This window comes from Hemitrygon akajei, chromosome 4 (genome assembly GCF_048418815.1).
Source record: "Hemitrygon akajei chromosome 4, sHemAka1.3, whole genome shotgun sequence".
Lineage (NCBI taxonomy): Eukaryota > Metazoa > Chordata > Chondrichthyes > Myliobatiformes > Dasyatidae > Hemitrygon > Hemitrygon akajei.
The window spans coordinates 180,998,641-181,286,998 of record NC_133127.1 but is presented as its reverse complement, the minus strand read 5'-3'; the positions used below and the strand labels follow the sequence as shown (position 1 = coordinate 181,286,998).

The following is a 288,358-nucleotide window of genomic DNA, read 5'->3' as shown; positions in this document are numbered from 1 at the left end:
ACAGTGTGGACGGCAAGAGAACCAAGAGCATCTCGGAAGATGCACTGGAACATGATCTCGGAACAGAAGACCACGAGCTCATTACCAGAGGCACCAGATTAGTTTTCCCTTTGGAAGATCACGCTTGACAGCAATAACGTCAGTGAGGCGCGCAGCAGCCTGAGAAGGATCAAAGCCTACCTGTGTGTTTTCTTTATTTCTCCCCCCCCCCCCACCTCATCTTTCTCCTCAAAACCTCTTGGCTCAGCTTCTCACAGTGCAAGAATGTGAAGACATCTGTGTGTGGCATTTCATTAAGCTTTAACTTTGGTATGAAAATGCCATGACTACTGTATTGTTGGTGCCATCGCTGTGCAATTAGTTCATTGACTGACTGACTTAGCCTCAACACTGTGATGCTTCTCTTAAAACCCCAGTTAAGAGTGCATGTACGCTGGTGTGGCATGACAGCACTGAAAACAGTCGTGTCACATGATGCTGTCGACCTGTGGCATTGTCGACACCAGCTGCAGTGAGTGCTCTTCCAGCCCGTAGCCTTTAGGTTCAAAGTAATAAAAGAGAGGGCGAGGAGGTGTACTAACTATACACACTTCTAATCCCAGAGAAGCGTCAGCCGTCTCTCTTCTGCCACTGGAAGCGACACTCGACTCAGTTCCTGATGTGCAGAGTTCTGGTCGCATGTTACAGTTTGCACTTTTTTTTTAAACCTCCTCCCCAGTGATGTGAGCAGTTGCTACGAACACGAGTTTGCCCCCACCCCCACGTTGGTCCAATTTCAGGTGACGGGCATTACAGGAGGAATGTCTGCTGAGAGATATTGAAACCTCAGTGAAATGGAATTCTATCCTTCAAAGGATCTGTGATAGAGAAAGGACTATAAGCTTACTGCTTAAACTGAAGGCACATTGCTTTCTTGCTGTTGGTTTTGCTGTTGCGAAATGCACCTGTGTGCTTGCACCAGAGCAGTTTGTGGCTGCTGTGTTCTTTTGTCAATATATTTAAAATGTCATTACATGATGTTCACTGTTTTAATACTGATACTTGTTAGCTAATGATCACTTTAAACAAAGAAAGATGTAATGGGAGAAGTAGACTTAGAGATTGTATGAGTTTTCCTAAATTCACTGGACTTTGTCACCTTGTGCTGCCGCCACACCAAGACATTTTTTCATTGTTGTTCTCACCTCAGTGTGGATAACTGAGGAACCATTTCTCCAGGATCTCTTTCACCTGCTAGGGACTGGGAAAGGTTGAGAATTTATATCTCCTTCTGGTCATTTCTGGACAGTGGCTATTTAAAATGCTGATGAATTGGAACGGTGTCTAGCCAAAGAAAATCAGTGAGCACATCTTGCAATTTTTTTTTAATGGCTGTAAGATTATTTGACTTTTGCTTCCTTTTCGTATCACTTTAAGGGGCCATGTTCCTTGGTTTCGTTGGAATAGTGGAAATAAGCAGGAGGATGGTGGTGAAAGTTTCTATGGAGAATGAATGGAATCGGCGTGACTGGCTTCTCTTACTGCTCCCAGCATCAACTGTCCATCAGGGTCAGATGCTACAAGTGCAACTAATATTGACTCATTCTCCCAGTAGGCATGAAGGTACATTTCCCCTGCTTTTCACTTGGCTCAAAAAGTCAAACTAGCTGATCTCAGTCTTTGTGGAAATAAAGCAGCACAATGAGTTCTTCAGGAGGGAGGTTTCCAATATTGCTCATGTATAAAAACCAGGTAATTTGAGGGATATACTTCCTCCTGTTCAAAGAATCATGTTGATCTGAAAACGTACCTTGAGGTGAAAGGGGCAGGTTTTTTCCTCTGCTTTGGTTAGAGGAAGCGAATGCATTGAAATGGACACGATGAGCGGACAAAAGATGGCAGATGTTCAGCAAAGTATGCTGCTGTCCTTTGCTGTTCATTTAGTGAACTGCTTGATGGAGTTGGTCAGCAGCAGTGTCTCTTAGCAATTTTGTTCAGCAGCTCCTGAAGTGAAAGACAATGCAGAGCCTAATCAGGCCTCGTAATCTATTTATTTTCATCCGTCCTTTTTGATGATGTGTGAAAGTTGGAGGGCAAGTTTCATTAAAACTAATCTTTTTTCCATGAGGCAACTGCAAGAGTTTTTAAAGTCCGTGATAGTTCCCAGAAAATGTTTGTTTGAAATAATCAAATATTAAGATTCACTTGAACTGATTTTTTTCTCTTGATTTTGTGTTTTATTTGCCGAAAGCTTTGTTGGCATGGCATACATCATTTTGTACTTAATTTCAATTTGAGCAAGGTTTTGTAGTGTAGAGGGAATAGTGAGCTGGTCTGAATTAGTTGTTTTTAATTAAGATGGTCCCAAAATCTAATGCTTTGATTATGTATTTCCTCAAGGTGCTTTAGCTTAATGAAAGGATTTATTATGGAAAATTCAGTTAATTGTTCTTTGTAATGGCTTCAATTTCACAAAGATGAAAATTTGAAAATGGAGAATAAGCTCGAGGGAGCAAAATAGTTGAAGATGTAAGTGAGTGTCACAAAGCCAAAATTTTTGTAGTTATGGCTGAGATACTGTGCATTGCATTTAACTTGTTTTCTTGGGATTGTTAGCCACAATAGTGTTTTAATCTTGAAAGGTGGTATCACCAAAACCATGGTTCTCGTCTTCTGTGCTTGTTCTTCTCCACTGTCATGCCACGAACTGAAAATGGAGCTGAACCAAGTTGAAAGCAGGGTTGAGCATTTACCTTTCTGAGACTCGCATCTGACCTGAGTGCTGGCATGTGACCATATCAGATAGCACTGGAAGTTTTTCCTGGTTCCTTCCCTAGCTACGTAGATGATGGAATTGAAACTGATCAGGAATTTTTTTTATACATCACGCTTCAGGCTGTATATATAGTCACGATAGTGAAGGAAATGGGCATTTCTATACATTGAGCTCTATTACACTTGTTTCTGAATATCCCCCACGCTTGCAGAAGCATTCTGACAGCTTTGGTCAGGAATACTGAACGATCCCCTTGTAAGTTACCAACATACCCCAGGCACATTTTAGTGGCTCATCTCTGATCCGACAGCCTTCCTTAAAATTTTCTGTTGGTGGGTTTATTGGATGTTAATTTGTTAGTCAGATTGTGATTCTAGAACCTATTTCATTTGAAGTTTAGTGTTCAAATTTGATCGGTGATTACACAGTGATTAAACTACAATTTTATCTGCACTGAAAAAGAAAATTGAAGTACCCATGTTACCTCTAGAAGCATAAAGATGTGCAAAGTTGTATTGCTAAAATTATGTTGTATTTGTTTACTTTGCTTTATATAATATTTCTAAGTGTAATTTGAGTCAAAGTCTGTTTTTAAGTCCTGCTAAACCAGGGGTTCCCATCCTTTTTATTTATGCATTAACTGAGGGGTCTGTGGACCACAGGTTGGGAACCTTGATGGTAAACAAAGCAGGAGCTATGGGAAACGGGCTTTGGGCATAGTGGAGAGTTCGGATGAGGATAGAGAAAGAAGTGGAGAGGTTAGAGCCAAGGGGATGGAAGACACAGGGTTGACCTGAGGGGAAGGCCTCAGGTTGGGTGAGGTGAGAAAAATAAGGGCCATTTGTTTAAATGTGCTGTTCTTTCAGATAACTGAGAGATTAACCTGACAGCATAAGTGAGAGCGGTCTCTCGTTGGAATAGATTGATATAAAATGATATAAAATATATAAAGTGACAGACCAAGAGTCAAGGTTGTTCCGTGAGCTTGGTGGGGGGGAAGGTAATAGGGGAATAGATCACTGCATGTTAGTTAAAGAGTTAGCAACAGAGTTTTGGGTGATAAATATAAGCATGTAAAAGACTGGCAAGGGAACAATTAGAATTGCCAAATCCATTGTTGATAAGGGCACAGACAAAGGAGCCAATGGACTAATAAAGGTAGAGTGGTGTCAGGTGATATTACTAAAGCGGAGGAACACTGTCTCAGTGATGAATGTGATTTGGCTGCAAAATCATGAGTTAACGCTAAGACGGTCATTGTTGACGTGGATGCATTCAAGCACAGCTAAAAATGATGTGCGTTTACCAATTTTGATGGAAGCTGTGGTATTTCAGTGTCCGTTCTGGAAATGGGTTTCTCCGATTGACCGACCTTGCTCAGGGTGGCTCTTTATCCCCAGAGCCTTTGTCAAATAACTGCTACCAACTCGCCCAAACTCTACCTTTTTAAAGCTTTGGAATTGGTTTTGAACTTTATTGTGTTCCTTGTAGTGGTGCAGATCACCCCATTTGTCCAGATAAAAATTTATTTGCACCTATAAGTGTATATGCACAAAGCATGGACACAAATGATCAAAGATTGACCCTACTTAAGCAGGGCTAATTTTGCCCCCTTTGACATGGCATTTTTATTTCAAAGTATATGGCCCTCATAGAATGACTTGAAGATGTTTTCATGTTATCAGACAGCAAACTCCTCAGTGATCTCTGGTGTAAATCACATGATTAGTATTTGGTCATTATGGCATTTTCACCAACAATCTGATGGGATGGAGGGAGCTGCAGCTTTTCAAGTGATTTCTGTTGAATTTAATTTCTCATCCCTTTTGTAAACTCAGATGACTTGCAAATTCTGAGGCTTCGGTTTAGCATATTCATTCTCTGGGGAAGAAGATGGTCTTTGATCACCACTATTCACTGAGCACAGCAGTGTTGGCTATTTGATCTCATACCTTCCCAATATTCCGTCCCATTTATTCCACAGAACTGAACAATATAAGGGTTTGTAGCAGGCAGCCTACCAGAGTATTAGAGTGGTGATCAAGGACATTCTGTACCAAATGTTTTATGTACATGCTCTGTTAATGTGTTTTCTCCAGCTACTAAGTACAAAATATTGCTTTTTTTAAAAAAAAGATCTGCTCCAATATATTCTGTCTTAGAATCTCCAAATGTAAAAAAAATCTCTCTTGAAAGTATATGCTACACTCATGTGGCACACAATCGGTGCAGGGCCAGTATTGGAACAATACTTGGAGGGGAAATTAAGAAGTGACTGCACTACATACACAAGTTTTAGATATTAGAATTCTGTTTCAATATAGTTGGCACTTTATGAACAAAACTGCATGTGGTTTCCCAGTATCTTTTAACTGACAGTAACAGGGCCAGAATGGAAAGTTTACCATTTGTAAAGTCTCTGTTGGAATTGCAAGTTAGTAAATGCTTTCAATTTGGTCTTTTTGTGAATTATACATGATTAGATGTCTCTATTTTGAGCCAACTGCCAACAAGAAAGACCGTGTATGAGACCCAGTGCAGGAAACACTTGCCAAGTTCCCAGTAAGTCTTGTGCTTAACTCTGAGAAAGTTTTGTGGAAGAGATTGAGGAAAAGGAAAGTGAATAAATCTTCTTGGAATTTCTAGCAGTCGCCCAATTTTCTTTGTAAATTCCTCTCCACAACCATCATCAGTTAGGCTGAGAAAATAAGGTATTTTCCCTGGGATTCCCAATTTTTTTTACGCCATGGACCCCTGCAGTAATCGAGAGGTCTGTGATTGTCTTTGAGAATCTCTTTCCAGTGTTGAAAAGCTCACTAAGAGCGTAGGCAGGTTCATGTGATCACCATTTCTATTCTGGTCATCTTCATTGCTGTGGGAAATCACACAGAGCACTGAACACACTCAGGACTGATGATGTTAAACACTCCTGAACAGCTCAACCCTGGTACCAAGGAAGGGTGATGTGAAAAAGGAAGGAGATCGGATACTTTTTTTTATGCTTAAGATGTGCTCTCTGTCTAATTTGATGCAACCTAGAATTTTTGTTTCTTAGCTCCTATGATGATCTATCCCAGCCAATGGCATCCCCAGCATGAGAGGGTTTGAGGCGGGGTAGTACACGATTTTGAGCGCTCCTTGACCAATCCCATTGCACCTTAGCACTTGGATTTTTTTTTTGAAAATAGATATTTGTATTTTTCTGCTATGCAGGAGATTTGTAGACGTAAAAGTCACCCACACCAGGTGATGCTGTTGTTAACTCCTTGCTGTGCAGCCCTTTTCAATGGGTTTGATTGCTTTTCCCTTGTAAACTCTGGTTACAACATTGATTTGCTTTCTTTAACCAAAAAGAAGGAAGAAAATATCATTTCTTTTTAACTCTGATGGAATGTAATCTGGAAATAATACTGTGGGGTGGGGGGGAATGTACTATGTCCATTGTGAAAATGGCAATTTGCCTCTATCTCAACAGTTGTCAGTACAGCAAAGGTCAGTCATGTTGACAAGTTCTCATCCTCTGTTTAATGATTGCTGTGTGTTGACTTTGAGCTTAATCACGTGCTTATGCCACTAAAGACAATGATTCCGTATCTCGTATGATGCCTTCAAATGATTTCATTACCTAGACCACACGGACCCAAAATAATACTGAAATAACCAGCATCCATTTGTTGAATGGTCACTAACTTGACCCTGTGTTTCCGATACAAATGTGAGTTAAGTAGTTTTCCTAATTCTCATATGTACAGCAGTGCAGGTTAATGTACTAATGTAATCATGACTCATGCATGGTACAAAACTTTGTGTATATGTTGTCATAAAAATAAAAATAATTATAAACCAAGGTTTTTTTTAATTGAATTGACTTTATTTATTGCATCCTTCACATACGTGAGGAGTAAAAATCTTTACCTTATGTCTCCGACTGAATGTGCAATGTACAAATTATAGTAATTTGTAATAAATAGTATGTACAACAGAACAGTCAATACAGCTTAGAAATACAATTGTGTCAGTGTGAATTAATCAGTCTGATGGCCTGGTGGAAGAAGCTGTCCTGGAGCCTGTTGGTCCTGGCTTTTATGCTGTAGTACCATTTCCCTGATGGTAGCAGATGGAACAGTTTGTGGTTGGGTAACCCTGGTACCCTATGATCCTTCGGGCCCTTTTTACGTACGTGTCTCTGAATAGTGGGTAGTTCACATCCACAGATGTGCTGGGCTGTCCGCAGGACTCTTTGCAGAGTCCTGCGATTGAGGGAAGTACAGTTCCCATACCAGGCAGTGATGCAGCCAGTCAGGATGCTCTCAACGGTGCTCCTTAGGATTTGGGGACTTGTGCCAAACTTCAACTGTCTGAGGTGAGAGAGGTGCTGTTGTGCTGTTTTCCCCTCTCAGGCGGTATGTACAGATCAAGTGAGGTCCTCACTGTTAGTTTGTTTATTTATTTAGAGATACAGCACAGAACAGGTCCTTCTAGCCTAATGAGCCACACTGCCTGGCAACACACCTCTTTAACTCTAGCCTAATCACAGGGCAATTTAACCCATCAGTCAGTACGGTTTTGGAATGTGGGAGTAAACCGAAGCGCCCGGAGGAAGCCCATGAGCTCACAGGAAGGATGTACAAACTTCTTACCGAAGATGTTGGAACTGAACTCTGAACTACGATGCCCTGAGCTGTCATAGCATCGAGCTAACTGCTCTACCAAGCACCCTCTTCTGTTGTGCATGTTTCAAAAGACATAGGAGCAGAATTAGGCCATTCAGCCCATCGAGTCTGCTCTGCCATTCCATCATAATTGATTTATTATCCCTCTCAACCCATTCTCCTGCCTAACCTTTGATGCCCTTACTAATCAAGAACCTATTAACCTCAAACAATACCCCATGACGGCCTCCACAGCCATCTGAGACCATGAATTCCATAGACTCACCAATGGATTCAAAGCAGATTGTCTACTTCTGAGTTTTTAAAAATGATTTTATCTAACAACTCGTCCTAGGACCAGACGGCACTGTCTCAATAGAAGGACGTCCCTTTAGAACAGAGATCAGGAGAAGTTTCAATCACAAGAGATGTGGAGGACAAGTGACTAGGTATCTTGAAAGAGGAGGTTGATTAGCAAGGCTCTCATAGGTTATGGGGAGAATGCTGGAGAGGGTTGAGAAGGAAAATAAAATGGCCATGATCAGATGGTGGAGACGACATGATGGGCTGAATGGCCTAATTCTGCTCCAAGGTCTTATGGTTTAACAATGCAAGTAAAGACGTATATCTACTCTCTTGAATACTGTATGTGTGCATGCTTTTGCGTCCTTGATTCTTCAGATCTGATATTGAAGAAAATGTTATCTCGCAATTGATTTTTGGAAAAATCTTGCAAGGAACTTGGTTCAAGGGCATTCAGGGGTCTCTGCATGTATTACCTACAGAACACAGGACGTGAAGAAAGAGTGAATAGAAGCACTCCTGAAGTGTATTGCCTGTTCTTAAAATATATATGCATATATATATTTAAAATTTTTGTTTATTTAATTTTTATATATAATTTTATTTATTGAGGTACAGCAGAGAGTAGGCCCTTCCAGGCCCCCTTGCCAGCCAAATTAATCATTGTAAGCTTGAAAAGCATTGTGATAATGACCACGGTATATAATCATTTCAAGGTGTTGATGGTGAAATGATGACAATTACACGAAAGGGAAATATTGTTTAAGATACTGTCATGAGTCTTTCACCCATTTCACTGGAGAAGGTGAACATGTTATTTTTTTTAAAGCTCTGTCTGAAAGAAGGCCTGTCTGAGTGGCAGTCCCCTAGTTATGCACAAGTGACACATGAAATTCTGCAGATGCTGGAAATCCAGAGGAAAACACACAGAAAGCTGGAGGCAAGTCTGGTAGCATCTACGGGGTGGGGGTGGGGGGGGGGAAATAAACACAGTTGACCTTTCAGGCTGAGACCCTTCCTCAGGACTGGAAAAGAAGAGGGAAGAAGCCAGAACAAAAAGTTGGTGGGGGGGGGGGGGGGGGAGATGTACAAGCTGGAAGGTGATAAGTGAAGCCAGGTGAGGGGGCCTGGGGAAAGAGGGTTGATAAAGTGAGAAGCTGAGAGGTGATGGGTGGGGAGAAAGCGTGAAGATCTGGAAAAGGTGAAATCTAATGGGAGAGAAAGGGGAAGGAGGAGGGGCAGCAGAGGGAAGTGACGGGCAGGTGAAGAGAAGGGTTAAGATACTCTGCCTGAGTAGCCTCCAATCTGATATGAAGGGCCTCGACCCAAAATGACAACCGGCAAGACAGCGGCTATACTTTATTAGGAGTTTGAAGGGATTTGGCATGTCAGCAAATACACTCAAAAACTACTATAGTTGTAGCATGGAGAGCATTCTGACAGGCTGCATCACTGTCTGGTATGGAGGGACTACTGCACAGGACCAAAGGAAGCTGCAGAAGGTTGTGAATCTAGTCAGCTTCATCTTGGGCACTAGCCTACAATGTACCCAGGACATCTTTAGGGAGCAGTGTCTTAGAAATGCAACGTCCATTATTAAGAACCTCTAGTACCCAGGGCATGTCCTTTTCTCACTGTTACCATCAGGTAGGAGGTACAGAAGCCTGAAGGTACTCACTCAGCGACTCAGGAACAGCCTTTTCCCCTCTGACGTCCGATTCCTAAATGGACATTGAAGCTTTGGACACTACCTCACTTTTTTAATATACAGTATTTATGTTTTTGCACATTTTAAAAATCTATTCAATATATGTAATTGATTTACTTATTATTATGTTTTATTTATTATTATTACTTTTTTCTCTCTCTGCTAGATTATGTATTGCAATGAACAACTGCTACAAAGTAAACAAATTTCACATCACATGCCAGTGATAATAAACCTGATTCTGATTCTAATTCTGATTATTCATTTCCATAGATGCTTGACATGCTGAGTTCCTCCAGCATTTTGTGTGTGGCTTGAACATTGGTACACACTTCTGGTAATTTCTCCCCCATTCCTCCCCCACTTCCTTCACATCCTCTTTCCTCACCCACACCCCCATCTTCCCCTCCACCCCTCCCTCCCTCCTGCATTCCCTAATCTGCATCCCCTCTTATTCCATCGCGTAGCCTGTCTATCACCTCCCTCTGGTAGTACACATGAACTTAATACAGTATCTATGTTGGGTGTCTTTGCTAAAGCAAATCATGATCCAGAGGTACCTTCAGTCAACAGTTTGAATCTAATGCTTAGTATTTTGAGTATTTCACATAAAATGAGTTGTCTTGTTAAAGCAATACTGTGTAAAGAAGCCAGGTGCTATTCACTACCTTCTGATAGGGCACAGAACAGTGCAACACAGGAACAGACCCTTCCTGTTGGTGGGGTGGGGGGGGGGGGGAGTGGGTACTATTTAAACTGGTAATTAAATGTCTAACTAAACAAATGTCCAAGTCCCACTATTCTCGGCAAATCCATGATCGGATACTCGTGACACGAGGGAAAAGGTGTACTTGGATATGTTTCAAAGAGCCAGGATGTCCATTACTTCAAAAAGCTAATGGATTGAATCCAAACTTCAGAATACATGAAATACTGTAACCTGAGATTTGTGTTCCACAAGCCTATTTTGTGCCTGAAACTGAAATCCTCCAATAAATTAGCATTAATTGTTTGTGCCCTCATTTTGAAACAAGAAAAGCTCACATACTCACATTTCATGCTTGTTGTCTACAGCCTTGTTAAAGATCAGTAGCTTTCAGCAAACAGCTCAGATACATCAGTGAGGACCTCCATTATCTGGGCCACATCCCTGCCTTGTTACTACCATCTGGGAGGAGGTACAGAAACCTGAAAATCAATATTTAATGATTCAGGAACAGCTTCTTCCCATCTGTCATCAGATCCCTGAATGGTCCATAAACACTGCTTCATTATTCCTTCCTTTGCACTATTTATTTATTTTGCAATTTATAGTAAACTTGTGTCTTTGCACTGTACTGCGGCAAAGCAACAAATTTCATGTCATTTGGTGATAATAAATCTGCTTCAGTGGTACAGTTACAGAGATAAAATCAATGGTGTGGAGGAAACACGCCAAGATGTTCGCAATCAGTTGGTCAGAGAATACTTGTTTATGTCCTGACAGGGGAAAAAAAGGGGCCCAGTCATGGCTTAAGCTTCTGAATTTTCTTTGCAAAGAATGTGCAATCACCTGCTGAAAGTGTGAGGGGTGTTTGGTGACTCTGGGCCTGGTTTACAAGAGTGAGGGGGGAATCTCATTGAAAACTATTGAATACTGGAAGATCTTGATAGAGTGGTTGTGGAGATAATGGTTCCTATAATGGGGGAGCAACCAGAAGACAACAAAGATGAGGAGGAATTTCTTTAGAGGATGGTGAATCTGTGGAATTCATTGTCAAAGACAGCTCTGGAGGCCAAGTACCTGGATAAATTTAAAGCGGAGGTTGATAGGTTCCTGATTAGTAAGGGTGTCAAAGGTTGCGGGGAGAAGGCAGGAGAATGGGGTTGAAGAGGAGAAAATCTGCAGATGCTGGAAATCCAAAGCAACGCACACAAAATGCTGGAGGAACTCAGCAGGTCAGGCAGCATCTATGGAAAAGCGTAGAGTTGACGTTTTGGGCCGAGACCCTTCTTCAGGACTGAAAAGGATAATAAACCACCCTTGATGGAATGGTGGAGCAGATTTGATGGGCCAAATAGCCTAATTCTGCTCCTATGTCTTAGGAAAGCCACCTTCAATGGTTTTCTAAGTTGCATAATTGAATCTGCCCTTAAAAACACAAACTCAGTTTGGTAGTTTCAGTACATTAATCAAGAACGAATAAGGTAGATGTAAAGGATATATAGTTTACTTTGTACAAGATTTCAAGCACAAAGGTATTTTACAGTAAATATATATGAATTGGACGTGTGTGATGTCCAACTTGATTTACACCAAATATCATAGAAATTCATCGAGGGGCAATTTGGTCCATTGTATTCATTCCAGTCAAAAGTGGGGTTAGCTGACCACCCGATTCACAACATACACCAGTGATATTAAACCTGAATCTGATTCTTAACTCTCCATCTGTGGATTTGTAGGTTATGACTCTTCATAGTTTAATAAAAGATGGAGATCTCTGCCTCCACCAACCTTTTTAGGCAAAGTGTTCCAAACTGCTGTTACTCTCAGCAACAAATCTTTTCACAGCAATCCTTTCACCAATCAACTTAAATCCATACCTCATAGTCATCAACTACTTTCCCATTGTTTCCTCTTCATGCTCTCCGCATCTGCCATGAGTTTGTAGCCCTCAATTTAATGTCTCTTTGCTCTCTTGTTTTCCAATATGTTTCTATACCTTCCTCTCCTAGAAGATTATCTTTAAAATGAAACTTAAGTGGAAAATTGAAATATAAAGTTGTCTTCTAATACCGGTGCAGTTTTAAGTTGAAAATGTATAATCCTTCATAAGCCCACAAACTGCCCAACAGAGGTTGTAGCCAGCATGTCTAATCATTATTGCAAACACCAATAATCAAGTGATTGTCAAAGCAAATGTACGTCCAAAAAACAGTTCCTGTTGGTCAGTCATTGCTGTGAAAGTCACATTACCCTCAGAAGTACAGGAAACCCAGTGACATGATAAAATACTATCTGATATCAGGTTGATTTTAGATGAACTGCAAGAGAGCTCTTGCATCTTGGCCAGTGCTTCCTCCCACAACTAACTTTGCTAAAAAAAAATATAATCCGTTTGAAATCATGTTGCTCTTAAATGGATGTGAATACACTAATTGCAGTTTCATGCATTATTATTGAGCACAATACAAATTTATAGACTGACTAACGTGATAATGCCAAATACAACATACGTGTTAGTTTTTTTTATTCTTTAGCTTTGGTAAGGCTGCAAAATGCTGTGTCCCTCCTTACAATTCCTAAAAAGAAAGTCTTTTTTTAAAAAAGAGATACAGCATGGTAACAGGCCGATCCAGCCCAATGAGTCTCTACCACTTAATTACACCCATGTGACCAATTATTCTGTCCTTGCTTCTCATGGTCTTTGATACTAACCTAAACGTCTTTGGAAGGTGGGAGGAAACTGGAGCACCCAAAGTAGACACATGCAGTCACAGGCAGAACATACAAGCTCCTTAGAAACAACAGTGGAAATGAATCTGTGTTACTAGCACTGTTGAAGCAATGTGCTGAGAACTAAGCTATTGTGCTGCCCATCCATGATCTGATCTATGACTTGCATCAGCACAGTATGCAAAATCCTAGTCAGGGTCTTTAAAAATAAATTTGACAGTAGATTATATTTTACAATATCAACACAGTGGATTCTGGTTAATTGGGACAACTGTTAAAGAACAAAAACTATTTGAGAAAATAGCTAGGCTTATCTTCCTGTATTTAGGACATTTTGCCACTTAATTGAACAGGAGACTGTTGCCATGCGTATTCTAACTGGAGTCAGTCATGTGCCGTTAGACGCTACACTGTTTAGAGTGAACAGCATCATTCGTGTGTTTCAAAAAGCAGTGATTTTTGACACTGATAGTTGGCAAGAAATAGACAGTAAGACAATTCAAAACTGTTTTGCTCACTGTAGGTTCAAGTATTCAGGCAATGGAGATGTCAGAAATGGCTGGGAGTGAAAATGAAACTATTTCACAACTTCAAGTTAAGAACTACAAAGAATTTGAAGATATCAACAATTATCTTGTATGTTACATTTAAAATGAAGATATGGAGGATGCAGTTGTCAAAAGCACTGTTTGAAGCCAGTCCATTATCTGTACTAGGTGTCTGCGCTGATTTTGTTCATTTACAGTCAATCAAAAGAACACAACAGTATACCCTGAATGAATTCCTCCGTCAATAATTATTGGGGACTAAGACAAAGTTTTATAATACTGTAGTAGTTTTGGTAGTGTTCTAATTTATTCTGTATTTTATTTAAATATTTTGTTACTGAGTTAAATGGTAATTTGTTTTTCTTAAACCTTTTTATCTATTTTCATGAAACTTTGGCTCATCAGGACAGTCACTCATTTGGGCCAAAATGTACTGGTCCTGATGTGTCCCAATTAAGTGGAATCCATTGTCCTCGGTTTCCAGTGTAAAGTTTATATGTGAAGCAGTTGGTGGGCAATCAGAAATGCTCAGCAGATCAGGCAGTGTTCATGGAGAAAGAATTGGCTTCAAATCTTTCATCAGAAGATTTATAGTGTTTTCTGATTAAATATCTTGATGTGCTTACTATTAGAGGACATGAACACATCAGTGTCAATCTCTATGAATATTTGATACAAGTTTTCCTCTGTAAGATCTCATCTCATTCTCTACTGTTCCGATGAATAAAATCCCAGTCTGCTCGACTGTCTCTGATAACTCTAACTCTAGTCCCAGCAACATCCTCATAAATCTCCTCTGCACCCTTTCTAGCTTAGTGTCATCTTTCCTATACCATGGTGACCAAAGCTTAACATAATATTCCAAATGTGGCCTCACGACATCATGTACAACAGCAGCATAACACCCCGACGATTCAGTGCCCTGACTGATGAAGGCCAGATTACTAAAAGATATCTTCACCAGCCTGTCTTCCAGTCACACCACTTTCAGGGCATCTTGTACTTGTACCCCTCAGTCTCTCCATTCTACAATCTCTACAGGGCCCTAGCAGTCACTGAAAGCTCTACCCTCATTTGCCTTCTCAAGTGGCAATGCCTCGCACTTATCTGAATTAAACTCCAATTGCCATTTCTCACTTCGCTGATTAATATCTTTCTGTAGATTCACTATCTACATCACCACCTATCTTAGTGCTGTCTGCAAACTTATTAAACACGTCTTGTGCATTCTCATCCAAAACATTGATAGAGATGACTATAAACCTCAGGAGATGGAAACCAAAGGTCCATGGGCCAGTCCTCATTAGAGGGTCAGCAACTTTAAATTCCTGGGTGTTACTACTTCAGAGGGCCTGTCCTGGACCCAGCATGCAAGTGCAAATGCAAAGAAAGCACAGCAACACTTTACTTCCTTAGGAGTCTATAGAGCTTCAGCATGACATCTCAAACTTTGACACATTTCAGAAGATGTGTAGTGGAGTGTATATTGACTGGCTGCATCGTGGCCTGGAATGGAAACACCAATGCCTTTGAACGGAAAATCCTACAGAAGTTCATGGACGCGGCCCAATACATCACAGGCAAAGCTCTCCCAGCCATTGAGCATATCTACATGAAATTCTGTTGTAGGAAATCAGCATCTATCATCAGAGATCCTTAACACCCAGGCCATGCTCTTTTCTCGCTGCTGCCATCAGATAGAAGGTACAAGATCATCAAGACTCGCGCCACCAGGTTCAGAAACAGCTACTACCCCTCAACCATCAGGCCCTTCAATAAAAGGGGATAACTACACTCACTTACCCTATCATTGAAATGTTCCTACAACCCATGATGTAAAACCAGTAGATGATGCTTTGTAACGCACTTCAGTGCTATGGGGTTAGGTGGGGAGAAATTTGATCCCGAAAACCTCTGGATATCTTTGTGATCCATTTGGGGTTTTATGCTAATCCTACGATTTTAAAATTACCAATCCTGATGCAAATCTTTCATCTTAAATTATTTATTTAAGGGAATTTAAATTCCCCAGCTGCCATGGTGACGTTTGAACGCGAGAAGCTGAAAGTCTTGCGCCTCACACACAAAATTCTGAAGGCACTCAGGAAGTTGGACGGCATCTATGGAGGGGGGAATCTCTCGGGGAGAGATTTGAACCTATGTCTCTGCATTTTAATTGTGGATTCTTGATTATTGTTCCTCTGACAAACATTACACTCCAGTAACCTCGTAATTGAATGACTTTCATTATTTTCTGATGTTCCAATTTAAATATGGCATTGCAGCAGCTGAAAAATAATTTCTCACTTATCTCAGTGAAGCAGCCTGCATAATCAAAGACCCCACTCATCCTAGACATTCCCTCTCCCAACAGACAGGAGATACAAAACCTTGAAATCATGTACCACCAAACTCAAAGGCTGCTTCTACCCTGCTGTTGTAAGACTTCTAAATGGCTCTCTAGTATGATAAAATGGACTCTTGATCTCATAATATTTGCACCTTATTGCTTACCTGCACTGCACTTTCTCTGTAGCTGTTACACTTTATTGTGCATTCTGTTATTGTTTTACTGTGTTCTACCTCAGTGCACTGTGTAATGATTTGACCTGTGTGAACAGTCTATAGGACATGACTTTCACTATATCTCAGTACATGTAACAAGAATAAGACCAATTCCTGTTTACAGGTCAAGCTCTCATAGGGAAGTTGCAGCAAACAGGATTTTTATTTTATTTCATGCACATCCTATACTGTCAAGAAAGCTCACCAATGCCCCTACTTTCCGAGAGGCCGAAGAGAGCTAGCCTTTGCACATCCATACTCGTGTCATTCTACAGATGCGCAGTAGAGAGCGTCCCAACGGGCTGCGTCCCTGCTTGGCGGCAGACCCAAAGGCTCCACAATGGGTCGTCAAAACTGCCCAATCCATCACTGGCACCAGCTTACCTACCATAAGGGTATATATAAAGAAAGGCACCGGAAAAGGGCCAGTAACTTCATAAAGGATCCAACTGACCCTGCTCACGAACTTGTTTGTCTCACTCCCAGCAGGAATTAGGCTACATAACATCCATGCCAGGACCACCAGACTCAAAAACAGTTACTTACCCTAAGCAGGAAGGCTGATCAACACCTCCACCCACTAACTCCACCATGACTTTATTTCCTGTCAGTTACCTTATGCACAGCTGTTAGTGACTTTATGGGCATACAATCAAATCTACAATATGTATATAAGCTATTTTATGTATTTATATTTATTGTGTTTTTATTATGTGTTGGTGCGTGGCCAAGTGGTTAAGGTGTTGGTCTAGTGAGCTGAAAGTCACTAGTTCGAGCCTCAGCTAAGGCAGCGTGTTGTGTCCTTGAGCAAGGCACTTAACCACACATTGCTCTGCGACGACACTGGTGCCAAGCTGTATCGGCCCTTGCCCTTCCCTTGGACAACATCGATGACGTGGAGAGGGGAGACTTGCAGCATGGACAACTGCTGATCTCCCATACAACCCTGCCCAGGCCTGCGCCCTGGAAACTTCCCAAGGCACAAATCCATGGTTTCTCGAGACTAATGGATGCCTATATATTATTATTATATCTTTTATCTTTTGTATTTTTAGTGCTGTATCAGATCTGGAGTAACAATTATTTTGTTCTCATTTCCACTTCTGTACAGGAAATGACATTGAACAATTTTGATTCTTGAAGGCACAACACATTAACATGCCCTCCTAGCACAATGAGCCTGTGCTGCCCAATTATACCCATATGACCAATTAACCTTCTAAACTGTATGTCTCTGGAATGTGGAAGGAAACTGGAGTGCTAGGAGGAAACTCACGCAGTCACAGGGAGAACTTACAAGCTTCTTACAGACAGTGACAGGACTTGAACCAGAGTTGCTGCTGCAGTCATATTATGCTAATGTGCTGCCTCCTTGAAGTGCATTAAATGGAAAGCTAGCTAAGCATGTGAGAAAGAAGGGAAGGGGACATCATTAGGGTGGGGGTGAGGTGAGGTACATAGAATGGGACAAGGTTCAGCGATAGCTTCTTCCCCACTGCCATCAGGTTGTTGGCCCAAACTGGAAAAACCCTAACACTTGATCTTTGCCAAGGGGCAGCATAGTAGTGTAGTGGTCAACACAACACTTTACAGTACAGGCAAATGGGGTTCAATTCCTGACGCTGCCTGTAAGGAGTTTGTACGTCCCACCCCCGACTTCATGGGTTTCCTCTGGCTGCTCCAGTTTCCTCCCACAGTCCAAAGGCCTACTGGTCGGTAGGTTAATTGGTCATTGTAAATCGTCCCGTGATTAGTCTGGGGTTAAGTTGGGGGAATACAACTTACCCTGAAGGGCTGGAAAGGCCTATCCCATGTTGTATCTCAATAATTAATTAAATAAATAAATAGCTGAGAGGCGACTCTGTTTCTTTCTCTCTCTCTCTCAATCTTGCCCCAGAGCCACTGTTTATTTTACTTTTTACCTTAGTGCATGTGTAAGTTACGTATAACTTACGTTAATTTATAACCATATAACAATTACAGCACGGAAACAGGCCATCTCAGCCCTTCTAGTCTGTGCTGAACGCTTACTCTCACCTAGTCCCACTGACCTGCACTCAGCCCATAAACCTCCATTCCCTTCCTGTCCATATACCTATCCAATTTTACTTTAAATGACAATATCGAACCTGCCTCTACCACTTCTACTGGAAGCTCGTTCCACACAGCTACCACTCTCTGAGTAAAGAAGTTCCCCCTCGTGTTACCCCTAAACTTTTGCCCCTTAACTCTCAACACATGTCCTCTTGTTTGAATCTCCCCTATTCTCAATGGAAAAAGCCTATCCACGTCAACTCTATCTATCCCCCTCATAATTTTAAATACCTCTATCAAGTCCCCCCTCAACCTTCTATGCTCCAAAGAGTAAAGACCTAACTTGTTGAACCTAAACCTAAATTATATTTGTCATGTTTGTAATGTACTGTGCTGCTGCAACTTCAAACAGCTAATTGCTATGGGTATGTAAGGCTACAACAACAATAACCTTGAAACTGAAGGAGGGTGCATTACAGAGCTATTTTGCTGTAAATCTTGTGCAAGTAATTGTTTCTTCCACACTTCCTATTGGTTTACTGTTTATCCAATCAGACGTGACGGGTGTTTCACCATTACCTATTTGTTTCTATGGGTCAGTGTTTATCTAGTAACAGCCAGTTAGGAATAAATTCCAGGAGACTTTAAGATTAATAATGTACTGTAGTTCATGTATACCAACTTGACTGAACCATTAGATTGGCGACAAGGTAGCCTGGCGGTTAGCGTAATGCTTCACGGCGCTAGTTTGTACATTCTCCCTCTGACCGCGAGAGTTTCCTCTGGGCGTTCCGGTCTCCTCCTACACTCCAAAGGTATACAACTGGGATCAGCGAGTTGTGGGTATGCTACATTGGCACCAGAAGTGTGGCAACACTGTGGACTGCTCAGCAGAATCCTCACCAGTTTGACACAAGCGATGCATTTCACTGCATGTTTGAATGCTTTCATGTAACGTGTAACAAATAAAGCTCATCTTAAAACAAAAAGTCTACATTGGCTGTCTATACAGAGCCCAACAACAATTTTTGAATAAAAGGATTGTCTCTTTCATTGTTTTGTTTTCTCTACGGGTCCTGAGGTAACCCAGGAACCTTATCCTGGAGCCACACAAGTGTTGGTGGATGTGCATGGTTTTAAAATACAGCTCTGGGCTATTGCCTTCCCTTCATGGTGTTGATTAATGAAAAATAATTTTCCTTAAAGATGGCTGGTCTTTGCCAGATGACCTTGTTGTGGGCTACTGTTTCCCCATTGTTGCTGGTGATGCCACATCTCTTGATGTTGGTCTTGAGGGTGTTCTGAAACTGTTTCTTTTAGCCTCCCCGTGTGTTTTCTCAACCGTTGCTTAGGTAAGGGTGTGCGTGCAATCCTGTCCCAACACCCAACACATGTCACGCTGGATGATCAGGGCCTCAACTGCGGAGATGTTTTCCTCTCTGAGAATGCTACGATTCTCCCAGTTTCTAGTGAGGATTGTCTTAAGGAAATGCAACTGCTGCCTGAAAATGTTTCTAACACATTTCTAAGATTCCTCATAAACTGATGAGTGCCTTCTTTCTGTCTTAGCATACAGCCTGAGGGGTGTTTGATGTCTCTGGGGCTGTTCTCTCTGGAGTTCAGAAGGATGGTGGGGGGGTGGGGGGCAGTTTTATTGCAGCCTACTAGATACTGAAAGGCCTGGATAGAGTGGAGGTAGAGAGGATGTTTCCATTAGTAGAAGAATACAAGAAACTGAGGTGAGGAGGAACTTCAGCCAGAAGGTGGAGATTTGAGGTTTTGACTCGAGAGGCTTCGACGAGAAGAGGCTGAGGACAAGCTTCACTCCAAGTGAGGTAAGGCCGGGTAAGTTCCTTTCAAAGGAGAAAGTTTCAAATGATACTTAAAGGGTTGACGGTGGATATGCAATGGTAAGCATTTAAAGATCGCATGGATGAACTGCAACAATTGTTCATCCCAGTTTGGCAAAAGAATAAACCAGGGAAGGTAGTGCACCCGTGGCTGACAAGGGAAATTAGGGATAGTATCAAGTCCAAAGTAGAAACATATAAATTAGCAAAAAAAAGCAGCACACCTGAAGACTGGGAGAAATTCAGAGACCAGCTGAGGAGGACAAAGGGCTTAATTAAGTAAGGGAAAAAAGATTATGAGAGAAAGCTGGCAGGGAACATAAAAACTGACTGTAAACGCTTTTATAGATAGGTGAAAAGAAAAAGATTGGTCAAGACAAATGTAGGTCCTTTACAGTTAGAAACAGATGAATTGATCATAGGGAACAAAGACATGGCAGACCAATTGAATAGCTACTTTGGTTGTCTTCACTAAGGAGGACATAAATAATCTTCTGGAAATAGTAAGGGACCGAGGGTCTAGTGAGATGGAGAAACTGAGAGAAATACATGTTAGTAGGGAAGTGGTGTTAGGTAAATTGAAGCGATTAAAGGCAGATAAATCCCCAGGGCCAGATGGTCTGCATCCCAGAGTGCTTAAGAAAGTAGCCAAAGAAATAGTGGATGCATTAGTGATAATTTTTCAAAACTCCTTAGATTCTGGATTAATTCCTGAGGATTGGAGGGTGGCTAATGTAACCCCAATTTTTAAAAAAGGAGGGAGAGAGAAACCGGGGAATTATAGACCAGTTAGTCTGACATCGGTGGTGGGGAAAATGCTAGAGTCGGTTATCAAAGATGTGATAACAGCACATTTGGAAAGAGGTGAAATCATCGGACAAAGTCAGCATGGATTTGTGAAAGGAAAATCATGTCTGACGAATCTTATAGAATTTTTTGAAGATGTAACTAGTAGAGTGGATAGGGGAGAGCCAGTGGATGTAGTATATTTAGATTTTCAAAAGGCTTTTGACAAGGTCCCACACAGGAGATTAGTGTGCAAACTTAAAGCACACGGTATTGGGGGTATGGTATTGATGTGGATAGAGAATTGGTTGGCAGACAGGAAGCAAAGAGTGGGAGTAAACGGGACCTTTTCAGAATGGCAGGCAGTGACTAGTGGGGTACTGCAAGGCTCAGTGCTGGGACCCCAGTTGTTTACAATATATATTAATGATTTAGACGAGGGAATTAAATGCAGCATCTCCAAGTTTGCGGATGACAGGAAGCTGGGCGGCGATGTTAGCTGTGAGGAGGATGCTAAGAGGATGCAGGGTGACTTGGATAGGTTAGGTGAGTGGGCAAATTCATGGCAGATGCAATTTAATGTGGATAAATGTGAGGTTATCCACTTTGGTTGCAAGAACAGGAAAACAGATTATTATCTGAATGGTATCCGATTAGGAAAAGGGGAGATGCAATGAGACCTGGGTGTCATTGTACACCAGTCATTGAAGGTGGGCATGCAGGTACAGCAGGTGGTGAAAAAGGCAAATGGTATGTTGGCATTCATAGCAAAAGGATTTGAGTATAGGAGCAGGGAGGTTCTACTGCAGTTGTACAAGGCCTTGGTGAGACCGCACCTAGAATATTGTGTGCAGTTTTGGTCCCCTAATCTGAGGAAAGACATTCTTGCCATAGAGGGAGTACAGAGAAGGTTCACCAGATTGATTCCTGGGATGGCAGGACTTACATATGAAGAAAGACTGGATCGACTAGGCTTATACTCACTGGAATTTAGAAGATTGAGGGGGGATCTCATTGAAACGTATAAAATTCTAAAGGGATTGGACAGGCTAGATGCAGGAAGATTGGTTCTGATGTTGGGGAAGTCCAGAACGAGGGGTCACAGTTTAAGGATAAAAGGGAAGCCTTTTAGGATTGAGTTAAGGAAACACTTCTTCACACAGAGAGTGGTGAATCTGCAGAATTCTCTGCCACAGCAAACAGTTGAGGCCGGTTCATTGGCCATATTTAAGAGGAAGTTAGATATGGCCCTTGTGGCTAAAGGGATCAGGGGGTATGGAGAGAAAGCAGATACAGGGTTCTGAGTTGGATGATCAGCCATGATCATACTGAATGGCAGTGCAGGCTCGAAGGGCTGAATGGCCTACTCCTGCACCTATTTTCTATGTTTCTATGTTTCTAAGGTGGTGAATGTGTGGAACTTATTACCACATAGGGCTGTGGAGGCCAAGTCGCTGGGTGTTTTTAAGGCAGAGATTGATAGGATCTTGACTGGGGGTGGGGGAGGTTAAGGATTATGAGGAGAAGGTGGGAGAATGGAGTTAAAAATAATGATTAAATGCTCGTGCAGATTCGATGTCCTAATTCTTCTCCCATATCTTTTTTTTCCTGATACATCCACCTTTAATCCCTTTGCCAGCTGAGCTTGTGTAAAACTGGGTTGTGCACTGGTACTTGTCTTCTTCTCTGCTGAAGCCTGTTTCTGTTCCTTTTCGCACCTTGTGGCAAATTTGCTGTTTCCGCAGCATTTGACTGCTGTTTGTGAGGCCGCGTTCCGGCTTGACTCTCAACCCAACATGAATGGGAAGTGTGCAAGGAGCCGGCCGGATTTGAACTTGGGATTATTCACCTCGAAGTGCAGTGCTGATGCCACTACACCACCATCCGATTTTAGGTTACAAGTGTAACCTTATGCTCATTTCATGAGACTTTGAATTTTCTTCATATACCAAAGATGGTCTAAATATTCTTCAAAACCTTCAGTCACATTTTCCTATCTGTACTTAACCTGGATTCAAGCCTACAGGTGACATTGTTGTCAGATTTTACCTTTGACCTTAGGGCCTTTCCCTGTGCTGTAGTGTTCAAAGCTATGTTAAGGAATGTTAAAGAAGAACTTTAAGATGAGAAGGGGAAAGTTCAAGGGAGAAATGCAAGGCAAGTTTTTTTTATACAAAGAGTGGAACATGCTGGTAAAGGCAGATTTGATCATTTTAGAGGCACTTAAGACAGCATGAGAACAGGTAGGGAATAGAGAGATATGGACCATGGCAAGCATAGAATTCCTTAGATTGGCATCATGGATGTGATGGGCTTGTAGGACCTGTTCCTGTACTGTCTGGTTCTATGTTCTATGAATTACAGGCACAAGACTGGTACTTACTCTTTCTGTGAAGAACAGTGCAACAGGTTTGGAAACCTGAGGATTGCAATGCAGCAAGCCTGTAATCAACTATGAACACCAGAGTAATTATAGATATCTACTGTAACTTGGGAGGTTGTAAAGTCTCCTGATAAATGCAAGAAGTAAGGGGCCCAACTTATTATGACAGCCAGGCCGAAGACAAATCTTATATTTGACTCACTTTCGAACTGAGGATTGTCATCTCGTTCTTCCTATGTGTCTTCCAGTGGAGCTAGGGATTATACAGAAGTGTATTACCCTCCATAAAACATGTGTTTTAAGATATAGGAGCAGAATTAAGCCATTTGGTCCCTCAAATCTGCTCTGCCATTCAATGATGGCTGATTATTACTGTAGCAGACGTTAGATCAGTCTTCCGAAGAGTGAACCCACAGAAAGCATTGTTTCCGGATCGTATCCCTAGCCTGATCTTTACATCCACTGCAGAACAGCTGGTGGGGTTATCAGTGGACCTTTTTAACCTCTCCCTACTTCGACCTGAGGTTCCCAGCTGCTTTAAGAAGACCTCCATCATACCAGTTTAAAACTCTAGTGAGTCTACACTTGGAGATCTTCTACCAGTTCTTATCACTGCCAGGGTGGGTGGATATAATCCAGTCCCTTTCCATACAATACTGCAAGCATCGTGGACTGTTTGGAAATCTGATGGCGGAGGGGAAACGTTGAGTGTGCATCTTCAGGCTCCTGTACCTCCTCCCTGATGGTAGCAATGAGAAGAGAGCATGTCCTGTGTGCTGAGGAGCCTTGTTGATGGATGCAATTAGCCATTCTCTATGTGTTGCACAAAGCTACACATCACATCTTCCATTTACCATGCTTAAATTTTTGGACAGGGATTTCTGTAAAGTTATGTTTTAAAAATCATTTGTATGGTGCAAAGGCCAGCATTTATTTCTCAGTCCTTATTATTCTTGAGTCATTTTCTTCAACCACTGAAATCCTTCCGGTTCAGCGCTGTTCGATACCATTTTATTCGCTGTTTCTCACTGCTTGGTGGGCTTCAGTCATCGTCAGTACTCGTTTGTTGGAGGCAGCATGAAGTTTAAAAAGAGCTTGGGGGCCTTTCAGGACTTTTCAGTGGGCTCCAATCATAGCACACTTGGCCAATCAGAAGAATTTAGGTTAAGTTGAGCAGTCAGGGTGTGAGTGGACAGTGTTAAAAGTGGGCAGGCTCAAGAGGCTGGTGTGAGAAGAAACCAAGTCTCTAAATAAGCTTTGTGGAAGATTTTAACTTTGTCTGTTAGGACGTAGATATCCCGGAGAGAATGGTTCTAGGGTCTGTGGTATGTTCTACATGTGAGGTGTGGGAACTCTGGGAGACCCCAGTCTCCCTGATAACTACATCCGCATGAGGTGCACTGAGCAGCAGCTCCTTACTAACCACATTAGAGGACTGGAGCTGGATGACCTTCGGCTCATGTGGGAGAATGACGGGATGATAGACAGGAGCTACAGGGAAATAGTCACCCTTACGTTGCAGGAGACAGGTGGCTGGGTGACTGTCAGGTGTGAGAAGAGGAATAGGAAGCCAGTGCAGAGTAACTCTTTGATATGTTTACCACTTTGATTACTGTTGGAGAGAAGAACTACCAGGGAAAAGCTGTACCGACCAGGTCTCCGGCTCTGTGGCTCAGAAGGGAAGGGGAGAAGAGGAATGCAATAGTAACAGGGAACTCCATTGCTGGAGGAGCAGATAGGAGATTCTATGGACATGAAAGAGACAGCTGGATTGAATCTTGCCTCTCAGGTGCTAGTCAGGGATGTCTTGGATCGGGCCCACAGCGTTCTAAAGGAGGAGGATGGTACCAATGACATAGGTAGGAAAAAGGAAGAGATCTTGAAGAGAGAATACAGGCAATTAGGTAAGAAGCTGAAAAACAGGATTTCCAGGGTAATAATCTCTGGTAAGAATGGGATGATTTGGCAGATGAAAGTGTGGCTGAAGAATTGGTTCAGGTGGCAGAGTTTCATATTTCTGTATCACTGGGATCTCTTCTGCCTGTCCTGCACAAAAAGAATGGGTTACACCTGAACTCGAGGGGGACCAATATCCTTGCCGGCAGGTTTGCAAGGGTTGTTGGGGAGGGTTTAAAATACTTTGTCAGTGGGATGGGAACCGGAGGGCTAAGGATGGGGCAGATGGCATACAAGTACATATAGTGTATAGTGAAACTGTCAGGAAGGACAGGCAGATGATCGGGCAAAATTACAGTCGGTGGGATGAGTTGAAGTGTAACATCGGGGCAAAATTAATAAGGGTGATGAATACAGGACTGAAGGTGTTATATTTGAATGCACACAGTATATGGAATAAGGTATTTGAACTTGTAGCAGCTACAGATTGACATGTAGGACATTGTGGGCATCACTGAATCATGGCAAAAAGATCACAGCTGGAAGCTTAACATCCAAGGATACACATTATATTGAAAGGACAGACAGGTAGGCAGAGAGGGTTGGGGTGGCTCTGTTGGTAAAAAATGAAATCAAATTATTAAAAAAGAGGTGATGTAGATCAGAAGATGCAGATGTAGGTAGAGTTAAGAAACTGCAAGGGTAAAAAGACCCTGATGGGAGTTATATACAGGCCTCTGAACAGTAGTAATTGTACAAGTGAGGTATAAATTACCTTTAATCTGGGAGATAGAAAAGGCATGTAAAAAAGGCAATGTTTTGATATTCATAAGTATTTCAATGTGCAGGTAGATTGGAAAAATCAAGTTGGTGCTGGATCCCAAGAGAGGGAATCTGTAGAATGCCTGCGAGATGCCTTTTTAGAGCAGCTTGTGGTTCAAGCCACCAGTGCAAAGGCAATTGTGGACTGGGTGTTGTGTAATGAACCAGTCTTGATTAGGGAGCTTAAGGTAAAGGAACCCTCAAAAGACAATGACTTCTGATAGAGATCATCCTGCGGTTTGAGAGGGAGAATCTGAAATCAGATGTATTAGTAATTAAACTGGAGTAAAGGGGATTAGGCAGATATAAGACAGGATCTGGCCAAAGTTGTTTGGAAGGGGACAGGGATGAAAGCAGAATAGCAATGGCTGGAGTTTCTGGCAGCAACTCAGAAGGCGCAGGGTAGATCCATCCCAAAGAATAAGTATTCTAAAGGGAGGGATGAGGCAACTGTGGCTGACAGGAAGCCAAAGACAGCATAAAAGGAAAAGAGAGGGTATATAACATAGAAAAAAAATAGTGGGATGCTCAAGGATTGAGAGGATTTTAAAAATCAACAGAAGGCAACTGAAAAAGCAGTAAGGAGAGAAAAGATGAAATATGAAATCAGCCAATAATATAAAAGAGATACCAAAAGCTATTTCAAGTATATAAAGAATAAAAGACAGGCGAAAGTGTGTATCAGAATGCTGGAGAGTTAGTAATGGGGGACAAAGGAATGGCCGATGAACTTAGTAAATATTTTGCATCAGTCTTCACAATGGAAGACACGAGCAGAATGCCAGAAATGCAAGAGTGTCGGGGGGCAGAACTGAGTGTTGTTCCTACTACTAGGGAGAAGGTGCTTGGGAAGCTGAATGGTCAGGAGGTAGATAGGTCACATGATCCCAATGGACGGCACCCCAGGGTTCTAAAAGAAGTAGTTGAAGAGATTGTGGAAGCATTAGTAGTGATCTTTCAAAAATCACTTGCTTCTGGAATGGTTTTGGAGGACTGGAAGAATGCAAATGTCACTGCACTCTTTAAGAAAGGAGGAAGGCAAAAGACAGGAAATGACAGGCCAGCTAACCTGACTTCAGTGGTTGGGAAGATGTTAGAGTCCTTTAATAAGGGAGAGGGGTACTTGGAGGCACATGATAAAATAGGCCAAAGCCAGCACGGTTTCCTTAAGTGGAAATACTGCCTGACAAACCTGCAGGAATTCTTTAAGGAAGTAAAAGGCAGGATAGACAAAGAAGAATCAGTAGATGTTGTTAATTTGGACAAAGAAGTGGCAGATGGAATTTAGTATACGAAAGTGCATGGTCATGCACTCTGGCAGAAGGAATAAAGACATGGATTATTTTCTAAACAGGAAGAAAATTCAAAAATCAGAAGTGCAAAGGATCTTGGGAGTCCCCATGCAGGATTCCCTGAAGATTAACTTGCAGTTACAGTCAGTGGAACGAAAGGCAAATGCAATGTTAGCATTCATTTCAAGAGAACTAGAATAAGCTAGGATGTAATGCTGAGGCTTTATAAGGCATTTGTCCAATAAATGGAGTATTATGAATAGTTTTGGGCCCCTTAAAAAAGGATGTGCTGGCATTGGAAAGGTTCCAGACAAGTTCACCAGAATGATAGCATTAACCAATGATGGCCCTGGCCTGTACTCGCTGGAGTTTAGAAGAATGGGGGGGGTGGGGGGGAGGTGCTTTTCAAATATTGAAAGCCTAGAGTGGACGTGGAGAGAATGGTCCCTATAGCGGGAGTGTGCATGACTTGAGGGCACAGCCTCAGAATTGAAGAATTTAAATCAGAAATGAGGAGGGATTTTGTTAGCCACAGGATGGTGAATCTGTGGAGTTCATCGCCACACATGGCTGAGGAGGCCGTGTCACCAGGCATATTTAAAGCAGAAGTTGTTAGGTAAGGATGTCGAGGGTCATGGGCAGGGACGGGAGAGTGGGGTTGAGAAGGGTGGTGGATTGACCATGGTGGAGTGGTGTGGTGGACTCGGTGGGCTGGTTCTGTTCCCATGTGTTGTGGTTTTATGGACTAATTCCCTAAAATGAGGCAGTGGTTGAGTCAGGTATATAGATTGCTATGGAGTTACATATATAGGAGCAATGGGCAAAAACAAATGAACTTTACCACAATCTTATTGCTTTCTATATTTTCTACTATGAACTTCTTTCAATTCCAGGGATATCTAATTAATTTAAATTCCTGTCACTATGATGGAATGTGAGCTCATTCTCGAATCAGCTGTTCAACCCATTAAATGCAAGTGCAGTAACTTAGTCAGTCTGGTTGGTGAGATTCCTTCAAAGAGTAAAGAAGGCATAACACAGAAGTAGGCCTTTTGGCCCAGCCTGTCATACCTCTGTACACTAATCGTATTTTGCAGCCTTCTACACAGTTTGGTCCTGATGTTGTTAATTCTCAAATGTTGTGAATCTCTTGCCTCCACTGGCCACTCAGCAAACATGTTGCAGATTCCAACCACCCTTTTCAGTCTCTTAAAACAACGCCCTCTGCCACGAGCAAGTTTCCTATAACCTACATTGTATCAAAATCAAGATTATCATCACTGATATTACGGGGTATACTTAAAGCGGAGATTGATAGGTTCGTGTTTAGTAAGGGCATCAAAGGTTATGGGGAGAAGGAGGGAGAATGAGGTTGAGAGGAATAATGAATGGCGGAGCAAACTAGATGGGCTGAATGATCGATAGTACTGTGCAAAAGTGGTAGGCACCCTAGCTATGTGTATGTGCCTAAGACTTTTTCACAGTACAGTAGTAATTTTAAGTATTGTACTGCAATGCTGCGGCAAAAAAATCAAATTTCACGACATATGTGAATGATGGTAACTCCAGAATAAAAAGGTGGGGGGAGGGGAAGGAGGATAGCCAGAAGGTGAAAGGTGAAGCCAGGTGGGTAAGAAAGGTAATGGGCTCGAGAAGAAGGAACCTGATAGGAGATGAGAATGGACCACAGGAGAAAGGGGAGGAGGGGCACGAGGGGGAAGTGATAAGCAGGTGAGAACCCATCTATCTCGGCTTTAAATACACCCAACACGAGGAAATCTGCAGATGCTGGAAATTCAAACAACACACACAAAATGCTGGTGGAACACAGCAGGCCAGGCAGCATCTATAGGAGAAGCACTGTCGACGTTTCGGCCCAAAACGTCGAGAGCGCTTCTCCATATAGATGCTGCCTGGCCTGCTGTGTTCCACCAGCATTTTGTGTGTGTTGTTTAAATACACCCAATAACTTTGTGGCAACAAACTCCACAGATTTTTTTATACTTTTCCATTGAGAATCAGGGGCCATATGGAGTGAAGTGCTCAAAGAATGTGGACACCTGTAGAACTGTACGTCAGATTCAATCCCCAGTTCACTCTGACTCAGCTGATCCCAACCACTGCTTGGGTAGATGGAAAAATATCCCAGCAGAGAAATTCAGCTCATTGTATCTTCATTGTGATTGTCTGCATAGTACATAAAACATTACAGCACAGTACAGGCCATTCAGCCCACAATGTTGTGCTGACTTTTGAACCTACTCTAAGATCAATCAACCCTTCCGTCCTACATAGCCTTCCACTTTTCTAACATCCATCTAAATGTTCCTTAAATGTTCTAATGCACCTGCTTGTTCCACACACCCACACTCTTCTGTGGAAGCTTACCTCTGACACCTCCCTCATACTTTCCTCCAATCATCTTAAAATCATGTCCCTTTGTTTTAGCCATTTCCACCTTGTAATCCCTTCTCAATCCCATCTAACTTCACCTGTCCAATCTCTTTCTTTTATTTCCTTTTTAAAATGTATGTTCTCATTCAAAAACCCTTTTTTAAGAAAAATGTTAAAGATTGCGTTCAGCCTTTACTGTTGGAGGACTCTTCCCCAAACAATAGACAATAGGTGCAGGAGTAGGCCATTCAGCCCTTCTAGCCAGCACCGCCATTCACTGTGATCATGGCTGATCATCCACAATCAGTACCCCGTTCCTGCCCTCTCCCCATATCCCTTGACCCCGCTATCTATAAGAGCTCTATCTAACTCTCTCTTGAATGCATCCAGAGACTTGACCTCCACTGCCTTCTGGGGCAGAGCATTCCACATATCCACCACTCTCTGGGTGAAAAAGTTTTTCCGCATCTCTGTTCTAAATGGCCTACCCCTTATTCTTAAACTGTGGCCTCTAGTTCTGGACTCACCCATCAGCGGGAACATGCTTCCTGCCTCCAGCGTGTCCAATCCCTTAATAATCTTATATGTCTCAATCAGATCCCCTCTCATCCTTCTAAATTCCAGTGTATACAAGCCCAGTCGCTCCAATCTTTCAACATATGACAGTCCTGCCATTCCGGGAATTAACCTTGTGAACCTATGCTGCACTCCCTCAATAGCAAGAATATCCTTCCTCAAATTTGGAGACCAAAACTGCACACAATACTCCAGATGGGGTCTCACCAGGGCCCTGTACAGCTGCAGAAGGACCTCTTTACTCCTATACTCAATTCCTCTTGTTATAAAGGCCAGCATGCCATTAGCTTTCTTCACTGCCTGCTGTACCTGCATGCTTGCTTTCATTGACTGATGTACAAGAGCACCTAGATCTCGTTGTACTTCCCCTTTTACTAACTTGACTCCATTTCGATAGTAACATCCTTTCTATTCAACTTTTGTTACTTCCTTAAACACATTTCTGGCTGTCATTAGTTACTTTGGAAACATAATAATAGTGCTTCTTAATTACTTCAAACCGAATCCTCAGCTCTGGTTAAAAGCCTAATTTTCCAAATCCGTTCACAACTCTCATCAACTATGTGTTTGTGGTCTAGTAATCTGAGAATTGCAATGCACCATTTAACCCTAAATTTCTCTTCAAAGATCTAGTAAAATTTAACCTCATAATCCGTTTTCTCTTTATACACAGCCCAGATATGTTGATTATAATTGAATACACAAAACTGCGAACAGTCTTCCAGCCTCAGCTCAATTATGGTGGCTGTGGACTCATTTTCAGGGGACTTTGCAGCTCATGTTCTATGCATTACTTCTTTACTTTTTTTAATGTTTGCACGATTTGTTTTTTCTCACATTGGATGTTTGTCAGTTCTTGGTTTTCTGGGGTTTTTGTGGATTCTATTGTGTTTCTTTGTTTTGTGGCTGCTTGCAAGAAGATGAATCCCAAGGCCGTATATGATGTACATACTTTGATAATAAATTTACTTTGAACTTTTGGTTGTATGTAGATTCAACCTTACACCTTGTATTCATATTCTATGCTTCCAGATTGGAAGCCAATTATAATTTATCTCTTAATAATATTATATCTGTTTGTAGTGCTACTTTTATCAACCAAGATGGCAACTTCTATTCCACATAAAATCTTACAATTTAAAATGAATTTCTCTTCCCTAGTTTTTCAGTCAAAAAACATTTTTGCAAATTGCAAAACTTCACCTGTAATTAATCATACAAAAGCATGTCTATTGAATATTTCATAAACTTGTAACAATCTCTCCTAGTTAAACCTTCCAATTTGCAAATCCAAATAACTTGGTGAACATGAAAATTAAAATGAGATGAACCCCAATGCAGTCTTGTGGAACAACATGCATCTCATCCTTCTTTTCAGGAAACCGATTTACTTTCTACTCACCAACTAACTCTGAGTGTAACCATACTCCCTTTAACTGTGTGCCCTGTTACATTTAACAAAATAAAAAACCTCTTCTCTGGTGTCCAATCAATTACTATTTCAGAATTCAAATGTTCTGCTGCAACATTTTCATTAGTTCTTGCAACACCGTGCATAATTCCAGGAAGGTGGAAAAGAAGAGAGAGCAAGTGGATGGTGCCAGTTACGAGAGTCAGTTTATCTGTTTCTGTGAGCTTGGAACTGAGTGCTGTCCCAAATTTGCTTGGGCGAATCTGAAAGACAGAAAACAGGTGAAATTTAGGCTTTACAAGCGGCCATCACAAAAAAAAACAGTGAATCTACTGACATAAGCGATAGCAAACAAACCTCAACTGTAATTATGGGATATTTTAATCTTCTAGAACTTTAGTGTGAAATTAATAGAGATCAATTTACTCAAATAGCTCAAGAATGGGAAAACCTGAATTTTCATTTGTTTCCAAATTCAAAGAAAAGTGAATATTTGACAAAATGGTTGTCATGATTTTGTTAATGTTGAGGACAGAACTGATAATAAATTCTGCTAATGAGAATTTACAGCAAACTCAAGAGGGAGATGAGGGGCTGTTTGGAAAACAAAAGAAAGCACATTAAATCTGCTCCATTTGGCATCTGTTTCCCCTCCAAGTTCTTGCTGCCAAAATACTCCACATTTTTCTGTATTCAAATTCATCTATCATTTATCTCTCCACTCTGCCAGCCTATCAATGCCTCAGGCAGCTTCTTATTGTCCTTTTCCCTGCTTGCAGTACCCCAAGCTTGGTCTCTTCTGCAAGATGTAAATTTTTTACCCCATACCTACATTAAAGTACACAATATAAGAATACTTGGCCTGAAGAGTTGTACAAAAACCTATTTTGGATTGTATAAAAACCTATTAAGGCTGCAACAAATCATGATAGGTAAGGTCACCACAGGAAAGATGCATTGGGGTGTCCGAGTTGACTATTAAGGATGAGGTCTCAGGGCATTTGGAGGCACATGATCTACAGTAATAAGCCAAAGTAGGCATGGTTTTCCTTAAAGGAAAAGCTTGCCTGACTAATCTATTGGAATTCTTTGAGGAAGTAACAAGCAGGATAAACAAAGGAGAATTGGTGAATGTTGAGTAGTTGGACTTTCAGAAGGCCTTTGATAACATGCTGCATATGAGCCTGTTAAACAAATTAGAACCCATGGTATTACAGGAAAGATACTAACATGGATAGAGCATTGGCTGATTGGAAGGAGACAAACAGTGGGAATAAAGGGAGCCTATTCTGATTGGCTGTTGGTGACTAGTGGTGTTCCACAGAAGTTTGTTCTTGGACCAATTCTCTTTACATTATATGTCAATGATTCGGATGATGGGATTGATGGCTTTGAGGCCAAGTCTGCAGATGATATGAAGATAGGTGGAGGGGCAGGTAGTGTTGAGGAAGCAAGGAGTCTGCAGAACAACTTGACAGATTAGAAGAATGGCAAAGAAGTGGCAGATTGAATATTGGGAAGTGTATGGCCACGCACTTTGGTTGAAGGAATAAAAGCATGGACTATTATCTAAACGGGGTGAAAATTCAAAAAGTGCAAAGGGACTTTGGACTCCTCATGTAGGATTCCCTAAAGGTTAGCTTGCAAGTTGAATTGGCAGTGAGGAAAGCAAATGCAACATTAGGAGTCATTTCAAGAGGACTAGAATGTGAAAGTAAGGATGTAATGTTGAAAGGCCTAGATAGGGTGGATGTGGTGAGAATGTTTCCTATAGTGGGAGAGTCTAGGACCAGAAGGGACAGCCTCAGAATAGAGGGACACACATTTAAAACCGAGAGGAGGAATTTCTTTAGCCAGAGTTTGGTGAGTCTGTGGAACTCAATGCCACAGCAGCTGTGGAGGCCAGGTGATTGGGTGTATTTATGGGGAAGGCTGATAGGTTCTTGATTAGTCAGGGCATGGAGGTTATGAGGAGAAGGCAGGCGAATGGGGTTGAGAGTGAAAATGGATCAGTCATGTTGAAATGGCAGAGCTGACTCAAAGGGCTGAATGGCCTAATTCTGCTCCTATCTCTTAAGGGGAGGATTCCAAGATTTGTAAAAATATTGTCTGGAATGAAGAACTTTAGTTACAAGGGAAGATTGACTTAGACGTGTCATTTTCTTAGTAACAGCAAGAAAATGTAACAGAGGTGCATAAACAAAGAGAGGCTTAGCAGGATGAACAGAAAAGACCTACGGTATTTCCTCTTAACAAATAGGTTTCAGGAAGTCATTTAGAGATTACTGCAAACTGGGTGGTTGAGGCTAAACCGGTACCTGGGTTACAGGATAAACGCAAGCAGGCTTTTTGTCACTGAAGTTGGGCAAGACTAGAACTAGATGTCATGGGTTAAGGGTGAATAGTAAAATGTTTAGGGGAACAAGAGGGGGATCTTTGCTTACAGGGAGAGTTCCTGCAACGAGCTGCCAGGGGAAGTGGTGGTTGTGGGTTTGATTTCAGTATAAGAGAAATTTGGACATGTACATGGATGGGAGGCATATAAAGGGCAGGTTGATGGAGCTAGGCAGATTAATAGTTTGGTGTGGACTAGATAGGCCAAAGGGCCTTCTTCTGTGCTATAGTATTCTGACTCTATGAGCCCTTAATGTGCTACTACTCATGCGGTTTACATACTATGAGCCGGAAAGTGAGGTTAGTCTCAGTGGTTCTTTTCTGGCAAGCATTCACATGATTAAATCAAATGGCCTATATTTTGCAAATTCCCATTACTCAGCAATTCTATAGCACAGCAGTGAATGTGGATAAACATGAATGTCAATTTTTGAAAGTCACAGAAATGTCAACCAGGCAAATATACAGGTAACACGAGTGAATCTGCAGATGCTGGAAATAAATAAAAAAACACGAAATGCTGGCAGAACTCAGCAGGCCAGACAGCATCTATGGGAGGAGGTAATAACGACGTTTCGGGCCGAAACCCTTCATCAGGAGCGAAGTAACATGGGATGGTCGAGGGGGGGATAAGAAGTGGGGGGAGGGATAAAGTAGAGAGCTGGAAAGTGATAGGCTGGAGGTAGACCCATTGTCTCTGCTTGCTCCTGTCCCACTGAACTCATTTCTGCCTATCTCGACTCTGTTTTATCTCCCTTTGTTCAATCCCTTCTCACCTATGTCCCTGATACTCCCCATGCTTTACATCTCTTCAAAGATTTCAAGTTCCCTGGCCCCCACCGCCTCATTTTCGCCATGGACGTCCAGTCCCTGTATACCTCTATCCCCCACCAGGAAGGTCTCCAAGCTCTCCGTTTCTTCCTGGATTCCAGACCCAGCCAGTCACCTTCTACCACCACTCTTCTCCGCCTCGCGGAATTAGTCCTCACCCTTAACAATTTCTCCTTTGGCTCCTCCCACTTCCTCCAAACGAAAGGTGTAACCATGGGCACCCGCATGGGTCCTAGCTACGCCTGCCTTTTTGTCGGCCATGTGGAGCAATCTATGTTCCAAGCCTACACCGGTATCTGTCCTCCTCTTTTCTTGCGTTATATCGACGACTGCATCGGTGCTGCTTCCTGCACGCATGCTGAGCTCGTCGACTTTGTTAACTTCGCCTCCAACTTTCACCCTGCCCTCAAATTCACCTGGTCTATTTCCGACACCTCCCTCCCCTTTCTAGATCTTTCTGTTTCTATCTCTGGAGACAGCCTATCCACCGACGTCTACTACAAACCTACAGACTCCCACAGCTACTTAGACTATTCCTCCTCCCACCCTATCTCCTGCAAAAATGCTATCCCTTTCTCTCAATTCCTCCGCCTCCGCCGCATCTGCTCTCAGGATGAGGCCTTTCATTCTAGGACAAAGGAGATGTCTTCCTTTTTTAAAGAAAGGGGCTTCCCTTCCTCCACTATCAACTCTGCCCTCCATCGCGTCTCCCGTATTTCACGCACCTCTGCCCTCACCCCATCCCCCCGCCAGCCCACCAGGGGTAGAGTCCCCCGGTCCTCACCTATCACCCTACCAGCCTACAGATCCAACGCATAATCCTCCATAACTTCTGCCACCCTCCTACGTGATCCCACCACCAGCCACATCTTCCCCTCCCCCCCACTCTCGGCTTTCCGCCGGGATTGCTCCCTACATGAATCCCTTGTCCATTCATCCCCCCCATCCCCTCCCCACGGACCTCCCTCCGGGCACTCATCCCTGCAAATGGAAGAAGTGCTACACCTGTCCCCACACTTCTTCCCTCACCACCATCCCAGGCCCCAGACAGTCCTTTCAGGTGAGGCACCACTTCACCTGCGAGTCAACTGGGGTGATATACTGTATCCGGTGCTCCCGATGTGGCCATTTATACATTGGGGAGACCCGCCGCAGACTGGGAGACCGTTTCGCCGAACACCGGCGCTCAGTCCTCCAGCAGTGGTGGGATCTCCCTGTGGCCACACACTTCAATTCCACAGACCACTCCCAATCCGACATGTCTGTCCATGGCCTCCTCTACCGTCAAGATGAGGCCACATGCAGGTCGATGGAGCAATACCTTATCTCCCGCCTAGGTAGCCTCCTTCCTGCCGGCATGAACATCCAACTCACTGACCTCCGTTGATACCCCTGCCCCCCACCCTTACCCCCCATCCCTATCTATTATTTTAGTCTGGTTCTCTTTCTCTCTCTTTCCCCCCTCACTATAATCTCTCCCCCCAGCCCTACCTTTCTTTCTCTTTTATTTCCCATAATTCTCCACCTTCCCCCGAGCCCATTTCCCTCCAGCCTATCACTTCCCAGCTCTCTACTTTATCCCTCCCCCCCACTTCTTATCCCCCCTCGACCATCCCATGTTACTTCGCTCCTGATGAAGGGTTTCGGCCTGAAACGTCGTTATTACCTCCTCCCATAGATGCTGTCTGGCCTGCTGAGTTCTGCCAGCATTTCGTGTTTTTTTAAATATCCAGGTAACCTTTTTTAGGATGTTGATTGGGATCATGGATCTCCCTGTTTTCCTTGATTGAGATATTTATACTTCCACCTCTCCGCTTTCCGCAGGGATCAATCCCTCCACGATTCATTTCCTTGTCCATTTTGTCCCTCTCCACTAATCTCCCTCCTGACACTTATCCCTGTAAGTGGCTGAAGTGCTACACCTGCCCACAAATCTCCATTCAGGGCCCCAGGCAGTCCTTCCAAGTGAGGCAACACTTCAGCAGAGAATCTGCTGGAGTCATCTATTGTGCCTAGTGCTCCTGATGTGGCCTCCTCTACACTGGCGAGACCCATCGTAAATTGGGGGGGGGGGGGGGGGGGGGGGGGGGGACCACTTCGTCGAGCACCTCTGCTCCATCTGCCGCAAGGGGGACTTCCCAGTGGCCAAATATTTTAATTCCTATTCCCGTTCTGCCATGTTGGCCCATGGCCTCCTGCCGTGACAAGATGAGGCCACCCTCAGAGTGGAGGAGCAACACCATACATTCTGTCTGCAGAGCCTCCAATCTAATGGCACGAATATCGATTCCTCCTTCCAGTAAACAAATTTCATGCCCACCCCCTTCCTCTATTCCCCACTCTGACCTTTTACCTCTTCTCCCTGCACATTACTTCCCCCTGGGTTCCCTCCTCCTTCCCTTTCTCCTACCCGATTTCTTCCTTTCCAGCCCCTTACCTTTCCTACCCACCTGGTTTCACCTATCACCTTCCTGCTAACCTCTTTCCTCTCCAGCCACTTATTTATTCTGGCGTCTTCCCCCTTCATTTCCAATCCTGAAGAAGGGTCTTAGCCCAAAACCTCTACTACTATTCATTTCCACAGATGGTGCCTAATGTGCTGAGTTCCTTCAACGTTCTATGTATATTGCCTCCTAAAATATGATTTGTCTTTGACACTCAATTCAACAGCTCATAATATGTGTACAGGTTCCCAAAAGTAGCAATGACTTGTTCAGATGGTTTGGTAAATGGGAAACAAAGAAGCTTTAGATACTGAAAATTTCAAATAAAACCAAAAAGTGTTAGAAATACCCCGCTGGCCAGGCAGGCTTTGTAGAGGATAAAATAGGACATCAGGTAGATAGATGACTTTTCAAGAGAATCTGTTTAAGTATTAGTTGAGAACTGAATGATTTACTGGATTAGAACCATAGAACAATACAGCACAGAAACAGGCCTTTTGGCCCTTCTTGGCTGTGCCAAACCATTTTTCTGCCTAGTCCCACTGATCTGCACCTGGGCCATATCCCTCCAAACCCCTCTCATCCATATACCTGTCCAAGTTTTTCTTAAATGTCAAAAAGTGCAAAGATTGCAAAGTGAATGCCCAGCTCTTTTACGGCCTGAGGAATTTCATCTATAAAAACAGGTAAATAGGAAGGCAAAAGCAAGTCTATGCCCACACCCTTCTGACCCAGAGGCAAAAGGAGCTGAGAGGTAATGTTGCAGCTATATAGGACCCTGGTCAGATCCCACTTGGGAGTACTGTGCTCAGTTCTTGTCGCCTCACTACAGGAAGGATGTGGAAGCCATAGAAAGGGTGCAGAGGAGATTTACAAGGATGTTTCCTGGATTGGGGAGCATGCCTTATGAGAACTCGGCCTTTTCTCCTTGGAGTGACAGAGGATGAGAGGTGACCTGATAGAGGTGTATAAGATGATGAGAAGCATTGATCGTATGGATAGTCAGAGGCTTTTTCCCAGGGCTGAAATGGTTGCCACAAGAGGACACAGGTTTAAGGTACTGGGGAGTAGGTACAGAGGAGATGTCAGGGGTAAGTTTTTTTACTCAGAAGAGTGGTGAGTGCATGGAATAGGCTGCTGGCAATGGTGGTGAGGAGGATATGATAGGGTCTTTTAAGAGACTTTTGGATAGGCACATGGAGCTTAGAAAAATAAAGGGCTATGGGTAAGCCTAGTAATTTCTAAGGTAGGGACATGTTCAGCACAACTTTGTGGGCCGAAGGGCCTGTATTGTGCTGTAGGTTTTCTATGTTTCTAAAACAGAGCATGTGTGCATTTGTTAAAGAATATTGATGGTCTCAGTCAACCTTCTGGAGTCATCAGACAAAATATTTTAAAAAATGGGTCCGACTGGTCAGTAGAAAGGTCAGACCAAGATTTGATGGAGAACACAGGTATGAATCAGTTTTATTTGTGTTCATTTATGAGATGTCAACATCACTGATATATTATCAATCCTTACTTAGGTAGCTGTGAATTGTTTTCCTGAACCACTCTACCTTTCTGGATGAAGGTACTCCCACAGTTTTGTTAAAGGGTGAATTTAGCATATAGAATTAGAGGTTGGGTCTTTCAGTTGTTCAGGGTCTCCTTTCGCAGTTGTCGTTTGTTCTTTACAGCACAGTGCAGGTCATTCTCATGTAGTGCAGCTGCCTTACCCACAACCACCACTTATGCTTGCCCACACTGTCCCAGAATATGTGGATCCTGCAGCCTCTGCAGCCACTTCAAGATCCATCGACAGAACATCATACTCGACTCGAGTGAGCACACTACCACTACTAGATTTCAAAGTTCTACATAAATTTATTATCACAGTTCATATATGACATCATATACAACCCTGAAATTCATTTTCTTGTTTGCATACTTAACAAATCTACAGAATAATAAGTATAACGGAATCAATGAATGACCACCCAACCAGGGCATTCAAACAGAGTGCAGAAGACAACAAACTGTGCAAATGAAAAAGAAGAAATAATGATAAATAAATAATCAACACATATCGAGAGTGTGAGATGAAGACTCCTTGACGAGAAAGTCAGCTGGTTGTGGGAACATTTCAATGATGGGGCAAGTGAAGCTGAATGAAGTTATTCCCATTTTGATGATTAGTGGCATTGTAGGATCAGTGCAGAAATCCAAATCAGGTTTGTAATTTGAAGGGGAACCAGCAGGCAGCTGTTTTCCAATGCACCTGATACCCTTCTCTGCTTTGGTTTTAGGGGATTCAGGTTTGGAAGCATGAGTGGATTGGTGATACTAATTGTGAATAATCATCGAGGCAGGATGCAGTCAGCAGTCAGAAAGGTGAGGTGACACATCAGAAAACCACGACTGACAGTGCTGGGATTGATGGTACTCTCTGGAGGGTGTCAGGCTGGATTGAGGAGCAGGTCAGTTGGTGAGAGAATGTCCAAGGATCTTACTGGATGTGATGAGGCAGGGAGAGCGGAGCCTGGAAAATATTATTCTAGGTGGTGCCTTTTAAGTGATGTAGTAAGAAGCTTCATCGGATTTAACATCGATCTTGGGGGTGGGGGTGTACTCTATCAAACATACAAGCTATGCACTTTGAAAAGCACAGAATGATTTCCAGACATGCTAGATTACATTGGTTACCACTGTGAACATCTGAGAGCCTCTATTTATTGGCATATGGCATTCAGGGAAGGAGCAGAATGAAAACTATTAAACACAAGAGATTCTGCAGATGCTGGAAATCCAGCATTACACGCAAAAGTGCTGGAGGAACTCAGCAGGTCAGGCAGCATCAGTGGAGAAGAAGAAAGAGCTTTGGCCCAAAACCATTCATAAGACCATAAAATACAGCAGCAGAATTATGCCATTTGGCCCATCTAGTCTATCCACCATTCCATCATGGCTCATTTATTACCCCTCTCAACCCCATTCTCCCACCTTCTATCCATAACCTTTGACACCCATACCAACCTAGAACCTATCAACCTCGCTCATTGGAACTGTCCCTTTTCAGAATGAAAACTACAGACCACGTATTAAGCTAACCCCCAATTTTGAGTACTATTTATTCACAGAAAATGTTTCAAGGGATGCACAAAAACATGGTGCGGATCAATTTAACACAGTCCACCAATCTATACTTGCATTATGACTGTATGTTGTGTACTTTGATTTTTTACCTTAATCTGACTTCCGAACCCTAAACGGGAGGTAGGTCTACGTGTAGTGCTCGTTCGTTAACTGGTAGCCCAGCAATTTCATAGCCTTTTGGCACTTCTGCTCCACCTGCTCGATCTGCACCAAGCTCAGCCTTTTCTTCCAAGCACTGATGGCTTCCTTGGCGTCCCTGGAAGAGATGAGGAAGGGCTTGTCGGAAGAGTAGCCGATCCCCCGCGTCATGTTCAACACGTATTTCTCGGTAGACGGAGTGGCCGTGAGACTGGCGAAGGTGTAGAGTGTCCTCAACCCATCCACTGGTTCCAGCACCAGGTCCTCGTAGCGAATGGTGAGATACCTCTGAGTGATCCAGGCTGGGGAGCTTCTGACCAGCACCTGGTCTCGGCTCCAGGCCTCACAAATCACCTCCAGGGCGTTAGACACGTAGCTGTCCGCCCTCTGCGACCTACTGGGAATCGCACGTTGATCTTTTCCCTGTCTCTTCTTGCTCCGTAGTACTTGGATGCTTTCCTTGACGAGGGAGAGCTTCGATTTCATCCGGGAGTTGTGCACTGCCCTGGGATCCCTGACCAGCTGAACTACCTTTAAGTTCAGGGAAGGGTCCTGCATCAGGGGGAGGAGAATCCCCGCATCCAAGACTCTTACGTCCTTAATCACTATCACATCATACTTTCTGCACTCGGTCTCCAACTCCTTGATGTCCCGGGGCGCGCACTGTTTCTCGCACACACTGGCGTCCACTAGCTCTACGCGCTCCTTCTTGTAGGCGCTGCACAAAGGCGCCGAGCAGATGACTTTGTTGTTCCTCCAACCGAAGATGGTGCGGGTGGTCAACGAGCCCGAGGGGCCGGGCGACGAGTACAGTTTCAGCACGGAGAAGTCGCATTGGAAGAGGGAGCGTAGCATGTCCCTGACCGCCCCCTGCAAGCTCTCAGCGTCGCCCGGGTACAGAGCCTGCCACATCAACCACATGGGCTCGTACAGATAGAACACCCTAGGGTGCTGGTTGAAGAGCTCTCCCGCGAACGAGGACCCCGTTCTCCAAGTGGCGTGCAAGTACACGTGCTGCTTCTTGTTGACCGCTGTCCCCGGAGTCGAACTGTTCGCGTCGCCGCCTTGCGTCGAACGAGGGTCTTCCACCTCCTTGGGGAAATTCCGGAGCAAGTATTGTTCCCTGGGAGCCCTGTTGGAGTTGTTGCAGTCCAGCAAGTAAGGGACGGTTAGCAGCAACACCGAGTAAGCGACAATGATGATCAGATACCTGCTCTGGAACCTCTTCATCTCATCAGCTCCAGTGTCGGTGTTTCACTCGCCTCCTTTCCGAGTGGCCTTTTGTTTACGTTGCCCCTCGCGGCTCACGGTCTAATCATTTCGCCGTCGGCGTGAGAACGGACGCCCCCTCTGCGATGCCTTCAGGTCAGCTCACATATATGCGAGCTGACCGTAAATCCCGAGACGGAGAGGGGACAATTGGCACCCAATGTGTGCCCGTCATCTGAATAAAGAGGGCGGGAAGGACAGCTGGAAACCCGCCCAGTCGCTAGCCTGTGAGATAAAGACGTGTATAGGCTGCAGGGGGGGAAACCAGGGGAGAGCGCGGAGAACAGAACAGGGAGGGTGGAGGGGAAGGGAAGGGATAGAAGAGGAACGATACGGAGGGGGAGAGAAAGAAGCAAGTGAAAGTAAAGGGAGCGAGAAGAAACTGACGTAGGGGAAGGGTGACAGAGGGCGGAAGGATGTGAAGGGAAGGGGAGGGGTAGGATCAAAGAGAGGGGTAGAGCAGAGGAATGAAAAAAGAACGGTGTGTGTGTGTGTGTGAGACAAGTGAGTGAATGTGTGTTTAAGAAAGCCAGGGAGAATCTTGCGCCAATTCCGAGCAGGGCCGAAGTTCCAGGCGCCGTCACCAGGGGGATTGCGATGAAGCAAGTGGGTGTAGCGTAAACAACATTTGTGTTAATGAAAATGTTGAGCAGATAAATCAACGTATATATCGCACGTTTTTGATGATAGTTTAATTTGCAAGTTTTGGAAAATGGTTTTAAATTTAATTAGCTCAAACTGCTAAACCGCGCCTAGCAATGATGTAACCTGTAGCGGCGTTTTGCTCTGTTAGTATTTTATTTCTTGCGGATTAGAGAAAAGCTGTTTGCGTCATAAGGATCTGACAGTTCATATCGGCTTGCACGTTATTATCCTGTTTCCAGTGGCTCTAGTGATCGGATGTAGTCATTAGAGTAATTAGGAGTAGGGTAATTAATACAAGCTGATATAAAGTGACTCCTTGTCATTGAGAAATATCGGAAGAGAAAATTACAAATGCCAATTGCAGGTTTTACATGTGGCTTCTAAATAACTGGAGAAGCCTGGACATTCAGAATAATGGCTAAACGAAAACAACTGATACCAGAGGCAATCACCATGAAACCACTGGATTTTTTTTTAGTGAAAATTTAATTCACTTATGTGCAGAAGAACAGTAGAACCCATTGTTGGAACCTCCGTGCCTTTGATGCTGCTGTAAGCAAATTTTCATTACACCTGCACCTCACCATACTTGTGCACATGACAATAAACTCGACGTGGAATCTGCTATCCTCACCCAATCCAGTTTATGGATGACTCCAGACATACTAATGTGGTCTGAATGCTTTGCTTGTTCACGTTGAAGGCAACAAGTACAAATTGATGGTCAAGCTGCTTCTGCAGTGGCAAATGCTAAGAACATTTCGAGTCGAGAATCTGCATCGGGACCAAGAGGGGAGAAGTAAGAGAAAAGATAGGGGCAGACAATATGTGCTGATCTTGATGTTCATTCTCCAAACAAAATTTACTAAAGCAAATTTATTATCGAATTATGTGTGTTACCAAATACTGCCTTGAAATTCATTTTCTTGCAGGCATTTTCAGGAAAATAAATAAAATAGAATTTATGAAAAACTATACATTATCAAAAGACTGACAAAGAAACAATATACAAAAGAAGGCAAAATGTGTAAATAAAAAATACTGAGAAAATTAGTTGTAAAGTGTCCTTGAAAGTGAGTCTGTAGGTCTGACACGGTGGTCAGCAGCACAGAGGCGCCGCAGGCAACCGTACTCTCTCCGGTCCTGTTCACCCTGTACACATCAGACTTCCAATATAACTCAGAGACCTGCCATGTGCAGAAGTTCGCTGATGACACGGCCATAGTGGGGTGTGTCAGGAATGGACAGGAGGAGGAGTATAGGAAACTGATACAGGACTTTGTGATATGGTGCAACTCAAACTACCTGCGTCTCAATATCACCAAGACCAAGGAGATGGTGGTGGACTTTAGGAGATCTAGGCCTCATATGGAGCCAGTGATCATTAATGGAGAATGTGTGGAGCAGGTTAAGACCTACAAGTATCTGGGAGGACAGTTAGACGAGAAGCTAGACTGGACTGCCAACACAGATGCCTTGTGCAGGAAGGCACAGAGTCGACTGTACTTCCTAAGAAGGTTGGCGTCATTCAATGTCTGTAGTGAGATGCTGAAGATGTTCTATAGGTCAGTTGTGGAGAGCGCCCTCTTCTTTGTGGTGGCGTGTTGGGGAGGAAGCATTAAGAAGAGGGACGCCTCACGTCTTAATAAGCTGGTAAGGAAGGCGGGCTCTGTCGTGGGCAAAGTACTGGAGAGTTTAACATCGGTAGCTGAGCGAAGGGCGCTGAGTAGGCTACGGTCAATTATGGATAACTCTGAACATCCTCTACATAGCACCATCCAGAGACAGAGAAGCAGTTTCAGCGACAGGTTACTATCGATGCAATGCTCCTCAGACAGGATGAAGAGGTCAATACTCCCCAATGCCATTAGGCTTTACAATTCTACCGCCAGGACTTAAGAACTTTTTAAAAGCTATTATTAATGCTTTTTGAGATAGTGATTTAGATGCATATTTTTTTTTACTGAGTTAAGTATTGTATGTAAGTAGTTTTGCTACAACAAGTGTATGGGACATTGGAAAAAAAAGTTGAATTTCCCCATGGGGATGAATAAAGTATCTATCTATCTATCTATCTATCTATCTATCTATCTATCTAAAATCAGTTCAGAGTTGGGGTGAGTGAAGTTATCCACACTGGTTCAGGAGCCTGATGAGTAATAACTGTTCCTGAACCTGGTAATGTGGAACCGAAGGCCTCTTGCCCAATGGTTGTAGCCAGAACATAGCATGGTTGCTGGGGGGTCTTATGGATGATCATTTCTTGTAGCAACATTCCATGCAAATGTGCTCATTTACAGAGGGTTTTGCCTGTGGTGGACTGGGCCATATCTGCCCTCTTCTGTAGTTTTTAACGTTGCTGGGCATTGGTGTTTCTATACCAGATTGTGATGCACCCATTTAGAATAATTAAAATTTTTGGTGATGTCAGATTTATGTAAACTTCGAAGAAAGTAGAGGTGCTGTTGTGTGCTGATTCCAGGACAAATTCTCTGATATGATAATGCCAAAGTATTTAAAGCTACTGACCTATCCTCCTGTAGATGATAACCATTTCTTTGGTTTTGTTGATGTTGAATGAGAGGTTGTTGTTGTGGCAACAAATAAAGAGGTTACAGAAATGTGCTTTTAAATATGCATGGGCTGGACAATTAGGATTCTGTTGTTAAGTACTCACACTTCACCAGCACACAGCAGCCTTTCAAATTTCAAGATTCAAGATTGTTTAATGTAATTTCCAGTACACAAGTGCAACGGAGAACAAAAGAACTGTTACTTCGGATGTGCTGCAGCGCAAAAAAAAACACAATAAGATAAAAAGTCACAGCTCAAAATAAATTTATTATCAAAGTATATATATGTCACCAACTATAACCCTGAGATTCATTTCCTTCAGGGCATACTCGATAAATCTGTAGAATACAGGTGTCCCCTGCTTTACGGATGTTCGCTTTACGCCACTTCACTTTTACAAAAGACCTACATTAGTAACCTGTTTTCGCATTACAAAGAGGAATTCTGCTTTTACGAAAATTTTTCCCATATAAGTTAATGGTTCTTCGCTTTACACCATTTCGGCTTAAGAAAGGTTTCATAGGAACACTCTGCCTTTGCAAAGGAGGGGACGACACCTGTAATAACCAAAACAGAATCAATGAAAGACCGCCCAAGTAGGGTGTTCAACCAGAGTGCAGAAAACAACAAACTGTGCAAATGCAAAAGAAGAAATAATAATAAACACAGTAACAGAATAATAAAAAACAGAAATACTTAAGTAATTATATACATAGCTGATGGTACATGAAGGGCCACTAGGTACAGGAGTGTCCCTACATAAGGCAGCTCTGACAGGAAATAGTAAAGAGGTGATGGCCAAGTGGGATAATGGGGGGAGGTGTTGATCAATCTTACTGCTTAGGGAAAGTAACTCTTTGAGTCTGTTGGTCCTGATGGTACATAACCTCCTCCCTGACAAATGGGACAAACAGACCATGAGAAGCTACATAAACAAAATGCTGGAGGGACTCAGCAGGCCAGACAGCAATATGGAAAAGAGTAAACAGTCGATGTCCCAGGCTGAGACCTTTCATTGGCCTGAAACGTCGACTGTTTATTCTTTCCCATAGATGCTGCCTGGCCTGCAGAGATCCTCCAGAATTTTGTGTGTGTTGTTTTTGATTTCCAGCATCTGCAGATTTTCTCTTGTTTCTGAGCCACAAGAAGGGTGGGTGGCATCCTTCATGATATTACTGATCATTTCCCAGCACCTTTTTGTATATTCGTCCCTGACGGAGGCTGGTGTTGGTGATGTGTTGGGCAGTTTTGACTACCTGTTGTAGAGCTTTCCTGTCTGCCACAGTGCAGTTTCCATATCATAAAGAGATGCAACACGTTAGCTCTAATCCAAAGCAACCAAATAAAACTGTTGGATGACCTCAAAGTCTGAAGGAACATCTTGACTCTAAACATTGACTATTTCTTTGCCTCCACAGATGCTGCTTGGCTCATTTAGTTCCTTCAGGTCATCTGCTTCTCTATATTTTCACCATCTGCAGTCTCCAGCCTTAATCCAAAATCAGTATCTCTTAGAAATATGGCAATTTCTGTGGGGCGAGATTTTCAACTGTTGTGGTGGATCTACCTGTTTCAGAAACTCATCCATTTTTCACATCCTTTTAGAGCAGGGGTTCCCAACCTGAGATCCACGGACCTCTTGCTTAATGGTATTGGTCCATGGGATTAAAAAAATTTGGGAACCCCTGTATTAGAGCACGAGAACATTAGGCAGAAGAGCATACCAACTGTGAAGGGACATGCTTAGGAAATCAAACTTGAAGGTGGAGTACACAGTTAATGGCAGGATTCTTGGAAGTGTGGAGGAACAGAGGGATCCTGGTGTCCACATCCATAGTTCCCATTGTTACGTACCCCGTAACTGGGTGTCTTACCAGCAAAGATAGAAGTGTCTGTTGGAGTCTGGTGGTACAATTTTCAACAGTGTTTATTAGTAAAAATATACAAAACAATATTAATGCAAATTTACAGATAATATACGTTAGCAATACTAAACCTAAAAGTGTGGGTATAATAGTAATTAATAATAAACAAGCTCTATCGTTGTCTAGGAGATAATGAATTGTCACATGGAAATATAAAGTTCAGTTCATGCAGGCTGAGGTAGTGGTTGGTCGATGTGTTGTAATTGTTGGAGAGAGGGAGAGAGAGAGAGAGAGAGAGCGAACAGTAACAGCTATTGTCTTGCAAACCTTCCTTTACGATCTTGATCCATCGATGTGTTGTTGCTGTGGCCATCCAAGTATGACCCCTCTGTCCTTTAGCTAGACCGTTCTTCCGTGGTGGATTCGTCACCCAGGCAGGGGTGGACACACACACAAGCCCCCACTGGCCTCGCTATTAACACTGTGAGTTAAAATTTACCGATCCCTCGTTCGGTCTCCGATGCCCCACACTTTCTCGTGGGTGTCTGATGCTCACAAGTGTGTCTCCTGGTGCGTCTGAGGGGTGTCACCCCAGACCTCACTTTTATCCCCACTCATGGGGTCTCAAGTGTCAATTAGTTTTGAATGGCTTAGCCCATCAAACCAGCCCACTCCAGCTGTCCACCAAGGAATTTCAATGAATAGAATAGTACCAAGTAAACAATCCTTCTCCAAAAGACAATAACAGTAAATCAGTGACTCCTCTCCTCTCTTATCAGTAGCAGACGTTCCAACTTGTTTACCTCTTATCTGTGTCTCTCTCTCATTCTCTCTCATGAGCTGTTATCAGTAACAGCTGTCCTGGCATGTTTTCTTTTGTGTCTCTTACTTCCTTGTTAGCAGCATCGAAATAGTAATGGTTTGCAATTCTCCAAAAGGGGGGCATGGGCAACTCTGCACCCTTCTTCCCATCAGAGTTGTTCATCCTTCATAACACCCCCATCCTTCTAGGAATTTTCACCAAAGGGGAAAATTAATTAATACAGAGTCTTACAGAATTACAAAATCTAACAAAATACAGAAGGTTTTTTTAACTACAGAGCAATACAGATATACATTCAACTTAGCATCTCGATAAGCAGTCAGCGATTACATTATCACTTCCTTTAATATGCTGTATCTTAATATCAAATTCTTGCAGCATCAGACTCCAACTTAATAACCTCTTGTTTTTATTTTTCATGTTAGCCAGGAATACCAACGGGTTGTGATCTGTATAAACAATTAAGAGTCTTTGCGCTGAACAAATGTACACTTCAAAATGTTGTATTGCCAAAACAAGTGCCAACAATTCCTTTTCCATGGTAGAGTAATTCCTCTGGTGCACATTGAACTTCTGAGAGAAATACGCTACCGGGTGTTCCACTCCATCTCCTGCTTTCTGCAATAGGACTGCCCCTGCAGCCTCATTACTTGCATCAGTCGCCAGGGAGAAGGGTTCTAACAAGTCAGGTGCCTTTAACACAGGGTGATGGCACAATATGGTTTTTAACTTTTCAAAAGCATTCTGACAAGAATTGCTCCATTCAAATTTTTCCTCCTTCCGTAGGAGTTTTGTAAGTGGGAGAGCAATATCCGCAAAACTTTTACAGAATTTTCGATAGTATCCCACCATGCCCAAAAATCTTCTCAGTGCCCTTTTATTGGTGGGTACAGGAACCTCGGAAATAGCCTGTACTTTTGCTTGCACAGGAGCCAACTGCTCCTATCCTACCACATACCCCAAGTACGTGATTGTGGCATGAGCAAATTCACTCTTTGCAAGGTTCACTGTAAGTTGGTCTGCAGACATTCTTTTAAACAAGTTTTCTACAGCCTCAATGTGCTCCTCCCAGGTGTCACTCCAAACTACCACATCGTCAATATAAGCCTTGGTGTTGGTTAACCCTTTTATCACTGTGTCAATCATCCTCTGGAATGTCCCTGGTGCATTTTTCATTCCGAACGGCAAGACATTGTACTCGTAAAACCCGGATGGGGTGACAAAGGCTGAAATTTCTCGAGCCCTGTCTGTTAAAGGAACGCACCAGTACCCCTTTAACAAGTCAATTTTAGTGATGTAACTCACCTTCCCCATTTTATCAATGCAATCGTCCACCCTAGGGATAGGGTAAGCATCTGTCTGTGTGACAGCATTCACCTTTCTGTAATCGGTACAGAATCTTATGGTACCGTCCGGTTTTGGGATGACCACGCAGGGAGAGGCCCACGCAGAAGAGGATTCGCAGATTATACCAGCAGCTAGCATATGCTCAATCTCTTTTCCTACTAGCTTGCTCTTTTCTGAATTCATCCGATAAGGGGATTCTTTAATAGGCTGGGTCAAGGTAACAATCACATCATGCTTTGTTCCTCTACACCTCCTTGGAACATCTGGACATAAATCTGTATGCTGTTTAATGAGCTGTGTTAACTGCTCCCTCTGTTCAGGCTCTAAGTGATTGACTTTATCAGCAAGGTTTGCTAAAATAACAGAGTTCTCTAATCTGGTGGGTACTATACTTATCTTTTCAAACCGCTCTGGTTCCTCCTCAACACTCCTTTCTGCCTCATCAGTTTTCGTGACTGCACTGACCACCGCGGGGGTCGTTTCATGATAACCTTTCATCATGTTCACGTGAACCAACTGGTTCGGCTTTCGTCTATCAGGTGTTTCAATCACATAATTCAGTGAGTCTATTTTCTTAATCACTTTATACAGTCCTTGAAACCTTGCTTGTAGGGGGTTGGTAACTACAGGAAATAGAACCAAAACCTTATCGCCCACGTGAAACTCTTGCTCTCTCGTTCGTTTGTCATACTATTGTTTCATTCTTGTCTGGGAGTCTTTAAGATTTTCTTTTGCCAAGGCGCATACCTTATGAAGTCTTTCCTGGAATTTTAAAACATAGTCAATCACACTGACTTGAACATTCAGACTAGACCACTTCTCTTTAAGTAGGGTTACAGGTCCTCTGGGCCTGTGACCAAAAACAAGCTCAAACGGACTGAATCCCAGAGATTCCTGAACTGTATCCCTTACTGCAAATAACAGAAATGGTAATGCATCATCCCAGTCTCAAACGTTTTCCTGACAATAAGTTTTAATCATGGTCTTTAGTGTAGCGTGGAATCTTTCCAATGCTCCTTGGGATTCCGGATGGTATGCAGAAGCTAAAATTTGTTTGACTCCCATCTGGGTCATCATTTGCTGAAATGCTTTGGATGTAAATGTACTCCCTTGATCCAACTGTATTTCCTTAGGTAGCCCCACTGTGGTAAAGAATTTAATAAGTGTCTTCACCACTGCAGGGGTCCTAATATTCCCCAGAGGCACAGCCTCTGGAAATCGTGTAGCAGCACACATCATGGTCATGACGTACTGTCGCCCACTCGCAGTTTTAGGTAAAGGACCCACAAAATCCACAATGACTCGGGAGAAAGGCTCCTCAAAAGCGGGTATTGGTCTGAGAGGTGCCTTAGGGATAACCAGCTTTGACTTTCCTACCACCTGACATATATGGCACCTTTTACAATAATCAGCAATATCTTTTCTCATGTTTGGCCAATAGAAATCTTTCATAACCCTATCCACTGTCTTCCTTACTCCCAAATGTCCACCTAAAGGTCCCTTATGAGCTAAGTTCAAAATTTCATCCCGATACACCTTCGGAACTACCACCTGATGTACCACCAACCAATCCTCATCGACCGGCACCATGGTGGGCCTCCACTTCCTCATCAACACACCCTCCTTCAGGTAGTAACCCTCTGGCTCTTTCTCCATCTCTGTCTCAGAAAGAACTGACTCTCTCAATGCCACCAGTTCCTCGTCACGTCCCTGCTCTTTTATAAATTCTCTTCTTGCTAAGGGTAGGTCTACCTCTTCTCTTTTACTCTTTTCCACCTCCCTATTCTCTGTTGCACCATCCCCTAACCCCTCTTGGTACAGGGTCGGTAAAAACGTCTTAGTCAAATCAACACTGGACTCATTTAAACTGTCCTCTTTCTCAGCCGCCTTTCTCGACATGCTGTGAGTGATCGCGCATGCGGGATAGATCTTAGAATCCAGGGGCGGGTCCTCAGCACTCACAGGCTTGCTTGTCAGTTTCACTGCTGACTCCACCTCACCACCTGCTAAATCATTACCAAGAAGGACGTCCACGCCGTCTCTCGGTAATTCTGACCGCACCCCTATTTCAACTGGTCCAGATACCAGGTCACATTTTAAAATGATCCCATGCAAAGGCACAGCTTCTGTCCCTTTTCCTATGCCTCTCAAAACTACCTCTCCAGTCTCAGGACCAAAATCTAATACCTTACTTAGGATTAATGACTGATCAGCCCCAGTATCTCTCCAGATCCGCACTGGAATTGGGGTTTCTCCCTCTTTCACAGACACTGTCCCTTCTGAAATAAATTTCTCACGCCCCTCTCGTATTTTATCTACCTTGGCCTTTCTCGTCGATTTGCTAATTGACTCAATACACCCTGTAGGGACTGCTATTTTCCCTTTTCCTGTCTCCTTCTTCGGAGCAAAGCACTTAGATGCAATATGACCAACCTTTCCACAATTATAACAGGTCAAGCCAGGAACTTTCCTGCCAGCCTGCTTATCTTCCTCCTTACCTTTACCACTAGCTCCCGGCTTATTCTCTACCTTAGCCGGCGGGCTTTCTCTACCGTCCCTACTGCCTTTCTGATAACTTTTATTTGAGGAAAACCTTGTCTTGTGGGTTAGGGCATATTCATCTGCGAACCTGGCAAATTCCGATATAGACTTATTCGGCTTCTCGTTCAGATACATCCGGATATTATCCGAAACACAACCTTTAAATTTCTCAATCAGAATTAACTCTCTGAAACGATGGAACTCCTCCTCCACCCTTTCTGCCGCACACCAGCGATCCAAGAGCACACCCTTCTCATAGGCAAACTCTGCATACGTCTGATTCCACACTTTCTTTAAATCTCTGAACTTTTGTCTATATGCCTCAGGCACCAACTCGTAGGCCCGAAGGATAGCCTGTTTTACTTCCTCATAATTCTCAGACTCCTCCTCGGACAACGCTGCATATGCCCGTTGAGCCTTCCCTTTTAATACACTTTGTAACAACGCCACCCACTGATCTCTGGGCCACTTCTGATTCACTGCCACCTTTTCAAAATGCAAGAAGTAACTGTCAACATCTGTCTCCTCGAACGGAGGTACTAACTTAAACTCCCTACTAACATTAAACTTCTCCATGTCCAGCTCATGCTGCCTCTGGTTCTCCTTTTCCCTTTCCTCTATCTCCCTTAGCTGGAGCTCATACTCCCTTTTCTTCTGTTCCGCGTCCAACCTTAATTTTTCCAACTCTAACTGAACCATCCCAACAACTGGTTTCCTTTCCGGGAACAGATCCAATGCATCAGGTGTGAACACATCCTTGGATATATAATACTGGGCTATAGCCCTCTGTATCTCCCACTTTTTCATTGACGACTTCACCTCTGTGATATTTAAACCTTTCGCAATATTCACCAAGTCCGTCTTTTTGGCATCCTCTAGCGCCTTCAAAGTCGGATTTTCTAAAAATTTGTCTATATCCACCTTTGCTGGTTTCCCGTCTGGTTACCCACGCAACCAGATCAAATTCTGGACTTATAGCCCGATTCACTGGCCCCCCAATTTGGTATCAAATCTTGAGATGAGGCCCCAATTTGTTATGTACCCTGTAACTGGGTGTCTTACCAGCAAAGATAGAAGTGTCCGTTGGAGTCTGGTGGTACTATTTTCAACAGTGTTTATTAGTAGAAATATACAAAACAATATTAATGCAAATTTACATATAATATACGTTAGCAATACTAAACCTAAAAGTGTGGGTATAATAGTAATTAATAATAAACAAGCTCTATCGTTGTCTAGGGGATAATGAATTGTCACATGGAAATATAAAGTTCAGTTCATGCAGGCTGAGGTAGTGGTTGGTCGATGTGTTGTAATTGTTGGAGAGAGGGAGAGAGAGAGAGAGAGAGAGAGAGAGCGAACAGTAACAGCTATTGTCTTGCAAACCTTCCTTTACGATCTTGATCCATCGATGTGTTGTTGCTGTGGCCATCCAAGTATGACCCCTCTGTCCTTTAGCTAGACCATTCTTCCGTGGTGGACTCGTCACCCAGGCAGGGGTGGACACACACACAAGCCCCCACTGGCCTCGCTATTAACACTGTGAGTTAAAATTTACCGATCCTTCGTTCGGTCTCCAATGCCCCACACTTTCTCGTGGGTGTCTGATGTTCACTAGTGTTTCTCCTGGTGCGTCTGAGGGGTGTCACCCCAGACCTCACTTTTATCCCCACTCACGGGGTCTCAAGTGTCAATCAGGTTTGAATGGCTTAGCCCATCAAACCAGCCCACTCCAGCTGTCCACCGATCAATTTCAATGAATAGAATAGTACCAAGTAAACAATCCTTCTCCAAAAGACAATAACAGTAAATCAGTGACTCCTCTCCTCTCTTATCAGTAGCAGATGTTCCAACTTGTTTACCTCTCATCTGTGTCTCTCTCTCATGAGCTGTTATCAGTAACAGCTGTCCTGGCATGTTTTCTTTTGTCTCTCTTACTTCCTTGTTAGCAGCATCGAAATAGTAATGGTTTGCAATTCTCCAAAAGTGGGCAACTCTGCACCCTTCTTCCCATCAGAGCTGTTCATCCTTCGTAACACCATACAGATGCCTTGCAAGTTGAAACTGTGGTTAAAAAGGCATATAGTGTGTTGGCCTACATTGGTCAGAGGATTGAGTTCAAAAGTCGTGAGGTAATGTTACAGCTCTACAAAACTCTGGTTAGACCATACTTGGAATACGTATTGTGTTCCGTTCTGGTCGTTTCATTATAGGAAAGATGTGGAAGCTTTACAGAGAGTGCAGAGTAGATTTGCCAAGATGCTGCTATTTGTTATGAGGAAAAGTTGAGTAAGCTGCGGCTTTTCTCTTTGGAGTGAAGGAGGATGAGAGGTGACTTGATAGAGGTGTATGATAAGAGGCATTGATAGAGTAGAGAGCCAGTGCCTTATTCACAGGTCTAATAGCTAATGCATGAGGGCATAATTTAAAGATGATTGGAGAAAAGTCGAGGGGGTATGTCAGAGGTAGGCTTTTTATACAGAGTGGTGGGTGCATAGATACAGATATATTAGTGCCATTTAAGTAGCTTTTAGATAGGCACAGGAATGAAAGAAAAAGCAGGGCTTTGTGGGAGAGAAGTGTTAGATTAATCTTAGAGTAGGTTAAAGGGTCAGCACCACATTGTGGGCTGTACTGTGCTGCACTATTCCAGGTTCCATGTAACACAGTACCCTACAGTTACCCAGAGGAATACAGCTACAGCAACACCTAGCAAGGTTGGCAACATACAAAACAATGCAGCCACTTGATTGGTATCTTACTGCCCAACCATGCATTCATAATTTGAGAGCACTCTTTATGACCTGCAGAATGCAATACAGGAATTTGCTGCATCTATTGCAATAGCACCCACATCCCTGCAATCTCAGTATCCAAGGGCAAAAATACAGCTGGGCACCATCACCTGGAGTTTTTCCACTGAGTCACATGCCATACTTAAATACCCTGGAAATATATTAGTCCTGGATTAGTACCATCCACAAACCCATAAGGAAGCTCAAATCGTAGCTTGTGCGGGTCAAAGATGACCTGGTACTCAAGTCGGCTGGCATTTACAGGATTCCCAGTGAATGTGGAGCAGCATGTATCAGCCAGACAGGACACACGGTGGAAACCTGCATCAAGGAGCACAGGAGGTGTTTCCGTTTGGGTTACTCGGAGAAATCAGCGTTGCAGAATACTGCATTTGCAATGGCCATAGGATTGGCTTAAACAGCACAAAACTACTGTGCCATGCCATTGGCTTTTGGAATTGCCTGGTAAAGGAAGCCATTGAAATAAAACTAGAGGAAAATAATTTTAATGAAGGCTAAGGTCTTTCTCTAAGTAAGAACTGGAATTTGATTGTAATCAAGGTGGGAGAGTGGAAACTTGATTGGATGAAGTTTAACCAATCAGAAGAGACAGACTACAGGGGTATAAATACCACTGTACTAGACATGCACAGGCATCATCCCTGATGAAGATGGCAGTTTGTCATCAAAACATTGGTTGTAATTGATATCTGCACCCGGCTGGAAGCCCGAGAATTTCCTCTTCATTTACAGTACGCCAGAAAAGTACTAGATCCTTTTTTATATTAGACTCTTCATCGTTGCTGAGGCTACATCCTGGATCAGTATTGTAGTCATAAGGATGGCTAGGCAAAGCTTAAACACCATTTATAAATTCACCAATGACACAACTTTTGTCAAAAGTATCTTAGATGGTGACAAGGAGGCATACATGAGTTAGACAGATCCGCTGATTGATTAGTGTTGCAACAACATCCCTGCACTCAGTGTCGGTAAGACCAAGGAATTGAATGTGGACTCAGTAAGGAAAAATTGGGAGAACACACAGCAGTCCTCGTCAAGGAGTCAGCAGTGAAAAGGGTGAGAAGCTTCAAGTTCCTGGGTGTCAACATCTCCGAAGACTTGTCCTGGGCCCTACATTTTGATGCAATTACGAATAAGGCACACCAGTGGTTATATTTCATAATGTGTTTGAGGAGATTTGACTCTTTTTACTAGGGCCTCTTACAAATTTCTACAGATGTACGGCGGACACTATCGCCGGTTGCATCGCAATCTGTTATGGAGGCGCGTCGGAAAAGACTGTAAGGGTTGTAAACTCAGCCAGATCCATCATAGGCAATAATCTCCCTAGCATCAAAGACATCTTCAAATGGCGATGCTTCAAGAAAGTGGCATCTATAATAGAATATGGTTTCCTTGGCGACGGCTCCAGCCTTGGCGCGGACCCGTGGGTAGTACTTCCGGCTGCATATAGTAGTGCTTCCGCTTGCTCGGGACGCCTCTGGGAGGGCTTTTGATAATCGCGGTCTTAGAGCCGGGTGGTTGTGTTTGCAAGCATGGCGCATTGGAATAAATTCGAAAAGGATTTGAAGAGTTTGATCCGGCAGGTTACTGGACTCGCAGAAGAGAATCCCGAGTTCCAAATTGCATTGCAGTACACCTGGTCTAATGTCAGGTAACTGAAGGGAAAGGGGAGGTAGGGTGAAGGGGTAATAGTGTGGGCGAGGAGGGGCAGATGATAGATAGATGAAGAAGAGCAGAGGGGCGAGAGTGCTGAAGAGGAGTGAGGAAGAGGAAGAAGGGTGAGGAGGAGCAACACATTTCACATTATATAGATAGTGATAATAAACCTGATTCTGATGAGATGGTGGTGCAGGATTGCTGATTTGTCAATTTTAAATGAGCTCTGATTAATGTAGGGTCTCTGCTTAATGTATGTGTTTTTCAGTTGAGATGAAACATGGGTAGACAACCAGAATTAGTGATATTTCATCCAGCATAAAAGTACTATAGATTCAAAGTTCAAAGTAAATTTATTATCAAAGTGTATATATATGTTTCACCATATACAACTCTGAGATAAATTTTCTTGAGGGCATACTCAATAAATCAAATGTCAATAATAGAATCAATGAAAGACTGCACCAACCTGGTGTACAATCAGTGTACAAAAGACAACAAATGTGCAAATTCAAGAAGAAGAAACAATAATAAATAAATAAGCAACAAATATCAAGAATAATAGATGAAGAGGCCTTGACAGTGAATCTAAAGGTTGTGGAAACATTTCAATGATGGGGCAAATGAAGTTGAGGGAAGTTATTCACTTTGGTTCAAGAGGCTGATGGTTGAGGGGTAATAACTGTTCCTGAACTTGGTGGTGTAGGTCCTGAGGCTCCTGTACTACCTTCCCGATGGCAGCAGTGAGAAAAGATCATTACCTGTGTGGTTTGAGTCCTGATGATGGATAATTCTTTCCTGCAACGATGCTCTGTGAAGATGTGCTCAATGGTGGGAGGGCTTTACCAATGATGGTCTGGGCTGTATCCACTACTTTATGTAGGATTTTCTGTTCAAGGGCATTTGTGTTTCTTTTCCAGACTGTGATGTAAACAGTCAGTATTCTCTCCACCACGCATCTACCGGAGTTTGTCAAGGTTGCAGATGTCATGCCAAATCTTCACAAACTCCTAAGGAAGTAGAGGCACTGTTGTGCTTTCTTGTAATTGCACTTGTGTGCCAGGTCCTCTAAAACGATAACTCCAAATCTAAAGTTGCTGACCCTCTCCACCTCTGAACCCCTGGCAGTGGTATCATCAGCAAACTTGAATATGGCATTGGAGCTGTATTTAGCCACACAGTCATAAGTGTAAAGTGAGTAGAGCAGGGACTAAGCGCATAGCCTTGTGGTGAACCCATTCCAAATGGAGATTGTGGAGGAGATGCTGTTGCCAATCCGAACTGATAGGGGTTTGCAAGTGAGGAAATTGTGGAACCAATTGTACAACGGGGTAATGAGGCGAACGTCTTGATGTTTAATACGGTAGTTAGTTTTGAGTGGATGATGGTATTGAATGGCGTTGTTGATAAAGAACATCCTGATTTATGCATCTTTGCTGTCCAGGGTAGAGTGAAGGGTCAGTGAGATAGTAGCTGTCTGTCAAAGCCCTTCATCACTGTGGGTGTAAGTGCTACTGGATGATAGTCATTGAGGCAGGTTACCACATTCTTAGGCACCGGTTGTGGTGAACTACATATACCTGTCTGGACTGCTCCTGTGGCTCCTCCCACAGACCCCTGCTGACTGCTCCTGTGGCTCCTCCCACAGACCCCTGTATAAAGGTGATTGAGGCCTGTGCCCGGCCTCATTCTCCAGGATGTAGTGTTGTTCATTCTTCCAGTCAATAAAAGCCGATATCTCGCTTCTTACGTCTCAGGGTGAGTTATTGATGGTGCATCACCGGTGTAATTGAAGCCTGCTTGAAGATGTGGGTATCTCAGACTGCTGAAGTGAGAGGCTAAAGATCTCAGTGAACACCCCAGCTAGTTAATCAGCAGAAGTGTTTAGTACTTGGCCAGGTACCCCCTCTGAGGGAGGCCTCAGAGACTGAAATCACAGGATCATCAGGGGCTGCGGGGGTTTGTGATAGTTCCTCCATGTTTTGATGGTCAATGCGAGTGGAGAAGGCATTGGGCTCAACTGGAAGCAAAGCTCTGTAGTCAGTTGATTTTGCTTTATAAGAGGTGACAGCATTCAAGCCCTGCCACAACTATCGAGCATCCTTTCATTGATTAAAGTTGAGTTTGGAATTGCCACTTCTGGACACCATACCTGGACCTCTTATAACTTTCTTTGTCACCATACCTGAATGCCTCTCATCTTGCCCTCAGCAGATTGCAGATCACATGGTTCATCCAAGATTTCTGGTTGGGGAAGACTGAATGATTTTATGGGGACACTCATCTACAACTGCTTTTATAAAGTCTGTGACAACTGTGGTGTATTCATTCAGATCCACTGATGAATCCTTGAACACAGCGCAGTCCACCGACTTGAAGCAATCCTGCTGCTGCTCTTCCGCCTACCGTGACCACCTCTTTGTTATCCCACTAGCCTCTGCCTGTGTGCTGGTAGGAAAAGGGCAGTGAAGTGATCAGATTTCCTGAAACGTTGTCTGGGCATGGAATGGTGGAGCATTTCTTATCTTAGTATAACTAGATGCTGAAAATGTGAAAGAAGTAAGAAAATAATAAATAAACAAGTAAAAGCTGGAAATACTCAGGTGATCAATTAACACCTGTGAGAGGTGAAACCATGTTAGGGTTGGTTTAGGACTCTCAAAAGAGAAGTTTATTGTTGATTTACCCTTATCTGCTCTTTTCACATAATTTTGAATGAGTTTCAAAGCAGTCTACATTGTCTACTTGGATACAAAGCAACAGTTATCACATTTATGTAAATGGGATAAAACTTCTTTTATTGATAATATTTATAGAAAAATAATTTGGTGATCTCTGGTAATAAGTTATAAGAAGCAGTTTTTTCTCTGTAGAGTAAATCTGTTGTTATTCTGGTATTTTTCACGTTTGTGCAATTTTAGACTTGACTCTTAATTTATATTTTCAGATTCCATCAGTTTCTTGATGTTGACAGCAACAAAATAACGCGTGTGATTGACGGGTAAGCTGCTCCACTCACTCACGAACACGTGACCTTATTTTATAAAATTTGTGAAATGTGTTTATTGTTGCTTATTGTCTTTGCTTTTTAGTATTCATGAAAAGCTGACAATTCATTCAGAGCTCCCTAAAGCTGAAAGTTGGCGGAGGCTAACAGAGGAATTTCTAGAGTTGCCTCTGGAAACCATTGAAGGAACAAAGGTAATCTGTTGTCTTTTGATCTGGTTTAGATTGGTGGGGCTAGACACCAGTCATGAGTCACTTTCTTTGGTAACAAAACTTCACCTTCACTGACAACCTGTTATCCTGTCTCCCATACTTTCCTTCCATTTGGATTCTCCCTCATGGCCCTTCCTTTTACCCTCTCTTGATCTATTCATTTCTAATTGCTGATGTGACATTGACCACCATCACTGCCACTTCCCTTGCCCATTCCAATCTTGCCCCATCTGAATAAGCAGCACTCCACTCTCTTCAGACCACTTCCAACCTTGTCATCAAGCTCCCTGACAAAGGGGGTGCTACTGAGGTTCAATACACTGCATGGAAGCTATGCCATCTTGTAGACATCTCCTCACACCCCTCTCTGGACCATGAGTATGAGGCCACCAGTTCTTAGAGTGTTAGAGATCTTATCATAACAGAAGATCTCACCTGCACAGCCTCTAACTTCATAGTACCCCAACCCTGCACTGGTCACTTCTATCTCTTAGTTCAGATCCATAAATAGAAACATAGAAAATAGGTGCAGCCACTTTTAACACTGTCCACTCACACCCTGACTGCTCAACTTAACCTAAATTCTTCTGATTGGCCAAGTGTGCTATGATTGGAGCCCACTGAAAAGTCCTGAAAGGCCCCCAAGCTCTTTTTAAACTTCATGCTGCCTCCAACAAACGAGTACTGACGATGACTGAAGCCCACCAAGCAGTGAGAAACAGCAAATAAAATGGTATCGAACAGCGTTGAACCGGAAGGATTTCAGTGGTTGAAGAAAATGACTCAAGAATAATAAGGACTGAGAAATAAATGCTGGCCTTTGCACCATACAAATGATTTTTAAAACATAACTTTACAGAAATCCCTGTCCAAAAATTTAAGCATGGTAAATGGAAGATGTGATGTGTAGCTTTGTGCAACACATAGAGAATGGCTAATTGCATCCATCAACAAGGCTCCTCAGCACACAGGACATGCTCTCTTCTCATTGCTACCATCAGGGAGGAGGTACAGGAGCCTGAAGATGCACACTCAACGTTTCCCCTCCGCCATCAGATTTCCAAACAGTCCACGATGCTTGCAGTATTGTATGGAAAGGGACTGGAATATATCCACCCACCCTGGCAGTGATAAGAACTGGTAGCAGATCTCCAAGTGTAGACTCACTAGAGTTTTAAACTGGTATGATGGAGGTCTTCTTAAAGCAGCTGGGAACCTCAGGTCGAAGTAGGGAGAGGTTAAAAAGGTCCACTGATAACCCCACCAGCTGTTCTGCAGTGGATGTAAAGATCAGGCTAGGGATACGATCCGGAAACAATGCTTTCTGTGGGTTCACTCTTTGGAAGACTGATCTAACGTCTGCTACAGTAATAATCAGCTATCATTGAATGGCAGAGCAGATTTGAGGGGCCAAATGGCTTAATTCTGCTCCTATATCTTAAAACACATGTTTTATGGAGGGTAATACACTTCTGTATAATCCCTAGCTCCACTGGAAGACACATAGGAAGAACGAGATGACAATCCCCAGTTCGAAAGTGAGTCAAATATAAGATTTGTCTTCGGCCTGGCTGTCATAATAAGTTGGGCCCCTTCTTGCATTTATCAGGAGACTTTACAACCTCCCAAGTTACAGTAGATATCTATAATTACTCTGGTGTTCATAGTTGGTTACAGGCTTGCTGCATTGCAATCCTCAGGTTTCCAAACCTGTTGCACAGTTTTTCACAGAAAGAGTAAGTACCAGTCTTGTGCCTGTAATTCATAGAATGTAGAACCAGACAGTACAGGAACAGGTCCTGCAAGCCCATCACATCCATGATGCCAATCTAAGGAATTCTATGCTTGCCATGGTCCATATCTCTCTATTCCCTACCTGTTCTCATGCTGTCTTAAGTGCCTCTAAAATGATCATATCTGCCTTTACCAGCATGTTCCACTCTTTGTATAAAAAAAACTTGCCTTGCATTTCTCCCTTGAACTTTCCCCTTCTCATCTTAAAGTTCTTCTTTAACATTCCAGCTTTGAACACTACAGCACAGAAAAAGGCCCTAAGGTCAAAGGTAAAATCTGACAACAATGTCACCTGTAGGCTTGAATCCAGGTTAAGTACAGATAGGAAAATGTGACTGAAGGTTTTGAAGAATATTTAGACCATCTTTGGTATATGAAGAAAATTCAAAGTCTCATGAAATGAGCGTAAGGTTACACTTGTAACCTAAAATCGGATGGTGGTGTAGTGACATCAGCACTGCACTTCGAGGTGAATAATCCCAAGTTCAAATCCGGCCGGCTCCTTGCACACTTCCCATTCATGTTGGGTTGAGAGTCAAGCCGGAACGCGGCCTCACAAACAACAGTCAAATGCTGCGGAAACAGCAAAATTGCCACAAGGTGCGAAAAGGAACAGAAACAGGCTTCAGCAGAGAAGAAGACAAGTACCAGTGCACAACCCAGTTTTACACGAGCTCAGCTGGCAAAGGGATTAAAGGTCGATGTATCAGGAAAAAAAAAGATATAGGAGAAGAATTAGGACATCGAATCTGCATGAGCATTTAATCATTATTTTTAACTCCATTCTCCCACCTTCTCCTCATAATCCTTAACCTCCCCCACCCCCAGTCAAGATCCTATCAATCTCTGCCTTAAAAACACCCAGCGACTTGGCCTCCACAGCCCTATGTGGTAATAAGTTCCACACATTCACCACCTTAGAAACATAGAAACATAGAAAATAGGTGCAGGAGTAGGCCATTCGGCTCTTCGAGCCTGCATTGCCATTCAGTATGATCATGGCTGATCATCCAACTCAGAACCCTGTACCTGCTTTCTCTCCATACCCCCGATACCTTTAGCCACAAGGGCCATATCTAACTTACTCTTAAATATAGCCAATGAACCGGCCTCAACTGTTTTCTGTGGCAGAGAATTCCACAGATTCACCGCTCTCTGTGTGAAGAAGTTTTTCCTCATCTCAGTCCTAAAAGGCTTCTCCTTTATCCCTAAACTGTGACCCCTCGTTCTGCACTTCCCCAACATTGGAAACAATCTTCCTGCATCTAGCCTGTCCAATCCCTTTAGAATTTTATACGTTTCAATAAATCCCCCCTCAATCTTCTAAATTCCAGTGAGTATAAGCCTAGTTGATCCAGCCTTTCTTCATATGTAAGTCCTGCCATCCCAGGAATCAATCTGGTGAACCTTCTCTGTACTCCCTCTATGGCAAGAATGTCTTTCCTCAGATTAGGGGACCAAAACTGCACACAATATTCTAGGTGCGGTCTCACCAAGGCCTTGTACAGCTACAGTAGAACCTCCCTGCTCCTCAACTCAAATCCTTTTGCTATGAATGCCAACATACCATTTGCCTTTTTCACCGTCTGCTGTACCTGCATGCCCACCTTCAATGACTGGTGTACAATGACACCCAGGTCTCGTTGCATCTCCCCTTTTCCTAATCAGCCACCGTTCAGATAATAATCTGTTTTCCTGTTCTTGCAACCAAAGTGGATAACCTCACATTTATCCACATTAAATTGCATCTGCCATGAATTTGCCCACTCACCTAACCTATCCAAGTCACCCTGCATCCTCTTAGCATCCTCCTCACAGCTAACACTGCCGCCCAGCTTCGTGTCATCCGCAAACTTGGAGATGCTGCATTTAATTCTCTCGTCTAAATCATTAATATATATTGTAAACAACTGGGGTCCCAGCACTGAGCCTTGCGGTACCCCACTAGTCACTGCCTGACATTCTGAAAAGATCCCGTTTACTCCCACTCTTTGCTTCCTGTCTGCCAACCAATTCTCTATCCACATCAATACCATACCCCCAATACTGTGTGCTTTAAGTTTGCACACTAATCTCCTGTGTGGGACCTTGTCAAAAGCCTTTTGAAAATCTAAATATACCACAGCCGCTGGCTCTTCCCTATCCACTCTACTAGTTACATCTTCAAAAAATTCTATTAGATTCGTCAGACATAATTTTCCTTTCACAAATCCATGCTGACTTTGTCCAATGATTTCACCTCTTTCCAAATGTGCTGTTATCACATCTTTGATAACCGACTCTAGCATTTTCCCCACCACCGATGTCAGACTAACCGGTCTATAGTTCCCCGGTTTCTCTCTCCCTCCTTTTTAAAAAAGTGGGGTTACATTAGCCACCCTCCAATCCTGAGGAACTAATCCAGAATCTAAGGAGTTTTGAAAAATTATCACTAATGCATCCACTATTTCTTGGGCTACTTCCTTAAGCACTCTGGGATGCAGACCATCTGGCCCTGGGGATTTATCTGCCTTTAATCCCTTCAATTTACCTAACACCACTTCCCTACTAACATGTATTTCTCTCAGTTCCTCCATCTCACTAGACCCTCGGTCCCTTACTATTTCCAGAAGATTATTTATGTCCTCCTTAGTGAAGACAGAACCAAAGTAGCTATTCAATTGGTCTGCCATTTCTTTGTTCCCTATGAGCAATTCACCTGTTTCTGACTGTAAAGGACCTACATTTGTCTTGACCAATCTTTTTCTTTTCACGTATCTATAAAAGCTTTTACGTAAGCCCTTTGTCCTCCTCTGCTGGTCTCTGAATTTCTCCCAGTCCTCAGGTGTGCCAAGTCAAATAGGATTGACTTGGTAAGATAATAATTTTTGCCTGTTCTTGACCCACAGAAGTTAATTCTTCTTATCTGGATTTAAACTTGTCTCCCCTTGTCCAATCCCTTCTATTGATGTCCTGGATACCTCTCATGATCCACCATTTTGATAACTTGCAATTCTCTGAACCCAGCCATTTTATCCTTATCATGGATATCCAGTCTCTGTACACTTTCATTCCCCATCAGGAAGATCTTAGCACTCTCAATTTGTTTCTTGAACAAAGATCTGGTTAATGCCCACCACTCTTGCATTTGCTTCGCAGAAGTTTTCTTTACCTTTGATGGCTTATCTTTAGATTCCTCTCACATTTTACAGATGAAACAGTAACCACGAGTACTTGCATGGGCCCTAGCCATGCCTCCTTTTTCCTTAGCTACATAGAATGGTCCTTTTCCAAGCCTGTTCTGAAACTCTACACCCAAGTCATTCTCTCCCGCATTGTCCGGTGCATTTGGAAAGATGGGTTGACTTACTGTAGTCAGCATGGTTTTGTGCATGTGGTATCTTTTCCCTCTCCGTTTGAAGATGGAAAGTGGCCCTCTGGGTAAAGGATCTTTGATTTCAAAAGTTACTTGTTTCTCTTTGCTCTGATACCTGATCCATCTGAGTGTTTCCAACATTTCCTGTTTTTATTTTCAGGCTTTCTACATGGTTTTTTTTTTAAAGTTTCCAGATTGGGTTTTGTTTGTATTGTCAATTAGGTTAGCAATTAGTCAGAACTAATATCATGACCTTGGAAGAGATAATGTGTAATAATTTCTTATAATATATTAAACTCTTGTGGATGTGAAGGTTTCAAAGCTGAATGAGGACACGCTTTCAATTTTGAGACTCACAGCTGTGCAATTACAACTGAGTGAACTAACTATATCCAATGACATGTCAGTATCTTAAAGGAAAAGGACTTTGGAAAGGCAAGATCATGTAGAACTGGATAATTACTTGTCTTATGTTCTTATTCCAAATCCTACTATTATCATCAACCTTCCACAAATTGTATAAAGAAGTGGGTATGTTTTTTTGGAAAGTAAAGCAAGTTCTGTAAAATGTTTTGTTAATACTTTTACTAGTTGGTTGACTTGAAAGTAACTTAACCACTGGAATTTTTGAATCTTTGCCTCAAGTAGTTCTTTTGTGATGAATTTTTGGAACTGCTATTTGTAACAGCTTTATTTTACCAATGTTATTTGCAGACCAAGGAACACTATGCAATATTGTCCCTCTTGCTTGCCCTTTCTGATTCACCTTCCAATTCTCAATATACTGAGAAACCAAGAAAGAAGGAAGAGGGTGAGTCATTTTATTTGTCCTATCAACAGTGAAGCTCTGCTAATCCACTGTTCTTGGGGGTTTTGGTGATGTCAGATTATTCAATTTTTCAGACTATTGCATATTCTTTTTACTAATACCTCAAAAGTCTTAATTTACTTCTTTAAAAATGTTTCACGGAACAATAAATTGTCCAATTTGGAAGGACGTCTGGGAACTGATGCCCCGGTGAGTGGTAATGAAGCACGAAAACAGTGATCTCTGAATGGAAAGATAAAAGGGTAAAGGTCCATCTGGTGAGGCAGATGCTGAATCATCAAGATTTCTGAATAGTTGGATAGTGGATCATCATAAGTTTTAACTGTATTTGTTTCATAGTCTGCTACATGAGCCCTTGGCTATCTCTGAAACAGTTACAGTCCTTATGCTCTTAATTATTGTGCTAGAATTCAGATGTTTAGTTTACGTGCAACTTGTCAGTCAGATAATATTTTAACTATAAAATCATCATTTCATCATTCTTGTTTCAGAAATGAGATCTGAAGCATTCCATCCTCCCTCCATGGCTAATCACTTGGCCTGCATTTTTTTTAGAATGTTCTGATGTTAGTTTCAGTCGTATTTTGCTGCCTTTTATATCTGGAGGAAGTAATTCAGATAAAAACTCTTGCATCAGAAATTCAGAAGCAAACTGGAAATAGTGTTTGACTGTTTTGGGCTGTTACTCCATTATGTTTAGGTCTCGGTAGTGCTTGCTGTGCCCAGGCCAAGATAAAGCTCTGCTTCTGTCTGCTACTGCAGACTCAGGAAATCACCAGATGATTTTAATGATTTTTAAAGTGTGGCTATTGTATAACTTTGCAGTGATAATGCAAACCCAAAAAATGTGATTCCATCTCATTTTACATTTCTGCTGTTACCATGTTATACTACCTTTCGAAATACTGCTCTTTGCAAACCTCTTGAAATTTAACTTATTACAGGGACTTTTTGATAATGAATAATAAGTAGCACTCAATTTGTAAAAGGCATCAGAAGTGCTTGCTTCATTGTATATATGTTCTGTTGAATTGGGACTAGATGATCTATTGTTCTTAAAAGTACTAAATAGTACCTTGTTCTTTTGAAATCAAAATAACTTTCCCCTGTGTGCAACTTTTTTTTTATTCTTGCTTTCCTGATTTTGAGAGAAGCATGCAGACCATTTTTGGGAGTCTTAATTTTTACAGAAATGTTTGCTGATTGATATTTCCTGTCTGTTAATGTTATTTAATCCTTGTGTTTATTATTTTAATTTTACAGACTTCTTATTTTATCTTTTCCAAGTATTTTTCTTCATTTCTATTGTAATTTTATTAATAAATGAACTTCTGTATGTTTCCAGACTTTAAAACAAAAAGTTGCAGTTAGAGTATTAAAGTAACACTATTACAACACCAGCGACCTGAATCAATCCCATTGCTGCCGTTAAGGTGTTTGTACATTCTCCTTGTGACTGCTTGGGTTTCTCTCCATGGATTTCCCCCATATTCCAACGTCAGTGGAAGGGTTGGTAGATTAATTTGTCATGTGGGTGTAATGGGTGGTGTGGATAATTGTGCCAGAAAGGCCTGTTACTGTGCTGTATCTCTTTTTTAAAAAAAATTGTATTACATTTGTTGCTGCAATTCCTATTGCAGACAATTAGTCTTACAGTGATATAAATTTAAATACATGTTTCCCCCGCTATTCGAAGGTAGAGTGTTCCTGTGAAACCATTTGTAAGCTGAAATGTCATAAAGCGAAGAAGCAATTTCCATTAATTTATATGGGAAAAATTTTTGAGTGTTCCCAGACCCACAAAATAACCTACCAAATCATACCAAATAACACATAAAACCTAAAATAACACTAACATACAGTAAAAGCAGGAATGATATGATAAATATACAACCTATATAAAGTAGAAATATTGTATGTACGGTGTAGTTTCACTTAGCAGATCAGGAAGATAGCGAGCCAAAGTCGATTTGGAGAAAAAAAAATCAGCATGTGCACGTTCATGCATACATATGCACATGCGTACGCACGTACACGCATGCGCACACAACTGCCCGCACAAGGTTTCACGGTCAAGGTAGTCTTTTTTGGGGTAAACACACGTATAAAGCGGGCATCTTTTTTTTGTAAAAGCGAAAATCCTCTTTGGTTAGCAAAAACAGGCACTAATGTAGGTCTTTCATAACAGCGAGCTGTCATAAAGCGAATGTTCAAAAAACGGGGGCCAGCTGTAATGTTTTAAGTGAATGATTTGACTGTAGTTCTCTATAAAGAGTATAGATTCATTATTAGTACTTTTTCATAATTTTTCAGCTGCAGCAACTTGCACTTTCTCTGAATACAATCCATATGGGAGGATGTATGAACTGAACATGAAATGATGACTTTAAGCAGAGGACACAAAAAGCATGTTTATGTGGATGGCTTTTAGGGAATCCTCTGGAGTTTGAGGGAAAGGCAGCAAAGAGCAAAAGTTTTGGAAGAAAATTCCAAATTGAAGGTTGGAAGAGCCACACAGTTGATGGACTGAAGGTTAACATGGACTGTCATAAATCTTTCGTGTAAAGGATAAACACAAAAGATTATGTAGGTGCTGGAAATCCAAAGTAACATATACAAAATGCTGGGGGAATTCAGCAGTTCAGACTGGAAAGAAATAAGCATTTGATGTTTGTGTAAAGGAATTTTGATTGAAGTGTTTTACTCTCAAGAAACTCAGTGGGGACTTAAGAGAGCGTGTGTAAAGAATGGAGCCTATGTATCTTAAGTAGGCAAAGTGATGAGGCAGTGTATTGGAGGCCACAGTTAAGGGGTGGATATTTTATGATATGGAATGAGGCAGAAGTGCAATTTCTAACTGAGCAATTATAAAATTAAAAGGTACTGTCTTTATGCAGTAAAACAAGATGATTTTGACTGGGGAAAGTACCTGATGGAAGGTGAAGAAATTGATATTGGTCCTTATCCAGATACTCCCGTGAGTAACTTACTTTCTTTCTTCCTTATTGTGGGTTGTCTTGTGCTGTTTTACTGTGGAATTAATGTGTTCTTCAGATCTGCTGAAGCCATTGTAGATGTGGCTGTTAAAAATTCTGTGGGAGCAGCCTGGCAAGGTTAAGCTTCACTACCATCCATTTTGAACCAACATTTTAAGTTCAAATTTTTTTCCATCGCCTTCAAATCTTTTCATGCTTTTACTTTACCTGATCTCTGAAACTTCACTTTGTTAAAGTTCTCATATTTACTCTTTGTTTGCTGACTTTTCATCTACCCCCTTTTTTCTCCGTCCCATTACAACAAAATAAGCTTTTTGAATAAAAACACAAAATGCTGGCAGAACTCAGCAGGCCAGACAGTATCTATGGGAGGAGGTAGTGACGACGTTTCGGGCCGAAATCCTTCATCAGGTCGAGGGGGGTTAAGAAGATATGAAGTAGAGAGCTGGGAAGTGATAGGCTGGAGGGAAATGGGCTAGGGGGAAGGTGGAGAATTATGGGAAATAAAAGAGAAAGAAAGGTAGGGCTGGGGGGGGGGGGGGGAGATTGTAGTGAGGGGGAAAAAAGAGAGAGAAAGAGAACCAGTAAAATTATAGATAGGGATGGGGTAAGAGTGGGGGGCAGGGGTATCAATGGAGGTCTGTATTCACTCGTGAAGCTTTTTGAATTGTGTTTTTTGGAATTCTGTTTATAAACTCCACCATCAAGATATTTTTTCCTTTACCCTTAGAATACTTTATAAAAAGTGCTTTACATCTGAGCTTTGGTCACATCATACACATTGTATATTTTTCCTTGTCTGTTTTCACCTCCATATTCCCACTTCTTCCTTAACAGTTGAGCTCAATGCCTTCCATGTAAGTTTTGAGCAGGAAAATTATACGAAGGAGGTCTCCCATTTCCCTTTCTGAATCTGTTTCTTATATCTCAGTTGCAGAAGACCATAAGAGCAGAATTAGGCCATTCAGCTTATTGAGTCTGTTCTGACATTGCATTATGGCTGATTTTTATTATCCCTGTCAACCCCATTCTCCTATCTTCTCCTTGTAACCTTTGACACCCTTCCTAATCAAGAACCCATCAACCTTCACTTTGAATATGCCCGAAGTTTAATTAGCTTCTTCCCCATTGCTATCAGACTTCTGAGCCAATCACCTCTTTCACATCTCCTTTATGGTGGTGTGGCCATGTTCTCAGACTCTAAATTCTACCTCTGTTAGTCATTCTGTTATTGTCATTTAACATTTCATTTTACATTATTTCAGACTGCACTGTTCTACTTTGCAACATTTCAGTGTTTTGTGCTGGATGCTGTATTTATTGTTGTATGTATTATTACCGTGTAGATGGTTTGCTCTATGAGCTTAATGTGAGCAAGGAATTTCACTACACCCTGGTGTATATGATGATAAGTTAATCTGAATCTGAACAAGGTGGATTATTTCTATGATTGTTTATGGATTCTGGTTATTTGGGACACATTGACTCAATTAGGCGGCTGCCCCAATGAGCTAGTTTCATGGAAATAGTTAAAAAGTTATTTAAAAAAAAAGACAAACTACCATTTAACTGAGTAACAAATTATGTATTTAAATGAAATACAAATTAGAACACTACCAAAATTACTACAGTGCTATAAAGCTGTATATTAGCTCCCAGTAGTTATCGACAGCAGAATTAATCTATGCTGCTACGTTCATTTGATTGTAAATGAACAGAATCAGGGCAGACACCTAATGCAGATAATTGACTGCCTTCAAAAATGCTTTTGGCGATTACGCACTCCAGATCTTCTCTGTAACATTCAAGATGATTATCGATACCTTCAAAGTCTTAATAGTTTCTAATTTGTTGCGAGTAGTGAAATTGTTTCATTTTCACTCCCATCTGTTTCTGGCACCCCCAGACCAGAATGCTTGAAACTGCAGTGCGCAAAACAGTTCTGAATTGTCTTAACTGCTTATCACTCGCCAACTGCCAGTGACAAAATTTACTGTTTTTTGAATACGAACACACTCAAGTAATGCTATTTAAAAACTATTCACTCAAAGCACGGTGTATTGTCTAATGGCTACACAACTGACACTATTACAGCTTAGGACATCAGAGTTCAATCCCAGTGACCTCTTTAAGGAGTTTCTGTATGTCCTTCCCATGGAATGTGGGAGTTTTCTCTGGTCCTCCGGTTTCCTCCCACAGTCCAAAGACTTACCAGGTAGGTTCATTGGTCATTGTAAATTGTCTTGTGATTAGGTTAGGATTAAGTCAGGGATCGCTAGGTGGTGCAGTTGGTAGGGCCAGATATGCCTATTCTGTGTTTAATCTGTAAATATGATAATAATAAATTTAAAAAATGCGTACCATGCAAATGTCGCTAGTTAGAAAGTGTTCGGTGACAGTTGCTTGTCCCAATTAAGTGGCAGTATCCCAAGTAAATTAAGGGAATCCCAACATTTTTCTCTATTTGTTTTTGTTCTTTAAGAACAATAGCCCAATTAACTAGAATCCACTGGATTTATTTATTTTGTTTAATTCTTAGGAGTGGTCTGAAGAAGAAAGTGAAGAAGAGCTCCAAGAGTCCTTGAGTAGGGAGGATTCGGGTATTCAGGTTGACAAAACACCACCAGAAGAGCAAGCACACATTAAGAACACAGGGCCCCATATCTCTTTAAAAGGTACATGTAGTGGAAGTCTGAAGTTCAGGCCAGTATTTAATTCACTTGGGTTAACTGCTTTGAAAATATGCTGTCCTCATTGGTTATTTAGCACATAGAACATTACAGAACAGTACAGGTCCTTCAGCCCACAATATTGTACCAACCTTTTAACCTACTTTAAGATAAATCTAATCCTACTCGTTCACATAGCTCTCCATTTCCCTATTATCCATATAGTTTTTTAAGAGTCTCTTAATGTCCCTGATGTATTTGTTTCTACTGTGACTCTTGGTAGCATGTTCCAAGCACTAACCACACTTTATCTGTTTAAAAAAAAACCCCTGATATCTACCCTCCCACCCATATTTTCCTCCAATCACCTTAAAATTATGTCCCCTCATGGTAGCCTGTTCCACCCTGGGCAAAAGTCTTTATCTGTCCACTACTCTATGCCTCTCGTCATCTTGTACACCTTTATCATGTTACCTTTTATCCTCCTTTGCTGCAAAGAGAAAAGCTCTGGCTTGCTCAATCTATCCTCATCAGACATTCTCTCCATCTCAGGCAGCCTCCTAGTAAATCTCCACTGCACTCTCTCTAAAGCTTTCCACATTCTTCCTATAATGAGGCGAGCAGAAGTGAACACAATATTCCAAGTGTGGTCTAACTAGAGTTTTATTTATTGGTAATATAACCTTGTCCAGGGTGGGTGTGTTGAGGACAAGCCGTGCATCCTAGAAAAATACTGTGGATTTTCTCTGTGATTTTTTTCACTCTTTGAATCCTGATGGGTGTTGAGTATAGGGTAGACAAGAAAGGACTCAATTGAGCTTGGCTGGCATTCTGTCTTGGCTTCATTGCCAAATGGAGAAAAAACATTCATGGAAACTGCCAGACATCCTAATTTGTGTTTTTAATATATTTTTGGGGGCCCAAAATAACAGACTTGGACAAACTAATTGAAGCAAGTAGTCTTGTGCATTGGTTTAACAAATGTTAGAACGCAATTTCTTAGAATTATTATTGATAGAATATTTGTCTTCAAAATGTATTGTCTTGTTTAATGCAATTGCTTCTTGACTTAGCCAAAGAATCAGAAGTACAGTTGTGGCTGGATCAGCATGTGGTCACCCAGTATTGGACAAGCAAACCATCGAAATTCAGTCACAGTTTTCATCTACATTCCAATTTAGCAGCTGTCTGGTAAGAAAGTATCTGCCACTGCTTTTTAGTAACTTGCTTTCTGGACGATGTTTAATGTGAAATTTTGACATAACTGAGTGTATTTGTACTAATTACTTTAAACAGTTTGAATTTTTTTATGTGTGACTATGTTAATATTTTTCACCTCTAGGGAGCAACACTTATACAATTCTGATCCGCTATATTATTCAGATGATCGAAAATTTGTTACAGAAGCCCAAGTTATACGAGAAACATTGTGGTGAGTACCAGTTATTACTTCTGGGTATCTTGTACATTTCTGCAGCTGTTGACTTATTGATCTTGAATGTGTAACTAATTTTGAGATTCACTTTCTAGAAATCTCACTGTCTAGTGATAATCACACAACAAGTCTATATGTTTATGCAGCTTTTTCCACAGTTCCATTGGTTGCTGGTTAGCATACAATTCAGTTGTTCCAGTCTTGATCAAAAGGACCATTGGCAGCAGACAAAAAGAAGATTGTTAAGAAATTCAGTGGATTTAATTCCTATGTTCATTGTGTACAACTGTTTTCCAGCACAGCTCTGCTATGACTATTGTATTTTCCTGTACTGCATTAACTTTCAACTGTTAGGACTTTTTACTTACCAATTCACTGGCATCCAGGAAACTTCAGTGCAATTTTTTCCATTGTGTCCAAGTTGATGTTGGCATCTGGCTGCGCTTGTAAATTACTTATAATTGTCACATTTACCTCAGTATAGTGAAAACCTATTTTGTGTTGATCAGAGATGGCGAAGCCTTTATGAAAAGTATTTATGCATTACCTCTCGCTGTCATTCAAATGTTTTACTTCTACTTGTGAGCTTTCCCCAGCACAATCCTCAGCCTGGAATGTGTGGGCTAACCATGTTTTAACCCTAATCTAATCATGGGACAATTTACAGTTGTGTGCAAAAGTCTTAGGCACCCTTTTTAAAAAAAATAAATTTGGTTTTAGATGTCTATCTTTTGCCTTCTGCATTAGTATGTCAGTAGAAAAGAGCAAATTTTCCAAAAAAAAATAGATGTTGCATAGAAATATTTGTATTTTATTAACAAAAGTAACATGTTAAATAGTAGACTACTGACCATTCAAGTAAAAACTTGATTACCTTGTTGGTATGTAACCCAGTGCATGGTTAAACAAAGATAACAAATAGATGGTAATGAGTTGAATGAAACAAATAAGCTGAAACAGAAATGAGTGTAGAAAGAATCAAACTGGGCGAAGGACAACCAAACTAGAAGGTGAAGGTGTGGCAGATGTGACAGAACCTTCAAATCATCGATTCTTGCACCATGGCAGGAGTGAGCATTGGAACAAGACTCAAGGTTGCCATCCTGCATCAGCAAGGTCTCTCCGAAGCAGAAATTTCGTGACAGACAGGAGCTTCAAGTTGTGCTGCCCAAGCTCTTCTGAAGAAGCACAAAGAAACACAGTCAGCCACCAAAACTGAGTGCAGCATGAGAGAGATAAATCTAACTGATGTCTCTTCTAAATTGGAAGAAGTCCAGCACTGCTATCAGCTCTGAACTCACAGAAACCACTGGAACCCTAGTACACCCCTCTACAGTTCATAGAAGTCTTGTCAGAAGTGGTCTTCATGAAAAAATGGTTGCCAAAAAGTAATTCCTCTGAAGTGGAAACACAGCCAAGAGGCTGATACACAAAAACATCAGGACAGGGGTGCTGAACAAAGGCATCAAGTGCTCTAGACTGATAAATCAAAATTTGAAATTTTTTAGCTCAAGCAGGAGGCAGTTTGTCCATAGAAAAGCTGGAGAATGCGACATGGATGAGTGTCTGCAGCCAACAGTGAAGCACAGCGGAGGTTCCCTGCAGGTTTAGGAGTGTATTTCTGCAAATGGAGTTGATGATCTGGTCAGAATTAATGAAATCCTCAATGCTGAGAAGTACAAGCAGATCCTCATCCATCAAAGCAGTACCATCAGGGAGGTGTCTGGTCAGTCCCAACTTCATTATGCAGCAGGACAATGACCCCAAACAAATGGCCAAGATCATAAGGAACTATCATCAGCAAAAAGATGTTCTGCAACAGATGTTATGTCCTCCACAGTGCCCTGATCTCAGTATGATCGAGGCTGTCTGGGATTAACTGGAGAGACATAAGCAAGTGAGACAGCAAAAGTCTGTAGAAGAACTGTGCCAAGTTCTCTAAGATGCTTGGAACAACCTACCAGTCGATTTTCTTATAAAACTGCATGGCAGTCTATCTAAGAGAATTGATGCAGTTTTCAAAGCAAAAGGTGGCCACACTGAATATTGATTTGATTTACTTTTATTTTTACTATTTACTGCTCTTTATAGTAATTTTTTTGATACATAGAAACTTTTCATTCCATTATTTTTGAAAGCATCTTTCCTTTGTAGAATTTTTTCACATGTGCCTAAGACTTTTGCACAGTACTGTATAATGACCAATTACAAAGATCTACTCAGTATGTCTTTGGAGTCTAGGAGGAAATTAGAGCACCCATGCATTCCACAGGAAAGATGTACAGACTTCTCACAGATGACTCCAGAATTGAAATCCAACTCCTCAAGCTATAATAGTGTTAAGCTAACTGCTATACTAGGTAATGTCCAGTCATCTGTTTTAGTGATGTTAGTTAAGGAGTAAATATACTTAAGAGACATTTGTTCTCCTGTAATTTGCTGTGGGATGTTCACCTGAGAGAGCAGAATTGGCTTTATCGTAGCATTTCATTTATAAGCCATTCATTCATTTAACTCTGGATCACTAGAGGTATTTTATCGAAGTGAGGTCTATGCCAAAAGTAGATCTCTCCCAACAAAATGACAAAGAGAAGATCCTGCTGAATCAATTTGTTTTTTTTTGGTTTTAAGAAAATACATGCTGCAGTTGATGTAACGTACATGGATGTGAGTAAAGTCTTTGACATGTACCACAAGGAAGGGCCCACAGATTTCAGTACTAATTCTCTTCTCAATTTCACCATATACATTATCAAAATATGTCTAACAAAAGATTATTTACATTTTAACCTTTTTTTTTGTGTATAGGTTGCTGTCAGGAGTTAATAAACTTTTCCTGTACACAGTGCATGATGGGAAAATATCAGTGAGAAATGATGTCATGGTAGCTCACCTGACCCAGGTAAATAACTTCTTCATCATTGAAAAAATTATAGGGCCTTTCACTGCAAGTGACCAAAGTTTGGCTTTGTATGCAAATTTTTTGAAAAATCATCTTTGAGTAAGAGTCCCTCTATTCCCAGTGCAAGATGTACTGTGGAAGACATAACATGCATTCATTTGCTTTGTTGATTTGACTTCCTTTTTTTGCCTGTATATATGAATTTAAGTACCTTTCTAAAATATGTAAATATAAAATTAGAATTAATTTAAGAATTCGAAGGCAAGTTCAAACAATTTTAAGTTAATCATTTGTTGTAATTTAAAGGTGACTTTGCCTATACAGTTATCCTTACTGGTTGTAACCCAGTATAGTCATATGACTAGCTGCTTTAAGCATCCCTTTGCTTCTGAACAGAAGGCTACCCATTTCAGAACTTGAAAACTTTAGGCTGATGCTCTTGTCTGATAGGTGTAATGTTGCACTGTTGGAGATATCATTTGTGGATTATTTCATTGAATTTGTTTGTTTGATAGTGAATTAGCAGATGAAAAAACAAGACTGGAACAGGACATTTAGTTATTGAAATGTGTGAATCCTCTAACTTATTTCCCTTTTCTTTTCCATAGAATTGTCTAAGAGCAGTATTGGAACAGATAGCAGCTTATGGACAAGTTGTTTTCAGGCTACAGAAATTCATGGATGAAGTTATTGGGAACAGCACTGAAAGCTGTTCACTTGGAGCTATTCCTACATCAAGAAAGTTTACTGAGCCACCCTTCCGAACATATCAATCTTTTGTCTGGGCCCTGTATAAATATTTTATCAACTTTAAAGAAGAGCTTGTCAGTATTGAAAAGTGCATGATTACTAAAGGTATCTTATTCTTTTGAAATGTTAAAAGCACTTTGCTTAGCTTGGAATGTTTCAGAAAATATTACTTTCTTCATTGTATCTCATAACTATTTCATTCAGTCCACGACCATTTTCTATTAAAACATGCTTTTCATTGGATATGACCAGTAGCAAAATACTGTCACTTTCTCAAATCTGATGCAGAATAACAAAAGAGTGGTGGAGCTAGAAGGGTTGGCTCCAGTCATCCTGTTTTGATTCCATCCTCCAGTTCCACCTGTAAACACAAAGCCTGCAGATGCTGGAAATCCGAAGTAACACACACAAAATGCTGAGGAACTCAGCAGGTTAGGCAGCATCTATGGAAGTGAATAAACAGTTAACGTTACAGGCCAAGAACCTATGACTAGGTGTTCCCTGAGTGTCCATTTTCTTCTCACATCATTAACGTTCTTCGGATTTGTAGGTTAATTGCCCCTGTAGTGTATTTGAGCAGTAGAATCTGTAGGGAGTTGATGGGATCATGGGGAGATTACAAATAGATTAGCGTAAATTGGATTAGTGTTCCTGTGGTCTTAGTAGGTCTCAGTGGGATAAAGAATTCACCTCCATGCTAAACATGGAAACATAGAAAATAGGTGCAGGAGTAGGCCCTTCGGCCCTTCGAGCCTGCACCGCCATTCAGTATGATCATGGCTGATCATCCAACTCAGAACCCTGTACCTGCTTTCTCTCCATACCCCCTGATCTCTTTAGCCACAAGGGCCATATCTAACTTCCTATATAGCCAATGAACCAGCCTCAACTGTTTCCTGTGGCAGAGAATTCCACAGATTCACCACTCTGTGTGAAAGAATTTTTCCTCATCTCGGTCCTAAAAGGCTTCCCCTTTATCCTTAAACTGTGACCCCTCATTCTGGACTTCCCCAACATCGGAAACAATCTTCCTGCATCTAGCCTGTCCAATCCCTTTAGAATTTTATACGTTTCAATAAGATCCCCCCTCAATCTTCTAAATTCCAATGAGTATAAGCCTAGTCGATCCAGTCTTTCTTCATATGAAAGTCCTGCCATCCCAGGAATCAATCTGGTGAACCTTCTCTGTACTCCCTCTATGGCAAGAATGTCTTTCCTCAGATTAGGGGACCAAAACTGCACACAATATTCTAGGTGCGGTCTCACCAAGGCCTTGTACAACTGCAGTAGAACCTCCCTGCTCCTGTACTCAAATCCTTTTGCTATGAATGCCAACATACCATTTGCCTTTTTCACCGCTTGCTGTACCTGCATGCCCACCTTCAATGACTGGTGTACAATGACACCCAGGTCTCGTTGCATATATGCTATATGACTCTTCAAAATGATTAAAATGAAAGTGACAATTTTCCACAGTCAAACATAGCTATCAGTCTTACTTCAGCATGTGGTGGTTTGTTTTGTATTTGTGCTTTATTATTAAGGTGAAAGTGATAATTTTCCGTAGTCAAACAGGTGTCAACTTTGCTTCAATATGTGGTGGTTTGTTTTGTATTTGCATTGTAATCTACAAGTTCCAGTTGATGATTTTCTCAGTTTCAAGTTCTTTAAGTAAGAAAATTATCCTTGTATTTAGGTCCTGACACTCTGACTGCGCGGTGCTGCCAGTGCTGCAGTTTTCACGGGATCATCCAGTTGTTTTCAGTAGCCAGATGCCTGTTATAAATTGGGAGAATGATGTGCAAAGTAATGCAGTAAACTATATGTCTTATTTCCAGACAGCAGTGCAGTATGAGTACTCCTTATCCAAAATTCTAAAATCCAAAATTGTCGGAAATCCAAAATTTTTTTGAGTACTAACATGATGTCACAAATGGAAAATTCCACGATTCCACAAGGTTCCCAAGTGATGGGCAGGTCTCTGTGCGCCATAAAAGTTACCTCACATATGTAACAAACAGAAGTTAATGAAAAAATAGAAAAACACAGCATAAAGCGAAAAATTAGGATCTTGGTTGTGTATTGAAAGAATGGATTCGTCAGCATCAGAATGAACATATGCTACTTAATGGTATTCTGAGGCCTCCTTCAGTCAGAGTTGACCATAGATGTTGTATCCTAGCTGTCTAGATATGCAAGCCTGGGCAGTACGATATGGAGGGTAAGCTGTTGCCCATGTAGAAAGCTACCCCTCTCCACACATCTGATGAATCCAAAGGAACAGTAGAGACTGGTCAATGTGCTTACCAGCAGTGTCGTGGGAGTTGCCAGTCAATATTGAACTCTACGTAGGACTGCTTTAGGGACTCCAGCTCCAGATTTTTTCCTCGGGGTTTACTCCCGATGCCTTCCCCATGAGTGGATGTAGCCGCAAGGCAGCGGAGGTTTGATCAGAATTTTCCTTTTCCTAGATGAGCTGCCAACCACAGCTAACAAGCCTCATTTGCCCGAAACGACTGGTTTTAAGGTGCCAGTAATCCGTCTTTGCCTGTTCTGTCAGTAGAAACAGTTCCGCTGGGATCTTCGGTAATGAAAATTTTACACTCTGAATGGCTGCATCAGTACATATGTGTGATAAATAAGCATAAGACAAAGACTGCTTACCGTCAGCATGTAAATTCAGAGTTGGAAATTATGGCGATCCCAAGCTAGCTCATTATATTTTCCAAAATTCAAAATCCAAAACACTTCCCAGCCCCAAGCATCTTGGATAAGAGGTACCCAACCTGTCCATTGTATCAAGGGCAAATATTAAATACCAGATTAGATTGATTTTATTTGTAATGTGTACATTTTTGCTGTGCTTTTGGTGGCAACATAGCACGAACACAACTTACTAACCCATACATTTTGGAAATGTGTCGGAAACTCACGCAGTCACAGGAAGTTGTACAGACTCCTTACAGACAGCAGTGGAATTGAACCTGGGCCATTGGCATTGTAAAGCTTTACACTAGCCGCTATGCTACCATGCTACCGCTGTCTGGTCTTCAGCTTTACGTATTTAACCTCAAAATCTTAATTGATCTTATTGTTGAGCATTAATTTTTCCTGGTTTCTACATTGCATTCATAGGATTGAATACATATTTATTGAAGGCAATGTACATAACATTTTATCCCTTCTTTTGCAGACAATTGGCTAACACCCGCTCCTGTGTTATGTTACTTATTGTCTGAATGTATTTTTCTTTTAAGATGAGACTGTTACCCTGGCAGCAGTGCTTGAGAAACTGGCTCCTCGATTGTCACAACTTAAGATGCTTCAAAGGGTATTCAGCACAGGAGTAGCAGAGGTTCCACCCGATACTCCAAATGTAATAAGAGCTTCCCATTTACTGAACACACTGTATAAAGCTATTATTGAATATGACAGTGTAGGAGAAGCTGCTGAACGGACGGTGAGTGCATCTTTCATTATCACATAGCTGGGTTGCGAGGTGGTAAGACTATTTTTAAAAAAAAAAGTGAAATAAAATATTTATGTAACTTTAATTTTGTTCCCATGTGTAATATTCTCTTCCTTTTTTGGGAAGTTGGTGATCTATGGCAGGTGATGACCAATGGACAGTTATTGACAGGAGGTGCTATTGAGGTGGATAACTTCACTTGCCTCAACTCTGAACTGATTCCATAAGCTATGGACTCACTTTCAAGGACTGTACAACTCATGTTCTGGTTTTATTTATGTATTTATCTGCAGTAGTGTGCAAAAGTCATAAGGTACCTATACTGTATGTACAGTGCCTGGAAAAAGTATTTTGCCCGCAGTCCTTTGTTCACATAAATAAATGTTACAACCACGGATTTGATCAATTTAACTGAGAATTTTTATTTGTGAACACATGCTCCTTTTTCACAGCAGAGCCCAAAAAACAGAATTGTGAATCATGGAAAAGCTAAAAATTCAAAAACTGAAATGTCAGCAGTTCAAAAGTATTCATCCCACTTTGCTCAGTACTTAGTTGAACCACCCACCTCTCACAGCTATTACAGCCAGTAGTGTTTGTGGATAAGCCTCTATTAGCTTTGCACAATGTGATGGAGCCAGGTTTGCCCATCCTCCTTGCAGAATTGCTCAGGCTGTGCAAGGTTAGTTGGGAAGTGGCAATGGACAGCAATTTCAAGGGTTTCGGCGCGAAACGTCATCACTACCTCCTCCCATAGAGGTAGTCTGGCCTGCTGAGTTCTGCCAGCATTTTGTGTTTTTTATTCATTTCTAGGTCATGCTAGAGGTTTTTGATTGGGTTAAGGTCAGGACTCTGACTGAGCCACTGAAGGACATCAATTTTCTTCATTTGAAACGAGTCCATGTTTATTCTGGCAAAGTGCTTTGGGTTGCTGTCGTTCCTCCCCAGTTTAAGCTTTCTGGCAGAGTCCAGTAGGTTTTTATCCAGCATTCCTCTTTCCAATAATCCTGACCAGATTTCTAGTCCCTGCTGCTGAAAAGCATCCTTATAGCATGATGCTACCTCCACCATATTTTACAGTAGCGATGGTGTTACCTGGCTGATGTGCAGTACAGGTTGACCACCAATTTTCCAGGACCCTCAGTTCCAGAGCCTTGCCAGATTAACGTTTTTGCTGGATTAAAAGAGGTCATGCAATAATAATGGCAAAAATGGACAGTAGAAGCTTAAAAAGGACGATTACATAAAAATTAAATGTAAATTTTATTAATTACTGTGCTTACAAAAACTGTTGCTTCTGGGTTATCTTTTTAAACATTTCATCCAGACGTTGTTTCATGTGTTTTAATCGCTCCCTGTGTATTTTTTTTCTTGCATCAAATAAAAATTCATTAGCTCTTGTTCCTGTCACAAAGGTACATGTCTCTAACCCTTTGATTAGATCGCCCAACAACTCAATTAACTTGCCAATAGTAAATCTTTCAGTTTCATTTATCTCGTCATCATCGCTGCCATCTTCATTCCTTGCAGTGTTTTTATCAGCATTCAGAACACTGTCTATAATTCCCGAGTCCATAAGTTGGTGCACAACAGGTGCTTCGTCATCAACAGTTATCCACTTCCCATAGATTTTCTTCATTAAGACTACTTGCCGCAATTTTGAAGTGGGTCCTCTAACGCTTTTTGCATATGCAAGCAAATCATGAACAACTACTTTCTCCTTTGGTACACAAAATCCTGTAAAATCATCTTCAAGTTTTTCTTCAGGCGCATTATCAAACATCAGGGCAGGTCATAACTTATTTCAGCCATTCTTTAGTGTTAAAGGTTCTACCTTCTTTCTCACAAGCTCGAGTAATGAACCGAAGAACATCTTTAATAAATGTCTGTACAGAATTGCCAGCATTCACCTCATCAGACGTTTCATGAAAATTGAGCGATACTTGGCCTTTAGAGAGCGCAGTGCTCCTTGGTCATGGGGTTGGATAAGCGATGTACAATTTGGTGGCTATTACACTGTAAAACATTATTTTTACACAGGAGTTCAACTTTGGGGTGAGCTGAACAGTTATCCAAAATAAGAATTTTGCAATCTTCGGGTTACCCTACAGATGTGCAATGTGCTCTGGCTCTGGCACAAAATATGTTTCAAACCACTCTAACATAATATCAATGGTAATTATTTGTGATTTATTTGGGACATTTTAACACCTTTCAAGGCCCTTAGGGCATTTACTCTTTCTGTGAGTACCTGCAATTCGAGCACCCTAAAATGGTAACTCTGTCCTTAGGTTGTTTGAATCCTGTGGGATCTTTTTTTGTCTTCTGTTGCTAATGTTTTCCCAGGTGTGTATTGCCAGTATAATGCAGTAGTTTACTGGGTGGCCACCGGATGGCACTGTGTGAGGTTCACACAGCACCATCTGTGGTGAGACTTATTTTGACAAAAGCACACTACCGGTACTTTTATTCTGACGAAGGGTCTCAGCCCGAAACGTCGATAGTACTTCTCCTATAGATGCTGCCTGGCCTGTTGTGTTCCACCAGCATTTTGTGTGTGTTGCTTGTATATCTGCGTTATACACCTGCTCAGGACTGAGATTTTTGTTAGCTATGAGCTGTGCAAATTCATCCATGTACTTGTTAGCTCCTTCATGGTTTGCAGAACATTTTTCTCCACACATCTTGTACATGGAAATTCCATGGTTCTTCTTCAACCTTTGAAGCTATTCTTTACTATAGTCACATGCATGTTCTTTAACAACTTAGCTTGGTTCATTTTCATACTGCCAGATAAGTCAACTCCATCATTCTGGCGCTGGTGAAACCATTCAGTCATCACTCAATCGTACTTAGTGCTCCTGCCAACTTTTATAGTTTTTCTAGATAGATAGATAGATACTTTATTCATCCCCATGGGGAAATTCAACATTTTTTCCAGTGTCCCATACACTTATTGTAGCAAAACTAATTACATACAATACTTAACTCAGTAAAAAAATATGATATGCATCTAAAATCACCCTCTCAAAAAAACATTAATAAATAGCTTTTAAAAAGTTCTTAAATAGTTTACTAAAATACATTGAATGGTAACTTAAGCTCAGTCCTAACCCCGGCACTTTAACATATCTTGCCCCTGGCGGTTGAATTGTAAAGCCGAATGGCATTGGGGAGTAATGATCTCTTCATCCTGTCTGAGGAGCATTGCATCGATAGCAACCTGCCGCTGAAGCTGCTTCTCTGTCTCATTAGCTTTAGCAAATCACCATTTGCATAGAATTGCAATTTTTTTCTTTTTGGTGCTTTATATCATACACAGTTGATATGCCATATGTCACACACAGAAACACCTTGGTCCAGTTTTTACATTTCAACCTTCCCTTAGATCGATATGGACTGATGTTTATGTTTGACATCATCACTGGTACTTATATTTATTTTAGAAGCCATAGCTAGGGTTAAACTTGCATAAAATAAGCATAAAATATTGGAACTACCACCAACGAGTGCAATGTAAATAATAAAAGTAGAAAACACAAGGAAATCTGCAGATGCTGGAAATTCAAGCAACACACACAAAATGCTGGTGGAACACAACAGGCCAGGCAGCATCTATAGGAGAAGTACTGTCGACGTTTTGGGCTGAGACCCTTTGTCAGAATAAAAGTAGTGTGCTTTTGTCAAAATGAGTCTCACCACAGATGGTGCTGTGTGAACCTCACACAGTGCCATCCGGTGGCCACCCAGTAAACTACATTACATAATTTCATCAGAATTAAAAGAGGTATCGAGCCACCAGTTTCCGAAATCGATAGTCAGCCTGTATTGAGTTACGCCACTTGTATCACTTAGTGTTGAAGCCAAGAAGTTCCACTTTAATCTCATCTGACTACAAGACCTTCTTCCACATTTTTACAGTATTTGCTAAGAGATGCTTTGCAAGGTCTTTATGGACAAGGATAATTTTCTTAAAGCTAGGTCTTCTTCCTTGCTATTCTTTCATAAGTACCCTTTTTGTGTAAGGTCTTCGGGATTGTAGAGCCACGAACTTCATTTCCAGTTGCAGCCACTGACTTTTGCAGCTCACTCATGACTGTTGGCATCACAGTTTCCTCTCTTACAAGTGCCATTCTTCTCCAGGGATGAAGTTTAAAGGGGCGGCCTGACCTAGACAATGTGGCTGTGGTTTCATATTTTTCCCACTTCTTCATAATAGACTGTACTGAACTCCAAAAGTTGTTCAGTGCCTATGAGATGGTCTTGTACCTTCCCCAGATTTTACTTCTCTATTATCATTTCCCTGACTTGAATGAGTTGGTCAGGTAATATACAGTATTGCACCTGAGGAAAGTTAGCTTGGTAATTACAAAGTGGATGAATACTTCTTCAATCTCACAATTATGGTTATTAATTTTTAGTACATTATTGACAGGTTTTGAAATCTTTCTTTTGATAGATTAGCTTAAAAATCATACTTCTATATATTTTACATTTAGAAAATGAGACAGTAAAATGTGAAAATAGTTGTGGGGGCTGAATACTTTTTCAAGGCACTGTAGCTAGGGTGTTTTGCATAGGACAGTATATTGGTTAAAAGTGCCAGAGGCCCAGTCAATGGGAACAGAACACTGCGACAAGGTTTTTTGCAGGTTGGCGATGCTTGTTTAAAAGGAGAGTTTTGCTGGTGTTCCGACTTTCCAGAGGCCTAATCAGTGGTGGGAGCAGAGCATTGCGAATTAAATAAAAGTACGGAAGGGACAAGCGAGCGGCTGTTGTCGGGGTGGCCATTGTTGGGAGTAGGCTGATGGTGAGAATAGGCTTTGGCTCAAAAGAGGCTTCGGCTCAGAAGAGGCATTGGCTCTGGGTAGGTTTCTGTTAAGGTTCCTTTTTTTCTCTCCCTGTCTTGCTGTACTCCGTGTAGTAAATGACCATTGTGTGTTCAGCATGCTGGATGTTGGGGTCCTGGGAGATCCAGAGTCTCCCAGAGAACGACAGCTGTGTGAAGTGCATCCAGCTGCAGCTCCTTGAAGATCGTATTAGGGATCTGAAGCAGCAGCTGGATGACCTTCGGCTTGTATAGGAGAGTGAGGAGGTAATCGATCAGAGTTGCAGGGAGGTGGTCACCCCAAAGTTGCAGGAGGCGCGGAGCCGGGTGACTGTCAGGAGAAATGGAAATGTGAATAAGCAGTTAATGCAGAGCACTCCTGTGGCCATTTCCCACAAAAATAAGAATACAGTTTTGGATACTGTTGTGGGTGATGACCTCACAGGGGAACGCCACGGAGACTGGGTCACTGGCACTGAGCAGAAGGTAAAAAGGGGACCAGTAGTGATAGGGGACTCAATAGTCAGAGGAACAGCCGGGAGATTTTGTGGGCGTGAATGGGACACCCAGATGGTATGTTGCCTCCCAGGTGCCAGGGTCAGGGACAACTCTGATCACGTCCACAACATTTTAGAGTGGGAGGGAGAGGATCAGATGTGTTGGTACACATTGGTACCAATGACAGAGAAAGGAAAAGCAATGAGGTCCTGAAGAGAGAATTAAGGGAGCTAGGCAGAAGCTGAGACGTAGGACCTCAAGGATAGTAATTTCTGCATTGCTACCTGTGCCCCATACCAATGAGGGTAGAAACAGGATGATTTGGCAGATAAATGCGTGGCTGAGAAGCTGGTGTAGGGAGCAGGGCTTCAGGTTGTTGGATCATTGTGATCTCTTTTGGGGGAGGTATGACCGGTACAAAAAGGGACGGGTTGCACCTGAACCAGAGGGGAACCAATATTCTCGCAGGCAGGTTTGTTAGAGCTGTTGGGAAGGGTTTAAACTAATTTGGCAGGGGGCTGGGAACTGGAATGAAGGGACTCAGGATAGGACGGATGGTAAAAAAGCAAGAATAGCATGCAGTCAAACTGCGTGGAAGGGCAGGCGGATGATAGGACAAAATTGCAGTCAGCAAGGTGAGTATCAGTGCATTAGGGATGCAAAATCAAAATGGGTAGCAAGTACAGCACTCAAGGAGTTATATTTCAATGCACAGAGTGTAGGAAATAAAGTGGATGATCTTGTTGCGCTATTACAGATTGTCAGGTATGATGTTGTGGCCATCACTGAATCACGGCTGAAGGATAGTTGTAGTTGGGAGCTGAAAGTCCAATGTTACACATTGTATTGGAAGGATGGGAAGGTAGGCAGAGGGGGTGGTGTGGCTTTGCTGGTAAAGAATGGCATCAAATAGAAAGATGTGACATAGGATTGGAAGATGTTGAATTGTTGTGGGTTGAATTAAGAAACTGCAAGGGTAAAAGGACTCTGATGGCAGTTATATACAGGTCTCTCAACAGTAGCTGGGATGTGGACCACAAGTTACAACAGGAAATGGAAAAGCTGTGTCAAAAGGACAATATTATGATAGACATAAGAGATTTTAACATGTAGGTTGATTGGAAAATTTAGGTTGGTAATGAATCTCAAGAGAATGAATTTGTTGAATGCTTACGAGATGGCTTTTTAGAGCAGTTTGTCATAGAACAGTTTATTGTTGAGCCTACTAGAGGATCAACTATACTGGATTGGGTGTTATGCAATGAACTGGAGGCTATTAGGGGCCAGTGATCACAAGTTCAACTTGATATTTGATGGGGAGGAAGTGGTCTGACGTAGCAGTATTTCAGCAGAATAAAGGAAATTACAGTGGTATGAGAAAGGAGTTGGCTAAAGTAAATTGGAAGGAGCTTCTGGTAGGGATGACAGCAGAGCAGCAATGGTGTGAGTTTCTGGGAAAAATGAGTAATGTGCAAGACAGATGTATTCCAAAAAGGAAGAAATACTCATACAACTGTGGCTGACAAGGAAAGTCAAAGCTAAAGTAAAAACAAAAGAGAGGGCATACAACAAAGCAAAAATTAGTGGGAAGAAAGAGGATTGGGAAACTTTTTAAAAGCCCACAGAGAGCAACAAAAAGAGTTAGAAGGAAAAAGATGAAATATAAAAGCAAGCTAGCAAACAATATTAAAGTGGATAGATAGTGAAAGCTTTTTCAAGTATGTAAAAAAAGAGAGAGATGAGGGTGGATATAGGACGGCTAAAAAGTGAGGCCAAAGAAATAATAACAGGGGACAAGGAGATAGCAGATGAACTAAATGAGTATTTTGTATCAGTCTTCACTGTGGAAGACACCAATAGTGTGCCAGATGTTCTTGTGTGTGAAGGAGGAGAAGTGGGTGCAGTTACTATTACAAGGGAGAAGGTGCTCAAAAAGCTGAAAGACCTAAGGGCACATAGCTCACCTCCACCAGATGATCTGCACCTAGGGTTCTGAAAAGAGGGAGGGCTAGAGATCATCGAAGCATTAGCAATGATCTTTCAAAAATCACTGAACTCTGGCATTGTACCAGAGAAGTGGAAAATTGCAAATGTCACTCCACTTTAAGAAAGGAGGAAGGCGGCAGAAAGGAAATTTTAGTCCATTTAACCTGACCATAACGGTTGGAAAGATGTTGGAGTGAATTGTTACGGATGAGGTTATGGAGTACTTGATGACACAGGACAATATGGGACAAAGTCAGCATAGTTTCCTTAAGGGAAAATCTTGCCAGATGAAGCTGTTGAAATTATTTGGGGAGGATTACAAGTAGAATACTTAAAGGGGGTGCAGTGGATGTTGTATATTTGGACTTCCAGAGGCCTTTGACAAGGTGCCACACATGGGGCAGCTTACGAAGTTAAGAGCTCATGGCATTGCAGGAAAGTTGCTGGCATGGTTAGAGCATTGGCTCATTGTTAGGAGGCAGTGAATAGGAATAAAAGGATCCTTTTCTGGTTGGCTGCCAGTGATTAGTGGTGTTCTGCAGGAGCTGGTGTTGGGACTGCTTTTTATGCTGTATATCAATGATTTAGATGATGGAACAGATGGCTTTGTTGCTAAGTTTGCAGATGATACAAAGATTGGTAGAGGGGCAGGTAGTGTTGAGGAAATGGGTAGGCTGCAGAAGGACTTAGATAGATTAGGAGAATGGGCAAGAAAGTGGTAAATGAAATAAAATGTTGGAAAATGCAAGGTCATGCACTTTGGTAGTAAAAACAAATGTGCAGACTATTTCCTAAATGGGGAGAAAATCCAAAAATCTGAGATGAAAATGTACTTGGGAGTCCTTGTTCAGAACAACCTAAAGGTTAAATTGCAGGTTGAGTCAGTGGTGAGGAAGGCAAATGCAATGTTAGCATTCATTTCAAGAGGTCTAGACTATAAGCGCAACAGTGTGATGCTTAGGCTTTATAAGGTACTGATGAGGCCTTGCCTTGAGTATTGTGAACAGTTTTGGGTTCCTCAACCAAAAAAAGATGTGCTAGCATTGGAGAGGATCCAGAGGCTGTACACAAGGATGATTCCGGGAATGAAAGGGTTATCATACAAGGAACGTTTGATGGCTCTGAGTCTGTACTTGCTGGAATTTAGATGGATGAGGGGGGGTATCTCATTGAAACCTTTCAAATGTTGAAAGGCCTAGTCAGAGTAGAAGTGGAAAGGATGTTTCCCATGGTGGCAGAGTCTAGGACAAGAGGGCACAGCCTCAGGATAGAGGGAAGTCCATTTAAAACAGAGATACAGAGAGAGGGTGGTGAATTTGTGGAATTTGTTGCTACAGGCAGCTGTGGAGGCCAGGTCATTAGGTGCATTTAAGGCAGAGATTGATAGGTTCTTGATTGGAAATGGCATCAAAGGTTATGGGAATGGGGTTAAGGAGGGGATAAAACGATCAGCCATGATTGAATGGTGGAGTAGACTCGATGGGCCAAATGGCCTAATTCTGCTCCTGTGCCTTATGGTCTAATGGTCTAAAATAGGAAGGTGGTTGGGAACCAGAAACTAGAGGCTTTGTATTAGCTCAATAGTATTATTTGGTAACTGGAAAGATGTGAAAGTCTTGGGCACCCTAGCTATCTATATATCTGGAGGCAATCTGTACTTCATCTGAATTTCATGTTGTTGTCATCCACTTTGATAATTTCAGTAATGCTTCTGATATGATCACTTTACTATTTTTGTGCTATTCTTTCCCACCACCCACCAACAAGTTTATGAAATGCATAATTTAGACTGCACTAGCTACAGGGCATAGTATCTTACTAACCTGTTTGGCATTTTTCCTATTTTGGAAAAATGTCCGAGTAGCAAAGGAGATGGTCATTTGTAACTGTGCGGTGGAGTAAGATAACCTTTAAGTTGCTTGTTGTTCTACTAATACTGAATTAAAGTGTGATAACCATATTACAGAATATGCTGTGAATTGGAACATGGAACATACAGCATTCGAGCGTAGTACAGACCCTTTGGCAATGTTATGCTGACCTTTTTAAGATCAATTTAATCCTTCCCTCCCATAGAGCCCTCCATTTTTCTGTATCATCCATGCGCCTATCTAAGATTCTCCTAAATGTGCCTAATATATCTGCCTCTAGCACCACTCCTGGTGGTATGTTCTATGTACCTATCACTACTCTGTGGGGTGGGGGGGTGGACTTAACTCTGACATCTGTCCTGTTCTTTCATACAATCTCCTTAAACTTATGCCCCCTTGTGTTAACTATTTCTGCCCTGGAAAAGAAGTCTTTGCTTATATCCACTCGATCTATTGCTCTTATCATCTTGTATGCCTGTAGTTTCACCTCTCTTCCTCCTTCACTCCAAAGAGAAAAGTCCTAGCTTGCTCCACCTATCCTCATAAATCATGCTTTCTAATCCAGGCAGCCTGGTAAATGTCCTCTACACACTCTCTTAAGCTTCCACATCCTTCCTATAATGAGGTGACCAGAACTGAGCACAATATTTCCAAGTGTAATGTAACCAGGGTTTTCTGGAGCTGCAACATGACCTCATGACTCTTGAACTCCATTCCCCAACTAATGAAGGCCAAGATACTATATGTCTTCTTAACAACCCTATCACCTTGCACAGTGATGATGAGAACTCTATGGACAGGCAACTCAAAATATTTTAAGTTGTGTTCTACTTGGAACATAAAACTGCATTTGCTGCTTCACACAGCTTGTCGAATCACAGAGTAAATTTATATAGGTTGGTTTATCACTGCTCTTATTGATTCTTGGGTTAAGTGGAAGGATATTTATTTCAACCATTCAATAGTGTGAGTGGCTGATTTGGGTTGCTGAATCACAGTGGTGCTTTTTCCATCCTTTTCACAGCTTCCACTCCCACCCCACCATGATATTACATTTAGTATCCTCATCTAAATCGTTGGAATGTGAGGGGAAGGAGAGTGGAATGATGCTGCCTTACAAATCCAGCCGTGCAGGTTCAATCCTAACCTTTGGTGCTGTCTTTGAGGAGTTTGCACATTCTGTATCTTTGTAACCCTGTTGGTTTTTTCAGATGCTTGGCTTTCCTTCCATTTTCCAAAGGCACATGGGTTGGTCAGTTAATTATTCATTATGAATTCCTTCCTGTGTGAGTCAGTGGTAGATTTTAGGAGGAACTAGTTGAGAAACACACACAAAATGCTGGAGGAATTCAGCAGGTCAGACAGCATTGATGTTTTAGGCTGACACTGTTTATTTCCCTCCATAGATGCTGCCTGACCTGCTGAGTTCCTCCAGTATTTTGTGCATGTTGCTAAAGGTCAGACACTTTTAACAGAATGATTACTCTGCCCTATTAATTGATTAGCTTTTAAAAGCAATCCCACTGTTGTGGAGTAAATAATTAATTCTCTCATTGATTCTTGGGTTAAGTGGAAGGATATTTATTTCAACCATTCAATCGTGTGAGTGGCTCATTTGTGTTGCTGGATGCAATCCTTGCCCTGCAACATAGAACACAGTGAAGTATAACACAGTACAGGGTCTTCTACCCACAAATGATAAACCAACCTATATAAATTTACTCTGTGATCAATCTACTCCTTCCTCCTACACAGCCCATGAACCTCCATTTTCTTATAGCAATTTGTCTGTCTGAGAGTATCTTACAGTCTGCAAAATTAAAAAAAACATTTGCCTCTGACGTCTCCCCTAAACTTTTCTCCACTCACCTTAAGTGGATGTCCTCTTGTATTGGCTATTGACGCCATGGGAGAAAGGCTGTCCACTCTATACCTCTCATAATCTTATACATCTCGTTGCTTCTCATCATCCTCTGCTCCAAAGAGAAAAACACTAGCCTGCTCAATCTTTCCTCATAAGACCTCTCAAATTCAGGCATTATCAAGGCAGCTCTACACTGCATCCTCTCTTTAAGCCTCCATATTCTTCCTTTAATGGGGCAACCAGAACCGAACACAATAAGTGTGATCTAACCAAAGTTTTATAGAGCTGTAACTTTGAGGCATCTATGAACATTGCCCCTAAGATCCTTCTGTTCCTCCACACTGTTAAGAACCCTGCTATTATCCTTGTACTCCACCTTCATGTACGATCTTCCAAAGTGAATCACTTCACACTTTTCTGGATTGAACTCAATTTGCCACTTTTCTGCTCGGCTCTGCATCCTATCAATTCCAGATGTAACCTCTGTCAGCCTTTTACATTATCAACAATGTGTCATCTGCGAACTTTCTAACTCACCCTTCCATTTCCTCATTCAAGTCATTTATAAAAAGCACAAAGAGTAGGGGAATACCATTTGTCACCAACCTCCAGGCAGAATATGTTCCATCTTCTACCACCCTTTGACTTCTGTGGGTAAGCAAATTCCAAATCTACACAGCTAAGTTACCATGAATCTCATGCCTCATGATAACTTAACTGCATGGATTTGGAAAGGGAAACCTTGTCAAATGCCTTACTAAAATCCATATGCTCAACATCTACTGCTCTCCCTGCATCAATTTGTCTTGTCACCTCTTCGTAAAATTCATTAGGCTCATCAGACAGGACCTTTGTGAAGACACAAAGCTGTGCTGATTATCCCCACTAAGACAATGCTTCTCCAAATGCTTATATACCCGGTTCCTAAGAATTCTCTCCAATAGTTCGCCCACCACTAACATATGACTCACTGATCCTGGTCTGTAATACCCTGGATTGTCTTTATTACTTTTCTTGAATAATGAAACAGTATATTCCATTCTCCAGTCCTCTTGAACTACCCTTATGGCCAAGGATGATGCAAATATCATTGTTGACACCTTTACTTCCTAGAGTAACTTGGGGATATCTTGTCCAGTCCAGATCTGTCCCCTCTGACTTTACAAAGCACACCATTCTCAAAAAAAAAACCATCAGACCAACCTCTCCCATGTGTAAAAGAAAAATAAATCAGGCAAATGGCAGAAAAAAAGAGCGAAAAATGCAGACTATAAAACATAAAATTGAAAAAGTCCAGACACATCCAGTTCAGCTCATTTCTAGTTCAGTCCAGTGCGTCATTCATTATCTGCAGGCTGTCCCAATCAAAATCATGCAGAATAGCAATGTAAAATAAAGGAGCGGCCAGAAACACATCTTAACATTGTAGTGATAAAATTACAGCATCTTCATTCAAAGTACAGGTACGTACAGTAGTTAGCAGTGCAGCCAAAAGGGTATAGGGGAGCAAGTGACTGATTGTGTTTGAAGATCCCATACTCTGGCCATGTCATGCCCATTGGCTTAATTGCCTTCTCAGTTTCCTTGAAGAACCTTTTTGGACCCATTTCTGTAACTGTGAAACCATATACAAATTATAGGCATAGGCATTCGTTAGTCTTGTGAGACCATGGATTTGCTCCTTGGAAGGTTTCCAGGGCGCAGGCCTGGACAGGGTTGTATGGGAGACGGGCAGTTGCCCAAGCTGCAGGCCTTCCCCTCTCCACGCCACCGATGTTGTCCAAGGGAAGGGCACTAGGACCCATGCAGCTTGGCACCGGTGTCGTTGCAGAGCAATGTGTTGTTAAGTGCCTTGCTCAAGGACACAAACACGCTGCCTCAGCTGAGGCTCGAACCAGTGACCTTCAGATCACTAGACCGATGCCTTATCCACACGCCAGCAACATATACAAATTAACCCATGTTCTATCTCATCTCTGTTAATGCAGAGGTTCTTTAGTCAAGTTATTCCCCTGCAGAGGTAAGAACATCATTAACAAAGACAAGATCAACTGCTTCCCTCCTAGTTCCCTTTACATTGTTATTGTAGTTACCCGTTCAAGCTGAACTTGGTAAGGCAGATGCATATTTACATTTAGCTAAGTGTTTTTAGTACTCTCTTATTGTCAGCCTTGTGTTTTGCAGCATGGGTGTTCCGATTGAAAACCATAGTTCCCTTGTAGATGGCCCTGTTGAAGCACTTTTACCTTCAACAGCATTCTTCTGTGAAAGATTTCAGGTTGTTTAATGTCATTTCCAGTACACAAGGGTAAAGGAGAACAAGATAATTGTTACTTTGGATCCAATGTAGCACAAAAGAAACACAGTAAAGTAAAGAACACAATAATTACAAATACATAAGATAGCTTATATGCATAGATTGATTTATGTCTGTAAAGTTACGCTTGGCACAGGAGTGTCTGTATATAAGGTGACTGTGTAATGTGGAAGCAGGTTCATGGAGTGAGACAGAAAACACTGACTACGAACAAGCATATTAATCGTTTATTTACAAATTGTAAAAGGTTTGACCAAACATTTAAGTCCACAAAACTAAAAATTAAACGAAGAGATACTTACTGAAAGATCCTTTGGAGTAGACAGGCCTCTCCTTCACATGTTCTGCCAGTCTGTTGTCATCAGTACAATCTTCTATGCGGTGGTGTGTTGGGGTAATTGCATCAACACAGGTGATGCCAACAAGCTCAATAAACTGATCAGAAAGCCACTCTGTTGTAGGACTGGAAATGGACACACTGGAGGCTGTGGTAGAACAAAGGACCCTACAGAATATCCTGGCAATTCTGGACAATGTTTCTCACCCTCTGCATGCCACCTTGGCTGAACAGAGGAGCATTTTTAGTAACAGACTAAGACAATTGCACTGCTCCGAAGAGCGCTATATAAGGTCACACTTACCCTCGGCTATTAGTCTCTAATGAGTCAACCCATAGTTGGTGAAGTGATGACCCTCTCTGTTTGAAGTGACTTAACTTATTTTTTATTCTTTCTTACTTCTAGTATCTGTATACCTGTGTATTTGTAATGCTACTGTGACACTAATTTCCTTTAGGATCAATAAATCATCTATATCTATTGAAAAGTGCATGCGAAGCATAACTCCCCAATGTTTCTATGAAGTGTGCCCTGGAGACAAAGGGAAAGAGAAAGAGAAACCCACATGTGCTACCCTCTGAGGCACTCAGAACCGGAAATTAGTGCCGTGGTGCACAGTCCAAATGATGAGAATGAGCGGCAATTTTTAAACGGACCAATCAATGGTCAACACAGCAGAAGCGGCTTTCAACTGGCAAATAAGCCACACAGCTACATGATAGACTGACAGTAAATGATGAAGTAGTGGTAGTGAAGGGGTGTGTGATCTGCTCTGTCTCATATTTAGCAGAATTGCCATCACAAAAAAACCCCTAAAGAACATAGTATGTATTGATCTGCCATCTGTTAACCAAATAATTTGAAATTGTTTTATTATTATCACATGTACTGAGTTTCCCTGTTTATTTCCTGGGTGTTTAAGCTTATGATACTGCTTTCAACTACACAATATACATGGTGATATTTATTGGCAAAGTTCCTACTTTTATGTGCATTTTCCTTGTCCTGGTATCTGGTTGGAAAAGAAGGACTGGTTGTAGAGGCAGTTGGTTATCACAATCTTGGAAATTGAATATGGTCAGAACGATTCAAAGTAAATTTTATTCTCCAAAGTATATGTATGTCACCATATACAACCCTGAGATTCATTTTCTTATGGACATGCTCAATAAATCTATAGCTAGTAACTATAACAGGACCAATGAAAGATCAATCAGAACGCAGAAGACAGCGAACTATATAAATGTAATTATAAATAAAGAAGAATAGCCAAGGAGAACATGAGATAAAGTGTCTTTGAAAGTGGGATCATTGGTTGTAACATTTCAATGATGGGAGTAACTGAAGATGAGTGTAGCTATCCCCTTTTGTTCAAGAGCTTGATGGTTGAGGGGTAGCAACTAGTCTTGAAGCTGGTGGTGTGAGCCCTGAGGCTCTTGTACCTTCTGGATGTGAGGGTATCCTGAGTTGAACTGTCTCTAACATTCTCTTTGCAGGTGTCCCTTCTCTTCTCTTTGTGGGTGGAAACTGTAAGGCCCTATCTTGAAATTGTGGATGAGTGGATAGTCCATGGAAATCTGTCTGACCCTGCAAAAGAATTCATTATCCAGAGGTACAAAATTGTTAATCACCTTCATTACATTATATGATGTTATATTTGTTACTGATTGTAATTTACTGGGCAAAGTCTTTTTGGGACTTATTTACGATTCTGTTCTGCATTTAACCAATCTGATAAACTTAGCATTTAGTATTACGTATTTACATAAAGAGATACCATTTCATAGAAGGGTATGAGTGAACTGTCTGTATGGGCAGTGAGGGAAAAATAAGACTTTTTTTTAGTTTGAGTATATGCTAAGCTTTTCTGTATAGATACATTTCCTCCTTGTCTTCCTTGCCCTTTTGTGCATGGTTAGAAAGAGAAACTTATACTTTATGATCATTGATGAGTCAGCTGGCTAATTCAGTGTGTAGTACAGTTAATTTGTCTCAATTAAGTAATGGTAAAGTTGTTACATTGTCTTATGTACACTGGTTAGAATAGAAAAGTAATCCAAAATTGATACTCGGAATCTCTGGCTAACTTGGTTGGAGTTTTGTCTGTGTATTTTGTGCACTGAAGAAAGAATTAGGCTTCATTGTAATGCTTTCACAGATGGATAGCTTGCACAACTCACATACGGTAGACCTTCACTTTGTGTGTAAGCTTTGAAGACCCTGAGCTGCCTGTGAAACTGTATCCCAATAAGTGGTTCACTCACAAGAGGCTGAGAAGATTGTGGGGGGGGGGGGGGGGGGGGGGAGAAAAAGGAACATTTTTTCTGTTACTTGGGTGGTTTTTGTGGTTACTTGTTGATCTGACAGACCAGAGAGGCTTCTAACTCAATTCCTGGCTTTTGTCAACCTCAATGATCTTGGTGACTTCAGAGATAGATGATTTTAATCTTGAGTCGGCTAGAACTAAAATGATAATTTTTTTAAATTTTTAATTTTTAATTCTGAAGCATTAATAGTTCAATGTAAATTAATTATGAAAGTACATATATCTCACATATTCATTTTCTTGTGGACATACTCAATAAATCCAATTAACATTATAGAGTCAATGAAAGACAATACCGACTGGGCATGCAACTAGTGTGCAAAAGACAACAAACTATGCAAATACAAAAACAAAGAATAAATAATAATAATAATAAATAAGCCATAAAAATAATTATTATTATTATACTTTCTGAGCAAGATGCATTACACATTGCATTCAACTACTGTTCAATATTTTCTGAAGAGGAAGAAAAAGACTCGAGAAAATAGAAAAATGACAAATTAAGAGGTAAAAATTTGACAAGTATTTGAGACATCGCTGGACAATATTATGGTGAAAGAAAAGGGAATAAGTAGATCTTTTCTTATTCTCTCCTCACCCTCTTCCCTTTTAGAAAAGAGGTACTTGTGGTTTTGACAGCTTCAGCTTAAGTTCTCTTGATTTTTTTTCACTAATATAAAACTACATTGTCTGTAGCTGCTGTTCCAAATCCAATATTATTTAAACTGAAAAATTGGGTCTGCATTGACATTTAAGACCCATTTTTGGTTACATGTAGAGATGATTTTAAGCATACACTTTGGAAATTTGCTTGGGGCATCCAGGTTGGTCTTTCGGCAAACACTGGAGAGAACTGTACATCAATGGGACATTTGCCATTTCAAAGATTCAAAGTACATTTATGATAAAAGTACATATGCAGTATGCAACCCTGAGTTTCATCTTCCCACAGACAGCCATGAAACAAAAAAAACATGGAACCTGCTCAAAGAAAAACACCAACTCCACCCCCCCACATTAAAAAAAATACCAAATCATGCAAGCAACAAAGAAAACAAGTGAAGAACACCAAACCACAAATGTCACCAAGAGTCCAGGCTCAGTTCAGCCCAATCCAGCGCTATGTCATTCGCCATCTAGTATGAAAAATTGTTAACTCTGTGTGGCACTGCAAAATACAAAATGCTGAAGGGTGCAAGTAAATTGTGGTACTTAAGGGCTCATGTTCCTAAGCTCGGGTATTTCAAGATGGTGATGTGTTTTGTTTTTAAAAAAAGGCATCTGGTATTTTGAGTTTTAAGGAAATGAGGCTAACCGTAATAAATCTATAGTACCTATATGATTAGGACTTAGATAAATTACTATGCTAATATATACTCAGTTTATTGGTACTCCTGTGCACCTGTTCGTTAATGCAAATATCTAATCAGCCAATCACATGGCAGCAACTCAACACATAAAAGCATGCAGACATGATCAAGAGGTTCAGTTATTGTTCAGACTGAACATCAGACTGGGGAAGAAATGTGATCCAAATGACTTTGGCTGTGGAGTGATTGTTCATGACAGACGTTTGAGTATCTCTGCTACTGTTGATCTGGGATTTTCAGATACAACAGTCTCTATTATGGAGAATAGTGCAAAAACAAAATAAAACATCCAGTGAGCGTCAGTTTTATGAGCGAAAATGCCTTGTTAATGAGAGAGGTTAGAGGAGAATGGCCAGACTGTTTCAAGCTGACAGGAAGGTGACACTAACTCAAATAACCACTTAAGTGGTGTGCAGAAGAGCATCTCTGAATGCATGACACATTGGACCTTGAAGCGGATGAGCTGCAGCAGCACTGGGACCCACTCCAGTACCTAATAAAGTGGCCATTGAGTGTAAATTCATGGATCTTGCATGGAATAATTTCCAAGAATGGCAAACTATACAAAATTGATATTGGAATCATTTCCACTGGCAAGGTAGGCCAGCTTCTTAAATGAGGAAAAGCTCTGATTGAATTTATTTAAATCTTACACCTATCACACAATGTGAGGGATTGAAAATCTTTGTGTTATGATTCTGTTGCAATGTACAGACGTGAATTTAAAAGCGTATTGGCTTGTAGAAAGAAATAATCGGTGTCAAAGCTGTCATGAAGACAGGAGATATTGAGCATTGAGTGATTTGCACTAGCATTTACATCAAGTAGACACCATTGTAGTTTTTCAGGAAAAAAAACTCATTCATTGGCAGAAAATGCATAACTTATATTTGGATTGTTCTTGAAATAGGTGAGTATATACATACCGTACTATATAGTTTCATGTTGAGCTGTTAATGTAGTTGTAATTAAAGTTCAAAATTACCTCATTCTTCACTAACATTTCAATCCTCTGCATTGCTTTATGCATAAATTTACCCATTGAGAATGTTTTAAAACTTCTGCAACTGACTCAACATAGTAAATACTTATTAAGGGGTAATTATGTTATCAAGGGTAAAATAAATAATTTGCCTGCCATTTACTGGTGTTGTGTAGAAGGCATGAGTAACTGTACAATAGTATTAATAATATTTCAGGAAATGTATTAAAACAATGGCAACAAGAAACTGAAGCTATTCCTTAAATGATGTTTTTTTCACCAATTTATTTTATATATTAGAAACAAAGATGTCCCAGTGAATCATAGAGATTTCTGGCATTCTACTTGTACGTTGTTCAGTGTGTCTGAAAAGACTGGAATGAATGAAAATACAAATGATGGCGCAGGCAGCAGTGGCACCATTGATCAAGAAAATTCCAGTAAGCAACACACAATGGTCTCTTTCCTGAAACCAGTGATCAAACAGATTATTATGGCTGGCAAATCAATGCAGCTGCTCAAGAACCTGGAAAGTAAGGACAACCAAGGCCTCCCAATGGAAAACACTCACCGAGGTAAGGAAAATAATTGTAATGGGACAAGGAAATGACCAGATGAACTCTTAAGTATTTTACATCAGTCTTCACTGTGGAAGACACCAGCAGTGTGCCTGTAAAGGAGAACCAGAATACCAGTCTGACCTGGCGTGCGTTGTAACAGAAAGCATTTCAAAATTGCAAGTTCTGATACTATCATGGGATCATTGATTTGTTTTAATAACTCAGGTTCTTACTCATTCAACTTGAGTGAGAAGAAGTTGATGTATGAAGAATCTACTTATGTAATGTTTTGAGTGTCTAAATGACTACCGTAGATTCCGGATTTTAAGCCGCTACTTTTTTCCCACATTTTGAACAGCTTTGAACTTTGCGGCCAATAATCCGAAGCGGCTAATGCAAGGTTTTTTTCATGCCGCCTCGTAAACATTTTGCCTCGTAACAGTAGACCAATAAAATTGATGAGTAGTTCACAGAGGTCCAATGAAATTGTACGATAAATCAAGCGCACTTTCACAATTAAATTATTGTAAATCAGTCATTTGTACTCACCCTCATCAACATGGAAAACACTCGAAGCATTGTGCTACCTACCCTACTTAGTTTAAACTATATTTGTTTTCTGTACTACATCGCGGGATGCTATGACGTCACACCCGGTTTCGCGGCGTCTTGTGGGAAAATGCCGTTTGCGATGAAACGGAAAGGAGGGGGGAGCGGATTACGCGAAGGGCTTTGGATCCGAGCGAAATCTGCTTTTAAATGCCGTTTGCGATGAAACGGAAAGGAGGGGGGAGCGGATTACGCGAGCGGCTTTGGATCCGAGCGAACTCTGCTTTTAAATGCCGTTTGCGATGAAACGGAAAGGAGGGGGGGAGCGGATTACGCGAGCGGCTTTGGATCTGAGCGAACTCTGCTTTTAAGTTAAAGGTATCAATAACTTTTCCTGGTAGGCTGCAGTATATATATTTTTTACCAGTCGTTAGGAGATATTGGAATGTTGTTCAGTAAAGAAGTATACGCAACGTATATTTAAAAGTAGCCGCGTACGGGCACGGTTCGAAAAAAAGCATTTGCAATATGTATTTGTTTTTGTTACCATATGGATTTAATTAAAAGTTAAAAAAATCCTCACGTGTAATATCTTTCTGTGTAAATATCTCATATTACAACGTGGGACACCTGCGGCCGAAAATCCGGTGCGGCCTAAAATCCGGTGCGGCCTTTACATTTAAAAAAATGATTTTATTTCTAAAATTAGTGCCAGCGGCTTAAAATCAGGTGCGCTCTGTAGTCCGGAATCTACGGTAATTTATTCTCTCGACCCCAACAGAAGGAGTTGGAACTTGGACACACCATTGCTCCATCGCCGTGCTTATTTATTCACATTCAATTAATGGCTCATGTCAGATGAGCCTTGTGGGACAAATTATCATTTATGTGCGTTGTACAAAAGTACCCTTTTGTAAGGGTAAAACTTTACCCTGTGCATTTTTCTTATAGTTAGGACCTCATATTTGGTTCTAGCTTCATGAGCCTGAAAAATCATTTGCTATTGCACAATATGTTATTAAGATTCCACTTTGCCCTTGTTGTGTGAAGTAACATTTTAAAAAGTTAAATGAATAGGGAATGAGAACAGCTACTTCAACTTGGTGGTTAAATTCATCAGCCCATATAAATAGCTACTTTAATACAGGAAACAATTTTTGCCTTAAATCTGCTGATTGAGTTGGAACTGACTCCAGCTAGTCCAGCCAAGTGGAGATAAGGATTTGGGTAACAGTTTATTAGCTTAATGTCTGGCAATATACTTGTTTAAGTGAGAATTGAGTAATTACCATAGTTTCCCTGTGAGCAGGAGATTCAAGCTGCAGCATTCTAAATGAAAGCAAGGCAAGTATAGATATAGGTTGTCTGCAAGGCTTTAATGTCTGGGGGCTTTTGCTATTGCTTGCATGGTGGGAGGGTGGGGGTCGGTGCTTCAGCTGGTGCAGTGTATGGGGGGAGGGGTGATGGTTCAGTTGCTGCTTGTGTATGGGAGGGGGAGGGAGGACTTTGGGGTTCTGATGTTACTATCAGTCATTCTTTGGGGATTCTTGTTTTGTGGATATCTCTGTGGAGTAAGAATTTCAGGTTGCATACTGTATACATTCTATGATATTAGATTGAACAATTTGAATGTGATTGTTATATTTAATAACTAATTTTCGAGCAGTGACCTTGTGTTATTTAGTACAAAGGCCTTAGTTTTTTTAAAAATATGTAACTTGTATCACAATAAAATTAATTACATGTAAGTAAAACACTGTGTGAAAGTATGTTCAGATCAATGATATAAAAAAATGACTTCCTCTACTTACAGTTTTAATTAAGACAGGAAGGCAGACATCTTGCTCTTTGGATTTGGTCAGTAATTAAACTATTTGAGGCTTCATTTTTAACTAGTTTAATTTCAGCATAACAGATTTGCCTTTGAAACACTGTTGAGGAATATAAGCAGTGTGCCAATAGCCTCAATATCTTGCTCATAGTTTCCTTAAAAATTTTTCCTGTAATGATCAAGTGCCTGCATCTCTCCCTGATGTGCCTGGTTTTCCTCCTTTCCCCATGCCCCTCCCATTTTCATTCCCTATGACTTTGTATACCTGCTGCAAATTGTGCTTAACTGATGCATCCACTCCCTTTGGCAACTGTCCAATCAGTTAATCAAGCTACCTGTCAGTCTGGTTGGCAGTGGGGACAGAAATATACTGAAGGAAAAAAGACAAGAGATACTATTTTAAATTTTCAGAGCCTTCAAGAAATTCATGCCTCCACACTTCCCATTTGTGTTTTTTCTTTCATTCTTCATACAAATCATAGGTCCATATTATTAAGGGAATAGATGTACTAGTTTTATGAAATTCACTTCATAAAGGTTGGCACATTTCCTTTGTAGATGCTGAAAGAAAAAGTTTGTATGCGCTGTTCCTGGAGTCACTTCAGTCCTGCCTTCGTTATGGGGAGGGTGCTGAATCCTGTGAACGCATGGTTCCAGAGCAACAAGCCACGAAAGAAAGCTTGATCAAGGTGCAGTCTATAGTTGCTCGGCACCTTGAACTTGATGATGTTCATGATCCTTTATTAGCAATAACGTTTGCAAGGTAATGCTTCAATGATTAACATGTTGTAAGCCCAAGTGTTACTGTGTACTGTATATATTTGGTGAGCCACTGGCATTCAGATACTTTATTTTTGGTAACTTCCTTTCACCCACATTTTGTACTTATCAAGATTGACATTGTGAATATACATACTGCACTTCACGTGCTCCCAGATTAGACATTAACATCTACCGCATAATTGTACATTTTGCTATTGTACGCTTTTCCCACTGGTAACTACACAGCTACTCCATTAGTCTCATTTTCCTGAAGCACATTAGTAATGACTCATTAGCTTAGGCCTAATTTCAAAAAGACTGTGTTGTAAATTGAAAACAAGATGTGCTTCCTACAGACAGAGGAGGAAGAATCAGTAAGCAGATGATCCTAGTCCGTAGTAATGAGCTACTGACAGACATCAAAAGTACATAACTTATAATTGTGGTAGGCATTGTCATCATTTGGAATTCTCCTAGCATTTTCATTTAGTCATGACTGTTTCTTGGATTCACCGCTGAGTTAACTCATAGTATTGAAACCAAAATGAAATTCCAGCAAGTACATTTCACAATAGTACATTGATTGGGCAGACTTTACCATCTCTTAAACCCTTATCACAGGAAGTTGCACTTGCCAAAGAAGTCTGTGTATTTAAAGCTGCAACTTCAGTTTCCCTGTTATCTGACACATGATACTAGATGTGGCTGCTCTTGATAATATTAGAACATAATATTTTTTCTCTACATTGACAGCTGTAATTTTGCAAAATATAAATAGAAAATGCTTTCTTTAATATGGAAATCGATAAGTGTGTGGGACTTTACAAAGTGCAAATGAGCTAAATATATATTAGTAATAACCTTTTTCTGGATCCTGTCAAGTTTATTGGGAATGAAATATTCGCCATTCTCCGGATTTTCTCAACAAGTAGCAAATTTTAACGTCCTTGTCCAAAGATGATAAGTGTCATTTAACGTGAAAGTTTTATGATATAGTGGAAGTTCAGAGTTCAAATACACTACTAGATCTGGGTCACCACGGTTGTATAGTATAGTGCAATGCTATTACAGCTTGGAGTTCAGAGTTTAGTTCCAGCTCGACTGTAAGAAAGTTTTTATGTTCTTCTTGTGTGCATGTGGGTTTCCTCCAGGTTCTCCAGTTCCTCCTGCAATCCAAACATGTATTGGTTAGCGGGTTAATTGGTCATTGTACGTTGTCCTGTGATTAGGCTGGGGTTAAATCAATGGATTGCTGGCTGGTGCGACTCGAAGGGCCAAAAGAGTTTTTCCGCGCCGTATCTCTAAATAATAAAAATAATAAAAGCTAAGTATCTATGGAGTTTTTGCCATTACACGATACATGATCTAGTTGTGGCTATTCTTGATAATATCAGAACACTTTTTTGCATTGATAGCTGTAATTTTGCAAGAGCATAAATAGAAAATGTTTTCTATAGTGTAGAAATCTATAAGTAAATTTGTGCTAATGCTATTGATTTTATTAGAGATTTAAGGTACTACTACTGTTCAGCATCTAAAATATATTAACTGATTTCTCAAATTTGAATATTTAAAATATTGGTCAATGAAAAAAGTATGCCACAATAACATTACAAACATTACACAGAAATCTTGAATATCCTATAGAATCTTTGTATAGTATTTAAAATGTAATGCATTTGGTGTGTGAATACGAATTCAGCTGTAGTAAAAATCCTGATGTGACCATTTATTGTCATTGATTCAACGTTTGCAGGTTATACATGGAACAAAATGATTTTCATGAAAGATTCAGCAGTGGCGATGTCAATGTGGATAGGTCCTCAGAATCAGTGACCTGCCAGGCATTTGAGCTCACGCTTCGCTCATGTTTGTATCCTCACATAGAGAAACGGTACCTGGAATGTTGCGGAAAATTAATGCAAACTCTGAAGACAGATTACAAGTAAGAGAAAAATTAGTATTATTCTTGCACTTGAGATGCAGTTAAGATTAAGCTAATATAATTAGTTAAGGCAAATTAAAGTAACATGTTTGTGCTCTAAAGCTATTGCTTTGCAGTTATCTAGCACAATTTATTCAACTGTTCATATCCTAACTTGGGTATAATTTATAATAAAAATTCAGCTGTTCGAAGCTTTAATAAATGGTACTTTAGAGGGACCAGCAAGGCCAATGTTGAGTTAATTGTCACAATTTGTTTGACTGACAAACAAATCAGGAACAACATGTACGATAAACATGCCTCAAAATTGGACTGTATATCCAGTTTGGTCTTTCATTCCTACAAGAATAGACAAGTATTTAAAAATCTAGCTTAAAATTTTTTGAGCTTTGCATTTTCATTAGTTTTATGTTATTTTATATTTTTGTTAAAAAAGACAACCCTGTAGTCGTGATTTTATTGATCGCATAATTAATTTACATTTCAAGTACTTTACCTGCGAGTTCAGATATCTGACATTGAGACTAATTATTGTTTGGTGCACTGAGAAATATTTTATACCCCAGCCCATTTTTTCTAGGGGTTCACATGCATCAATTAACAGCAAGAAAGTAAAATGAGTGGAATGAATTGTTGAATTTTTTTCAATGCTTTATTGAACTTTGCCACCTAAAACTCATCCTCATTTTTATTTCTTGCCTGACTCTAGCTAATTACTCATTTGAAATTAATGGAATTAAACCATTTCCCCACATTGGCAATTTTTGAGGGCAAGGTGTTTAAAGATAATGTAATAAATATCTGTATTTCCCTTCAGGCTTGTGGAATGTCTTCAAGCCATGAGAAATTTCTTCCTCTTGGAAGCTGGAGAGACCATGTATGACTTCTATGTAGCTATTTTTGATAAAGTAAAGGAGAAAGAATCCTGGCAACACTTGTCATTTTTAAACGGCCAGTTACAAGAGGCAGTTGGACAACACTATCCTGAAGATAGCTCTCGGTAGGTTCACATGTCTTTTGATTTCATGAAGGTATTTAATCAAAGACATTATAAATATTAGTGACCTTGGAGAGGATTTGATGTTCTTCAAATTGTACCATGGTATCCATCTATTAGGTTGAAATTATAGTCATGTTACACCAACAACACTTGGTTCCAAGATTGATGAATTGTAGTGAATTGCATTTAAATTAGTTAATTGAAATTTATTCCCTGTTCTCCAAAATCTTGTTTCAGGTCAGGACATTGAAAAGTTTCTTTGCAGTAGGTAGAAATGTGACAAGCAAGTGAGAATATAGGACGTACAGACCAGGAACAGCTCCTTTGGCCTCCAATGTTGTGCGAAACCAAATAAATTAGTAATCAATTGGCCAACTAAACTAATCCCTTGTGTCTACACAATGTCCATTTTCCTTCATTTTCCTCGTATTCATGTGCCTATCTAAACATTCCTTAAAAGTCCCTGCTGTATCTGCCTCTACCAGACAACGCATTCCAGGCACCAGTCACTCTGTTTAATACCTTTGTCTCACAACTCCTTTAAAATTAGCCCCCTGAGTTTAAATGCATGCCCTCTGGGACAAAGGTATTATCTGTCTACTCAATCTATGCTTCTCATAATCTTGTAACCCTTTGTCGGATCTCCCCTCGGTCTCCACCAGAAAAATAACCCAAGTTTGTCCAACCTCTCGTTATTACACTGTTGCAAAGAACGAGGCGAACCCAAATGCAGGACACTGGCATGGAGATTGAGTTAGGATGCAGACGGGTGTGAGAGTGGCTGGAGCTGAACAGCGAGCAGGAGGGTGAACAGGAAAGCAGAGGCAGGCAGAACTTATCTTGACACAGGGCGTTGCTGGCGCTGAACAGGAGGCAGGCGGCAAAAGCTTATCCTGACGTGGAGTGCAGAAAGGCAAGCGGTAGACAATACTCTTCTTGATACGGAGAGGCAGAGTTACACAGGTAAACCTCGGTACTGAAGTAAAACTTAGAATCCTTATCTTGACATGGAGAGAGACAGGTAAACCTTGGTACTGGAGTAAAACTTAGAATGCACAATCCAAAGCAGCCGGGAACATTAATTACCACACAGGCAAAAACAATGATCTGGCAACGAGTAGAAGCAAAGCTGCAGGTCTTGATGAGAACCAGGTGTGTCGCCATCAAAGGGAATTAGGAGAAAATGGGGAATTAATGGTCGGGACCATGACAAACACATGCCTTCCAATCCAGGCAACAACCTGGTAAACCTGTTCTGCACCCCTCTCTAAAGCCTCAATATTCCTCCTATAATGGGGTGACAAGAACTGTATGCAGTACTTCAGATGCCACCTAACGAGAGTCTTATAAAGCTGCAACACAAGTTACTGATCTTTGAACTCAGTGCCTCGACTAATAAAGACAAGCACACCATATGCCTCCTTAACTATCCTATCAACATGTGTAGCCACTTTCAGGGAGCTATGAACTTGAACTCAAGATCCCGCTGCTCATCAACACTGTTAACGGTATTGCCTTTAACAGTGTACTGACTCTTAACATTTGACCTACCAAGGTGCAGCTCTTCACATTTGGCCGGGTTAAACTCCCATCTGCTATTTCTCCACCCATATCTGCAACTGCTCTATATCCTGCTGTATTCTTTGGCAGTCATCTAATTATTCACAACATTACCAAACTTCATATCATTTGCAAATTTACCATCTATGTTTTAATCTGGGCATTTATATATATTACAATGAGCAGAGGTCCCAGTGCAGATTCCTGCAGAACACCACTAATCACAGACCTTGAGCTAGAATAAATCCTTTCGACCATCACCCTCTGTCTTCTATGAGCAAACCAGTTCACCATTGATCCCGTGCATCTTAATCTTCTGGATGAGACTCCCATGATGGACGTTGTCAAAGGCCTTACTAAAATCCATGTAAACAACATCCACAGCGGTACCTTCATCAAACACCCTTGTCGCCTGGTTTAAAAAAAACTCAAATCGAATTAGTAAAAGATGACTTGCCCCATACAAAGTCACGCTGGCTCTCCTTAATTAGGCCATGGTTTTTCAAATGCTCATAAATCCAGGCCCTATGAATTCTCTCCAGTAACCTCCCTTACACTAATGTGAGACTCACCAGTCTATAGTTTCTAGGATTATCCCTAGTTCCCTTCCTGAACAATGGAACAACATCAGCTACTTGCTAGTCTTCTGGGACCTTGCCTGTGATAGAGAGGACACAATGTTATTGGACAAAGCTCCAGCACTCATTACTTGCCTCTCTCAGTAACCTGGAGTATATCTCATCAGGCCCTGGGGACTTTATCCACCTTAATGTTGTTTAAGAGACCCAACACTATCTCCTCCTTTACTATGAAATGCCCCAGCATATGAATATTCTCAACGCTGATCTCCCTATATTCCACATTCTTCTCCTTGGTAAATACTGATGTAAAGTACTCATTAAGGACCTCACCCAAATCTTTTGCATCCAAACAAGTGTTCTCCCCTTTACCCTTTAGTGGTCCCACCTTCTCCCTAGTTATCCTCTTGTTCCTGATGCCTTGAACTATAGAATGCCTTGGGATTCTCTTTAAAATTGCTTACCAAGGACTTTTCATGGCTCCTCCAAGATTTCCTAATTCCCTTCTTGAGTTTTTTTTTTCCTGACTTCTTTGTAATCCTTCAGGGCTCTGTTTAATTCTAGCTTCCTAAGCTCTACATACTTCTCCTTTTCTTCTTGAGCAAATTCATCACATCCCTTGACATCCAAGATTCTCTTATCTTACTGTCCCTGTCCTTCCTTCTGACTGGAACATGTCTGTCCTGTATTCTGTACAGTTGGTCTTTAAACAACACCCTCCACATATCAGATGTGGACTTGCCCAAATACAGCTGTTCCAATTAACTCTTCCTAGTTCCTGCCTAATTCCATTGTAATTTACCCTATTCCAGTTTAATATTCTCCCACAAGGTCCATACTTAACCTTATTAATACGTAGTTATCTTCAAACTGAAAGGGTTGTGATCACTGTTCATGACCTGCTTACCCACTTACAGGTCAGTCACCTGGCCAGTCCAGGTTCATTTACCAACACCAGATCCAATATATTCCCTTCTCTGTTGGATTATCTACAAAATAATTTAAGTAACCCTCCTGAATGTACCTTTTAAAAAAAACCCTGCCCCATCTAAATCACTTGCACTACTAAGATCCTAGTTTATGTTAAGGAAGTTGAAGACCCCATGACAACCCTTTTTACATCTTTCCTTATTCTGACTGCATCTCTGTTCCTCGATGTCCTGGTTATTATTGGCTCTGTCGTGCAATCCCATCAGTGATTGCATCCTTCCTATTTTTGAGTTCTACCTATATAGACTCAGTACCATTATGTCCCTTCTGAGTGCAGCTGTGATACTGTCCCTGATTAGTGGTGAAACACCCCCTCCCCATCTTTTTACCTTCCCTTCTATCTTTTCTAAAGTATCAAAACCCTGGGACATTAAGCACCCATTCCTTTCCCTCTCTCAAACAGGTCTTCATAATGGGCACAACGTCATGGTTCCATGCACTGATCAATGCTCTAAGTTCATCGCCTCTACCTGTAATATTCCTAGCAGTACAATATACACACTTCAGACTATCTGCCCTATTCTTTCTGATGTGGTGCTCTGGTTCCCATCCCAATGCCAAACTGGTTTAAACCCTCCTGAGTAGCACTAGCAATCCCAGCCAGGACATTGGATCTCCTTCAGTTTAGCTGCAGCCTGTCCCTATTGTACAGGTTGCCCCTGCTTGAATATCCCTAGTTTGTTTTAGTTTTAAATTTAAACTTTTGTCCTGAAGATCCTGACAAGCCACTTGATAAAATGAGAGTCTGACACACATTTTGTAAAGCATGACCATCCATTGTTATGTAATTGGACTTCAGTGACTAATTCTTTTCCAATAATTATATTTTGTTTATAGTTTATATTTTGCTTGGTATTTTCATCTGTCTTTGAACTTTCATTTCTAGGTTGTCCATTTATTTAGAAAATGTTGACATCGGCAAAAAGAGACTCCCTGTGCATTCTATTGATGGTCTCACATTGAGTTACAAGGTGTGTTTAAGACACTTCCTCTTAAACATTCATGTATCAGTTTGAATTGGTTTGCAGTATTGCTCAAAAGGTTGCAAATTGTTTTCTTTCTTTTTGAAAACAGGTACCTTGGCCTGTTGATATTGTTATCAGCTCAGAATACCAGAAGATTTATAATCAAGTGTTTATACTTCTGTTGCAAATTAAATGGGCCAAATACAGTCTTGATGTTCTGAGGTTTGATGGTAAGATATACTAATTTTTCATTTGAAAAATTTATTGGTAGTGATATGCTAGTAGTATCCAATAAAGCTGAGATAAGCATATGAATAGGAAAGTTTTTACAGGATATGGGCCAAACACAGTCAAATGGGACCAGTTTAGATCGGCATCTTGGTTGGCGTGGAGAAGTTGGGCTAAAGGGCCTGTTTCCATTCTGTACTGCTCTACATACATTTACCCTTACCCCCAGATAAAAATAAATATGCTCAATAATGTCCTAGAAGTATTAATGAATGCAGTAAAATGTTTAAATACTATTCTACTGCAGCTGCTTTACTAGATGGAGCATTACTAGTTAAGGAATGAAAGTTATTTTTGTCCTCTTGATCTATGTGAAAATGTAAATTGTTGTTACCATTATCAAAGTGTTGTCATTACCAGAGAAAACTGTTGTCTTGCTTACCAGATAAGCCGTTGCCAGCATTTATATGATAAATGTCTCTTTATTCTATCCATTTCCATTCCTTGGGATACCGTTTTGTAATATTGCTTATCTGAGTATTGAATTGCATGAATCTACTTACCAAAAAAAAGCATTTGCAACTATTTTCCAAATTATCAAGGTCATTTTATTCAATGCAATTGAAGAGTTTTAGGCATTTGCTGTAATTTTGAATAATTCTTGGTATTAAATCTTCTCCCAGAAATTGATTTGGTTATTTTTAAATGATTAATTTGAGTTGTAGAAATTGTACCAGATGAAAGACCAGTTTAATTTACTTACAGCTAAATGGAACATAAGAAACAGGAACAGCGTTGCCCAATTAGGTCTTTGAGCCTGTTACATCATTTAATAAAATCAGAGAGCTTTGAATTGGCATGAATAATGTTGGTAAAAGTCTGAGTCTTTTCCCTTTTAAATGGATTGGGCAAAAATTTTATAAAATATCAGTTCAAAATTTGAGGCATTTTCAATAGCTTGTGGGTATTATTGAGCTGTAGGCACCAAGAGAAAATAAGCTTTTCATACTTATTCAACTAACTCACTAAAAACCTCAGCTGCAGCAGTTGCCATGCTTTATGTCCCTAGATAAGTGAAGAGGAAATCAATTCAATAAAAACATTCGTGATTAACATTTAATAATTTTAATTTTTATCCACTTTTTAAACTCTCATATAATCTAACTTTGTTTTCTTTATTTTCTCTCACAATTTTAACTTTAGTTCATCTAATTTGATGAGGAAGTAATATAATGATTGTCCTTAGCTAGATGGGTAGCTGTCTAAATTTTCTGATTGCCCTGCATATAATTTGCAGAGAGGGGAAAAAAAATCGAAGTCTATAAGACTTAGGAACAGAATTAGGTCCATTGTGCCTGCTCCGTTTTACTTGAATTTAATGTGAAGGAAAAAAACCCAAGAAGGAACAAAGTATTTGACAAGCTCAAACTCTGTTCCATGGGAATTTAAAATGCATCGTAATGTGTATGTACATTGAGAACTATAAAATTATTTATTGTTCAAACAATTGTAATTACAGAATGTGATGAAGCTTATGATAAAGCACAAGCGACTCTTATTAAGGATTCCAGTTGGTCATTTCAAGCACAGAAGACATCTGTCAGACAGCAAATTCACAGGATGTTTCTGCTTAGAGTTAAACTTATGCATTTTGTCAACAGCTTACATAATTATATAATGACAAGGGTGAGGCTTTCTTTGTAAATGAGAAAAGTTAAATTATTGTAGTGATTGTTCTAATGAAGTATAAACCATTCTACTCTTGCCAACATAATTTTGTATTTTTTCCTGGTAAGTGTCTGATGTGTTAACTTTATGAAAGCATTCTTTGCAGCTGAGTTTTATTTTCACTTAACCGAGAATTTACCTGTTAGCTTGTTTCTGCCTTTTTATTTATATGTATTATCTTTCCCTATGTAAATTTCTCAAAGCACTATCTGTTCTTTTTGTCAAATCTGCTAGGGTAGTTTGCTTTCATTTAGTATATAAATCAGTCAGATTGTGACAGAAGAATTTAGTTCATTTATGATATCTGTTCAAGTCCTCATATTGATCCTCCTTCTGAGCTCCATGTGCCTAGAATTAGTATATGGCCACAATAGACACTGCAAGCCTAGAACACAGGGCTTGCATAGCTTGGAAAAAATTGACAAACCAACCTCCGAAGTGCAGTAAACGAAGCCCTAATTTAATTTTTCCCTTCTTCTCTGTTTATTAAATTTTCTGCCACTTGAGACATGGAAATGGTTGTAATTGGGCTGTTGTAACTTATAGTAATTTTTATATATTGCACTGTACTGCTGACTCAAATTTCATGACATATATCACTAATAATAAACCTGCTTCAGATTCAGTTTTTTGGTGGATAAATCCTAAACTTAAAATATTTAATTCTGTTGAAATTAATAGTTGCAGGCAAATTATTGAGAAAATAATTGGAATTTTCTGTCATCCTGAATTCCCATATAACAACAATACAGCTTTGCGTTTAACTACCTGTCAAAGCAGATTTTTTTTCTGTTGACATAATTTAATTTTATTAAAAGTGAGTAGTATGAACTATACCTGTGCAAGTTGTTGTAAACATTCATGTGCTTTAGCAGCATGTTACCCTGAAATACTTCTATGTGGTTTATTATGCTGTAACCTAACGTTGTCATATTAAAAATGCAAATTTAGTGGGTTTGAGGTTAACTCATTTAACTAGAAAAAATTTTACATTGATAAATGGCATCAAAATCTACAAAAGACTGATAGGTTTCTTTAGCAAACATTCGCACTGTTACAATCTAAAGTATAATTATATTAATTGTCACATTGTGAAAGCAATGATACATGTAGTAAAACATAACAATTTTATTTTTAATTTTAAGTATTTTGAAATCCATAGATTTCTGTTTCAAGACTGTAATATTTACTATAACATTCATAAGTATGTTTTTAAACATGACTACTCAATAACTAATTGATACTAACTGTTCTTTACTATGTTTTTAGATATTACATAGTACAGGTCTGGAATTTCAGCACCAAATTGAGGAAGCTAAAGATTTGGACCAACTGATAAAAATTCATTACAGATATTTATCTACAATTTATGATCGTTGTTTACTGCGGGAAAAAGTAAGCTAATTTGATTGTTCAGGGGTTAAGGGTCCCTGAAATTTGAATCTTGACACTCTGAGATGGCTTGTGAAGCAGATTTTAACCATGTAACAATTATTTAGAAGGAATTTTCTAACAAGTAATATAGCATTTTTTTCGTGAAACATTGTTGCTGTAATCAGAAATATAGCCAGTAAGTAATTTTATCAAAACAAATCCTTTCAAATCTGCCTAATATATTTCAATTATAGTCATTTGAACAGATTATGCTGTTAAATGTGGTATTTAATAAATGTGTTTTGAAATTTCTTTCAGATAAGCTTTGTGAAGGAGGCAATCATGAAGGTTCTGAATTTGGTTCTAATGTTTGCAGATCGCTGGCAAACTAGCTTAGGAGCTTCAAAGTATGTAGCATGTATCTTATGTCTATGATCTTTAAATATTGGCAATTATGCATTAAAATTCTTTCAATCCTCCACCTATAGATTGCAAATTCAGCATTACTGAAGCAGCCCAGAAGTTACTAAAATGGAGTAAAATGTGTTTGTATTTTGTTCTGTTGATATGGAGTAATTTCTTAAAATGAGAAATAATGACTTGTCATATTATGCAGGTTCAGAATCAGATTTATTATCATTGACATATGTTGTGATATGTGGTGTTTTTCAGCAACAGAAGGTGGAATACATAAGATATGCTATAATTTATTATAAAAATAAATAAGTAGTGCAAAGAAGGAAAGCAAAAGTAGTGAAATAGTTTTTATGAGTTCATTGTCTGTTCATAAATCTGATGGTGGAGGGGAAGAAGCTGTTCCTAAAACGCTGAGTGTGTGTCTTCAGACTCCCATACCACGTTTCTGATGGTAGTCATGAGAAGAGGGCATGTCCTGTGTGGTGGTGGTCCTTAGTGATAGGTGCTTCCTTTCTGAGGCATCAACTTTTGAAGATGTCCTCAATGGTTGAAAGACTAGTGCCCATGATGGAGCTGGCGGAGTTTACAGCCCTTTGCAGCTTTTTTCATTTCTATGCAGTGGCCTCTCCATACCAGAAAGTGATTCATCTGTAGAAATATGCTAGAGCCTTTGGTGACATACCAAATTTCTTCAAACTTCAAATGAAATATAGCTGCTGGCTTGCCCTCTTTGTAATTGCATCAATATGTTAGGCCCAGAATAGATTTTCAGAGATGTTGACACCCAGGAACTTAAAACTTCACCCTTTCCACAGCTGGCCACTCATTAAGGACTGGTGTGTGTTTCCTCGGTTTCCCCTTCCGAAGACCACAATCAATTCCTTGGTCTTACTGATGTTGAGTGCAAGGTTGTTTTTGTGACACCACTCAACCAGCTGAACTCTTTCGCTCCCGTACGCCTCTTCATCATCTTCTAAGATTCTGCCAGCCACAGTTGTATCCTCAACGTAGATGGTGTTTGCGCTGTGTCTAACCACTCAGACATGGTTGTAGAGAGAGTAGAGCAGCAGGCTAAACACAAATCCTTGATGTACGCCATTGTTGATTGTCAGTGAGGAAGAGATATTGTTTCAGATCTGCACTGATTGTGGTCTCCCATCGAGGAAGTCAAGGATTCAGTTGCAGAAGAAGATATAGAGGCCCAGATTTTGAAGCCTGTTGATTAGTACTGAGGATATGATAGTGTTGAATGCTGAGCTGTAATCAATAAACTGCATTCTGACATACAATAGGTATTGCTGTTTTCAAGATGGTTCAGTGTTAAGTGGAAAGTCAATGAGATTGCATCCACTTTAGACCTATTGTGGTGGTAGGCAAATTGAGATGGGTTCAGGTTCTTGCTTCACCAGGAGTTACTTCTAGTCAGGATCAGCCTCTCAAAGCTCTTCATCACAGTAGATGTGAGGACAATTGGGCAATGATCATGAGGGAGCTCACCCTGCTCTTCTTGGGCACTGGTAGGTTTGATGTCCTTTAGAAGCAGTTAGGAACCTCCAACTGCAGCAGTGAAAGATTGAAGATGTTCTTAAACACTCCAGTCAGTTGATTTGCATGTTTTCAGTGTCCTACCAGATACACCATTGGGGCTTGAGGCCTTGCGAATGTTCACCCTCTTGAAAGATGAGTGTTGAGCTCATCTGGGAATGAAGACTCACAGCCATTTATAATGTTAGGTTTCACTTTGTAGGAAGTGATGGCTTGAAAACCCTGCAGGAGCTGACATGCATCCAATTTTGTCTCTCCTTTACTCGGTTTTGCTTTATCACTCTTTAGATAGTCTTCGGTAGGTTGCACCTGGTCATCTTCTGGAGTTCTCGATTACCAGTCTTGAACATTTAATTGCTGTGCGCATTCCTTAACTTTGACTTATTTTCCTGAACTCAGTGTTACAGTGATGCATTCCAACTGTTTGGCTATTTTTGCATCATCTTTTGAATTAGTGTTGGCTATAGAAAAAATGTATTTTATATCTTTTTATTCATATTATTTTTAAAGTTCTGTTGCACTTGGTATAGCAAATCACAAACTATGTAATTTTTATTTTGGTGATGGGTTCAGTGTTTTTCAAGGATAGGTCTTATGAAATGTTTTCATTTCTACATAACTTTGTCAGATATTATCTTTTTGAGGTAAACCTTTAAAAAATTTATGTATTACTACCTGCAGCAATGCACAAAGGCCAGAGGAATTGAGGAGTAGGCAGCATCTAGGGAGAAAAATAAACCTTCTAGGACAAGACCCTTCAGCTGGATTGACTTGAAATGTCCATTGTCCATTTCTCTCCATAGATGCTGCCTACTGAATTCCTCAATTTTTTTGTTCGTTTCTCCATCTTCCAGCATCTACAGTTACTTGTATTTGTATTATGCCTTATTGCCTGTATGTTCTGCTTTGTAGTTGAGCAATGGAAGGGATCTTGCAACTATATTATTTCAGGGTTCTTGGCAACCAAAATAGTGAACTGAATGATTACACTTTTTGCAGTAAGGTGTGAAAAGCTGGAATAAATTGAAAAATATATGATATACTAATCTAAAAAAGTACGTAGATATGACTGCAGTTTATATATATCTCACTCAGAAATATATAGAAAACATCACATTTGTGGAACTGCTTCTAGAGCTGAAGTTTCATGTCGCCACCTTTATTTTTTTCTAGGATTGAATCTATTGAAAAAATGGAATCTGACTTCAAAAACTGCCATATGTTTCTGGTGACAGTACTCAACAAGGCTGTTTGTAGAGGATCATTTCCTCACCGTAAGTCTGCTTGTTTTTTTAAAAATTGTTCAGAGAAGCCATCAAGTCTACTCTGGTTAAGGGGCTGATGCCTTCATGAGAGAATGAATTGTTGAATGCCAAAGTAATAAGAAAAATATCTATGGTTTCATTTTCCTTAAACACATTGCTGTTTACAGAACAGCTGTCCTTGTGCTTGCTGCAAAGAAATTATTTAAGGTCATTTTGATTTTACAGATGCCCTTTTAAATCAAAGAAAATAACCGTCAACAAGGTTTTTTTCACTTCAGTGCCCATCGATTGCTGTAATAGCTTAACTGAAATCTGTCACAGAATATCAGTACTATAAACCAGCTATATAAATATCAACAATTTAGCAGTGGTGACTTTTGTGCACAATTGATTCTAGAAACTAAAATGAGAAATCAATCATTGTTTTGAAACAGAAACAATTTTTCTTGAAGTATTCAGCAGATGAAGGCATCATGTGCAGTGAGAATGCGAACATGTGCCCACCCAGTTGAGCCTTTCTAATATTTTCCATTTTCATTACAAATTTCTGGCTCATGCCTTTCCTGTGTTGAATACTGTTCAGAATTTGTTGTTAAGAGTACCTGTTTTGTAAATAGTGCTGTAGAATCAGTGATTTGTGTACAAGCAGTTAGTTTGATTGTGTGGAACTGTTTAAAAATGTGGTCAAATCAACTTTTAAATTTAGTGCATGTTGTAAGTTTCAGTTTATAAGGTTCCCACTTATCGACAACTTTTGGTTTTCTGCCTGAACTGCAATGCATGACAGGATACAATCAGGGACTGTGGTTAGATGCCATCTAGGTAATGTATTTAGAGCAGCAATCAGTATATGGATTGTGTCTTTAATTATTTTAGTTTCATCTCTGCAGAATGCATTGATTATGGCATGGATGTGGGTTATTGATTCTGATTTTTGGCTTGGTGGGTGTTAGATGAAATAAACCAAATAAACAGAGGCCATTCGCCTGATTCTGTGTTGGCACTCAACTCAATCCAAGCATTAGTTCTAATCCTGCAAGGTATACTTCTCTATCCCTTGATTTCTTCCTTTAATTCTGTCTTCACTGTTGATCTGTTCGCTGGTTCAGTCAAACTTCAAAAGTGAGTTCAATCACTGTTCCTATTTGAGATCAAAATTTCCCTCTTATCTCCAGTAAGCTCTTTCACTGAATCTTGTGACTGGATCGCTTGCTGAAGAGTGGCACTGAACGTACTTTTTTACATTTGTGCTGTTATGACCCTTGTTTAATTCTTAATAGCTTCATAACATTGTATCAGAAACAGAAGAATGAGTAGGCTACTAGCAACACACAAAAAATGCTGGTGGAACGCAGCAGGTCAGACAGCATCTATAGGAAGAAGCATGTCGACGTTTTGAGCTGAGACCCTTCGTCAGGACTAACTGAAAGGAAAGGTAGTAAGAGATTTCAAAGTAGGAGGGGGAGGGGGAAATGCAAAATGATATGAGAAGACCGGAGGGGGTGGGATGAAGCTGAGAGCCGGAAAGGTGATTGGCAAAAGGAATACAGAGCTGGAGAAGGGAAAGGATCATGGGACAGGAGGCCTAGGCAGAAAGAAAGGGGGAGGAAAGCACCAGAGGGAGATGGAGAACAGGCAGAGTGATGGGCAGAGAGAGAAAAAAAAGAGGAGGGGGGGAAAAAACTAAATATATCAGGGATGGGGTAAGAAGGGGAGGAGGGGCATTAACGGAAGTTAGAGAAGTCAATGTTCATGCCATCAGGTTGGAGGCTACCCAGCCGGTATATAAGGTGTTGTTCCTCCAACCTGAGTGTGGCTTCATCTTGACAGTAGAGGAGACAATGGATAGACATATCAGAATGGGAATGGGACATGGAATTAAAATGTGTGGCCACTGGGAGATCCTGCTTTCTCTGGTGGACAGAGTGTAGGTGTTCAGTGAAACGGTCTCCCAGTCTGCGTTGGGTCTCACCAATATATAAAAGGCCACACCGGGAGCACCGGATGCACTATACCACACCGGCCGACTCACAGGTGAAGTGTTGCCTCACCTGGAAGGACTGTTTGGGGCCCTGAATGGTGGTGAGGGAGGAAGTGTAAGGGCAGGTGTAGCACTTGTTCCGCTTACAAGGATAAGTGCCAGGAGGGAGATTGGTGGGAAGGGATGGGGGAACTGTTTCGCTGAACACCTACGCTCTGTCCGCAAGAGAAAGCAGGATTTCCCAGTGGCCACACATTTTAATTCCATGTCCCATTCCCATTCTGATGTGTCTATCCATGGCCTCCTCTACTGTCAAGATGAAGCCACACTCAGGTTGGAGGAACAACACCTCATATACCGTCTGGGTAGCCTCCAACCTGATGGCATGAACATTGACTTCTCTAACTTCCGTTAATGCCCCTCCTCCCCTTCTTACCCCATCCCTGATATATTTAGTTTTTCCCCCCTCCTCTTTTTTTTTCTCTCTCTGCTCATCACTCTGCCTGTTCTCCATCTCCCTCTGGTGCTCCCCTCCTCCTTTCTTTCTTCCTAGGCCTCCCGTCCCATGATCCTTTCCTTTCTCCAGCTCTGTATCCCTTTTGCCAATCACCTTTCCAGCTCTTAGCTTCACCCCACCCCCTCCAGTCTTCTCCTATCATTTTGCATTTCCCCCTCCCCCTCCTACTTTCAAATCTCTTAGTATCTTTCCTTTCAGTTAGACCTGACGAAGGGTCTCGGCACGGAACATTGACAGTGCTTCTTCCTATAGATGCTGCCTGACCTGCTGCGTTCCACCAGCATTTTGTGTGTGTTGCTTGAATTTCCAACATCTGCAGATTTCCTCGAGTAGGCTACTAAGTTCTTTTTGCTCTGCCGTTCAGTAAGCTCATTGCTGATCTTTTACCACTGCTGCTATTCTGCACTTACACAGTTTCCCATGCTTCATTGAAATCCTAAAAGTCAAGTCAGGTGAAATCAAGTTTATTGTCATTTAACTATATACATGTATATTATGTATATAACCATATAGTGTATATTGAAACAAGACAACATTTCTTCAAACCAGGGTGTGAGGCACAGAAAACACACTGGCATCTTCTTAATTCTAAGTAATGAAGTTCCAGTTTAAAAAATTTTCCTTTATTTCTGGTTTCTTGTATCAAATTAGTGCTGCTTTTCTCAATATTAATTCAACAGCTTCACAAAGCGTCAAGAGCACAAAGTTAGTAGTACTGTATGTGATGTATGAATTTTTGTGGTGAAACATTGAAATTACAAGGAGCTGAACAGATTAATTTGCATGTTTAAGCTCATTAAAGTGTACATGCATTGTCTTTATTATAAAGACCAGTTATGACTTTAACAGATAATCTGATTTCTTTTTAATTCAACAGTGGAATCCTTGGCATCATCTTTAATGGCAGGAATGGAACAAAGTTAATGGTGGCTATCATGAAGATGCTTCGACAAAGCAGTGCATTGGAATATCCTCATTCCCATTGCATGATACCTAAAGTCATCAGACTGCTGTGTTGGAACCCTTTTAAATGAGCTCATAAAGTTGTACTTGCTACAATCCTCAGTGGCAGGTGATTACACAAAAATACCTTCTAACTGTGATGCCATCTAAGAACGGTGGCTGTAGTTAATAAATCTTGATAAGTTTTTTCAAAAGCCAATCCAAAATGTAAAAGCATGTGCTCACAATTACTAGATGGCTGCTGGTTGGTATTACGTTATATAGTATCATCATAAATTGATGCTAACTTTTCAGTCATTTTCAGTAATATTCATGTAGTCTCAGTGAGACAGGAACCTGTTTAATATTCATTGCATTGTCTATGTTTATTTTGAAATAAAAATAATTGTCTTTATACTACTGAATAAAGCTAATGTAAAGTTAATGAAACGGGTATCTGGCAAGGGAAGAATCCTTATTAATTAAATTGTGCAATGGTTATTGCAACAATTTGGGCAAATTTCAGCAGATGAAATTTAAGACTTTAAATCTGAAGCATTTTGGATTCAAAATGAAAGTTGGGTTAAACATAATGACTTGTAAGGGTGACTTATGATTTTATTGGTAGCCTTTGAAAGTGCAAAATCTAGCAAACATAGCCAACTGGTCAGGTAACCGTGTCGTTGTGTCACAGCTGTTCCTCCCTCTTATCTATCCATACTCCTTTTCCCAGCAACTTAAAACAAACTTGGTATTTCTCTCTTTTATCCAATTCTGACAGAGGCTGTTTGACTCAAAACAATGACTCTTTCTCTTTCCACAGGTGCATGTTTCCTGCACCTTTTGGCTTTGTTTCAATATTTCCAGCATCATCAGTTTTATTGATTTTCATTTGGAAAAATCAAGAATCCTTCGGTGTTTTGTTAACCGAAAATGTTAAGTGACAGCATACACATGCTTTGATCGAAATTCAGCTGTATGTAACTGCAAATGCCATTTGGCCTGTTTACACTTTCATAAGTGTTGATGTGTTAGTCACAGGGGAACAGAAACCGCTCTGCCTTTCACTGTATATTTTAAAAACTCTATACTATATTGTAAATCTCTCGAATCTCTCCCTCATTAGGTCAAAGCTATTAAAATAATGCATAAACATTTTGTAGCTAATTGAAGAATTTTTGATGGAGTTGTTTCTATTTTGGAGGTCATGTATTCAAATTATTTCCATTCTCTGCTCTGTTGCTCGTTCTGAATTCAATGCTGTCTTTTGTGGTTTTAAGTCAAGTGGAAAGAAACAGCAAAACTGATACTGTACTCTTCAATATGTGAAATGTTATTTATACTTCCCTCTTTGCGGTACATGCTGGTCAGAATGTACAACATTTTCAAAGCTCAAAGTAAGTTTATTATCAAAGTACGTGTATATAAGACAATAGGATATAGGAGCAGAATTAGACCATTTGGCCCATCCAGTCTGTTTCACCATTTCATCATGGCTGATCCATTTTCCCTCTCAGCCCCAATCTTCTGCCTTCTCCCCAAATCTCTTCATGTCCTGACTAGTCATGCCTTAAATATACCCAATGACTTGGCCTCCACAGCTGTCTGTAGCAACAAATTCCACAGATTCACCACTCTCTGGCTGAAGAAATTCCTCCTGATCTCCATTCTGTAGTTGTGTTCTATGGTCTTTTATTTCTTCTACCAAAGTGCATGACTATACATTTCCCAGCACTGTATTCCACCTGCCACTTCTTTGTCCAATCTCCTAATCTGTCTTAGGTCCTTGGGTAGCCTCACTACTTCTCAAATTGACCTGCCTTTTCGTCCGTCTTTGTATCATGTCCAAACTTCCATCATCCAAATCATTGACGTATAATGTAAAAAAGAAATGGTCCCAACACAGACCCCTGTGAAGCACCACTAATCACTGGCAGCCAATCAGAAAAGACTCCCTTTATTCCCACTCTGCCTGCTGCCCATCACCCAAAGCTCTAACCATACTAGTATCTTTACTGTAGTACCATGGACTCTTAACTTGGTGAAGCAGCATCATGTGTGGCACCTTGTCAAAGGCCTCCTGAAAATCCAAGTATGTAACATCTACCAATTCTCCTTTGTCTATCTTGCATGTTATTTCTTCAAATGTATATATCACCATATGCTACCTTGCGATCAATTTTCTTGCAGACGTTCATAGTAGAACAAGAAGTTCAGTACAGTCAATGAAAAACTGCACACAAAGAATGACAAGCAACCGATGTGCAAAGGTCAAACCATGCAAATAAGTAAATAATACCAAAATGAGTTGTAGAGTCCTTCCTTGAAAGTTAGTCCGTAGATTGTGGAATCAGTTCTGTGTTAAAGTGAACGAAGTTGTCTGTTCTGGTTCAGGAGTCTGATGATTGAAGGATTTTGTGTTAATTCCTGATGAAGGGTCTCGACCCGAAACGTTGGCTACTCTTTTCTCACGGATGCTGCCTGACCTGCTGAGTTCTTCCAGCGTTGTGTTTGTATTCTTTGATCCACAACATCTGCAGTTGTATTTTTGTGTTTTGATTCGTCACTCCGCTGCGAAATCTCTTCGAGGTATGCCTACCATGAAGAAGTTCAAATCTTCTCTTCGAGGCGAGTTCAATGAGACCCTCACTCATTGCCCACCCTCCGTTATCTCCGCCTCTCTCTGTCTCTTCGACCACATCCTGACCCAGACATGGTACCATAGCCATGTCTTGTTTTTGGGAACATGTCTCTGCCGTCATCTCATACCAAAGGGATTCCAACTTCGGTTCCAGGCTTCCCAGTTCGGGCCCAGCGAGGATCCCAGGTACCGTCATTTTGTTAACCGATGCTCCCTCGGATTCTCCAAGCCACGCTTACCGCCATGCGGAGATACCTGCGGTTCCTATCACTGTCTCTGCCACCACTCCGAGCCACGCTTTCCACCATCTGCCAGGGTCCACTACTCCACTTCATTCTGCGCCGGATTCACGCCTCCAACCGCCGTTTCTTCTCCTTCCTCATGTCCAAGAAGGATTACAAGCTTGCTCGCTTGCATCCCACGAGGACGACTGCCTCCAGCCCGGACTCCTACTTCTCAGACCTTCAGCACGTCGAAGAATCATCCGCCTCGGACTCCGACCCCAACCCCAACTGGCACCACGGCCCCCTGGACATGGGCACCAGCCCCCGGCGGACCATGAACTCTCCCGCTCCGGACTCGGACCATAGATACGGGCTCCAGCCCCCGGCGGACCATGAACTCTCCCGCTCCGGACTCGGACCATAGATACAGGCTCCAGCCCCCGGCGGGCCATGAACTCCCTCTTTCTGGACTCTGACCACAGATATGGGCTCCAGCCCCTGGCGGGCCATGAACTCCCTCTCTCTGGACTCTGACCACAGATATGGGCTCCAGCCCCTGGCGGGCCATGAACTCCCTCTCTCTGGACTCTGACCACAGATACGGGCTCCAGCCCCTGGTGGGCCATGAACTCTCTCTCTCCGGACTCTGACCACAGATTTGACGCCCTGCGGGCTATAAGCTCCGGAGGCCCCAGCTCCGGGTCCGGCTCAGACCGGGATCCTATGGCCGGGACCGTCGGTGCTGCTGCGGGGTCCTGCCGCCCATCCTATTCTGCTGCTACCTCCTATCCTTGTTGTGACTCCCAGCCTTCCCTTCATCCCTCAACCCCTCTCCATCCCTCCGATCCCTCATCCTCCCCTCTGCCTGCTCTCCCCGAACATCCCAACACCCCTCCTCCTGAGGCTTCCCACTCCTTACCCTCCCTTAACCCCAGTCCCAACCCTTGCCGTGTCTTCACCATCCCCCCTGACCTTCCCCTATCTGAGACAGAACGCTCTGTCCTCAGTAAGGGCCTCACTTTTGTCCCCCTCCGCCCCCACCTCAGCGAGTTCCGTGCCCGCCATGATGCTGAATTCTTCTTCCGCCGCCTACGTCTCCGAGCCTACTACTTCAACAAGGATTCCCCCCTCCCCCCAGTGATGATCCATTCTCCCGGCTTCTACGCTCTTCCTCCTCCTGGACACCCCCATCGGGCCTTCTACCTGCTCTCGACCTTTTCATCTCTAACTGTCGCCGAGACATCAACCGTCTCAACTTCACCACCCCTCTCTCCTATTCTAACCTCACTCCCTCTGAACGCACTGCCCTCCACTCTCTCTACACTAACCCCAACCTCACCATCAAACCTGCAGACAAAGGTGGTGCTGTAGTAGTCTGGCGGACGGACCTCTACCTCACTGAGGCCAAACGGTAGCTCTCCGACACCTCCTCGTACTTACCCATGCCACAGGACCCCACCAAAAAACATCAATCCACTGTCTCCTGCACCATCTCCACCCTCATCAACTCCGGACACCTTCCTCCCTCAGCCAAAAAACTCATTATTCCCACACCCCGCACAGCTTGGTTTTACCTCCTCCCCAAGATCCACAAGCCTGACTGTCCCGGCAGACCCATAGTTTCAGCCTCCTCCTGCCCCACCAAACTTGTGTCTGCCTCCCTGGACTCCATTTTATCCCCCATAGTTCAGTCTCTCCCCACCTACATCCAGGATACATCCCATGCCCTTCACCTCTTCAATAACTTCCAATTCCCTAGCCCCAACCGCTTCATTTTTACCATGGATGTTCAATCCTTATACACCTCCATCCCCCATCAAGAAAGCCTCAAAGCCCTCCGCTACTTTTTGGATAACAGACTCCACCAGTTCCCCAGCACCACCACACTCCTCTGGTTGGTGGAGCTTGTTCTAACTCTCAATAACTTCTCCTTTGGTTCTTCTCACTTTTTACCCCATTCCTGATGAAGAGTCTCAGCCCGAAACGTTGGCTACTCTTTTCTCACGGATCCTGCCTGACCTGCTGAGTTCTTCCAGCGTTGTGTTCGTATTCTGTGTTAATTTTTGATACTTGGTAAGAAATTATGTATATTTACATGTTTGTGATTTTGTTTTTTATGGAAACAGCTTTGACTGTAATTAGGTGTAATTTATAATGGGTCAGTTCATCTACCAGCATGTTTTTGGGATGTGGGATGAAGTTGGAACACTGAAAGGAAATCCACGTAATCATGGAGGAAACATGCAAACTCTGCACAGATAGCACCTGGGGCTATGAGGTAGTAGCACTAATATTTCCTGTAGGATTTATTTGTAATTTATAACTTATTTTAGAGTCTCTCGTGAAAATGTTCTCTCCACAATGATTTCAAAACAAGAGAAAATCTGCAGATGTTGGAAATCCGAGCAACACACACAAAATGCTGGTGGAGCTCAGCAGGCCAGGCAGCATCTGGGAAAAGAGTATAGTTGACGTTTGGCAAGACTTCAACCAAAGTCTTGATTGATTGGTTGTGCATTGTAGCCGACAAAGACAGTTAAGATTTGTTCAGTTCTTCTGACGATGTGAATTCCACGAGGAGACCTTGGTATGGGAGAGATTTTAAAATGGAAAAGACATTGCACCAGAGCAATTTCACTCTCTCGACCTCAGAAGTCCAGGTCCAGTGGTACGAATAGTCATCACAACTAGGCTTTTCCTTGGTTACAGTGTATGACCGTGACTTCTGTGGCTTGTCATTCCCATTACTGTCCACAAAGCGTTGCAGAACTGCCTTTCTGACCTTTGGATCTCATTCACCCAGTCCACCAGAGCTGATTTTGCATGCTATGACAGGCATGTCCCTAACTCTCCACAATACTAATAATTTCAAAGATCTCCATCATGTGTCCCACAAGTCTTCTAAAGTAAAATGTTACAATCTGATCTCAATGGATGTAATTTCTTTGTCCTGGTACCATTCGATAAATCTTGACCACTTTCTAAGTTATTTTTTAATAGGGAAACCTGAGCGATGCACAGAATTCTTAAATTCAGGTTTACATGAGTTCAATATATCTTTGCTGCTGATTAAAGGATGTGTACCAAAGTAAAATTGCTGGAAAAACTCAGCCAGTGTTATATCAATGATATAACTAATGTATTGAAATGAATGTAATCCTTCTGTGTGATAGGCTTTAAATTTTGCAGAATCAAATTATGAGTAAAAATGGCTTATTACTTTCTGCTAGGAAACTTCTGGGCAAAGGACATGGCAATCCCTTCACCAGGAAGTTATACCCTACCTATAATTTTCTATTCAATGAGATTTACAGGAAGATGTTGTTTCCTGCTGGGCATTGCTGCCTGTTGCACCTCTAACAGTGCCCTTAGGTCAGCTGCAGGGTCATCTGCCAGGGACCACTGCTCATTGATGTTTTGCTCCCTTAGCCCTGGTATATCTGCTGGCAGAGTAGTGGCAGGGATGTCTCCCTGCCACCCCCTGCAGCTTCCTCCTCAGCCACAACCAAAAGCTGCCCTTTTCTGTCTCTTCAGCCAAATCTGGTGGCCCTCCTGAGCCTCACTCCAGTCACTGCCATATCACGGAGAAACCTTGTCGGTGTGCTGATGAATCCCCAGCATCTTACCTCCAGGGTAGATGATGGTCCTCCAGCCAGCTTCTTTGCCCTCAGCTGCCAGGTCTGGGTACTTCAGGCTCTTCCACTCGTAGGCAGCCTTCACCCTTTCCTTTCATGGGATGGTTAACTCAATGAGGAGGACTGACTTGGCAGCCATGGACCACAGTACTATCTGAGTGGAGAGATGTGGTTGTAATTTCTGTGGGGAACTGTAGCTGTGTGCCGAGATCTGCCCTCATGTTCCACTCTTTGCCTGTGGAGAGGAGTCCTGAAGGAGCTCTTGGGCATGAGTTGACGTCCGGCTGGGGAAAGGCTGCTTCTCGCATCCTTCCTCTAGGATCTCCACCAGCTTCTTTAGGACCTGGTCATACTGTGATCTGCAGTGCCCATGGGGCAGTGCAGTCTTGCATCCTGCTAGAAAATGTTGGAGGTTGGCATTGGTATCACACAGGGGGCATCTATCCTCACTGCCGAACCACTGGTGAAGATTTCGGGAACAGGGCAGGGTGTCAATATGTTGCCCTGATGAGGAAGCTGAGTCTGGCTTGTGGGAGCTTCCACAGGTCAGACCAGCTGAATGACCTGTTGATTGTATCTTCCCATGTTGTCCAGCTTCCCTGGCAGCCCTCTGCCACTGCCTTCACCCTGTAGTGCTCCTGCTCTGTCCTTGTTACCTCCTCCACTACCACAGTTTCCTCTCTTTATTCGAGGTCTTGGACCAGAAACATGTTGCCTTCCCCCAGCTAAGTCCTGTATGTCCAGCCTGGACTCTGCCAGCAACCTGTTGGGATCAAGGACAACTTGCTTCAATTCTGATTCTGTGGGTTTTGAGGTAGCTGATAAGGCCAATGTGCAAACCATAGTTTACACAGATAGGGCAGGAAGGTGCCTAATGGGTCAGGTGGATGTGGTTTGTGAGGTTGTGTGCTTCTTTTGTCACTTACGCTGAGCTTCACTATACAGGTAGTTCTGGTATAATGCGTGTTTCCATAATGTGAATTCAATGCAATGTGGCTGATGAATCAGGAAACATTATGAATAGTATTTCATGTAAAGTCCATCTCTCATATATTTCAGTGAACAGGTGTGCAATACCTGTGCATATACATTATTTGCATACAGCATCTTGGCCAGTGAAGTTAGAGTGAACTTGTTTTGGATATGGAGCATGGTTGTTGAAGAGTTTCATAGAGTCATAAAGTTGTACTCTACAGAAATGTGTCCTATGCCTGTGCTGATCTTTTGCCCATCTACGTTAATTCCATTTGCACGCAGTAGATCCGTACCACTCTCCCATGTAAATGTTTCTTAAATGTAGCAATTGTAGCTGATTCCACATCCTCCTCCGCATGGCGGAGAGTACATAGAAGAAAAACTTTTCTCTCAAATCCCCTGTAAGACTCCTTACTCTCACCTTAAACCTGTACCCTCTTATTCTTCATATACTTACTATGGGGAGAAGGTTTCTAATGGTTTATCTATGGCTCATAGTTTTACATACCTCTAGAAGGTCTAGCTTGGCCTGTCATATCTTACCCCAGAACTCCAATTGAAGGAACAACCCAGTGTTTGTAAAGTTACAAGATAATTTCTCAACTTTTATATTCTTGGCAACACACACAAAATGCTGGAGGAATTTGGCAGGTCAGGCAACATCCATGGAAATGAACAAACAGTCAATATTTCGGACCGGGACTATTCAGGACTGGAATGTAATGGGGAAGACATCAGAATAAAAGAGTGACGGGAAGGAAAGAAAGAGCTAGAAGATAGGTGAAGTCAGATGGGTGGGAAAGCTAAAGGGTTAGAAAGAAAGGAATCTGATAGGAGAGAATATATTTATATTCTTGTTTTTTTTGTATGTAACAGTTACTTGTGCATTGTGTTTATAGGATTACTTTTATTGTTCTTTGTACTACGTAATTGTTTTTTTGCTCCATCTGATCCAGAATAACAATAATTCTGTTCTCTTTTACACTTCTATACTTAAGAATGCTGACAGATAAGTGCGTTATAGTTGTAAGGCAATGTGACACTTCAGTATTTGGCATATCATGAGAAATTTGGACTGAAGAAATTGTGTTATTTTTGGGGCCTGCCTGCTCATTATTGCCATTCACTACTGTAGTACAGTGTTAACTAATATGATTCTCATACAGGAATCTTGTGATTAGAGTATGACATTTAAAGGGGTAAATGGGATGAGGGAGGATTTGGCTAGTGTAGACTGGGAACACAGGTTATATGGTGGGATGGTTGAGGAACAGTGGAAGACTTTCAAAGAAATTTTTCACGGTGCTCAACAAAAGTATATTCCAGTTAAAAGCGAGGACAGTAAGGGTGGTCGAGCAAGCTTTGGATAACTAAGGAAATAAAGGAAGGCATCAAGCTAAAGGCTCGTGCGTACAACGTCACTAAGAGTAGTGGGAAACTAGAAGATTGGGAAAACTTTAAAAAGTAACAACGAACCACTAAGCAAGCAATAAAGAAATGGAAGCTAGATTATGAAAATAAACTAGCACAAAATATAAAAATGGATAGTAAAAGTTTTTTTTATAATTATATAAAATGGAAAAGGGTGGCTGACGTGAACGTAGGTCCCTTGGAGGACAAGAAGGGGGATTTGATATTGGGTAATGAGGAAATTGCAGAGGCTTTGAGTGATTATTTTGTTTCACTCTTCATGGTGGAAAACATGTCTAACATGCCAAAGAGAGATGCTACGGTGGCGATGGGAGGTGAAGACCTCAATACAATAACAATCACTAAATAGGTAGTTCTGAGCAAACTTGTGGTCTGAAGATGGACAGGTCCCCTCATCCTGATGCAATGCATCCCAGGGTACTGAAAGAAATAGAGGTTATAGTAGAGACTTTGGTGATAATTTACCAAAATTCTCTGGACTCTGGGCAGGTCTCAGTGGACTGGAAAGCGGTGAATGTCACGCCACTGTTCAAAAAGGGATGTAGGCAAAACACAGGTAACTATTGGCCAGTTGGTTTAACATCTGTAGTTGGGGAAGATGCTTGAAGCTATCATTAGAGAAGAAATAGCCAGGCACCTTGAAAGAAATGATCCATCAGGCAGACAGCATGGATTCAGCAAAGGCAGGTCTTGTTTGACAAATTTACTAGAGTTCTTTGAGGATATAATGAGCGCAGTGGATAGAGGGGAACACATGGATGTTATTGGATTTCCAGGTGTTTGATAAGGTGCTGCTTGTAAGATAAGGATGCATAGAGTTGGGGGTGATGTATTAGCATGGATGGAGGATTGGTTAACTAATAGAAAGCGGAGAGTTGGGATACATGGGTGTTACTCTGGTTGGCAATCTGGTGAGCGGTGTGCCGCAGGGGTTGTTGCTGGGCCCACAACTGTTCACAATATACATTAATGATCTGGAAGAGGGGACGAGTGTAGTGTATCTAAGCTTGCTGATAATACTAAATTAAGTGGAAAAGCAAAGTGTGCAGAAGATATGGAGAGGCCGTAAAGAGATATAGATAGGTTAAGTGAGTGGGCAAGGGTCTGGCAGATGGAGTACAATGTTGGTAAATGCAAGGTCATCCACTTTGGAAGGAAAAATGAAAGAGCAGATTATTATTTAAATGGTAAAAAGATGCAGCATGCTGCTGTGCAAAGGGACTTGGGAGTGCTTGTGCATGAATCACAAAAGGTTGGTTTGCAAGTGTAGCAGGCTATCAAGAAAGCAAATGGAATGTTGGCCTTCATTGCTAGAAGGATTGAATTTAAGAGCAGGGAGGTTATGCTGTAACTGTACAGGGTACTGGTGAGGCCACACCTGGAGTACTGCGTGCAGTTCTGGTCTCTTTCTTGAGAAAGAATATACTGGTTTTGGAGGCGGTGAAGAGAAGGTTCACCAGGTTGATTCCAGAGATGAGGCAGTTAGATAATGAAGGGAGATGGAATTACTAAGGACTGTTCTTGCTGGAATACAGAAGAATGAGAGGAGATCTTATAGAAACATATAAAATTATGAAAGGGATAGATAATATAGAGACAAGAAAGTTATTTCCACTAGTAGGTGAGACTAGAACTAGGGGATATAGCCTCAAGATTCAGGAGAGATTTTGGACAGAGGTGTGGAGCAACTTTTTCCAAGAGTGGTGAATCTGTGGAATTCTCTGCCCAACGAAGCAGTGGAGGGTACCTCAGTAAATATATTTACGACAAGGTTGGGTAGATTTTTGCATAGTAGTGGAATTAAAGGTTATGGGGAAAAAGCAGGTAGGTGGAGATGAGTCCATGGCCAGATCAGCCATGAACTTATTAAATGGCAGAGCAGGCTCAACGGGCCAGATAGCCTACTCCTGCTCCGATTTCTTATGTTCTCTCAATACTTAACTGTTCAAAAGCTTTGTATTGAGAATGATCTACAGTTTAATGCTGTTGCACATTTTAGTCAGATGGTTCTCAAAAGGAAATTGAGTGAGACACTTGTATGTGCTTTTTGAAACTGTTAAAATTCTTTGAAAACTTGAAAGTCCAGCAGTGTCTACTTTCTGCGAAGGCTGAGCAAAGTCCATCTCCCACCCTCCATCCTCATCACATTCTACAGGGGTTGTATTGAGAGCATCCTGAGCAGCTGCATCAATGCCTGGTACAGAAATTGCATCATCTTGGATCACAAAACCCTGCAGTGGATAGTGATGTCAGCTGAGATGATCATCGGGTTCTCTCTTCCTGCCATTACGGACATTTACACTACATGCTGCATCCACAAGGCAAACAGCATTATGAAGGACCCCATGCACCCCTCATACAATCTCTTCTCCCTCCTGCCATCTGGGAAAAGGCACCGGAGCATTCAGGCTCTCACGACCAGACTATTTAAGTTTCTTCTCCCAAGCTATCAGACTGCTCAATACTCAAGAGACTGGACTGACGCCAACTTACTGCCTTCTACTGTGCCTATTATCTTGTTTATTATTTATTGTAATGCCTGCACTGTTTTGTGCACTTTATGCAGTCCTGGGTAGGTCTGTAGTCTCGTGTAGTTTCTTTTTCTGTGTTGTTTTTCACATAGTTCAGTGCAGTTTTTGTACTGTTTCATGTAGCACCATGGTCCTGAAAAATGTTGTCATTTTTACTGTGCACTCTACCAGCAGTTATGGTCGAAATGACAATAAAAAGTGACGACTTGAATGCTTCTTTCTGTGTAATCAACTCAAGAATATTAGGCATGACTTTATTTGTCAGAATTATTTACAAAGCTTAATGCAATCAATCTTCAATTGCAAGAAAGTGACATGAACCTTATCAAAGTCAAATCAATCGTCTCCACAGTTCTTTCCAAGTTAACCTTATTTCAGTGCAACATCAGCTGTCGCAACTTTTTCCAGTTTCTTAACCTCTCTGAGTTGCAAGACGAAAGAATAACAGAGGTTGATCGTCAAGTATACTGTGTCCACCTGGGTGAGCTGCACGAAGACATGTCCACGAAATTTCAGGATCCAAATTCCAGATTGGTTAATAAATCTATTCCTGATCACTTGTTGTGAGGAATTAACAGGAAGGATGGAGGAAAAACTGATCTCGCTGTAAAAGTCAAGATGTTCGTTACTGCCTTTCCAACATCATATTTAGAGGAGCGCAGTTTCCATGTGCTTCTTTCAAAGCAATGAAAGATTGCAAATTACTACTGTAAATGTGGGGATCTGAGACTTCTGAGTGACATTCAGCCTGATGTTGAGAAGCTGATTATTACTGGACCAAGCCTATCCATCTCACTGAAAGGTGAAAAAGTAATGAAGTTGTGCATAGTTCTACTATCAAAATATGCTCTAAAATTTTTTGACGAAAACTTTTCACTATTTCATTTATAGATTTTGAATAATTTTTGCAATTGTCACTGCTTTGAATTTGCCTTTCCTATTTTCTTTCACTGTGCATTGTAAATCAGAATTCTTTATAGTTTCTTTTAATGTAATGTCTTTAAAGGGAGAGCGGAGTGAGTATACTGGGGCTAGGGGCAGTAATCCCAAAGAAGTTTGGGAACGACTGATATAAACTAATCCCATCTGTCTGCCCATTGTTTGTATCCTTACCCTGCCTGTATGTGTGCCCATTCCATGAGATGTGCGGGGGATTTTTGGAGAAGGCAGGAGGATGGGGTTGAGAGGGAAAATATTTCAACCATTATCAAATGGTGAATACACGATGAGCCAAATGGATTCATTCTGTTTCTACGTCTTAAGATGTCTTGCCAAAGGAGAATACGCCAGAGCAAGAAACAATCTGCTGGTTAAACTCCGTAGGTCAAGCAGTGGGGGGGGGGGGGGGGGGGGGAAGATGTCAATATTTAGGGTTCGGACTGAGATCAGAAAAGGAAGTGTAGCAAATTACGGGCCAGAAGTGACTGCTGGGCAGAGGGGAAGAAGAAGCAGGAGAAAATTTGCGGATGCTGGAAATCCGAGCAACACTCACAAAACGCTGGAGAGACTCATCAGGCCGGACAGCAGAAGCGTGGGGTCTGGAGAGCGTTCAGTGGTGGTCGAGTAGGGTGTGGTTTGGAAAGCATTCAGTGGTGGTGGACTCGGCTAGGGACTGTAGTGTGGAACCAGCGTCGCCAGAAGTCTCTGCTCCTGTTTTACCAAGCCCTGCTGTTTCTAAACTACTTTGCCCCGGTGAATATATTCCCTCATCGCCTTCCATCTTTTTTTTTGAACCGTGCCCTCCGATTCACGCAGCTGATTTTCCGCCCTGGCGAACGCCATTGTTAATCAGAGCGTCCAGCTGAGTGAGCGGCTCTGACTGGAGGCCACGCCCTCGAGCGCACATGCGCGGACCGCTTCGCCCCGGCCGGCTCGCTCCCGCTGCGTCGCTCGCTGCGAGGGGGATCGATCGTCCCGTCGAAGGAGGAGCGGCGATCGGTTAGAATAAAATCCCCTTCGGAGAAAGGTGGGCTGGTGTCCGGCACGGCCCACCCAAACCCTCACCGTAGTCATTACCAGGCGACGTTAGTTACAGTGTGTGGTGGACGAAAGAAGCCATGGAGTGGCTGGGCTGCTGAAGGGAATCGGTGCTGGGAGCAGGAGGGAAGGGAAAGGGAGCGGGACTGGGACTCCTCCCGTGGAAAAGGCCCCAAACTCACCGCCATCACAGGTGAGCGCTCTCCTCGGCAACCCTGCACCTACCCTTCGGTTCCATTAAAGTCCTACTCATCAACAACTCCTCTGAGACTTCCCCCACCCCCCAAGTCACCCGGTTGTTCTCGGGATGTTTGGCATGTTAGTTGTTGCGAATGTGTCCGGACTGTGAAACTGCCGTCGCTCTTTCTGTCTCTACAGGAGTTTGAAGTTTATATCGATTTGAGGGGTTGGAACTGGGAGGGTTGTTGTTTGCGAGTGAGCTTTTTGGTTGAACTCTGGGTTTCCAGCCACACCTACAGAAACTGGATCAGTATGTCAGCCACTGGAGCTTTCAGCCTCTGACTTCCCTATTAAATCAATTTCTTATTATTCTCTTTTAATAATGTTGCAATGTTTCTTTTTAATCTCGCTACCGATCGTCTTTAAAACGCTTTTGATAGTTCTATAAAAACTTTGTTGCGCTATTTTTAAAAGAAAACTTTTCCTGTCAAACAAAGTGACAATCTATTTGTGTTCGAATCATCCAAGCCGGACATTTATGAGTTACGCGGTGTCAGATACCATTCACTGCAGCATTTCCTTTTTGAGTACTGTATGGTATAAAAAGTGACATGCTTGAGCAAGACTTATAGATCAGTACCCAAATGTAAATGTTGTCGTGAGATCTTTGATTTATGATAAATTTGATGAAATATTCCACCTGAGACGTTTACATTTTCAGATACTTATTGAGCAATTTTGTTTTTACTTTTAAACTTAACGTAGCGTTAGTAATGAATTTCCCCAGTTTGAATGGAGGTGGTAGGATTTTGAAAACCGTCTGTCAGTTTAAGATTAGCTCCTCTTTATATCCTCTGCTTAAATCTTTCTGCTCTCCAGCTCACCTGCAGTGGGAAATCTTTGAAATCTAGGACCCTAGAGAAAATTTTAAAATTAATGTGCTGTGGAAACCTAAGCCATTGGAGTGACTGAGTTGATTTTTTTGTAGAGTTCCTCAAACAAGTCCTTTGAGTGCTTGTGACTTAAATGATCGTTTTCCTTATTGTATTTTAATTAATTTTATATTTAATTGGGTGTTGGTATAGTTCAATTTCCTGGTTGCAAGTAGTGAATGTAGATGGGATATTTAACATACCCATATCTTCCACTTTGCATTGTGATGCCAGTCAAAAGATGTTTGTTATTTCCTTGCTTTCTAAATAGACAGAATGGCACTCTTGGAGGGATGGCAATTGTTGCTGCTGTAATTGTATACTATGACAATTTCCACATTGCAACACTGTTTTGGGCTAATTTGTAATTATCTTGCTATTTGAAAATGCAGAAATCAGAATCAGGTTTATTATCACCGGCATGTGTGGTGAAATTTGTTAACTTCGAAGCAACAGTTAAATTCAGTACCAAATATAGAAGAAAGAAAAAAATATAATAGTGTAAATAAATTACAGTATATGTATATTGAAAAGATTAAAAATCGTGCAAAAAACAAATAATATATATTTTTAAAAGTGAGGTAGTGTTCAAGGGTTCAATGTCCATTTGGGAATTGGATGGCAGAGGGGAAGAAGCTGTTCCTGAATCGCTGAGTATGTGCACTGCTGCTTTCGGACTTGTGCAGTAGCCCCCCACCCCATACCAGACAGTGATGCAGCCTGTCACACACCAAATCTCTTCAAACTCCTAATGAAGTATAGTTGCAGTCTTGCCTTCTTTAAAACTGCATCAATGTGTTGGGACCAGGTTAGATCTTCAGAGATTTTGACACTCAGAAATTTGAAACTGCTCACTCACTCCACTTCTGATCCCTCTATAAGGATTGGTATGTGTTCCTTTGTCTTACCCTTCCTGAAGTCCACAATCAGCTCTTTTGTCTTACTGATGTTGAGTGCCAGGTTGTTGCTGTGACACCAGTCCACTAGTTGGCATATCTCGCTCCTGTATGCCCTCTCATCACCATCTGAGATTCTACCAACAATGGTTGTATCATCAGCAAATTTATAGCAATGTTGTTGATGTGCTTAATCGTTTCTTAACTGTTGTGAAATGTATAATTTTGAAGAATAAGCATGTAATTTTTGTTTAGATTTCCAGCATCTGCAGTCTTTCTGCTACGATTGCTGTATAATTTGAGAAATGATGCATTAAAATAGCAAACTCCCACTTTTCTCCGAGGGCTGATTTAGAATATCATTGTGATCTTTGCAAAAGTTTGTATTATGAACAAAACTGCCAGTTGTGAGGGAATATTTAATGCTCTTAAATTTATACTGGAAAACACTTGGAAATCCATCTAGCATCTTTTTTTAACATTCAGACTATGAGTGTCATTAATTATTGAGGTCTTTTGGGATATCAGCTTTATTAGGATCAAGAAAATATTTCCCTCTCACTTTACTATTCTGTGCAGAATGTGCTTTTTAAGGAGTTATTTTTGGGCTGAAGGATTATATATGAAAATATCAATTCATTTCTCTAAAAACATTTGAAGCAAAAATAAATTGCACAGCACAAATTGAATCCCAAGAGAGACTTTAATTTTAAATTACTCGTCAAGCAAATTAGTGGTTGGGTAAATGGTGCATATTTGTGTGCAAATATTGCAAATTGATTTTTCCAAACAAAGCATTGTAGAAAGCCTAATGTATAGGCTGAAGATATCTTGGATAGATATTTCTTCAAATCTATTCATGATTGACTGCACATGATACATGAGAGGGACAACGGATGTATTGTTTACTTAAAAACAGTAAAAACATTTAAGGATAACTGAATTTGTTATGGATATTCACTGAAAATAACTCTTGGAAATCATCAGGTTGTAGTCGTCTAAATAATTAAGGTAGAATTTTTATGTGATCGTAACATCAGGATGAGGTATTATAAACCAATGGACTCTCACAGCTACCTGGACTATACCTTGTCCCACACTGCTATTTGTAAAAAGGCCATCCCTTTCCCTCAATTGCTGCATCTCTGTTTCATCTGGTCTCAGGATGAGGCTTTTCATTCTAGGACAAAGGAGATTGTCCTCCTTTTTCAAAGAAAGAGGCCTCTCTTCCTCCACTATCAACACTGCCCTCAACCGCATCTCTTCCATTTTATGCACGTCTGCTCTTACCCCCATCCTCCCACCACGCTACCAGGGATAGGGTTACTCTTGTCCTCACCTACCACTCCACCAGCCTCCACGTCCTGCACATAATTTGCGAGACTTCCACCACCTCCAACTGGATCCCACCACCAAACACATCATTCCCAACCTGCCACTTCCTGCTTTCCACAGTGACTCCCTTGACCATTCGTCCCTCCCCACTGATCTCCCTCCTGGCACTTATCCTTGCAAATAGAACAAGTGCTTCACTTGCCCCTACACCTCCTCCCTCACTACCATTCATTGTCCCAAACACCTTTAAGGTGAGGTGACACTTCACCTGTGAGTTTGTTGAGGTCATATACTGTGTTCGGTGTTCCCGGTGTGGCCTCTTATATGTCGGTGAGACTGGACGTAGATTGGGAGACCACTTCGCTGAGCATATATGCTCCGTCCGCCAGGAGAAGCGGGATCTCCCAGTGGCCACCCATTTTAATTCCACTTCCCATTCCCATTCCGATATGTCCATCCATGGCCTCCTCAATTGCTGGATAAGGCCACACTTAGGTTGGAGGAACAACACCTTATATTCCGTTTGGGTAGCCTCCAACCTGATGGCATAAACATCAATTTCTCAAACTTCCAGTAATGCTTCCACACCCCCCCCCCCCCCGCCCAGCTTTACCATTTCCCATCCTGACACTCTCTCATGTTATCTCCTTGCCCTCCCATCACCTCCCTCTGGTGCTCCTCCCCCCATCCACTTTTCTTCTTTCTTCCATGGTCTTCTGTCTCTTTCACCAATCAAGTTCCTAGCTCTTTGCTTTATCCCTCCCCCTCCAAGTTTCACCTGTTGCCTGGTGTTTCTCTCTCCCCTCTCCCCATTTTTTAAATCTAATCCTCAGCTTTTTTTTTTCTCCAGTCCTGCCGAATTGTTTTGGCCTGAAATGTCAACTGTACTTTTTTTCCATAGGTGCTGCCTGGCCTGCTGAGTTTCTCCAGCATTTTGTGTGTGTTGCTCTGGATTACCAGCATCTGTAGACTTCCTGTTTTGTTTGCGAGGTATTATAAAGTATATTTTCACAATAACTTATTTGAATGATATCTTCACTTGTAATCCTGGTTAGGATTATTAAATTTAAGTTGTTCTTTCATCTGCCCTTTTTCTGCCAAAAAGTTCAACTTTTGCAAAATTCAGACCTGGTCTTTCAGATGTGCAGCAATATTTTGTTTGGAGAGCAATGAGGAGTCCTTCCACAAACACCATTCTTGTTCAAGCAACATAAAATGCTGGTGGAACACAGCAGGACAGGCAGCATCTATAGGGAGAAGCGCTGTTGATGTTTCGGGCCGAGACCCTTCATCAGAACTAACTGAAAGGAAAGATAGTAAGAGATTTGAAAGTAGGAGGGGGAGGGGGAAATGTGAAATGATAGGAGAAGACTGGAGTGGGTGGGGTGAAGCTGAGAGCCGGAAAGGTGATTGGCAAAATTGGCAAAAGGGATACAGAGCTAGAGAAGGGAGAGGATACTGGGATGGGAGGCCTAGGGAGAAAGAAGGGGAGGGGAGCACCAGAGGGAGATGGAGAACAGGCAGAGAGATGGGCAGAAAGAGAGAGAAAAAAAGGGGGGAAAAAAGCTAAATATATCAGGGATGGAGTGAGAAGGGGCATTAACAGAAGTTAGAGAAGTCAATGTTCATGCTATCAGGTTGGAGACTACCCAGCCGGTATATAAGGTGTTCCTCCAACCTGCGTGTGGCTTCATCTTGACAGTAGAGGATGCCTTGGATAGACATATCAGAATGGGAATGGGACGTGGAATTAAAATGTGAGGCCACTGGGAGATCCTGCTTTCTCTGGTGGACAGAGTGTAGGTGTTCAGTGAAACGGTCTCCCAGTCTGCGTCGGGTCTCACCAATATATAAAATGCCACACCGTGAGCACCAGATGCAGTATACCACACTAGCCGACTCACAGGTGAAGTGTCACCTCACCTGGAAGGACTGTCTGGGGCCCTGAATGGTGGTGAGGGAAGAAGTGTAAGGGCAGGTGTAGCACTTGTTCTGCTTGCAAGGATAAGTGCCAGGAGGGAGATTGGTGGGAAGGGATGGGGGGGGGTACGAATGGACAAGGGAGTCGTGTAGGGAGCGATCCCTGCGGAAAGCGGGGGTGGGGGGAGGAGGGAAAGATGTGCTTGGTAGTGGGATCCCGTTGGAGGTGGCGGAAGTTACAGAGAATTATACGTTGGACCCGGAGGCTGGTGGGGTGGTAGGTGAGGACAAGGGGAACCCTATCCCGAGTGGAGTGGTGGGCGGATGGGGTGAGGGCAGATGTGCAGGAAATGGGAGAGATGCGTTTGAGAGCAGAGTTGATGGTGGAAGAAGGGAAGCCCCTTTGTTTAAAAATGGAAGACATCTCCTTCGTCCTGGAATGGAAAGACTCAAAACAAAGGGGCTTCCCTTCTTCCACCATCAACTCTGCTCTCAAACGCATCTCTCCCATTTCCTGCACATCTGCCCTCACCCCATCCGCCCACCACTCCACTCGGGATAGGGTTCCCCTTGTCCTCACCTACCACCCCACCAGCCTCCGGGTCCAACGTATAATTCTCTGTAACTTCCGCCACCTCCAACGGGATCCCACTACCAAGCACATCTTTCCCTCCTCCCCCCCCACCCCCGCTTTCCACAGGGAGCGCTCCCTACATGACTCCCTTGATTCATCCCCCCATCCCTTCCCACTGATCTCCCTCCTGGCACTTATCCTTGCAAGCAGAACAAGTGCTACACCTGCCCTTACACTTCCTCCCTCACCACCATTCAGGGCCCCAGACAGTCCTTTCAGGTGAGGCGACACTTCACCTGTGAGTCGGCTGGTGTGGTATACTGCGTCTGATGTTCCCGGTGTGGCCTTTTATATATTGGTGAGACCTGACGCAGACTGGGAGACCGTTTCGCTGAACACCTACACTCTGTCCGCCAGAGAAAGCAGGATCTCCCAGTGGCCTCACATTTTAATTCCACGTCCCATTCCCATTCTGATATGTCTATCCATGGCCACCTCTGCTGTCAAGATGAAGCCACGCTCGGGTTGGAGGAACAACACCTTGTATACCGTCTGGGTAGCCTCCAACCTGATAGCATGAACATTGACTTCGCTAACTAATGTTAATGCCCATCCTCCCCTTCTTACCCCATCCCTGATATATTTAGCTTTTTCTCCCTCTTTTTTTCTTTCATTCTGCCCATCACTCTGCCTGTTCTCCATCTCTCTCTGGTGCTCCCCTACCCCTTTCTTTCTGCCTAGGCCTCCCGTCCCATGATCCTTTCTCTTCTCTAGCTCTGTATCCCTTTTGTCAATCACCTTTTTGGCTCTCAGCTTCACCCTGCCCCCTCTGGTATTCTCCTATCATTTTGCATTTTCCCCTCCCCCTCCTACTTTCAAATCTCTTACTATCTTTCCTTTCAGTTAGTCCTGATGAAGGGTCTCAGCCCAAAACGTCGACAGTGCTTCTCCCTATAGATGCTGCCTGACCTGCTGAGTTCCACCAGCATTTCGTGTGTGTTGCTTGAATTTCCAGCATCTGCAGATTTCCTCGTGTTTGACCATTCTTGTTCAGTTTTTTCCCCTTATAGTGGACACATGAACAGAGATTTTAGCAAGTTTTAGAGATTTCTGCAAATCTTTTGCTGTTACCTTTGGGTTCTTTTTCACCTCCTTCAGCATTGCATGTTGTGCCCTTGATGTGATCTTTGCAGGATGCTCACTCCTAGGGACAGTAGCAATAGTACTGAATTTCCTCCATTTGTAGACAATTTCTCTTGCTGTAGACTGATGAGCACTCGGGTCTTTAGAAATGCTTTTGTAGCCTGTTCCAGCTTCATGCATAATGAAGAAAGATCTACAATTCTTCTAAGATCCTCTGAAAATTGGTTGATTGAGACATGGTGCACATCAGTAGATCTTTCTTAAGAAGAGCAGGCTCTGTCAGTAACCTGACTTTGTGTGTCTTTTTTATAGGGCAGGCCTCCTCTCCAATCTCATCTCATTGATTGGAACACCTGACTCCAAATAGCTTTTGTATAAGGCATTACCCCAGAGGTTCACATACTTTTTCCAACAAATATATGTAGTATTAGATCATTTTTCTCAATAAATAAATGAGGAAATATAATGTTTTTTGCATTATTAATTTAATTGGGTTCTCTTTAGTTTTAGGACTTGTGTGAAGATCTGTTCACTTTTTAGGTCATATTTGTACAGAAATGGAGAAAATTCTGCAAGGTTCACACTCTTCCTAACACCACTGTACTTTGGATGTTGGAAATCTGAAATAGAACTAAATTGCTGCCTAATTTGCTGTTTCCATAAAGTAGCAATCAACTTTTTCTCACCGTATTCACGGACCATGGGAATCATTTTCTCTGACAAATATTAATTATTTGTATTTCTCTCATCCCACCTTTTAATGATGAAAATATTGTTGACTCTTAACCTACTCCTAAGTCAGAATTCATAAGAGATGACGGCCAACATTGTCATCTAATTTAAAATTAGACACTATTAAGCACCCTTGCTCTCTTCCTGATCACCATCTTATTGCTTTAACTTTACCCAAAGTTAGTTGAGTTTATTGTCACATATACACTTACCCCATCCTCCCTCCATGCTACCAGGAATAAGGTTCCTCTTGTCCTCACCTACCACTCCACCAGCCTCCACGCCTTGCATATAATTCTATGAAACATTTGCCACCTCCAACTGGATCTTGCTACCAAACACATCATTCCCTCCCGGTTTCATGCACTGGTACAATGAAAAACTTAGGCATCAGAGCCACATAGCATCATATAAGCAGCATTCACATGGGAAGCATAAACATTATGCACAATTTTTACAAGAAAGAGCACAATTAAAACAAAAAAGTCCATGTTAATACAAGGTGATCATTGTGTTGCTAAACTGTAGTGAATTATGGTTGTGCTGGTGTTTATAGAACCAAATGGTTGAAGCAAAGTAACAGTTCTTGAATCTGCTGATGGGGGGTCTTCAGGTTTCTGTACCTCCTGCCCAGTGGTAACTGCAAGTAGATGGCAAAGTATGTAAAATGGGGATATTTGTATTTAACTTTCTATAGACCCTTATGATGGTGGGAAGGGATATGCCCATGATATGCTGCACTGAGCCCACTACTCTACATCTTCTTGTATTCCTGCATATTTAAGTTATTGTACCAGACTACGATGCAACCAGTCAGGATACTTTCAACAGTAGATCTTTAGAAGTTTATGAGTGTTCAGTAACAAACCAGCCTCTTAAGAAAGTAAAGGCAATAGTGTGATTACATCCATGTGCAGGGCCTAGAGCAGAAATTCATAACCAACTTTTCAAAGTACTTCATTATGATTGATGCAAGCACTACCAGATAGTAGTCATTCAAGCTTCTGGCTTCATAAAATTGATTTACTTTTTAATACCTAGTTTTGATTTTAAAAGTTGGTAGCATTTTCTTGTTTATTTATTATTATTTTTTTATTTCTCTCCCTGCTAGATTATGTATTGCATTGTACTGCTGCTGCTAAGTTAACAAATTTCATGTCACAATCCAGTGATCATAAACCTGATTCTGATTCCTCTGCTCTTACTGGTTCTTTCTGAGGTTTGGAGCATTTCCAGTATTTACTGGTTTAAGTATGTCTTTTTTTTCTTCTTCTTTCCTTGATTTAAAGTCATTCTGCAATGTCGCTCATTTTGATTTGGTGCAGAAGTTAATTTCATATTACCATGAAATTTCCTAATTGCTTTTTACCAAACCATGACCTTTGGTTTTGTCTTAGTGGAGTTTGCACCCGGGGTACACCACTTTCCCTTGCAAGCCATGTGGGTTACTGGGTTGATTAACTGCTGTGATCTGTTCCCGATGGTAGATGAAATGGTAGCATCTAAAGTGCAGATTCAAGAGACTGCAGATGCTGGAATCTGAATCTGGGGGATTTGGTGGGTTGAGCGGCAGCTGTGGGGGTGGAGGGGAAGGAATTGTTGATGTTTTGGGTCAAGACTGATTCAAGAACATGGGGATGGTTGGACAGAATAAAAAGTGACTAGTGTATCAGTGGAATGGGTGGCTGATGGTCGACATTCTCAGTGGTCTGAATGGCTTGTTTCCATGCTGTTTGACCCTGTGGCACTCTTTCCTCTCTCCCCCCCCCCCCCCCCAACCACAAAAGTGTGTACCTTTGCACCTAATGATCTTCTTAATGGTGTTAGAACAGTCAAAATACACATAAAACAGTGGAAGTGATTGGAAAGCTGCAACCAGTATATCATTTCTTTGAGACACTGTCATAAATATAATGTAAATGCTTAAAAAAAATAAGGAATTCTGCAGAATCTTGTCTATCTGGAGATTGTTGAGAGTGTGAACCTTTGTCATATGAGGTTCTGGGGTAAACAAAAAGGATACTGAGGAAGCATGCAACGAAGAAGGATGGTCTCTGTGTGGGCAAGGCAAAAGAGATGATTGTGAACTTTAGGAAGGTGCAGGCCAACCACTCTCCATTGCACATCAGTTGCTCTGCTGTGGAAAGAGCGAAGAGCAGAAAGTTCCTTGGTGTACACATAATGGATGATTTAACCTAGACCAAAGTTACCTCAACACAATATCAACACACAGCAGCACTTACACTCTCTGAGGAGATTGAGGTGTGCAGGCTTCCTGCTCCCATTCTAACAACTTTATGCAGCAGCACTTGTGAGAGTGTCCTGTCTGGCTGCCTCATTGTGTGGTGCAGAAGATGCAAGACCCTACATAGTATAGTAAAACTGCTGCAAGGTCACTGGGGTCCTTCCTCCCCTCACCCCATTTGTGACAACATTTACCAGGAATGTTGTATATAAAGGGCCTAAAGCATTGTTGAGGATCCCTACCACCCATGCACAATCTCTGACCCAGTACCATTAGGAAGGAAGCAGAGGAGCACCAGGACTGGGACAACTAAACTGGTAACAGCTTTTTTCCTCGGGCTGTGAGACTAATGAATACTCTGCCACCACTAATGTCTCTTCACAGTGAGTTGTTTGCTGTATTGTTGTTTACTTGTGGTGCGCACATCACATGCATTTTATTAACTTACTGACCTGTGCCAATCAGCTAGCTGGAGTGTTCACTGAGATCTTGAACCTTTCGTTTTGGTAATCTGAGGTATCCACCTGCATCAAACAGGCTTCAGTTATACCTGTGCCTAAGAAGAACATGGTAACTTGCCTCAATGACTATCGTCCAGTAGCACCTACATCCACTGTGATAAAGTAATTTGAGAGGTTGGTGATGAAACGTTTCAACTGCTGCCTGAGAAGTGACTTAGATATGCTCTAATTTTCCTACCAACACAACAGGGCCACAGCAGATGCCATTTAATTGGCTCTTCACTCAGCCCAGGAACACCTGGACAGCAAAGGTGCATATATCAGGATGTTCCTTATCGACTACAGCTCAGTATTCGATACCATCGTCCCCTCAAAACTAATGAATAATCTTCAAGTCTTTGACCTCAATACTTGCTTGTGCAATTGAATCCTCGATTTCCTCACTTGCAGACCCCACTCAATTCGGATAAGTAACATCTCCTCCACAATCTCCATCAGCATAGATGCACCACAAGGCTGTGTGCTTAGCTCCTGCTCTGTTCACTTTATACTTGTGACTCTGTGGCTAAGCACAGCTCTAAAGCCATATTCAAGTTTTCTGAGGACGCCACTGTCATAGGTTGAATCAAAGGTGGTGATGAATCCATGTAAAGGAGGAAGCTTGAAAATTTGTCTGGTGCCACAACTGCCACCTCTTACTCAATGTCAACCAGACCAAGGAGCTGATTATTGACTTCAGAAGGAGGAAACCAGAGGTCCATGAGCCTGTAGTCATTGGGAGATCAGAGGTAGAGAGTCAGCAGCTTTGAATTCCTTGGTGTTATCATTTCAGAGGACTTGTTCTGGGCCAGCACATACTGAAAGTGCAATTACAAAGTAAGCACCTTTACTTCCTTAGGAGTTTGCAAAGATTCTGCATGACATCTAAATCTTTGACAAACTTCTATAGATGTGTGGTGGTGAGTATTTTGACTAGTTGCATCACAGCCTGGTATGGGAGCACCAATGCCAAAAGCAGATATGGCTAGAAGACAGATTTTGAAAATGCGAAGAGCTTTTAGAATTGAAACGTCAGATGGTCAGGAAATTAATAGGATATTTCTGGATTTCTACTCTAACTTTTGTAAATCTGACTTTTCAGACAATACTACTTCTATGAATTTTTGCAAAAGCTGAATAACCCTAAATTTCTACTGAAGATATGAATACATTAGATGCGCCTATTAAACAAGAGGAAATAACAAGGGTTATATCCTCTCTTCAATCAAGTAAGGCTCTGGGACCAGATGGATATACAGTGGAATTTTTAAAGACTTTCACTGAGATACTTATACCTCATTTATGTCAAGTTTTCACTGATTCTATATCCTCTGGGACTCTCCCGAAAACTTTTTATGAGGCGTTAATTTCACTAAATCCTAAAAAAGGAAAAGATTTATCTGAATGTGCCTCTTATAGACCAATTTCTTTACTAAATGTGGATTCTAATATTCTTTCTAAAATTTTGGCTAATAGGATTGAGAATATTTTATCTGAAGTTATCTCTAATGATCAAACTGAATTTATTAAGAATAGATATTCATACTTTAATATTCAGAGACTATTGAGCATTATTTATTCCTCTCCATCCAAAGAACCTGAATGTGTAGTTTCCCTTGACGCAGAGAAAGCCTTTGATGGGGTGGAGTGGTTTTATTTATTTGAAATTTTTGAAAGATTTAATTTTGGTCCGGGTTTCATTTCCTGGATCAAATTGTTCTATCAAGCTTCTATTGTAGATCATACAGATGTACCCAGCAGGGCTGTCCTCTTAGTCCTTTGTTATTTAACTTGGCTCTAGAAGCTCTTGCTATTGCTCTTTGGAATTCCAATGGTATTCAGGGTATTAATTAAGAGAGGGGATAAAATGCATAAGGTTTCATTGTATGCAGGTGACTTGTTAGTCTACATTTTGGATCCTAAGAAATCTATTCCTTCTATGTTATCCATATTCTCCGAATTTAGTAGTTTTTCTGGATACAAGTTAAATTTATGCAAAAGTGAGTTATTTCCTATTAATAATCATTTGGATCAGTATGAGCAATTACCTTTTAGTATTGCTAAAAATCAATTTACTTATCTTGGCATTAAAGTTACTAAGAATTTTAAAGATCTGTGTAAATATAATTTTCTCCCATTAATTGATTATACCCAACAAACACTTTCTAAATGGTCTCCTATGACGCTATCATTAATTGGTCAAATTAATGCTATTAAAATGATAGTTCTACCAAAATTCTTATATATATTTCAAGCAGTTCCTTCATTTGTTCCTAAACGTTTTTTTTGACAGAATAGACTCTAAAATTTTATCCTGTATTCGGAACAATAAAAATCCTAGATTGAGTAAACCTTTATTGCAGATATTAAAAAAGGACGGTGGTATGGCTTTACCAAATCTTAGACTGTACTACTGGGCAATTAATATTCAATATATTACCCGTTGGATTCATTACTCAGACATATATGACTCCTTTATGGGCGGAATTAGAGAAAAACTCGGTGAAGGGGTATTCCTTGGCCTCTTTACTGGGAGCTCCTCTTCCTTTTCTGCTCTCTGTTTGGTAGACAAGACCTTAATCTATTATTAAACATACATTAAGAATTTGGTTTCAGTTTCGCAAATTTTTTGAATTAAATAATTTTGTCCTTTCTAGTAAATTATATCATAACTTTTTTTAAACCATCAACTTTAGAACAGGCTTTTTTAATTTGGAAAACCAAAGGTATAATAACTTTTTTGGGTTTATTTATAGGGGATTGGTTAATGTCCTTTACTCAGCTAGCAGATAAATTTGATTTATCCAATGTACACTTTTTTAGATATTTACAAATTAGGAATTTTTTACATACTTTGCTTCCAAATTATCCCTCTGCTTATCCATTTAATATAATAGATATCCTCTTCCAGGTTAAACCACTCCAAAAATGATCAATAGCTACAATTTATAAATGATTATTGAATTTACAGATGATATCTAATGATAAAATTAAAGCTGCCTGGGAATTGGAATTTCAAGAGTTACTTTCAGATAATGGAGTAAAATTTTTCATCTGGTAAATACTTCATGTATTTGTGCCCGTCATTCCTTGATACAGTTCAGGGTAGTACATCGGGCACATATGTCAAAGGATAAATTAGCCCATATTTTTCCCAATATTAATCCTATTTGTGATAGATGTAATACTCAGGTGGCCACTTTAACTCAAATGTTTTGGTCTTGCATAAAGTTGGAGAATCTTTGGAAAGATGTTTTTAAAACCTTACCTAAAGTGCTGGAGCTGGATTCACAACCAAACTTATTTTCAGCTATTTTTGGGATTATTCCATCAGAAGCAGGAAATATTCCTGCTCCACTCAGCGGATGATAGCCTTTCAACCTTATTGGCTAGGAAAGCCATTTTACTTAAATGGAAGAACCCTAACCCTCCTACTGCCTTTTATTGGCTTTCCTCTATCATGTCCTGTTTAAGTCTAGAGAAAATAAGAAGTCGGACATTGGATACATCCTTTAAATTTGAAGAAATCTGGTGACCTTTTATTCAGTATTTTTATATGATCTGATTTTTGTACTGATTCTCTTCCAGCTATTTTGTCAGAACCTTGGATTTGATCAGAGAGTCTCTCTTTTCTTGGTTTTTCGCTCAGGATGGACTACCCAGTCCTTTTTTTTTCTGTTTAGAATAGTGGGTTGTTTTTCTCTTTTATATAAAAATTTCTACTAGTCCTTCCTTTCTTCATAAATTGATGAGGAGAATTATACATTCTATATCAAATTTATACTTTGTAGATCAACACTGTGTGATTCTGATACTGTTTATTTTACCTTCTGTATGTACTGCTATTGACATATATACCAGAGATATTGTCCTCCTGTTTGTATACACTGTTTAAAATCAATAAAAAGATTGAAAAAAGAAAGGAAGCACCAATACTCTTGAATGGAAATCCTCCATTAAGTAGTGGACACTGCCCAGTCCAACACGGGTAAACCCCTCCCCATCATTGGGCACATATTCATAGAGCGTTGTTGCAGGAAAGCAGAATCCATCATCCAAGACTCCCATCACCCAGGCCATGTTCTCTTCTCACTGTTGCTATCAGAAAGAAGGTACAGGAGTTTCTGGGCTCTCACCACCAGGTTCAGGAACAATTATTACCCCTCAACCATCAAGCTTCTGAACCAAATGGGATAACTTCGCTTGCCTCATCACTGAAATGTTCCCACAACCTATGGACTCATTTTCAAGGACGCTCCATCTCATGTTCTTGATATTTCTTATTTATCTATCTACCTACCTCCCTCCCTCCCTCTCTCTATGTGTTATATATGTTTTGTGGGTGCACCGTGGTCCTGATGAACATTGTTTCGTTTCTCGTTGTGCATAGTCAGATGATGACAAACTTGAACAACATTGATGGGAAAGGTTTAGAGCAGGGGTTCCTAACCTGGGTTCCACAGACCCCTCAGTTAATGGTTCATGGCATAGAAAAGGTTGGGAACCCGTGGTTTGGCCTGAATCCCTCAAAACGTAGGCAAGTGGGACTAGCTTAGGTGGACATCTTGGCTGGTATGGGTGAGTTGTGCTGAAGGGTTTACTTCTACTGGTCCACTTTGAAAATTATTCCTGTCTTATTTTCCAAATAGATACCCTTTGTTGGAATATTGTCTTAAGTAGTGCTTCATTCCATGTTGGAATTGCACAAAGTATATATTTTTTATCATCTGCATCCATGCAGGACTTGTGAAAGAGGAATTGGGATAATTCGCCAGAATGTGGATGGCCTTTTAATCTGTTAAAAATGCAGTCCTGTTATGAAAAGTTAATCCATGGATTAACTTTTTAGATGTGCTGGGTAGACACTTGTTCCTAAAAATTGCCATTGTTTCTCTTCCAGCTAGCACTAATGAAGTATTAAAAAAAATATCACTGCTGTAGAATCTGGCTGCAGTATTTGCGGAAAGAAATCACTTGTCCAGAATTTGCAGTCAGCCATGAAGCAACAACTGTGATGAAAGATCTGTGGCTGATATCTAAGGCCATTTCCTACTATTCATAACAGCCATCTGTTCAGTGGAGTTACCATCATCCCTGAGGGTTATGTTGGCATCAGATTGGCTAAAGCAGCCGATCATAAATCAGGAAGGGGAAAGCCCAGTTTTTAATGAAACATTGTAAATACTTCATAGCACTAAGCAAACTTTAAAAAAGAAATATGATTAAGATAGAAACTGAAATATCAATTTTCAAAGTGAAATGAAAATCCATTATATTTTGAAATACATGGATGCAATTATGTTATATGCTTTTTCATTCATGTAATTTCTAGTTGTGTTCCAAAATTTGCTAAGCAGTAATAATAGCTCATTTTTCAATGAAACCACTTTAAAATCTCAAAATTATAAGTTCTTAAAAGCTACAAACAGTGTAGTTTGTGGGAAAAGTAGATAGAATTATAGACTACAATTTGGTAGTTTCGTCATGAAGCTAAGTTGGTACTGTATAGAGATTGTAACATTGCTAGCCGTTTAACAATATATTGATGGTGTTTATAAATTTGTTATTACTCCTGTAAAATCTGGATGACTATGGAAATAATGTACAGTAAGGGTAAAGCCTTAAGACCGTAAGTCGTAGGAGCAGAATTGGGCCATTCAACCCTTTGAGTATGCTCCGCCATTTCATCATGGTTGATCCCAGATCCTACTTAACCCCATACACCTGCCTTACCCTTTGATGCCCTGACTGATCAGGAAACGATCAACCTCTGCCTTAAATATACCCAGTGACTTAGCCTGCACTGCGGTCTGTGGCAGAGCATTCCAAAGATTAACTCCTCTCTGGCTTAAAAAAAAATCCTCCTTGCCTCTGTTCTAAAAGGTTACCTGTTGATTTTGAGGCTGTGCCCTCTAGTTCTGGATACCCCCTTCATAAGAAGCATCCTCTCCATATCCACCCTGTGTAGTCCTTTCAACATTCGGTAGGTTTCAATGAGCATCCCCAGCATTCTTCTAAATTCTAGTGAGCACAGGGCCAAAGCTGCCAGTGCTCCTCATATGTTAACCCCTTCATTCCTGGAATCATCCACATGAACCTGCTCTGGATTCTCTCCAATGACAGCACATCCCTTCTGAGATATGGGGCCTGAAACGGTTGACAATGCTCCCAAGTGCGGCCTGACTGGTGTCTTATAAAGGCTCGGCATTATCTCCTTTTTTAAAATATTCTATTCCCCTTGAAGTAAATGGCAACATTGCATTTGCCTTCGTTACCACAGACTCAACCTGTAAATTAACCTTCTGGGAGTCTTGCATGAGGACTCCCAAGTTTCTTTGCACCTCTGATGTTTAAACCTTCTCCCCATTTAGATAATAGTCCACAATGTTGTTCCTTTTACCAAAATGTATTGTCATACATTTCCCACTGGATATTTTAAAATGTTATCTTTTGTACCAGGTTTGTAAATATTTCAAATAGGAAACTGATTTCTTTAGTTTAACAATAGTAAATTGAGTGACTATTTTCTACTAAAATGCAAGTTAAAAGATTTTCCAAGCTGGCTTAGTTCATTTTTCAAAATGAACATAGGTGTTTTTTAAAAAAAACTTTGTCTTATGGAGCTATGATTTGAAATTACTTGCAAATCAGATTGAAATGTTCATTTACAGGGCGCACCAAAGAGTTTTACAGCAAATACAGCTAATTAAAATATATTAGCTACTATAATGGTGAACCTAATTAAATGATAGATCAGAATCAGGTTTATTATCTCTGACATCTGTCATGAAATTTGTTCTGTGCCAGTACAGTGCAATCCATAAAAACTACAAGTTACAAAAATAAAAATAAGGTATGCAAAAAGAGAGCAAAATGCGTAATGTTCGTGGATCCATGGACTGTTCAGAAATCTGATAGCAAGGGGGAAGAGGCTGTTCCTTAAGCAGTTCCTCGCCACATTACTTCAAAGTGTCTCGCAACTGTCACTGTTTGCTGAGTAAGCATGTAATAAGTATTTTAATTTTGCATTTCTAAATCTGCAGATTATGAATGTTCATTTATCATTCTTTCCTATTGTATTGCACAAATGTAATGAGTATAGAAACCTCATGTTGTCTTTGAAAGGAATATAAAATGGAACTAGCAATTTAAGTATACAGATTCTGCATTTTCAGCTTCACTATGAATTTAAAATCAATGCCTGCGCATGAAAATGTTATTGACCTACTACTAGTATCAGAACTCAGACTATACATTAGATGTGGAATCTGTAATAGTTATGGCATCCATACTTAACCACTGGTATTGTTTGAATTAATACCAAAGGACAATGTATAAGAGTTCTTTTCATTGTTTATATTTTGAATTTAATGTGTATCATTTCTCAACACTGTCTGAAAAGGATGCTTAATTTTTAAATCTTTAAATGTTTTTGTTGAAAAAATCATAAATATCATTTAAGAAGTGAGTATGATAATAACATTTTCCATTGGTAATAAAATAAATATCCAGTTATTTTTGTTGCAGAATAAATGCTCAGCCTCTTAAGTCACTTGTAGTTAATTGCACTCAGAGAAATTGTATTTCTCTAAATACAGTGGATTCTGGTTAATTGGGACCAGTATATTTTGGCTGAAGTACGTGATCATCCCAATTAGCTGAATTTTTATGTAAGTAGTTTAAAAGGTATAAAAAAGACAAACTACTGATTAACTGGGTAACAAATTATGTATTTAAATGAAATACAAAACAAATTAAAGCACTACCAATACTACAACAGTACTATAAAGCTGTATATTGCTAATAGTTATCGATGGAGGAATTCATTCAGTGTATGCTGACCTGTTGTTTTGATTGACTATAAATGAATAAAAACAGCACGGACACCTAAGTGCAGGTGAACTGCCTTCATACTATGCTTTTGATGATCCTCCAAATCTTCATTTTCATTGTAACATTTGATACCTCAAATCCTTCATCGTTCTTAACTTGTTGAATTAGGAAATGGTTTTATTTTTACTCACGGCCATTTCTGGCATCTCCAAGCTTGAATGCTTGAAACTGCAAGGAGCAGAACAGTTTTGAATTAACTTGCTACTTATTTCTCACCATCGGTGACAAAAATTGCTGCTTTTTGGACACAAACATGCAAATGATGCTAATTAAAAATTGTTTGCGCTCAGCACAGTGTAATGAGAGCAGGGTCACAGTCTAACAGCCATGCAAGTGACTGATACTAGTTAGAAACTATTCAGCAACACTCTCTTGTCTCAATTAAGCAGCAGAGTGTCCCAAATAAATGAAAGGAATCCTGGCTATTTTCTTAATTAGTTTTTGTTTTTTGAGTTGTCCCAAATAAGCAGCTGTTCTGTTTAACCGATGGACCATTTAATTGGAATCCACTAACTCTTCCTTGACTTGTACTCTGAATGTTGTTGCATCAGTAATATTTGTTGCTATTTTATCTGGAGAATTGAAAGGTGTGGTTCAAAGTTGCTTGATGTTTCCCTAGTCCATTGAATCAAGAGATGACTCTAGGACAATTAATTAGTCCCGAGCTAGATTGCTGCCTTTGGATATTAAATCAAATCCGTAATTACTGCAGTTATATTGGTATAGCAGGACTACATTATTCTTCAATTGATTGCATATGGCAGTGAGTCATACAGCGCTGAAACAGGATATCAGGCTTACCACGTCTATGCCAATCAGTTTACATCCATCTATATTGATTCCATCTTCCAGCACTTCACTCGTAGTCGTTTATGTCTAGGTAATCCGTTGCTTGTCTAAACGTTGCTAAAATGCTAGGAGGGAAAAAATGTTTGCTGTTACTTGTAAAATTAAATTTGAATAAAAGGAGAACTTGCACTTTCCCAAGCACAGACTTGTGTGAATAGTGGGAATTTCATTGCAGGAACTGTTATCACACAGGTGAATGAAATGCACAGATCTGTTGGTATAACTTTCTATTTTGTAAGCTGATGTATATTTTCAGAATTGCTTTCAATTCATATTTCTAGAGCCTCTGTTTATGCTTTTATACAGCGTCCTTCCAGTTAATCACAGTGACCATCTCAGCAAAAACATTATAAACAGGATACAATCCTGAAAGTCATTTTAACTAACTGATGTCAGATAAGGGAAGTCTATATCTGCAAAATGTTTTCAAATTTGCTTGTAGTTATTAGAAAAGGAGAAATATGCTGGTCTCTAGATATTGCAAGTAATACTGAAATGCAAAGCCTTGTTTTCATGATAAACTGGACAGACTATATTTTTGGTGTGTGCCTATAAGAGTAAAGTTTTCTTACTGCTGAGCAAGAAGTCATGAAAATACACATAGAGTAATGTAGCTTATTGGATGTCCTGGCATTGCATTTTACTTGTGGGAGCAAAAGAGAAATATCTTGTTTTGATTTTCATTGCTCTGTCCACACACACCTCCTTGGTCTTTCAGCTCACTTTCAATCATGGCTGTCTCTTGCTTAACGGTATTTATCAACTTTGGTTGTAACATTTTTACTTGGCATCTTGAGTATGTTTTTGATGTTGTGTGAATGGGAAGATGTATGAACTGCGTTTTTACTTTTATGTGAGGAATTGCTTCGTGACCTAATTCCTGGACAGCATGGATTATCTGATTCTAACACATTTTCTAAGCACTTTGAATACTTGAGCACAATAACCTGTTACACATCTTTATTGAAGGGAGTTTAAAGATTTGTCTCTGTAACAAAACATGACCATTTTCACCTCTGTGTCATTCTAATGAATGTGTTGTGTGCTTCCTGCAGGACCAGTAAATCCTTTTAAGTAATGAGATTACCTGGAATTGAGTGTACTGCCACCACTGGGGTTTAACCAGTACTGCTCTTGATGCAATATATTTCTGCTTATTGAGTCACAGAGAGAGCATGATCTTAGTGGCCCTTCAGCCCACTAAAATCGCACTGTCAAACATTGTCAAGTGTAACGTTACAACTTAGAGCATCAAACATCAAAGTCCTCTTTGAATATCCAAACTCCAAGTTGTCAATGCATTCACTAGAGTACTAGACTGCACTGAGATGAAGCAGACAAAACAAAAGTGGGAAAGTAAAAGATGTGAATGAAAATATTATAACAACAAAGCAACAAACACTCTCCTGGAGGAACTCCGCAGGTCAAGCAGCATCTGTGGATGGATAGAAATTGCACTGGACAACAAAGATTTTGCTTCCTGCATACCTTTAGGTGTATCTTATGAATTTTGGGCTACTGATCATGAAAATCACCATGAAATTTCCCTATCACGCACCACTTTTTAAATAAACTTATGTTTATTATTTCAATTCATAATTCAAGTCAATTAAAATGTTGCCTACAATGTAAGCTGGAAAGCAGCTAGCATAACCAAAAACCCCACACATTGTGGCATTTTTCCTTCTCTTCTTCCCCCCCCCCCCCAGCGGGGCAAGGTTACAAAGCCTGAAGTCACATGCCACCAGGCTCTAGGACAGCTTCTAGGACAGCTGTTATTGAATGCTTTCCTCATAGGACAAGATGGGCCTTTGACTTCCTCATCTACCATGTAATGACTATACCTTATTGCCTACGTGCACTACGTTTTCTCTGTAACTGCAGCATGAAAATTTGAGACTTGATTTTGTGTGAGTTATCAATGCATTTGGTATGTAGGTCTAAGGTTATCTGAAATGTTAACTGTCCATTACCCTTCACTGATGCTGCTTGACCCAATGAGTTCTAGAAACTTTGTGTTGAGACAATTAAAAATGCTCCATTTTGTTTATTTATTACCATTGTGCTGCTCATCACCTTCATGTTGTTGGATAAGTTGAAATTCATTTGTCAGTTCTCGGCAATTTGCTACCAGGTACCACAAACGAAAGATCACATTTTTGCATGTACAGTTGCAAGAAAGTTTATGAACACTTTGCAATTACCTGGTTTTCTGCATTAATTACTCATAAAATATAGTCTGATCTTTATTGAAATCACAATAATAGACAAACACGATCTGTCTAAGCTAATAACACACAATTGTACTTTTCATCAATACTAAGTACACCATTTAAACAATCACAGCATAGTTTCAAAAATATGTGTGAACTTCTGGGATAATGCCTTCTACAAAAGCTATTTGGAGTCGGGTGTTCCAATAAATGAGATTAGAGGTATGGGTAGTAGAGGTGCCCTGCCCTGACACACGGTCAGTTTACTGACTTCTCAAGAAAGATCTTTTTATGTGCACCATGCCTCAATCAAAACAACTTTCAGGGGACCTTAGAAGAATTGCAGAGATGCGTGAATCTGGAAAAGGCTACAGAAGCATTTCTACAGACTTGAGTGTTCATCAGTTCACAGTAAGAGAAATTGTCTCCAAATTGAGGACATTCAGTACTGTTGCTACTGTCCCTAGGAGTGGGCATTCTGCAAAGATCACACCAAGAGCAAAACATGCAATGCAGATGGAGGTGAAAAGGAATCCAAGGATAACAACAAAAAATCTGCAGAAATCTGTAGAACTTGCTAAAGTCTCTCTGTTCATGTGTCTACTAAAAGAAAAACACCAAACAAGAGTGGTGTTCATGGAGGAAACCACTGCTCTCCAAAAAAAAATATTGCTGCATGTCTCAAGTTTGCAAAAAGACCACCTGGATGTTTCCCAACACTTCTGGAACTATGTTCTGTGGACAGATGAGACAGAAGTTGAACTTTTTTACAGAAATGCACACTGCTATATTTGGAGGAAGAAGGGCACTGCACACCAAAACCTCATCCCAACAATGAAGCATGGTGGAAGAAGCATCATGGATTGGGGCTGCTTTGCTGCCTCAGGGCCTGGACAGTTTGTAATCATCAAGGGAACAATGAATTCAAAATTGTATCAAAACACTATACAGGAGAATGTCAGGGTAGTGGTCTGTCACCTGAAGTTTAATAAAGTTGAATGATGTAACAAGACAGTGATCTGAAACACAAAAGTAAATCAACAAAATGGTTCAAAAAGAAGAAAATTTGAGTTTTGAATGGCCAATTCAGAGTCCTGAGCTTAACTCAATTGAGATGCTGTGACATGACTTGAAATATTGATGAACTGAAAAAGTTTTGTATGGAGAAATAGTTTAAAATTCATCATTGTGTAAGTCTGATCAGCAGCTACAGGATATGTTTGGTGGAGGTTGCTGCTGCTAAAGAAGGTTCTACTCGTTATTAAATACAAGGGTTCACATTTTTTTCTAGCTTGGACTGTGAATGTTAAAACGTGTTCAATAAAGACCTGAAAAGTACAATTGATTGCGTTATTAGTTTAGGCAGATTGTGTTTCTCTACTATTGTGACTTAGATGAAGGTCAGCCAGACCACATTTTATTAGTAATTAATGCAGAAAACCAGGTAATTTCAAACGGTTCACAAACTTTTTCTTGCAATGGTACAGAAGGAGAATGGGTAGGGTTGGGTGGGTTCTTTGATTATGCTGGTTGTTTTAATGAGGCAGTGACAAGTATGCACAGTCTGTGTGGGGAGGCCAGTTTCCACTGAACTTAGTCCACCACTCTCTGCATTTTCACTATAAGACATAGCAGAATTAAGCCATTTGACCGATCAAGTCTGTCCCAACATTGATCACGGTTGATTTATTTTCCCTTTCAATCCTATTATCCTGCCTTCTTCCTGTAACTTTTGATGTCCTTACCTATCAAGTGATTATTAACCTCTGCTTTATTTGTACCCAATGACTTGGCCTCACTCAAAACTCCAGAGAATCATCAAACTCTTCTCATGTGTTAACCTTTTCATTCTTGTAAAAGCCTTCCAGATTTTTCCATTGCCAGCATGTCCTTTTTTAGATATTAGGCCCAAAACAGCTGTTTTGTTTCAGTTCCTGCAGTCATGGGCAGAACAGCTGTCATATTAAGCTATAATGCATCTGGATAGGATGTTTTTTTTATGGTGCAGTGATTAAAAATTGGTGAGGGTCAAAGAGGACATGCCAAGTTTCCTTAGCCTCCTGAGAAATGTCACCTAAGTTCCTACAGATGTCCCATGGAGAGCATTCTGTCTGGTTGCATCACTGGTATGGAGGGCCCAATTCACAGGATCAAAAGAGGCTAGAGGGTGGTAGACTTGGCCATCTCCATCACAGGAACAAGCCACCCCACCATCGAATATCTCATTATTCCTCTTTTGGAATACTGCATATTTATTGTAACATAGTAATTGTTAGTGTATTGTATTGCATTGCTTCCACAAAGCAGCACATTTAGTGTCATATGTCAGTGGCAATAAACCTGAAATGAAGATATTTTCTCTTTCTTCTTCTCTGCAACATGAAGCCTATTTTTTATTTGATGAGAAACATTAACCCTCTCTCCCCTCCCCCTCTCCCCCTCTCCCTCGTCTGTCTAGCATTTTTCAGATTTTCAGTATTTGTTGATTTTTTGCTCTTCATTTCTAGACATTTTTATTTTTAATGATTTAAAATTTGCAGACTTTAATTGTCGATGTACTCCAGCAGTTATTGAATTTAAGCTTTTTGAAGTTCATGTGCTTTTCTTAATAGGTTTAATGAGATACAAATGTTAAGTCGTGCTTGGGTGCTGACATTCAGAATCAGTAAGTTGTGTTAGAGACAAATCCTAAACACTTTTCAGTTCAGTGGCGTGATACTCATTTCCTTGATGTGAATCAGGGCTTGCCTGTCAGCAATTCTGTGCCGACATTAACTCCTGTTTCACCAATTTTTAAAAAAAATTCCACAAATCTAGCTGGTTGTTTTAAATGTTCTCTTAATATTCCCCTGAACAATCTAAAGAACTCAATTAATCTGGAGGTCGTATTTAGTATACTACATCAAATTACTGGCGTGAACTTTGTTAGCTTATGTATTTCAAATATGAAGTATTTCTCGGCTTAAAAAAGAAAAAAAACTTGGTATACATTTTTTTTAGGCCAGAACTTCCCTTGTATGACACTTGTTTTTATTGCTGTCAAAGGAATTTCGTAATGAATCTCGATGCCATTTTTTATTATGTGCAGGCTGTGCACTTTTGACGATTTGTCACGTGTTAAATGACAAATGAGGCTATCAGCTATGAGCAGTGGTGTAGAATGCAAGATATTAGTGAAACATGGTTGCAGGAAGGGTGTGATAGGCAACTAAATATTCCTGGATTTAGTTGCTTCAGGTGTGATAGAGTAGGAGGGGCCAGAGGAGGAGGTGTTGCATTGCTTGTCCGAGAAAATCTTATGGCGGTGCTTTGGAAGGATAGATTACAGAGCTCCTCTAGGGAGGCTATTTGGGTGGAATTGAGGAATGGGAAAGGTGTAGTAACACTGATAGGAGTGTATTATAGGCCACCTAATGGGGAGCGTGAGTTGGAAGAGCAAATGTGTAAGGAGATAGCAGATATTTGTAGTAAACACAAGGTGGTGATTGTGGGAGATTTTAATTTTCCACACATAGATTGGGAAGCTCATTCTGTAAAAGGGCTGGATGGTTTAGAGTTTGTGAAATGTGTGCAGGATAGCTTTTTGCAACAATACATAGAAGTACCGACTAGAGATGGGGCAGTGTTGGATCTCCTGTTAGGGAATGCGATAGGTCAGCTGACAGATGTATGTGTTGGGGAGCACTTCGGGTCCAGTGATCACAATAGCATTAGCTTCAATATAATTATGGAGAAGGACAGGACTGGACCTAGAGTTGAGATTTTTGATTGGAGAAAGGCTAACTTTGAGGAGATGCGCAGGGATTTAGAGAGAGTGGAATGGGTCAAGTTGTTTTATGGGAAGGATGTAATAGAGAAATGGAGGTCATTTAAGGGTGAAATTATGAGGGTACAGAATCTTTATGTTCCTGTTCGGTTGAAAGGAAAGGTTAAAGGTTTGAAAGCGCCATGGTTTTCAAGGGATATTAGAAACTTGGTTCGAAAAAAGAGGGATGTCTACAATAGATATAGGCAGCATGGAGTAAAGGAATTGCTCGAGGAATATAAAGAATGTAAAAGGAAACTTAAGAAAGAGATTAGAAAAGCTAAAAGAAGTTACGAGTTTGGGTTGGCAAATAAGGTGGAAGTAAATCCGAAAGGCTTCTACAGTTATATTAAAAGCAAGAGGATAGTGAGGGATAAAATTGGTCCCTTAGAGAATCAGGGTGGTCAGCTATGTGTGGAGCCGAGGGAGATGGGAGAGATTTTGAACGATTTCTTCTCTTCGGTATTCACTAAGGAGAAGGATATTGAATGGTGTAAGGTGTGGGAAACAAGTAAGGAAGTTATGGAACCTATGACAATTAAAGAGGTGGAAGTACTGGCGCTTTTAAGAAATTTAAAAGTGGATAAATCTCCGGGTCCTGACCGGATATTCCCCAGGACCTTGAGGGAAGTTTGTGTAGAGATAGCAGGAGCTCTGACGGAGATCTTTCAGATGTCATTAGAAACAGGGATTGTGCCGGAGGATTGGCGTATTGCTCATGTGGTTCCATTGTTTAAAAAGGGTTCTAGAAGTAAGCCTGGCAATTATAGACCTGTCAGTTTGACATCAGTGGTGGGTAAATTAATGGAAAGTATTCTTAGAGATAGTATTTATAATTATCTGGATAGACAGGATCTGATTAGGAGTAGCCAGCATGGATTTGTGCGTGGAAGGTCATGTTTGACAAACCTTATTGAATTTTTTGAAGTAGTTACGAGGAATGTTGACGAGGGTAAGGCAGTGGATGTAGTATATATGGACTTCAGCAAGGCCTTTGACAAAGTTCCACATGGAAGGTTAGTTAAGAAGGTTCAGTCGTTAGGTATTAATGCTGGAGTAATAAAATGGATTCAACAGTGGCTAGATGGGAGATGCCAGAGAGTAGTGGTGGATAATTGTTTATCGGGATGGAGGCCGGTGACTAGCGGGGTGCCTCAGGGATCTGTGTTGGGCCCAATGTTGTTTGTAATATACATAAATGATCTGGATGATGGGGTGGTAAATTGGATTAGTAAGTATGCTGATGATACTAAGGTAGGAGGTGTTGTGGATAATGAGGTGGTTTTCAAAGCTTGCAGGGAGATTTATGCCGGTTAGAAGAATGGGCTGAACGTTGGCAGATGGAGTTTAATGCTGAGAAGTGTGAGGTTCTACATTTTGGCAGGAATAATCCAAATAGAACATACAGGGTAAATGGTAGGGCATTGAGGAATGCAGTGGAACAGAGAGATCTAGGAATAACAGTGCATAGTTCCCTGAAGGTGGAGTCTCATGTAGATAGGGTGGTGAAGAAGGCTTTTGGAACGCTGGCCTTTATAAATCAGAGCATTGAGTACAGAAGTTGGGATGTAATGTTAAAATTGTACAAGGCATTGGTAAGGCCAAATTTGGAATATTGTGTACAGTTCTGGTCACCGAATTATAGGAAAGATATCAATAAATTAGAGAGAGTGCAGAGACGATTTACTAGGATGTTACCTGGGTTTCAGCACTTAAGTTACAGAGAAAGGTTGAACAAGTTAGGTCTCTATTCATTGGAGCGTAGAAGGTTGAGGGGGGATTTGATCGAGGTATTTAAAATGTTGAGAGGGATAGATAGAGTTGACGTGAATAGGCTGTTTCCATTGAGAGTAGGGGAGATTCAAACGAGAGGACATGATTTGAGAGTTAGGGGGCAAAAGTTTAAGGGAAACACGAGGGGGTATTTCTTTACTCAGAGAGTGATAGCTGTGTGGAATGAGCTTCCTGTAGAAGTAGTAGAGGCCAGTTCAGTTGTGTCATTTAAGGTAAAATTGGATAGGTATATGGATAGGAAAGGAGTGGAGGGTTATGGGCTGAGTGCGGGTAGGTGGGACTAGGTGAGATTAAGAGTTCGGCACGGACTAGGAGGGCCGGAATGGCCTGTTTCCGTGCTGTGATTGTTATATGGTTATATGGTTATATAATATGGCTTCAATACTGCTCAATTGTTCAGCTAAGGCCCTTGAACAATGTAGACCATTTGTATTAAAGCAGATGTTATCTAAAGGTTTGAGGCATGCTTTCTTTTGAGATGAAAGGGACCAGCTTTATCTGATTTCCGTCTGCTGGGTGGATAGCTCCTTGTTCCCTGTTTTAGTGTTTACTCCTTCCCACCCATCCCATTTGCTCTAATGCCAAAACTGAACTTCCACTTGTAGTCAATCTTTGATGTTTTCCCTTCTGTCTATAAACCTGTGTCTTGAATATACTTAGTGCCTTATGCTTTACAACTGATTTGTAGAAATTTCTGAAGTTTCCCTACCTGCTGGATGAAGTGATCTCTGCGTATCTAAGTCCTAAATTAGTTCACCCTACTTGTAACTATGGACCTGATTCAAAATACCAGAACCTGCGGGTGTATCATTTCCTCATCTATCCTGATGAGGCATAAGATATAGGAACAGTATTAGGCCATTGAGTGCATCAACTCTGCTCCGCCATTTCAACATGACTGGTTTATTATTCCTCTCGAAGCCATTCTCCTGCATTCTCTCCGTAACCTTTGATGCCCTCAGTAATCAAGAACCTATCAACCTCTACCTTAAATACAGCTCTGTGCAAGAGTCTGAGGCATCAATATATATCTCTATCTATCATGCACTGGAGTGTTTAAGGCTGAGACGTGCTCAATATTGTATTTCAAATGACATAGCCTTCAAAGCCATCTGTGGCAATAAATTTCACATATTCACTACTATCTGGCCAATGAAATTCCTCTTCATCTTTGTTCTAAATGGATGCCCCTCTTTTTTTTAGACCGTGCTCTCTGGCCCTAGACTAGGAAACATTCTCTCCACATCTACTCTATCTAGGCCTTTCAATATTTGATAGGTTTCAAAGAGATTCTCCCCCACCCATTCTTCTAAATGTCAGCAAGTACAGTCTCAGAGCCTTCAAACACTCCTCATACATTAACCCTTTCATTCCCAGAATCATTCTCAATAAATCCATAACAACAATAATAATAATGGAATCAATAAAATACCTTGCCAACTTGAGCAATGAACCAGTGAGCAAATGATAACAAATTGTTGGAAGTAATTTGGAGAATGTGCAGCTCTGCTGGTTGATGGTTGGGTTGAGTAGTTCTCCAGTCCTGGCAGTTGGCTTGCAAATGATGTCTCCTCATAAGGTGATGAAATATTTGCAAGTAAATTGCCAAGATATAAACAATGAACATCAAAGTGAAATTGAGTGAAGTTATCCTTTTGGTTGAAGAGCCTGATGGTTGAGGGATAATAACTGTTTCTGAACCTGGTGATGTGAGTCCTGAGGCTCCTGTACTTCGCTTCCTGATGACAACAGTGAGAAGAGAGCATGACCTGGATGGTGAGGGTCTGATGATGAATGCAGCTTTCCTGCACAGCACTTTGTGTATATATGCACAATGGTAGAGAAGGCTTTACCCATGATGGACTGGGCCGTAACAAGGGCATTGGTGTTTCCGTACCAGGCTGTGATGTCAATATACTATCCACCACACTTTGCATTATTTTTAAAACTCTGCTAGTCCTTATTTATATCTTTTCGTAATATTTATGCATCTTGATCCGACAGAGGTTCAGCTGTCAACTTGCATGTAAATTAGGCTTGAATTTTAACATATTGACCCTTTTAAGAATTAAACTGGATAGTCATTATCCTAGTGTTTTTCAATCCATTCTTGAGATGTGGCTGGCGTTGATTGCCTACCCCTTGTTTAAGTTTTAGAAAGACTCCTTATTGCTTCAATTGGTCAAATATTGTCTTGACAAACACAAGAAAATCTGAAGATGCTGGAAATCCAAAACAACACACACACAATGCTGGAGGAACTCATTAGGCCAGTAAGTGTCTATGGAAAGGAGTAAATAATCGACATTTCGAGCCAAGACCCTTCATCAGGACTCGGTACTATCTTGATTTCAAGTCTGTGTTGTGTATTCTGTTCAGCTCTGGAATTGAACTCTTCTATCAATGTTTGGAAAAGATTTCAGTGAGATTGGAGTGTTGTTGATGGGAACAGGAGAGAGGGCTAAATTGAGCATTAGTCCTGTCTTGCTAGCAATATTAATAATGTTTTCGGGTTATTTAAATCATCTAACTTTAGATCTTGACTTGTGAATTTTGATGTATGTTGTGTATGCAAAATTGACCAGTCACCTTTTATTGTGGCATCACAGACAGGTCTTCGTGGAAATATTGTGAACTAAAGCTATTAAGTTTTAGCAAAGTTCATATTCTATGACTTTGTCCCAAAGCCACATCATTGTAATCTCTTGCTTAGTTTATCTTTAAATTTGCTATAGTTGGAATGCAAGTTTGCTGGTGCTGCTTCTAATATTTCCATATTTCCCTTCATTTCAGGCAGTTGAGCAAGTGGCTGTCACACAGGTGAATAAACAGAACTACTTGCCCTAATCAAGCCCCAAATCAAGTAACTGTTCAAGGAAACTGTAAGCATTAAGAACAATGTCAGATGAGTAAGTAAACTTTCACAAACTTTGTAATTAATGTGTGTCCATTATTATACTTCAAGGTTTTGAAAAAAAAACAGACTTTTTTTGATGCAGGTGGTTGTTGTTCCGGATTCCGGTACCTGCATATCTTTTATCTTCAGAACAAATTATATGTGTAGGCTTCTTTGTGTCCCTCATTGTGTTATTCCTAAGTTGTTTTAACTTGAAGAACAGCATCTTCTTCTAAATGGAATGGTTTAAAATGGTACAGTTCAATATTAGTAACGTCATCTGGATAGGAAGGAGGTGTGCAGAGAGAGAAACTGCAACTTCTGTTATGCGGTAGGTGGTGATAAGAGAAATGGTATGGATTAATCTATCAACACATAAACACAATTGCTACTAGTCTCAGACCAAGATGCAGTTTAGGTCTTTCATGATACTAAATAACTTCAATTACCCCAGGACCTTTCCCTGCCCCCAGAGTAAATGGAACACTTGTTCTTACACCACCATCCCAGGATCTAAATGGTCCTTTTAGGTAGGCAAAGGTTCATGTGCATCTCCTCTAATATTGTCTCCTACATTTTGATGCATGCATTGTGGCCTCCTCTACATTAGGGAGATCAAGCGCAGATTTGGCAACCGCTTCATACAACACCTACACTCAGTTCACAATGACAGTCTCAAGGATGCTCTTGCCAACCATTTCAACCCCATTCTCCTTCCCTTCCCACATTGAGCTGTCCATCTGTGGCCATTGTTACTGCTAGGATGAAGCTCAACACAAACTGGAAGAGCAGCACTTCTTATTCTGCCTTGGTAATCTACAACCCAACAGCATAAATATTGTGTTTTCCAATTTTAGGTATCCCCTGTTATTTTATTTTCCCTCTTCTCCCCCCCCCCCCCATTTTCACTGATCTTTCCATTTTCACCCCTTTCCCACCCTCTCATAGTGCTCTCTTGACCCATCCTTGTCCCCTTCCATTTCTTCCCTCCACCAACCACACACTGGGTTGCCTATCTCCCAACTTCTCATCTAGTTCCAACTGTCATTTACCTCTCTCTTCCCTAATGGTTCTCGTTTTTTGTTTATCTCCCTCTAGCAGCTCTCTCCTGTTTTCATGGTCCCCTCTCCCCACTTTGTTCCATCTGTTGTTCAATGTAGACAAAACACTGGAGAAACTTGGTCAGGCACTATCTATGGAGGGAATAAGCAGTCAACATTTTTGGCTGAGATCCTCTTGCCAAATCCTGATGAAGGATCTTGGCCAGAGACATCAACTGTTTATTTCCTTCCATGGAATCTGCCTACTGAATTTCCCAGCATTTTGTCTGTATTGCTCAACATTTCCAGCATCTGCAGAATCTTCTGTATCTCTATTTGCTGTTTTTTGTTTCTCCACTTTCTTTGTCTGCCTCCATCTCTCTGCCACCTGCCAGTTTTCCAACTCCACCCTCACCATTTCCTATATCTGGCACTACAGCCTGTAATTTTACACCCCTTTTCAGTTTACCAATCACCTTGCAGGCTTTTGTACCGCTCTCCTTCTCCCTGTATTGGCCATCTCACCTCTCCACTCTCAGTCCTAATGCAGGTTTTGGCTAGAAGCATGAGCAATTTGTTTCTTATCACCAATGTTGCTTGACTCACTGAATTCTTCCAGCATATTGTGCGTTGCTTCAACTTTTTGCCTTGGCTGACCCAGCACTACCCCCCATTGGAAGCTTCTCCTCACGACCATGGGATAATTCATTGTTGAATTTGGACTAGGTTTCCCAGCAAACAGGTTCTAGCCACAACAAGCATTCAGCAGATCAGAGGGAATTAAATCGTACCGGGTTCCTGGCATAGAGGCACTGTCGGTTTCACACCTCTGTTTGCAATACAATAGCGACCCCTTTTACATTGATTTCATTAGTTGTCTTGTATCTCAAATGGTGTCCTTCATAGTCTGCAAAGTGCTGTGTACAATGAAAATGGCTCTATCTTGCTGGTAAAATTTGAGTGTTGATGTTATTACACAAATCAATCAACACAGTCTATGATTAGAGAGGGACGTAGAGTTGTAAATCTGGAGATGTAGTCATCAATTGCCCACAGACTCCATTATTCTTGAGATCATTCTGATGTTGTGCATCAAACGATACATAGTTAAGTACAGCATTTGTAATGCCCAGGTTAAGATTTTTACTGCTATGTTGTAGGTATTCTATTTTAGCAGTTCTGTAAGAGCAGTGTGCTCTGCTTTTAAACTGTTTGGGCTTCAGCTAAGAGATGACGGGGTATGATGGTCAACTTAGGAATGTTGTGTTAGCCAATCCAAGTGGTGAAATCGGGAGAAAGTTTGAGAGAGCGGAGCGGAGAGGTTTGTGACAAACTGTGTGGTTCGTGGTTATTTTTTTGGCGGGAGCTGCAGAGAGGACAGGAGGGAAGATGGCTGAGGATGCTATGGGAAGGAATGTCCCTGTTGCACAAGGTGCTTTGTGCAGATGAATAGCTGCAAGGAGGAAGGGCCAGTAGTCATGAGAGAGAGAGCCCATTGGTTCAAAATTGATTTTGTGTGAAGTTCTGAATGTGGTGTGTGCTTTCATGCAGACCACAGATCCAGCGCATGAGTAAAAAGACAACTTCAAGATGAACTCCATCTTTATGTGCACATTTGAACTGGTTCAATTGTAATGGACCCATTTATTTTCGTCCTTCCCCACCCCCACCCCCCACTAACTTTGATAAAACTGAAATTTGTAAATATACTTTCTTTATAATTTTATGTGGTGTACGATTTGTTATTTCTTGCTGACCAATTATGTAAAGGCAGTATTTACACAGCATTCACTGAAATTGAAGTTTCTTTAATCGCGATGTTCCTGTTTGGTTGAACCCCAAATCATACCTTACCACAGACCCTTTTGTTTTTGAAAGGTGGCCTTCTCACCGTTGAATCTTGTGGCTGTTAGTGAGGCCGGGACTGAGCCAAGTTTCCATATTAGCCTGGTGAGGGTCTGCATTGTGGGGGCTATCATCCAGCAATTCACTGAATGCTGTGTAATTGCTGTTAAGGATTGATCAAGCAGTTTGTGTGTTTAAGTCTGTGTTTAAACTAGTGTCAGGGAAAGTGACTAAGGTACTGTATTATGGACACCACAGAGCTTAAGGTTTGGTGCAATTCAAAGAGATTATCCACAAATAATGATTGAGCAGGGTGGATGTCCGAACTTCCAATGAACCTTTATGCAGAGTGCTAAGTTCTATAAAAGTTTTGGGGACTTAGCGCTTATTGAAAGGCATTTTGGCCAATTGGATGGTAAGGATATCATGTTAGTCCAGACTAGCAGTGACATAACTGAAGTTGTGCTGCCTGATAGGTTGGGAGACCCTGGAGAAGCAGGGCCATGAGCAGTTCATAATTTTAGAGAAGGGGCATGTAGTTGAGGATGAAGATTGGGTCCTTCAGTGGTTAGTTTCAATTCTGAGCTGGTTTTGGCTATTACATCACTGGTTTTGTTTTATTTTATTTCTTTTTTTTTAAATTAAGTGCAATCATGAACAATAGCCAGATCAGAAATGCTGATCAAGTCAATTAGTTCCCAAAGAGAACTCTGATAGGCCAATCAGATGGTTCACTGCTGCTCAGCGGTAGAACATAAAAAAATCTTATGTACAATTAAGAAACATTAAAAAATAGTAGAAATACTGGAGTCATGATGATCATGAAGCAGTCTGCTGGAGAGAGACGTTTATACACATGCTGTCCTCCATAATTCAGAGGGATTGAAGGATAAGGTTGCAGGGTGACAAAATGTGACAGGAGCACTTGGAACTAAAAACTCATCCCTACTGGGAGAAAACAGCACCTGATCTTTCCGCACTGTTCTCTAGCAGTTTACGGACTGAGTCCAGCCGGAACATAACTCACAAGTGCTCTTGAAAGTCAGGTATTAACTCTACCTACCAACAACCAAGTGTTGTCATCCTTGGTCCCCTTCATGATAACTTATGAAGAAGCATGTGACTTCCCTCCCAGAGATGATAAGTGTTTGTGAACTCAACCTCCATCGTTGTAGATGTTTCCACCACAGCATCTGGAAGGCTGTTCCAAATTCTGATAGCACAGTGAAGGAAGCTTCTATCCAGCATGTAGGTTCTCAAATCAGGCATAGAAACAGCATGAGCAGGCATAGATAAACTTGATTGTGTGGTGCGCTCTCTCATAAGATGAAGGCAGCATGGCGCAAAGGTCTGCATTTTGTATAGCACAGTAGCTGCAGCAACCTGTCATCTGTGGTGTAAGCTACCGATGGCTAACTTCTTACGAGCTGTGGCTTCATCTACACCTATAATCCTGAGAACCTTTCTTAGAATGGAATCAAACTGGCTGAGGACACTGTGAGGCATTCATCCATGATAAGCAGGCATACTCCATGATACTTTGTACCTGGGCTTTGTAAACTGTGGCTCTGCCCTCTTTGTCTAGTTTGGATGCTACTTTCCGCAGAGCTCCAAGCCTTTGCCCAGCCTTGTTTGAAATAGTGGAAAGGTGTTTATCCCACACCAACCTGCTGTCAGTATTAATACCAAGGATTACTAGCTCCTTCTTTAAATCCAGCTTTCTTTTCCCAAAATACAGGTCGGGGGTAGATAGATTCTTCTTCCTAGACATCAACATCGCCTTGTACTTAGTAGGCTCAGACAGACAGACAGACAAAGGTGATATTCCAGTTGTCTTGACAGTTTCATCCTGTCAAGATCCCTATTCAGGCCTGCTGCCACTGTATTACTGTCTCCTGCTCTAATTGGTGCAAATAGTGTGGAGTCATCGGCGTACAGGTATAGCTCGTTACTGCATGCATCAATCAAGTCGTCAATAAAGATGGAAGACCTAAGTGGCCCAAGTATTGAACCCTGTGGTACAGATGCATTGATAGTTGAAGAACCAGAAACTCTACCAGAGATAACAACTTTGATGGTCCATCTATGAAGGTAGCTCTGCAGCCATTTAAGCAGCTTTCCAGATATTCCTTTTGGATCTCAGCTTAACACAGAGTCCATTATGCCAGACCTTGTCAAGTGCTCCTTTGATATCCAGGGCTACGGCACCTTCTTCTCCACCTTTGTCTAAGAAGGTGTTCCATGTTTGAGATAAGGTGGTGAGGAGATCGGCTGTACTGTGATAAGGTCTAAATCCATACTGCCTGCTTGAAATTAAGTTATTACGGAGTAGGTAGTTCTGAACTTGTTTGTGGACTGCTGCTTCCATTACATCGCTGATGAAACTTGAGTAAGGATATGGGGCGGTAATTTGTAGGATCTGCTCTGGAATCCCGCTTGTGTACTGGTGTTACTGATGCTTTTTCCCATTGTTCTGGGAATACACCACTCGAGAAGAACAGCTGGAAGAGGCGGCAGAGAGGACTTGCAAGTTCTGCACTGCATTCCTTTAAGACCCTAGTTGGAATCTGGTCAAGGCCCGATGCTTCATCAGGTGGAAGCTGTTGCATAATTTTCCTGATGTCTTTAGGTTTGAAGATGATTTTGTTCAGCGAGGTGGTAGTAAGCTGCTTGACATCTGGTGGCTGGTCATTAGTATTTGTGAGCCGACATTTATCTGCAAAAGCTCGACAGAAAACATTGGCATCCTTTGCTGTTGTATGTACAGACCCATTGTGCTCAATGACAGGGATTGATAAATGTAGAAGTGTATCTGCAGAGAACCAAAGTTATTCTAGGCTAGGAATGTTCTCTGGGGTGAAGGCCCCCCTCCCCCCCGATAGGGAAGAATATTATGAGGCTTGGGCTGAGCAGACATCTCAGTTACTGGATAACTGGCAGTGGTGAGATAATATGGAAAAAAAAACAGAGAGCCTAAACAGTTCAGCAGCTGATAGTGAAGTTCCTAAAGGCAGAAAATCCATTAGCCATGTCAGCAAGCTCTGGAAGATGCTTTTAGCACTGCTAAAAGTGCAGCCGATCTAATGATGAAGGCACACATTCCAGGAGGAAGAAGAGAAGATATCTGCCTACATTTTCAGGTTGGAGAAACAGCTGCACTGTTTGTGCTGCAAAGGGGGCTTTCCACTGTGAGAGAAATTGCTTGAGGTTGGAGCAAATTGTGAAGGGTGCGCTGTCACATGACGTGATTGCTGTACATATTCAAATGACTTGCAAGATGCGCCCTCCTCCATCTTTTACCGAGTTACTCAGAGAAGTTAGAGAGGAGGAAAATATGATTGAGAAGTGGGACATTTCCAAAAGCTGAGTAGTGTCGTCAGTGGTAGCCTCTATTGTTAGAGAAAGAGCTTTTGAGGAATGAGGTGGAAAACCTTTGAGCTGAGCTGATTTGATGGTTGTCTGCTAAAGTTTCAGCTAAAGGTGATACATCCTTTGGGAAATCCAACTCATCTGTAGGACTTACAATGCAACAAACTGCTGCTGAAAAGGGTCTCTTGACTAGAGAGGTGATAACTATTCTCTGTTACAACTGTGGAGAAGATGGACATTTCAAGCAAGATGGTGAGGAACAGGAAAATGTCCAAAACATAAGTCAGTGTTTAATTAAACCGAGAAGAAAAGAGGCAAAATTGTAGAGGGACCCAGTAGAAGAATGGGCTGGCGTTTCAGAGTGGATATGTTCCAATTAGCAAATCAAGAAAAATACTAATGTGCGAAACACTATTCCTGAAGGTTTAGTTGGGACCAAGCCCTGATGTATCCATACAGATTGAAGGTGTTTATACTAGAGCCATACTTGACACAGGTTCTCAAGTTGCTTTGCTTTATAGATCCATTTACAACTGGTCTTTGATGCTCAGTGCCCTTGAGATTCATGTGTTTGGTTCTGATGAGTACCCATACAGTGGTTACTTGTTGAAACTGGTGTTTTCAGAAGCAGATGTTGGAATAACTGAGACTATTGATGCACCCATATTGGTCTGCCTGGATCTGGTCGAAAAGGGTGGAGCTTCCAGTCTTGTGGGAACAAATACTTCTGTTATGAGATGGTTTGTGGGAGAATGCAAGGAAGGAAATGGAGAGTACTTTTTGAAATCCTTGTCCATTCACCCTGTGTTCAGAGCTGCTTTTGAGAAGGTGCAGGTTCCTTCTAAGCAGGATGATGAGCAGAAACAAGGAACTGTGGTACACCCAATCTAAATTTGTCATGTTACGTCTGTAGGAATAGCTAGAGTGACAGGAACCCCCAAATTTGCCAGAATGCCCAACACCTTGGCAATCCAGGTGGATGCTCTTGATAATCCGGAAGGAGAGTCACGCTTACCTGCAAGGGTGCTGGTGAGACCTGAACTGCTGAAATCTTCGGCGGTATATGCAAACAGGCCAGTGGTGATTATCAGGAACACCTCAGGGAGAGAAGTTACCCTCCGACATGGGATGCTGACTGCCCCTCTTTTTCCTGTGATGGTAGTGCCTGGTTTTCTTGGGGAAACAGAAGAGAAACAGCCTTCTAAATCGAGGAAGTCGACATTGAAGTCATGCAACTTCAGTGACTCACCAATGCCCGAGAAAAGGGAAAGGAGATTGACTGAGAAGATGTTGGAACATGATGATGCCTTTTCAACTGACAAGTTGGTTGCTCCAAAAGTACTTGCAACACTACTAGAGCAACAGAGGCCCTCTTTTCAAGAGAGGTCTCGCCGGTTAGCACCAGAGAAAGTTGAAGATGATCTGCAGCACCTGCTTAAACTGAAGGAAGCTAAATTCAGTCATGGAGTAGGGGACCTGAGCCACCGGAAGATACAAGTGATAGACAGGAGGAGGCACCCTCTAGGAGACAGGAAGGGTCACAAGGAGTGGTTGAAGCTGGAGAAGCTGAAGTTAAGATAAGCGGATCTCAGAGTCAGGAAGCTCCAAGCTAGGCTGGCAGAGGATGCACCCGGGAAACAGAATATTAAGTCCATTTCCAATGTGAGATATGCAACTTCCATTTACAAATGGATTGGAGATCCTGAAATCATGAAATTCATTTGAATAGTGTGTTATTATAATGGTTTAATAAGTTCCAAAGTCATGTGGACATGACTATTTTTGGTGGGGAGAGTTTGTAATTTTCTACTGTTATTCTGCAGGTATTTCATTTTAGCAGTTCTGTAAAAACAGTGTAATCTGCCTTTAGACTGCCTGGGTATCGGCTAAAAGACAAGGAGCAATGATGTTCAACTTAGGAGTGTTGTTTCAGCCAATCAGGAGAGTGGGGCAGCAAGAGATTTGTGATGGACGGTGTAGTTTGCTGGTTTTTTTTAGCTGGACCTGCAAGAGAGGACAGGAGGGAAGATGGTTGAGGATGCTGTGGAAAGGAGTGTCCCTGTTGCATAAGGTGCTTTGTGCAGATGAACGGCTCTGAGGAAGATGGGCCAATACTCCCAAGAAAGAGCCCATTTGTTCAAGATGGATTTTGAGTGGTTCGGAATGTGGTGTGTGCATTGTGAGAGTGTGAGAGTGCATTGTGCACTGTGGTCCAGTGTGAGAGTAAAAAGAGAATTTCAAGATGAACTCTAACTTTATGTGCACATTTGAACTGGTTTAACTGTAATGAGCCCTTCCATTTTTGTTTCCCCCCCCCTCCACTAACTGTTCAATAAAGCTGAAATTTGTGAATATACTTTCTTTATAATTTTAAGTGCTATATAATTTGTTATTTCTTGCTGACTGACAATTGTGTAAAGGCAGTATTTGTGCAGCATTCATTCAAATCAAGATTTCTTTATTTGGAACATTGTGATGTTCCTGTTTGGTTGAACCCCAAATCATACTGACCCTAGAAGCCTATTGTTTATGAAAGGTGGCCTCACTGCCGAGTCCTGTAGCTGTTAGTGGGGCTGGCAACGAGCCAAATTTCCACAAGAACTCAGTGAGGGGGTTGCACATTTAACAGTGCAAATACTTTTAAACAAATATCTTAGAAATTGAACCACTATGCAAGTTCAGTTTATTGTCATTCAACTGTACACGTATACAGTTAAACAAAACAAAATTCCTCCAGACCAAGATACACAACACAGTATGTAACATGTCACAACACATGGAGTAATATTACCACAAATAAATTAACAATAATAAGGTGCATTTACCTCGTACATCAGAAAGTAAACAGTATAACATAGCTGGCAGTTCGTACATGATGAGCACTGAGTGGTGCGAGGTAGTTCAGTAGTCTTGTGAGCTGTTTCCCATCCTAACATTTCTTGTCCTAATGTTATAGTACCTTTTGCCTGATGGCAGGGAGTTCATTTGTCTCACAGCCTGGGGGAAGAAGCCATTTCTGCATCTGACAGTCATTCCAATGGTGTGGTACCTCCTGCGTGGTGGTAGGGAGTCAGAGATTGTTGGACAGATGGGAGAGGTAATTGACAGGGCTAAGGGCTCTGGATACATAGCGCTTCTGATAAATACCTCTAATGGGTGGAAGAAGGACTCCAGTGATCCTCTCAGCGGTCCTTGCAATTGTTTGTGGGGACTTAGAGACACTGTTGTGCTTTCTTGACCAAAGAGGTGGTGTTGATGGACTAGCTGAGGTCATCTGTAATCTGCATGCCCAGAAACTTGGTGCTACTTAAGAGCTCTTTATGTGCATACTGACCATTCCTCACTGTACTTTCCTAAAGTCCACAATCATCTCTAATCTTGTCCATGTTGAGACTCAAGTGGTTGTGGTTGTACCGTTCTGTGCTGACTTGTTGTCGTCGTTGATGAGGCCAACCACTGATGTGTCATCGGTGAACCTGATGATGCAGTTTGAACTAGATCTAGTACTGTAGTCATGCGTCAGTAGTAGGCTGACCCTGCAGTCCTAGGGGACACCAGTGCTCAACATCATAGAGCTTAGAGATGTTTCTGCCAACACAGACTATGGCATTTCTGTCACGAAGTCCAAGATCCAGTTACAGAGAGAGGTGTGGAGATACGACAAGGATAGTTTACCCACCAGATTTTTGAGGGATGACCTTATTAAATGCTGAGCTGAAGTCGATAAACAGCATCCTAGTGTATGAGGCACCATTTTCCAGGTGCGACAAAATGGAGAGGAGTACAGAGCTTATGGTATCATCAGTCGACCGATTTTAGTGATAAGTGAACTGGAAAGGGCCCAGCGTAGTAGGAAGATGGAATTTAATGTGATCCATAACCAGCTGCTCAAAGCACTTCATTATTGTTGAGGTTAATGGCATAGATGGTAGTTGTTGAGGCAGGTTACTGTTCTGTTGGGATGATGGTGGCCATCTTGAAGTTTGCAGGGACTGTGGACTGTTTTGGAGTGAAGACGTCTGTTACAACCTTTGTTAATTGTGCTGCACAGTTCCTTAGCACTTGAACAGATATGTTATCAGGTCTTTCTCACATCAGCTGCAGCCAGACAGAAAATCTGCTCTTTGGAGGGGAAAGGGGGGTCTTTCTCACCAGCACCTCATTCCTTGCATCAAACTGAGCATATATATTCGCGCCCCCCCCCCCCCCACATATGAGAGGCAGTTTTTACAGTGACCAATTAATACATTCAAAGGGAGAACTTGAAACTTCACACAAACAGCACAGAATGAACTGAGGTCGCTGGAGCTGGCAGGCAGCAGATTTAGTAGCTGCTAGCTCTGCAGTATCTGCTGACACTGGTAAATGCTTTGTGTTTTGTTTGTGCTTCAGAATGCCAGGCCTTCCCAATTAAGTACGTAATTAGCATTGTAATTTCTTCCAAGGCATCCATTACCCAATCTGAATTGTCTGGTAGAATTCTAAGTGCAATGTTTATTTTAAATATCAGTTGACTGTGCATATCTATTTCTGCTATTCTGTGTCTGAGTCACCACATCACCCAAAATAAACTAGAAAGACAATTGTGAAATTTTAGAATGCTACTTGAATTTGATCAGCCTTTCCCATGATGAAACAAGAAGTAGTAAAAAGGGTTCTGCCATTCATTTTGTACTTGTATTTAAAATCTATGATGTAAATATAATTTTCCATCAATAGTGTTCTTGAGTAGGATTTAAAGTAAAATAAGTGGGAAATGCTGCGGAATAATGACATTTTTGACTTTTGATTATCCTTTCTTTGGAATTTAACTTCCAGCTGAATACATAGTGAGTTTAATACATTTTGTAAGCACAGTGCATTTACTCTTTTAATGACATGTTTTTTTTCAATGGATAAATTTGGTGTGAACGTTGGAATAGAACATGCATGTGCATACACTCTGACCACTTTATTAGGTGCACCTGCTCTTTAATGCATATCTGGAATACCTCGCAATTAAGTACTGGCCATTTTACCTGCCATGGGAGATTTCAGCGATCATTTTGGTAGTGGTGCATGTTCCACCTCAGGCCAACTGAGCGATGTAATCAACAGGCAGAAAGCACGTCCTGATACCTTTGGCATCATTTTTGGGGATTTTAATCAGGCCAGCTTGATAAAGTCACTAAATAATTATCAGCAAATCATTTGTAGTACCAGGAGAAAAAAAACACTAGATCACTGTTACACTGTGACCAAGAGTGCCTATTGTGCAATCCCACGCCACACTGGTAAGTCTGATCATCTACCTGTATTTCTACTCCCTAAATGTAGGCAGAGACTGAAGACTGCATCACCAGTAGTGAGAACCAAGAAGCTATGGAAAAGAGAGGCATAGAAGTGCTTACAGGACTGCTTTGAATCGGTGCATTAGACTGTATTCAGGGAACACACACACACAACTGCTGGAGGAACTCAGCAAGCCAGGTAGCATCTATGGGGAAAAAAAGTACAATTGACGTTTTGGGCTGAGACCCTTCGGCAGGACTGGGGGAAGAAAAGATGAGTAGATTTAAAAGGTGGGGGAAGGGAGAGAGAAACACAAGGTGATAGGTGAAACCGGGAGAGGGAGGGATGAAGTAAAGAGCTGGGAAGTTTGATGAAAGAGATACAGGGCTGGAGAAGGGAGGGTCTGATAGGAGAGGACAGAAGGCCATGGAGGAAACAAAAGGGGAGAAGAGCATGAGAGGGAGGCGATGGGTAGGCAGGAAATAAGGTGAGAGAGGGAAAAGGGGATGGGAAATAGCGAGTGGGGGGGACACGGGTGCCAATACCGAAATTGGGTGACATTCCCAAACTGAAAGCCATGGTTGAACCATGAGGTTCATAGTCTGCTGAGGGCTAGATCTGTGACATTTAAGTTTGGCAACCTAGATGTGTAGAAGTGAACCAGGTATGACTTGTGGAGGGCAATTTCAAGAGCCAAGAAACAATTCCGAGAGAGGTTGGAGGCGACATCAGATGCACGCCAGCTCTGGAAGAGTTTGTAGGACACTACTTCCTCTAGAGCAAAACCTAACATCATGAATGGCGGAGATGCTTCACTATCAGACCTTTTATGCTCACCTCACAAGGGAGAATAAGACCACAGCTATGAGGATCCCTGTAGCATCCAATGACCCTGTGATCCCTGTTTTAGAGGCCGACATCAGGCTGTCTTTCACGAGGGTGAACCTTCGCAAGGCAGCAGAGACCGATGGAGTATCCAGTAAGGTTCTGAAAACCTGTGCTAACCAAATGGTGGGAGTATTCAAAGACATCTTCCGTCTCTCATTGCTACGGTTGGAAGTTCCTACCTGCTCTGAGAAGGCAGCAATTATACCAGTGCCTAAGAAGAGCAGTGTGTGCTGTCTTAATGACCATCATCCAGTAGCTCTCACATCTATGGTGATGAAATGCTTTGAGAGGTTAGTCATGGCTAGAATCAACTCTTGCCTCAGCAAGGACCGGGACCCGTTGCAATTTGCCTATCACCACAATTGGCCTGTGGCAGACATAATCTGAATGCCTCTCCACATTGCCCTGGATCACCTGGACAATACAAATACCTCTGTCAGGATGCTGTTTGTTGACTCTAGCTCAGCTTTTAACACCACCATTTCCACAGTCCTGATCAGTAAGCTGCAGAACCTGGCTCTCTGATTATTACCTGGCTCTGCAATTGTATCCTCGACTTCCTAACTGGAAGACCACAATCTGTGCAGATTGGTAATAATATCTCCTCTCACTGACAATCAACGCTGATGCACCTCAGGAATGTGTACTTGGTTCACTGCTCTACTGTCTCTATACTGTGTGGCTAGGCTTAGCTCAAATCCCATCTGTAAATTTGCTGATGATACAGTCGTTGTTGGTAGAATCTCAGGTGGAGATGAGAGGGCGTACACAAGTGAGATGTACCAGTTAGTTGAGTGGTGTTGCAGCAATAGCATTGCACTCAACGTCAGCAAGACCAAAGAGCTGATTGTGAACTTCAGAAGGGGTAAGACGAGGGTACACAACCAATCCTTGTAGAGGGATCAGAAGTGGAAAGAGTAAGCAATTTTAAGTTCCTGCGTTTCAAGATCTCGGAGGACCTAACCTGGATGCAACATATTAATGCAGCTATAAAGAAGACATTACAGTGGCTATATTTCCTTTGGAGTTTAAGGAGATTTGGTTTGTCAACTAAAATACTCAAACTTTGAAAAATGTACAATAGACAGCATTCTGACTGGCTGCAGCACTGTCTGGAATGGAGGGGGGTGAGGTGACTGCACAAGATTGAAGTAAGTTACAGAAACTTGTAAAGTTAGTCAGTTCCATCATGGGTACTAGCCTTTGTAGTATCCAAAACATCTTCAAGGCCTGGTGTATTGCAAAGGGGGCGTCCATCTTAAGGACCCCCTACCACCCAGGACATGCCCTCTTCTCATTGTTAACTGTTAGGAAGGAGGTACAGAGGCCTGAAGGCGCACACTCAGTAATTCAGGAACAGCTGCTTTTCCTCTGCCATCCAATTTCTAAACGGGCTTTGAACCTATGAAAACTACCTCACTGCTTTTTAATTTTTTTTGCACTAATTTTAACTTAACTATTTAAAAAAACACATATATTTCATGACATATGCCAGTGATATTAAACCTGATTCTGATATCAAATCAGTTAATCATGTGGCAGCAACACAATGCATAAAAGCATGCAGATGTGATCAGGAGCTTCAGTCGTTGCTCATACCAGATATTAGAATGGGGAAGAAATCTAAGTGACTTTGACCACAGAATGATTGTTGGTGCCAGATGAGGTCATTTGAGTATCTCAGAAACTGCCTACTGATCTCCTGAGATTTTCACGTACAACAGAACCTTGAAGTGGATGAGCTATGACAGTAGAGAACCACAAAAGTGCAGAAATACATTCAGTGGCCATTTTATTAGCTGTCTCTTATACCTAATAAAATGGCCACTGAGTGTACATCCAATTAATGGGCTATAGTATTAAATTGATCCATAATTATTATGAATTGCTGATAGTTCATGACTTCTTTACTCTTCAGCAGGGATCCTAACTAGAAAATAAGATTTTTTTTGAAGAGAGCAAAACATGTTCATGAGGGTCGTATTGTTGATGTGATATATATGGAGTTCTTTGAGGCCTTTGATATCGTTCTCTATTGGAAACTGGTTCAAAAGATTGAAGTCCATTGATCCAAAATTGACTTGGTAATAGGAGGCAGAGGGTGATTGTGGGAAGTTGTGGTTATGATTAGGTATTGTGACCAATTATGTATCATAGCTATTAGTGTTGGACCTTTCCATTTGTTTTACACCTTAATGACTTGGAAGTGAGTAAAATTAATAAATTTGCCAGTGACACAGTAGATGGAATTATTAGCATAATCAAGTCTCTCTTCTGCCGATCATAGATATTTATTAGGAGTGCTGAGTCAGCAGGGCACTTAGCCTTGTTAGCGGCCCCTCCCATCCATCTAACAATCTCTTTGACTCCCTCCCATCAGGCAGGTGGTGGCATAGCATGAGGACAACTCTTATTAGAATGGGAAACAGCTTCTTCCCCCTGGCTGAAAGGCTACTGAACTCCCTGCCACCATCCCACTATCCTGGTCTCATCACATAGGAAGTGCCAGTAGCTTTATATTATTTACTCTTTAACCTGTTTTGTAAATACACCTTAGTGTTTGTTAATTTATTTCTGGTAATATTACTTTGTCTTGTGAATGAGTTGTATGTACTGTGTTGTGCATCTTTCCTTTGGTAAAGGCTGAGGGGTGATTTGATAGAAGCACATAAAATAAGTAGGGGGCAAGGTTTTGTGATTACAGTTATAAGCCATAGGGAGCACAATTGAGACTGACATGAGAAATTCCTCTGTAGTTGGAATCTCAAATGCACTGATATGCAGGTGTTGGAGGGAGGTTCTGTTGTGAATTTCAAGGTGGGATTGGATAATTGCAGTGCAGACAAATTTACAAATCTATAGAGAAAAGGTAGGTTGGGCAAGGAAAGCGAGGGACGGTGGGATCATGATGAGTGGAACTTTGGTATCCTGTGCTGTATCTATTCAATAATTATGTGAATTCCTTTTAATGACTATATTTAGCAAGAAAGGTCGTTTCATGGATTTGTCATTGTAGGGCAAGTAATATTAAATGGTATGACTATATCACATAATTTCTGTTTGTTTTCAAATCAGAGGTACCATGACTGCACAAGTGACCTTGGAAGATGCCTTATCCAATGTTGACCTTTTGGAAGACCTGCCACTGCCAGACCAGCAGCCTTGCATCGAACCACCACCTTCATCGCTATTATACCAGGTATGATGAATTTGGAAGTATTTATTATTCTTGGTTGATTTGTTCAAGTTCAGTGCCTTCTGAATTAAATTACTATCCAGGGGGCTGAAGTAAACTCATTCAGAATGATACTGAATTGGTGAGCAGAGGAAAGTCAACAAGGACTCTCCTGTCATTACATATTTGGACCCTTGCCTTATCTGGGAGGGCAGTTTTGCAATGGATAGTCACGTGATAAGATCTTTTTTATATTTAAAATGTATTCCCCCTGGACTCTAGGATTGTTTCCTATAGCCTGACCTAAGTGAAGAAAGCAGTAAACTGCAGACCATTTTGCCTAATATCAACTGCCGGATCCTTATTGGGATTGTGATATCATGGCCCTTAGAAATTAATTGCTGGAGTCTGCACTGTTTCATAAAATATCTAATGACTTTTTTGAGGATGTAAGTTGGAGGGTTGGGAAGAAGAATAGTCTGTATTTTCAGAAGGCATTTAATAAGTTGCTATGCAACAGATTGCTTTATTACACAAGGATTGATAATGGGTCTTCAATGATTTACTATTTATATGACTGACTTAGATAAAGGAATGAAGTTTAACGTATACAGTTGTTGATCACAGAGCCACATGGGAAAGTAAGCTATAGGGACAGTGTTTGGTGAGAAAAGAGGTCATTTGAATAAGTTGGCAGATGAGGTATTGTATAGGAATGTTAATATGTTTTTAATAAAGATAGAAAAAAAAATTCAAAACTTTAGATCACGTCTTCCTTGATCTTGCTCACCATTCGTTCCCAATAATAACCAAACCTTTAGTTTAGACTTCATCTGACCCCCGTGTGGCTCAATTCGCTTAGTATCTCAAAAATCTGTTGATCTAAGTCTTAAATATACTCAACATCCAGAGTGCTCTGAGTAACTATAACAAAGACAATAAATTCCCTGGCTAAGGGAATTTTTCTTTGTTTCATTCTGATAGACTTTGTGTCTTTATCCTAAAACTCTAGCCTTAAACTCTAACACTAATTCTGCTATGCCATCTCAAGAATGTCAAGGCAACACTCACAAAATGCTGGAGGAATTCAGCAGGCTAAGCAGCATCCATGAAAAAGAGTAAGCTGTCAACATTTTGGGTCGAGCCACTTCATCTGTCATAAGAAAAACGTATGAGACAATTAACACACAACACAATACAATAGTTTCAAGAACAATGAGATAATTTTCCTTTGATAATTTTGAAATGATTTTTGCTGTTTGTGACAAATCGACTTTCTTTTTCCAGCCAAATTTCAACACCAACTTTGAAGACAGAAATGCATTTGTTACGGGTATTGCCAGATATATTGAACAAGCAACAGTTCATTCCAGCATGGTAATGTTGATCTCTGATAATCAAATTTGTTCATCTTTTTTTATGTACTTTGGCTGCAAGTTTTAGTTTATAACGATTATAAAATTGTCTTTGCATCTTCTTTATTTCAAATTTGCTGCATGTTTATTTCAAAGATGACCTATTACTCACACAATAACAACATTCTAAGTTTAAAGCAGATCAAGCAATATGACGTACCAAATTATATCTCTGAGTGAGGATGGACTGGTAATTACTGTTTGTTAGTAAATCAGTTTGAGTAATGAGAACTATGAGAAGATTGATGAGTAATAATGTTTTCATCTGAGAGTGGTAGATGTCTAGAATATACTGCATGAAAGAATGTTAAGAGCCAGGAAACCCTCATTGCATTTTGCAAAAAAATATAGGAGCACAGATCCAAGTCTAAATACAGATTATGCAGATGTGGCCTTAATCAAGAAATACAAATACACTCCGTAGCCACTTTATTATGTACACTTGTGCACCAGCTCATTAATGCAAATATCTGGTGAGTCATTCGTAACACCATAAGACCTAGGAGCACCATAATACTTTATTGGCCCTGTTGTTTATTCAGATTTGGTGAGGACAGTGTGTTTGTTATATGTCTGTATGGCTTCTAGTGAAGCTTTTGTCATCCTACATGGTTAAATATTAAAATCTTAGGGAGCTGAATCAGGTCATTCGGCCCATTGAGTCTGCTCCGCCATATTCTTCTCAACCCCATTCTCTTGCCTTCTCTCCATAATCTATCACTCCATTTCCCATTCTCCTGCCAAATTAGTTTAAGGCCTCCCCATTGGCTCTAGCAAACCTGCATGCCAAGAATATTGGTCACCCTCGGGTTCAAGTGTAACCCAACCTTTTTATACAGGTCATACCTTCCCCAAGAGAGGTTTCAATGATTCAGAAATCTGAAGCCCTGTGCCAATTCTTAAACTATGCATTCATCTGCCAAATCATCCTATTCTTACTTTCACAGTCACATGTGGCACAGTCAGCAATCCAGAGATTACTACCCTGGAGGTCCTGCTTTTCAGCTTTCTGCCTAACTCACTGTATTCTATCTGAAGGACTTCCTCCCTTTTCCTACCTGTGTCATTGATATCAACATGTAACACTACTTTTGACTGTTCACCTTCCTCCTTAAGAATGCCGTGGACCCAATCCGATATATCCCTGACCCTGGCACCTGGGAAACAACATACCATGTCTTTCGTGTCCACAGAATATGCTTTCTGCTCCTCTGATTATGGACTCCCCAATCACTACTGCAGTCCTCTTCTCCACTCTTCTCTTCTGAGCCACAGAGCGAGACTCAGTGCCAGATATCTATTCATTGTGGCCTCCTCCTAGTAGATTCCCCCCCCCTTCTGACAGTATCCAAAGTGGTATAATAGCCACAGGCGTTCTCTGCACTGGCTGCCTATTCCCTTTCCCTCTCCTGATGGTCTCCCAGCTACCTGCTTCCTACAACATAGGAGTTACAGGGAGGTTGCCACTCCTATCTTTCAGCTCCTCATTCTCCCCTTTGAGCTGAAGGTCATCCAGCTGCAGCTCTGGTTTCTTAACACAGTCTCTAAGGAGCTGCAGCTTGATGCACTTTGTGCAGATGTAGTTCTCAGTGAGAATGGAAGTGTCCCAAATTTCCCACATCTGACACAAGGAAAATACCACTACCTCCAAAACTATTCTCAGTGCATTAGCAATGTACTAACCAAAAAAAAATTGTTTCCTTCTTACTTGACCTCCACCTATGTTTGCCCAAGCTTCTTCTCATCTAAGCCTGTTGAGTCAAAGCCAGACCACTCTTAACACTACCCCACTCCAACAATGGCGGCTTCTGTTACAGTCCTTTCTTTTTATTGGCCCTGTGCTGATTGCCACCTGCCAAGAAAAAAGCTGAAAAGTACCAGAGCTCTTTTTAAATCTTGCGCTGTGTCACCAACCTGCAACCTCAAGCTCTGAGTTCCACCCACTGAGAAAAATGATGTGGCAGCAACTGAATGCATGATAACTATCATTTGAAAAACAAATTTTATTGATCATCCATTTTGCACAGGTTGTGATTTATAGGGCTTGTGCATAATACTGACTTTTTATTTTAGAATGAAATGTTGGAGGAAGGTCAAGAATATGCTGTTATGTTGTATACTTGGAGAAGCTGTTCAAGAGCCATTCCTCAGGTACTGAATATTCATTTATTCTAATTCTATTTTATATGCAAGGTCATTAGAGATGAGGCTCATTCCCTCCATAACTGATCATGGTTGGAGTGCAGTTGATGTCTGTGAGCATTTGGTTGTTAGCTTAAATACCTATTCTGTTTTTAAGTGATTGTTATATTTCAATCATTCATCAACTGACTTTGTCTTATGAGTAACACACACAAATGCTGGTGGAACGCAGCAGGCCAGGCAGCATCTATAGGAAGAAGCTCTGTCGACGTTTCGGGCCGAGACCCTTGACAGTGCTTCCTCCTACAGATGCTGTCTGGCCTGCTGCGTTCCACCAGCATTTTGTGTGTGTTGCTTGAATTTCCAGCATCTTCAGATTTCCTCGTGTTTGTCTTATGAGTTTTGATTTGTATTTTTATATGCCTGTGTACCTGCACCTGCTGCTTCAGAACTATTGTTCAAGGCCTTCTGGGTTGGTAAGCAATAAATTTTAATTGTACCCAAGATGCTACAAGAACTCGTAAGCACTGGAGCACGTTGTTTGATAGTTGATCATACTTTCTTATTTGTAGTAATTATTTTTCCTCTTTTGTCTTCCAACTCCAGCACTGCATTCACTTAATATTTTAATCTGATCATTAAAGTAGCACAGTAAATTATGGTAACCTACTATCTGATTGTTTAGAAGTCCCAGTGGTTACTGGAAAAGCCCTCCCCACCATTGAGCACATCTACAAGGAGTGCTGCCACAGGAAAGCAGCATCCATTGTTAGGGTCCCCTACCATCCAGATCATACTTTCTTCTTGCTGCTGCCATTGGGAAGGAGGCATTAGATCCCACACCACTTGGTTCAAGAACAATTATTACCCATCAACCATCTAATTCTACAACCTATGGACTTACTTTCAAAGAGTCTACAGCTCGTATTCTCAATATTATTTATTATATTATTATTATTATTTGTATTTGCAAAGTTTATCTTATTTTGCACATTGGTTGTTTAGCTGACTTTATTGACTATTGTGTTTCTGCATATCTACTGTGGATGCTCTTAAGAAAATAAATCTCAGGGTAACATGGTGACTTATGCATACTTTGATAATAAATTTTCTTTGAACTTTGAACTTCTCTCCTTCACTGGGTTATATTTCATAGGCTCCTTATAAACACAGGAGGCTCCATTTCCAAACTGCTGGCAGGATCACCAGGTTTTGTTTCCTAGAGAGGAGAGGGAAATGAAAAAAAATACTATGATTGTATAATATCTGTTATATAAAAATGTATTTGGGTGTTTTTGGGAGTAACATTCAGTGGTCTGGAAAATCTGCTGGTCCAACACCACCATAGTCCTGAGGGTGCCAGTTTACTGGAGTTTCACTAGAATCTCTATCTTCCATAAAAGTTGAGGATGATTTGCCATTTTTTTTACCCTCCTGAACAGGACATTTAAGTGGACATATTTTGTGGTATAGTAAATCAGATTCACATTCATGATTTTGTTTTTATTCATCATAGGTTAAATGTAATGAACAGCCTAACAGAGTTGAAATTTACGAAAAGACAGTGGAAGTCCTTGAACCAGAAGTCACAAAGCTAATGAACTTCATGTATTTCCAGGTAAGCAGTCAAAAGTTATGAATACTGTAATTCTGCCATCTTTATCAATGGAGAATAACTTTCAACCTCCTCCCCCCCCCCCCCCCCCCACTGTATTGATATCAGAGCTTTTGGTGTCCAACTCTGGAATCTTTTCCATATACTGATTCATTTCTTGTGTGAACGTATCATTACTAAATATAGTTTCCATGATTTCAACTTGAGATGAATCGTTTTATTTGTACTTCTATTGAAAGATTTTGGGGGATTTTCATACTGTGATTTTATGAGTTTCTTCATATCTTGTGCCTCTAAAGCTGAGAATCGCCCTCACCCTTTGTTCTTCTTCTGCGGCTTAAGTGTTTAAAATTGGACACAGGACTTGGTTGTGCTCTGACAAGAAGACTCTGCTGTTTGGGCATGACTACAATTCCCCCCCCGCCCCCCCCTGTAATTTAGCATTTATTCTATCCATTCTGTGTCTTGTTCCATTATCATACCTAATGCCTTTCACTGTAGTTGATGACTTTTCATCATTCCAGTCCCCAAATCGTGGACATTCCTTTTATTCAGTTCCATACTCCCGTGTGTGTCTTTGCAATTACATGCAAACTCCATAATTGTTGAGTTAGGAGGTAATGAAAGCATGAACACTAATGACTGAAACTAAAGAGGTAACAACAGATTTAGATTTATTTATTGCATGAACAATACTGTGCAGAAGTCTTAGGCACATATATGTAGCTAGGGTGTCTTCAACTTTTGCACAATACTATAGTAATTTTATGTATTGTGCTGTACTGCTGCCACAGAAAAATCATGACATGTAAGTGATGATGAACCTGATTCTGATAGATATATCTTCTCTTCTCCCTCCTGCCAACTGGGAAAAGGCACCAAAGCGTTTGGGCTGTCACGACCAGACTATGTAACAGTTTCTTCCCCCAAGCCATCAGACTCCTCAATACCCAGAGCCTGGACTGGCACCAACTTACTGCCCTCTACTGTGCCTATTGCCTTGTTTATTATTTATTGTAATGCCTGTACTGTTTTGTGCACTTTATGCAGTCCTGGGTAGGCCTGTAGTCTAGTGTTTTTTTTTCTGTGTTGTTTTTACGTAGTTCAGTGTAGTTTTTGTACTGTTTCATGTAGCACCATGGTCCTGAAATACGTTGTCTTGTTTTTACTGTGTACTGTACCAGCAGTTATGGTCGAAATGACAATAAAAAGTGACTTGACTAATATATATATATATATATATATACACATCACATGCACACATATGCAAATTAGGGTGAGTTCATAGTCTACAGATTTGGGTAGATCGATGTTGTGGTCCTCATCCCCTCCATGGCTAGTGACAGTCATAGATGACGGGTACTGGAAATCTAAAACAAAAGAACTAAAGCTGAGCAGATCATACCACATTTATGTTCTGACAAAGGGACGCTGAACCAACCTACTGAATTGCAGCATTTTCTGAGCAGCACACTCAAAACGCTGGAGGAACTCAGCAGGCCAGGCAGCATCCGTGGGAAAAAGTACGGTCAATGTTTCGGCCGAAATGTCGACTGTGCTTATTTCCATAGATGATGCCTTACCTGCTGAGTTCCTCCAGCATTTTGTGTGTGCTGCTTGAATTTCTAGCATCTACAGATTTTCTCGTTTGATTTTTTTTTCCAGCATTTTCTGTTTTTGGCTATGAAATGCATCTCCTATTAAACACCAAGGAAACTTTAATCTCTGCAATAGTTTGTTTTATTCCTTTCCCCTGACTCACACTCAAGTCCACTGGTAAAATCTTTATCAACTTAATAATCCTCCAGTAAATGGATGTCCACATTAACCAAATAATATCAAAATTCTGCCTTCTATATCCTGTTCTGTACTACGCCAAATGAACCGGTGACTTATTTTTTGTTGGTTTGCATAACATTAAGTAAAATATTTTAGTAAAGGACAGCCTGTTCTGCTGGACTCTTTGTCACATTCATGTTTTGTCTTTCTTTTGCTTTACTATTTTTACTTCAGCTGTCTGTTTCATCTTGCTCGCATCTTCCAAGGTAACTTTAATTTCCTATGCATTTTCCCTTTCTCCTTTCCATGTGCTTTCCACAATTTGAGACTACTCCATTACCAAAGCCTTAACTTTTTAACCACATGAATGTATTTTGCCAAACGTTTGTGCAGCATAGCATTATGTGGTCACTGGTGACAAGTCACGTCATGTAAATCTAAGTGACAAACTGGAAAATGGTGTCTCCAATTATTCAGGGATTGCTTTATACTTGCGGTTTAATTTTCTTTTGCGTGCACACCTATTGGATATCTTTTTGTACCAGTGCCAATAGACGAGTGGCACTATTGTCATTTCATACCATACTGCTACTTTCTTTTACTGTTTCCTGAGACATAAATTTGTTATAAACAACCTTTTTATTGTCTTGTAGCAGACTGTTGACATTTTTATTTTTAAAAAAAAAGTAATTCCCTGGACTTGCATTAATATTGCTGTGATGCAGAGTATAATTTTTAGAAGCTAGCGTTCCAGTATTTTTCTTTGATGTTTTAAATTTGAGCCTTCCTTGTGGTCCAGAAAATCTTTACTATATTTTATCATATTGTTTTTATTGTTTTAAATTTTACAATTGTATCATTAGCAGCTTCATTGAGAGGAAAAGTGATACTTTTTGAAAATTTAAAATACAGAAAACACAGAAAATTAGCCTGTCCCCTCAAGCCTGCCTTGCCATTCTATATGATTGTGCTCTGTTTGTCTCGGGCCTCAGCTCTTCCTCTGTGTGGACCCCCATAACAGTTAACCTGATCTCTCAAAAATTTATTTCCTTGACTTAAACACTTCCAGTGATAGAACCTCCAAAATCCTGTGGGCTAGAAAATTCCACTGCCTTCTGAGAATAAATTTCTCAGTTTTATATGACCTGCAGTTTTCAAGGTGAAGGTCATTTCACCTCAGTGTTGAACTGACTCTGCAGCTCATTCTCACTATTATTTGTTTACTTTTTTATTATTTGTACAATTCATCTTTTTTGCAAATGGAATGTTTATCAGTCTGTGTTATGTGTCTTTTGTGGATTCTGTTGTATTTTTTTCCTTGTGGCTGCCTACAAGAAAATGAATCTTGAACTTTGAAGTTTTGGTATGATGTAAAAATTTAATGTCATTAATCTGAGTTTTGCTTGTGGAGACTTGCAGCAACCTATAAATATATTTGGTTTTATTCAACAGCGCAATGCAATTGACCGCTTTTGTAACGAGGTGAAACGACTTTGTCATGCTGAGAGGAGGAGAGACTTTGTTTCAGAAGCTTACCTTCTCACACTGGGCAAATTCATTAACATGTTTGCAGTCTTGGATGAACTGAAAAACATGAAATGTAGTGTGAAAAATGACCATTCAGCATACAAACGGTGAGACTTTGATTTGTAATCTTAAAAACTTGGATAACTGCAGTTAAAGACATGGTGAATTTTTCTTTAGTTTTTGTTGATTGCTGTGACATATTTAATGAACAAACCATGCATGTTATTAAAATTCATTCTGTTAGGCACTGTTAATGGGGGAAGGGGGTGACCTATTAGAAGCCAGCACCAGTAGCTGGGTTATTAGCACCATGCTTAGCACTGAGGCAAAGAAGGGAAGGTGAAGTCAGATAAAGTGATGGTGGTAGGGGACTCGATATCAAGGGGTCAGATAGGCAATCCTGTGGCCACAGTTGAGACATCAGCAAGGTGTGTTGCCTCCCAGTTGCCAGGATCAAGGCTGTATCACAGAGAAACAGGACATTTTAGACAATAGACAATAGGTGCAGAAGTAGACCATTCGGCCCTTCGAGCCTGCACCGCCATTTTGAGATCATGGCTGATCAATTACTATTCATACCCAGTTCCTGCCTTGTCTCCATATCCCTTGATTCCCCTATCTATAAGATACCTATCTAGCTCCTTCTTGAAAGCATCCAGAGAAATGGCCTCCACTACCTTCCAAGGCAGTGCATTCCAGACCCCCACAACTCTCTGGGAGAAGAAGTTTTTCCTTAACTCTGTCCTAAATGACCTACCCCTTATTCTCAAACCATGCCCTCTGGTACTGGACTCTCCCAGCATCTGGAACATATTTCTTGCCTCTATCTTGTCCAATCCCTTAATAATCTTATATGTTTCAATCAGATCCCCTCTCAATCTCCTTAATTCCAGCGTGTACAAGCCCAGTCTCTCTAACCTCTCTGCGTAAGACAGTCCAGACATCCCAGGAATTAACCTGGTGAATCTACGCTGCACTTCCTCTACAGCCAGGATGTCCTTCCTTAACCCTGGAGACCAAAACTGTACACAATACTCCAGGTGTGGTCTCACCAGGGCTCTGTACAAATGCAAGAGGATTTCCTTGCTCTTGTACTCAATTCCCTTTGTAATAAAGGCCAACATTCCATTAGCCTTCTTCACTGCCTGCTGCACTTGCTCATTCACCTTCAGTGACTGATGAACAAGGACTCCGAGATCTCTTTGTATTTCTCCCTTACCCAACTCTACACCGTTCAGATAATAATCTGGTGTGCAGATAATAATCTGGGGATGGTGTGCAGCCAGAGTTCGTGGTACATATAGGTACCAGTAACATGGCCAGGAGCTGGGATGAGACCTTTCAAAGAGATTTTATGCAGTTCGATAAAAGTTAAAGTGCAGAACTCTCAGGGTTATAAACTCAGGATTACTACCCATGCCATGTACTCATGAGGTGAGAAATAGATACATAGTGCAATTCAACAAGTGACTAAGGAGCAGATGCTGGAGAAAGAGTCCCTGAAAGTGAGTCCGTAGGCTGCAGAGTCAGTTCAGCACTGAGCTGAACTGACCTTCATCTTTAAAGCTACTTGAAAAGTGAAGGTCATAGAAAACTGAGTAAGTGGGAGAGCTATTAAATGAGTACTTTGTGTTCTTACTTACCGAAGAGAAGGATTTGGAGGATTATGAAAGCAGAATGGAGCACGCTACTGTGCTCGGTCTTCTGAGAAGCATTAAAGTGGACAAGTCCTGAGGGCTTGATGGCATATATCCCGGTATATTGAAGGAAACAAGTGAGGAAAATGTTAGGCTATGACAGACATCATTGTGTGCTCACAGGTGAGGTCCCAGAGGACTGGAATATGCAAACTGTTGTGCATTTACTCAAGAAAAGAAGTAGGCATAATCCAGATAACTATAGGCCGGTGACCCTCACATCAGTGGTATGGAAGCTAATGGAAAGGACATTATGTGCATTTAGAAAGGTATGACTGCCTTGGAGACTGTTAGCGTGGCTTTGTGCAGACAGCTCATGCCTTACAAGCTTGATTGAGATTCTTGAGGAGGTGCCAAAGGAGCTTGATGTGGGTAATGTAATGAACGTTATCTATCTGGACCTTTAGAAAGGCATTTGATGAGGTCCTTTGTGGTAGGTTGAATTGGAAGTTAAAGATGTATGGGATTTTGGGTGAAATGAAAGCTTGAGTTCAGAACTGGCTTTCCTATAGGGATAAAAGGCTCTTATTCTGGCTGGAAATCCGTGACCAGTGGTATTCCATAGGGATCTGTGCTCGGACCTCAGTTGTTTGTGATGAACAGTATTTCAATGAATTGGATGAAAATGTAGATGGTGGATTAGCAAGTTTGTGGATGAGACCAAGATTGTTAGAGTTTATGGACCGTGTAGAGGACTGTCAAAGAATATGGCAGGATATAGATAGATCAGTTATGGATATGAACAGAGAAGTAGCAAATAGAATTTAATTAGGTCAGTGTTTTAGTTGTTACATATTGGAAGGACAAAAAAAGGAGAACGTAAGCAGTTAATGTTAGACCCTTATTACATTGAGGTACAGAGGAATCTTGGGAGTCCAAGTCCATAAGTTTACTGAAAGTGGCTTTGCAAGTGGATGAGGTATAAAGAAGGCATATTAAATGCTTGCCTTCATTAGTGGGAGCAGGAGTTGAGTATAAGGGTGAGGAAGTCTTGCTGCTCTCCATGACCTACTGAATAAGCAACAGAGCACCTTTTTGAACAGACTCATTCAGCTCCGCTGTCATAAGGATTATTACAGAAAATCTTTTCCACCAAATGCAATAAGCATATTACAATAGTTCATCTCTGTATGACAGAGAACATGTCATGGTGCAATCATCTCTGCTTTATTATTTCTTAGATTATTATTGCACTTTGATATATTATTGTGTATATTGTTATTCTGTATGTTTTTATTAGTTATGTCTGCACATTGCTACAACACACACACAATGCTGGAGGAGCTCAGCAGGCCAGGCAGCATGTAGGAAAAGAGTACAGTCGAAACCCTTCGGCAGGACTGGAGAAAAAAACTGAGTAGATTTAAAATGTGGGGGGAGGGGAGAGAGAAACACAAGATGAAACCTGAAGGGGGAGGGATGAAGTTAAGAGCTGGGAAGTAAATTGGTGAACAAGGCAGAAGGCCGTGGAAGAAAGAAAAGGGAAGAGGAGCATCAGAGGGGGGCGCTGGGCAGGCATGAACATCGATTTCTCTAACTTCTGGTAATGCCCCCCCATTCCCCCTCTCCTTCATCATTTCCCATCCTCTTTTCCCTCTCACATCCTTGCCTGCCCATCTCCTCCCTCTGATGCTCCTCCTCCCTTTTCTTTCTTCCATGGCCTTCTGTCTCTTTCACCAATTTACTTCCCAGCTCTTAACTTCATCCCTCCCCTTTCAGGTGTCACATATTACCTTGTTTCTTTCTCCCTTCCCCCTACCTTCTAAATCTACTCCTCAGCTTTTTTCTCCAGTCCTGCTGAAAGGTTTTGGCCTGAAACGTGGACTGTACTCTCTTTATGGATGCTGCCTGGCCTGCTGAGTTCCTCCAGCATTGTGTGTATGTTGCTCAGATTTTCTCTTGTTTGTGACTGGATCTGCACACTAAGTGTATTTTTAAATGTTGCTGCTGTAACAAAAGAATTTTGGACTCGGGATAATTATTATTATTATTGTTACTAAACTTTAGATCACAGAGTACTGCGTGCAGTCCTGGCTGCCCCATTATTGGAAGAATGTGGAGACTGGAGAGGGTGCAGGAGAGGGTTGCCAGGATGCTGCCTGGATTAGCGAGTATGAGCCACAAAACAAAGGCTGAACAAACTTGGGCTGTTCTCCCTAAAGCGTTGGAGGCTAAGGGGAGACCAGACACAAATTTTAAAATTATGACAGACAAGTAGGGTAGGCGGTCAGAATCTGTTCCCCAGCGCTGAGTTGTCAAATACCAGAGGGCATGATTTTAAGATTGGGGAGAGGGGCTGAGAGGTGATGTGAGGGGCAGGTTTTTACACAGAGGGTGGTAGGTGCTTGGAATAGGTTAGCAGGATCACTAGTGGAATGGGTCAATCTTATTGAGTTTAGGCGGTTTTTAGATAGACACATGAATATGAAGCGAATGGAAGAATGTTGATGGTACACAGGAGAAGAACATTTAGTTTTAATTGGCATCAAGATTGTCACAACTTTGTGGGCTGAATGGGCCTATTCATTGCCGAACCATTACAGCAGAGCGTCTTCTTCACATTGATATGCTTTGACTAGTAATGTTTACACTTACTAGCCAAAGATTCAAGGTAATTCGATTTTATAGAACAATATAGTGCACGAACATATCCTTTGGCCCACAATATATGCACAGAACACAATGTCAAATTAAACTGAGTATCTTGTGCTGATACATGATCCATATTCCTCCATTCTCTGCATATTTATGTGCAGCTCATTCCAAGAGCCTACCATTCGGTATAAAATATGTACTGCACACATCTCCTTTAAACTCTTATCCAACTCCTTCAACCTCCCCCACCCACCCATTGGCTTAAATGTATATCCACTAGGATTTGATATTTCTACCCTGGGAAAAAAATTCTAACTGTCTGTGCCTCTCATAATCTTCAAACTTCTATCAGGTTTTCCCTCAGCCTCAGATGCTCTAGAGAAAATGGCCAAGTTTGTCCAACCTCTCATCATAGCTCATGTCCTCTAATTTGGCCAGGATCCTAGTATACCTCTTCTGAACCCTTTTCAAAAGCCTCCATATCCTTCCTGTAATAAGACAACTAGAATTGCAGATGCGATTCCCAATGTGGCTAAACCCAAGTTTTATAGAGATGGAAAATGACTTCTAATCTCTTATACCCTATGGCATGACCAATGAAGTTAATGTCCCATTTTTACTACACTGTCTACTTGATTGGCTGCTTTCAGTGAACTATAGACTTGATCCCTCTGTACATCAATTTATTATTGTTATAATCTGGAATTTCATTGGAGAGTGGTACCTAACTCATTTGTTAAAGTTTGTCGTAATTGAGTCATACCAATTTAAATAATAGTACGATGTAGATTCTATATTGTTAAGCTGGAAAAAGTGCAGAAAAGATTTCTGAGGATGTTGCCGGGGACTGAGTTAAACGGAGAGGTTGGCCAGACTAGGTTTTTATTCTTTGGAATATCGGAAAATGAGGGGTGGTTTGGTAGAAATGTTTAAACAAGGCATAGATAAGGTGGTCTCCCAGGGTAGAGGAATCCAAAACTTCGGGGCATAGATTTAGGGTGAGAGGAGAGAGGAAAGATGTTAGAGGGGCCCGAGTACCAACTTAACACACTTGTGTGCGAAAGTATATGGAAGGAAGTAGCTGAGGCAGGTATAATCGTGTAATTTAAGAACCATTTGCATAGATACATAAGGGACAGGGCTTGGAGAGATATGGGCTGAACACAGGAAATTGGGACCAGTTGGGTAGGCACCATGGCTGGTCTGGACTCATTGGGCCAAAGGGCTTGTATTTGTGCTCTATTGCTTGACAACTAAGAAATTTGAATGGAAAGAAGTGTGTACTTTTGAAATAGGTTTTATAACAGTATGTGTAATATTGAACTTGTAATCACTGAATGATCATTGAAATTAAACTTTGTTTCAGAGCTGCCCAGTTTCTTCGTAAAATGTCAGACCCACAATCTATACAAGAATCTCAAAACCTGTCCATGTTTCTTGCAAATCACAACAAAATTACTCAGGTAAATGTGACCCATAATTATATTTCTGAGCCTCAAGAAGGACCTATTGAATTATTTCAATAAGTCTGTCTGAATATACCAATTAATACAAGTTATTTGAAAATTATATGAAACAAAGCTTTTTTGTAGTATTGTATAAATATTTTGGTAATAATTTCACTTTTGAGTTGGAAAGTTAGGACGTAAACTTCATTCCAGGATTTGAACATTTATGACTCTTTATGTTTGGATGTTCATCTTTCAGATATGACACCAAACTGGGCTTGTCACCCTGTTCAAGTAAACGTATAACATCTTAACTCCTTTTTAAATAAATGCTTTTTAGCATTCATTCCTTAACCAGCAAAATATCAGGGTTTGGTGGAATAATGATTTGTTCCATTGTATTTGTTAGAAATGTTCTGTGTATTAATATTTGAGGATTAATGATAAATGCAGCATTAATGATGAATTTTTCCAGACCAAGAAGGTAGGAAAATTAATTTGAAAAGCTTGAGTTGAACCTTGGTAACCCAGCCATGAAATGCTTGGATGGATATACCTCCTTTCATGTTGCCTTCAACAGTAGCATGAACTTTTGGATGCTTTCTGCTTCATCTCAGGCAGTAAGAGATTATCTACTGCATTGAGTGCATTTCCAGCTCATTAATACCTAGTGAAAATGTTAAGACAAAAAGACTATTGTGTAAAGTGAATTACTTCATTATTTTGTGAAGTATTGTGGACTTTTGCTGTCTGAAAAGCAAATTGTTGTTTTGTGTATCAAATTTCTTATTAATATATGTTCTCTTTACAGTCTCTCCAGCAGCAACTTGAAGTCATTCCAGGCTATGAGGAGCTTCTTGCTGACATTGTAAATATTTGTATTGATTACTATGAGAACAGAATGTACCTTACTCCTGGTGAAAAGCACATGCTGCTGAAGGTATATGTTCCTTTTTAAATTTCACAGAGGTTGTACAAATTATATAGCTAGAATTATGTATCACTCATCAGCTTATGAGCTTATAGAATAATTTACCCTCAGTAAATTTTGGCCATACAATACTTGAATGGTGTGTTGAAAATAGCTTGTTGGGAGTGTTTACTTCATTAGATAAAAGTTACATTAATCAGACTACAAAGAGAAATACACTCAATGGCAACATTATTAGGTACTCCTGAAAACTTTGTTAATGCAAATATTTAATAAGCCAATCATGTGCCGGCAATTCAATGTTTAAAAAAAAAGAATGCAGACATGGTCAAGATGTTCATTTGTTCAGAAAAATGATTTAAGTGACTTTGACCTGGAATGATTGTTGATGCCAGGTGGGGTGACAGCCTCTGGTCACCTCGTGAACCGGTCTACCATAGTTAGGATGTACCATGCTCCTCGGGACACTGGTAGGGGGCCCACGATATCCACATGAATGTGGTCGAACCACCGGTGGGTGGGTTCGAACTGCTGCGGCGGGGCTTTAGTGTGCCGCTGCACCTTGGCTGTTTGGCACTGCACGCATGTTCTGGCCCATTCACTGACCTGCTTGCGAAGTCCGTGCCACGCGAACTTGCTGGAGACCAGCCGGACGGTTGTCCTGATAGATGGGTGTGCCAAACCGTGTTTGGAGTCGAAAACTCGCTGCCTCCAGGCTGCCGGGACAATGGGGCAAGGTTGGCCGGTAGCCATGTCACACAGGAGGGTCCTCTCACCTGGGTCTACGAGAAAGTCTTGCAGCTGCAAACCCGAGACTGCGGTTCTGTAGCTGGGCATCTCGTCGTCTGCCTGCTGCGCCTCAGCCAGTGCTGCATAGTCCACCCCCAGGGACAGGGCCTGGAAGCTGGCCTGGAGAGTGCGTCCACCATGACGTTGTCCTTTCCCGAGACATGCTGGATGTCCATCGTGTACTCGGAGATTTAAGACAGATGTCACTGCTGGCGAGCCGACCAGGGATTGGACATCTTCGTGAATGCAAAGGTCAATTATTTGCAGTCCGTGAACGGCAGCTGGCCCTGGCCCTTGCAGGGCGGGCGACAACGGCGGGCTTCTGTGCCCCACCGCTGGTGGTAGAAACACCATTGTTCACTGTCCTGCTCACTCCTGCCTCTGTGTTGTGTGTGCCCCCCTGCCGGGCCTTGTCTGGTCTGCTGTTGGGCGCGTGGCCTGGTAATCTGACTGTCGGACGCCACGCTCTCCCTCTTGGCTTTCCACAGCACGTCTGCCTGGGCCGCCACCTTTCGGGGGGGTCGCTGAAATCTGTAAATACTACCCTCATTTCATCCTTGGATGTCCTGTCTGGCATTTTGCAAGTTGGTTAGCTGCTGTCTGCACACACCCAGATTTTGACTCAATTAGAAGGGAGTATTCTGCAGGGACAGTGTCCAGATTTTGTGATTTAATTAAACAGAACTTATGACAAAATGTTTCATTATCTTTTTTTAATCATTCACTCTTTACGTTGCTGGAAGATAGCTGGTAATTTCAATGAGCAAGCAAAAAATTATTTTGTTAGTAAATGCTGTAGAAAGCAGCATTACTTCCCATTTAAAAGTTTCTACTCTGAAACAAAGTATGAACAATCCAGACCTCAGTAGTCATCTAGCATCATTTCATCAGTTATATCTTTAAAAAAGCATTTTGTACCAAGTGTTTCAAATAAGAATATTTTACAGGTGATGGGCTTTGGTCTGTACCTTATGGATGGAAGTGTAAGCAACATATACAAATTGGATGCCAAGAAACGAATACACTTGAGCAAAGTTGATAAATTTTTCAAGGTAAGGAGATATCATTTTCTCTTGAACTAATGAAAACAACAACGGTTTTATCTTTGGATCTGTTTTTCTAGGTAGACATGTTTTTTTTGTATCTTTCTTTATAGTTCAGTAATTATGCATGTTAAGACATTAGGTGCTACATCTTGAAAACATAGTTTTTCAAAATATTAAAATTCATTAAGGGAAAAGAAAATTCAGAAGGCATAGACTGTCAATGATGTACTGCATGTCATCTATTAGCGTCTTGTTTTAAAGGAAATTAATAGTGCCATGAAATACAAGAAAATAGAGATTTTTGATTTTGTACTTAAAGTAATTGATTAAGAAATCCAGCAAAAGGCAATTTTAAGTCAACAGCTCTTTACCTTTCTGTTTTGTACTTGGTTTGAAAAAGGTTGTTGCACTTTTTAAAAGATTATTATGTGCCCAGGAATTAAAAGTCTGTTTTTTTTATTGTGCAATAAAATTTGTGCTTGCATTTATCAGGTAGTTATTGCTCACCTGTTAACTGTTTTTCTCCCTTTGTTTAATCATTAATTGCACAATATGCAGAGAAAGATGATTGCTGTATAGACAAATGTCTAATAAATTTATCATGGGTTTGTTTGGGCACTTCAGGGCATGTGAAATTATACTAGGTCAAACTCTAGAGCACATTTCCTTGCCAGGCCTCCTTATTGTTAGCATTTAATACTTTATGCACAAGTTATCTAAAGAATAAAGGATGTTTTATGCTGAGAACAATGTGATGCAAGGCCATAAGACATAGGAGCAAAATTAGGCAATTCAGCTCATTGAGTCTGTTCCGCCATTCCATCATGGCTGATCCTGGATCCCACTCAATCCCATACACCTGCCTTCTCGCCATATCCTTTGATCCCCTGACAGATCGGGAAATGATCAGCTTCCGCCTTAAATATACCCACAGGTGGCCTCCACCGCAGTCTGTGGCAGAGCATTTCACAGATCTACTACTCTGGTGAAACAAGCTCCTCCTTACCTCTGTTCTAATGGGTCGCCCCTCAAATTTAAGGCTTTGCCCTCTAGTTTTGGATATCCCTACCACAGGAAACAGCCTCCCCACATCCACCCTACCTAGTCCTTTCAACATTCAGTAGGTTTCAGAAAGATTCCACCCCCCCCCCCCACATTCTTCTAAATTCCAGTGAGCACAGGCTCAGCTTCTCATGTGTTAATGGAAAAAAGTATCGTCGACGTTTCAGGCCGAGACCCTTTGGCAGGACTGGATAAAAAACGGATGAGTAGATTTAAAAGGTGGGGGGGGGGGGGGTGGAGAAAAAGCACAAGGTGATAGGTGAAACCTGAAGGACACAATATATGACCCCAACAGAAGCACATGTGAAGTGTCAACTGACTGTTTGGGGCCCTGAATGGTGGCGTAGGGGCAGGTATAGCACTTGTTCTGCTTGCAAGGATAAATGCCAGGAGGGAGATCAGTGGGAGGGAAGAATGGACGAGGGAGTTGTGAATTCAGAGATCCCTGCAGAAAGCAGAAGGTGGGGGGAAGGGATGATGCGCTTCAACAGGTGTAGCTCTTGTTCTGCTTCCAAGGATAAGTGCTAGGAGGGAGATCAGTGGGAAAGGACGAATGGACCAGGGAGTCAAGTAGGGAGTGATCCCTGTGGAAAGCAAAAAGTGTGTGGGAAGGGAAAGATATGCTTCAACACCAAAGCACATCTCCCCCACCCCCCCAACTTTCTGCTTTCCGCAGGAATCTCTCCCTATGCAATTCCCTTGTCCAATAGTCCCTCCCTGCTGATCTTCCTCCTAGCACTTATCTTGCAAGCGGAACAAGTGCTACACTTGTGCCTGCACCTTCTGCCTCACTATCATTCAGGACCCCAAGCAGTTCTTCCAGGTGAGAGGACAATTTGCTTGTGAGTCTGTCGGGGTCATATACTGTGGTCGATGCTCCCAATGTGGCCTCCTATATAACAGTGAGACCTGACGTAGATTGGGAGATAATTTTGCCAAGCACCTATGCTCCATCTGCCAGTAGAATCAGGATCTCCCAATGGCCATCTATTTTAAATCTACTTCCCATTCCCATTCTGATATGTCAATCCATGGCCTCCTCTGCTGTCACAATGAGGCCTCACTCAGGTTGGAGGAACAAAATCTTATATTCCATCTGGGTAGCCTCCAACCTGATGGCACAAACATTGATTTCTTGAACTTCTGGTAATGCCCCCACCCACCCCACTTCACAATTCCCCATCCCCTTATCCCTCTCTTACTTTATCTCCTTGCCCTGCTCATTGCCTCTCCCTGGTACTCCAACCCCCTCTTTCTTCCATGGCTTTCTGTTCTTTCCTATTGGACTACTCCTTTTCCAGCCCTATATCTCTTTCACCAGTTAACTTCCCAGTTCTTTACTTCATCCCTTCCCCTCCCAGTTTCACCTATCACCATGTGTTTCTCTCTCCCCTCCCCCACCTTTTAAATCTAACCCTCATCTTTTTTTATTCCAGTCCTGCCAAAGAGTCTCGGCCCGAAATGTCGACCACTTTTTTCCACAGATGCTGCCTGCTCTGCTGAGTTCCTCCAACATTTTGTGTGTGATATTTGGATTTCTACCATCTGCAGATTTTCTCTTGTTTGTCATATGTTACTCCCTTCATTCCCGGAATCATCCTCATGAACCTCCTCTGGACTCTTTTCTGAGATATGTGGCCCAAAACTGTTGATAATACTGTTAAGTGCAGCCTGACTAGTGTCTTATTAAAGGCTCAGTATTATCTCCATATGCGATGTTTGTAGCACCTGATCAGTGTTCTCTTTGAGCATGATTAGGTGTTGAAGCTAAATAACAAAAAAATGTTCCTGAAAGAAATCACTTAAATACTTGACCCACTTTTACTTTTTGTCTGCATCCACGTAAGTTTATCAACCTCAACATTTACCTGATGTTCTCAGCGGAGTATTGCAGAATAGCATTTGTTAGGAGTTACTTAAATATAGTTGAGAATCATTTTCACTGGGAGGATGGTATGAGTCTAGTAAATCAGGTTTAAGAAAACTGGATTATTTATGATATGGGTGGACAAAGCAGTCCACTGGATCAGGGCACAAACTGAAGAGAAATTAGGTAATTACGAATGCACATATGTACCCAGTTGATCATTTTCCTAGGTCTTGTTTCTTGAAATTGAAAAACCTGGTTACCTGGATAAGCCACATTTCTAACCACCCCAGCCCTACAATGATTATCTTCTGTCAAATTAGCCTTCTTTAACCAACCTGTATTGATCAAAGCACCTTTAAGGGAAGGAGTTGCTAATCTATTCACTATCTAGTGAAAATTGAAATCAAACAAATGCTGGAAGTACTCCACATGTCAAACAGTGTCTAACTAGCGTCAGTCATGTGCATTTGTGTGCTTAATAAGACACTGCTCTGTCCTTAGAGCAAACAGTTTTATATCACGTCAGTTGCATGTGCTTGTGTTTTGTTTTCCATTTGGGTTGACGAATGCTGATTCCAAAGCAGTGATTTTTGATCATTTTGTGACTGGACCAAATTAAAAGCCATCTGTCTGTCACTACTCATAACCCATTGGCAGAGATAAATGAAGGGTCGTAATTTACTGTTAGACTGTGACACTACTTCATACAGGAAGGCAATGAAGGCAGTCCATTATCTGCACCAGGTGTCTGCACTGATTTTGTTCATTTACAGTCAATCAACAGAATACGCCATTGTACATTGGATGAATTCTATCATCAAAAACTATTAGAAACTAATGCACAGTTTTATAGTATGGTAGTACTATTAGTAGTGTTCTATTTTTTTCTGTATTTCATTTGAAGACTAGATTATTTGTTACTCATTTTGTCTTTTGATTCCTTTTTAACTATTTCCACAAAATTTTTGGTAGTTGGGGTAGCCACTTAACTAGGCCAAAATGTCCTGGTCCCAATGTGTCTTAATTAACTAGAATCCACTATATATCTTAAGTTGTTGCGAGTGGGGGAGGGGTTGGTAAAACAAATTTGGAAGCGCCCAACAGATCCATTTGTGTCTAAAGAAAGAAAAAACTCAGTTAATCTTACCAATGGTTAAATTTGTAGCAGATCTAGCCATTTCTGATATTCGGAGAAAAGACAGATGAAATAGTTAAATCCAGTATTGAGTCCTAAAGGATGTAATAGGTCTTTTTGGTGCAGTGCAAGAAACCACAATAGCTTGCCACTTTAATTCTCTACCCCATTCCTCCTTTGACATCCATATGTGAAAGTCACAGTGAGGACAAGATTGACATTGATCGTGATGTCTCCCATCATCATCACCACTTAAAATAAGCATTGCCTAGTTGGCCTTGGTTTGAGAGAGATATGTCCAGAATTTCTTAAAGCTGGTGTTATTTAGACTTTTAGACTTAGCCTGTTACTTTGATTTTCAGACAAGGTTTTGTTTTGCCATTTGGTAGTAAAGTGAGACTATTATTATAAAACTTAAATTTGAAAGTTACCCAGAATTGATAACTTGCATGAAAAATGCCTTTAAAATGTTTTATCTTTGTCACTTTGCAGCAACTGCAGGTTGTACCATTATTTGGTGACATGCAGATAGAGTTGGCCAGGTATATCAAGACAAGTGCTCATTTTGACGAAAACAAATCAAGGTAAGGTTCTGAATCAATTGGCTTGTGAATATGTAAACATACAGTGCTGCACTCAGTACAAAGGGAAGTATGATGTGAGGGGATAGTGGATGGAGGCTGGAAGCAGTGTAATTTCTGTTTAGTTGGCAAGTTTCATTGCATGACTTTAGTCAATTCATTTCAGACAGGTTTAGGAAAAATTCAATTTAGAGGAAATTTTTGCTGCTTTGCATAAGGCCACCCCTAATTCAGCATCTTGTCTTGATGGCAAAGGACATAAGATTATTGAAAAAGAAAAAAAATAAACAAGAAAATCTGCAGATGCTGGAAATCCAAAGCAACACACACAAAATGCTGGAAGAAATAATCAGGCCAGGCAGCATCTATAGAAAAGAGTAAGCAGTCAACATTTTGGGCTGAAACGCTTCATCAGGACTGGAAAGGAAGGGGAGGGCAGAATAAGAAGGTAGGGGGAGGAGAGGAAGAAGTACCAGGTGATAGTTGAAACGGTATGGGGTGAAGTAAAGAGCTAGGAAGTTAATTAGTGAAAGATAAAGGGCTGGAGAAGGGAGAATCTGATAAGAGAGGGCAGAAGACTAGGGAAGAAAGGGAAGGGGAAGGAGTACCAGAGGGAGGTGGTGGGCACGTTAAGACCATAAGACATAGGAGCAAAATTAGGATATTCAGCCCATCACGTCTGCTCTGCCATTCCATCATGGCTGATCCCAGATCCCACTCAACCCCATACACCTGCCTTCTCGCCATATCCTTTGATGCCCTGACCGATCAGTAAGCAATCAACTTCTGCCTTACATATACCCACGGACTTAGCCTCCACTGCAGCTTGTGGCAAAGCATTCCACAGATTCAGTACTCTCTGGCTAAAAAACATTCCTCCTTACCTCTGTTCTAAAAGGTCATTCCTCAATGTTGAGGCTGTGTCCTCTAGTTCTGGATAATCACACCAGAGGAAATATCCTCACCACGTACACCCGATGTCGTCCTATCAACATTTGGTAGTTTCAATGAGATCCTCATGCAATCTTCTAAATGCCAGTGAGTACAGGCCCAAAGCTGGCAAATGCTCCTCATATGTTAACCCCTTCATTCCTGGAATCATCCTCATGAACCTCCTCTGGACTCTCTCCAATAACACCCATCCTTTCTGAGATATGGGGCCCAGAACTGTTAACAATACTCCAAGTCCAGCCTGACTAGTGTCTTATAAAGGTTCAGCATTATCTCCTTGCTTTTATATTCTATTCCCCTTAAAATAAATGCCAACATTGCATTTGCCTTCTCTACCACAGACTCAGCATGTGAATTAACCTTCTGGGAGTCTTTTAAGAGGACTCCTAAGTCCCTCTGTACCTCTGATGTTTGAACCCTCTCCCCATTTAGATAATAGTCCACACTATTGTTCCTTTTACCAAAATGGGTTATCATACGTTTCTTAACGCTGTATTCCAACTGCCATTTTTTTTGCCCATTCTTTTGTCCCAGTCCTGCTGCAATCGCATTGCTTCCTCAGCACTATCTCCCCTCCACCTATCTTCGTATCATTCACAAACTTTGCCACAAAACCGTTAATTCCATTATCTAAATCAATGACCAAAACTGTGAAAAGTAGCTATCCCAATATTGACCCTTGAGGAACACCACTAGTAACTGGCAGCCAACCAGAAAAGGCCCCTTGTATTCCCACTCACTGCCTTCTGCCTGTTAGCCATTCCTCTATCCATGCAAGTATCTTTCCTGTAACACCATAGGATTTTATCTTGTTAAGCAGGCTCATGTGGCACCTTATCAAATGCCTTCTGAAAATCCAAGTAAATGACATCCCCTGCCTCTCCTTTGTCTATCCTGCTTGTTACTTCCTCAAAGAACTCTAACAGATTTTAAGGTAAGATTTCCCTTTACAGAAACTGCTGACTTTGACTTATTTTATGATTGGTCTCCACGTACCCTGAAACCTCATCCTTAATAATAGACTCCAACACTTTCCCAACCACCGAGGTTAGGCTAACTGGCCTATAGTTTTCTTCCTTTTTTTTTTGCTTTCTTTCTTAAAGAGTGGAGTGACATTTGCAATCTTCTAGTTCTCCTGGACCATGCCAGAATCAAGTGATTCTTGAAAGATCATGACCAATGCAACTGTTATCAGTGACCTCTCTCAGAACTCTGGGATGTCATCCATCAGGTCCAGGTGACTTAGCCGCCTTAAGATCTTTGAATTTGCCCTGCACTTTTTCCTTTGTAATAGCAATGGCACTCACTCCTGCTCCCTGACACTCACAGACCTCTGGCACACTATTAGTGTATTCCACAGTGAAGACTGATGCAAAATACCCATTCAGTTCATCTGCCATTTCTTTGTCCCGCATTACTAACTCATAATTTTCCAGTGGTCCAATATCAATTCTCCCCCCCCCCCCCTTTACTCTTTATATAACTAAAAAATGCTTTTGGTATCCTACTAGTTTCCCTTCATTTTTCATCTTTTCTCTTCTTATAGCTTTTTTAGTTGCCTTTTGTTGGATTTTAATGTTTCCCAATCATCTAACTTCCCTTGTCTGCTACGGTTGCCTTGCCCTAACATTTGAGAACAAGTTCTGTGGGACATATCTATCCTGGACCTTGTGGATTATTCCCAGAAACTTCAACCATCTCTGTTCTGCTGTCATCCCACCAGTATCCTTCTCCAAAACACCTGGGCAAACTCCTCTTTCACGTCTCTGTAATTCCCTTTATCCCATTGTGATACTGATACATGTGACACAATTGTAATGGGGGACTTCAATATACAAGGAGATTGGGCAAATCAGGTTGGGGTCTGATTGCAAATTGCAGTATGAATTCAATCATATTATAATCACTGCTTCCTAAGGGTTGCTTTACATTAAGCTCCCTAATAAGAGCTGGGATAATACGCAACACCCAGTCTAAGAGAGCCTTTCCCCGAGTAAGCTTACAAGCTGCTCTAAAAAGCCATCTCATAGGCATTCAACAAATTCCCTCTCTTGTGATCCGATATCAACCTGATTTTCTTGATCCCCTTGCAAGTTGAAGTCCCTCATTACAATTATGTCATTACCCTTATTACATGCCCTTTCCAGCTCCCTTTGCAATCTCAGTCTCACATCTTGGCTACTATTTGGAGGCCTTTATATCATTCCCATGATATAAAGGGTCTTTTTTACCCTTGCAGTTTCTTAACTCCACCCACAAAGATTCAACATTCTCTGACCCTATGTCACCTCTTTCCAAAGATGTAATTCCATCTCTTACCAACAGAGCCATGCCACCATCTTTGCCTTCCTGCCTGTACTTTCAATACAAAGTATATCCTTTGATGTTAAGCTCCCAACTCTGGCCTTCTTTCAGCCACGACTCAGTGATCCTACAGAATCATACCAACCAATCTCTAATTGCGCCACGAGTTCGGCCACCTTATTCCGAATGCAATGCACATACAAATACAGTGCCTTCAGTCCTGCATTCTTCGCCCTTCTCAATTTTGCCTCTGTGGTACATTCTAACTCTGCTCTGTCTGGCATGTCCATTCTTACATTCATGTTAACATCCATCACCTACTTGTAAACCGGCTGGCTTATCCTCAGGTCTATTATACTGGTTCCCAACCCCCTGCCATATTAGTTTAAACCACTCCCAACAACCCTAGTAAACCTGCCCACAAGTATATTGGTCCCCCTCAGATTCAAGTGCAACCCATCCCTTTTGTATGGGTCACACCTGCCCTAGAAGAGATCCCAATTATCCAGAAATCTGAAAACCTGTCCCCAGCTCCCATTCTTCAACCACACATTCATCTGCCACCTCATTCTATTCCAGTCCCCACTGTCATGAGGAACGGGTTGCAATCCCGAGATTACTATCCTTGAGGTCTTTCAACTTCCTTCCTAACTCCCTGTATTCTTTTTCAGGATCACCTCCCTTTTTCTTCCTATGTCGTTAGTACCAATATGTACTATGACTTCTGGCTGGTTACCCTCCTTTTTCAGAATATTGTGGGCTGTTACCGGAAGTTCAGGAAATCAATGTTCGTGCCATCAGATTGGAATATAGGTGTTGCTCCTCCAACCTGAGTGTGGCCTCATCCTGGCGGTGGAGGAGGCATGCACTGACATGTCGGAATGGGAATGGATAATAGAATTGAAATGCGTAGCCACCTGGAAATCCTGCTTTTTCTGCTGTACAGGGGGAGTGAACAGTTTTTGAATAGCATCAGTTATGTTCAAACAACAGTGATTTTTGTCACTGATAGTTGGCAAGAAATATGCTATAAGACAATTCAGAACAGTTTTGCTCACTGTGGTTTCAAGCAATCAGACTTGGAAATCCCAGAAATGGCCGAGAGCAAAAATGAACCAATTTTGCTACTTCAAGTGAGGAATTTGAAGGTATTGACAATCATCTTGAATGTTATCTTTGGTCCCCTTTGGGCATTTAGCTCTCACCTGTGACTCCATGTAGCTGTTTGCATGCAACAGCAGTCACACCCTTGTACACCACTTCAACAGGTGGGCTAAACTAGGTGACAGTAGCCGGCGGGTCTCATACCATGGTGCAATAGGGACGTACCTGTTCTAGAATGTGAAGTCAGTGGTCTGGATGGTTGAGATCTACATTGAGATTCGTCAGCCAAGAAGGTGGTTCTGCAATTCTACGTGGAGAGCAAAGGGCATGACAAGACACACAATAAGTCAAGGTCATCCACCGCAATCAAGGTTGAAGATGCACTCAATGGCAGGGAGTGTTATGCCTGTAATGGAACAGGCTGAGTCTACAGTCTCTTTTGAGTCCCTCTTTGCAGTCTCTTAATTTGTGCATTGGAGCCTCTATAGCAGGTGGTGATGCAACCGGTCAGAATGTTCTCCACAGTGCATTTGTAGAAATTTGTTAGTCCTTGGAGACATACCAAATCTCCTCTAACTCCTACTGTAGCCATTGGTGTGCCTTCCTTTTGTGATTGCATCAGTGTGTTGGGCCCAGGATAGATCCTCTGAGATGTTAATAAAACATAGAACAGTACAGCACAGGAACAGGCCCTTCGGCCCACAATATTGTGCTGAACCAGCTAAAAAGCAATCTGAAAACACCCGAACACTAATCCCTACACTATGTCCATATCCCTCCATCTTCTGCATATTCATGTGTCTATTGATTGTCTCTTAAAAGACTCTAATATATTTGTCTCTACCACCATACCAGGCATTGCATTCCAGGTATCCACCACTCTCTGAGCAAAAAAAAAACCTTGCCTCTCACATCCCCTTTGAATCCATGCCTTCTGGCATTCGACATTTCAACCCTGGGAAACAGATACTCCTTGCCGACTCTATCTATGCCTATCATAATCTTATAAACCTCTATCAGATCTCCCTTCAGCCTCTGACACTCTAGAGAAAACAACCTACGTTTATCCAGCCTCTAATGATAGCACATGCCCTCTAAACCAGGCAGTATCATGGTAAACATCTTCTGCACCCTCTCCAAAGCCTCAACATCTTTCCTCTAGTGGGGTGACCAGAACTGTATGCAGTACTCCAGATGTGGCCCAACCAGTGTTTTATAAAGTTGCCACATAACCACTTTTGAACTCAGTGCCTCAACTAATAAAAGCAAATATTCCATAAGCCACCTTAACCACCCTATCGATCTGTGTAGCCACTTTCAAGGATGCTCATAGAACTTAAAGCTGCTCCCTCTTTCCACTGCTGACCCCCTTGATGAGAATTGATCTGTGTTCTCCCTCCTTCCCCTTACTGAGGAACATGATCAATTCCTTGGTCTTGCTGATGTTAGTTGCAACATTGTTATTGTGAAACCACTAAACCAGCTGATCTATCTCATCCCTGTACATCTCCTTGTTGCCAAATGAGATTGTCAACAACAACGATAATCATTGACAGATTTATGATGGAGGTCTGCGCAGTGCCTAGCAGTCATGCATTAAGAGAGAGTACAGCAGTGTGCCAAGCCACATCCTTGAGGTGTACCTGAGTTAATCGTCAGTGATGAAATGTTCTTACCGATTCATACTGACTGTAGTCTCCCAATGAGGAACTTGAGGATCCAGTTGTAGAGGGAGGTACAGAATTCCAGGTTTTGAAGCTTGTTGATTAGCTGAATGCTGCAGTCTTATCATTGGGCAGCTGATTGATATTTGTATTGCTGTTGTGCAGGTGCTCCAAAGCCCAGTGGAGAGCCAGTGAGATTGCATCCATTCTAGCCCTGTTGTGGCATTAGGCAAATAGTAGTGGGTCCAGATCAGGAGTTAATTTTAACTATGACCTGCCTCTCAAAGCACTTCATCACAGTAGATGTGAGTGCTACCAGTTAATGGGCATTGAGGCAACTCACCTGCTCTTCTTGGGCACTGGTATGCTTGATGCCCTTTTGAAACAATTGGGAACCTCTGAAGCTGCGAGAGATGTTTGAGAAACGAATGACTGGTATCAGTGTGTTATAAGGGAATTAGTGACATCCCAGTTGTGGTTTTGATACTTGTTTTCATGTATTTAGTCAAATTTTGATATTGAACTGTTTACTCATGCACAGTTGTGTATGTGTTCTCAATTAAGGTGGACCATAACATCATCTAGCAGCAGTCCGCAATATAACATTGTTGAACAAATGATTCAGATCAGAGAAGATCACATGCGTTTCATTTCTGAGCTTGCCCGCTATAGCAACAGTGAGGTATGTGAAATATAATTCTTGATCATAATTAATTTAGACTCCAACATGGTTGCTTTGTGCATGCTTTTCTTAGGAAACAATGTACAGATAGGAAATCACAAACAAAGCCACAGTTAGTACTTACATCTTAACTTTTTGCTAAGCTGATGGACAGTGCATGCAGAAATCCTGTTGGATTAGGATTGGTGCTGGATGTATGCCTGTAGTTAAAGGAGTAGAGAACTATATTCTGAGTCCTCAATAGAAACAAATTAAAATAGACAGAGAACCATTTTCCATGAAGATAGTAATTATCTATCTAGCACTTTTGCTTTAAATAAATGTGTGTTTTGTAGCACTAGTCAAGGTCACCACTTACATTGAAACTCCAGTAATCTGCTGTCTGGTTATTTGGAAACTGCAATAGCTTGGCATCTACCTCACTCTGTGGTTCCTGTGCTTCTGCCTTTTGTTTTACTGAAAACAAGAAAAATCTGAGTGGCTGCACAGAAATCCTCAAGAAGCAAGGATGAACAAGCAATGGTTATTATACAAGTTGCGACAAATAAGATATAAAGAACAAGGGATGAAGTCCTGCAGAATGAATATCAGGGGTTAGGTATGAAGTTTAAAATGTTCTCAAAGTTAGCAGTCTCCAGATTACTCCTTGTGCTAGTGAATTCATGAATAGAAAGTTAGGCCTGATGAACGTGTGGCTGAAGAACTGGTGCAAAGGGCAAGTATTCAGTTTCTTGAAACATTGGGATCTCTTCTGAGATAGAGGCAACATGTGCAAGAGGGAGAGGTTACACTTGAACCAGAGGGGGGACCAATATCCTAGAAGAGAAATTTGCTTTTTGCCACTAGGAAGAGATTAAACTAGATGGCAGCGTGTGGGACTTGAAAGCAAAGTAATGGGTATGTGCAGCAACTGAAGAGTGTAAGCCTGGCGATGTGGGTAGCCACATTTGCAGAATAAGGGTCAGATGGGTCCACTGCTTTAAATTGCATCTATTTTAATGCACATAGCTTAATGGGTTAGGCGGACAAAATGAGGGCATGGATTGCCTCTAAGAATTGGGATATTGTAGTCATAACAGAAATGTGGCTTAGAGAATGGCTAGACTGGCAGCTTAGTGTTCTGGATTACCAGTGCCATTGACATGACAGAAGAATAGTGAAGAGTACAGGGGGTATTGCCTTTTTTTTATAAGGGAGGATATAATAACAAAACATGGAGAGGATATTCTTGAGGGAACATCTATTGAGGCAGCTTACGCATAGATCTTTAAAGTAAGTGGATGGTCACCTTGTTCAGACTATATTGTAGACCTCCCAGAAGTCAACAGGAGCCTGAGGAACAGAGTAAAACACACAAAATGCAGCAGGTCAGGCATTATCTATCCTACAAGTCAAAGAAAATTAGCAGACCTTTTGTTTCATGGCTAATAATTATTACATTTATAATTGTTTGCATATCTACAGTTGTAAGAAAAAAGTTTGTGAACCCTTTGCAATTACCTGGTTTTCTGCATTAATTACTCGTAAAATCTGGTTTGATCTTCATCTGAATCACAATAGACAAACACAATCTGCCTAAACTAATGACACACAGACAATTGTACTTCTCATCAATACTGAGTACACTATTTAAACAATCACAGTCTAGTTTCGAAAAAGTATGTGAACCTCTGAGGTAATGGCTTCTACAAAAGCTATTTAGAGTCAGGTGTTCCAATTGATGAGATGAGATTGGATGTGTGGGTTGTAGAGGTGTCTTGCCCTGATTTTTTTTAAAAAAAGATACACAAAATCGGGTTACTGACGGTCTGCTTTTCTCAAGAAAGATCTGTTTATGCGCACCATGCCTCAATCAAAACAACCTTCAGAGGATCTTTAGAAGAAGAATTGTAGAGATGCATGAAGCTGAAAAAGGCTACAAAAGCATTTCTATAGACCTGAGTGTTCATCAGTCCACAGTAATAGAAATTATCTACAAATGGAGGAAATTTTGTACTGTTGCTACTCTCCCTAGGAGTGGGCATCCAGCAAAGATCACACCAAGAGCACAACGTGCAATGCTGACGGAGGTGAAAAAGAACCCAAGGGTAACAGCAAAAATCTCTGTTCATGTGTCCACTATAAGAAAAACACTGAATTAGAATGGTGTTCATGGAAGGACACCATGGAGGAAACCACTGCTCTCTTAAAAACATTGCTGCACGTTTCAACTTTGCAAAAGAACACCTGGATGTTCTACAACTCTTCTGGGACAATGTTCTACGGACAGATGAGACAACATTTGAACAGCGAATTCAAAATTGTATTAAGACATTTTACAAGAAAATGTCAGGGTAGTAGTCCGTCACCTGAAGTTTAATATTAGTTGGCTGATTCAATAAGATAGTGATCCAAAACACAAAAGTAAATCAACAGCAGAATAGTTTAAAAAGAGTATATTCGTGTTTTGGAATATCCAAGTCAGAGTCCAGACCTTAATCCAATTGAGATGCTGTGGCATGACCTGAAGAGGGTTATTAATGCAAGTTATCCCAGAAATAGTGATGAACTGAAACAATTTTGTATGGAGGAATGGTCTAAAATTTTTCTTCTCCGTTGTGCAAATCTGATCAGCAGCTACAGGAAACGTTTGATGGAAGTTATTGCTGCTAAAGGAGGTTCTACCAGTTATTAAATATAAGGGTTCACATACTTCTTCCAGTTGGACTGTGAATGATTAAACAATGTGTTCAATAAAGACATGAAAAATACAATTATTGTATGTCATTAGTTTAGGCAGATTGTGTTTGTCTATTATTGTGACTTAAATGAAGATCAGACCATATTTTATGAGTAATTAATGCAGAAAACAAGGTAATTGGAAGGGGTTCACAATCTTTTTCTTGCAGCTGTATGTGTTCATTGTATAATATGAAAAGGCCATATTTCCATCATGAATCTTTTCATTATGTCAAGATATACCATTATGGAAGCTACCGTATACCTGTACAATCTGTCAGAGTTTTAGAAAGCACCTAGGGAATGTGAAAATAAAAATCTTGTACAGGTTTATAATCTTGATTTGGGAGTGGTGATGGGGGGTGGGGAAGAGGAATATTACAAAATGCAACATATTCTGTTATCTAGATATATAGATATAATTTTAAAAAGTAATGTCTGTCAAACCTTAGGAATTACATTTTTAACCTCTTGATGTTCATCAGTTATCCTGTAAGTGTGTAATGTTTTTTGTTAAAATCAGACTGTGAATGCAGTCTGCATGTAGTTTTGTTGTTGTTGAATACTCTGTACAGTTGAGCTGACTTTTTGGATCATTACATCCCTTGTGCCCCTTTTCAATTTAACTACCTTTTGCAGGTGGTGACAGGGTCAGGCAGACAAGAAGCTCAAAAGACTGATGCAGAATACCAGAAGTTATCTGAACTGGCTTTACAGGGAATGCAGCTGCTGTCCCAGTGGAGTGCTCATGTTATGGAAGTGGTAAGAAGCCTAAGTAAACTACTTAAAGTAATTGTGCGGTTTTAATTTTGAAAACTAATGTTCTGTTCTCTTGTGTGCTGGTTTCTGTTGTCCCATTTTGATAGACATATTCCAAACTCTTTATTATTTGCTCTAATTCATTGTTTGCATCTTTTGCTCATTGCGTCTGTTATTTTTTAATAAGTCAGAACACTACAGCAGAGAAACAGGCCTTGGGCCCACCTAGTCTGTGCAGAACTGTTTATCTCCCATTGACCTGCACCTGAACCACAGCCCTCCACTTCCCTCCCATCTGTGTATCTGTCCAAATTTCTCTTGTGTTGAACTTGAACCCACAACCACCACTTCTGCTGACAGCTCATTCCACACTTTCACCACCCTCTGAGTGAAGATGTTTCCTTCCATGTTCCACTTAAATATTTCACCTTTCACCCTTAACCCATGATCTCTATTTTTAGTCTCACCCAGCCTCAGTGGAAAAATTTTGTATACCTCTATCAAACCTCACCTCATTCTCCTACATTCTAGGGAATAAAGTCCTAACCTAAACAACCTTTCCTTGTAACTCAGGTCCTCAAGTCCTGGCAACATTCTTATAAATTTTTTCTGCACTTTTTGAATCTTACTGTCATCTTTTCTGTAGGTTGTGACCACAACTGCAAACAAAACTTCAAATCAGGCCTTGACAATGATAAACACAATTTTAACATACAGTAACTTTCCGACTCCTGTATTCAGTATTTCAATTTATGATCCCTCTGTTTCACTGCACTCTTCAATGCTCTGCTGCTCACTGTGCAAGACCTATCCTGGTTTGTCCTCCCAAAGTGCACCACCTCATACTTGTCTACCTTAAGTTCCATCTGCCATATCTAGGCACATTTTTCCAACTGGTTCAGACAACGCTGCAAACTTTAGTCTTCCTCGCTGTCCCCTACACTGCCAATCTTGTTTCATCCACAAATTTGCTGATCTAGTTTACTACATTATCATCCAGATTGTTGATCTAGATCCAGCACCAATCCCTATGGCACCACACTAGACAGAGAGGCAACCATCTACTACCACTTTCTGGCTTCTTCTGCAAAGCCAATGTTCAGTCCAATTTACTACGTCATCTTGAATACCAACGACTAAACTTACTTGACAAATCTCTCATACGGGACATTGTCAAAGGCCTTGGGAAAGCCCATGTAGACAACATCCACTGCCTTGCCTGCATCAACTTTCCTGGTAACTTTCTTGAAAAACTCAGTTATACATGATCTACCACACACAAAGCCATCTTGGCTATCCCTCATCGATCTCTGTCTATACAAATACTTATACATCCAGGCCCTCAGAATATCTTACAATAAGTTTCCCACTACTGATGTCAGGCTCACCGTCCTATAATTTCTCGGCTTATCTTGGAGCCTTTCTTAAGCAACAGGCAGAGGTGAGGGTAGGTTCCGGTAAGTTTTGTTTTGTTTGTTTAGAGTAGAGAGAATGCCAGGCAGGATGTTGGAATGTTCCTCTTGCAGGATGTGGGAAGTCAGGGAGACCTTTGGTGTCATGGACAACAACACCTGCAAGAAGTGCATCCAGCTGCAGCTCCTAACAAACCACGTTAGGGAACTGGAGCAGGAGCTGGATGACCTCCAGATCATTCGGGAGAATGAGAAGTTTATAGATAGTAGCTACAAGGAGGCAGTTATGCCAAAGGAGTAGTGCACAGGTAATTGGGTTACTGTCAGGCGAGGGAAGGGGAAAGGGTAGGTAGAGCACCGATTTGGATACTGTTGGGGGGGATGACTTGCCTGGGACAAACTGCAGAAGCCAGATCTCTGGCAACTTAGTCTGGTTCTGCAGTGCAGAAGGGAAGGGGGAAGAAGAGGAGAGCGGCAGTGATAGGGGACTCGATAGTTAGAGGTACAGACAGGAGGTCCTGTGGTCGCGACAGACTCCTGGATGGTTTGTTGCCTCCCGGGTGCCAGGGTCAGGGATGTCTGTGATTGCCTGCACAGCATTCTGAAATGGGAGGGTGAGCAGCCAGATGTCATGGTACACATCGGTACCAGTGACGTAGGAAGAAAGAGTGAGGAGGTCCTGAAGAGTGAGTATAGAGAGCTTGGTAGGAAGTTAAAAAGCAGGACCTCGAGGGTGGTTATCTCAGGATTGCTACCTGTGCCACGTGCCAGTGAGGGTAAGAATAGGATGCTCTGGAGGATGGCTGAGGAACTGGTGTAGGGGTTAGGGTTTCAGATTTCAGGATCATTGGGACCTTTTCTGGAGCAGGTGGGACCTGTAAAAGAGAGACGGGTTACACCTGAACTACAGGGGGACCAATATCCTTGCAAGAAAGTTTGTTGGTGCTATTGGGGGGGGTGGGGGGTTAAAACTAGATTTGCAGGGGGATGGGAACCACAGTGCCAGAGTAGATAGTGGAGCGGTGGTGAAAATAAATGATGTTAACATTTCAGGCAAAGTCACAAATAGAAGAAGGGTTGTGTGTGGTGGTAATAATCTTCTGAGGTGTGTCTATTTCAATGTGAGGAAGACTGATGAGCTGAGGGTGTGGATTGACTCATGGAATTATGACATTATAGCCATTAGTGAAACTTGGTGACAGGAGGGGCAGAAATGGCAGCTCAGTGTTCCAGGGTTCTGATGTTTCAGACGTGATAGAGGCAGAGGGATGAAGGATGGGGGGAGGGGGTGGCATTGTTAGTCAGGGAAAATGTTATAGCAGTGCTCAGGAAGGACAGATTAGAGGGCTTGTCTACTGAGGCCATATGGGTGGAGCTGAGAAACAGGAAAGGTATGACCACATTAATGGGGTTGTATTATAGACCACCCAATAGTCAGCGAGAATTGGAGGAGCAAATCTGCAGAGAGATAGCAGACAACTGCAGGAAATATATGGTTGTGATAGTAGGGGATTTTAATTTTCCACATATTGATTGGGACTCCCATACTGTTAAAGGTCTTGATGGGTTAGAGTTTGTAAAATGTGTGTAGGAAAGTTTTCTAGATCAATATATAGAGGTACCGACTAGAGAGGATGCAATATTAGATCTCTTATTAGGAAATGAGTTAGGTCAGGTGATGGAAGTGTGTGTAGGGGAACACTTTGATACCAGTGATCACAACACCATCAGTTTCAACTTGATCATGGATAAAGATAGATCTGGTCCTTGGCTTGAGGTTTTAAACTGGAAAAAGGCCAAATTTGAAGAAATGAGAAAGGATCTAAAAAGCGTGGATTGGGACAGGTTGTTCTCTGGCGAGGATGTCATTAGTGAGTGGGAGGCTTTCAAAGGAGAAATTTTGAGAGTGCAGAATTTGTATGTTCTTGCCAGGATTAAAGGCAAAGTGAATAAGGATAAGGAACCTTGGTTCTCTAGGGATATTGGAACTCTGATAAAGAAGAAGAGAGAGATGTATGACATGTATAGGAAATGGAGAAAATAAGGTAATTGAGTATTAGAAGTTCAAAAAAGTACTTAAGAAAGAAATCAGGAGGGCTATAAGAAGACATGAGGTAGGTTTGGCAGTCAAGGTGAAGGATAATCCAAAGAGTTTCTACAGGTATATTAAGAGCAAAAGGATAGTAAGGGATAAAATTGGTCCTCTTGAAGATCAGAGTGGTCGGCTATGTATGGAACCAAAAGAAATGGGGGAGATCTTAAATAGTTTTTACTATTTACTGTATTTACTAAGGAAACTGGCATGGAGTCAATGGAAATAAGGCAAACAAGTAGTGAAGTCATGGAACCTATACAGATTGAAGAGGAGGAGGTGCTTGCTATCTTGAGGAAAATCAGAGTAGTTAAATCCCCAGGACCTGACAGGGTATTCCCTCAGACCTTGAAGGAGACAAGTGTTGAAATTGCAGGGGCCCTGGCAGATATATTTAAAATGTTGGTATCTATGGGTGAGGTGCCGGAGGATTGGAGGATAGCTCATGTTGTTCCGTTGTTTAAAAAAGGCTCTAAAAGTAATCCGGGAAATTATAGGCTGGTAAGTTTGACATCGGTAGTAGGTAAATTATTGGAAGGAGTACTAAGAGACAGGATCTACAAGTATTTAGATAGGCAGGGGCTTATTAGGGACAGTCAACACAGCTTTGTGCATGGTAGGTCATGCTTAACAAATCTATTAGAGTTTTTTGAGGAGGTTACCAGGAAAGTGGATGAAGGGAAGGCAGTGGATGTTGTCTACATGGACTTCAGTAAGGCCTTTGACAAGGTCCTGCATGGGAGGTTAGTTAGGAAGATTCAGTTGCTAGGTATACATGGTGAGGTAGTAAATTGGATTAGACATTGACTCAATGGGAGAAATCAGAGAGTGGTAGAGGAGGATTGCTTCTCTGAGTGGAGGCATGTGACTACTGGTGTGCCACAGGGATCAGTGCTGGGTCCATTGTTATTTGTCATCTATATCAATGATCTGGATGATAATGTGGTAAATTGGATCAGCAGATTTGCTGACGATACAAAGATTGGAGGTGTAGTGGACAGTGAGGAAGGTTTTCAAAGCTTGCAGAGGGATTTGGACCAGCTGGAAAAATGGGCTGAAAATTGCAGTTGGAGTTTAATACAGACAAGTGTGAGATGTTGCACTTTGGAAGGAAAAACCAAGGTAGAACATACAAGGTAAATGGTAGGGCACTAAGGAGTGCAGTAGAACAGAGGGATCTAGGAATACAGATACAAAATTCCCTAAAAGTGGCATCACAGGAAGATAGGGTAGTAAAGAGAGCTTTTGGTACATTGGCCTTTATAAATCAAAGTATTGAGTATAAGAATTGGAATGTTATGGTGAGGTTGTATAAGGCATTAGTGAAGCCGAATTTGGAGTATTGTGTGCAGTTTTGGTCACTGAATTACAGGAAGGATACTAATAAGGTTGAAAGAGTGCAGAGAAGGTTTACAAGGATGTTGCCGGGACTTGAGAAACTGAGTTACTGAGAAAGGTTGAATAGGTTAGGACTTTATTCCCTGGAGCGTAGAAGAATGAGGGGAGACTTGATAGAGGTATATAAAATTATGATGGGTATAGATAGAGTGAATGCAAGCAGGCTTTTACCACTGAGGCTCGGGGAGAAAAAAACAGAGGACATGGGCTAAGGGTGAAGGGGGAAAAGTTTAAAGGGAACATTGGGGGGGGGAGCTTCTTCACACAGAGAGTGGTGGGAGTGTGGAATGAGCTGCCAGATGAAGTGGTAAATGCGGGCTCACTTTTAACATTCAAGAAAAACTTGGACAGGTACAAGGATGAGAGGTGTATGGAGGGATATGGTCCAGGTGCAGGCCAGTGGGACTAGGCAGAAAAATGGTTCAGCATATCCAAGAAGGGCCAAAAGGCCTGTTTCTGTGCTGTAATGTTCTATGGTTCTAACGGAACAACATTAGCTATTCTCCAATTCTCTGGCTCCTCACCCGTAAATTTTTTTCTTCCCAGTACTAGAAAATTGCTGTTTTTTTTTAATTCTCTCTGAATCTCACTGTGTGGTACACTTAAATAATTTGCTTAAATCAATATCTTTTAGATGGCATAAGTAATCAGGATAATGGTCATTGAGCTAGACACCTCAACTAAAATGTTGAATAAATTCCTCTTCATTTGGGTTTTTATTTCTCTGAAGACACTTCCTGTATGGCACATTTAGGAAGTAGTTCACCTGAATGAAAACTTTTACAATATTTTTAAAAATCTATGTCATACTTCCTTTAATAGTTTTTGCATCAGGTTGTAACTTTTGCATTGCAGATTCTATGAATGTCATGGGTGAAACTTAGAGAATCTGAAAACAAGTAAAAGAGTTGAAAATGTTTCACTTTTCAGTCAGAGGTGAAGGTTGGAAAACAATGGACAGCTCATTTCCATTCCATAAGAGGAACCAGCTATGATCTGTTGCCAGGGGACATTGCAGATTTGTTAATATTTGTATCATTGGCTGTGCAGCAAACATAATACTCTTTCAGTAGAATGACAGAAAATTTCTTCCATCTCTCCAGTTTATTCATTCATCATTTCTAAACACTGGTTTCTGCCCTCCCCACCACCCTGTGTATCTGACACCATCACTAATCTCAGCAACTCTGGGCAATTCACATTCACTGCCACCAAACACGCTACCCTGCTCTGTTTCATTTCTGCCTCCTACCCAAGATCCACAAACCTGACTGTTTAGGTAGACCCATTGTGTCTGCTTGCTCCTGCCCCACCGAATTTGTGTTCATGTACCTTGATTCCATTTTCACATACCTCGATTCCATTCTAACCCCCTTCATTCAGCTTTTTTCCACCTACACCTGCAACACTTCTCATGCTCTCAATCTCCTCAACAACTTTCAATTTCCTGGCTCTGACTGCTTCATTTTCACCATGAATGTCCAGTTCCTCTACACTTCTTTCCCCCATCAAAAAGGCCTTAAAAGCTTTCTGCTTCTTTCTTAACAAAAGATCAATTCCATTCTCCATCCACCCCACCCCCTCCCCCCATTGCCACTGTCTCCACCTGACAGAACTGGTCCTACCTTCAACAATTTTTCCTTTAGGTCCCCCCACTTTTTCCAAACTCAAGGGGTAGCCATGGGCACCCACATGGACCCCAGCTATGCCTATGTGTTTGTTGGCTACATGGAACAGTCCATGTTCCAAGCCTTCCCTGATAATGCTCCCCAACTCTTTCTGTGTTACATTGACGACTACATTGATGTTGCCCTCACCAGCATCTCCTCCATTTCCCATCTGCACTCACCCCATCTTCCCACTGCCTTAATGGGGATAGAATTCCTCTCCTACTACCCCATGAGTCTCCACATCCAACATGTCATTCTCCACAACTTCCACTATCTTCAAAGGGGATCGTACCACCAAACACATCTTTACTTCTCCCACTCTCCGCTTCCACAGGGATTGCTCCCTCAGTGATTCCCTTAACCATTCATCCTTCTCCACTAATCTTCCTCTTGACACATACCCGGTAAGTGACAGAAATGCTACACCTGCCCATTAAGGGCCCCAAAGTCCTTCCAGGTGAGGCAACACTGTACCTGTGAATCTGTTGGGGTTGTCTATTTTATCTGGTGCTCCCGTTGTGGCCTGCTCTGTATGGTGAGACCAGACGTAAATTGGGGAAACCACTTTGTCAAGCACCTCTGCCTCATCTGCCAGAAGTGGAATTTTCCGGTGGCCAACTGTTTTAATTCCTATCCCCATTCCAGATCTGCCATGGTGAGGCCACTCTCAGGGTGGAGGAGTAATACATCATTTTCCGTCTCAGTAGCCTACAACCTGATGGCATGAACTTCAATTTCTCCTTCTGGTATTCTTTTTTCTGGCCTATTACTACTTCTCCTCAACTGCCTATCACCTCCCCTGGTACCTCTCCTCTTTCCCTTTCTCCGATTGTTCATTCTCCTCTCCTTTCAGATTACTCCTTCTCCAGCCCTTTACCTTTCCTACCCACCTGGCTTCACCTATCACTTTCTAGCTTGTCCTCCTTCCCTTCCCTCCACCATCTTATCTAGAATCTTCCCCCTTCCTTTCCAGTCCTGATGAAGAGTCTCAGCCTGACATGTCAACTGTTTGTTCAGTTCTGTGAACGCTGCCTGACTTGGTGGGCTCCTTCAGCATTTTGTGTGTGTTGCTCTTGCAAATGAAATTGTAACTTGTGCATTCAAACTGGGTTTGCTTCTCTGGGTGTAATCTTCCACATGGGAGAGATGAAATGCCAATTTGGTAACTGCAAAACATTCAGTGTAATTGCTGAACATGTATTTTAATGATTTACCCCATTCCCATCCCATCATCTCCTTATAAACTCTAAATTTCTTTCCTATGAAGTTAAGTAAAAGTTATTTCATCTTGAATTGTGCTTGTTTACAATCTGTTACCCTCTACATCATATTCAACAACTTCAGATCATTTGCACACTTTACTACTTTTTGCCTGTTCATTATATCATTCCTACTTTCTGTCTATCATTCTGTGCATATTTTCCTTTCTTGGTCTCCTCCTGCCCTTTGTACTTGCAAATATCTGATGTATTTGTGACATTTTGGTATTTTGTTAATAAGTTGTGTATTTTGAAATGTTAATTGCTTCATGGCTCGGAAGATACAGTATTGCCTGATTATTTAAATATTTCCAGTATATATGCTTATAAATCACATCTCCAGCATTAGCGATTTTTTTTGTTAAATGATATGATTTTCCCCTCATGTTTACTTTATTATCTTACAGTACTCTTGGAAGCTTGTGCATCCTACAGACAAGTACTCCAATAAAGAATGTCCAGACAATGCAGAGGAATATGAAAGAGCAACAAGATACAATTACACGAGTGAAGAGAAATTTGCACTTGTTGAGGTGGAATTCAAAATATTTACCTGTTAAATCTTAATGAGCTTTTAAGTTGAGATTTTATTGAAAGAGCAAATATATTTTCAGTACTCTTATACAAAAACTTTAAAGACATAAATGCATTATTAAATAATTTTAAAATTGTCTCCTTAGCTTTGCCTATTTTTTGAATATTAAAGTGGTATTCATGTCTGTATTTTGAACTTTGTGTGCTTCCCAATTGCGGGCCTTTTTTCCCCTCCGCAGCATAGTTTTTGAATCTCTGTAAAATGTGTCCTTTGGCTATTATCATGATGGATTTATCACTAAACAGCGAGACCCTTGTCCTGATCAACTGAACTGTTCAGGGTCAATGTTTATTGCCATTTACCCATATACGTGTATACTGCCGAATGAAACAACATTCCTCCAGACCAAGGTGCACAACACAGTACAAATAACTCAGACAACATAAAGTAATATTACAACAAAAAAATGAACAAATAATAAAATATGTTACAGAAGATTTAGGCCAGTTAGAAGAGTGGGTTGAACGATGGCAGATGGAGTTTAATGCTGATAAGTGTGAGGTGCTATATTTTGGTAGGAATAATCCAAATAGGACATACATCGTAGGGCATTGAAGAATGCAATAGAACAGAGTGATCTAGGAATAATAGTGCATAGTTCCCTGAAGGTGGAATCTCATGGATAGGGTGGTGAAGAAAGCTTTTGGTATGCTGGCCTTTATAAATCAGAGCATTGAGTACAGGAGTTGGGATGTAATGTTAAAATTGTGCAAGGCATTGGTAAGGCCGAATTTGGAGTATTGTGTACAGTTCTGGTCACTGAATTATAGGAAAGATATCAACAAAATAGAGAGAGTACAGAGAAGATTTACTAGAATGTTACCTGGGTTTCAGCACCTAAGTTACAGGGAAAGGCTGAACAAGTTAGGTCTTTATTCTTTGGAGCGTAGAAGGTTGAGGGGGGACTTGATAGAGGTATTTAAAATAATGAGAGGGATAGATCGAGTTGACGTGGATAGGCTTTTTCCATTGAGAGTAGGGGAGATTCAAACAAGAAGACATGATTTGAGAGTTAGGGGGCAAAAGTTTAAGGGTAACACGAGGGGGAATTTCTTTACTCAGAGAGTGGTAGCTGTGTGGGATGAGCTTCCAGTAGAAGTGGTAGAGGCAGGTTTGATATTGTCATTTAAAGTAAAATTGGATAGGTATATGGACAGGAAAGGAATGGAGGGTTATGGGCTGAGTGCGGGCTGGTGGGACTAGGTGAGTGTAAGTGTCGGCATGGACTAGTAGGGCCGAGATGGCCTTTTTCCGTGCTGTAATTGTTATATGGGTATAAGATTGACATTTTGCATAAGGTGTATTTACAACAGAAGTTAAAAAGTAAATAATATTACGTGATTAGGGCTTCATAAGTGATGAGACCTGGATGGTGACAGGGAGATCAGTAGTCTCACAGCCTCGGGAAGAAGCTGTTTCCCACCCAAACAGTTTATTTCCTAATGCTATGATACCTATCTGCTGTCTGCTGGTAGGTGGTCAAAGCAATTGCAGGACAGATGGGAAGGATGCTTGACAATATTAAGGGCTCTGCGTACACAGCACTTCTGATAAGAATCTTGGATAGGTAGAAAAGAGACTCCTCAGCAATCCTCACAATCCACTGTAAGGTCTTCTGGTCAGATGCCTTGCAATTCCTGTACCAGATGGCTGCTGGTCATTATACTCTCATTGTTGTTTATCTAAAAATTAATTAGAATGGGGGGATGGGGGGGACTGCACTCTTTTAATACCCATTTCCTCCTATGCCTCGTTCCATTTATGTAGCTGTTTGTAACCATTGTACTTCCTTAAAACGTAACACTTCTTCACAAGGGATCTTCTTCACTTAGAGGGTGGTGAGAGAGTGAAATGAGCTATTAATGCAAGAGGTGAATACAGATTTGATTTCAATGTTTAAGAGAAAATTGGATTGGTACATGGATAGAAGGGGCATGGTCCAGGTGTAGGTTGATGATACTAGGCAGATTAATATTTTGGCATGAAGTAGATGGGCTGAATGGTCTGTTTATATGCTGTAATGTTCTATGACTCTTGCACTGTTCCCTACTACCAGTTCTTGCTTATTTTCTTAAGAAGATGATACATAGATCTGGGATCAGCTTTTGTGTGTATACTGATCTCATCCAGCTCCCTCACTCTGCCATTTGTCCCATCCTTGCTGCCTCTGTTATCAGTCTGCTTGTTTGACATCCTTAATGGGAAAGCTAGTAACAACATATTTCTCTGCCACCAGACCCATGACACTGCTGCCAATGATTCTGTCCTATTTTCAAGGTTAAACCAGACTAATTTTGTCTTCAATAAATTAAATACCTAACTAATCTAGTTGTTACTGCCTATGCCTATAGCCCCACATTCTCTATATATTGATTTTAAAAGAACCTTTTTAAATGCCTCTTTTTTTACTTTGGCTCCACTACCACTCCTGACTGAGTATTCCAGATACCCATCATTTTTTGTGTTTTATAAAGAAACATGTCTTAAAAGCATATCTTGAGTTTTGGACATTTCAACCCTGTGAAACAGATGCCGGTTCTCTATTATCTTTGCTTCTCATAATCTTACAAATTTGTATCGGGTCTCTCAGCCTCTGCCACTCCAGAGTGTCGAACCTCTTCTTACAGGACGTGTGCTTGAATCCAGACAGTATTCTAATAAACCTCTTCCGCACTCTCCCAAAATTCTTCACATCCTTCTTGGAAAGGGGCAACCATAATTCAATGCAATACTCCATATGTGGCCTAATCAGAGTTCTATAAAAGTGCAGGATTTCTTGCTCTTATCGCCTTAATTAATAAAAGCAAGCATACCATATGGCAGGGGTTCCCAACCCGGGGTGCCTGCACCCCCAGGGGGTGCGAGATGGAATTTCAGGGGGTGAGACAAAGAGTGGCTTGTGTGCTTGAGTGACAAGTCACGAGTCATCACTCAGCCAGCTGCCAGTGTGCCTTGAGAAGTGGTAGTAACGTTTGTCCCAAGCACACTCCAGTCTCCCGCTGCCCGAGTCAGCATTCAGGATTCTCATCAGTGTTACCTGGGAAGTTACACCTCAGAGTTGAGGAGTCTCATCAGTGTTACCTGGGAAGTTACACCTCAGAGTTGAGGAGTCTCATCAGTGTTACCTGGGAAGTTACACCTCAGAGTTGAGGAGTCTCATTAGTGTTACCTGGGAAGTTACACCTCAGAGTTGAGGAGTCTCATCAGTGTTACCTGGGAGTTATACCTTAGAGTTGAGGAGTCTCATCAATTTACTGTTTACAACTTTTTCTGAATAAATTAGAAACTAATTGCTCAATTTATATTTGCATTTTATGCACTGAGTTAAAAGCTTATTTTTTTAAGTTCAATTTGTTCACCCGCAGTATTGTATGTGGTTCAATTTGTGGTTCAAAAATTAGAAATTAGACTTCTTCGTCTTCAAATGTGATATTATTTTTGTAGGGGGTGTGAACATCAATCAAACATTTCCTAGGGGTGTGGGGCATAGAAAAGGTTGGGAACCACTGCCATATGGCTTCTTTACTACCCTATCAACTTGTCACTTTCAGCATGCAAAGTACTTAGGCCCTAAGATCCCTCTGTGTATTAATGCTGTTAGGCTGTATTAAGGCAAATTATATTGCCCTCCATTTAAAATAGCACCAGTAGCTGAAATTTAGCTGAGTTTATTGATGCACTTCGAAAAGGGCTGCAGTATCTTGAAAAACTAATGATGAATTGGCACTAGTTTTTTAATATCTGTTAATAAAATCATTGAGTTTGGATAAAATATCTTGATATTTAAAGAGTAATTCTTTATTGATATCATTGAGAGGAAGGTATGTTGAACTATTATTTTTGGCTGATTAATCTGTCCTTTACAATTGAGTGATTTCTTGAGTGTGTAATGGCTATAAAAACTTGCACATCAGTTGTGCATGCAATTTTTAGTTTGTCCTTCTAAATTATAACACTTTCTACTCAATTTATAGCAGCTTAATGTTTATGTTAACTGCAATGTTTATTAAACTTAAATATAATTTTTCTGTTTTACAATGTAGGTTATAGCAATGATAAAAGGGCTACAAGTGTTGATGGGTAGAATGGAGAGTGTGTTCAATCATGCAATTCGACACACCATTTATGCTGCACTCCAAAACTTTGCTCAGAAAACTCTTCGTGAACCTTTGCGTCAGGCCATCAAAAAGAAGAAAAATGTGATCCAGAGGTTTGTGAGTGTGGTTATACATTTTTGTTTGTGTTCTCTACCTCGGAGACCTGTAATTAGCCTTTTAAAAAAAAAAACTATTGGAGTTGATCTAAATTATACACATGCCTTTTCTGTGAGAAAATGAATCCAGTAGGAATAGTTGAAAGTTATAAAGAAGGTTGTTTTGGTAAGTTTAGTTGTAAGGATTGGGATAAGATTAGTCTGATGAATTAAAATGTAGTTTTTCAAATTGACAAAAGAAACTCTTAAGGAGAAGCCATGGGGATCGCAGAATATTGGTGAGGCAGTTGAATCTGTTAACATTTTTTCCCAGATGATGCTTTCCATTTACCTTGAATAAAACTGTTCACAATTTAGCAATTTCTGTTGGATGAACTTTTTTGTTCTTGATGATTGTCAGTGCGAAAGGAAATTCTGATACTTATGATACATAGTACTTGTGGTGTTGCTAAGCTGGTTGAGCAGTCAATCTTATCAAACATTTTGTGAAGGTCAACCAGGAAGTTTAAAAAACGCAAGATTTCTTAATTGTTTTACAGATTAAAGTAAAGTTTGGTTTATCAAACTTGCTGTAGAACAGGGGTCGGCAACCTTTTTGCCCTTGTGGGCCGGATCACGTATTAATGAGCGGATGGTGGACCAGATAAATGCCATAAAAACTTGAAATATGGGAATTACCCATTTAAATACATCTAGTTATGTTTTGCCTCAAATTAATGAATAACTCGTGCTAGATGATCATTTGTGCTTAACCAAGGATGACAATTAGTAATCAAAGAACTCATCTTCAAACACATCTTCAGAATGAAATTTCAATCTCAGTATGTCATCACACTGCATCTCGATCAACTCCATTTGAATAATTTCTGATGCAGTGTCCACTTCCACAGCTTGAACTAATTTGCATGAAAGCGAAAGCCAGCAAAACGAGATGAAAACTCTTTTCTCAATTCTTGGACCATATTCACAAAAATGCCTGGATCTTGTGCTTTACTTTTTTTGAAAAGTGGGAAAATGTGCATAATTTCCTTTTTGAAGCTGGTACTCCCACAATTGCAGCTTTCTTTTAAAGGCCACAATATGACTATACATCTTATGTATTAGCTGATTTTTTTCCTTGAAGTTGTAAATTCAAGTTATTTAAATGAGATGTAATGTCCACAAGAAATGCCAAGGTTGTAAGCCAAACAGGATCATGAAAATGTGAAGCATCCTCATTTTTGCTTTCAAGGAATATTACCACCTCGTCATGCAATGCAAATACTCTTTCCTGCATTGACCTTCGGCTAAGCCAGCGTACATTGCAGAAATTCTGCCTTCTTATCCAACAAAAACTGCTGAAACTGGTGGTGATTCAATCCATGAGATAGGATCAGATTCACTGCCTTCACAACAATGTCCATAACATCCTTTAATTTCAAAGACTTGGCAGATAATGCCTTTTGATGGATAATGCAATAAATTTTAACCAGTTTCTGTGTGATTCTGAGGTTTTCCATTTGTCCTTGCAGCAATGCGATGATGCCTTTTTTTTGTCCCACCATTGCTGGTGCCCAATCAGTTGTGATGCCAGTTAGCTTTGACACATTAAGTTTAATTTCTGACATCATTTTCAACAAAGCTTCAAAAATGTCTGCTCCAGTAACCGTGTCCTTCATAGGAATTATGTACAGGGTTTTTTATATTACTGCGTATGTCTACGCCCACCTGGACAAGCCGGCTAGCACTGTGAGGGTCATGTTTTTTGACTTCTGCAGTGCGTTCAAAACCAACCGCCCTGCTTTGCTGGGTGAGAAGCTGACAGTGATGCAGGTGGATGCTTCCCTGGTGTCATGGATTATTGATTACCTGACTGGCAGACCACAGTACGTGCGCTTGCAACACTGTGTGTCAGATAGAGTGGTCAGCAGCACTGGGGCTCCACAGGGGACTGTCCTGTCTCCCTTTCTCTTCACCATCTACACCTCAGACTTCAACTACTGCACAGAGTCTTGCCATCTTCAGAAGGTTTCTGATGACTCTGTCATAGTTGGATGCATCAGCAAGGGAGATGAGGCTGAGTACAGGCTACGGTGGGAAACTTTGTCACATGGTGTGAGCAGAATCATCTGCAGCTTAATGTGAAGAAGACTAAGGAGCTGGTGGTGGACCTGAGGAGGGCCAAGGCACTGGTGACCCCTGTTTCCATCCAAAGGGTCAGTGTGGACATGGTGGACGATTACAAGTACCTGGGGATACGAATTGACAATAAACTGGACTGGTCAAAGAACACTGAGGCTGTCTACAAGAAGGATCAGAGCCGTCTCTATTTCCTGAGGAGACTGAGGTCCTGTAACATCTGCACGATGATGCTGAGGATGTTCTACAAGTCTGTGGTGGCCAGTGCTATCATGTTTGCTGTTGTGTGCTGGGGCAGCAGGCTGAGGGTAGCAGACACCAACAGAATCAACAAACTCATTCGTAAGGCCAGTGATGTTGTGGGGGTGGAACTGGATTCTCTGATGGTGGCGTCTGAAAAGAGGATGCTGTCCAAGTTGCATGCCATCTTAGAAAATGTCTCCCATCCACTCCATAATGTACTGGTTAGGCACAGGAGTACATTCAGCCAGAGACTCATTCCACCAAGATGCAACACTGAGTGTCATAGGAAGTCATTCCTGCCTGTGGCCATCAAACTTTACAACTCCTCCCTTGGAGCGTCAGACACCCTGAGCCAATAGGTTGGTCCTGGACTTATTTCCACTTGGCATGATTTACTTACTATCATTTAATTATTTTTGGTTTTATTTTGCTATATTTCTACTCTATTCTTGGTTGGTGCAACCAACCCTCAGGATCAATAAAGTATGTCTGTCTGTCTGTTAATCAAAATGGCTTCTTTGTTAAGTAAAAGTAGGGTTGCTTCTTTGTTATGGTAACTGGTGAGAGAGTGCTTTCTCCTGCAGCTTGTTTGGGTTATGATTACTGATACTGAGAATTGTATTCATTTGTTAACCAATTGGGATAGGTGTTATTCTTTCGAGGTCAGCAGGAGACGCTCATGGAGTGAGCACTGTTTCAGATTCGCTCCATAACCTTTACTTTTTTTAACCTATGATCACCCTTATTTAACTTACTTTTACCTACACCAAAAGATTCTTGCTACTTTTTTGGACTTATCTTTAAGAGTTTATTGTGAATTTTGAAGAAATGAATACAAAAATGGCTCTTAGATCTAAAGGGCGAGAACCTGGGAAAGATTCTAACGGGAACGGGAGGAAGAAAAAGACCAATCCTAAGCGCACTGAATTGACTTATGAGATGTTATTGGAGGTTTTAAATGAAAAATTTGAAGAACAACGACAAATTTTCAAACAAGATATAAAGGCCTTTCAGGATTATATGGATAAGACGGATTCAGTAGTTAACCAGCAGCAAGTTCTAATCGCAACTCTGGAAGAGGACGCTCGGAAGCGAGACTTGATAATCGAAAAACTGGAGCAGAAATTATTTTCGACGATTAAATAGGTGGAAACACTTAAAGCCAAGAGTGTCGACTTTGAGAATCGGTCCAGAAGACAGAACTTACGCATACTTGGTCTCCCGGAAGGTATTGAACAAGGGGACCCCTCAAAGTACTTTGCTCAACTTTTAAAGGATGCGTTCCCTTCTGTATTCCCAGACAGTCCTCCGTTACTCGATCGCGCTCACAGAATTGTGCGTCGATCACCAAGTGCTTCAGCTAAACCACCGGTTGTAATTGTCCGATTTCATTATGTGTATGTTAAAGAGCAACTTACTCGTGTGGCTCAGCGTGTAGGGATGGTCAAATTTCAAGAATTCAATTTTCGTTTAGTGGAGGATTTTAGTCCAGAAGTAATGAAGGCAAGGCTTCTTTTTAAACCTCTGATGTCCGAATGTTATGAGAAAAATCTAAAACCTGCGCTTTTATACCCTGCGAAGCTCAGAATATCGTCTCCCAATGCGTCACGGCGTGTTTTCTTTTCTACATCTGAAGCGAGAAGCTTTCTGAATGAGAACTTCCCTACTGCTGCGGATTCTCATCTCTAATAAATGAGTGATTTTGATCGTTGCAAGATGGTTTTTGTTTCCAAAACCAGATTTTGTTTCTGGCTATTGGTGTAGGTTTACTCTATATTTTATACTCTAGTTAAAGTTTTTTTTGATGTACTAATCTTTTTATTTTACTTACTTCAATCACTGTACTTTAGCTTTGGTCAATGGCGGTTTCTTCTCTAAAATATTTTTGGCTTTTTTTTTATTTCGCCATTTTTTTTCTCTCGCCTTCTTCCTATAATGCATTTCTTACCACAGTTTAAATTTTTTTTTTGGTTTGTTTGGGTTTTAACCCGATTTATAAGTTACTAGTGATTATATTGTTTTTGCTTTTTTTACTAGCAATTATATTAAGAAGTTTGGTTTTAGTATAGTGATTATTATTTCTTTAGAGTTTGGGTGGATCTTTTTTATCCTTTATATACGGAGTTGCCTTCTGCTGATATGGGGGTAGATTTAGTTTCATTTCTCTTTTTTCCCAGCCTTTTCCTGGCTGGGGAGGTCTTTTCTCCTCTTGGGTGGGGGGTGGGGGGTCTTTTTCTAAATCTTTTAGAACTGGTTCTTTACACCAGTTTTTTTTAGTTTCTTCATTTGGGCTGATTTTAAACTACTAAAATGTCCACGATGTGGTCACTTCCAGGTCCGCCCCTTATTTTTGTTCCTCTTCCGGGTGCATGAGTTCATAATTTGGTTAACCCTTTATATACCAAAGGGTTGATTTCAGAAATATGGCTCAGACCATTAATTTTGTCTCTTGGAATACAAATGGCTTAAACCATCTGATTAAACGGAAAAAGATTTTCAAAGTATTCCAAAGACTCAATGCACATATTATTTTTGTACAAGAAACTCATGTGAGGAAAGAGGACACTTATCGCTTTTTTAGGTTTTGGAGGGGTCAACAGTATCATTCGAATTCGAATGCTAAAGTAAAGGGAGTTTCAATTTTTATTGACTCCTCTATTGCATTTGTCCAACACGATATCTTTTCGGATCCGAATGGTAGATTTTTGTTAATTAATGGTTTACTTTTTAACAAAAAGGTTGCTATGGTTAATGTTTATGCTCCAAATGTGGATTATCCCGATTTTTTGAAGTCCTTATTTACTTCTCTACCTAATCTAAATGAATATAAGTTAATAATGGGTGGTGACTTTAATTGTTGTTTAAATACTTGTTGGACAGATCTATATCTACTCAGACTTTATCTAATAAGTCGGCCACTTATATTAACTCTTTTTTGACTGATAATGGAATTTTTGATATTTGGAGATTTCGGCATTCTAAGGACAAAGAGTTTTCATTTTTCTCACATGTTTATCATTCCTACTTGAGAATTGATTATTTTTTTATTGACTCGTGTTTTATTCCATCGGTAATTGGTTGTAATTATGATATTATAGCCATCTCTGACCATGCTCCATTAAAACTTTCTATTAAATTTACGGATACAGCTTCTAGTGCTAGACAATGGCGATTTGATTCTACCTTACTGCAAGATCCGGATTTTATTAAATTTATTAAGGAACAGATCGATTTCTTCTTTTCAACTAATTCCACGGATGATATTTCTTGCGGAACACTTTGGGACACTTGTAAAGCATATATACGTGGACAGATTATCTCCTACTCTGTTGGTCTGAGAAAACGCATTAAGAAGGAAACTCTTTTATTGGTTGATAAAATTAAAGAGATTGACAAGAAATATTCGACTACTCCTAGTAAGGAGCTTTACAAACAAAGGGTTGAACTTCAAACGGAACATAGTTTATTACTTACATCTTCGATTGAAAATCAATTAATGAAAACCAGATCTGATTTTTATATACATAGTGATAAATTGGGTAAACTGTTAGCTAGTCAATTGAAGAATGCTTTGGTTAAATGTCAAATTACTAAGATCCGTTAGCAGAATGGGGATCTGACAGTTAACCATGATGAGATAAACTTTTGGGGAGTTGGGGAGGAGATCGTGAGGAAGGTGGACAGTGCTGGAGGCGCTCTGGTCGATCACCGAGGGTGGTCCCAGACGCGCGGGCCATGGAGGTCGGAGAAGATCGAATAGTGGACCGAAGTCTTCAGTGGTTGAGGTCCAACAATTGTGCACTAATTGACTGAACCCTGATAAGTTCTGGCACCTTTTCTTTCCTTTCTCTTCTTTCATATATATTGTATCGCTATTGATCACTTAGTTCTAGTAAGATTTATAAAGTGTATTCTGTGAACGTACATGGTGTGCAGTTTGATATTGTATGTGCGAGTTTGTATTAGTGTGCATTTCACAGCATCCACGTAAACGGGAGGTGCGGTTTGGTGGATGGACGAATTTTCCCCTAGACATACACCAGCCAATTGAGTGAGCGTTGCAATTAGTTGAATAACAATTCAAAAATTGGAAAAGTTGATGTCACTCCTCGCACAAACACTGCAAGCTGAGCAGTGTCTCTCAAGCCTGCGCTCTCATCAAGCACAATTGAAAAAGTTGCAATTCGTTGCAGGCATCCCTTAAACAACTTTTAACATGTGATATTTCTTCAATATTGTTCTTGCTGACAGGCTGATAAAGATTTCTTTTCAGGACAAACAATATGCACCACTGCCAGTACACTTCATCTTTTCTGCAATATGTTTTGTGACTTCACAGCTGGCATGGGTATTTCCTTCATTTTCACTGCTTTTCTTGGCAAAAAAATGACATTTGTTTTCCGAAACTAGCCTTCGTTCGCTCAACTTCATCTTTCCTTGCTTGCCCAGTAAACTTGTTAAAATTTCCACTATGGCGGGTCTCGTAATGTCGCCTGATATTTGCCACTTTCTTCACAGCAACATTTTCTAGGCAAATAAGACAAACTGGTTTCTCAGCTTGCTCGATGAAGAAGTAATCTAGTGTCCAAGTGTCTTGGAAATTTTGGCACTCAGTGCCTACCTTCCTGAGTTTTGCATTCATTGCCATTGGAATTTTTTTTCTTCGATTTTATTTCGAAACGCGAGTTATTCAACAAGTATCGTAGAACAAGTAAATATCTGGATATTCAGCGTGGATTTCTTGTTAAAACACAGTGACACTGTTCCTGTTTACAAATTTGAACGATCCCATCTGAAAACCTGTACTGCTCGGAGAGTATCTAATACATATTAATAAGGTAGTCTGCCTTCCCGTCATTTGTATATACCAGTGTTTGCTTTGGAACAAAATGGAACCTGGGGCCAGTGTAACAAGATGCCATGCATGTCCATCAGAGTGGTCGCGTGAAACACTCAGAATAAGGAAAAATTGCTCACGGGCCGGATAAGCATAGTATCCCAATATTTGCTCGCGGGCTGGATCTGGCCTGTGGGCCCGTAGGTTGCCTACCCCTGCTGTAGAGTATACTAAAATATTATAAATTTGTTCAAAAATTAAAAATAGAACTATTCATGAATATCAAATATGAGATCATTAATCCCAAATTATCGCAGTGCATAACATTGCAAAATAAGTTGCTGTGAAGGAGTTTCTCTTTTTGGCTGGTCCTCTGGAATTATGAATGGTTTGCTTACTCTCCAGCTTTGTGAGTTCTGAAGTAGTTATTGTGGAAACCACATACTTTTCCACAAAAGGGGCAGGAGATGCCTGAAAACAAATGGAGGGTTTGTGAGATAACACATGCTTCCTGGCATATGTGCAGGGCTCCATTGTTCTTCTGATGCAAGTTTCTTGTACTTCTTGATCAAACTTGCTGATACAACATGAATGCTCCTTTTCCATTTGAACTTGGTTGTGAAATTGAGAATCTTTGTTGGCATGAGCGAAATGTCCAATTCCATGGACCAGGGGTTTATTCAGTGTAGTTTTGCTCATACTCTTCAAACCCTTCCTTTGCCTCGTTCTATGATAGAGCTCCAAATAGTTTGGTATTTTTGAGAGTATGGATTTAGGCATACAAATACCCTACACATCAACACGTACAAACAAGCTGGATGAACTCAGCAGGTCGGGCAGCATCTGTTGAAAGGAGCAGTCAACGGATGCTGCCGGACCTGCTGAGTTCATCCAGCTTGTTTGTACGTGTTGATTTGACCACAGCATCTGCAGTGTACTTCGTGTTTAATACCCTACACAGCTGCCTGCTTGTGACTAGGGCCTTTATGGTATGTTTGGAGGCTTGAGAGAGGATACTAATGTTGGTTCACTTACCATCCCAGAGAAATGGGAGGATTTTGTAGGAATTTTCAGTGTTTTGAGGTATTTGCTGTAGATATAGATAGTCTAGGTCTCAAAACGTGGGAGAGCCAAGATCATTCCAAATTCTTTATCTTCACATACCCTTTTAATAATAAATATAAAACCATAAGACCTATGAGTGTAATTATGTCAGTTAGCCCATCGAGTCAGCTCCACCTCTTGGTTATGGCTAATTTATTAACCTTCTCCTGGCTTCAGTTCACAATCTTTGGCACCCTTACTAATCAAGACTCAATCAATCTCTGCTTTAAATATACTCAATGCCTTGCATCCACAGCTGTCAGTGGCAATGAAATCCACAGATTCACCACCCTCTGGCTAAAGAAATTTCTCCTCATATTCAATCAAAAAATGCTGTTCTGGTGTATTGGAAGTCATAGAGTCATACAACATAGAAATGGATCCTTTGACCCATCTGATTGACAACAACCAAGATTCTTGATTCCTAACCTGGGGGAAAGACTATCTGTGTTGGGCTTTTTTAAAAAAAATGTCCTTTGTGATTTTGTATACCTCTATACAATTGTCCCCTATTCATGAAAAAAGTCCCAACCTGTGCAAACTCTGTCCGTAAATCAGTTCCTTGTGCCCCAACGTCAGTCTTGTAAATGTCCACTGCACTCTTTCCAGCTTGACAACGTCTTTCTTATAGATTGACCAAAGCTGAACACACTGTTCTCAATGCAGCCTTATGTTGCCCTTCTTAAATAAAGGCACAATATTAGACACCTTCCAGTCTTCTAGCACTTCACCTGTTACTAATGACAGTGCATATATCTCAGCCACAGCTTCTGCAATATTTTCTCTTGCTTTCCAAAGATGTTCTTGTATCAGGCTTTGGAGATTGATCTACCTTCATTTGCTTCAGACATCTAGTACTTGCTCTGCTGTAATGCGAGCTGGTCCCAAAGCATCATCTTTAACTATCTCAACATCCAAAGTCTTCATGTCCTTCTCCATGGTAAAAGCAAAGAAAAAATCATTGAGGACATCCCCATCTCATGTGGCTCCTCACAAAGATGTCTACTTTAGTCTTTGAGAGGCCCTGATCTCTTGAGTTACTTGTTTTCCTCTAATACACGGTGGATTCTAGTTAATTGGGGTACATCGGGACCAGTACGTTTTGACCCAATTTGGTGGCTACTCCAATTAGTTGAAGTTTCATGGAAATAGTTAAAAAGGTATAAAAAGACTAACTACTATTTAACTTGTGTTTAAATTAAATACAGAACAAGTTAGAACACTACTAATACCACTACAACACAATAAAACTATTAGTTCCTAATAGCTGTAGACAGAGGAATTCATCCAGTATATCTTTTGATTTACTGTAAATGAACAAAATCAGCATAGACTTCTAGAACAGATAATGAATGGACTGCTTTCATGCAATGCTTTTGACAATTGCATCCTCCAGATCTTCATATGTAGTTCCTAACTTGAAGTAGTGAATTTGTTTCTTTATAGTTCAAGTTTAAATTATCATTCAACCATACAGGAATGCCCATGAATACAGCCAAAAGAAACAGCTTTAGTCCAGGGCCAAGTTGCAAAACACAGAAGCAACAGATACACACAGCACAGAGTACATATAAGATAGCAAACCCATATGTTACCAGTAAAATACAGTCATATTTAAAAAAAAAAAAAAATATATATATATAGTCCAAGACTGAGTCCATAAATGTTGCATGAAAAGCCATCAAACCCAATATGGCTTGTCTTCTGCCAAGCAAACACAAGAGGGCTGCAGGAACTCCAGCTTGGACACCACAACACACCACCTCCAATGGAGTGCACCGACTCTGACACCTCTCTCTTGGGTGGCTGTAAACAGGCGATACCGTGGCTCAAGGACTAGTCCAAGGCCACGCAACTCCCCAGCCGGCCACCATTAAATCACTGAATCATACTTGCAGCTTTCCATATTAACAATGTCCAACAGGGTCTTATGATCATAAGGAAAGTGACTAAGGTCATTTCTTTTTCCTTCCTGACTGTTTCTGGCATCTCCAAGCCTGAATGCTTGAAACTACAGTGAACAGAACGGTTCTGAATTATCTTATTGCTTATTTCTTGCCAGCTAACACTGACAAAAATCACTGCTTCTTGAACACACACACGCAACTGAAGCTATTTAAAACTGTTTGCTATAAGCATGGTGTAACGAATAATGCACACACAAGTGCATGTGACTGATACTAGATATAAACTGTTTGCAGCAGTCTCCTGCCCCAATTCAGTGGCATAGTGTCCCAAATAAATAAAGGAAATCAAGGCTATTGTTTTTGATTAGTTTTTGTTATTTAAGAGTTGTTGCAAATAAAAAGCTGCCAATTAACTGATGAATCAATAACCAGAATCCACAGTAATTATAAAATCTCTTGGCATTCTTATTAATCTTCTCTGCCAATGCTATCTCAATCCTTTTTGCTCTTCTGATTTCCTTGAAACACAGAAACATAGAAGCATAGAAAATAAGTGCAGGAGTAGGCCATTTGGCCCTTTGAGCCAGCACCACCATTCAGTATGATCATGGCTGATCATCCAACTCAGAACCCTGTACCTGCTTTCTCTCCATACCTCCTGATCTCTTTAGCCACAAGGGCCATGTCTAACTCCCTCTTAAATATAGCCAATGAACTTGCCTCAACTGTTTCCCTGTGGCAGAGAATTCCACAGATTCACCACTCTCTGTGTGAAGAAGATTTTCCTCATCTCGGTCCTAAAAGGCTTCCCCTTTATCCTTAAACTGTGACCCCTCGTTCTGGACATCCCCAACATTGGGAACAATCTTCCTGTATCTAGCCTGTCCAATCCCTTTAGAATTTTATACGTTTCAATAAGATCCCCCCTCAATCTTCTAAATTCCAGCGAGTATAAGCCTAGTCGATCTAGTCTTTCTTCATATGAAAGTCCTGCCATCCCAGGAATCAACCTGGTGAACCTTCTTTGTACTCCCTCTATGGCAGGAATATCTTTCTTCAGATTAGTATACTCCTTCATCCCTATACTTTAAGTGTTTACTTGAGTCCCAGCTAATCAATGCTTCCTTTTTCTTGACCAGAGCCTTGTACCCCTTGTCATACAAGGTTCCCTACTCTTACCAGCCTTGCCTTTCACTTTAACAGGAACGTGCAGACCTTGAACTTTTGAAAGTGATGGTGAATTTAATCATCTTTGTCTTCTTGGCCTGGTATTGGCTCAAGAGACATGGGAAGCGATTCTCATTAAGAAGGTTTAATTTCTCAGTGCAGATTAATAGAAGACCCATGTTTTGCACATATTGAGTATGCAGCCTTCAGTGAAAGAATCAAAATTGGCTTGAAGCCCAGCATCTAAGCACGTGCAAACACATGTATAATCTGCATACTTAACCACTGAGATTACAGGAAATTGAACAAATTTCCATTAGTTCTGAAGATTTTTTTTTAAGAGATCCAGCTTGGTAACGTACCCTTCCAGCCCAGTGAACACTTGCCACCCAATTACATCCGCAAGACTGTGGACGTTGCAGTAAGGCAAGGGTTAAAGACAGTGTTCAGGCAAGGAAAGCCTGGGGCAGTTGTAGTCAACTCAGGCCTTTGAAGTGAGACCGCCAGAGCCACCCTTGTTTACTGCAGTTGAGATAAGTGTGATTGAGTCAGAAGTGTGCGTGTGTTCTGGTTCCAGTTGTTTTATTTTATTATTGGTGATGACATCACCAATGAACTTACATATGTGTTTGGAATCTTGGAGGAAACAGGCAAACCTGGAGGAAATCTTTGCAGTCACGAGGAGAACGTATAAATTCTTTACAGACAGTGTTGAGAATTGAACCCAGGTCGTTGGTACTGTAATAACATTATGCTAACCACAGTGCTACCATGTTGCCCTTAGCTCTACTTGCACAGGAAGTTCACCATAGGCAAGGGGAAAATTGGAAAGTACTGGGGAAATGATCTAGCTTTGCTTAACACTGAGATTAGGTCTGTCAGAGATCGACTGGTTCATATCGTAGTTTGCATGCCTTCATGAAGCAAATGTAAACCGCAGACAAATTTCTGTGGATATTCTAATTTGAGAAAGCTGTTCACAGTTCCTCCTTATTTTCAGCAATGTACTGGAAGCTTGATGATGGGATCAGGCTTCTGACTTTTCAACGCAATCATTATTGAAGTGTGGAACTTGCACTTTTGAAAGTTACAAGGAAAAGCAGTAAAAATGATACAGAGTTAAAACGAATGATCAATTTATCATGTGTTCATATGAACCCAGGCAGCTATAATTCTTGTTGGCAGCTTCAAAAGAAAATCACATGATTACAAATATTGTTAAGCTGGAAATACTTGGATAAACTTTCAGTTCCTGTAGGCCTCTAGAGGGCATGAAATTATTGTGTTTATTTAGAACTATGTTTTTCTAAAAAGTTATGTTACTTTTAATTCTCTTATTTAAAAAAAAATTATACTTTGTTTTGTGTTCTATGTATAGTTAAGGATCTCTCCATAATCAGTTGACTGATTAGAAATGAGATGAACAATTTTCCAGTTTGTGTGGTTCCAAATCTTGGGTTTGTTTTCTAGGTATTGTTAACTTAGATGCATATGTATATTTACAATCCATGATGCTTACAGACATTATCTGTGAATTAATTCTGTCATCTGAATTATCCTATGCTCTCCTTTGCACCACTGTATGGAACAACCAATTAGAAATGTTAGTTCTGATGCAGATACATTTTTCCTGTCTAGTGTTCTTCAAGCTATTCGGAAGACTATATGTGATTGGGAGGTTGGACAAGAACCAACAAATGATCCTGCGCTCAGAGGAGAAAAGGATCCTCGAGGTGGCTATGACATCAAGGTTACCCCCCGAGCAGTTGGACCATCCAGCACCCAGGTGTTACTAAAGTGCTAATCTTTCCTCAATAATCCCTGTTCATAAACAAACTAGTCAAAGCCAAAAATGGGAATTGAGGTTCAGATTGCTCATGATGCTGTCAGAAAGTAAATGAAGAAGAGTAATGAAGGGATATTGAAAAAGCAAGATATTTATTTGGCAGGCAAAAAATTTAAAATTATGAAATAGGAAATATTGTATAGTATTTCAGAAATGTATATTTAGTTGGAAGGATTTTGTGTTGCACAGTAAACTTAAGTATTTTTCTTTGCAGTTGCAGTATCTGTTGATCACCTTCATTGTTAGTAACTGCTTTATAATAGTATTGGTTTGCAGCTTTTGAGCACTTAATTTGTTGGTTTTTAGGTTCTGGTAAGTCTACTTAATGACTGCTTTGAAATAGAACGTGGTTTCTTAATCAGATTGAAGTTTTAAAAAAAAACACATTGGTGTTTGAACTTTATGCAAATGGAGATGCCACCATTTCTCCTTATAGCAGTCTGAGCTATTAACACTGATACTGTTAACTCAAGCATTTACTAACAAAATGCTTAATCTGGTCAATAACATTTCCTCAGCTGGGCAGGAGTGATCAGTTTTTTTTTGTTGTGAGGCACTTAACTTACAAGTTATTGTTTTTAATGTCATGTAGATAGCCAGTAACATTGTATTATTAACATTATTTCTTCTTTAGAAACTACTTTGCTATTGGTTTTAAAATATAAAATTTCAGAATATCATGGTCCTCCTGTAATTAATACATCTTTTGTTGATGTGCATGGCATACTTTGATGGGTGTGTGCTTCTAAGCTCTTTGCTTTTGCCAATGAACTTGAAAGTAATTTTGCTTACTTCCTCAAAGAGCATATTGAAATTGGCAAGATGATCAATCAACTGTTCCTTTTAGCTAGGTGTTTATAATAATTTCAGCAATTCCTATCCAGTTATGATCTTAATGGAAAATTGTGAAATAATCATTATTGATACAGATTATTTGATTTTTTTTTCCATTCAGACCATTCCAGCATAATTTAGTTGCTTGCTGTGATAACACTTTGCTATGTGGTAATATTAACATCAATTTCTTCTCTAATGCTATTTAACAAAACTCACACTCTCTGCTTTTCTCTCTTAATTCTTAATGTTTGTCACTACCAACTGGTTTTAGTTGTATATGGTGCGCACCATGGCAGAATCATTGCTATCTGGGGAGCTAGCGAAGCAGCTAAAATCTCTGGGGCTGGAAAAAACACTCATTGCGACGAACACCTTTCTGAGACGTTCCTACATCTATCCAACCATATTAAACTTTGGTGGTAAGAAGAAAGCCTCTTTTGTTTAATGAAAGAAAGTCAAATTGTTCCATCATATGAAGCTTGAACATTGTTAATTTTGGTATTTTTTTAATCCCTGTAACTAGAAGGATTTAATATTTTTAAAATACATGTGCTAATGCAGAATTTATTAAAACCAGCTAAACAGTGTGCCTCAGTTTAAAAAAAATTGGTTCATTGTTGTGAAAGTAAGTTTAATACAAATTATCTTTATAGTGGTGGAACAGTTGGACTTTCTCCATTTAATGTATGATGACTAATGTGTGCCCTCTGCCTTTTTTCTTGTTTTACATTTTCCTTTTAATATAGCTCTACATGGTTAGAACTATGCTAGAGTCCCTCATTGCCGACAAAAGTGGTGCAAAGAAAACATTAAGAAGTAGTCTTGAGGGCCCCACCATTATGGCGATAGAAGAGTTTCATCGGCATTCATTCTTCTACACTCACTTGCTCAATTTCAGTGGTAAGATATTTCTTCCACAGGAGGCAGTGGGATGGGACAGACTTGTACTTTGATCTTGTGCCATAAAAGAGAATTTTATTAATCTTAAAACATGCATTGAGCTATGTGAGTAATTGCACAGAAAGTGGAATAAATATTTTAAAAAAGGAATCTTTGGAGGTTCTACTGATTAGAATAAATGAGAAATGACTTGTTTTAAAATGATGTGAATCGTAGTTAGTGCTGAAATATTAAACAAAGCGATATTTTCAACTGCTTAGCTCCTCTGAAATAACTTAGTTAGAAATTACTGATAATAACATGGAAACCAATGCAACTACCTGTATTTTAAATTTTGGGTTACACTTCTGTCCAAAAACTAATTACACCATAAGACACAGGAGCAGAATTAGGTCAATTGGCCCATCAAGTTTTATCTACCACTCCCATTATGGCATCAGGGTGCCGCGGTAGCATAGTGGTTAGTGCGAAGCTGTTATAACTTGGGTTGTTGGAGCTCAGTTCTGGTGCCATCTATAAGAAGTTTGTGCGGTCTCCCTGTAACTCCAATGGTTTCCTCCCACTGTCTAAAAACATATGATTAGTAAGTTAATTACACATTCTAAATTGTCCCTTGATTAGGCTAGTGCTAAATAGATGGCTTGTTTCCAGCACATCTTGTTGGCTAGAAGGCTTTGTTCTGCACCGTATCTCAAAATAAAATAAAATAATCCCTCTCAGCCCCATTCTCTTGTTTTCTCCCCTTATCCTTTGACACCCTTACTAATCAAAAACTTATCAACCTACACTTTTCATATACTCAGTGACCTAGCCTCCATAGCCACCTGTGGTAATGAATTCCACAGATTCACCACTCTGTGGCCAAATGAAATTTCTCCTCATCTCTGTTCTAAAGAGATGTCCTTCTGTTCTGAGGCCTTGCAATATTTGATGGGTAATTTCTGGTTTGTATCCCCTTATGGTTTGTTAACTAATGTTCTGGAAGTTGTTTTTGATTATTTATCTGAATTGTAATTAAATTGCTGCTCAACTGCTTGTAGCAGAGCCACCATTTTTAAACCAAACTACTGAGTCATTTGTAGAAGTGAGAAGAAAGTGCAGTTCTGAATTCAGTAGGTAGAACCACTAATCATCTAGAGGTAGACATTTGAATATCATAATTAGCTGAATTTGATTCCTTACTAGTAAATGAATGTGGGATTAAAGTATTAGTTTAATATATCTGAGCATTTCATTTGTACTTCATAATCTGATGAGTAAAGTATCGGAAGATAGACTCTCAAACATACAAATTCTCAGTGGTCCTGTGATGTTGGAATCCTTGTGGAATCCAGCAAAGGGGCAGAACCTTACTGAATTCCCAGTGGGTAGATGCTGACCGTAGAACCTGCATCAGGTGGTTCTTAATGTAGGTGCATTAGGGTTGGACAGAAGTAGCTGTGAGGTAGGAAAGTAAGAACAAGGTAAGATACCTTTTCCAAATTAAGTTTGCTTCAGTGTTCTGAGTGTTTCTGTATTCAAATAATTTAATTTCTTTGAAACATTTTAATATTTTTAATGTTTTTTTTGCTTTAAGATTCTGAATGTCAGGACTTTGAGAAGCATTGGAATAGTTTCAGCCAGCTACGGCTCACAGTTTATATTTTTCACCTATTTCATTCACCTGGCTTGTTGTGGCCCATCCATATGGTAGTATCATATGACACAAGGCCCTGGCCTTCATTGGGCCTTGGCATTATAGATGTGCACTATAACAGCAGGTCAAAACAAGAGATTTGCAGAAGCTAAGTTTGCACATCTTTTTGTCATATAATTATAGAGTACTGCAGCACAGAAACTGGCCCTTAGGCCTATCCAGTCCATGCCGACTTGGTCTTCTGCCTTGTCCCATCTACCTGCTCCAAGATCATAGCTCTCCATACCTCTTTCACCCATTTACCCATCCAGACTTCCCTTAACTGTTACAATTGAACCTGTATCTACCACTTCTGCTGACAGCTGGTGCCTCTGAGTGAAGAAATTCCCCTCCAATTTCCCCTTAAATATTTCACCTTTCACCATAAACCCATGTCCCATAGTTCTGTTTTCACCCAACCTATGGAGGAAAACAGCCTGCATGCATTCACCCTATCTATAGAATTAATTATTTTGTATAACTCTACGAGATCTTCCCTCACTTTCTTGCTGTCCAGAGAATAAGTTCCTAGTCTACACTTCTTTTCCCTATATCTCAGGTCCTTAAACTCCAGCAAATTCTTATAAATTTTGTCTCCATTCTTTAAAGCTCATCAATATCTTTCCTATACATAAGTGACCAAAACTGCATACGGTACTCCAAATTTGGCCTCGCCAACATCCTATACATCTTCAACATCATATCCCAACTGCTGTTCTCAATCCCTGATTTATGAAGACCAATGTGACAGTAGTCACATGTCTACCATGTCACCAGATTCATGGAATTATGGATCCCTTTGTTTTTGGCATACCTCTGAGCCCTTTCATTCACTGTGTAAGTCTTACTTTAGTTTGTCCTCCCAAAGTGCAACATCTCACACTTCTCTGCATTGTTCCATCTGCCATTTTTTAGCCTGTTTTCCTAGCTGGTGCAGATCAAGCTTTGATAACCTTCCTCACTGTCCACTATGCCCCTAGTTTGCTATATTGTCATCCATATCACAAGTATAGATGATATACTATATAAACTAGGACCAATCCCTGTGGCCACCAGTGGTATATTAATATCAAGCCTAAGTACTTTTCTCAGCAGGTCGGGCAGCATCCGTTGCTGTCCGACCTGCTGAGTTCATCCAGCTTTTGTACGTGTTCATTTGACCACAGCATGTGCAGTGTACTTTGTGTTAACTAAGTCCTTTTCTTCTTGTACTAAGTTCTGTCTGACTGGTTTATGCTTCATGTAAGGATTTTTTCATCTACTGATCATGTTTCTTTTTAATGTCAATGTAGTTTAGGAAACAAAATCTGATTAAACAGAGTTGTCATACAGTATATTGTAACATCACTCTTTATAATCATTATAAAGGTATAATTTTACATTTAAGAAATTTATCTCTGTTTGCTGAAACTAATTTTTTTTATTTCTTAAGAAACACTTCAGCAGTGCTGTGACCTGTCTCAGCTTTGGTTCAGAGAGTTCTTTCTTGAATTGACAATGGGAAAAAGAATTCAGTTTCCTATTGAGATGTCAATGCCCTGGATCTTGACTGACCATATTTTGGAGACCAAAGAAGCATCCATGATGGAGTAAGATTTTAAGTAATTTCCTTGCTGTTCCAGTTCATGAGGGAAGGAATTTTTCCAATAGCATTCACCAGATAACAATATTTATATACTTGGGCAACAACCAATCTGCTGGAGAAACTCTGGAGTGAATTAGGAGAAAGGAATTATCGATGTTCTGGGTGAAGCCCTGCTTCAGAACTGAGAGTGGAAGGGGAAGATGGCCAACATAAAGAGTAAAAAGAAATGGAGAGATTAGAGTCCTGGGTACTTGGTGGACTGAAGGAGGGTGAAAGATGACAAGCTGGTTGTGCCAGCTTGGGGAAGAGGAGGTAGGGTTGGGAGACAGTGGCAGGTGAATGCAATGTTTGGGCAGACAAAGGAAAAAACACGATGATCATTGGCAGATAGAGCAAAGGGAGGAGAGTGTGAAGGTTTAAGACAGTTGCTGGCAGAAGATAAATAAGAACACAAAGGCCCACTAATGCTGGAATATGGTAAGTGAAGGAGGTGATATTGGAAGCCATTAGATAGATAGATAGATACTTTATTCATCCCCATGGGGAAATTCAACATTTTTTCCAATGTCCCATACACTTATTGTAGCAAAACTAATTACATACAATACTTAACTCAGTAAAAATATGATATGGGAGAGGTGAAAGGTAGATAGAGTCAGAAACCAAAATGCTGTAGGGGAAGTGGAAACTAGGTGAATTGTGTGTGTAGTGGGAGTGAACTGGGAGTAAAACAAATATGGTTGATGGGGAGCTGGAGAGTTCAGGGAAGAGGGACAAAAATTAGAGGACTACTAGATCAGAGGGTGGAGAGGGAAGGGGGAAAAATTGTGAGGGGGGTACATGTTGGTGGGGAGAACTCACAGGAGGGAAGTGTTATCTGATACTGAAAAAATGATGTTCATAACATTGGGTTGCAGACTACCCAGGTGGAATATTGGGCGTTGGCCCTGTAGTTTGCGTTGCTCCTTATTCTGGTAGTGGAGAAGGCTGAGAAACATGGGTCACTGAGAATGGGAACGGAAAATGAAATGGCATGTAATGTGGAACTTGGGGTGACCATTGTGGACAAAATGTAGGTGGTCTGCAAGGTGGTCATCCAGTCTGTGTTTGACTTCACCAATGTAGAGGAGGCTACATCAGGAGCACTGAATACAGTAGACAGGGTTGAAGGAAGTGCATGTGAATCTTTACCTCATCTTGGGGCTCTTTAAGTCCTTGAATGTTGGTGAGGCATTACATCTCCTGCAATTATAGGAGAATATGGCAGGTGACAGGGAGTGGTGGGTCGCGAGGGATTAGTTGACCAAAGAGTCACAGAGGCAGTTGTCACTGCAGAAGGTGGAAAAAGATAGGAAGAAAATGATATGGCCGGTGGTGGGATCTTGTAACTGGTGGAAATGATGAAGGATGATGTGCTGGATACAGAGGCTTATAGGGTGAAAGGTGAGGACTAGGGGAACTCTATCCTTGTATTAGCGATATTGGAGTTGAACTTAAAACTCTAGTACCCTAACTTCCTATGGGCTCCTAGAGTTGTGCATTCTAATATTTTTATTTATATTGTTGTATTGTCACATTAGAGTTCTGGCATATTGAAAAGACTTTTCCTAAAGAGTTGAAGGGGGCAGAAACAAAATGCTCAAGGAAGAGAAATTAGAAGGATCAGGCACAAGACTTGCTTAGTGTTAATTGGACAAATATTGAGCTGTCTTTGTACAGTTAATTCAGTATTTTAAACTAATTTATGGACATTAAAACCTTGGACCAATTACATTACGGCAAAGATCAGGTTTTATTTAAAAAAAACAAAGAACTGAATACTTCAAGGACAAGAGATGCAGAATATAATCTTTGAGAAATAGTATAGCACAATGGTTTCATTGTTTTGCCAATGCAGTTTTTAGAGTAAATTCACTCCTTATACCATGTTCGTATGTTTTCTCAGCCAAACAAATGGGTAGCAGATATAGATGGCAGTGGCTGTTTTGAATTTGTGTGCCATAATTTGCCCTGTGGTGCAAATACGGGCTTCATTATCTCAGATTCTGCAGATTCTGGAAATCCAGAGTAACCCTTGCAAAATGCTGGAGGAACTCAGCAGGTCAGGCAGCAGCTATGGAAAAGAATAAACAATCGATGTTTATTCCTTCCAATAGATGCTGCCTGACCTGCTGAGCTCCTCCAGCGTTTTGGATATGTTACTAGGAATAGCGACTAACAATGTAGCAGGATGATTCCAGGCATTTAAGCATGAAAGTTTATGACAAGCAATCAGTAAATGGTTGATGTCAGATATTATTTTTTCCTGTTAGAAAGTTTCTTCTTTTATGTTCTTGTGTAGCAGTCTTAACCACTAAGGGTGCTGTGACACAAGAGTTGCAATTAGTGAACTGAGAAGCTTACTGATTAGTGGCAGACTTCGGTTGGGACATTCATAAAGAAAAAGATTGATTTTAATATATGCTTGAATTAATTTTGAAGAAACTAAGAGCATGTATTTATTCAGCACTTATAAAGTGTTAAAAGCTACATGAAAGCAATATCAAACACCATTAGACTGTGAACTGTGTTGGCAGCATTTGAACATTAGATAGATTCTGATGAGTTTCTTATAGGAAATAAGAAAAGAGGGGAGGTTTAGTACTTTATGGGTTTGAAGGGAATTCTAGAGATTACAGCTGAAATCACAGTGGCAAATTAAATGAATGAGGATGTAGAAGTACATAAAGTTGGTGATGGGGATGGAGGGAATTTGCAAACAAAGGTAAAAGTCTAACAGAACCTACTGATTTTACACAAGCACTGGCTGAATGGGACTGTCAAAATGTTTTAATTGGACTTCAATTTGAAAATAATTATTGAGCAACCTTGTTGAACCCTGACTCTTTTTTTTGGTAGGTATGTGCTATATTCATTGGATCTGTACAACGACAGTGCCCATTATGCTCTTACTAAATTCAGAAAGCAGTTCCTTTATGATGAAATTGAAGCAGAGGTAATTTTTTTTTTCAATTTAAAGCTCTGTGTCTTTTATTGCTCACTTAATTTAACAAAGAGGTTGTGTTAAGTCAACTAGTTAAAGTTGATTATTTGTGCTCATTTTGTAGGTGAATCTCTGCTTTGACCAATTTGTGTACAAGTTGGCTGACCAGATATTTGCTTACTACAAGATTATGGCCGGAAGGTAATGTTGAAGAACATTATTCAGATATTGTGAAATGCGCAATAAAAGCTAACTGCATTTCAAATATTTTACAATATCTAACATCTAATTTTTCAGCCTCCTTTTAGACAAGCGGCTGCGGGCTGAATGCAAGAACCAAGGAACTAATATACCAACGCCCCCATCAAATAGATATGAGACTTTATTGAAACAGAAACATGTACAGGTGGGATCTCCTTTTCATTTTAAAAATACCAGATTAAAAGCCTAGGCCCAGTACGGTAGAAAAGTGCCATAGAAAATGAAAGGTGAAATAAAACTAAAGCATTGGACTTTGCTTTATTGTCTTTCTTTCGTTCTTAAGCTCCATTCAAATGATTATCATTAATTTTATCTTTTGAATGCAAGTTATGTTTGGAGGTATTTCATTGTAACACATGTACGCCATTAAAACAGGCAAGTTACTGATCAGTAGTTGGAATGTCAAACATTGAATGTGTTTTAACTTGATGTACTTGTGTTTTAAATCTCTTGAATGACAGCTTCTTGGTAGATCAATAGACTTGAATCGACTGATCACTCAAAGAATTTCAGCAGCAATGCACAAATCATTGGAGCTGGCAATTACACGTTTTGAGAGTGAAGACCTCACCTCCATTGTGGTATGTGTGCTGTATCTTGGAGCTTTTAAAAAGCTGTTCAGATGATTAGCATTGTATTCAAATACATTTATGTAGATGTCATTGTCCTTTTTTTTGCTCATGTTGTATCATGGACATGCTCCAATAAATGGGAAGCTATTCAGCGAATACCTTTAAATATCAGATCACAAAGATTGGAGAAGTTGTGGACAGTACAGAGGGCTGTCAAAGGATACAGCAGAATATATTTACAAGATGCGCGAGAGAAAGAAAAAAAATTACAAATTATGCAAACAGTTGAATGAACAAGAGCATTCCAAACCAAAATTGAGTCCTCAGATCTGACCCCCGGAGCAGGCCCAAAGCCTCGCTTGTCAGTTCATTATATTAGTGGGTACAGACCACAACAGCCAAGGCAGTCTTTAATAGCCTCAGCACCATGGAGATGACCATTGCAGAGAACGAGCAAAATTGGCTCTCGTCCCAACCGACACCCCGCCTTTTCAGGCTATCTGGACTGGTGTTTAAATTGACCCAACAACGGAGCAGTGAAAGGCTCCAGCGCCCTGGAGAGAGGAGTGAAGTTCATGAAGAGTGAGTGAAGTTGGCTCTAGCCTCCAATCTGGTCCGGGGTTTACATTGATTAAACAGTATATCATAAATCGCACTAGGACCTAAGCATCAGAACTAGACCATGCCGCCCAGCGACTCGCTGCAGGCCTGGATTCCATCTGCCAGCTCAAAGCCACTCACAAGCTCTTCAGATCAATGGCTGCAAGAGTTTAATCGGAGTGAGTGTGAAATGATGCTACTTGGGAGTTCAAATGTAAGATGGAAGTATACAGTTAATGGCAGCACCCAATACAGTATTTGTGTATAGGTGGATCCTGGGGTCCAAGTCCATAGTTTAATGGAAGTGGCCATGCAAGTAGATAGGGTGCATTTATTGGTCATGAATTAAGTATTAGAGTCAGGGAATCATGTTTGTTAGTCTACATTTGGAAAATTGTGTTTGCCCCATTACAGGAAGGATGTGAAGGCTTTGGACTGGGTGCAGAAGGGATTTACCAGAATGTTACATGGATTAGAGGAGATATTGGACAAATTAGTTTCTTTGTCCTCTTTGAGACAATGGAAGCTGATTGGAGACCTGATGGAAGGTTACAAAATTATGAGAGGGGTGGAAAGGGTAGATAATCAGAATTTTTTTACACTGGTAGAAATAGCAAATACTAGCAGGCATGCATTTAAGGTGAGGGGTTAAGTTTAAAGAAGATGTGTGGAGCAAGTTTTTTTTACATGGATTGGTAGCTATGGGGTAGTAATGGAAGCAGATATGATAGTGGGATTTAGAGACTTTTTCAATAGGCACACAGGTATGCATTTGAATGGAGAACAGAGGTTTAATTCTGTACTGTGTTTGGAACAGACTGTTCTGCATTCTATAACTGGAAACTGAAGTTTTTCAAGCAATAACTAGATTAATTTTGTTGTTTTTGCTTAATATAGTGGTTAGGTGAGTGAAACCTTTTGTATTAAGATGCACAGTCTTGTGCTTTAAAGAATTGTTATTGTAAAATTGCATGAAGACTTGTAAAAAGATATGTTAGGACAGCATGATATTCCATCTTACAGTGCCATTATAGTGTAGTAGAATAGTTTGATACATTACCATATCCATTTCCTATTCTCTGTCATTTCCCATAAAATCATCTGTTTTGTTCTCCATAATTGGCAGAACTAAATAGACTCCTTAGAAAGGAATTTTTCAAGCTGTCTCCCTGAGTTTTCAGATTCAGTTTATTGTCATTTAGAAACCACAAATGCAATGCGGTTAAAAAATGAGACAATGTTCCCCCAGAATGATATCACAAAAGCATATGACAAAACAGACTACACCAGAAAATCCACGTAACTTTTGGCAATCCCCAGTCCAGAGTCCGGAGAGGCTGCTGCATATTAATATCGCGCTACCGTCTAGCGCATTCCCCAGAAAGGAGCTCCAAATCCACCATACAAAAACAAGACCAAAAACTAAAGCTACAAGACCTGCACAAAACCACATAATTACAACATATAGTTACAACAGTGCAAACAATAGCATAATTAATAAAAAAAAAAGACTATGGGCACAGTAAAAATAGTCCAAGATGTTAAAGGGCTGTAAGTTCAAAAGAAATACCCACAGTTTCCACAAGTCGCCAGGGTCCCGACAGACTCGCCATCCCACGCTGGTGGCAGAAGGGAGTACCCCCGCTATGGACTTCCACGGCGCCGCCCGACTCAGCCTCACAGACGCAGCACACAATGAAAGCTTCGTCGAAACCAGCCTTGCAGACGCAGCACACACTGAAAGTGATCTGAGTCCGTCGAACCTCCGAGCTGACGACCATCCCCTCCGGCACAGCTTCTCCGAGTACCATCTTTTGCCGAGCGTATTAAGATGGCCCCGCCAACGGCCATCGGCAATGCAACCCCAAGGACTGGGGGCCTGTTCTTCCCAGCAGAGTCCCGGACCTCGCAGCAGCAGCAACGAAGAAGGTCTTTCCGGAATTTCCTGATGTTTCTCCGTGCTTCCATGTCCGTTTTCAATCAATTATGATTGCGCACGGCACCCCACTTCACAAATAACAGATAATCAGTTCCGGAGTGGCCGCTGCAAGCTGCATCGCGCCGCCATCTTGGATCTTGCCTGGAAATCCATTTCAATCATAGAACATAGAATAGTACAGCACATTATAGGTCCTTCGGCCCACAATGTTGTGCTGACCCTCAAACCCTGCCTCCCATATAACCCCCCACCTTAAATTCCTCCATATACCTGTCAAATCAGATCAGGTAGCTATTCCAGTATAATCCTGAAAATTGGAACTTTATTGGTATGAAACAATAAGAATGATGTACTTTGGGGTTGAACAAGTTGCTATAGGGGAATTCAGATTTTTTTTAATTTACAAAAAATGTGGAAAGCAAATTTCATTAAACTTGATGAAAATTGGATGTGTGCTTGAAAAGAACTAAGCAGAATTCTGGGGAGGACTGGCATGTTGGCAAAATTTCACAGTTCTTTCAAAGAGATTGCACAAGCATAAATAGCTTGTATTTTCAGTGCTTTACATTCTCTGACTCTGCAAGTCAATATAATGCATAGTACAGTGCCTTCACCCAGTAACCCATTAAGCAAGTTGATTGCTCAAGCTTCAAATGGCAAATTTTTAATATTGAGCACTTGTTCTGATTTTGATTCATTAGGAGCTTGAAGGTCTTTTGGAAGTCAATCGCATGAGCCACAAGCTACTTGGTAAATACCTAACCCTGGACAGTTTTGATGCTATGTTCAGGGAAGCCAATCACAATGTATCAGCGCCATATGGAAGAATAACCCTTCATGTTTTCTGGGAGCTCAATTACGATTTCCTTCCAAACTACTGTTACAACGGTTCCACGCAAAGGTTTGTTTCTAAATTTTTTTTTTATTTGAATGTAACATTGCAGCACAACCTCTCTGATAATTGGCTCTTTTTGTCTTTGGCTTTGTCTTCAGTACCTTCATCATGATTTGCTGTTGAGTCCCTATCTTATTCTGCTATAGATAAGTTATACTCTGCCAGTGCTCTCTGGGTTATGAATAACTTGACTTAATGAAAATGCAACTTAATGTAAATTCTCTCATAGATCTTCAAAACTTGTTTAAGCTAGGAATAATAAGACATAATGAAATGTTTCATGGTATTCATTAATGACTGGATACAATATATATTTCATTAATTTAATTATGGGTGGTGTGAACTGAATTATAACAGGTGTATGTAGAGCGATATATGGGCAGCTATAGAAAATGGACATCTCCAACTTTAGAGAAATAAGCTTACAAATATTTATCAGAAATGGAACGCGTGTGTAACCTGAGGACTGCCTGTACTACATACTGTTTTTGACCAATTTAAATAAGGTACAATTGTGAACCTTGTCTGGAAAACTGATTTCCTATGATGGTGTACAAACCATTTTATAAATATCAACAATAACATTTTAAAGTATAAAGTACCATTTAATTTACCTGCTGCTTCATAGAAATTTAATGAAACAGAAGTTTATATTTAAGCTGAAGAATGACATTTCAGCAATGGATACTGAAATTTTAACTGAAGAAATTTTATGTTAATTGTACTGTAGTTTCCATAGTTGGCCTTTTTTTTTATTAAATAAAGGAACTTCAAGTAAAGAACAGTTGATATTTTCAGGTATTCTGTCCAATGTTCATTTACTACATTTGAGAAATGGGGGGAGGTGCAATTCAGTTACCTACTCAGTTATTTTTTGTGTAGCAATGGCTTTTGATTGTGTTCTGTTACATTAAGAGATACGGTAAGGAACAGGCCCTTCTGGCCCAACAAGCTGCACTGCCCAGCAATCCACCTATTAAACCATAGCCTAATCACTGGCCAATTTACAATGACTGATTAATTTGCTAACCCAGTACGTCTTTGGACTGTGGGAGGAAACTGGAGCACCCAGAGGAAACCCACGCATTCATGGGGAAGAATGTACAAACTCCTTGTAGATGAAATCTGAATTGAACTCCAAATTCTGATGCCCCGAGGTGAAATAGCTTCGTGCTGTGCTACTGTGGCACTCACAGTATGAAAATAAAGAGGAATATCTTTCTATGCAGCAAGGATGATCATATTTTGAAAATTATTTTGCAGTTTGCATGGCACTTGAAGATCCAAAAGGCACTTAGTACCCTTTCTGACCAAACAGTTAACCTCTTGCCTCTAAAAGAAAATGGTGCTTCACTTCCTATAGTGGCCTGTGGGTGGCAATATCACTACTTTGCCCATTCTGCTCATCTCATCTCACCCAGTGGCAATGATGTTACTGGTTATGCCACTCATCACAATAGCTAATTGAGCTAAATTAAGAGCCACGTTTGTGAAATCTCTGGTCAACTCAGCTATGCGTTTAATTGTAGAAGAACTTCAGTCCTGTACAGGTTTTCTCAGGTGCTTTGGTTTCCTCCCGCATTCCAAAAATGTATTGATTAGTAGGTTAACTGATCATATGGGTGTAACTGGGTGGTGTGGGCTTGTTGGGCCGAAAGGCCCTATTACTGACCTGTATCTCTAAACAAAATAAAAATGAAATTAGTATTTACAATCAATAAAATATGTCTTTCATTATTCTTAATTTCACAGGTTTGTGCGTACTGTTCTGCCCTTCTCTCAGGAGTTTCAGAGAGATAAGCAACCAAATGCACATCCACAGTACTTGTATGGAACCAAGGTTAGCACGTTCTGCAACATGTTTTCTTTCTGTAATTAAAGTTTTCAAGTTGTAATCAGATTTTGTTCCAACTATTCTAAAAGACAAGATTATTAAAGTGTTGTTTCTCCATTTAATAGAGAATTTCTTCCATCTGGCTGAGGATCTTAACAAACCAGACAGGATCACAACTTATTGTTGAATATTCAAAAAAACAGTCTAAATGAAATCCTGGAACTTAGTTTTGCAAGAAAATTGAAAGTTTTAAAACATTTCAATTAGTGGATCTCTAAAGCAATACTCAGAGAAAATAAAAAGGTGCACAGGAGGGTAAAAGTAAATTCCAATAATCTTGAAATCCCAATTGTTAGGCACTTAATTCACCACCCGATGCTTTCTAAGCTTCCTGAAACTCACCAGAGCTGCAATTCTTCTGCATCCTTGAAATTTAGTCATTTCACTGGAAATTTACTGTAGTATTCTGTAATATTTTGTAAAAAGAACTAATTTAAAGTTGTATTTGGTAGCAACAGGAGCAACATTAAGAGTCCAGGAAATCTGGCTGACTGCCACCAGCAAAGCCTGAGTTTGTTGAATTATCAGATCTTCCCTTTATTTTGCAATGTAAACTATGCATGAATAAGAAATAGACTCCTCTAATTGTCTTTCTGATTCTCATTCTTGCCTTGCCTGTGTTTTGTTTTCCAGTGTTGTATATTTTTGGTTTGTCTTTTTCCTCTCTTTTCATTATTTCTGGCTGTTTCCAACTTGACTATAACCTGGATTGACGTAGCACATTTAAAATGGCAAAACATCTAAAGGCACTTCACAGAAGCATTAACAGGTAAAGCTTGGCACTGAGCCACAAAAGGAGACAATTAGAACTGGTGACTTTAAAATGTGGTCATGGCCATAGGATTAAGGAGGTTTTAAAAGAGAAAAAGGAAGTAGAAAGGCAGGGTGATTGAATGTGTGAATTCCAGAGCTTTGAGCCTTGCACTATCCCTTTTATGTCTGCTCTATCTATGTAACATTGTTCTTTTATAAGCTACTTAATTAACACTTGAAACTCAAAAATCTGCAGATACTGGAAGTCTAGCATAAAACTTTTTCAAAGGGGGGGGGGGGGAACAGATAATGCTTCCTTTTAAAGAGCCTTAATCAGAAATGGAAACCGGAGAAAATAAGTTGCAAAGGTGGAGGTAGGATGGGATGGGAGAGAAGAGAACAGGCAGCTTTTGTATCTCTTGCAGCTGTAAGGGCATGTGTTGTGAATACAGGAGTGACAGGTGGAAATGGAACTGTGAACCAGGAAACGTAAAACAGTGGGCTGTTTGGAATACAGGGAAAAGAAAATGCGTCTGGTGCTGGAATCTTATCAAAAGTGCTGAGAGTATTTGAGGTTATCCCACCTTTGGCCATTTCATCATTCCAAAGAGGCTAGTCCCATTGTGACTCTGATTAGGTTTTCCATCTCCAGCCACACCTCTTTTCACACCATTTTCCCCATACAACTACAGAGAATGTACACTTGCTTTTTTTTACTTTGTTCATTGCTGTCATCCAGGGAGACACAGTCCAGACAGATAAATAAACAAATTCACTTGCACTTCTTCTTGTCTTGCATTAGGTATTTGGTTGTCACTATGTGGTCTCTTGTACAACAAAGAAACCAAGTACAGATCAGCTGACTACTTTGCAGAACAATTACCTTCAATCCATAAAAATAACCCAGAGATTCTAGTTGTTAGTTCTCCATCTCGCTCTAAGCCTGCCCTATTTGCAGGCCTAATGTAAGCTAAAAATTAAAAAAACATATTTTATCTCAGCATGTTACAGCCTTCAGAATTTAATATTGAACTCAATAATTTCAGCTGACCACCTTTCCTGTTTTTATTTGATCCATACAGCACAAAAACAGGCCCAACTGGTCCGTGCCATCTAGATACCCATTTAAGCTAGTCCCCTTTGCCTGCTTTTGGCCCATATCCAGCTAAACCAGGGGTTTACAACCTGGGGTCCATGAATCCCTTATTTAATGGTATTGGTCCATGACGTGAAATAGGTTAGGAACCCCTGCACTAAACTTTTCTTATCCATAGTACATTGTAAATGTTATTAAGGTACCTGGCTCGACCAGTTGCTCTGGCAGTTCATTCCAAATACTGACTTCTCTCCAGGGGAAAAGGCACTGCCTGTCAGGGTTCCCGCTGCTTTGACCTATGCCTTCTACTTCTTGATTCCTCAGCTCTGGGGAAAAGACTGCACATTCACCCCATGTGTGCCCCTCCTAATATTATACACCTCTATAAAATCACTCCTCATTCTCCTAATAAAGCTGCAACCTGCACAGCTTCTCTCCATGATTCAGTCCCTCCAGTGCTGTCAACGACCTTGTAATTCACCTCTGCACTGTTTCTTCTTGTCGCCTTCGTGCATTTCCTGTATTTTGTTTCAGTTTCCAGCATCTCATCACTTACGATTTCATCGTGCTCTTGTGTTCTTTTTAATTTCTGTGCAACTTCTACCATTTGTCTAACTAGATGGTGTAGAAAGTATTGTGTCACATGGACAACCTTGGTCTTCACTCTGTCATAGACATTCCCTTTATTTTCTCACACAATAAATCTGTCAAGTAAGTAGGAACAGAGTGGGCCATCAGGCCCCTTAAGTCTGCATTGCCATTCAGAAGCGAATCTGCTTCTCTTGTCAGTTTCAGATAACTTTCAATACCCTACTTCAAAAATATACCTATCTCATCTTTAAACAGTGATCTGTCTTCTGGGGTTGAGAATAGGGCCTTTTAAGAGACTTTTAGATAAGTACATGGAGCTTAGGAAAATAGAGGGCTATGGGGAAGTCTAGTAATTTCTAAGGTAGGGACATGTTTGGCACAACTTTGTGGGCTGAAGGACCTGTATTGTGCTGTAGGTTTTCTATGTTTCTAATTCTGTGGATTCTCCACCCTCCATGAGAAGAAATTCCTAAGTACCCCAGTTTTAAATTACTGCTTTCTATTTTATCCTTGTGTTTGAGTCCCACTAGTGAAAACATCTCTATCTGCCTTATTATGGCCCCTTAAGATTACTTGTATTTCAATAAGGTTACTTCTCATTCTTCAAAGAATACTCTTTCACCTGTCTGTGAAGGATCAGTACTTCATCTCAGAAATTAATCTAGTGAATCACTTTTAAATGACCTCCAATGGTAGTATATCTATCTTTAAATAAGGGGACTAAGTCTGTACATGGTACTGCTGGTACAGCCTTACTCTCTAACCCTTGTAATATTTGTCTCTGAAAACCACAACTCTATAGCATTGAAAGCAAATGTGCCATTTGCCTTACAAATACTTGATGCACCCACATAGTAATGTTTTGTGTTTTATGTTCAAGCACACTGAGCGTCTCTCCATTTTGATAATAGTCTGCTTTTTGATTCCTCCAACCAAAGTACATAACCTCACACTTAAACTCCCATGTGCCAAGTTTTTACCCACTCACTTATCTACAGTATATCCTTTTACAAATACCATAATTACAGTCTACCCTCCCATCTAATTTTGTGTCAACAGCAAACTTCAATACCTGACCTCCTCTTCTCTCTCCTTTCCAAAAATTTATTATGTAGATAGCAAATAATTGAGGGCTAAAGACAGATTTTTCAGGCTCTCCTCATTTCATTGGAGGCTCTCCTCCAATCAGCATCTTCCAACTTTTTTTCAGTATGGTAACTAGTCTTCATGTTAACATGTATTTCCTCAATGCTCTGAGATCTTATTCTCTAGCAGTGTGCAACCTTGAATGCCATATGGAAATCCAGATAGACTATATCCACATGTTCCCTTATATCACGTTTGCTGGCTATAACTTTGAAGAATTCCAGTAAGTTTGTCTCTTTCAATATTATGTCAAAAGAAAAAAATTAACTAGTACCAAATACATTGTATTAAAAATACAGTTACAATCACAAAACCCTGTATTCATAAAAATTACATTAAATCGTAATGTTGAATATAATAATTTTGTTATACAAAAAAAAAATCTAAAACCACTACCAAGGTCAGAGCTGTTAGGAAAAGCAAGAAAAAGGGGGGAAAACCCTTATCATATAATAAAATATATTATTAGCCACCATCTGTACTTTTACAACATATCAAAGGTTTTGAAAATAACCCAAAAATGGTCCCCACAATGTATAAAAGTCTTGGCTAGATTCAAAAACTGAACAGCGGATCTTTTCTAAATTTAAGCATGACATAACATCCCGTAACCATTGAGCATGAGTAGGTGGAACAGCATCCTTCCACTTAGCAAAAGCACCCTCCTAGCTATAAGAGAAGTAAAAGCCAAAGTATATAAATCTGTTATCTCCAACAATACCAAATAATGTGGTCAAAGGGTTAGGCTTAAAATTTACCTTGAAAAGTACCGAGAAAGTTTGGAATACTCCTTTCAGTATCTTTCAAGACTCAGACGTGTCCAAAATATGTGAATTAATGAAGCTTCTCCATTATTACATCTATCACAGAAAGGAGGTACATCCGAAAACAAACTGGATAGCTTATCTTTAGACACGTGAGCCCTATGAACCACTTTAAATTGTAAGAGGGAATGATGGGCACATAATGATGAAGTGTTAACCAATTTTTGATTTTGTCTATTGGAGCGTTTCTCATTCCTAGCAACATACCATAAATATTGGATATTGAACCATTATTAAAAGGTTTCAAATTAAAAATTACATCTAATAAGTCCTTATCGGAACTTATAGGAAATGTATATAGTTGAGAATGCAGAAAATCTCTAATTTGTAAATAACGAAAAAATGAGTTTTGAGTAAACTATACTTAGCTGACGTTTGCTCAAATGAGAGAAGACTTCCTCCAACAAACAAATCCTGGAAGCATTTAATACCCAATCTGTCTCATTCTTTAAAAACTGAATCGGTCATCGAAGGTTTAAAATGATAGTTAAAACAAATGGGACTAGACAAAGAAAATCTCAATAGACCAAAGAATTTCCTAAATTGTACCCAGATCCTCAAAGTACGTTTAACTCCCAAATTTTCAGTTAGTTTACTAAAAAATAAAGGGAGTGAGGATCTGAGAAAAGAAATAATAGAAAATTTATTAACAGAGTTAACTTCTAAAGAAACCCATATCGGACAGTCCTCACGGTTAATATAATATGTCCAAAATGTAAGATTTCGTATATTGACTGCCCAATAATAAAACCTAAAATTTGGTAAAGCTAAACCTCCATTCTTCTTAGATTTTTGAAGATGAGCTTTATTTAGTGGAGAATGTTTGTTTTATCATATATAAGAAGATATAATAGAATTGAGAGAATCAAAAAAAGGGTTTAGGAATAAAAACAGGTAATGCCTAAAAAAGGTGTATAAATTTAGGTAAAATGTTCATTTTAATAGAGTTGATTTGGCCAATCAAGGATAATGAAAAAGGTGACTAGTTTGATAGTGTCCTTTTTACAAAATTCAGTAAGGTAAGAAAATTTTCATTAAATAGGTATTTATAATTCTTGGTAATTGTTACACCCAAATAGGTAAGTTGATTTCTTAAAATTTTAAAAAGAAGGTTAGTATTAGTTGATAACAAATTATTCAGAAGAAAAAGTTCACTCTTATGTAAATTCAGTTTGTTAGCTGAAAACTAGCTAAAACAAGGAAGTCGAGAATGCACAGGAGGTTGTGAAGTCTCGACATTAGAAATAAAAAGCAATAGGTCATCAGCATAAAGCAAAACTTTATGAACAGTCCCTCTCCTTAGAATGTCAGTAATTTATGAGATTCTTGAAAAGTAATGGCTAAGGGTTCTAAAGCCAAATAAAAAAGCAAAGGGCTGAGGGAACAGCCTTGTCTAGTTCCACGTTGAAGTTTAAAAGGTTTGGAATACTGAAAATGAGTAAGGACCCTAGCAGAAGGAGATAGATACATTAATTTAATCCATTGAATAAAATTGGGCCCAAAATTAAACTTTTCTAATGTTTTAAATAAATAATTCCATTCAACCCGATCAAAAGCCTTCTCAGCATCCAAAGAAATCGCACATTCCGATATCTCCTTAGAAGGGGAATAAATAACGTTTAATAAACAATGAATATTAAAGTGGGAATATCGATTTTTTTAATAAAACTCATCTGATCATCAGAAATGATAGATGGTAAAATATTCTCAATTCTATGGGCCAGAACTTTAGGTAAGATTTTAATATCAACATTAGGTAGAGAAATTGGTCTGTATGAAGAACATTCAGTTGGGTTCTTATTCTTTTTAAGAGTAAGCAAAATAGAAGCTTCATAAAAAGATTGTGGCAACCTACCCAGCTTAAAGGAGTCCGAAAAAACTGCACATAAATGAGGTATAAACAATGAGGAAGAAGCCTTATAAAATTCGGCGGGAAATCCACCAAGGAACGTACAGCCTCGGCAATTTCTTCATACGAAATTGGTTGATCCAACTGTTTTCGGGTATCAACAGAAAGTGTAGGAATGTTTAATTGATCTTAAAAAATTGTTCATTACAGTGTTCTCTTTGGGAGTGTCAGAAATATAAAGTTTAGAATAAAATTCTTTAAAAATATTGTTTATTTCTAAATGGTCAGTTGTCCTATCACTACTGGCTTTACAAATTTCTTTAATTTGCCGTTTAGCTATAAAGGTTTTTAATTAGTTAGCCAATAATTTACCTGTTTTGTCTCCGTGGTTATAAAATTGACTTTTATCTTTTAAAAGTTGAGTTTCAATTGGATATGTTGAAAGAAGATCAACATACCTTTTATATAAAGCAGGATCTGGAACCAAGCATATTTTTGGTCTAATTGTTTTAACTGATCAGCTAACTCAATTCTCTCTTTATTAGCCTTTCACTTGACACTTGCAGTATAGGAAATAATTTGACCTCTAATAAAAGCCTTAAAGGCATCCCATCTAATAAGACTAAGCATCTCTTCCAAAGTATTCTCTTGTAAGTTTGTCAAACATGGTTTTCTTTTCATAAAATCTTGTGGCCTTGGTTCAAATGCATGAAGCATTTTTTTCTCTCTAACCCACCTCCACACAACAACTTAAAATGCACATTTTTTCACCTCCAGTTTTGAGGACAATTTGTGGATCTAACACTTCCTCTCTCCAGAGAAAGCAGACTAACCTGTTGTGTATTTTCAGCACATCGTTTTTCCCTGACTTGTAAATAATTGGCTTGTGGCATGCAGCATCTCACTATCTTCCATGACTTCATCTCCATTCACCACATAATCACAGAAGCAAATGTGTGGTAAATGAATTATCTGCTACGCAATCATGTTTGTGCATGGAACCTGGGAGACTGCAGTTGTACTCAGAAGGTGAAGCTCCAAGACCTCAAGATAAGAAGGCCATGGAGAGGCAGGATTGAATATACTATTTAACTAATATGTATATTTTTCTATTGCACCTTTCTAACTTAGTTGGAGAGCTATTCCTCACATAAACTTTTTCTCCTATCTTTAAAAATCTTCCACTAGGATCTCTCTCTGCCACTTACATTCTGTAGGCATTTTATTGGAAACTGCTCGTCTGCCTAATCATTCTACCATTTTTCTGTCTGGTTTGTCATATCATATTCAATGATATGACAGACCAAATGCAAATTTGTTTAATCTTAAAAGTTTCTGCAATTCAGTACAGTCATTCTCTGGGCGATTACATTTTCTGCAATTGAAAGATCTATTGATCATTACCCCAGTTTAGATTTAGCTTGATCTTTGTGCAGACAGTTTTGAATGCACTAAGCTAGCAAAGACATGATTTATTGTCTCATAGAAATTATATCCAGCATTTCATCATTCCTTTAATGTAGCACCTCTAAATCATATACTGAAGTCTTTGAAGTTAGTTTGAATTAATCACTTTTTGACTTGAGTACCCTAGATTCCACTACTAAACTCTGGTAAAGCATGAAAATATCATTTCCATGGCAGCCATTCTGGTCTCCCAGGCAGAGGTTGCTATTGAAACATATTTTGAGGCTTTCTGGTACTGTGAATTTTGTTAACACTTCCTCAACTAATTTTCCATTGACTTGTAAGCTACATTAATTTGTATGTTCCCTTGATGCAGTTTAAATCAGAGTATTATTAAAAATGAACATGTAATCCACAATGGCACCTCGCATTCAATTGTTAGAATGCACATGTTTGCTGTTATTAACAGAAGTGCATTGAATGGAAAATATTTTTGGGAGATCATGTAAGGTGAAAAGGAATTCCACCTTCCGAATTCCAGATACTATGAAAATTGAACTAACAGCTATAGTTTACTTGCATGACAAAGGAGCTTATATTTTACTTTGGTCATAATAAAACTCCATATAACTATCTTCATTGCTTCATTTATAGGCATTGAACTTGGCGTACAATACCATTTACAGCAACTACAAAAATTTTGTGGGTCCTCCTCATTTTAGAGCAATTTGCAAGCTCCTGGGCTACCAAGGAATTGCCGTGGTAATGGAAGAACTGCTGAAAGTTGTTAAGAGCCTGGTAGGTATCTTTCATATATTTGAATGCTGCTATTTGCCTTTTGGATGGCTATTTAACTGTTACTTTTGAAAATGTATTGCTTATATCTTTAAACTAAAAGAAAATTTGCAAAATAGTGTACAAATTTTTTTTTCTAAATTAAGTTTATTTGTCACAGTAAAATGTGACAAACAGTAAAATTTAAACAGTAAAATGTGTCATTGATGTCAACAACCAACACAGTCTGGGAATGTGCTGGGGACAGACTGCAATTGTTGCTGTACTTCCGGCACCAAAATAGTGTGATGCCCTGGTTCATGTTTTTACTGTTATGCTGTATGTTTTTCATTTTGGCAGTTCTGTGAGAGCAGTCTGTTCTGTTTTCATGCTTGTTTGGGTTACTGTTGAAATGAAGAGATGAGGAGAAATGTGTGCCATCCAATTAGGATGGTCGGATTAAGTGGAGGTTTCTCTGGTGAGGGACACTAAGGTTGGGCTTAGGGCTTTTGTTCAAGAGGAGGTGAAGAGAGAAGATGCTGGAGTGAACCGGTTGTAGCATACGATCCGGTGGGAGTCCGTTTGAGATGGATTACGAGCGACGTTCGGAAGGCAGCGTGTGCTTTCACGCTGACCAAAGGCCCAGCACGTGAGTGACAGAGAAATTCAAAATGAGATCCAACTTGTGCACATTTGACTGTTTAATTAGAATGGGCCCTTTTTGTTATTCTTTACTAACCCTTTAGTTAAGATTCATAAATATAATTCCTTTAATTGTATACAGTGTGCTGCCTGTTATTACGTGGCATTAATTTGTAACAGAGTAGCAAATGACACAGCATCCACACAAACCGGAGTTTGGGGTGGGATCAAGTGCGCCTCAATGTTATGAGTTTGGCAGGGTTGGAAGTTGTCATCCCTAGACTTACTCAGGCAAGAAAATCAGGGTGTTTCAATAGCATTCCCACAACTTACTAACCTTAACCCATATGTCTTTGGAATGTGGGAGGAAACTGGAGCACCCAGAAGAAACCCATGTGGTCACAGACAGAATGCACTCATTACGGACAGCAGCAGAATTGAACCTAGATCACTGGTGCTGTAAAGCATTGTGCTAACAGTTATGCTACCATGCCGCCCATGTGCTTTGTCGTTTGAGGCCAGTTTATTTTGTTTTTGTCAAGAACCATAAGATTGTTTTCCCAGATTGCAAAGAATGGGTAGACTATTACATTGGGTACAATGGATAGAATGGGCTGAAAGGTGGCAGATGGAATTTAATGCTGATAAGTGTGAGGTGCTACATTTTAGTAGAACTAATCAAAATAGGACATACATGGTAAATGGTAGGGCATTGAGAATGCAGTAGAACAGAGTGATCTAGGAATAATGATGCATAGTTCCCTGAAGGTGGAATCTCATGTGGATAGGGTGGTGAAGAAAGCTTTTGGTATGCTGCCCTTTATAAATCAGAGCACTGAGTATAGGAGTTGGGATGTAATGTTAAAACTGTACAAGGCATTGATGAGGCCAAATTTGGAGTATTGTGTACAGTTCTGGTCACCAAATCATAGGAAAGATATCAACAAAATAGAGAGAGTACAGAGGAGATTTACTAGAACGTTACCTGGGTTTCAGCACCTAAGTTACAGAGAAAGGTTGAACAAGTTAGGTCTTTATTCTTTGGAGTGTAGAAGGTTAAGGGTGGACTTGATAGAGATATTTAAAATTATGGGGAGGATAGATAGAGTTGACCTGGATAGACTTTTCCCATTGAGAGTAGGAGAGGTTCAAACAAGAGGACATGAGTTGAGAGTTAAGGGGCAAAATTTTAGAGGTAACACGAGGGGGAACTTCTTTACTCAGAGTGTAGCTGTGTGGAACGAGCTTCCAGTAGAAGTGGTAGAGGCAGGTTCGATTTAGTCATTTAAAAAAAAATTGGATAGGTATATGGGCAGGAAAGGAATGGAGGGTTATGGGCTGAGTGCAGGTAGGTGGGACTAGGTGAGAGCAAGCGTTCAGCACAGACTAGAAGGGCCGAATTGGCCTGTTTCCGTGCTGTAATTGTTATATGGTTATATGGTTATTACACAAATGCAACAACAGACCAAAATCTAGCAATTTAAAAAAATTTATTTTGAGAGTTCATCCATGTCTAAATTATAGTAAAAATTCAAATCAGGATAATGATATTGGGTTGGGGGGAAGGGCTAATTGGCTGTGTAACATTTTACAAACCTAAATATCAAATGCAGCTGCAAAATACTCAGTGGTGAATATTGGCTTTCAGTGTGAAATTTGCTAAATTGCAAATCACTTTGATGTGGGTAAAATTCTAAAAAGGAAGAAATGCTGTATAAAATATCTGATCTTCTGTGTTAGTACATAGTCCCAGAGTTTGTTTTTGACAATTTTGTGTACATTTTAATTAGAAAATTTGTATGTTGATTTAGAGACAGTAAGTGCTGTTTTGAGATATTGGTCTGAAAATATATTGAAAAAACAGTAGTTGAGTGTGAACTGTCAATATGATTATTACAATATGGTAATTTTTGCTGAAGTGCAGTTTGTCAGGACAAATGTGGTATTTTCACATCATGTTTAAAACAATTCTGACATTTCTAATATTATATTTATAATTTTTGATAGCCTGTGTGACAACCTCAAGACCATGTATCAGCAAGGTGCTGAGAGAATGGTGTAGCAAAGAAGGATGTTTGTTTCTGAAAGTCAACACCAGGACTCAAAATTCTGTGCACAGATTGAGAAATACAGTACAAAATGTAGCTGTTTTAGAGTGTTGAGCTTTTCTGGCTGGTAGCCAAGGACCAAGGACCGTGTTTGATTATAAAATGCTGTGACGCTGGTGAATCGTTGTTTTTATATTCTTAATTTCAGCTACAAGGAACCATTTTGCAGTATGTAAAGACTTTAATGGAAGTGATGCCTAAAATCTGCCGTTTACCCAGACATGAATATGGCTCCCCAGGTTAGTAATACTAATAGACTCTAAATTCATAGAAAAATGTCTATTACTAAAGATTAAGTTGTGCAATGTGGAAGATAAACACCTGCTGTTCCTTATTAAATAAAATTGGTAGATCAGTTTCTTAATTCTCTTCCCCTGAAGTAGATTCTTTGGGAATACATGGTGATGAGCAGGCCATTTGGTTAAACAAGTCCAAGGTGGTGGTCATGCTTTGTTAAAGCATCCTCCCAACTTTTATAGTGTAACTCATAGCATAATCTTTTCCCTCGTGAGCTTTTTCAATTTCTTCTACATGCTATAATGCTGAAAGATGCTCGAAATCTGAAATGAAACAGAAAAAGCTGCAAATATGCAATGCTGCAGATCTGACAACAGTCAAATGGTCAAGCAAATTACTTGTGGGAAATTGTGCTGAGCTTGAATGTGGAGCAGATGATTTACTTGATTAGCCAAATGATGCAATGAGTTTAAGGCAGAATACAGACAGTACTGTGGTTAGGGGAATTAATTTGTGCTGCTGGCTTGCTCTCAGATTGCGAGCACTGATTCCTGCAGCTGGTTTCTGAGACCTTCTGGTGATAGTCAGTAATAGTAACTGGTGCTTCCAGTTCTTTTTCCAAGGAAGTGAGTATGTTTCTACTCACCATTTTGTAACGGTGCAGGTTTAGTAATTGAGCAAGGTAATGATTGAAAGATCTCAATGCTAATGCATAATATATAGCATTGCATAAAGATACACTACACAGAAACAGAAGATTTGGCTTAACCAGTTCATACCAGTGCTGATACTCCATCCAAGCCCCCATTTTCCATCACTAAAGCTATTAGTGCAACCTCTGTTCCCTTCATCTGCATATGCATGTCCATCTTCCCCTTCAGTGTACCTATGCTATTCACCTGTAATTATCCATCAGCTCCATTTGTTAAAAATAATGCATATTTTGAACTAACCCAGCTACATACCTCTGAGGATAGCTGTAGCCTTTTTCATCGGCATTGCACATTGCAGGTATTGGTTAGGGTTAAGAATGAATTATTGCATTCCTAAATTTTGTTTTTAATAGGGTACAAGTTCAATTAATTGAATTGTAAATCAATACAACTATTTTTTTCAGTCATGTACATATGTCTACCAATAAAATTCTATCTCCCTTATTTTGATAATTTATACACTGCCTGATTTGAGACCAAATTTTCTGTAACAAAATTCTAGCACTATTTAACATAAGACTGTTCTGTTATAGCTCAATACAACATCAAAATTATTTCTATTGATGTTAGCTACAATAGAGTTAATAGTTATAATAACTCCATAAAGTGGTAAGCTCCATTCCTGCCACATTGGATACTCATCAATATGCTTACCAGCGGAACCTCTCTCTGACAGATGCCATGGCACTCTGTCATGCACCTGTCCCTGACACACCTAGAAAACAAGGACACGTGTCAGAATGCTGTTTCTGGGTTATCAACGCTATTATCCCACAGACCCTGGTGAGCAAACTCCTACTCCTCCATCTAAATATATCGCTGTTCAATATTCAGTAGTTCCATTTGATTTCAGAGAATGTAAATAATATACAACCTGAAATTCTTGTTCTTCGCAGACATCCACAAAAACAGAAGAGTGCCCCCAAAGAATGAGTGACAGTAAAATCATTAGAACCCCAAAACCCCCCTTCCCCACATACATAGAAACCTTCACCACATTACAGGCCCTTCAGCCCACAGTGTTGTGCTGGCCATGTAACCTACTCTAGCAGCTGCCTTGTATTTCCCTACTGCATAACCCTCTATTTTTCTAAGCTCCATGTACCTATCTAAGAGTCTTTCAAAAGACTGTATTGTATTAGTCTTTACCACTGTCACTGGCAGTGTTTTCTACCCACCCAACACTCTGGCATCACCCTTGTACCTACTTCAAAGCACTTTAAATTATGTCATGTCGAGTTAGCCATTACAGCCCTGGACAAAAGCCTCTGGCTGTCCACACAATCAATGCCTCTCATGATCTTGTACACCTCTATCAGGTCACCTTTCATCCTCCATGCTCCAAGAAGAAAAAGCCAAAAAAAAGCATCAGCACCTTCCACCAAGCATGCAATAGCAAAGCCCATGATCTGCAGTATAACAGAAACTTGTTGTTCACCGGACAATTCAACATACCACAAGTTCACTCTCTCCCAAATAAAGGGATAGAGAGGTGTCCCCCTTTAACAGCAAGAAGGGAGACCAACAAAAACAACCAACTCACTGATTGTTGGACTTTCTAACCAACAAAGCTCAGATAGTCAGGATGCACAACCGCTTTTCCCTCCCCATCATCCTCAATACGAGTGCCCTCGCAGGGCTATTTTCTGAGCCCATTGCTGTGCACTCTGCTCACACATGATTGCACATTGCATAGAGTAATCACACTGTCAAGTTTGTCAATGACACGACAGTGGTGAGGCTCATCACCAACAACACTGAGGTGGCCTACAGAAAGAAGATGAAAAGGCTCAAGACCTGCTACCAGCTGAATTCTCAATTCTCTTCCTCAATGACAAGTTAAAGGAGGTAGTTACTGACTTCAGGAGAACCTGCACCATCCACACCCTCAGTGACATGGCAACGGGAACTGCGAGCAGTTTCAAGCTCCTGGACGTGCACATTTTGCACAATCTCTCATGATCCCAGAACACATCCTTCACAGTCGAGAAAGCTCACTAATGTCTCTACTTTCTGAGGAAGTTGAAGCAAGCTGGACTATGCACATCCATACTCACATCAATAGAGCGCATCCAAATCTGCCCATCGCACCACACCCCCCGTTTATGGCCTGTTTGTCCCAGTTGCATCAGGGAAGAGGCTATGTAGCATCCATGCCAGGACCACCAGACTCATAAAGTTACTTTCCCCAAGCAATAAGGCTGATCAACACTTCTACCCACTAACCCACCCCTCCACACTCCAACCACCATATTATTTATGTACAAGCACTGCTGTGTGCAGCATCATTTTATGGACAAACACTTCAATCTATGTGTATAAGCTATTGTTTTTATTACTATCATTGTGATCTTTATCTTGCTGTATATTTTTGTTCTACATCAGACTTGGAGTAGCAATTGTTTCATTCTCCTTTACACTTGTGTACTGGAAATGACATCAAACAGATTGGTACTTTATTGATCCCAAAGGAAATTACAGTATCACAGTAGCATTACAAGTGCACAGATATACAAGTATTAGAAAAGTAAGAAAGAATAAAAAATAAGTTACCACAAATAGAAGGGGTTCATCACTTCCAAAAATGTAGATTGACTCATTATAGAGCCTAGCAGCCAAGGATAAGAATGACCTCCTATAACACTCTTTGGAGTAATTGTCTTAGTCAATTACTAAAAGTGCTCCTCTGTTCAGCCAAGGTGGCATGCAGAGGATAAGAAAGATTGTCCAGAATTACCAGGATTTTCCATAGGGTCTTTTGTTCTACCACAGCCTCCAGTGTGTCCGGTTTGACTCCTATAACAGAGCCAGCCTTTCTAACCAGTTTATTGAGCCTGTTGGCATCACCCATGTTGATGCCATTGCACTACGTAAACTACTAGAAGATTGTACTGGTGATAAAAGACTGGTAGAACATGTGAAGGAGAGGCCTACATACTTAAAAGGACCACAATCTCCTCAGGAGGTAAAGGGAACTTTGGCCCTCTTGTACACAGCCTCTGTGCTCCACTCAAGTCTGTCATCCAGGTGCACCCCTAGATACTTGTAGGCCATCACCACATCCATGTTTTTACCATCAATAGTAACAGGGAGCAGTGCAGACTTAGTCTTCCTAAGGTCCTTCCCCATCTCCTTTGTCTTACTGATATTCAGCTGCTGGTGATTCCGCTTGTGCCATCTGACAAAGTCCTCTACTAGGGCCCTGTGTACACCCTCCCATCCTCCCTTTGTACACCAACTTTTTCTGAGTCATGAGAGAATTTCTGCAGATGACATGACTCAGTATTTTATCTAAAGTCCAATGTATACAGGGTAAACAAGAAAGGAGCCAATCCAGTCCTCTGTGGGGCCCCAGTGCTACTTATTGCCATGTCTGACACACAGCTCTGAAGCCACACAAACTGTGGCCTGCCAGTCAGGTAGTCCATTCTTCTTGATAGAATGGAAGTTGCCAGCCTGCATTGACTGGAGTAATCTTTAATGAATGAAGTGAACAATTGGCATTCTTTCTCAGTGTCAAAAACAAGAGGAAGTGCTGGAACTCCAAGCAACATACACAAGTGTTTTTTTCATTCATTGAAAAATCATTCAATCCCAAATAATCAGCTTACATCTTTGTTACATACTCTGTTTCTTTATGAAAGGAGAATTACATTCAAAGTTGTTTAAATTTATTGTTCTTTTATTGTGGCATGCTCATAAACTTTATTTCAGTACCTGATCTGGAGCTCTGCCCTATCAGACCTGCTATCTGATGGAACCAGTGTGTGATGGGTTATGTTGTCCCTATGCTCTGCACACAAGATGATAACCATCAAGAGTATCACAACACAGAAACAGGCCCTTCAACTCATCTAGTCCATGCAGACCTGATCTTCTTTCTGATACCATCACTACACCTGGACCACATCCCACCTCCCAAACCTATCAAACGATCTGAGAACCCTGTGAAAATTGTTGGTGGTGTTGGTAGTCTTGGGCTGCAGAATGCTAAGCAGGGCAATGTCAGATTGAATTCAATCCTAGTATGAATAGAACATATACCATGAGTGGTCAGGCCATAGGAAGTACTGACAAATATACGGATCTTGGTGTACGTCCAAAGATCCCTGAAGTAGCACAGGTAAATAGGATGATGAAGAAAGCAAGGAGGATACTTGCAGAGAGAAGAGTATAAGCATAGGAATTCAGGGTCAACTTAGAAAAACGTTGGTTACCCCACTGCTGAAATATTATAGCTACACTACGGGAAGAATGTGGCTACACTGGAGAGGATACAGAGGGTGTTGCCTGGAATGGAATATTTCAGTTATTAGGAGACTGCAGAGGAGGCTTAGGGAGGATCTTGATAGAAGGATGGTTGCCGTATCTGAGTGGCTAAAGCAGTGGACTCGAAACCTGTTGGTGTTTTCCCACACAGGTTTGAAATCTTGACAACTACCTGTTTCCAACATTTTCTATTGAGCAGCAGAGTGGCACATTGGAAGTCGAAAGATTGAATCCTCGGCTCATTATTAAGTGCAGCACAGTAGCAATTTTGCTGTTGTCTTTAAGGAGTTTGTATGTTCTCCCTGTGATCACGTTGGTTTCCTCTGAGTGTTCTGGTTTCTTCCCACATTCCAAAGTTGTTGGTAAATTAATTGGTCACAGGGTGTGATTGGGTGGCAGGGGCTTGTTTTCCATAAGGGCCTGTTACTGTGCTGTATCTTGAAATAAACTTTAAAAAGTTTTATGAGAGGCATAGAAGGGATAAATGGTAGTAAATTTTTTCCCATGGCAGAAGTGTCTTAAACATAGGTTTAAGGTGAGGAATAAGAGATTTAGAAGGGATGAGAGAAATAAGTTTTTCACCCAGAGAGTGGTAATCTGGATCTCATAAACCGAGGAGATAATGGAAACAGATATTCTCACAATGTTTAAGAACTATCTGGATGAGCAGTTGAATCAACAGGGCATAATAAGCTATGGGCAAAATGGTGGTTAATTGGATAACTGTGTATGGCTACTTGGTCAATATGAACAGGTTAGATTAAAGGTCTTGTTTCTATGTTGTGTGTCTCTGACTCGAATTTTTGTTTCTAAACAGGAATTCTGGAATTCTTCCACCACCAGCTAAAAGATATTGTGGAATATGCAGAACTGAAGACTGTATGCTTCCAAAATTTACGAGAAGTTGGAAATGCGGTCCTCTTTTGTCTTCTAATCGAGCAGAGTCTGGTAGGTAGAACTGCTCATTTCTAAAGTACCAGGAATTAGTGGACATGCTTAGAATTCTACACAACAATTACATTTCAATTCTTTACAATTGTGGCATGTTGGAACATTTTGATTAACTCCATAAGGTTTATAAAATATCGGCAGGTATTACAAGGATGACTTGTGTACGTATAATGAGGCAGGAGGCTATTCAGTCGATTGAATCCAGTGAGGATCCTATTACCCCTGTCCCTTACTACTTCACTCTAGCTCTTTATTCTGCCCCACATACCCATCAACTTCTTGGTTGTTTGTTTTTAATCACTTATCTACATTAACACGAAATTTGGAATGAGCATTTGCTTATGACATGGGAGGAAACTTGGACATGGGAGTGTGTGCAGTCAGCACCCAACGTCAGGATTAACCTCCAAAGCTGTGAGGCAGCTGTGCTCTGCCCCACCCTTCACTACAAAGTTCTTTCCTCCAGGATGTCTGATACATTCAAGTCCATTAAAGCCCCTCATAGCAGGGAGGCTTTATCTTCAAATAAATAAACTAAAATCTGATGTACTTTCTCATTGTCTGCTTGGTTGCTAACAAGGAATATGGTTGACTGGTAGTTTTAATTTGTTATGGTGTACTACTTATTATGCGTGTTTGTACAGGGATTTAAACAAGTGGCTTTTCAGACCTTCCAATGTCAGAATGAGGATAATTTATTCCACTTACAGTTCTGACTGCTTTTAAGAGGCCACCACTTACACTGCATCATTTAACTCAGTGCACGTGCAGCTCTATGGGAACTATTAATTTGGTTCTACTCCACAGCCCTGCAATCTTTTCCTTTTAAAAGTGTACTATACTTCAAACTTTTATTTGAGTCTCAGTATTGAATCATTCATTTGCATTTTATTCCTCTGACACCCAGTTCTCCCTGATCAATATTCAAGCGAAAACCTAGCCTGCTAACAACGCGTTGATCCATTACACATATCTGCTTCTGATTGAATTAAGAATTAACAGACAGACAGGAATACTTTAATGATCCCGAGGGAAATTGGGTTTCATTACAGTCGCACCAACCAAGAATAGTGTAGAAATATAGCAATATAAAACCAAAAATAATTAAATGATAGTAAGTAAATCATGCCAAGTGGAAATAAGTCCAGGACCAACCTATTGGCTCAGGGTGTCTGACACTCCGAGGGAGGAGTTGTAAAGTTTGATGGCCACAGGCAGGAATAACTTCCTATGACGCTCAGTGTTACATCTCGGTGGAATGAGTCACTGGCTGAATGTACTCCTGTGCCTAACCAGTACATTATGGAGTGGATGGGAGACATTGTCCAATATGGCATGCAACTTGGACAGCATTCTCTTTTCAGACACCACTGTCAGAGAGTCCAGTTCCACCCCCACAACATTACTGGCCTTACAAATGAGTTTGTTGATTCTGTTGGTGTCTGCTACCCTCAGCCTTCTGCCTCAGCACACAACAGCAAACATGATAGCACTGGCCACCACAGACTCGTAGAACATCCTCAGCATCGTCTGGCAGATGTTAAAGAACCTCAGTCTCCTCAGGAAGTAGAGACGGCTCTGACCCTTCTTGTAGACAGCCTCAATGTTCTTTGACCAGTCCAATTTATTGTCAGTTCGTATCTCCAGGTATTTGTAATCGTCCACCATGTCCACACTGACCCCTTGGATGGAAACAGGGGTCACCGGTGCCATAGCCCTCCTCAGGTCCACTACCAGCTCCTTAGTCTTTTTCACATTAAGCTGCAGATGATTCTGCTCACACCATGTGACAAAGTTTCCCACTGTAGCCCTGTACTCCGCCTCATCTCCCTTGCTGATGCATCCAACTATGGCAGAGTCATCAGAAAACTTCTGAAGATGGCAAGACTCTGTGCAGTAGTTGAAGTCCGAGGTGTAGATGGTGAAGAGAAAGGGAGACAGGACAGTCCCCTGTGGAGCCCCAGTGTCTGACCACTCTGTCTGACACACAGTGTTGCAAGCGCACGTACTGCAGTCTGCCAGTCAGGTAATCAATAATCCATGACACCAGGGAAGCATCCACCTGCATCACTGTCAGCTTCTCACCCAGCAGAGCAAGGCGGATGGTGTTGAACGCACTTGAGAAGTCAGAAAACATGACCCTCACAGTGCTCGCCTGCTTGTCCAGGAGGGCGTAGACACGGTTCAGCAGGTAGACGATGGCATCCTCATCTCCTAGTCGGGGCTGGTAGGCGAACTGGGGGGGGGGTCTAAGTGTGGCCTAACCATAGGCTGGAGCTGCTCTAGAACAAGTCTCTCCAAGGTCTTCACGACTCAACAATTAAAACCATTTCACAAGTAATTTTTAAATGTAATGCAAATAAATTCCCCTCATTATCTCCAGCAGCTCTAAATTGTTATGTTTGTTGTCTCTTCTGTTTAGTCTTTAGAAGAAGTCTGTGACCTGCTACATGCAGCACCTTTCCAGAACATTTTGCCGAGAATCTACATCAAAGGTAATTGCTGAGAGCACCAATTACTTACTGTCCAGTGAGATATTCTAGTTACTGGTAACAGAAAATGTGAGAAGTTCTCAAAGGAGTAAATTGGTAAGAAGTTTTCAATGGAGTAAATTAGTGACCACATTGAAATTAATCTGTGGACTAGTTGGTGCCAAACTGTTGTTATGCCTATGGGACTCCTACTCTTTGTGATTTTTATAAATGACCTGGATGGGGAAGTGGAGGGATGGGTTAGTAAGTTTGCTGATGACACAAAAGTTGGGGGTGTTGTGGATAGTGTGGAGGGCTGTCAGAGGTTACAACAGGACATTGATATGATGCAAAACTGGGCTGAGAAGTGGCAGATGGAGTTTAACCCAGATAAGTGTGAGGTGATTCATCTTGGTAGGTCAAATATGATGGCAGAATATAGCATTATTGGTAAGACTCTGGCAGTGTGGCGGGTCGGAGGGATCTTGGGATCTGAGTCCATAGGATACTGAAAGCTGCTGTGCAGGTTGACTGTGTGGTTAAGAAGGCTTACTGTGCATTGGCCTTCATCAACTGAGTGATGATGGGACTGAGTTTAAAAGCCGAGAGGTAATGGTGCAGCTATATAGGAACCTGGTCAGGCCCCATTTGGAGTACTGTGCTCAGTTCTGGTCGCCTCCCTACAGGTGGTGGTGGTGGTGATGATGATGATGACATCGACTCAGGCCTGAGAGGCCAGCGTCTGGCGTTTTCATGCCTTACAAGGTGCGGAACGAAAGACTGTGTGGTGCGCCACTCTCACACAGACATTTCGCAGTATTTTTATTTTACGAGGTCGAGTTGCGAGCTCAACACTCAACCCGGCATGGCCCGACTGGATTCGAACCTGGGAACCTCTGTTCCAGAGTCTGGCGCTGATGTCACTGCACCACCAGCTGACCTACAGGAAGGATGTGGAAACCATAGAAAGAGAGCAGAGGAGATTTACAAGGATGTTGCCTGGTTTGGGGAGCAAGCCTTACGAGAATAGGTTGATTGAACTCAGCCTTTTCTCCTTGGAGCAACGGAGGATGAGAGATGACCTGATAGAGGTGTTCAAGATAATGAGAGGCATTGATCGTGTGGAGAGTCAGAGGCTTTTCCCCAGGGCTGAAATGGCTAGCATGAGAGGGCATAGTTTTAAGGTGCTTGGAAGTAGGTACAGAGGAGATGTCAGGGTTAAGTTTTTTACTCAGTGGTGAGCGCGTGGAATGGGCTGCCGGCAATGGTGGTGGAGGTGGATACGATAGGGCCTTTTAAGAGACTTTTAGATAGGTACATGAAGCTTAGAAAAATAGAGGGCTATAGATAAGCCTAGTAATTTCTATGGTAGGGACATGTTCGGCACAACTTTGTGAGCCGAAGGGCCTGTATTGTGCTGTAAGTTTTGTATGTTTCTATGTCAGGGGTAAGTTTTTTATGCAGAGTGGTGAGTGCATGGAATGGGCTGCTGGCGGCGGCGGTGGAGGTGGAAATGATAGGGTCTTTTAAGAGACTCCTGGATGGGCTCTGTCGTGGGCATAGTACTGGAGAGTATAACATCGGTAGCAGAGCGAAGGGTGCTGAGTAGGCTACGGTCAATTATGGAAAACCCTGAACATCCTCTACATAGCACCATCCAGAGACAGAGAAGCAGTTTCAACGACAGGTTGCTATCGATGCAATGCTCCTCAGACAGGATGAAGAGATCAATACTCCCCAATGCCATTCGGCTTTACAATTCAACCGCCAGGAGTAAGATATGTTAAAGTGCCGGGGTTAGGACTCAATGTATTTAAGTAAACTACTTAAGAACTTTTTAAAAGCTATTATTAATGCTTTTTGAGAGGGTGATTTTAGATGCATATCATATTTTTACTGAGTTAAGTATTGTATGTAATTAGTTTTGCTACAATAAGTGTATGGGACATTGGAAAAAATGTTGAATTTCCCCATGGGGATGAATAAAGTATCTATCTATCTATCTGACTACATGGAGCTTAGAAAAATAGAGGGCTATGGGTAAAGTTTAGGTAGTTCTAAGGTAGGGACATGTTTGGTACAGCTTTGTGAGTCAAAGGGCCTATATTGTGCTGTAAGTTTTGTATGTTTCTGTGTAGCTCATTCTCAAGTCACAGAAACATCCTTGTAAATTTTTTCTGTATTCTCAATCTTACTGATACCTTTCCTGTAGGTAGGTGATTAGAACTACACACAATACTCCAAATTTATCCTTACCAATGACTTCTACAACTCTAACATAATTTCCCAATTCCTATACTCAATACTCAGATTTATGAGAGCCAGTGTGCCATAAGCTCCCTTTGTGACCCTATCTAAGTATCTGTCAACTGTTTCAATGCTGTCTTTAGGTTAACAAAATTCTTAGAGTATGTGGTTGAAACTATCAAGTCAATTCAATCTTCAGAATGAAGTTTAATTTCTTTTGAATACACTTTAAAAATTTTGATTGAAAGAAGAATAATTAATGTTCTTAAACAGAAAATTTTAATGTAGCAGAATTGTTAGTCAGGTTTTACTTCCATTTAAAGTCCATTGATTTTGTATTGACTAAAATATGGTGTATAGAATTAGATGCATAAAGAGAGGTTAGATCAACTCACAGAACATGGAACTTGATCTAATTTTGGCTTAATTTTTGGGGGAAAAAACCCCTCTGATTTGGTCAGAGAACATCTGATGGTGGGAATTCTAGCCAGGGCTATTAGTAGTGTTGTGATTAGGTTGCTCGACCAGCAATTTTGGATTATTGCTGTGTCTCATTAATTTCTACTTTGTCAGCTGGAGAAATTTTTAATTCATGTATTTAGCTAAATCTGGACCATAAGGTTTATGTTGATAATGCTAATCTACTAGATTGTCCTTAAAAACTTACCTGATTCACTGACCACTTCATTTTCAGGCCATTCAAAAGTGTGTTGGAGTGAATAATAAATCTTAATTTAGTCAGCAAATCAACACTTCCTGTGAACAAATTTTAAAAATTGCAAGTTACATCTGTCAATTTTTAATCCCAACAGAAGGTGAGAGGTTAGACACAAAGATGAAAAGATTGGAAGCCAAGTATGCTCCACTTCACCTTGTCCCATTGATAGAGCGACTTGGAACGCCTCAGGTAATTTTTCATTGGAACTCTACTGCAAGCCATTTGTTTTCAAAGTTGTAAGAATTTGCAGACAACCTAAATATAATTTAAAGCACATGAAAGTATCTTTTACATTTGTTTCTTAATTATGTAAATTTCAGTTAGTTTGTCAGCTACTAACAAATAATATCTGGTTTTCTACTCCCAGTATGCATCCATATTGATGATTGATGGTTGTTTATAGAAATGGAAGCTGGTGATTAGGTGTGTGCCATTGTTATTCATTATGCATATAAATGATTTGGATGCAAATGCACAAGGTTTTATCATTAAGTTTTCAGATGACTCAAAATTAGGACATGTTGATAAGGTTATCAAGGAGATCTTGATCAGTTAAGGAAGGGGCATAAATTTAGGGTGAAAGGGGCAAGTTTCACTCAAAGGGTGGTGAATCTATGGAGCGAGCTGCAGAAGAAGTGATTGAGGCAGGTATATTAGTATCATTTAAGAAGCGGTTGGATAGGTACATCGAGGAACAAGATTTAGAGGGATATGGGCCAAACACAGGAAATTAGGAGTAGCTATACTGTATTGCTCAATGACTATATTGTAAAAGACACCATTGCCGTTTACAAGCATTTGCTTGATGCCCATAGAGAACCCATTAATGCTTAATATTGCCTTCAACAAGAAGTGTTACTTTTGGCTTTAACTATGATCTGAAACCACCTTTCAGTATAAATATGGTGGGTATGAAACAGTCCTTTGATTATCGGCATCTTAGCAATGTTTATGATGCAGATTATACAGATTACTTGGACTTTAGCTCTGCTACTGGTTCAGTTGTAATTTAACATATTTTATATCAGAAATGGTCACTTCTAAGAACACTTATAAAGACACTTATACTGTAAGTACTTCTGAGTATCTGCTGTTTGCCACAGCATGGTTACTTTGTAAATCCTGTGGTAGATTCAAAAAGAGCAAGCACAAAGTTTCCGACCACTGACCTTGCAAGACATTGAGTCAGTTTGTGACCTAAAACCTCAATGCAAGTTCTTAAACTTTCTTTTAAAAGCAACTGAATTTTATAGCCTAGTGGGGTAAAACTAAAATTGTATATGATGTACAACAACACTTCATCACATTTGGACTAAAAGACACAACAGAGGAGCTACGAGAGAGATAAACTATCTAGAATAGCATCAAACTATATGGGAGCATAGTGGTTAGTGCATCACTTTACAGTGCCAGACAGCGCTCAGCAATTGGGGTTCAATTCCTGCCGCTGTCTGCAAGTTTGTTTGTTTTCCCTGTGACTGTGTGGGTTTCCTCCCACATTCCAAAGACTTACAATTAGGATTAGGGCCAACCGACTGAGTTTGTGACAAAAGTCTGTTTACTCTGACCACACTAGAAAATTGAAACCAATTAGATAAGCTAATATTTTACCTTGCACGAGAGTTATGAATGCTGAAATCAGAAATAAAAACAAAATGCTAGACATACTCAGCAGGTTAGGCAGTATCTATGAAGTGCGAAATAATTAAAATTTGAATTTGATGACTTTACCAGTAAGGATGGAGGGTCTATAACATGAAGTGTTAATTCAACTTTTTTGCTCTCCGTATGCACTCAGTGGCCATTTTATTAGGTACACCTTTACACCTGCTTCTTAATGAAAATATTTAATCAGCCAGTGATGTGGCAGCAACTCAATGCATAAAAGCATTCAGTCATGGTCAAGGGGCTCAGTTGTTGTTCAGACCAAACATCAAAATGGGAAAGAAATGTGATCTAAGTGATTTGACCATGGAATGATTGATGGTACCAGACAAGCTGGTTTGAAACCTGTTTGTCTCCTCGGATTTTCATAGACAACAGTCTCTGTAATTTACAGAGAATGGTGCAAAAAAACGCCCAAAAAAATCCAATGAGTGACAGTTCTGTGGGCTAAAACACTTTGTTAATGAGAGAGTTCAGAGGAGAATGAGCAAACTGGTTCAAGCTGACAGGAAAGTGACAATAACTCAAACAAGTTACAACCGTGGTATGCAAGATAGCATCTCTGAACGCACAACACAGCGAACCTTGAAGTTGATGGGCTACAGCAGCAGCAGAAGACCGCACTGAGGACCAAGGTGTACCTAGAGAAGTGGTCACTGAGTCTGTGTCACCCAAACAATTATAAAGTTCTTTCTGGTTTTGTTGTTATTTCTGTTCGGTTCTTGCCCTTTCTGTTCTGAGCTGGAAAAGGCATATAATAAGGATGATGTCCCAATTGTAATGGGAGACTTCAACATGCAAGGGGATTGGGAAAATCAGGTTGATGTCAGATCATAAGAGGGAATTTGTTGAATGCCTACAAGATGGCTTTTTAGAGCAGCTTGTGCTTGAGCCTACTAGGCTCTTTCAGATTGAGTGTTGTGTAATAATCCAGATTTTATTAGGGATCTTAAGGTAAAGGATCCTTTGGGAGGCAGTGATCATAATATGATTGAATTCATTTTGCAGTTTGAGGGGAGAAGCACAAGTCAGATTTATCAATATTACAATGGAATAAAGGGATTTACAAAGGCATGAGAAAGGAGCTTGCCCAGGTGGATTGGATGAGGATACTGGTGGAGATGATGGCAGAGCAGAAGTTGCTGAAGTTTCTGGGAATAGTTCACAAGGCACAGGATAGATATGTCCCACAGAAGAAGTTGTTCTTAAATGGCAGAGGTAGGGAACCATGGCTGACAAGGAAGGTAAGGACTGCATAACAGCAAAGAAAGGGCATATAATATAGCAAAAGGAAGTTGGATGATATGCAAGTTTTTAAAATCCAACAAAGGCAATTGAAAAAGACCAGAAGAGGGGAAAAGATTAAATATCAGGGCAAACAAGCCAATAATATAAAGCAGGATGCGTAGGTTTTTATTTTCAGTTGTATAAAGAGTAAAATGGAGGTGAGAGTTGATATTGGACCACTGGAAAATGATGCTGGTGAGGTAGTAATGGGGGACAAAGAAATGGCCGATGAATTTAATAAGTACTTTGCTTCAGTCTTCACTGTGGAAGTTGCTAGCAGTGAACCAGAGGTCCATGAGTGTTGGGAAGCAGGAGGGAGTGCCATTGCTATTACAAAGGAAAAAGTGCTTGGCAAACTGAAAGATTTTAAGGTGGTTAAGTCACCTAGACCAGATGGACTACATTCCAGAGTCCTGAGAGAGGTTGCTGAAGAGATAACGGGATACATTGGTCATGATCTTTAAAGAATCACTTGATTCTGGTGTGGTCCCAGAGGACTGGAAAATTGCAAATGTCACTCCACTCTTTAAGAAGGGAGAAAGACAAAAGAGAGAAAATTATAGGCCAGTTAGCCTAACCTCAGTGGTTGGGAAAGTATTGGGGGTCCGTTTTTCAGGACAAGGTTTTGGGGGATTGGAGACTAATGATAAAATAAGTCAAAATCAGCATGGTTTCTGTAAAGGGAAATCTTGCCTGACAGATCTGTTAGAATTCTTCGAGGAAGTTACAAGCAGGTGGACAAAGGAATGGTAGTAGATGCTTAGATCTTCAGAAGGCATTTGTTAAGGTGCCTCACACAAGGCTGCATAACAAGATAAAGTCTCATGGTGTTACAGGAAAGATACTAGCATGGATAGCAGAATGGCTGGCAGGCAGGATTCAGTGAGTGGGAATAAAGGGGGCCTTTTCTGGTTGGCTGTTGGTGATTAGTGGTGTTCCTCAGGGGTCAGTATTGTGACCGCTGCTTTTCACATTGTCTGTCAATGATTTAGATAATGGAATTGATGGCTTTGTGGCAAAGTTTGCAGATGATATGAAGATAGGTTGAGAGGTAGGTAGTGCTGAGGAAGCAATGCGATTGCAGCAGGACTTAGACAAATCAGAAGAATGGGTAAAAAAGTGGCAGATGGAATACAATGTTGGGAAATGTATGATGATGCATTTTGGTAAAAGAAACAATAGTGTAGACTATTATCTAAATGGGGAGAAAAATTCAAACATCAGCAGTGCAAAGGGTCTTAAGAGTCCTCATGCAAGACTCCCAGGTTAATTTACAGGTTGAGTCCGTGGTAAAGAAGGCAAATGCAATGTTGGCATTTATTTCAAGGGGAATAGAATATTTAAAAAAATACAAGGAGATAATGCTGAGCTTTTATAAGACACTAGTCAGGCTGCACTTGGAGTATTGTCAATCGTTTTGGGCTCCAAATCTGAAAAGATATGTTGTCATTGGGGAGAGTCCAGAAGAGGTTCACGAGGATGATTCCGGGAGTGAAGAGGTTAATATATGAGGAGTGTTTGGTAGCTTTGGGACTGTACTCAGTGGAATTTAGAAGAATGCATGGGGGATCTCATTGAAATCTACCGAATGTTGAAAGGACTAAATATGGTTGCTGTGGAGAGAATGTTTCCTCTGGTGGGGATGTCCAGAACTAGAGAGCACAGCCTCAAAACTGAGGGGTGACCTTTTAGAATAGACGTAAGGAGGAACTTTTTTAGCCAGAAAGTAGTGAATCTGTGGAATGCTCTGCCACAGACAGTTGTGGAAGTCAAACCCATGGGTATATTTATGGCAGAAGTTGATAGTTTCCTGATTGGTCAGGGCATCAAAGGATATGGTGAGAAAGCAGGTGTATGGGGTTGAGTGGGATCCGGGATTAGTTTTGATGGAATGGCAGAGCTGACTCAATGGGCTGAATGGCCTAATTCTGCTCTTGTGTCTTATGGTCTTTATTTTGTGGATCTCACCTGGATTCTCTCTATTCACTAGGACTGGTTGCCACATCTTGGTCCTACACCCACTTTCCCTGATATCAAAAAGAATTTCATATGAAGAAGATGATGCAAATGCAGCCATTATGAAAGTTGTATACATTATAGCCAGCTCTTCTACTTTCCATTTGAATCACTAAAAATGTAAAACTAAGGTGATCAGTCTGCAGTAGAGTAGGGTTATTGATGTGATTTTTGAGCCACTAATATGTTTTTAACTTAAATGGCTTCATTACAGCAAGTTGCAATTGCAAGGGAAGGAGATCTGCTGACAAAGGAGCGTCTCTGTTGTGGACTGTCCATGTTTGAAGTGATTTTGACGAGAATCCAGCAATTCCTGGATGATTCCATTTGGCGAGGACCCCTTCCAAGTAATGGCGTAATGCACGTGGATGAATGTGTGGAATTCCACAGACTCTGGAGTGCCATGCAGTTTGTATACTGTATTCCAGTTGGGGCACACGAATTCACTGTAGAGTAAGTGGTTGTGATTTTTTTCCATTCTTCATAGAACATAGAATAGTACAGCACATTACAGGCCCTTCAGCCCACAATGTTGTGCCAACCCTCAAACCCTGCCTCCCATATAACCCCCTACCTTAAATTCCTCCATATACCTGTCTAGTAGTCTCTTAAACTTGACTAGTGTATCTGCCTCCACCACTGACAAAGGCAGTGCATTCCACGCACCAACCACTCTGAGTGAAAAACCTTCCTCTAATATCCCCCTTGAACTTCCCTCCCCTTACCTTAAAGCCATGTCCTCTTGTACTGAGCAGTGGTGCCCTGGGGAAGAGGCGCTGGCTGTCCACTCTGTCTATTCCTGTTAATATCTTGTTCACCTCTATCATGTCTCCTCTCATCATGATGCTGCAGAAACCCTGACCTTGACTAGTGATTGGTCTAGGGGGCACAGATACACATTATCAATACGATGTACTTTCTTAATCAGAATTCACGAAAAGTTGAGTTCTTGAAAAAATATTCAGGGAGTTCAGAGCATATCTACTTGAGGTTGGGGTGCTTTGCCTTGCTTTAATCCTGCAGGGAATAAATGGCAGGCTCAGAACTTTTCATTTTCTGTATGTACGTTGTTTCTTCCAATGGAGTGCTCCTTCCATTGACTTTAAAACTGTTTACCTAGATTTATCTTACAAAACAGGATGGCTGACTGGGGTGCTACTGCATACTGCATATTGTTTGCCTTGTAATGACTGATCATTGTAGAAGCACTAAGAACTCCATGTGTATTGTCTCCAGAATTATAATTGAATCTGAGCTGCATCTGCACAGCACAATGTGTTACTATCTGTCACAAATTAAATTGGGTGCTGGAGACCATATTGGCTAAGATATATAATGACAATTGTGTTTACTACTTTATATTTTGAAGGGCATTGTTGAATGTCATTTATCAAAATCCTAGCCTGTCTCCCAAAAATGCTCTTCTGTCAATCTGTTGACAAGAGTTATTCTTCCTGTTTCACTAAGTATTGGGCAGTGGTGGCGTATGCCTGATTGAAAGGGATGTGAAAGTTCAAACTATTGTAAATGCACTGGGATAGCAGATGGTGGCATTGCCTGTCCTAAAATGCACGTGAAATTCATAATATTTTAGTTTCTAAAATAATTTTAGTTTGGGTAAATGGTTATAAAGCCCTTTCAATTTTTTCCCCAAATATTTTTATATTTGTTATGTAGAGAATTTGTCTCCAGCTGCTCAGAACAAAGATTACCAAGTGAAAGTAATGAATAGAATATGTTTTTGTTTTTTTAATTTCAATATCTGGACAATGAACTTCTTTTTATCCTCTCAAAGAAATTAACTTCTGCCAAGATGGTATTTGATGAGCACTGGGGGTGTTCACAGTGCAGGTTCCCCAGTTTATTACAACTTGTCAGCAGTAACAGTGTCACCAATATGCCATGTCATTGGGTATATTTAAAGCAGAGGTTGACAGGTTCTTGATTGGTAAGGGTATGGGGAGAAGGCAAGAGAATGGGATTGAGGGAGGATTAATAAATCAGTCATGATAGAATGGTGGAGCAGATTCGATGGGCCAAATGGGATAATTCTGCTCCTGTGGTCAATGGGAATCATTACCAAAGCCTGTGTGTGGTTCCAGTAGGGATTCCTGGATGGTGAGCAGGAACTTTAACTCTTCCAGTTCTGTTCATCTGTGCAAGTTCACTTACCCTAGCTGAGACTGGCTAACTCAGCATAAACCAGACTGGGAGCTTTTATTGCATTGGAAGCTTTTATGGTCTTTGCCTAAGGACCATAAAAGGACCAGCTCTTCCTTCTGTAAACACTGATCCACAAACAACCTTTTCTAAAACTGGGAGATTTTTCTCGATGTGTCTTGAATCATTCAAGAATTTGAACCACTTTATAATTGTCTTGTCTTTGAATTATACAGGCAGTGCTTTGGAGATGGGCTGCACTGGGCTGGCTGTATGATTATTACATTGCTTGGACAGCAACGGCGCTTTGACGTCCTCGACTTCTGTTACCATTTGCTCAAAGTCCAGAAGCATGATGGCAAAGATGATGTCCTCAAGAATGTGGTATGCAGTTTTTCATTCTTTTCCTGATACACAGGACAAAATTTCATGAGCATTGATTATTCTGCAGTTCCCAGTAAGTAGTTTATTCATCTGTTGGCTTTAACAATGTGTCAGCAATGGATACTATGTCTGTCCAAATGTGCTGAAGCCAGCTGACCCATCTGAGAAGAGCTAAATCAGATTTGATCGCTGTTGTGTATGAATGATAACTCAGCATTGGCTTACCTACATGTTAACCAACTGGGAAGGTGGGAAACAGCTTAGCCTGTGTGTGTTGGTGGGGAGGTGCTAACCTGGTTTTAGTCGAGTTTTTCACATGCTATAAAAAGCTTGTAACTGTCTTGATATTGTGAAAAGAGATAATTTTCAATTATGCTTAACCAAGTTTCAACCAAATAGTCAAATCCTTGCTAGTCTGCATCAATTGCAAGGATCTCACTGAATATCCAAAATAACAATATTAAGCGCTTTTTCAAACTTCAAAGTAAATGTATTATCAAAGTACGCATATGTCACCACATACATCACTGAGATTCATTTTCTTACGGGCATACTCAGTGAATTCAAGAAATGTAATAGAATCAATAAAAGACCACACACAATAGGACAAACAACCAATGTGCAAAAGACAACAAACTGCAAATACAAAAGAAAAAAATAATAAGTAAATAAACAATAAGTATAGAGAACACGAGATGAAGAGTCCATGAAAATGAGTCCATAGACTGTGAGAAAAGTTCAGTGATGGGGCTAGTGCAGTTATCCCCACTGGTATCGTGTGCAGTTTTGGTCACCAAATCACAGGAAGGATATTAATAAGGTTGAAAGAGTGCAGAGAAGGTTTACAAGGATGTTGCCGGGACTTGAGAAACTGAGTTACAGAGGAAGGTTGAATAGGTTAGGACTTTATTCTGTGGAGCATAGAAGAATGAGGGGAGATTTGATAGAGGTGTATAAAATTATCATGGGTATAGATAGAATGCAAGTAGGCTTTTTCCACTGAGGCTAGGGGAGAAAAAAACCAGAGGACATGGGGAAGGGGGAAAAGTTTAAAGGGAGCATGGGGGGGGGGGGCTTCAAACAGAGTGGTGGGAGTGTGGAATGAGCTGCCAGATGAAGTGGTAAATGCGGGCTCACTTTTAACATTCAAGAAAAACTTGGACAGGTACATGGATGAGAGGTGTATGGAGGGATATGGTCCAGGTGCAGGTCTGTGGGACTAGGCAGAAAAATGGTTTGGCACAGCCAAGAAGGGCCAAAAGGCCTGTTTCTGTGCTGTAATGTTCTATGGTTTAAGGGCCTGATGGTTGAGGGGTAATAAATGTTCCTGAACCTGGTGGTGTGAGTCCCGAGGCTCTTTTACTTTCTTCCTGATGGAAGCAGTGAGAAGAGAGCATGACCTGGAAAGTGGGAGCCCCTATTGATGGATGCTGCTTTCCTGCGATAGTTCTCCATGTAGATGTGCACAGTGATGGGGAGGGCTTTACCCAGGATGGACCGGGCTGTACCACTACTTTTTGTAGGATTTTCCATTCAAGGGCATTAGTGTTTCCATACAGGCCATGATGCAACCAGTCAATATACAGTACTCTCCACTATACACCTATAGAAGTTTGTCAAAGTTTTATCTGTCATGCTGAATCTTCACAAACTTCTAAGGAATTAGAAGCGCTGTCATGTTTTCTTCATAATTGCACTTATGTGCTGGGCCCAGGACAGGTCCTCTGACATGATAACACCGAAGAATTTAAAGTTGCTGATCTTCTCACCTCTGATTCCCCATTGAGGACTTGCTCATGGACCTGTGGTTTCCTCCTCCTTGGATACTGAGTGAGAGGTGGTTATTGTGGCACCACTCAGCCAAATTTTCAATCTCCCTTCCATATGCTGATTTCTCACCATCTTTGACTTGGCCAACCACAGTGGTGTCAGCAGCAAACTTAAATATGGCACTGGAGGTGTGCTTAGACCCAGAGTCATAAGTATAAAGCAAGTAGAGCAGGGAACTAAGCACATGGGCTTATGGTGCACTTGTGCTGATGGCAATTCTGGAGGAGATGTTGTTGCCAATGTGAACAGACTAAGATCTGCAGTGAGGAAATTGAGGATCTAATTGCACAAGGAGGTATTGGAGGCCAGGATTATGAAGATTATTGATTAGTTTTGAGGGAATGATAGTATTGTATGCTGAGCTGTAGTCAATAAAAAACATTCTATATGCATCTTTGCTGTCCGGATGTTCCGGAGTTGAGTGAAGAGCCAGAGAAATGGCCTCTGCTATGGATCTATTGTTCTGGTAGGCGATTTGGAGCAGATCCAAGTGGCTTCTCAGATAGGAGTTGATATGTTTCTTTGCCAACCTTTCAAAGAACTTCATCACATTGGATGTAAGTTCTGGACAATAGTCATTGAGGCAGGTTGCCCCATTCTCTTAGGCACTGGTATAATTGAAGCCTGCTTGAAGAGTGGGGGTATATCAGACTGCCGAAGCGAGAGGTTAAAGATCTTAGTGAACACTCCAGGCATGTAATAAGCACAGGTCTTTAGTATTCCACCAGGTAACCATTTGGGCCGGATGCTTCTGTGGGTTCACCTTCCTGAAGGACCCATCAGCTTCGGAGACTGAAATCACAGGTCATGTGCTGTGGGAGTTTGTGAATGTTTGTCCACATTTTGACATTCAAAGCGAGCATAGAAGGCATTGAGCTCATCTGAAAGCTAAGTCCTGTTGTCAGCTATGTAGCTTGGTTTCACTTTGTTAGAGGTAATAGCATTCAATCCCTGCCACAGCGGTCGAGCATCCTTCAGTGATTCAATTTTAGTCCGGAATTGTCACTTTGCCTGTCAGATGGCTTTCTGGAGATCACACCTGGACTACCTTTATCTTGCTTGGTTGCCAGATGTTGTGGTGTTTATTGATAACAACATAGATAGGAAAAGGGAGGAGGCCCTGAAGAGAGAATATAAGAAGTTAGGCAGACCATGACAGTGCTGCCACACACTCTCCAATCTGCTGATCAAATTTGTGGAAGACACAACATTGACAGTCCGAGACAGGCCTACAGACACCTTGACACAGTGGTGCCAAGATAACAACTTCTCCCTCAATGTCCAAAAAACAAAAGAGCTGATCGTGGATTACAGGAGGAATGGAGACAGGCTTGCCCTGATCAACATCAATGGGACTGAGGTTGAGAGGGTGAGTAGTTTCAAATTCCTCTGTGCATACATTACTGAAGATCTCATCTGGACTGTACACACCGGCTGTGTGGCAAAAAAAGGCGACTGGAGAAGTTCAGCATGATCCCTCAAATTGTCAGGACTTTCTAAAGGGGCATTGAGAGCCTTCTGGCTGGCTGTATCACTGCCTAGTACAGGCACTGCACCAACCTTGATCGCTGAGCACTGCAATAGAGTGCTATGGACAGCCCTGCGCATCTGTGGATGTGAACTTCCCTCCCTTGAGGGCATTTACAGCAGCAGGTGCATAAAGAAAGACCTGGAAGATCATCAGGGACACCAGTCATCTCTGTTTCTGTTGCTTCCATCTGGCAAACGGTGCTGCAGCATTAAAGCCAGGACCAACAAGCTATAGAACAGCTCACTTTGTGTGATGGATGTTAATAAATTCAAAAGAAGAAAGCTGAAAAGCAGGACTTCCAGGGTAGTAATCTCTGCGTTGCTGCCTGTGCCACGTGTTATTGAGGGTAAGCATAGGATGATTTGGCAGATAAATGCATGGCTGAGGAATTGGTGCAGGGGGCAGGGTTTCAGATTTCTGGATCGTTGGGATCTCTTCTGGGGTAGGTATGACCTGTACATAAATGATATGTTACACCTGAACCAAAGGGATTCAGTATCCTTGCAGGCAGTTTGCTAGAGCTGTTGGGGAGGGTTTAAACTAATTTGATAAGATGGTGGGAACTGGAGTGATAGGGCTGAAGACGGGTGGTTGGTGTACAAGTAGAGGCAGGGTGTATTGAGACTGTCAGGAAGGATAGGCAAACGATAGGGCAGAATTGCAGTCAGATGAATTAAAGTGTAATGGGGCTAAAATCAAAAAGGGTGATAAATACAGGACTGAAGGCATTACAGATTACAACGGGAGATAGAAGAGGCATGTAAAAAGGGCATTGTTGTGATAATCATGGTGGAGTTCAATTAGGTCGATTGGGAAAATCTGATTGGTACTGAATCCCAAGACAGGGAATTTGTAAAATGCCTTCAAGATGGCTTTTTTAGAGCAGCTTGTGGTTGAGCTCACTAGGGGAACAGCAGTTCTGGATTGGGTGTTATGTAGCGATCCAAATTTGATAAGGAAGGTTAAGGTAAAGGAACCCTGAGGAGGTAGTGATCATAACATGTACAATTCATCCTGCAGTTTGAGAAGAAGCTAAAATTGGATGTGGAGTAAAGAGAATTACAGAGGCATGAGAGAGAAGCTGGCAAATTGGAAGGGGGACACTTGAGGGGATGATGACAGACAGCAATGGCTGGTGTTACTAGGGGAAAATTGGTTCGCGCAGGAAAGATGCATCCCAAAGATGAAGAAGTACTCTGAAGAGAGGATGAGGCGACTGTGGCTAATGAAGCTGTTCAAAGACAGTTTAAAAACAAAAGAGAGGGCATATAACATAGCAAAAATTTGTTGGAAGTTGGAGGATTGGGAAGCTTTTACAAACCAACAGAAGGCAACTAAAAAAAAACCATTGAGAGAAAAGATTAAATATGAAGGGAAGCTAACCAATAATATAAAAGAGGATGCAAAAAGATTTTTCATATATATAAATAGTAAAAGAGAAATGAGAGTGGATATTGACTGCTGGAAAATGACGCTGGAGCGGTATTATTAGGGGACGAAGAAATGTCGGATGAACTTTAAAAGTATTTTTGCATCAGTTTTTACTGAGGGAGACACTAGCAGTATGTCAGAAATTTGAGAATGTTGGGGCAGAAGTCAGTGTCGTTGTTCTTACTAAGGAGAAGGTGCTTGGGAAGCTGTACCCTAAAGTCATCTGGACCAGATGGGCTATATCCCAGGGTTCTTAAAAGAGATAGAAGAAATTGTGGACACATTAGTAATGATCTTATAAAAATCACTGTATTCTGGAATGGTTCCTGTGGACTGGAAAATTGAATGTCACTTCACTCTTCAGGAAGAGAGGGAGGCAGAAGAAAGTAAGCTGTATGTTAGTTAGCCTGACTTAAGTGGTTGGAAAGATGTTGGAGTGGGCTATTGTTAAGGATGAAGTTTCAGGGTACTTGGATGCACATGATGAAATAGGCTGAAGTCAGCTTGGTTTCCTTAAGGGGAAATCCTGCCTGACAAATCTCAAAAATTTTTGAGTTCTTTGAGGAAATAACAAGCAGAATAGACAAAAGAGAGTCAGTGGATGTTGTTTACTTGGGTTTTCAGAAGGCCTTTGACAAGGAGCCGCACTTGAAGCCGCTTAACAAGGTAAAAAGCCCATGGTATTTCAGGAGAAGTACTAGTATGGTTAGAAAATTGTCTGACTGGCAATAGGGAAAGAGTGGGAATAAAGGGGGCCTTTTCAGGTTGGCTGCCGGTGAGTAGTGTGCCGCAAGGGTCAGTAAGGACCCCATGCAGTAATGAGACCGCTTTTTTGCACATTTTATGTCAATGATTTGGATGATGGAATTGATGGCTTTGTGGGAAAGTTTGCGGATAATTAGAAGATGGGTGGAGGGGTAGGTGGTGTTGAGGAAGCAGAGTGTTTGCAGGACTTAGACTGGGAGAATGGGCAAAGTGGCAGATGGAGCATAATGTAGGGAGGTGTATAGTCAAGCACTTTGGCAGAAGGAATAAAGGCATGGACTATTTCCTAAATGAGGAGAAACTTCAAAAATCAGAGGTGCTGAGGGACTTGGAAGTCCTCATGCAGGATTCCCTGCCGGTTGAGTGAGCGATAAGGAAGGCAAATGCAATGTTAGCATTCATTTCAAGAGTTCTAAAATATAAAGGCAAGGATGTAATGCTGAGGCTTTATAAGGCATTGGTCAGACTGCGCGGAGTATTGTGAGCAGTTTTGGGCCCCTTATCTAAGAAAGATAATGTAAAGAATGTATTGGCGTTGAAGAGGGTCCAGAAGATGTTCATGAAAATGATCCCAATTATGAAAAGGATAGTGTAGCAGGAGCACTTGATGGCTCTGGGCCTGTATTTGACTGAAGTTTAGAAGAATGAGAGGGAATCTCATTGAAACTAATCTAATATTGAAAGGTCTGGATAGAGTGGATGTAGACTCTCCTCCAATTTCTAGGTGTTCACCTGATGGATAATCTCACCTGGTCCCTCAACACCAGCTCCATAGCAAAGAAAGCCCAGCAGCGTCTCTACTTTCTGCAAAGGCTGAGGAAAGTCCATCTCCCACCCCCCCATCCTCATCACATTCTACAGGGGTTGTATTGAGAGCGTCCTGAGCAGCTGCATCACTGCCTGGTTTGGAAATTGCACCATCTCGAATCACAAGACCCTGCAGCGGATAGTGAGGTCAGCTGAGATCATCGGGGTCTCTCATCCCACCATCACGGACATTTACACTACATGCTGCATCCGCAAGGCAAACAGCATTATGAAGGACCCCATGCACCCCTCATACAATCTCTTCTCCCTCCTGCCGTCTGGGAAAAGGCTCCGAAACATTTGGGCTCCCATGGCCAGACTATGTAACAGTTTCTTCCCCCAAGCTATCAGACTCCTCAATACCCGAAGCCTGGACTGACACCTTGCCCTATTGTCCTGTTTATTATTTATTGTAATGCCTGCACTGTTTTTGTGCACTTTATGTAGTTCTGTGTAGGTCTGTAGTCGAGTGTAACTTTCTCTTTTTTTTTAACGTAGCTGTCTAGTTTTTGTACTACACCATGGTCCTGAAAAACGTCGTCTCATTTTTACTATGCACTGTACCAGCAGTTATGGTCGAAATGACAATAAAAGTGACTTGACTATAGTGAGAGTGTCTAGGACCAGAGGATACAGCCTCAGAATTGAGAAATGTCCATTGAGAACAGGCATAAGGAGAAATGTCTTTAGCCAGAGGTGGTGAATCTATGAAATTCATTGCCACACACAGTTGTGCAGGCCAAGTCATGGGGTATATCCAAAGTGAAGGTTGATAGGTTCTTGATTAATCAGAGTGTCAAGAGTTATGGGAAGAAGGCAGGAGAATAGGTTTGAGAAGGGTGCTGGATTAGCTATGACGGAGCAGACTCAATGGGCTGATTAGCCCAATTATTCTCCTCTCTCTTATGGCTTTATAGAATTGTTCAGCAAGGAAATAGATTCTTCAGCACAGCTCATCCATGGTGACCACCAAGCTAATCCAATGTGTCACTGTTTCATCAATATCTCTCTGAACCCTTGCTTTCCTGGACTGTACTCTCCAGCAAATGAATCTGAGGACCAAGCATGGGGAAGGGAGCCATGTTTGGCAGCACTATTTTAAATTTTCTTTCCTTTGCTATTTGCAGCCTTTGAAGAAAATGGTTGACAGAATTCGCAAATTCCAAATTCTGAATGATGAAATATTTGCTATCTTGAGCAAGTATCTGAAGTCAGGTGATGGTGAAAATGTCCCTGTGGAGCATGTCCGCTGTTTCCAGCCACCTATTCATCAGTCGCTAGCGAGCTCCTAATAAAGAACATTTGGGACAGCTGAAGCAATCCAGGAATATTTGCATTCTGAATACCTGGATAATCAACTGGCTGGTACTCTGCATTTTAATAACGTGAAATGTTAGAGTTAAATATTTAAACTGCTGTGTGATTTTGTTTTTCTAAGAGGACAGTGCATGGTTTGTATTAGTTGAGGGTTTTACTGATGATTTTGCCATCAAACACTACCAGCAATAAGTATCTGGAAGAGATTTTAAAATGGTAAAAACTGATTAGTTGCAAAGATTCCTTACGAAATTTTAAAAAAGTAATCAAATTATTTCAACTTTGTAATGGCATTGTTATAAGATTAACATTTTTCAAATCTATATTTTACTACACTAGCCTGCATTTATAGTTTACTGGTGCTGTACTAAAAGATGCTCTTTTTCTTTTGTTCCAGTAATAATTTTGCTTTCATCCCCTAGTGCAGCTTTTATACTAAATTTTCCACAGTAGTTACAAAAATTTTAAATGAATCATGAGATTTTTTGAACTGTTTACCAGTTTATATGGAAGAAATAAATACTTTCCCATCTATTCCTCATGGTTTCGCCATCCTTTTATTTTTATCTCAATGGGGTCAGGGGAGAATAAATTACCCTTCATAGTTGGAATTAGATTTGAATAGATAATGAGGACTGGTTTCTTATCATCAAATAGCCATTCTGTGACCTTAACTTGAAAAATGTCATTAGAATATGGGACTCGGTTTCTTTTGTATGCAAGGTAAAAGGACCATTGTGAGGAACAACTGTAAAACAAATTAGAGTATTTGAATATTTTATGAGGTAAATATAATTGAAACACTTTCAGGTTTACATTTAGGAGAAATAATTATGTCATTATTCAAAGAAAAATATTATAACCATGAACATAATTTAATGACCAAAGCCTCTGAACAGTGTGCTCATAATCACCATTTCCTATATTTGTGTTGCTTCCAGGTTGCTGTTATAGAGGTGATCTCTGTACCTATCTATACAAAGCAATACACGCAAAATGCTGGCGTAACTCAGCACACCAGGCAGTATCTATAGATGAGTAAACGGTCAGTGTTTCGAGCTGAGATCTTTGCTACCTCACCTGCTGAATTCCTCCAGCATTTTGTGTTGCTTTGGATTTCCAGCAGCTGCAGGCTTTGTGATTCCATCTATACTAATCCTACTTACAAGATATCTTGAGTTCTTTTTAAAAACTTTTAGAGATGTACA

General features: G+C 40.7%; 4 protein-coding genes across 8 annotated transcripts in view; 3 read left to right on the top strand and 1 right to left on the bottom strand.

Annotated features, from left to right (window-relative positions):
- The window catches only part of slc9a7 (solute carrier family 9 member 7), a 157,045-nt gene extending 150,443 nt beyond the window's left edge, over positions 1 to 6,602 (top strand). For both annotated transcript variants that reach the window (XM_073044147.1, XM_073044145.1), the window contains one exon: positions 1 to 6,602. This exon is cut by the window's left edge and continues 121 nt beyond it. In XM_073044147.1, coding sequence (XP_072900248.1) covers positions 1 to 128 — 128 coding nt within the window. In that variant the 3' untranslated portion in view covers positions 129 to 6,602.
- Positions 6,603 to 30,943: 24,341 nt separating this feature from the next.
- chst7 (carbohydrate (N-acetylglucosamine 6-O) sulfotransferase 7) lies at positions 30,944 to 42,195 on the bottom strand. Its single transcript, XM_073044144.1, has 2 exons — positions 40,308 to 42,195; positions 30,944 to 31,677 (listed from the first exon to the last, which is right to left on the bottom strand). Exon 1 carries the CDS (start codon positions 41,584 to 41,586, stop codon positions 40,345 to 40,347), a length of 1,242 nt encoding a protein of 413 aa, XP_072900245.1. The 5' UTR covers positions 41,587 to 42,195; the 3' UTR covers positions 30,944 to 31,677; positions 40,308 to 40,344.
- Positions 42,196 to 55,718: 13,523 nt separating this feature from the next.
- On the top strand, positions 55,719 to 119,563 carry tubgcp5 (tubulin gamma complex component 5). The gene is made up of 23 exons (XM_073044143.1): positions 55,719 to 55,893; positions 58,846 to 58,899; positions 58,991 to 59,099; positions 64,981 to 65,077; positions 67,993 to 68,072; positions 70,631 to 70,766; positions 71,834 to 71,951; positions 72,103 to 72,192; positions 75,004 to 75,097; positions 75,706 to 75,952; positions 79,105 to 79,307; positions 94,515 to 94,630; positions 98,000 to 98,274; positions 101,198 to 101,402; positions 103,158 to 103,346; positions 104,164 to 104,346; positions 108,361 to 108,445; positions 108,549 to 108,669; positions 110,187 to 110,353; positions 111,665 to 111,790; positions 112,088 to 112,176; positions 114,905 to 115,005; positions 118,372 to 119,563. The coding sequence occupies exons 1-23, from the start codon at positions 55,775 to 55,777 to the stop codon at positions 118,416 to 118,418; spliced, it is 3,051 nt and encodes a 1,016-aa protein (XP_072900244.1). The 5' UTR covers positions 55,719 to 55,774; the 3' UTR covers positions 118,419 to 119,563.
- Positions 119,564 to 131,714: 12,151 nt separating this feature from the next.
- Positions 131,715 to 287,684, top strand: cyfip1 (cytoplasmic FMR1 interacting protein 1). Of its 4 annotated transcripts, none has more exons than XM_073044136.1 (32): positions 131,715 to 132,043; positions 161,655 to 161,770; positions 177,246 to 177,369; positions 178,633 to 178,722; positions 180,834 to 180,911; positions 182,419 to 182,520; positions 185,749 to 185,930; positions 191,482 to 191,578; positions 192,375 to 192,503; positions 194,231 to 194,335; positions 198,889 to 198,980; positions 205,565 to 205,682; positions 209,040 to 209,162; positions 217,398 to 217,523; positions 221,629 to 221,795; positions 234,813 to 234,960; positions 236,129 to 236,276; positions 239,865 to 240,021; positions 242,916 to 243,012; positions 243,125 to 243,201; positions 243,298 to 243,406; positions 243,723 to 243,842; positions 247,074 to 247,273; positions 249,020 to 249,107; positions 257,482 to 257,625; positions 260,500 to 260,590; positions 266,388 to 266,518; positions 268,944 to 269,016; positions 272,052 to 272,146; positions 277,140 to 277,378; positions 279,322 to 279,469; positions 286,961 to 287,684. In XM_073044136.1, exons 2-32 carry the CDS (start codon positions 161,760 to 161,762, stop codon positions 287,123 to 287,125), a joined length of 3,774 nt encoding a protein of 1,257 aa, XP_072900237.1. In that variant the 5' UTR covers positions 131,715 to 132,043; positions 161,655 to 161,759; the 3' UTR covers positions 287,126 to 287,684. The 4 variants fall into 4 exon arrangements, with proteins under 4 accessions (XP_072900237.1, XP_072900234.1, XP_072900236.1 ...); XM_073044133.1 differs by lacking the exon at positions 236,129 to 236,276 and adding an exon at positions 236,604 to 236,757 and having other exon boundaries at positions 131,716 to 132,043; XM_073044135.1 differs by lacking the exon at positions 236,129 to 236,276 and adding an exon at positions 236,604 to 236,757 and having other exon boundaries at positions 131,822 to 131,839.
- The last annotated feature ends 674 nt before the right edge of the window (positions 287,685 to 288,358 follow it).

Excerpts from the sequence above, each read along its gene's own strand:
- chst7 (XM_073044144.1), bottom strand. The coding sequence starts at position 41,586 with ATGAAGAGGTTCCAGAGCAGGTATCTGATCATCATTGTCGCTTACTCG.
- tubgcp5 (XM_073044143.1), top strand. The coding sequence starts at position 55,775 with ATGGCGCATTGGAATAAATTCGAAAAGGATTTGAAGAGTTTGATCCGG. Across the intron at positions 68,073-70,630 it reads GTCCTTATCCAGATACTCCC|GAGTGGTCTGAAGAAGAAAG; the intron begins GTGAGTAACTTA and ends TTTAATTCTTAG. Across the intron at positions 115,006-118,371 it reads TAGAGGATCATTTCCTCACC|TGGAATCCTTGGCATCATCT; the intron begins GTAAGTCTGCTT and ends TTAATTCAACAG.
- cyfip1 (XM_073044133.1), top strand. Across the intron at positions 205,683-209,039 it reads CCCGCTATAGCAACAGTGAG|GTGGTGACAGGGTCAGGCAG; the intron begins GTATGTGAAATA and ends TACCTTTTGCAG. Across the intron at positions 243,407-243,722 it reads TGAAACAGAAACATGTACAG|CTTCTTGGTAGATCAATAGA; the intron begins GTGGGATCTCCT and ends CTTGAATGACAG.